Source organism: Cervus elaphus, chromosome 23, assembly GCF_910594005.1.
Source record: "Cervus elaphus chromosome 23, mCerEla1.1, whole genome shotgun sequence".
Taxonomy (NCBI): domain Eukaryota; kingdom Metazoa; phylum Chordata; class Mammalia; order Artiodactyla; family Cervidae; genus Cervus; species Cervus elaphus.
This window is the reverse complement of record NC_057837.1, coordinates 62551954-62831349: the sequence shown is the minus strand read 5'-3', so window position 1 is coordinate 62831349 and position 279396 is coordinate 62551954. Positions and strand designations below refer to the sequence as shown.

The window sequence follows — 279396 nt, the reverse complement described above, 5'->3', positions numbered from 1 at the left end:
GAAGATCCCCTGGGGGAAGAAACGGCAACCCACTCCAGCATTCTTGCCTGGAGAATCCCATGGACAGAAGATCCTGGTGGGCTACTGCCCAAGGGGTTCGCAAAAATTTGGGTACACCTTAGCAACTGAACAGCAACAACCAAGACTCAGAAATGGAGTGACTGACTAGCTTAACTTACTAGCCGTGTCTTCACATACGCTGTTCCTCTACCTGCAATGCCTTTCTATGCTTTATTCACCTAACTGATACTTTGAAACCTAGTTCTTACTTCTCTTCTAACAGCAAAGCTAGACTGCAAAGGTTCAGAACCCTCCTTGAATACTTACTTGGACACGTTACTTCCCTTCCTCTGTGTGCGGCCCTTTCCAAAACTGTAAACTGGAGATAACAACAGGACCACCTCTGAGCTTGTGTGAGATAGGGAGTGTTAGATGCTTACTTAGCGTAGGCCTAGCTCAGTAGGTGCTCAGAAATGTGTATTTTATTCTAGGTCATCATTATGCACAATAGCAATTACACCAGGAGAAGACTCAAAACTTTCAAAAGTAGCAGAAGTATTGAGGGTTGTTTTTATTTTATTTTTTTTCCCATTCATTACAAAGGCCAACTGGTTATGGGTTCACATATCATTGTTTTCCTTTGTCTTTTGCTGTCAAGAATCACTTCTCTTCCAACTAATAAAAATAAATGAAAAAAAAAAAAAAAGAATCACTTCTCTATTAGCAGTGAGTCTAGTAGCTAATATTTCCCTCAAGCCCACAAATCTAATTTGCTGCTTCCAGTCTTTTGCATTAGTAAACCAGTTCTAAGTAAACCTGTTCTGAATGAAGAGCTGAAGTGCTTGCCTATGAAGAAAAACTTTTTTTTTTTTTTAAATCACTTCCTGCCTGGACTCTGTTGCCTAGGAACAGTTTCAGATAAGTGAGAGCTTAATGGAACTTCTCCTCTATTATTTCACATATATGAGTCTTGTCTCCTCCCCAGACTATTATCTACATATAGACAAAAACAACTTTTGAATGTGGTCCTTGATATTTTGTTGCTGTAGCTGCCACAACCCCAGCCTGCACCTATAGATAACTATTCCCAGAGGATGAGAGAGTCCATCTCACCCAACTTTCCAGGTTAGAAACACTTTTTCAAATGTAAGAGACATGCTAGAATTGTCAAGAATTCTCAGCAACATAAATTGTGAAACATAAGCCAGACTTGAGTTTGTTTTGTAATTGAGACATTGCAGTATTTTAACGAGCTTTGCCAGTGGCTCTGCGGTAGAGAATCTGCCAGCAATGCAGGAGACTTGGGTTTGATCCCTGAGTCTGGAAGATCCCCTGGAGAAGAAAATGGCAATGCACTCCAGTGTTCTTGCCTGGGAAACCCCAGGGACAGAGGAGCCTAGTGGACTACAGTCCCATCAGGTCACAAAAGAGTCAGACACTATTGAGTGACTAAACAACAACGACAATATTTTTATCAAAATAAAAAACAAAAACAGGGAGGTTTCTGTCAAGTCATCTAATGGGTAGAGCAACCCCTCCATATCTAAGCAATCAGCCTCTCCTCTCTTATCTAAGTCATGCTGCAACCAGACACACAGGTAGCAAACACTTGCTGGGTTTGAGCCATGACCCAAAGAATATATGAATGAGCAGACTCTGTAGACCTCACCACCACCAGTCTCATATTGCTGTGGGGAAAACCATGGATGCTATCAGAGCCCCTCATGTCATAACTCTGGGAGCCCAGAAAAACATCTTGGGGATATGACAGCAGAACCCTTAGATTTATTTATTCATTTTTAGAACCCTTAGATTTAATCTTTAATACCAACCACAATCAATTGGTGTGGGTCACTCAGGTTATTGGGTTGAGAAGAAGTCTGAGTCTGCATCAGGACATTTTGTAAAAATATACTGAGATCAATTCATGATGTCTGCCTAGTGTGTGTGAGATGGGAGGTGGTGACATATGGGCAAGGTAGCTGCCATCATGGCTGAGGATTCACCTGCCTTGGTAGAGATTCTCAGGGCAATACTGGGCTTCCCTAGTCTTAATTTTTTCTGGTCTCTGGTCTCTTGGGCAAATGCATAGCCTTTTCAAACTCAGGCCAACTGTTATTGATCTCAGAGGGAGAATAGTGAGCAGTCCTGAAGAGAGATCTTAGTTCCCTACCCAGAAATTGAACTGGGTAACCTGGATGAAAACCCAGAAATCCTATCCATTAGACCACTAAGGGCTAGAGGCTAGAAGCAAAGGGCCCTGACTCTTTACCAAGCTTGAAAGCAAGAATAGTTCAAGGAGGCAAAAAACTGTGAAAATAGGAAAGTTTATTATTAGAGACACAGCATAACATGTGGGAGAGCGCACAGAGAAACAGTTTGTTTAAGACAGAAGCAAGGCAGAAACATGTATCCAGAGAGAAAGGATATGGGCCTCCTCTTCAAAGAGTAAGAGCGCAGTAAGTCAGAAGCTAGGCAGGTACACATACCCAATGAGGAATATGGGTGTCCGGAATGAGGAGCGCAGTTAAAAGGTGATTTAAACCACTCATATAGGGAAGGTCCCTGGTGGTCCAGTGGCTAAGACTCTGTGCTCCCAATGCAGGGAGCATAGGTTGGATCTCTGATCAGAGAACTAGATCCCACGTTGCTGCAACTAATAGTACGCATGCCGCAACTAAAGATCACAGCATGCCACAATGAAAACCCGGCACAGCCAAATAAATAAATATTCAAGTCACTTATATAAGACAGTGCTTCCAGGTTTTTGTTTACATTTGGCCAATTATCTTGTTTCTTTCTTCACACCTAACTGGTCGACGCACCCTCCTCAAGATGCATACGCAAATTTTCTCTAAGATGGATCCTACCTCAAAACACTTTGGGCATGTGCCCACATTTTTTATGGGTGGGATTGCCTCCCTTTTCAACCCCCAAAAAGCCTTCCTGCGCATGTGCAGATAGGGAAGTCTTCTTTGACCTCAGGAGTGGGCACGCTATCTCTCTAACTTTAGCAAAGCTCAGCTTCTGACACTAGCTTTGTCCTTGGAGTGTCTGGGTGAGGACAAACTGAATTTAACTCCGCTTAACAAACACCAACTGTCCAGCCCAGGGGCCCATCTACCTCCTACCTCAGTATTAGTTCATTAAAAACTATGTGAAGGGAATTTCCCGGTAGTCCAGTGGTTAAGACCCCGTGCTCCCAATGCAAGGAGCCCGGGGTTCAATCCCTGTTTGAGGAACTAGATCCCACATGCCACAACTAAGGCCCAGCAAAATAAATGAATATTTAAAAAAAAAAAACAACTATGTGAAAAGAATGGGCTACCATGACTTGCAATAACTTGAATAACTTGCATGTATTATGCTAACTGAAAAAAATTAGACACAAAAGCCTGTGTGATTCCATTTACACAAAGTAGAAAAACAGGCAAAGCATGCATAATCCATGGTGACAGAAGTCAGAATAGTAGTTACTTCCTGGGATAGTATATACCAGGCAAAATTACCATTGTGGGCGTGCTGACAGGTTCTATATCAAGATCCAGTGGTGTTCACATGGGTGTATACAAATATATATTTTTATACTTAAGATCAGTGTCCTTTGCATACTTTATACACTTAACTAAACATGTTACATTGCAGTTTTAAAAATGTCCCTAGTTTAAAAAAAAAAAATGTCCCTAGTAAAAGCAACAATAGAAGCATATAAAGTTTTGATTTGTTTACCAAATATCTTGCACTCAAAAATCTCATCTTATCTCTATCCACTAAAGCCCCATGAAAGAAGTATTACTATACCATCTCCATGTTACAGTTGAGGAAACTGAGAACCACAAAAGTAGAAACCACCCAAGGTCATGTGGTTAAAGACACCCTGCCATATATTTGGTACCTTGTGGGCATCATTCTAATGGGGGACACAGACCTTTGGTTTTACTTCAAAACCTACACTTGGCCTTTTCAAGATGGCCACCAGAGATAGGGCCATCCTCCTTCCATGCCCCTCTTTGGGCTCCTTTGTTGGAACCTCTGACCTACATCCCATGACCAGTGGTAGCTCTCGGGTCATTAATATTCACCCCGAACGACGCCCTGGCAGCCACTCAGCCAAGCAGGTTGCCCTGTGGCTCTCCTTCCCAAAGAGAATCTGTTTTAAAGTTCAAGTGTACATTCCTCAATTCAGAGTGGGAGTCAAGTGACCTCTACAGTGAGCAAGCAGCATGGTTTAAGGTGGTTCAGGGGGACTAGGCGCTCATGAATAACAATGTGAGGGAGTCAGATTTAGGTCAGGGTTTTTTTGGGGGGGGGGGGAATCTGGAATTGCTCTTTAAAAATATCTTCAGCACAAGAAAAAAAAACAATTTGTAACTGCGTATGGTGACATATACTGTGGATGGTGATTGCAGCCATGAAATTAAAAGATTATCACTCCTTAGAAGAAAAGCTATGACACACTTAGACAGTGTATTAAAAAGCAGAGACATCACTTTGCCGACAAAGATCCATCTAGTCAAAGTTATGTTTTTTCCAGTAGTCATGTATGGATGTGAGAATTGGACCATAAAGAAGATGGAGCACCGAAGACTTGATGCCTTTGAAGTGTGATGCTGAAGAAGACTCTTGAGAGTCCCTTGGACTGCAAGGAGATCAAACCAGTCAATCCTAAAGGAAATCAATCCTGAATATTCATTGGAAGGACTGATGCTGAAGTTGAAGCTCCAATACTTTGGCCACCTGCTGCAAAGAGCCAACTCATTAGAAAAGACCCCGATGCTGGGAAAGACTGAAGGCAGGATGAGAAGGAGGTGACAGAAGATGAGATGGTTGGATGGCATCACCAGCCATGAGAGTCAGGGAAGTCGACCCCCAAACTCCTCCTTCCCCAGTGAATATTATACCCCTTCACTTGTATGCCCCTCATAACCAGATTGCCAAAGAGGCCTGGGGCAGCAGTTCTTCACCTGTCTGCCCCCTCTGCCTCTGAGAGTGTATCTTTGCTTAAATAAACTTTCACTTTACTTTCTTAACTTCTCTGCTTGTCTCCGAATTCTTTCCCAACAAAGAACCTCAGGTTCGCCTGAGTCACTATGATCCTTCAGGTCAGGAGAGCTGGATCTGAACTCAGTGAGCCTGAGAAGACCCTTCCCTTTTCTGGGCTTCAGTTCACCCTCTGTGATTCGACACAGTGAAGTTGGGCCTTGACCTCCTGCCTCAGCTTCTGTGATGAACCATACGCCAGCCACCCTTGGCCAGTAGAGGGGGTCACCCCCAACCCTGATGTAGAATTGCTAAACTCCCTGACACTAACTCCCTCCAGGTCCTGAGAACCTGCAGGGCACTTGCTAGCAATCCTGGGGGTTGGGAACATCTGCAACTGCTATGTCACTCCCTCCTCCCCAGGGGTGATAAAATTGGTCCAACCGGTTCTCCTGGGCCAGACAGGATACCTGCTCTGTCAACTGAGACTTCCAAGCCACCGCCTTTTCATTTGTCCCAGATATTCTCGGCTCCCTTTTAAGACAAAGGAAAGAGTCCTTCATATCAGACATTACCTCCCAGCTCTCTCTCAGCCTACATGGAGGATTCTTACTGGGGGAAACTTGGCCTCTGTGAGGTGGGAGGAGGGGATTGTGGAGGGGACCTTGTTTTCTCAGAGTATCTCAACAAATATTGATTGAGCAATTCCAGGGAAGTTCTGGGCACTGTAGATATACCAGTGAACGAAACAGACAAAGGTCCTTGAACTTGTGGGCTTCTAATGAGGGGAACAGACAATAAAGAAATGTCTAATATAATGTCAAAGATGATGAATAAAAATGAAGCAGGTTAAGGGACTAGAGAACAATGGGAGTGGGTGGGGTTTATTTTAAACAGATTGGCCAGGGAAGACCTCTCTGCAGAAATGACTTTTGGACAACAGTGAACAGAGGGAAGGAGCCAGCTATAGGAAAATCTGGGGAAAGAGCATGCTAGACAGAGGGAACCGTAAGTGCAAAGGCCCTGAGGCAGAAACTGTTAGGGGAAGCACACTGACTGAAACCGCCCACCCTGGCCAGGCACCATAGTAACCATTTGCATGAGTTGTTTTAGGACAGGAGGTCCTGGTAAGGAACATGGAACTAATAAGCCACCACCAACGGGAGAGTTCAGGAAAGATCAAAAGGAGACACCACATGTCCAACCACCTCCCAGAATCCTTCTCTCTGGCATCCATCTAGGCTGAACAAGGCTGCACCACCAGGAAGGACTCTGAGTCAGAATGATTGGCTAAAGACAACCCGGAAACTAATCCTATCACCATAAAACCCCCGAGACTGCAAGTGGCAAAGCTTTTCTCCTGGGCTCCTTTACCCGCCTGCTCTCCACTTGGGTGTCCTTTCCCAATAAAATATCTTGCTTTGTAAGCATATGTGTCTCCTCGGACAATTCATTTCCAAGTGTTAGACAAGAGCCCAATTTTGGGCCCTGGAAGGGCCCTTCCTGCAACAAAACTAGTTTATATGAGAGATGAACAGCTAGAGGGCAGGTGTGGCTGGAGTGGAGTGAAATAAGAAGAGTGGTAGGAGACAAGGTCTGCATTATGTAGAACCTGGATATCTACCGGGAAAACCTTAGAGTTCATTCTGGGTGGGATTGGAAGCCATTGGAGGGTTTTCAACAGGAAAGTGCCATAATCTGATCAGGCTCTAGAAAGATCACTTGGGTTCTTGTGGTCAAAGTGGTGGGGATCGTGGTGGGGAAAGAGAGAAAGCAGATGATGCCAGAGAGAAGGCTGATGATACAGTCATCCATGCAGGAGAGGCTGGTGGCCTGGAGAAGATAGTGTGGCCGAGCTCTGATTGGAGCCTCAGAGAAGTGGTTCTAAAAATAACCATCTCATCAGAGCTGGCAAGACCTTTAGAAATCCTCAGACTAGGCAGGAGCTCTGGAGTCTATCAGTCCTGGACTGGAGGCCCAGTTCTACACATTCCAGCAGTGAGTCCTTGGACAAGCTGCTATACCTCTCTGGGCCTTGGCTTCCCCACCTGTAAAATGGACGTGATAGGAGAGCTTGCTTCCAAGGGCTCTTAAGGACTCCAGTAACATGTAAATACGGTACAGAGCACAGGGTGTGGAGCTTAGTAATCAATCAGTAAAGCCAGGACTGAACTCCCCACGTTTATTGATAGAGAAACTGAGGGTGGCTCTGGCTTAGGGGCAGAAAACTGGAAGAGAAAGAAAGATTTACAGGGTTCCTCAAAGTTACATGTGTGTGTGCTTAGTCACTTAGTCGTGTCTGACTCTCTGACCCCATGGACTGTAGCCCGCCAGGCTCCTCGGTCCATGGAGTTCTCCAGGCAAGAATATTGGAGTCAGTTGCCATTCCCTTCTCCAGAGGAATCTTTCCAACCCAGGGATCAAACCTAGGTCTCCTGCATTGCAGGCAGATTCTTTACATCTGAGCCACCAGGGAAGTTCAAAGTCATATACCGAGAGTCTATAAACAAGATGAATGAGTATAGTGGGCCAGGAACATGAAAACTCACGTGGCCTGCCTGGCCATCTTGCTTTTCCACTTTTGAGACACATGTAACGTAAGTGCTCACCTGAAAGGGCTGGCTAGCCCAGCTCCACCTGACTGCTGCCCCCTAGTGCCAGATACCCCATTTTTCTTTTCTTTTCTTTTTTTGGCTGTGTTGTGTGGCTCAAGGGCTTGTAGTTCCCGAACCAGGGATTGAATCCACACCCTCAGCAGTGAAAGTGTGGAGTCCTAACCAGTGGGTTTCAGGGGAATTCCCTCCCATTTTTCAAAAGAAGTCAGAAGCTCAGATTTTTATGTGAAACCTCCCAACTTTAAATTACATTTTCTAATCACTTCTGGAGTATAGGAATGCAGTAAATTTTTATATATTTGTCTTGCTGTTATTTAAGCATCCTTACTATTATTTCCTCCTTTATAACCAAACACCATTTATTTTCCTTGCCTTGTTCTTTTGCTAGGCCTCCTACATAAAGTTTAAGTCATGACAGCAGGCACCATGGTCTTGTTCCTGACGCAGAGGGAACGCCTCTTACTTTTCATGATTGTAGGTCTTGAATTTCATAACTTTTAAAGGCTGGTTCATTTTTTCCAAACACTGTGAAAGTCAAAGTCTATCAACCTGTAGGCTGCCAATTTGTGATCTCTGTGTTACCTCAATTCTCTGAGTTGCAACAACAATCTCATTGGGTAGGTGCTGTTAATATCATTCTTCCCATTTGACATATGAGGACCCCAAGGTTCAGAGAGGTGAAGTAACTTGCCGGTTACACAGCTGGGAAGAGGCCGCACCAGGATTCAAACCCAGATCTGCCTGATGCCACAATCTGGATTTGACAAGCCTGGATGCCCAGGTGAGTTCCTCTTTCTACTACAGCCTGTCCTACAGAAGCTCTGTCATCAACTTTGAGTGACCCTTGACCATGGGCCTTCCCCTCTCTGGGCCGAGTCTCCCATATGCCAGCCTAGAACAGATTTAGCTACGAGAACCCCAATATCGCCCCAGCCTCCTCACCTGCAGTCCAACTCCACATATTTTAAGTATTAGACCTGATCTGGATATGGCCCTTGTTTGGGGGCCTGGCTCTGCCACTTACTGTTGTGTGACTTGGGGCTGCTTAACCTTGCCTTATCCTAGCTGTAAAATGTGATTAAAAGTAGCACTCACCTTAAAGTGCTTAAGACACACCAGACATGACCTAAGTGCCTAGTCAACTTTAGTCCTCATGATTATTGATAAGTGCATGCATGTGTACATTGACAGGAAAAAAAGAGAAGTATAATTTAAATAGTTGTATTAAGATGGAGATGTGGTTGTTCACATTTTTTACTATAACAGTTACAATTTTTAAAAAAATGTTTAATGCCACCCATGATGCTTTCATTATAGAGAATAGAGAATATATTCATTGTAGAGAATAAAATTCCTTAAGCCAACATCCAAGGGTCTCTCTGATTTGACATTGACCCATATTTCAGTACAGCAGAGTGGCTAAGCGTACATGGAAGCAGGCCCCCCAGCTTGAATCCCAACTCTGACTTACTGTGTGTGTTTGGGCAAGAAACTCTGCCTCTCTGGGCCTCTTTTTCCTCACCTGTGAAATAAGAAAAGTGACAATTCTCACCTGATGGGGCTGAACTTATGTGACACAGAAGGGTTACAACACAGCTTCTATCACATGGAGGTTTGAAGCAATTAGTGATTATCGTGATTGACCCACTTCCCCCAAATCTGTCACCCTGTGACAGAGATGTCTCTGTCACCCCAGCCCCGGCCTCGATCACTGTCACGCCTCAAGGTCATTGTTCATGCCCTGCTCTGCCTGACATGCCTTCTTCTATCTACCTCTGTGTAGTATCTACCTCTTCTTCTATCTACCATCAAACACTCTGTGTCAAGGCTACTTCCCCCTCTGAGACTTCCTGTCCCCACCAGTCCCTCCCCTGGCCCTTCTGACGGCTGGGCCAGGTACACTTACTGCCCTCACCCCCTCTGCTGCGCAAGGCTGCCTCACTCATCCCTCCCACTGCATCACACCCTTTCCTGAGGATGTGGGGAAGTCGGCCTTGCTCTGAGCTCCAGCCACAGGCCCACACACAGATGTCTGAGGGATGTCCTCTTCAGGGAAACTCCGTGATCAGATTGCGCCCGACAGTCCTCTCGAATCCCGTCCTGTCCCATCTTGAGTCTCAGAGGCCTCTCCTGCAACTGAGGCAATGTGGCCCAGCAAGGTGGTGGTGAAGATAAATAAGCACGCACTGGTCGAGGCCCCTTTTCTCCTCCCCGTCTCCCAAGGAACCTGGTGTGCCTCCCCCCTGGACTAGTTGGAGACGGGGAAAGGAATGCTCGATGCAAGGGTATCTATGGCCATTTAGAGATGGTAGTCTGGCTCTGGTTAGAGTTTCTGATCACAGTGGGTTTTAGGGTAAGACCCAGGATTCTGCATTTTCAAAAGTGAGTTATAAACCCCTTCCTCGGGGGGTTTCCATGGGTCATGATCTAAAATAACTGTTCTGGGTGCATCAAACCTCTCTGTGGCTATTGGGGTAGGATAGTTGTGAGTGAGGAGCCAAGGGACCCCTCAGCCCCCACGTGCTTTGGAGGGGGGACTGCTGCCACCTAGGGGCTAAGAAAGAAGCTGCCAAAGGTAGGGCCTGAGCCATTTTTGATTAAAAAAACATTTATTCAGCACTTGTTCAGTGCTGGGCACTATGCCAAATTCTTTGCACACTTCATCATACTGGATCCTGATGACAGCCCTATGAGGTAGTACTGTCATAAGCCCCATTGTACAGATACGGAATGCGGGGCTCAGAGAGGTGAAGTGACTTACCCAAGGTCACACAGCAAGTAAGTGTCAGTGCTTGGATGTGAAGCCAGATCTGGCTGATAGCTGCACTCTAACCACGACACTTGAGTGCCTCCTACATGCCTACATTACAGAGTCATCTGGGGATGCTGGGAGGAACTGCATGTGAAAAGGTTCAACAAACAGATAAGGACTCCAACCATCTCAGGCCTCAGCAGCTTGCTTAGAGGCTGCCCCTTGGCAGCCTAGAGGAGGGGTGGATGGGACGGCCCTGTCTTCCCCCTTAGGCAGCCTGACCACCAGCCTGGACCAGCCAGACCCTGGGCCTGCTCAGGCTCAGCTGCCTCGGATCCCAGAATGGTGCAGGGCTTCCCAGCAGGACAGGGGACACAGCGAGGCGGCCTTGGGCCAGGGTTTACAGATGACGTTCCAAAAGGATTTTGACCAATGGCTCACTTCCCCTGGGAAGGCTCTCTGGTCTGCTCCCAGGGGCTCTGGACCTAAAGATGAGCATCAGGCAGGAGCAAACACCATGGGCCCATCACTCCGAGGTCTGGATGTAGACGGGCACGGCGAGCATGGCACAGGAGCCCTCGGCCCCCGCCTGCAGCTCCGCCAGCGCCAGGTTGGAGCCCAGGCCCTCGGCGTGCCCAGGTACTACCAGCTCAGGTTCGCCCCCTACCGTGCCCCCCACTACGATGGACAGCACGGCATCTGGCTCCGAGAAGGGCGGCTTGCCTGGGGCGGCCTCGGGCACAGGCCCGGCCCCTGTGTCCTTCAGCTCCTCCAGCCCGAGCGGGTCGGGCAGGGGGGTCACCACCTTGTGCCCACCGCCGCTACTGCTGCGGGGGGCCGCCCTTCTCCGGGGGGGCCGCCGGGCTTGCAGGTCCTTGTCCTTTTGGGGGCCGAGGCGGCAGCGGTGGTCCTTGAGGTATTTGTGGCGGGAAAAGCCCTTGGCGCAGCCAGCACAGCGGAACTTGTAGTTGCCCGTGTGGGAACGCTGGTGCTCGGCGAGGTGGGCGCGGCGGCTGAAGGACTTGCTGCATAGGGCGCACTTGTGGAGCTTCATGCCTGAGCAGAGAGGAGAAGGCCGTGAGAGGCGCCCAGACCCTTCACCCTACATGGCTGCCTCGGCGCTTGGGAGTAAAACCCGCTTTCTCAGCTTGCCCTGTGAACAGGGGTGTGACCTGCTCCCTGCTCCCTCCAGTCTCATCAGCCTCCTTCCCCCAGCCACTTCTCCTGTGCCAGCCTCCTGCCTCTGGGCCTCTCCACGTGCTATCTCCCTCTGCCTGGAACAGCAAGCTCAGCCCCCACACTGTGGCTAACTTTGCCAGGTCACCATCATCTCTTCCCTCTCTGGTTGGCCTGCCTCACCCTGGCCCCCTCACACCACTCCCCACAGGGCACCTGGAGAGGTCTTGGTAAAACTTCTCCACGACACTCCCTGCTCTAGACCCTCCAGTGATTCCCCTAGTTTCCCACGGAGCTGCGTGTAGCTGACCACCCCCTTCACCTCTCAGCCCTTTCCCCTCCTCTCGCTTGCTCTCTGAGCTCCAGGCCCCCTGCCCACCGTTCCTCATCTCAAACACTCCCCAGTCTCTTCCCTGCCTCAAGGCTTCACACCTGCTGTTCCCTCACCCTGGAAGCCATTTCCTGGCTCTTTTCATCTCACTGTCCTTTTCATCTCTCAGACTCAGCTTTTCTGTCACCTCCTCGGAGAAGTCCTCCCTGACATCCACTTCTCTTTTATTCTCTGCCCTCTCACTCTGCTTATTTCCATCTTTGAACTCAGCATATTTTAGTGTAATATACTTATTTGTCTGCTGTTTGTTTTTTATCTCTGCCACTAAATGCTAAGCTTCCCAGGAGAGTGGGGTGGGGCTCTGCCTGACTCCCTCATGGCACCCCCAGTGCCTGACACATGGTAGATTCTCAATCATCACTCACTAGGTGAATCACTGGTGCCTGCCTCCATGTCCATGGTGAAGTCAACTCCATCCCACACACAGCTTTTGCCATGGCCCCCTCAGTTTCCCTGGAATGCCAGCTCAGAGAGGGGGCAGAAACTTGCCTGAGGTCACCCAGCAGGACAGTGGTAATGCCAAGAAGCCAACCTAGGCTCTTTGTCTCCAAGTCCTCAATCTACTCTCCCATATTTCAAACTAGATCCTTTCTGGAAACCAGTGGTTGTTCATCAGGGGTGACTTTACTACCCAGGGATTTCTTGGCTTGTCCCCTGGAAGCAGAAATGCTGCTAAACAATCCACAGTGCCCAGGGCATATATCCACAACAAAGAATTATCCAAGATTATCAATAGTGCTGACACTGAGAAATTGTGTAGTAGACCAAATGGTACATGAATGTGGGAAGCCAGCCAAGCTGCTCCAGTGAAGCAGCGCTCTTGGGGGGAGCTCTGTGGAGGCCCTTGGAAACTGAGGAGTGACGTGAAGACCCCTACTCCACATCCCAGCTGCTCTGCTCTGCCGAGGGGACCAAGGAACCTCTCTGGCCTTATCTTGGACCCACTCAGAGTCGGATCTCCCTCCCACATGACCGCACCTCTATCACAGTGGGTGCTTCTCTGATACAGTCATCTCATGAGTCAGCCTCCTTCTCCACCTGGAGGCTGTGGCTGACTCACCTCTGCGTATCCTGAGGACCCAAACGTAGGCAGGGCTCATGGGAGCAAGAGTCTGGGGGCTAGAAGGTGTCACGCAGGGATACTAAGTCTCATGAGACATGCCTGCTCTTTCTGGGGTCCTGCCCAAGGGGCTCGAGCTGAACCAGACCTTCCCAGCAGGTCCAGGGGCCACTTACCGGAGTGAGAGAGGATATGAGCCTTCAGCTTGTCTGGCCGATTGAACTCCTTACTGCAGCCCGTGTGTGTCCTAGAACCCAAAACACTGGTGAGGGGAGCGCGCTATGCCCAGGACTCTCTTGTTGGCCACTCTGCTAGCCCTCATCTACCCTGGGAGCTGGGCAGGGAAGCAGAGTAAGGCAGCCAGGCAGAACCCGGGACAGGACAAAAGGTGAGTGGGCCTTACGCCCTCAGCCCCGGCCCCTTTCCACCCCACAGCTGGTAAACCTGCCCCTCCTACCCAGGGTCGTCTCTACTCACGAGAAGGGGCATTTGTATTTCTTGAATGGCTCATGGATCAACATGTGTCTCTTCAGTTTGTCCTTGCGGTTGAATGCGGACTCGCACACTGAGCATTTGTAGGGCTTCTCACCTGCAGGAGGAAACCCCGTTGGGGGGATCCAGGGTGCCCTGAGAGGGAGTCTGAATTTTGGGCACAGGGGTCCCCACCAGATGGCAGCAACTCCTTTACAGAGGTGGCCTGGGGAAGACCTCTCTCTCCTTCCTCAGGACTTTGGGGGCTGCTGCAGTTAGGAGGGGCAGGAAAGGCCTCTCCAATGGGGCAACACCTGAGGTGAGCCCTGAGCGGGTGAGGGAGTGAGCCAGGCAGACATCTGGGAGTGAGTCCAGGCAGGAGCAGAGGCGGGGTGCTGGGTGTGTCTGAGGAACAAAGTGGAGGCCCGTGTGGCCGGGAAAAGCAGGGAAGGGAGCAGGAGGCAGAAGAGGAAGTGGGCGAGGCAGCCAGGCCCAACAGGGAGGGCCTGGAAAGCCAAGGTTTCTACGCTGAGCCGAACGAGAAGCCACAGCGGGGCTGAGCGGAGGAGGGCCAGGACCTGACTGCGTGAGGAGAGCAGACTGAGGGCGGTGTGGGCTCAGGCAGGAAGGAGGCAGGAATAAGAAATGGGAAGTGGCCAAGTACTGGTGATGCTGAAAGCAGAACCGGCAGCCCTTGCCAATGGACTGGCTGTGGGGCGGGAGAGGAAGAGTCAAGGACGAGCCTGAGGCATGGGTGACGTGAGTGACAGGGTGGGCGGTCATGACGTTTACTGAAATGGGGTCCACTATACCGGAAGAGGGAAAGTGAAAAATGAAAGTGAAAGTCGCTCAGTCGTGTCCAACTCTTTGCAACCCCATGGACTATATAGTCCATGGAATTCTCCAGGCCAGAATACTGGAGTGGGTAGCCTTTCCCTTCTCCAGGGGATCTTCCCAACCCAGGGATTGAACCCAGGTCTCCCGAATTGCAGGCGGATTCTTTACCAGCTGAGTCACAAGGGAAGCCCACGGGAGCGGGGTATTACATCTTATCTGATTGAATCCTTACAACAAACCATAAAAAGTCCTCAATGAGAAAACTGAGGTTCATGGTGTATACTTAGTGTTTGGGGGAACTAAGATTCCATAGCTCAGCACTATGGCCCGGAGCCCACTTGCGTCGCCCCAAATCGTCTGCTGCAGATTCCATGGGTGGGGCTGGTGGGGGTGGGGCATGGGGAGCAGCTCTCATCTATAGACAGGGGTCGGGGGTCACAACCTGCCCTTTGGAAAAGGTCTATGACTGGGCCGTTTTATTTCCTGCCATTATTTCCTCTCTGTCCTCCTCTCTAAGATGAATGAGTACTTTTGAAAAATGCCAATCCAATGACTGAGGTAATTCTGATCATTACAATGGAACGGTCTGTAGTCATTAAAAAGGTTAAGGTGTGGGAAGGAATTCTGTATCGAGAAGAGTGGGCCCAGTCCCAGGGGCTCAGAATGGTCTCAAGGGGATGATTCCTAGAGGCAGAGCCAGGAGTCCCTCCACCAGCCTCCAGAGGCTCATCTCCACTCCAGTGTTGGTGGAACCTCTTGTTCCCTTGAGGTGGCAGGTAGGTAGGGGGCCAGGAAGGAGATGGGGATGAAGAGAAGGGAGGGGATGGCCAGGAAGGTGCTGAGGAAGAAGGCTGAAGGAGCTGGGAAGCAAGGCCAGAGGGGGATGGGAAGGGGAACAGACAGGGTGTCTGGGGCAGGGCAAAGGGGACTGAGCAGAAGTTGCTGGGGGGTGGGTACCCACCTGAGTGGATGTGAGCATGCAGTTTGAGGTAGTGCTCCCGCCGGAAGAACTTCTTGCACACCTGGCACTTGAACCTGCCTCCGCTGCCGTGGGTGGGCAGATGACGCCGCAGGTACCGTTCACAAGGAAATACCTGGCAGGACAGAGAAGTCACTGTCAGGTCTGACTCACCACCCTCACCACATTAGGAGCTCAAGGGGGGCCTCATTACCAGCCCTTATGGCCATTACCAGCCCCTATGGAAACACATTCCTTTCTTCCCACCAGGGGTCAAGGCTCACAGTGTCCAGCTCAGTCATTAGAACCTCATGGCTACCACTACTCACCCGTAAGACCAGTCAAGACAGGCCTGCTCTGAGCTTCTGCCCAGGCTGTTGTTTCTACCCAGAGAGACTTTTTCTCTTAGCAGGAAACAAACTCCTACTCCTCCTTTAAGACCCAACTCAGGTCACTGCTTCTGTGAAGCCCTCCGTGACTTCTCAATGCCACACATTCAATGCCTCGAAAGTTCACCCATACTTTTAAAGTTAGCATCTAACCTATTTGAATAACAGCCCTTTGCTCACACGAGATCTCCCAGAGGGCAGAGAGGGGCTCTCATTTCCCAGCACAGGGCCTGAGTTAAATGACTGACAAGCAGGGGAATGAATGAAGAAATGAACACATAACTGAAGAAGTAAGTGGGAAGGTAATAAAAAGCCAGAAAACCCGGAAACCAAAATCTCCTTCCTCCCCAGGCATAGGAAGGACACTCATTCATTTTTTTCATTCATCTGATACAGATACATGGTCAAGGACACAGACCTAACTACTTACTCACTCCATCATCTCCTAGCTGGATAATCTTTCAGTGCCTTGGTTTCCCTGTCTGTAAAATAATAGTATGCCAGCCTCCTAGGGTTAAACGAGTCAGTTTCAAATTGAAGGCTCAGAACTGCATCTGGCACAGGGTTCTTGCTAATTCATGATACCTTTTATTCAGACCACAAATTCCAAACCCCCAAATTAAGGCTGTAAAATTAGAAACATCTACAATGAGGCCGAAGTGAAACCAGGACTGTCTGTCCTGGGAAATCTGCCATGTAAGGTGGTAAGAAAATGAGAAGAACAAAGAAACCAGTTAGACACACCAGGGGGTGCAATCAGCAAAATCCAGACTTCAGCAAACGCCACAGGACTGAAGGCCCAGCTTCTTCAACAAATTCATTAAAAGAAAAAAAAAAAGAGCATTGATGGGGGAATCTGTGGATTAATAGAAACTGTGGTCGGATCAGCCAATCACAACATATGGACCTGATTCAAACAAACTTTACAAAACTTATGTTTTGGGGAAAAGTAAAAAATGGAACCCTGACTGCATTTTTGATGGGTGTGAAGGGCCAGGCTTTAGTGAGACCTTCCAGATCCACTGAAAAAAAGAACTGATACTAACCAGGATAATAAGGTGTCAGGAAGTTGGAGGCTGCTGTTTGCATGCTGGGCCTGGCCCCAGTAGCAGCCCCGGGCCAGCCAGGGTGGGTGACCAATTGGTAAGACGGGCCAGGCAGAGCTCTCACTCCTGAAGAAGTGCTGTCTACAGAGACAACCCCAAGCTTGGCCTGCACGTGCTGAGGCAGGAGGGGAGGAGAGGTCTTCGCTCCACCACCTCTCGCCCCCTACTTCCGCCTCGCCAGAGAGGGCAGGGGTCCCACCTTTTGGCAGTGCGGGCAGGGGAAGTTGTGAGTGGCGGTCTGCAGGTGATGCTCCAGCGCCTCAGGTGTGGAGTACTTGTTGACACATTTGACACACCTAAATGGGGAGGAGCAGAGAGGTGAGAGAGCATGCACTGGGCTGGAGGCAACCAGTCACACCCCTCTCCACCATCACTGGTTAACATCCCCGCAAAACAGCAGCTTCAGGCCACAAGCCACACTAAAGAAAAGACCCCACAGTCTTCCCACCACGAGAACGCTGGCCAGCAAACGGGCGCATTTACAAAGCAGTACCAATGAGGAAAGCTAAAGGCAGGTGGGCAATTCATGCTAAAAACAGAACTGTGGGCCCTGCCATCTGTACACCAGGGCCACGGTGGGAAACCCACAGCCAGGCTGCACCTGCGTGGGCCCAATGGACTCCCCCTCGGGGCACACCCTGAAAACCACAAGCTAAATGCCTGCAGATGGCAAGAAAGAAGGAGGGGGTGGGGTGGGAGCTGTGCTACCAGGAGGGTAGAGGCTTTGTGAGCTGGTGGGAGGAAGATGGGAATGGCTCAGGCTCTGGTGGCAGGAGGCATAGGTTTGCGGGGGAGGCAGTTTCGCAAGACCATTAAAATGAAAACTCCCTGACAGACATGCCACCCTAACTAAGTCATGCAAGGTAACATGCCCAGCAATAGCGCAAACCCATGTCGTGTGTCTCCTGATACAATGTGATGAGAAAGACACAGCATCACTTCGTGATGCTCCTGCCAAAAGTGTTGATCCTGGACCAACCCTGAGGTCAAATCAGACAAATCCAAACTGAGCGCATTCTACAAAATACCTGGCTTCTACTCTCCCAAAATACTAAGGTCATGAAAGACAAAGACAGAAAGAACTGTTTCAGCAAAAGGGGGACTGAAGAGACAAGGACAACCAAATGCAGTGTGTGATCCTGGGTTGGACCCTGGGACCAGAAAAAAGTTTTTTCTTCATCTATAAAGGATCTTATTGGAACAACTGGAAATTTTTGCATAAGCCCTATAGATGAGATAACAGAATTGTATTGATTTAACTTCCTGATTTTGATAACTACACCATGCTTTTATGGAAGAGGCTATCCTTGTTTTTAGAAAATAAACATGAAAGAGAAAAGGTAAAGGAGCATCGTGTCTGCAAATTATTCTCAAAAAGCTTAGAATGTGATGCAGCCAGTGTGGTTAGTATTATAATACCTGGGAAATGTGGGTGAAGGATGTGTATGGGAATTCTTTGTACTATTTGTATAACTTTTTTAGAAGTCTGAGGTTATGTCGAAGTAAGTTTTTTTTAATATATTTATTTATTTATTTGGCTGCAATGGGTCTTAGTTGCAGCAGGCGGGATCTCTAGTTATGGCATATAGAATCTAGTTCCCTGACCAAGGATTGAAGCCCCTGCATTGGGAGCTCAGACTTTTAGCCACTGGAACACCAGGGAAGTCCCTCAAAGTAAGTTTAAAAGAAACACTTCCTGAAAACGATTGCCTGTGGGATGCAGAAGTGGGTCAGGATGGATAGGGAATTCCTTTTCATTCTATGCGCTTCTGTAGTTTTAAAATACTGCATTGTATGCACATAAATTTATTTTTTCAGGTAGTAATTAATCTTTTGCAAACCCCTCTTTGACCTGAAAAATTACTTCTAGGAACTTATTTACAAATGAGCAAAGATATAGGTCCAAAGTTGTCCCCTGTAATGTTGTTTATAATAATGACAAACTGGAAATAACCCAATTAACCCATAGTACGAGACAGGTTAAATAAATTGCAGCCTATCCATGTATAATGGAATGCTAATGTCTCCTCTCTGAGCCTCAATGTCCTCATCTTTGCAATGGGGAGAACACCACAGCTACCGGCAGAACTAGCTTCCTCCAAAATTCATATGGTGAAGTCCTGACCTCCAGTGTAATGGTATTTGCAGATGGAGCCTCTGGGAGGTGCTTAGGTCTAGGTGAGATCATGAGTGTGGGAGCCTCCAGATGAGATTAGTGCCTTATAAGAAAAGAGCAGGGACTTCCTTGGTGGTCCAGTGGTTAAGAATCTGCCTTCCAACATGGGGAATGTGGGTTCAATCCCTGGTCAGGGAACTCAGATCCCACATGCTGAGGGGCAACTAAGCCCACGCACTGCTACTACTGAGCTACATGCTCTGGGGCCCACATGCCACGACCAGAGAGAAGCCCACAGCACTACTAGAGAGACGCCTATATGGCACAGTGAGGAACCCTCAGGCTGCAACAAAAGAGCCTGATGCCACAACCAGGACCCAACGCAGCTACAGGAGGAAAGGAAGAAAACAAAAGACCAGAGAGAAAGGGCACCCTCTCTCTCTCGTGTGTCTGTAATATTTTGTTATAGCCACCTGAACTGACGGATACAACCTACCTCCCAGGAAGGCAGGGCTCAATGTCCCTAAATCAGGTCAAGGCACCTTGCAGGTACTCCCTTCCTTTTACTTGGCATCTCACTCCAGAGAGCCACACAGCTACAGGGACTCCTAGAAATTCCACAGATTGGAAGGGCAAAAGCAAGTGCTCTCTACAAATGGGAATTACTCATCGTTATCCAGAAATCACCCCTTAGCTGGTCAGAGTTCACCTGGCTTTCCTGCCTCTGGGGCCCTATTTCCCAATCTCCCCCAGGGTCAGATGCCCTCTACCCTATTTCTTGAGCCCCAGTCCCCCTGCCAGCTTCTCAAAGCTCCTGTGATTTCTACAAGATCCTCAGGCCCTGGACCCCACTTTCTCTCCCAGGCCCCATCTAAACATCTCCTCCCACTTCCATTCTACAGAACAAATCATTCTAAACCACTTGCTATTTTATTTCCTATCTTTACACTTACTGTTCCTCCTGCTAGAAAGGTACTCCCGGCCATCCACTGTCTACCTGGTAAACTCCTACTCATCCTTCAAAACCCAGTTCAGATTTCATTGCTCCTGGGATACTTTCCCTTGCCCTACCTCTCACCGTGGGTATATATGTTTATGATAGCATTTTACCACAGCATATAGTGAGAATACATACACTCCTGTCTCTCTAAGCAGTCCATGCATTCTAGACTCAAAGTCTCTATTTACTTATTTCTGAACCCCAGAAGCCTCACCCAGGAGCCAGAGGTGGGCCAGGGTGGAGGCGGGGGTGCATTAACAGAGGTCATCAGCCAGCTCCCTGCAGATATAAGTCTGCACAGAGAGCAAAACCATTCTAACATGAAAATATTCACTAATGAACTGGAAGAAGTCCCTGGACAAAAACTCCTATTTTTTTTTTCTGCATTAATACCTATCCTCATGGATAGCTGGGTTTTGTGAGGCAGCTGCTCCCAAATGACATAAGGCTAATGCACAGCGAAATGAATGGAGAGCAAGAGTGAAGGGTTCCTCCAAGTCATGGAAGTGATGCTGGACAATACCATTAGCAAATGGGATTCTGGAGGAGGAGCCAGAAAGCTCTTAAGGAAGGGAAACTCTAAAAGGATGAACACAGGCTCAGTAGCTCCAAAGAGAATGACGAGGACAATTACAAGATCAGTGGATCCAAAGAGAATAATAGGAAGTTCTAAGGACTAAAAGCATATGGCAAAACGGAGGGAGCCCTTCATCATTTCTGCTAAAGGGACCTTCTTTATGACTGAAACAGAAGACTACAGCCTTGTAAAGGGTTGTCAGAAAAATTACCCTCAATAAAACATACATTTAATTCATTCCTTGTTCCTTGTCCCATTCTAAGAATCAGCATATAGCCCCAACTTTAACCTAAATTTTATACTTTTATACTTTTATGATTTTTGCTTTCAAATACACGCTTGTGCATTTTTTCATTTAAGAATCATTGTAGGATTTCCCTGACAGTGTTGTGGTTAAGAATCCATCTGTCTCAGGATGGATTCAGGACTCAGGTTCAGTTTCTGGTCCAGGAAGATCCCACACGCCATGGGACAACGAAGCCCATGAGCCACAACTATTGAAGCCCGAACCCCAGAGCCCATGCTCTGCAACAAGAAAAACCACCACAATGAGAAGCTTGAACACCGCAACTAGAGAGTAGCCCCCACTTGCCACAACTAGAGAAAGCCTGTGCTCAGCAACCAAGACCTGGTGCAGCCAAAAAAAAAAAAAGCTAAAAAAAAAAAAAAAAATCAGTGTACCATTCTATGTGTAATCTAAATTGTGTAGCTTATCAGACAAAATACTATTTTCATAATATTTTACTTTAGGGAAAAACAAATCTTTTTTCCACTATGAACAAGGAAAAATCAGCTTCCCTTTTTTAAGATTTTTTTTTTTTTTAGGTTGCAAGTCTGCCAAGTTGAAGAATGATACAAGGAGGGCCCACATTTTCTGCCCCCTCGGTGCCAAGGCACACAACCCACTGTCCCAGGTTGGACCCTGAAGCCTCAGATTCCCCTCTGAGATGTCCCACTGGACCCGAGCAGTCGGAACCACCAAGGGAACGGACCCCCAGGCTTCCTGCGGGGAGCGGGAAGGGGGTCACGTACTTGTAGACGGCGCTGTCCTTCTTGGGGCTGTGCTGTGGCAGGAGGCTGTGTGAGTACTGATGCACGCCTAGGTCGTATAGCGAGGGGAAGTCCTTGCCGCAGAGGTGGCAGCGGTAGCTCAGCTCCTCCTGGTGGCTCTTGATGTGCTCCAGGAACGCGTCCAGCTTCGGGAAGGTCTGCGCACAGCTCTTGACCACACATTTGTATACCTTGAGGGGAGAGGCAGGGCAGGTGAGGGCGGGCTGGAGAGCCGCCTCCACTGTGGTCCCCGGTCCTGTGATGTCCACCTCCAACACCGCTCATAGAGGACCCAGCTGCTGTTCCCCTGCCCTCCTGCTGTGGGAGCCCTGGATTTATTATTATTTTTTCTTCATTCATTATTTTTAATTGAAGGATAATTACAATATTGTGTTGGCTTCTGCCATACATATTATTTTTTTAAATTTATTTATTGTTTAACTGGAGCATAATCGCTACAATGCCATGTTCGTTTCTGCTGTACAACAATGTTAATCGGCTATATGTATGTCAACCACAAATTGGCACTTGCCACGGGCACTTGCCATCTACCTCTACAAGGATTAAATCACGTGTTGCTACAGCTGACCCACCCCCTGAAAGGAGCTCAGGGTGGACAGCAGAAATGAGGCACTCTGTGCTCGAGGAAAAACTAGTAGGACAGGTCTTCAGGTATCTTTAGGAGCTGATTTTATGAGCCTAATTCTTGTATCTCCCTATATCTGGAAAAGCACTAAAATCCTTCATGGTGATGACTGTTCCTCGTGACTAGCAAAAGCTTCACAAGCCTAGCGGAAACCTTCTGGAAAAAAATATGTGCTTGATTGCATGTACTCCCTCTTCACCAAAATCTCATATATACTGACCTTTCCCTCCCTGCCTCTTTGGAGCAGTTTCTCAAAGCTATGTGAGGCGCTGCCTCCCGCACTGCCCTCATTTTGCCCCTATAAAACTTAACTCTCAGGTTGTGCATTTCTTTTTAAGCCAACATGTATATGTGTATTCCCTCCCTCTCAAGCGTCCCTCCCACCCCACCCCCATACCACACCCTAGGTCGTCACAGAGCACCGAGCTGAGCTCCCTGCGCTGTAGACAGCTTCCCACTAGCTGTCTATTTCACACATGGCAGTGTATACACATCAGGGCTACTCTCTCGATTTGTCCTACCCTCCTCTTCCCCGGCTGTGTCTACAAGCCCGTTCTCTACATTTGCGTCTATATTCTGCCCTGCAAATAAGTTCATCTGCACCATTTTTCTAGATTCCAAGAAATGTAAATTAAAACCACAATGAGGTACCACTTCACATTGGTCAGAATGGCCATCATCAAAAAAATATATAAAACAATAAATTCTGGAAAAGGTGTGGAGAAAAGGGAACCCTCTTATACCGTATGTACTGGGTACACTTAAGAAAAATTATCCAAAACCTGCAATGATAACATCTTGAAAAGATATGAAAAGATGGCGTCCCATCCTTTCAATGTTATGAGAGAACGGTGGCTTTCCACCTCGAGCCTGCATCACAGTACAGAGTGGCCACTTCCAGGGAATCTGACGCAGCAGGTCTGGGTGGGCCTGAACATGTGCATTCCTGCCAAGCACCCAGGTGATGCTGAAGCTACTGGGCTGGAGACCTCACTTTGAGAAGTGCTATCTGGCAAGCAGTTAGGTAAAGACAGTTAAGCTGCTAAGGGTCACCTCACTCTCTGGGTGATGTCACTTGTTTTGACTGTTTATTACTGATCAGAACCTAGACTCTCTAAAGTTAAATGTTAACTTGTAGAAAACTGATCCAATGTAAATGATTTTTGTTATGTAGAAAAGATAACTCCAGTGGGTTTTGTTTTTTTTTTTAACTCCAGAGGTTTTATTGCCCTGAAGGACATAAACCAGATTTATATCTAACTTAGTAATCTTATTTCAGGATTCCTTTTTTTCACTGACACAGTTACACAGAGATATTGGTATTAGTGTTCCGTATCATCTTTTGACTGGCTTTGTCATTTTTCCAGTTCCCCCCATTAATGAATTAAGCAAAATTCTGATTCAAGTTCACTATATTATTTGTATGAAAGATATGCTTTTAACATTTTAAAAGGTATACATTAATAAGTAGTACACACTCCTCATGGGGCTTCCCAGGTGGTACTAGTGGTAAAGAACCCGTCTGCCAAAGCAGGAGATGTAAGAGACAAGGGGAAGATCCCCTTGGAGGAGGGCATTGTGACCTACTCCAATATTCTTACCTGAAGAATCCCATGGCAGGCTACAGTCCACAGGGTCGCAAAGAGCTGGACATGACTGAAGTGACTTAGCACATATGCACGCACACACTCTTCCTCATAGGGTTGTGAGACAGTCACAGCTGTATGACACACTCAGGGTTGCCTATACAATTCCAACCCTTCTTCCTAACAAAGTGAACCCTGATTTGCTCAGAGTGGCAAGATGCCCAGTTAAAACACTTGATCCCCTGGCTCCCTTACATCGATTGTCAGTCATGTGACTGTTTCTTGCCAATGGTATATAGGCAAGTAATTTTGGGGGAGGGCATCACTCCCTGGACACAAAGGCAAAAGCTTCCTAGGAGAAGTTCCCTCTTGTTTTTGCATTTATCCTAACTGTGATATGATGTGATGACTGAAGGTATGACAGCCATTCTGCAATCTTGAGGATGAAAGCCACATGCTAAAGATAGCAGAGCATAAAGCCAGGAGAATCCTACTTGACAAACCCAATACTACCTACTTATGGACCTATTATGATGTGAGAGAGAAAAAAAATCCTAACCAGTAAGCCAGTTGTCTATTATTTGCAGCCTAACAATGCATTTCTAAATGATAAAGCAGGTGCATGGGCTCTGACCAATGAGAGGGCTACAGAAGGCTTCTGGTCAAGGTTTCCTTGCTCCTAAAGAAGATACAGAAGATATTATTAATATAACCTCTTTATGTTCATGGATAATACTGTGTCTGATCTTCTGCCTAGAAAAAGTGACCACCATCACAGGACCACAGGTGAACCACCAACAGAGGACAGGGCCATGCCCTAAGACAGTGGAGACAAGAGTTAGAAAGACACAGGGCGCTTGATGTGGGGTTGAGTCAACTGACTGTCCCAGGCCTGAGTTACCCTATCTTGGGTTTTCTTATTATGTGAGATAACAAACTTCCTAATTGTTTAAGCAAGTTTGAGTAAAAGTTTTTGGTGATTTTCCCCCCAAGGATAGCCTAACAACTCTATCAATCTCTCTGCTAAGAATCTATAATAAGGAAAAAGTCAGAGGTGTGGACAAAGATTTGATTACAACAATATTCATCATGGTTTTGTTTATAATAGCAAAACTCAGGAAATAATGTAAACGTCCAATAATAAGGGATTTAAAGAATGCAGCCATTGGGACTTCTCTGGTGGTTCAGTGATGGGACTCTACGCTTCCACTGCAAGGGGTACAAGTTTGATCCCTGGTCAGAGAACTAACATTACACAAGCCATGTGGCATAGTCAAAAAAAAGAAAGAAAGAAAGGAAATCTACAACACGTACTGCATTGAGTGCTAGATTCCTGGGAGGACATATTGTAAGCTGGTTATGACAAGGGGTTTGGAGTCAAACAAACTGGCTTTGAATCCTGCCTCAGTTACTTACTGGCAGTGCGACTCTGGATGGATCACTCATCTCTCTGAGCCTCAGTTTCTTCATCTGGATACACTGAAAATGCCTATCTCTAAGGTTGCTATGAGAAGTAAGTAAAGTACTGAATGTAAGGAACCTTAGCCGGGTTGTTATTCAGTCCTAAGTTGTGCCTGACTCTTTGCCACCCCATAGACTGTAGCCCACCAGGTCCCTCTGTCCATGGGATTTCCCAGGCAAGAAGACTTCAGTGTGTTGCCATTTCCTTTTCCAGGGATCTTCCTGACCCAGGAATCCAACCTGTGTCTCCTGCACTGCAGGCAAATTCTGTACTGTTGAGCCACCAGGGAAGCCCTCTAGCAGGGTGCTTAGCATATAATAAATAGTAAATGTGAATCTATATATTTTTCAGACTTTTCTGAATTTCCCAATTCTATATTGGGTATATAATACTTTAATAGGGAGAAAAAATAACAAAAATTATTTTTAAAAAATAAACACCGGAATAGAGTTACCATATAACCCAGCAATTCCACTCCTAGGTTTACACCCAAGAGAACTGAAAACACACGTTCATACAAAAACTTGTACACAGTGATCACTAAAGTATTATTCATAATAGCTAAAAAGTAGAAAGAACCTAAATGTCTATCAACTGATAAAAGGATATTCAAAATGTGCTATATTCATACAATGAAATATTATTCAAAAATAAAAAGGAGTAAAGTACTGATACATGTTACAACATGAATGCAAATATTATCTCAAAAGGCCACATACTAGATGATTCCAATATTAAATGTCCAGAATAGGCAAATCGATAGAGACAGAAAATGGGTTAGTGGTTGCCTGAGTCTGGGAGTAGGGGCGAGTGAACACTAACAGGTATAAAGTTTCTGGGGTGATAAAAATGTTCTGGAAAAAAAAATGTTCTAGAAATAGAGGGGTGATGGCTGTATAACATTATGAATAGATTAAAAACTACTGAAGCGTACACTTTAAAACAGGTGAATTTTATGGTATGTAAATCACATGTCAATTGGAAAAAGAAAAAAAAAATAGGCTGTAGTCTCAAATCCCCATAGGCGGGTTTTTACATACTAGATCTTCTCAAAGGGGTAAGAATTCTTCCTGTGTCTGATTTCTTCATTATATGACCCTTGAGAGGTGGACTTCCTCCCTCAGGCAAGCACCATAATGGCCCAAAAAGCTGGCACCACCCAGGGAGGATAGAGGGGGAAGCTTAGCCCATTATTACATGGCAGCTCAGAGCAACCGAGGCCCACTCCTGTCCCTTTTGAGGCCGTGTTCAAGACCCCAGCAACCGCCAAAGCTCATGACTCGGGTGGCTATGTCCCACCCCTGCTCCCGCCCGCTCACCTACCTGCTCGTTCTTGTGCTGGGTCATGTGGGACTTGAGCTGGAAGTAGGTACTGAACTTGCTGGGGCAGAACTGGCACAGGTAGGAGCTATCGATGAGGACCACCTGCTTGGCCTCCAGCTTGTCCGCCTCCCCCTCGCCGGCTGTGGGCAAGGCCTGGGGCTGCGGGGCGCTCGACAGGGTCTGGCCCAACCCTGTGGAGAAAGCCAGGGAGGAAAGTCACTGAGAAAGGCAGAGGAAGGGTCAGGGCAGAGGGCCACGCCCCCCGGGAAGGACTCCCAGGACACCTTCCCTGCGCTCCGCTGCGTTCACCTCCCACCAACCATGGGCTCAGTGTGGGACGTAGGACCGAGGCCCTGCACCCACGCTCAGCTGGTGCACAGAGACACAGCCACTCCAGGGGCCAAACTACTGAACACTTACATTCTGAGGGATGAAGAGCCACCGCCTCAAGTCTCCCCTTGCAGGCCTTCCCCTCAGACACTCTAGACTGCTCTGTGGTTGTTAACGACCCTGACTGCCACCCCCAGCTGAACTCACGATGCCTCCCAGCTCCTTGTACAATCATGCGTTTAGCTGTTCCTCCCTCACTCTCCCTGAGGACAGGGGCTTCTGACCTCATGTTTGTAGGCCCAGGGGCCTGGCACACAGTGGTGGTGGTGGTTTAGTTGCTAAGACGTATCCAACTCTTTGCAATCCCACAGACTATAGCCCACCAGGCTCCTCTGTTCATGGGATTTCTCAGGCAAGAATACTGGAGTGTGTTGCCATTTCCTTCTCCCGGGGATCTTCCCAACCCAGGGATCAAACCTGAGTTCCCTGCTTGGCAGGCAGATTCTTTACCATTGAGCCACCTGGGAAGACCTCTGGCACACAGTAAGCCTCCATAAATGTTTGCTCAATGGTTGAACCCTAGGTGCTACACACTATAAGAGTTTTGAAAGAAATGGGTTCTTCTCCAGAGCTCACAAGAATTCAGAAGGCAGCACAGAATGGCTCAACACAGTAGGGCCAGTTCCTGCTGGTTGGCCAGAGAAAAGTGGCCATATATTGCTTGCACAGAACACCCCCTCTGTGAGCTGCCCATGGCCGGCTCTGCTCATCCCCAGGGCTGTACAAGGAGGCTCTGGCCAGACGCTGCCCAGTACAGTGGTCACTCCTACCCACCTGTGTTATCCTCGTCCTCCTGCCTGCTGGGGTTCAGAGCCATGACCTGTACCGTCACAGAGTTGCGAGAGACGGTGCCACCGCTGCGTCCTGGAGGCCACACCTTGTGGGTCTGCATGTGTTTCTTGACGTTAGACTTCTGGGCAAAGGCGCGGCCACATGCAATGCACTGGAAGGGCTTCTCACCAGTGTGGCTGCAGAAAACAAGGCCTGTCAACACCCGTGTGTAGGGACTGTGACCTCAGTCCAGGAGCTCAGAACCACCAGGAAGGCCTGGGCAGAGCATCTGGAGGCTGTGGGTCACCATCCTGAGACCGTGAGGACAAGCCCTCTTACTGAGGCAGGCAAGCACAGACACACCCCAGGCTCCTGGTGACAAGACTGAACAGCTGAATTAGCCAGCCCTGGAGTGGACCTTCTCTGTGGCCATCTCAAGCTGTGAGATAAAACAGTTCCAAAGAATTGATGTTTTCGAACTGTGGTGCTAGACTCTTGAGAGTCCCTTGGACAGCAAGGAGACCAAACCAGTCAATCCTAAAGGAAATCAACTCTGAATATTCATTGGAAGGACTGATGCTGAAGCTGAATCTCCAATACTTTGGCCACCTGATGCAAAAAGACCCTGATGCTGGGAAAGACTGAAGGCAGGAGGAGAAGGGGATGATAGAAGATGAGACAGCTGGATGGCATCATTGACTCAGTGGACATGAGTTTGAGCAAAGTCTAGAAGATGGTGAAGGACAGGGAAGCTTGGCGTTCTGCAGCCCATAGAGTTGCAAAGAGTTGGACACAACTGAGTGGCTGAACAACAATTGTTTAAATGGAGACTCTTCTGTTACTTGAAGGAGAAAACATCCTAGCGGTCACCGCACAGCACTTGTACTTTTTAAAACTTTCCTTCAAATCAATGCACTTTTTAAGAACTTAAAATAATTAAAAATGAAGCTTCCTGTTGTTACTATATATGCAAAACCACTTGTCATAAACACAAGTAAAAAAACACAATTATTCATAAAACAATTTTATTAAGAGCTATAGATGCATCATCCTTATGGCAGACATAAACCACATGGGACTATTTAAATTTAAATTCATTAAAATAAAATCAAGTTAAAAACTCAGTTTCTCAGGCTTCCCTGGTGGCTCGGTAGTAAAGAATTGCCTACCAATGCAAGAGACACGGGTTTGATCCCAGATCTAGGAGGATCCCACATGCTGCGGAACAACTAAGCCCGGGTACCACAGCTATTGATCCTGGGCTCTAGAGCCGGGGAGCTGCAACTACTGAAGCCCGAGTGCCCCAGAGAGCCCGTGCTCTGCAACAAGAGAAATCACTGCAAGGAGAAGCCAGTGCACCACAAGTAGAGAAAAGCCCGGGCAGCAACAAAAACCCAGCACGGCCAAAAATAAAGTTACAAAAATTCAGTTTCTCAGTCATACGAGTCACACTTCAAGTACTCAATAGCCATATGTCCACCGCCCTGTGGCCTACTGGGGTGTCTCCATCTCTGCAGAAAGTTCTACTGACAAGCACTGGTTGTAGACCAGTGGTTTTCAACAGAAATCGATTTTCCCTTCTGGGACATCTGGAAATGTTTGGAGATGTTTTCGGATGTCACAGCTGAGGAGTGAGGGGGGGCTATTGGCATCTAGTGGTTAGAGGTCAGGAATGTTGAACATTCTTCTAGGCACAGGGCAGCCCCCACAGAAGGAATGGTGTGATCTAAGACATCTCAATAGGCTGGTAGACCCTGGTCTACAGAGAAGCTATTGCCCACCGCGGCTGGAATCTTGGGCACTCTCTTTCCCTCCCTTCCCCCCTCTCTGTTATAAAAGATGAGCAAAACTGTACGAGGTGCTCAAGACAGACCACACCTAACTGAGGCTTTCTCCTCTGAAAGGAACGGAAAAAGTTTTTCTCACTCTATCTTTCAGAAATTTTCAATACCCATATCCACAAACCACCTAAAGTCATCTCACGTCCCAATGTTCCACTCTATGAGAAACATCGAACAAGATCACCCCTTCACTTCACAATGGAAAACCTGAGGCCCAGAAGGGCTCTTTGCATGTTCTTGGGACAAGCGGTGTCATGGTTAGTCCTGAGCGAGCAGACAGCTTGCAGAGGCACGTTCACAGAGCATCGCTAACCCCGAGGTCAAGCCTTTCTACAGAAGTGAGGGCTGAGGCACGCCTCCCACCGGCAAAGCCAGCCTCTAGCCATTCAAGTCAATTCCGCCTCCTCCATTCCCACCTTGGACCTTCCTCATCATGGCAGGCAGGCTCCACAGATCCTTCCCACTGAGGAAGAAAAGGGCAAAATCATCCTGAGCTGGCTGGAAGGCCTGAGAACCATGACAGACCAGTTGGGGCCTTGGTCACCACCAGGTGAAGGGGGTGGGGAAAGGAGCACTGCTTCCACTGTGGATTCCCCATCCTGCCTCCCCGCCAGGGCTGCCCAGGGGCCACCTGCCCCACCACGCCCGGTTACCTTCGGATATGCTGCTGCAGGTCAAAGTTTTTGGTGAATGACTTGTCACAATATGAGCACTTGAGTTTCTGAGCCTTTGGCTTCCCTGCAGCTGATGAAAAATAAAAAAAGACACACACAGAAAAAGACAAAGAAGGGGATGGTAAGGCTGGCAACACAACTGAAGGGCAGCTTCCAGCCACTCTACCCCTAGACCCAGGGCCAGACAGCCCAGATCCTAGGAGGTCTACATCCATGGACAGGTTGGGGAAGAAGCAGAGGTAAGTCTCTCATAGGGCCTGGGAGAAGAAATTCCAGGACATGCTCTGACTGGGAAAGTAGGGCAAACCCCTCAAAAACTCCCTGCTGCTGGAGGATAAAATCCATCCTCTCTGCCGTGGCCTATGGGGCTCTGCATCCTGTACTTCCTACCAACCCAATTATTCTTACTATCTAGTTGCAGTGGACTCCTGGCTAACCTCGGAAGACCGCATACATGGTCCCACCTCAGGGCCTTTGCACCTGCTGTTCCCCCTTGCCCAAAATGCTTGTCCCTCAGACAGTCACAAGACTGTTTTCTCCTCACCCCTAGACAGATAGGCAGCAGCATTTTCCAGTCTCTCTCCAGTATTCTCAATCACAGTACTCTGTTAATCTTCTTTCTAGAGTGACCCATAAACATTTCTTTATTCCCTGTCTCTCCCATTAAACTGTGAGTAATTAAGGGTAAGGAAATCATGACCCAAGATGCTAGATTTCCAGTTCTGACACCAAGCCTGGCACACAGATGCTCAACACATTTGTGAAAGGAAGGAAGGGGCTGGAAGCCCCTGAAAACTCTCATTTTTTCTGCCTTTCACTACTACCACTACTTTCTGACATTGTCCCCAACCACATACTTAGCATCTCTATCAGGGTGGCAGACATTGCTGCTTGCCTGCCTAATACCCACTCTTCTCTTCTTCTTTCTTCACAAATCCCCTACATAATAGGAGCATCAATGTTCCTGGCTAAAAGAGACATTTCCCAGCTTCCTTTGGAGACAGATATGGTCATATGACTTAGTAACCAATGAAATGTAAGCAAAAGCATCATGTTTAGAACTTCTGTGAGCTGGGAGATGCTTCTTTTATCCTTCTTCCAGACGCTTGGAATATGAAATTTGATGATTGGAGCTTCAGCAGCCATCTTACACAATGAAGCACCTAAGAACAAAAGTCATGTTCTAGGAATGATGAAGCAGAAAGACAGAAGAAATGTGGGTGCCTGGTGATTATATAGGTGTACAAACTCCAGATTGCCTGTTTCTGGACTTGTTTTGCACAGAACAACAATATTCTACCACTTTGGAGTCACTCCTATTTTGGATTTTCCACTCCATGCAACCAAACTTAATCCTAACTATCACAAAAGGGAAGACTGGAACTAAGCAGCCTGTGGACAGGTACATCCCTGCTGAGGAGAGATGCCACGACAGGTTGTGTGCCCACCTTCTGGGAGTCCACTGGAACCTTTGGTCCGTCGGGTCTTCAGTGATGGGGGGGAGTCAAAGGTGGCCACTGTGCCCCCGGTGGCGCTGGTCATAGGGGCAGCAGGGTTTGGTCCTTTTGGTTTGAATCCTTGTTTGCCAGGGCTATACACCTGGGGTGTGGGGTACACAGGAGCCTCCACACACTGGTTTGGCACCTAGAAGGACAGCAAAGTCAGGGAGAGTGTCCTGGGAAGGGGGGGAAGAGCTGCCCCAGGTTGTGGGACCTTCACTGTGGCCCTGGCTGATCTCAGCCACCCACAGCTACATCACCACCCTAACTCCTCCACCTCACTAAGTACCCCCAGTCACTCCCAAGACCCCTTTGAATAGAACTCCATGAAGCCAGCAGGCTAGAAGCAGCTTTGGAACCAGGCTGCTTGGGTTCAAATCCTGATTCTGCCACTTATCATTTAAGTGACCTTGGGCAAGTCTGTTAACTTCTGTTTCAGTTTCTGCATCTGTAAAATGGGACTAATTATAGCAACCCCATATGAGAATAGAGCTTAGAAGAGGGCCTGGCAAGTAGTAAGCACCCAATCAACATCAGCTGTTGTGATGGCCATTATTGCTGTTGTTAGTAATAGACTTCTTGCACAGGAGAACTAGGAAGTCAGAAGGGTCTATGCCCTCACCAGCAACTCCACTTCTTAACCAACTCTGCCTGACACCACACTAGTAGGCATCCTTTGACTAGGAATTGACACTGAAGCCACGAGAAATTACCAAAGGAATTCTGAGCCACCCAAACTCAGTGACCACTAAACTCACATCACGACAACTGGGGTATTGTAAAGAATTCATTTATTCCTTCATCTACCTATCATTCATTGGTCTTCTTGGGTTGCCCTACCCAAAATTCCACTTCCTCTCCTCTGCTTCATTTTCCTCCTTATATGCATCATTATCTAATAAATTATGCATTTTACTTAGTTACCTTGTCTATTATCTGCCTAGTTTCATGCAGGCAGGGACTTCTGCTCTGCTTTTGTTTCTTCCTCTATTCCCAGGCCTAGAGGAATGCCTGGCACAGAGTGGGCACTCAATAAACATTTGCTGAATGAATGAATTCATTTATGGAGGTCTCAGGCATCTTATACAGCACCACTAGGTGCTTCTGCCAGGTCTTGCCTGTCGGCCCTTGGCACCTTCCTACACCCGCCCATGCTCTCCCCTGAAATGCAGAGGTGGCAAGCTTGAAACCACATTCTCAAGTACCCCTGCCAGCACAGTTCTGAACACAAATTTAGTTCTGCCCATGAGAAGCATCTGCATGAGATCTGAAGGCAGAAGGGAGGTAGAAACTGTTCTCCTTGGCAGCCAAGCTGGGAGACAGGCAGGTTAGCAGTCATGAGTTTTGGAGTGGCAAGCTGAACCTGACATTCCCCTCCTGATTACCAGCCCTGAGGATGGCAGGGCAGCTGAAACCTCAGCAACAGAATCCTACAGTTTTCTCACCAAGTACAGTGTCCTAGTTACAAGGGCCAAGCCACAACTGTGACCCTGAAAACGAGTGGTTCTTGCCAACCCTGACTTTTACTCCTCCAGCCCTTCCATCAGCCCTACAGATTTAAGTTCCTGTATTAAATCCCTCTGTTAGAAATACCTAGAGTGATTTCAATTTTCCTGACCAATCCAGCACTCAATATTTGTCACCCATCATCCAAGTCATTCCTGAGCAATGATATGACCACCACTGGGTTAGTTCTCATTATCCTCACAGTTCTACAAGGGGAGTTCCCATTCTAGAGTCTCTCCTCTGAAACTGAGGTCAAAGCACCCTATTTCAGACACCAACTGCAGGTGTCCCACAGGCCAGGTCTCTGCTAGGTGCCAAGGATGCAAATCAAAGACGACTCAGGCTCTGTTTTCAGAGAGCACTCTTTGTCTACATGAAAAATAAATAACAGCAGCTATCCCTATGCTGGCCCCTCTGTCTATGAGGCCATCATCATCCTCTCAGCATCTCACTAGCTTTAATTATTTTAAAATTTTTAAATAATATTTATTTATTTAAATATTTAAATACAAAATTTCCAAGTCATTTTTACTGATCAACTGGTGACTCAGTTAGATTCTTAACTTTTTATTTTGTATTGGGGTATAGCTGATCGACAAACAACGCTGAGAGTTTCAGGTGAATAGCAAAGGGACTCAGCCGTACATACACACGTATTAATTCTTTAAAAATTCAGCCAAGTCCTTGCTTTATTCTCCCAGGGTAGGGAAAATCCCCCTGCAGGGTCTTATAACATTACATGGCTGGTGATGGAATTTTCCTCCAGTCTAGTTCTATTTCCAGAGAGACCATCTGACATAGAATGTCTGTATGGCTGGATTCTAAAGTGAGTCTGAGATAATGTGACCTCAAGTGCAGGCAGGCTCCTTCTGTCATAGCCATGCCCCCTAGCACTTGTGCCTGGCATGGTTCTGGACTCTCAGTGCCTTGAGAGTACACTGCTTGTAGTTCGAAACTCTTCAGCTGGGAATTAATATAGTACATATGACACAGGCACACCTTGAAGATATTGTGGGTTCAGTTACAGACCACTGCAATAAAGCAAATATCACAATAAAGCAAGTCACACAAGTTTTTTTTTTATTTTCCAGTGCATATAAAAGTCATGTTTATGAAAAAAAGTTATGTTATGAACAAAGTTATGTTTACTCTATCTTATAATTTAAGTATGCAATAGCATTACATCCTAAAAAAAAGTATGTATCTTAATTAAAAAAACTTTTTTTTTCCATTAAAAAAACTTTTTTGACTTTATTGCTAAAAAAAAATGCCAACCACACCTGAGCCTTCAGCAAGTAATAGTAATAACATCAAAGATCACAGATCATGACAAATACAATAACAATGAAAAAGTTTGAAATGTTGTAAAGATTACCAAAATTTTGACACAGAGACACAAAGGGAACAAATGCTGTTGGAAAAATGGCACTGATAGACTTGCTCAACAAAAAACACAATATTTGCAAAATGCAATGAAGCAAGGTATGCCTGTACACTGCCTGAACGGTCTCGATACTTTACCTCTTCTGGTACCCAGGCCCTCTCCCAGTGTGACTTGGAGTTTTTCCCATCGAGAGGTGGCATCTATTTTGGTACTCCTTCAACCTAAGCTGGCCTTGTGACCTGCTTTCACCAGCAGAAGTGACACTGTGTCACTTACAAACCTAAGCCTCAAGAAGTCTTGAGCATTTCTGCTTGCATTACTGCACGTTCACCACTGCGGTGAGACCATGCCTGGGCAGCCTGCTTGAGAAGGAAAGCTGCGTGGAGCAGAGTTGGGTCACCCGACCTGATTATTCCACCCGAGGCCACTTTAGAGCAGCAGCCAGTCAGCCAACCTCCAGACATGTGGGAGCACCCAGCCAAGATCAGCAGTTGCCAAGCTGATCACCACAGACCTGAGAACAATAAACATCTTTCCCCACATACTGTATTTCTTACACAGCCATAGCTAACTGATACACCTAGCTTGTGAAAACATATGAGACACTCACACATATAATTTTTTTGGAATCCCTTCCCCAAAGGCAGGTATTCTCTTGACTGTCCTGAGTACTCCCTGAGGGCAGCTTGTATTTCTGCTACAACCCCTGCTTCATTCCACCTTCTCATGGGGTGCATTTTACCTTTACACGTATGATAGGCTTGAGCTGGTTTTGCCCCCACAGCATCTCTGGCATCAGAAAAGGCTCAGGTTACCCGTGACGACCATGACCAGCTTTTCCCCCTTCACCCCAGGCCCCAGCGTCTGCTCACCTCCAGGGGTGGGTAGGGCTGCATTCCCAGTGCTTGGATCTCTACTGTTCCACTCCCAGTGAGGGGTGCTGTGGCGCTGTACACCTCCACCACGCCATTCCCGCCAGGGTTGGGACGCCCGGGGGGGCCCAGACTCTGGGGTGGGGGTGGTGGGGGTTGGGGGGGTGGGGGTGGGGGCAGTGGTGGAGGGGGTGGGGGAGGAGGTGGAGGCTGGGCCAGGTAGTTTGGTGCAGGATGCATATTCAGGTTACTCTGAAATCACAAGAGAAAATTAAATTGTCATAGCCTCTTGAGACCAGCTGTCCGGTTTATCAGCAGGGAAGGACACTTGCCTTAGCCAGCCATGTGGGAAGAAGAGAGGACAAGGCAGAGAGCAGGCATGGAAACCAGATCATGGGAGAATTCCAAGGAGCCATCAGACTGGTATTGGTGTCCTTTTTCTCTACAAAAGTCAGCAAAAATGGCCCAGCCTGTGCAGAAATGACCTCATAGAGCGGGCCTAATGTTGCTGTCTTTAGAAGGGCTTGCTTGTAGGACTGGCTCTGAACTGGCATCTGAGAACCTGCCGTGTAGAAGATTCCCTGGTTTTTTGTTTGTTTGTTTTGGCTGCACTGTGCGTCATGTGGCCCAGGGATTAAACCCATGCCCCCTGTTCTTGAAAGCTCGGAGTCTTAATCACTGGACAGTCAGGTAAGCCCTGCAGGTTCCCTATGTTGATGAGGCTATTTTGCCTACCTGGGGCACTGGCCCTAGTGTACCAACTACCTAGACAGTTTGCACTGTGATTTATGGTGAACAACTCCTTCCGACCGGGGTATCTGGAATTGTGTTGTGTGTCTGGAAGCCTACATGTAACAGAAGCCCTGGCCTTAGAGTCAAAGGTGTTCTTTCCTGGCAGAAACTCTGGGCACTCTTGACTGCTGGAGTGCCCTGAGCAGCCTCTCCCCACTTTCCCGAGGCAAAGAACGCTGGAGACTTGGAAGAACGCTGATCTCCTGCAGACTCCAGTTGCTGGGTCTTTCTTCCTTGCTGGTCCTGCTGTGCATCCTTCTATTTTAAACCAGCCAACAGCACAAGCATCCTGAGCCCTGGGAGTCTTTATCTAGAGAGTCACGAAATGTGTGGGTGGCTATGGATCCTTGAAACACAGCCACTGACTTCTAGCAATTGATTCTACAAAAAATTCAACCAGGTAGGCAAAGATAATCATACACAGATGTTACTCGTCATTTTTATAATAGCAAAAACTGGCAATGACTACATGTCCTCCCACTGGAAGTCTGGCTAAACAGAGGATGGTCCATCCACTTGGAATGGAACAGAATCCTTTGTGGCTGTTACAGTGATGGTGCTGATCAGTATTCAATAAAGGGTGCTTCTCTTAATTGCTGTTCCTTGGGTTCCATGGTCAAATATGTTGGGGGAAAAATCTGAGTTGACAAAATCAAAAGTATTTCTGCAGTATTTACTGCAGGAAAAACCCAGGGACAGAGCAAGGGAAGAAGTACAATGCTTCCACCTCAGGCTGCTTGGACCAATGATCCTTTTTCTATTGGAAAATCCCAAGAAGCCACTGTTCTGAGGAACACTTCAGTAAATAATGATGTAGGGTTGTAGGCATAGATAGAAAATGATGTTAAACAAAAGGCCAAGAAAGAAAGGGCTTCCCAGGTGGTGCAGTAGTAAAGAATCCGCCTGCTAACGCAAGAGACAGAAGAGACTCAGGTTCAATCACCGGGCCAGGAAGACCCCCTGGAGTAGAAAACAGCAACCGGCTCCAGTATTCTTGCCTGGAAAAATTCCATGGACAGAGGTGCCTGGTGGGCTACAGTCCATTGGGATGACAAAGAGTCGGATATGACTGAGTGCACAAACAAAGTAAGAAAAGCAAGTTCCAGAACAGTGCATATAAGATCCATTTATATACATGTGTATACTTTACACATATTTATATAAAAAGCTATTTCTATCTCTATTTGCATTCGAAGGTCAGGAAATCCAGACATCAAAATTTTGGTAGTGTTTTCTCTCGGTGGAGGGAGTAAGAGTGCTTGTTTGACTTTCCAATTTTTATTCTGTAGAATTTCAAACCTACAGAAAGGTTGCAAACAGAATACAATGAATTATCTTTCTACCTCATTTAATTTACCAGTTGTTACCATCTTGCTGCATCTGCAGTGCATGTGTGTGTGTACATATACACACATACATACCTGTGTTTTGTCAAGCCCCTTGAAAGTTAGCTACAAACATCATGACACTTGATTCCTTAAAACTACTCAGATGCATCTCCTAAGAACAAGGACATCCTCCTATGTAACAATTTGATGAACACACACAGGAAATTGAACAGATATAATACTATTATCTAAAATATTCAAATTCCTCCATATTCTAATCTCCCTAAGTGTCCCAGTAAGGCCTTTAAGGCTTCCCTCACCCCAAACCCCTACACCCTGTCTAGAATCCAACCAAGAATTGCAAATTCAGTCGGTTGCCCTGTCTCTTTCGATATTAAAAATTATTAAACTTAAAAAAAAAACAACTTTTCTTTTGTGTACTTTCTAGTGTTTTTCTAATGGACATGGAACACTTCCGCAAAGAATAAAAACAGAAGGGCTTCCCTAGTAGCTCAGTGGTAAAGAATCCACCTGCCAATGCAGGGGACATGGGTTTGAACCCTTATCCAGGGAGATCTTACATACCGCTTAGCAACTAAACCCATGTGCCACAATTATTGAGCCTGCGCTCCAGAGCCCAGGAACCTTGACTACTGAGTCCTCGAGCCATACCTGCTGAAACCTGCTCACCCTAGAGCCTGTGCTCTGCGGCAAGAGAAGACATTGCAATGAGAAGCCTGTACACCACAACTAAAAAGCAGCCCCCAATCTCCAAAACTGGAGAAAAGCCTGTGTGCGCAGCAGTGAAGACCCAACACAGCCAAAATTCTTTAAAAATAGTAGTTTTTAAAAAAAGAATAAAAGTACAAGTCAAACAAACCAGACTATGGCTGTGAAACCCCAGAGTCATGCTGTGGGGCCCAGCTGAACACATCAGCTTCCCCATCCACAGCAGGGCTGGCCAAGGGGGAGCCGACGACAGTCCTCCTTAGCTTGAAGAAGAGCTGGGGTCAAGCCCCCTTCTTTCTACAAGATTCTGAATCTGCAGGAATCAACTTGCAGGCCAAAAATCAAGATCCTGTGAGAAACTGGCCACCTCCTTACCTGCACAGGTGGGGGGCCTTGGGGCATGGGCTGGTCCAGGGACGTGAAGGCTGACATGGCGGACATGAGCACATCATCGCTTACCAAGATGTTCCCCTGCACCAGGGTCTGGATCAGCGGGGATGGGGGCACTGTGATGTACGTGGAGATCTGGACAGTGAGAGAGAGAGAGACGGAAAGAACATGTCTGACATTTTGGAAGGAAGCAGACGGCATGGTAGAAAAGATCTGGGTTCTGGAGTCCCACAGACCTAGATTCCATCTCCACCTCTGCTACTGCTCCCTGTCACATGACCCTGGGAAAGTCACTCCACCTCTCTCAACCTGCATTTCCTCATATCAAATAAGGAGAATAAGTCACACCTCCCTGCAATGCCTATAACCTATGATCTAGCAACAATCTTTCCTGACCTCTGTCCTAGAGAAATATTCACACTTGTCCACAGGAGTCCACAAAAAAAGAGTCCTCTGCACAGCCTTGTTTCTAATAGTGAAAAACTGGAAATAACCTCAATGTCCATCAATAGGAGGCTAGATTTAAAAACATGTAATATATTCATGGATAGAATACTATAGACAGCAAGTAAGAGGTACTAAATGGAAAATTAAATTTTATAACAATATGTACATTATATATTCTCATCTTTAAAAATCCAAAACAAACAAAAAAATCCCAAACAATACTACTATGTAATTCCTGCGGGGACTTCAGTAAGTATGTGAAAATATAATAATATGCTCTCAGGTTAACAGCAAAGATGAATGGCAGACCTTATAAGAGGGTGTCAAACATGCAGTGACTTTCCTGTTGTAAATGCAAAGGGTGTTTTGTTTATTTGTTGCCTTTCTTTTCTGGTATCTTAAGTCCCCTGTCTATAGGACCCCAGGGGACAGCAGTAAATGAGCCCCCAATTCCAACAGAAGTCCTTGCCCTCAACCAAGCAAGGACAGCTTGGGCAGGTTAGGGACGCACCCCATGTCACCGCCAGGAAAGGCAGTGACCTGTATTTTTACAATGTCACATGCATTAGCCTGAGGCAAAAAAAAAAAAAAAAAAATCATTTCCATGTTCATCCAGCTCACTTAGGCAGAGGGATTTTGGTTTGCCCCTAACCAGTTGATTGTGTGCTAAGGTTTTCTCCTTGCCCAGGACTGGAAGAATTTCCCTCTCCCCTACTGAAAATAAAAAAGGGAGTCAGGAGAGGAAGAACATCTTCTACTAAATAAACTCATAATCAAGGAGTGAGAAAAACAACTACGTTCTGTGTTAGAAGACGTCTGTGGTAACTTGAAAAGTTTCAGTGCACAGTGTCCTAGGATCTGGAGGTGGATGTGTTTATCTTGAAGGCAGGAATTACGTGTATACAACGGCGGAAGATTAATGTTTTAGAGCAGCAGTCCCCAAACTTTTTGGCACTAGGGACCAGTTTCACGGAAGACAATTTTTCCACGGACTAGGTACGGAGCAGGGGGGTGGTTTCGGATGATTCAAGAGCCTTAAATTTATTGTGCACTTTATTTCTATTATTATTACATCAGATCATCAGGCATTAGATCCTGAAAGTTGGAGACCCCTCATTTTAGAGGAAGAAAGAGACAAGAGGAAGTCAAAGGGAAATCTAACCCCATGACGTGGCATCCTGGGACAAGCCCGTCCCCTTTATGGGGATTCTTTAATCCCTCTGAGCTCCCATCCATGGTGTCTTTGCTCTAGAACTGTGTTCCTGACTGAGGACTCTGGAAGCTTCTCCAGATACCCCCAGCGTGGGGCATCCCCTGACCTCCAGACTTGTCTATCTGTCTGCATTTTCATTGCTTCTACTTAAAGGCCCAGTGGGCATCTCAAATTCAACATGAGCAGCTGAACTCCAAATCTCCTCTGTGTTCTCCCCACTTCAGTGAATGGCAACTCCAACTCTGGGCACACTTGCCTCCTCTTAATCTCACACCCTACATCCAATCCAGCCACTACCTTGGCCAGTTCCACTTTCAAAAGATTCCTAAAGTCTCATCCCCTCTCTCTACTCCACTGCTACTATCCTGGTCAAGCCACCCACCACCGTCCACTGCTGGATTTGTAGAGTAGTCTCCTAATGGGTCTCCGGACTTTTCTCTTGACTCCCATCAAAATCTGTTGGGGTAAGGGTTGGGGAAAGGACAGTTAAGGAGTTTGGGATTGAAACGTACACACTGCTATATTTAAAATGGACAACCAACAAGGACCTATCCTACAGCACAGGGAACTCTGCTCAGTATTATGTAACAACCTAAATGGGGAAAGAATTTGAAAAACAATAGATAAATGTATATGTAAAACTGAATCACTTTGCTGTATTGAAAGGAACACAATGCTGTTAATCAACTGTATTCCAATATAAAATAAAAAGTTATTTCCTGAACAAAAAAAAAATCTGTTCCCTACAGCAGCTGCAGTGATCTAATTAAAGTATTTGCTGCTGCTGTTGTTAGTCACTCAGTCGTGTCCGACTCTTTGTGACCCCATGGACTGCAGTCCGCCAGGTTCCTCTGTCCATGGGATTCTCCAGGCAAGAATACTGGAGAGGGTTGCCATTGCCTTCTCCATAAATCATACTATATCCCTCTCCTGCTCAAAACCCTCCCATGGCTCCCATCTCATGCAGAGTAAAAGCCACACAATTTGCCAAGGTCTCCCTATTGCGTCTCTGACCTTACGACTTCTTACCCTCCTCCTCCTCACTCAGCTCCAGCCACTCTCACCTCCTTGCTGTTCCTGGAATAAACCCAGCACACTCCTGCCTCAGGGCCTTTGCACTTGCTGATCTGCCCCCAGAATACTCTTTCCCCAAGGAGCTGCGTGACTATTTCTCCCAAGGTCTCTGCACAAATGTCACCTTTTCTCAGAGCTCATCCTATTGAGCATCACACACAAAAGGGCAAAACCTCCCAGCCCTGTCCTGGTATCCCCTCTCTGCACTTGTCCTGGGAGAAGTCCATCTCAACACGTCTTTTGGGTGGTGTCTATCTTACCTTATGCCACGACGGCAGTGACCTGGTCTGTTTGTTCACTCCTGTACCCCTGGTGCCCACGCAAAGTGTGACATAGTGGGTGCTCAGAAAAGACTTGAATAGATGAATGAACAAAACGAATGAATGAATACCTGGCGATTGGGAGGAGGCGGGGCCTGCTGGACGGCTGAGGGTGCTGCCGAAGGTGTGTAGATGCTGTTGGTGGCCAGTGAGACGGTGGCCAGGGGTGGGGCACTCCCTTGGCACTGTTCCCGTTTGTGGGTCATAAACGCTGGAAGCGAGTTGAACTGCTTCTTACACTTCCCGCAGAGAAAGACATCCTCGTCATCTAAGGGTCACACCAGCAGAGTAGCGGAAGGAGAGAAATAACGAAAAAAAGCAAGAGAAAAGGAGAGGGCATCACAGTGAGAAATGGAGGCCCATGGCTGGACCATGAGAAAGGCAAACTAATGGCATTCCATCACTCAGCGCTTGAGGGTCAAGCATCAACTCTGTGCTTCCCATGAGCTTTCAAATCACATTAGCACCTTCAGGAATATCCAGCCAGGTTCACACAGGTATCAAAAAAATCAGAAATCAGGAACTAGTAAGGTGGCTTCGCTTCAAGGTTGAGACAGTCAGAATCTTTATCCTGCCTGCATTTATTTATTCACCAGTCCCCAAATGGGCTGTATGATCACACTCCTGGGTGCCTCTCCATCCCCTGCTCCCCCTGCCAAGCTGCCTCTCCCAGAATGACTCATTCTGCAAGGCTCAGCCTAGATGTCACCTCCTCCAGGAAGCCCTCCTAAAGCAATGTTCACAGTTCCTTCCTCTGAGCAAGCCTCTCATCACATTTTCCCCATCACCACCATATTTTGTAAGGGAAGGAAATATGTCTTATTCATCACCATAACTACAATATTTTCTGGGCCCATAGGAGGCCTTCAGTGGATATCTGTTGAATGCATGCAAAACTAAATGAAAGATTAGCTACAGTTAACACTACCCATAACTGAAGGCCTACTACAGGCTATGTACTGTGCCAAAGTTTTCAATATTCACTCTTCCTTCGGAAACAATACAAATTTTAGTGAGAAACATGGCCACCTAGTTAAAGAACATATTTCCTAGACTTCTTTGCAGCTAGACATGTCATGTGACTAAATTCCAACCAATAGGATAAAAGAAGAAGTATTCTGTCTATACAACTTTTTCTTAAAAGGAAGGGGTATGACTTCCACTTCCTTCCTTCTTCCCTTCCTATTGGCTGGAGTGTGGAAATGAAAGTAGGAGGTTGGAGCAGCCATCTTGGATCCCATGCTGAGAGCAGCAGAGCCATACAAAAGAAGGGGTCTGAGTCATTGGGATGTCAGACCACAGAGAAACTTTAATCTTGTACAAATTACAAGAAACTTGCATTTCTTATTTACAACAGCTAAAACTAAATCCCAAGTACCCTCACAAGATTACTATGAGGTGGACTATTGTCCTCATTGTACATACGTAGAAACTGAGGCACAGAGAGGTTAACTCATTTGCCCAAGGTCACAGAGCCAAACTTCAGGAGCAAGGATTCAAACTAGGTGCATATCTCTCTGTCCCCAGCATGGTTCCCAAGCACTCAAAAATCTTTGTAGCATGAACAGATGAACACACAGACTCACACAGGGCTCTGAAGAAAGCCCTCTTCTTGTCTCAAGAGCCTGAGTTGTCCCGAATAAAAAAAAAAAAAAAAAAGAGCCTGAGTTGTAAATTGGAGACTCAAGTTTAGTCTCATAGAGAGGAGGCTGAGGAACCACTTTGGGTCAAAGGCACAAACATCAGGGCTCCCAGTCATTCTCTGTCATGATCCCCACACTTACTAAGGGATTGAGGACCAGTGGCCTCAAGAGCTAAGTCAAGAAGGGTCTGAGCCTGAAGATCCAGGCTGGGAGGAAGGGGAGAGGGTTCAGACACTGGAGGAAAACCTGGGGACCACAGTGGGCAGTTCACTCCCACACCCCCTCAGCCCCACCTGTTTTTCACAGGAAGCCCCTTACCCTTCCTGCTGATGAACCTGAGCAGATACTCACCCAGTGGCTGGATAGCAGGGGGTGCATTGACACTCTGGCCTGTTGGATCGGGAACTGCTCCTTGGCCATCCAACAACGACTGGACGGCCAAGACAGTCTGATTGTCCATTCCTGAAGAAAGAAAAGCAGTCTTTTTGGAAGGTGAATCCAGCATCCTGCTGTGACTTCACCCTTAAAAGCCAGACCCGCTGCAAGGCCCCAGTGGTAAAAGTGGTTGGCCATGCCCTGATATACATTCTCTCCTGCTTCTACTGTAACAGAACCCAAGACTTGGGGCTAGAAACATGGCCCCAGAAGAAAGATTACATTTCCCAGCCACACTTGCAGCTAGAGAATGTCTAAGTTCTAGCCAATAGGAGTTTTGGGGAAGTTTTCTTAAAAGCTGCCCAGTATGAGACCTCCTTATTTGTCCATCCTGCTTCCTAGAACAAGAAGGTGATGGTGGGAAGTCTAGCCGCCATCCCAGATCATGAGGACAAGGGCCAGGCCCTAGGCACTGCAGGGCAAAAAACTGGCTAGATCCTGGGCCTCTGGGGACCTGGTAGAAGACGGCCACTGTCACAGCTGTAGGGTGCCTTTTTCTGGACTCTCACACAAGAGAAATAAACTTCTAGCCTGTTTAAGCCACTGCTAGGTTGGGCTTCTTTCTTACTTGTGGATGAATCTAATCCAAAGTGCAATAACCCCTCTGGAAATCACGTTACTGAGTCTTCCCCAACCACACCCCACAAATGCCACAAATCTGTATTTGGGCGTCTCCTGTTTTCTAATGTGTGCTTATTTTTTCAGATCCTCAATAAACGGCGTAATCTGGATTGGGGTCGGGGTTGGGGGCGGTTCTTGAGAAGCTGACTACATTTACGTTTTCCAATCAGCTCTCGCTGTTGCGGTTCTCAGTAGTACACTGTCCAGCGTGTCACCAGCTGAAGGACAGGCCTCCTCACACCTAAGTGGCCCCCAAGGCACACTGCCTCCCTCCCAAATAACCCAGAGGGCTGCCTCTTTCTTTGCGTCCTCACAGTCAACCTCTCAGCTCTGACCTGGACACCTACCCCAGCCCCTGAAAACCATTTGATCCTGTGGTCAGACTGAATCCATACTTATCCCTATGACGGTATGAGCTGTGCACCTCCTGAGGCCAGCCTTCTCTCCATCCTCTCCGGCTCCTTCAGAAGGCACTCTCTGCCAACTGGCCCCTCTCACACTATGCCCACAACCTCTCCTTCTCATCAGCGGCTACACACATTCAGGTCTCTCTAGATAGCCTCCTTCGAACCCATGTTCTCATCTCTCTTTCCTTCAACATCAAGCATCCAGTGAGAGTTGTCTACACCCTCCATCTCCCCTGGCCCCTTCGCAATCCTCCTCCACCCACTCCAGTGGGGCTTAAGCCCCCATCATTCCACCAGAATCACCAAAGAGCACCCGGCAGCATTGGACGTTCCTTCTTGAAACACCCCCTTCTAAGGCTCCAGGGCACCAGCTTCCTGGGTCTTCTCCCATCTTTCCACTTGCTACTTCCCTGCCTCCTTCACTTTCTTCTCCTGTCCGTCTCCTAAATATTTCTGTTTTGAAGGGTTCCTTCTGTCTGGCTCTCTCTTGCCTCTCACTCGTCCACTCTCCCTGAGAATCCTCAGTCACCCTCATCTAGTTCTCCCTATTATCTTGAGTGTCAAACCATTCTGGGGTCCATCCTTCCCAGAATGAGGTTCAGTAAATCTTCTATCATGATGCAAAATTGCACGTCAGCATTTGTGTGCAAACCTGTACCTGAACGTTTATAGTGGTTTTATTCATCACAGTAAAAAACTGGAAACAAGTTAGATGTCCTTCAGTGGGTGAATAGTTAAACAAACTGCAGTTCATCCACACTACAGAGCACCGCTCTGTAATAAAAAGGGGCAAATTATTGATATAAGCAACAACTTGGATGAATCCCAGGGAACTACAATGTGTGAAAAAAGCCATTCTCAGAGGTTATACACTTTATGATTTTAATTACATGACATTCTTGAAATGACAGTATTTTAGAAATGGAGATATATGTATAATCACGGCTGATCTGTGTTGTCACATGGCAGAAACCAACACAACATTATAAAGCAGTTTCCCCCCAATTTAAAAAAGAAAGAAATGGAGAACAAAGAACAACAGATCAGGGTGCCAGACATTGGGGATGAGGAGCAGGGGAAGAGGTGGATGTGGCTATAAAAAGAGCAACATCTTGCCGTGAAAGGATGGCTCTGTAGAGCCACTGGTTGTAATATTACAGACCAGCTTTACAGGATGTTACATCGGGGGAAATGAGGTAAAGGATAGACAGAATCTCCTGGTATTATTTCTACATCTGCATGTGAAGCTACAGAAACAAAAGGATTTCAAAATAAAAAGTTTAATTAAAAAAAATACTGTCTGCGACTTCTCTGGTGGACCAGAGGTTAAGAATCCGCCTCCCAATACAGGGGATGTGGGTTCAGTCCCAGGTTGGGGAACTAACATCCCACAGGCTGCAACTAGAGAAGTCCACACATTGCAATGAAGATCCATGTAGCCAAAATTAAATAAATGAAATGAAAAATACTGCCTGTCAAAACTGTGGAGACAATAAAAAGATCAGTGGTTGCCAGAGGGTGGGGGGCGGGGAGATGAAAAGGCAGAACACAGAGAATTTTTAGCGCAGTGAAAATATTCTATACGCTAATATAATAATGGTGGATATATGTCATTATAGAGTCGTGCAGTAGAATGTACAACACGAAGAATGAAACTTAAGATAAATGATGGGGACTTCCCTGGTGGTCCAGTGGATAAGAATCTGCTTGCCAATGTAGGGGACACGGGTTCAATCCCTGGTCTGGGAAGATTCCACATGCCAAGGGGAAACTAAGCCTGTGGGCCACAACTACTGAGCTTGAGCTCTAGAGGCCATGAGCCACAACTACTGAAGCCAGAGCACCTAGAGCCTGTGCTGGCAACAAGAGAAGCCAACACGATAAGAAGACTGTGCACCACAACAAAGACTAGCCCCCACTTGCCACAACTAGAGAAAGCCCACCTGCAGCAATGAAGACCCAGCAGAACCAAAAATAAATAAATAAATAATAAATAATTTTTAAAAAATATAGAAATGATGGACTATGAGTGCTTATGATACATCAGTGCAGGTTCACTCTTGGTAACAACTGTACCACTCTGGTGAGTTATGTTGATTAAACGGGAGGTTATGAATGTGTAAGGTCAAAGGAAGTCTCTGCATCTTCCTTTCAACTGTGTAAACCTAAAAGTGCCCTAAAAAAAATTAACTGCTTGATAAAAATGCTGCCTATCTATGCCTCTATAACTCATGCTTTTGAACTGTGGTGCTGGAGAAGACTCTTGAGAGTCTCTTGGACAGCAAGGAGATCAAATGAGTCAATCCTAAAGGAAATCAACCCTGAATATGCATTGGAAGGACTGATGCTGAAGCTGAAGCTCCAATACTATGGCCACTTGATGCGAAGAGCCGACTCATTAGAAAAGACCCTGATGCTGGGAAAGACTGAGGGCAGGAGAGGAAGAGGGCAAGAGAGGATGAGCTGGTTGGATGGTATTACTGACTTAATGGACATGAGTTTAAACAAACTTCAGAAGATACTGAAGGAAACGGAAGCCTGGTGTGCTGCAGTCCATGGGGTTGCAAAGAGTCAGATACAACTTAGCAACTGAAGAACAACAAACCTAAAACTCAAACTAAATGTGTGGTTCCTCACCTCTAAGTCTGTTCCTCTCCTAGTAATCCTCATCAGTAAGAATAGTGTACCACTGCGCACCCTGTCAAAGCCCCTGGGACAACCCCTGATTCTTTCCTTAACCAATCTCCTTTCCCACCTTGATTTCTAGCCCTTCAGGAAGTCTAGCCTCGTCTGTCTCCTAAAGATCTCTCAGATCCACTTTCTCTCCATCCCCACATCCGTCCTCGGGGCCCAGGCCACCATCAGTTCTCAGCAGGACAGCCACAGTGGCCTCAGCTCCCTGCTGCCGCTCCGGCCCCTCCTGCCTGTTCTCAGCGCAGCCAGGGTGAACTTTATAAAACATACATTAGCTTGTGCAGCCCCCTGCTGAAAACCCCTTCTTAGCTCGACACTGATGCCAAGATAAAGTTCAGAAGCATCATCTCTAGCTGCTCACATGAACTTCTGTGAACCCCAGACCTCTCTTACCCCAAGGTTTTTTGGAAATGCAGTTCCCACTGCCTGGGTCACCTCTGGATCCCCACAGTTCTGCTGCCCTTCTCCAACCCCAGCACAATCACACAGTCCGAGGAACTGACTTTTCCTTTACTTTCTTCATTATTCAGTACACAGACACAAACAGGACTTCCCTGGTGGTCCAGTGGTTAAGAATCCACCTGCCAATGCAGGAGACACAGGTTCAACCCCTGGTCTGGGAAGATTCCATATGCCCTGGAGCAGCTAAGTTGGTAAGCCACAGCTACCGAGCCCTAGAGCTGCACCTACTGAAGCCTGAACACCCTAGAGCCTGTGCTCTGCAACAAGAGAAACCACGGCAACGAGAAGCTTGTGCACCACAGCTAGAGTAGCCCCTGCTTGCTGCACCGGGAGAAAGCCTGTGCAGCAACAAAGACCCAGCACAAAAGTAAAGCAATAAATAACAAAGGCAAAAGCAAAATTATTTTTTTAAAAACACACACAAAAATACACACATTCTTGTAGTGAAAATTCAAATACTGAGGGAGTCCATGAACCTAGAGAGGAAGTAGACTTCACCTTATCCTATTGGCCTCTCATCCACTGACTTGGCCCTCCCATCACAGCACTGAAGGCCAGCTGAGGTTGTCCTCTTTTACTGCTTACCTTTTCTATAATTATATAATTTCTGGGTCCCTCACCAACGAGTATTCCTAAAACTTAGCCTTTAGGGAGGTTTCTGGGTCTGATCCTCCAAAAGTTAAAAGACACGCAACTGAGACTTCCTGAGGAGTTGTAGGGCTCAAAGCCTCAGCCACACACCACGAGTCCAGCCTACTTTCAGTCTACACTCTGATTATGTGTGTGCTCATTGGATTCCTCTAAGAGCATTCTTGGGTCTGTATCACCCCTGCATCAACTCTGTGCCCCAGCTCTGCGTTCTCTAAGACTTCCTTTCCAGCTCCCAGCAAGTGCACATGGAAGTCCTCTACCCTTGTGCTGTGTGGAGTCGCTCAGCCGTGGCTGATTCTTTGCAACCCCATGGACTGTAGCCTGCCAGGTTCCTCTGTCCATGGGGAGTCTCCAGGCAAGAATACCGGAGTACGTTGCCATGTCTTCCTCCAGGGGATCTTCCCAGCCTAGGGATTGAACCCAGGTCTCCCGCATTCCAAGTGGATTCTTTACGATCTGAGACCTCTGCCTTTGCCTGGCTCCAAAGCTCACAATGGCCAGAGCCTGAGGGCCATTCACGTACTAGGATCTGACATAGCACAGGATAACCAGCAGGTGCCCAGTGTTTGCTGGTTTGGGTCTGGGAACCTGGTAGCCCGGCCAACCACACCGTTGGCACCCATCCTTTCTTGGTCTGGGTTTTTAAGACCTTGCACCCCAACAGTACACAAAGTAGGCACCCAGTGTTTGCTGGGTTTGGGTGGCATCAATCCTTTCCTGGTCCGAATTAGAGACACTACGCCAAAGCACAAAGCGCACAGTTGGTGCTCAAAGCAACTTCTTCAGGGGCTTCCCTAATGGCTCAGTCGGTAAAGAATCTGCCCACAATGTGGGCGATCCAGATTAGATCCCCCCTGGGTGGGGAAGATCCCCTGGAGAAGGGTATTAGCAACGCACTCCAGTATTCTTGCCAGGAGAATCCCCACCATGCTCCCACTGGGTGCAACCCTTCCCAGGCCTCGCATCCGCGGGGCAGCCTAGCTCACCCCGCAGTTCCAGGCCGGTTGCACCCCACCCCCGGCTGTTCCCTCCAGCGAGCCCTGGGCCCTGGCGGCTGCAGCTGTTCCGGTCCGGGACGCCCTCCCTGCAGGCGCCAGCCCTCCCCGGCTGTTCCGGTCTCGGTGCTCCCCCCGCCGGGCCTTCCCGCTCCCGCTGTTCTTGTCCCGTGGCCCCCCACCCCGCTGGGCTTCGGCTCCCACGGCTGTTCCATTCCAGAGACCCCCCCCACCACCACCACCACTGAGCCTCAACTCCGCGGCTGTTCAGGCCCCTCGGTCCCCCAACCCCCGCCAGGCCTCGGCTCCCGCGGCTGTTCCCGTCCGTGCCCCTCCCGCTCCGCGGCTGTTCCGGTCCCGGTGCCCTCCGCCCCGCGGCCGCCACGCGCCCTGGGCCCGGCGCGGCGGGTTCGCGGCGGGAGGGGGCACAGTGCGGAACAGCCGCCTCCCCCGGCCCCGCCGCCGCTCACCCTCCAGGGCCTCGAAGATAGTCTGCGCCATTTTGGAGCCGCTGCTGCTGCTGAAGCCCGAAGTCGGGCTACGCAAGCATTGTGGGAGCGGCGGCGGCGGCGGCGGCATCGGATCCGCCAGGGGGCGCCCGGGAGCCGCCGCCGAGCCCCCTCACCATCCCGGAAAGCAGGGAATGACCCGTGGGACCCCCCAGGATACCAGGACTCTCCCAGCCCCGCCTTGATGACCCTGTCAGCGGCGCACATGGACTCTTATCCCGGCCTCACTTGATCCCTCTAGTCCCATCTCTGCCGCAGAGAGGCATCACCAAACCTTGTTTTCTGGAACCCTCCGCCCCCGACTGTCTCCCAGCTCTCCTAACACAGACCTCTGTCCCACTGCTTGCCACCTCACAACTTTGCAACATACACCAAACACTTCCATAGTACACGGTATCCCCACCTTTGCAACACCAACCCCTATTCCTATCCCATCTGGACCACCCAACTTGGTTGCAAGTGTCACTCGAGTGTATGCTCCTCGGTTCTTTGTCTCCTCACAACAAAGATTTGGAGTGACGGACATTAAAGCCCCTTGGCGGGTCACAGCTCTCAGAGGACAGACGGTGTTACAGCTCTTAAATAAATCACTGTTACAGCTCAGTGTTACAGCTCTATTTATTTAGCTAATAGCAGGAAAACCCATCTTTGAGGCGTGAGGGCACGTGGACCCAAAGACAGGAAGAGAAGAGCGCTCCATCGCGCGGGAGAGAGAGCAGAGAGAGAGAGCTTTGGCTCCTCTTTTTAGGTTTCTCTGTCCCTGGGCCTGTCTTATGTAAGTTGGGCCAGCCAGGAGTGTTGTTTGTTTTACCTGAGGTTCTCACTCCGGTCCTCGGACCTTCCTTTGTTGTATTTTCGCAGGCTTTCCCTTCCAGATCTTTTAGCCACCGCCATTTTGGACTCTTTTTCCCTATTCTAACTACCTAACACAAGGACCCCATCTCCACCTAATACCGGACTACTGCCCAACTGTGCAACATGGAGTCCCGTCCCTTGTCATAGACTTCTCATTCCCCCTCCCACACTAACCACTATCTCTACATACTGGGAGCCACTGGCCTCTCCCCACATGAATCTCCTCTGTACCTGGTCTTAATCCCCCATCACCTCAGAGATTCCTCTTGACTGATACATAACACCTCACTTCCACTTTTTGGGAACCTCCATTTCCTCTTCACATGGGCCTCCATCTCTGCCTCTGGAGGACCCATTTCTGTTATATAAACCCCCAATACCCACCTCAGCAACCCTCCCAGCCCAACCTCACAGGAAACCCATCCTAGTCTCCCAGGGATCCTCCTGCCTCCTTTGGCTCCCCCATCACACACAGACCTCGCTCTCTCTCATCTTCCTTTATGTTCCATCAGCCCCTTCTTAGGGACTTAGTATGTACCAAGTTCTCCAATAATTTGGCCACCTGATGTGAAGAACTGACTCGTGGGAAAAGACCCTGATGCTGGGGAAAGATTGAAGGCGGGAGGAGAAGGGGACAACAGAGGATGAGGTGGTTGGATGCCGTCACTGACTCAATGGACATGAGTTTGAGTAAACCACCGGAGTTGGTGATGGACAGGGAGGCCTGGCATGCTGCAGTCCACGGGGTCGCAAAGAGTCAGACAGGACTGAGCAACTGAACTGAAGTTCTATAATAGCTCTGGGAATACAGTGGTCCTTTTCTTTGAAGTTGGTGGAGGGGGTACAAACAGAGATTAAATCTTTTAAAAGATTATTTAATTACAAGGTGTGATGTAGTTTCAAAGAAGTATACTTGGGTCACAAGGAAAAGCTGGGGTGTGCTTGGGAGGGAGGGGGGAACCACGGAAGTGGCCAAGAATCATGATCTCTCTCCCATGGGATTTCCCTGGTGGTCTAGAGGTTAAGAATGCACCTGCCAACGAGGGGAACACAGGTTCAATCCCTGGTTTAGGAAGATTCTACATATCAAGGAGCAACAAAGACCCTGCACCACAACTGCTGAGTCTGTGCTCTGGAGCCTGTGAGCCACAGCTTCTGAGCCCCCTCGCCCTAGAGCCTGTGCTGCGCAACAAGACACCACAATGAGAAGCCCTCGCGGGACAAGTAGAGAGTAATCCCTGCTCACCGCAACTGCAGAAAGCCCGCACATAGTGACGAAGCCCCAGAGCGGCCAAAAATTAATTTAAAAAACGATCTCTCCCATGAACATAGTCATATGTTCCTACAAGTGGACTACCATAGATTTGACTCTAAACATTCTCCTTGTTTTTTCTTAAATACCTATGTTAGCCTCATCCAAAGTAATGATCACAAAAATTACAGTTTTCATTTTCTTATATTGCTGTTGTTCAGTCGTTAAGTCATGTCTAATTCTTTGTGACCCCATGGACTGCAGCATGCCAGACTTCCCTGTCCTTCACTATCTCCTGGAGTTTGCTCAACTCATGTCCATTAAGTCGGTGATGCCATCCAACCATCTCATCCTCTGTCGCCCCCTTCTTCTCCTGCCCTCAGTCTTTCCCAGGTTCAGGGTCTTTTCCAATGTGTCAGCTCTTCGCTTTGGGTGGCCAAAGTATAGAAACTTCAGCTTCAGTATCAATCCTTCCAATGAATATTCAGGGTTGATTTCCTTTAGGATTGGTTTGATCTCCTTGCAGTTCAAGGGACTCTCAAGAGCTTTCTCCAACACCACAGTTCGAGAGCATTAGTTCTTCGGCGCTCAGCCTTCTTTATGGTCCAACTCTCACATCTATACATGACTACTGGAAAAACCATAGCTTTGACTAGATGGACCTTTGTCAGCAAAGTAGCCTCTGCTTTTTAATATGCTGTCTAGGTTTGTCATAGCTTTCCTTCCAAGGAGCAAGTGTCTTTTAATTTCATGGCTGCAGTCACCACGCACAGTGATGGGACTGGATGCCATGATCTTAGTTTTATGAATGTTGAGTTTTAAGCCAGCTTTTTCACTCTTCTCTTTCACCTTCATCACTAAGTATATAACTCCTAAAATTAAAAATATACAATCTGTTCAAAGCACCACTGTCATAGGACATTGTTTTACTGTTCCTGATAAATTACCTCAAAGATCCTCTATCTAAAGGCCCATGTCTACCATGCACTTCCCATCCTGTTCTGAATGCTGCTCCCCACCCACCGCCACCAACACCCTTCCCCATCCTATTTCCTCCTTGTACAGCTGGCTCTGAGCAACTGTCCCCACAGAGACTCCTTGCCCCTCCTATTTTCCTGGGAACCTTAGAGACCCACGGCCCACCTTAAGCCCTAAACCCCCGTTCTCATTGCCTCTCTGCAAAAGTAAGGCCAGGCCTCCCTCCTCCCTGTCTTCTTTTAACATCCCCCTTGATCCAATGGCCACATATCCTCATCATCTCTTCTCAATGAGTTTCTCAATATAACTTTGTTTTTTCTTTTTAAATTATTCAAGTAATGAATTAATACATTCACATTCATGTAATTAGCTCAAAAATATGTATTGAGGGACTTCCCTGGTAGTCCAGTGGTTGAAACTCCATGTTTCCAATGCAGGGGGCTTGGGTTCGATCCCTGGTCTAGGAGCTAAGATCCCACGTGCCACAAGGCAAAAAAAAAAAAAAAAAAATAGCATTGAGGACCTATTGTAGACTAGACACCGTTCTAGATGCTAGGGACACAACCGTAAATGAAAAGACCAAAATCCTTGCCTTCATGTGCTGGGAGCCGGCACATGAGATCCCACCCATGACAAGGTCATGAGGGAGAAAACCTGACAGGCAAGGCGGATCAGGTTTTCAGGGATTTCGAAAAGGCCAGCTCACGAGACCCCACCCATAACAAGGTCACGAGGAGAAAGCCTGACAGGCAAGGCAGATCAGGTTTTCAGGGATTTCGAAAAGCTGCCCCCAGCGCTCACCTCAAAGATGATATCTGTCTTTCTGATGCCTGCCTCAATAGACTACTCCCTAATTTCTGTGACACAGGCAGAAGGCCTTCCCCGATCTCTTTCCAAATAAGAATCAGTTTAGAACTTTAACCAATAAGTTTCCCAGGTGGTGGTATTTTATGAGATTACCCAGGGTGAAAGGAGTGTTTTAATTTAAACTCCTTTGCTGGTATTTTAGTTTGCTTGGCAAATGCATTTATGCCCTTGGTACTAATATGCATGATTGCTTATAATACCCTAATCATAAAATAACATAAAGAACCTGATCACATAAAGGCCCTAATAGACATAGAGCCCTTCCGGGGGGCGGGTGAGGAAGTCCTATTAGAAAACACAAGAAAAATTATTCTAAAGGTGGTTATTGGGTTGACGTTTGCTTGCTGTGTTTTTGCTTTTAATGTGCTAAGGTTGTGTTACAGAAACCATTGTTAATATAGTTAAAGATCTAGAGAAATAAGAACTTAGCCCTAGTGTGGTAACAATGAAATGGTTGCTAATTGTCGGCCAGGAGTGCTAGGCAGAAGCTGCCTCACCAAAGTCGCAGAGTCAGTGTGGGGTAAACTTCTTAGATAAACGCAACTGACAACTTCTGCAGAAGGATTAATTTTTGTGTTAACAAGGTTATACTTCTACTCTGTATTGTTGCCCTGTGAGACTGCTACCTTTCAGTTAAGGTCACCATAGAAACAGAAAATAGGTTTACATTCACCTGACTTGCATAAAATGTTAATAGGCCCAAGGCCAGAAGATAATGTACAAGACCCTCATAAACAAAGAAGTATGCAGAAAACACCCTGGTTTCGTGAAGAACAAGCTGATGTAATGTTAAACTATCTTCTCCTTAGAAATGTACTAATTTAGGGTATAAAAGCCACGGTAAAAAATAAAGCATTGCCAGACTCTGCCAGACCCTGCAAACACCCCCGTCTGGTCATTCTCTCTCTCTCTCTCTCTCTCTCTCTCTCTCTCTCTCTCTCGCCAACGCTGTTCATCCTGAGGGTATCCCCTGGATCCTGCCGAGGCTCGACCCCGGCATTCATGGAGTTGTAGTCCAGTCCAGCAGGTGAAATGGGCTATAACCAAGGAAGAAAAAAAGAGACAGAGACATGTCTGTCTGTATCACAGAAAAATTTTTTTTCTGGGAAGAGAGGAAGCAACTTTAGACAGAATGGTCAGGGAAGGCCTCCCTGGGGAGGTGAATCTGAGAAATGAGATGGAGTCAGATGGAGAAAAGGGAACAAAACAGCAGAGCTTATTAACTTCAGTATCTTGGGCAAGTGCAAAGGCTCTGATGCCAAAATGAAAGGAAGACAAGGACTATAAAGGGAGGATTGAGGATGATAAATGATACATGGATACTGGAGGATGAGGTTGACAAGATGGAGAGGGTCGCTGTGAGGTTGTGGGTTTTTTTTTTTTTTAAGGGCTAAACTGTAATTTATTCCTCTGGCTGTAATGCTGTCACTAATTCAATTATAAGTCAAAATGACGTGTCTTAGAATTACATTAGGTTACTTGTGAAAACTTTGCAACCGCTAAAGGCCTAACATCCAGATATATTCACATTAAGTACAGAGATGTGGGCTTTGATTAAAGTTTCTTGAGTAAAAAAAAAAGTTTCTTGAGTACAAAGAGAAAATAATTTTATGCTACTTTTTTTACATTGTTTACTGCTTTTACTTTACATAGTACATCATTGGTCTTGCAGAAATATAACCATGAAGAGCTCTGGTCTTCATATAGGATACTGAGCTGTTCTGCATCAAATGTCCTCCATCCAGGAAATTCTCTAAGTATTTTCCCCCTCCTTTTCAATAATGATGTCTATTATTATGTATTTATTCATCCCTTACTCTGGATCAGACACTGTTTCAGAGGGTTTGGATTTTATTCAGAGGGTGTGGTGATGGATTAAATGATTCCCCTAAGATAGACCTTGGATATTTCTCATGCACAGGCAGTCCCTGACCTGCAGTGGTTCAACTTACAATTTTTCAGCTTTATAATGGTGTGAAAGTGATATGCGTTCAGTAGAAAAACTTTGAATTTTGATCTTTCCCCAGGCTAGTGACCTGTTATGATGCTGGGCAGCAGTAGCGAGGCACAGGTCCCAGCCAACTGTGCAGTCAAAAGTCTGAACAGTCAATACACTTACAAACATCCCATATAAGTAGGTAGGCTACGCTTACCTGTTCATTAGGTTAGGTGTGTTTCAACTTAATGATATTTTCAACCATCAGTGGGTTTATCTGGACATAACCCCGTTGTAGAGCCGACCCACTGGAAAAGATCCCGATGCTGCGAAACACTGAAGGCAGGAGGAGGGGACGACAGAGGATGAGACGGTTGGATGGCATCACCAACACAATGGACATGAGTTTGAGCAAACTCTGGGAGATGGTGAAGGACAGGAAAACCTGGTGTGCTGTAGTCCACAGGGTCGCAAAGAGTTGGACACGACAGAGTGACTGAACAACAACCCCATTGCAAGTCAAGGAAGGACTGTATTTCGATACATCTAGGTGCATATACACATTTTTATCTGCTCTTCAGGCCTTTGCACATGAGGGTCTCTCTTACTAAAATGCTATTCTCTACCGATACCCCATCATGTGATATTCTTCAGCCATTGGAAGTTCCCCTTTTCTGTATGTCCTCAATAGAGAGCTCTCTGAGCAGGAGAATGCTTCATCCTTCTGGGTGGATGGAGGCAAACATCAAAGCTTGGGACAGAGGCAACCTGGGAAATGCTTGTTGACTGACTACTTGACTGATGGGACAACTGAATGAGCTTTCAGGGATATAGAACCCTACCTCCAGCAGGCTCTCCAGGCAGGCTTCCCCCTGCTTCAGACTTCTCACACACCTCCATCTCTTCCTCGACCAAAATCTATCAATCCTATGTCACCTTCCCTTAGGGCCAGCAGGTTACCACTGAACTAAATCTGGTCACAGTTCAGAGACTCCTGAGTTAAGTAACATAGCTATTCCAGGGATGGAGCAAAGCAGGGAGGAGGAAAAGTCTGGAAAATGTCCAGTATTCCCTTCCACACTAAGTGCACCGGCGGCCCCAGAAAAGAGAACTTCTTCACAGTGAGGGGAGAAATCACGAGCAGCTTAAACCAGACTCCCAGACTTAAGGGGAAGAAACTAAGGACACACAAAGCAAAGCTTGACACTGACATCATGTTAGGTTCTCTGGTGTAGGAAAGAGGCAGCTAAGCATGGTGGTGGTTATGGCATGAACTGTGTTTCCCCACCCCAATTCAAATGTTGATAGCTTAATCCCTACTACAAAGTCTGTTTGAATACAGGGCCTTTGAAGAGGTAATTAAGGTTAAGTGAGAACACAACTTAGCAACTGAGCATGCACAGGTCATATAGGTGAACCCTAATCCAATATGACTGATGTCCTTAAAAGAAGAGGAGATTCATGTGTCTCAGCATACAAAGACTGAGAAGTGACAACAGTAAGAAGGCAACCATCTGTAAGCCAAGGAGTTCAGTTCAGTTCAGTCGCTCAGTCCGACTCTTTGCAACCCCATGGACTGCAGCTCGCCAGGCTTCCCTGTGCATCACCAATTCCTGAAGCTTGCTCAAACTCATGTCCATCAAGCTGGTGATGTCATCCAACCATCTCATCCTCTGTCGTTGCCTTCTCCTCCTGCCTTCAATCTTTCCCAGCATCAGGGTCTTTTCCAACGAGTTGGTTCTTTACATCAGATGGCCAAAGTATTGGAGTTTTAGCTTCAGCATCAATCCTTCCAATGAATATTCAGGACTGATTTCTTTTAGGATTGACTGGTTTGATCTCCTTGAAGTCCCAGGGACTCTCAAGAGTCTTCTCCAACACCACAGTTCAAAAGCATCAATTCTTTGGTGCTCAGCTCTCTTTGTAGTCCAACTCTCACATCCATATGTGACTACTGGAAAAACCATAGCTTTGACTAGACGGACCTTTGTCGGCAATGTAAAGTCTATGCTTTTTAATATGCTGTCTAGGTTGTCATAGCTTTTCTTCCAAGGAGCAAGTATCTTTTAATTTCATGGCTGCAGTCACCATCTGCAGTGATTTTGGAGTCCAAAAAATAAAGTCTCTCACTGTTTCCATTGTTTCCCCATTTATTTGCCATGAAATGATGGGACTGGATGCCATGATCTTAGTTTTTTGAATGTTGCATTTTAAGCCAGGTTTTTCACTTTCCTCTTTCACTTTCATCAAGAGGCTCTTTAGTTCTTCTTTGCTTTCTGCCATAAGGATGGTGTCATCTGCATTTCTGAGGTTATTGATATTTCTCCCGGCAATCTTGATTCCAGCTTGTGTTTCATCCAGCCCATCATTTTGCATGATGTACTCTGCATAGACGTTAAATAAGCAGGGTGACAATATGCAGCTGTGATGTACTCCTTTGTTGATTTGGAATCAGTCTGTTGTTCTATGTCCAGTTCTAACTGTTGCTTCTTGACATGCATACAGGTTTCTCAAGAGACAGGTAAGGTGGTCTGGTATTCCCATCTCTTGAAGAATTTTCCACAATTTGTTGTGATCTACACAGTTAAAGGCTTTGGCATAATCAATAAAGCAGAAGTAGATGTTTTTCTGGAATTCTCTTGCTTTTTTGATGATCCAATGGATGTTAGCAATTCGATCTCTGGTTCCTCTACCTTTTCTAAATCCAGCTTGAACATCTGGAAGTGCATGGTTCATGTACTGTTGAAGCCTGGCTTCAACAAGAATTTTGAGCATTACTTTGCTATCGTGTGAGATGAGTGCAATTGTGCAGTAGTTTGAACATTCTTTGGCATTGCCTTTCTTTGGGACTGGAATGAAAACGGACCTTTTCCAGTCCTGTGGCCACTGCTGAATTTTCCAAATTTGCTGGCATACTGAATTCAGTCAAGGAAAGAGGCCTCAAAAGAAAGGAAATCTACAGTCACCTTGATCTTGGACTTGTAGCCTCCAAATTTGTGATAAAACAAATGTCTCTTGTTGAAGTCACCCAGTTCATGGTATTTTGTTATGGAAGCCCTAGCAAACTAATACAGCAGGTAAGATCAAAAAATGGAGTAAGGGGCTGGATTCCAATCATTTATTAGCTAAACCATTTTAAGCAAGTTACTTTGTTTCTCTGTTTCAGTTCCCATAATTAGATGAGAATGAATTGGTTAATAAAGCCCTTAGGAAATAACTCCTGACATACAGCAAATAATCTGTAGGTGCTCATTAAATAAGTAAGTTCAATTTCACAGGCCAAAGGTGCAGAAATAGGTCAAACCCTGAGGAACTCAGAGTTACATGCCAAAAAATTGTCACCAGGCAATGATAAGTGTCCTCATACAGCAGCTCCTTACCCCAGGCTCCCTGATGGCAGAAACTTACTAATCTCTGTGAGAAAGGGCATAGCAAAAGAGAGCACTCAGGAAGAACTTGCTGGACCAAATAGCCAGCCAAATATCATCTCCTGTTGCTGGGCCATGTGTCAGAGATCAGTGGCTGATTCTTCATGGGAGTAGCAGGTGATATTTATAGAAGTCCTGTTTGGTTCCTTTCCAAATTTTCTATTTTTTAAAAAAATTAATTTTCTGCTTCCTGTAGCTATTATCTAACTTTAAATCTTGTGTGCAAAAGTTTTTAAAACCTGTCTCTGAATTATAATACCTGAAGTCTGTGTTGATCTATTCCTCCCATATGTTGTATTTGTTTTTTTCTTCATGAAGTCTTGGGATCCTGGTTATCTCTGACTGTGTGCTGGTGTCACCTTGAAAAATTATTTGTAGTGGTTCCCTGAAGGCAAAGATAAATGTGCCCTCTTCAGAAAGACTTCCAATTTGCTTTCGTCCAATGTTTGGGGGCATTACCAATCACTTCCAGTGATAATTAGGGGCAATCTAGTTATCACTTCAAATTGGGTTCCCAGTTCATGGCTTGAGAATTCTTGGGCTACCAGACTCTATTCCCTGGAACACAAAAGTACTCCTCAATGTTTTCAACTCCCTAAAGAATGGTTTTTAAAATATTCCCTGCTCCTTTTCCTTCAACTGTTCGGCTCAGGAACAGTGGTGGTCTGGTGGCTAAGACTCTGCACTCCTATTGTAGGGGGCCCAGTCTTTGGGGAACTAGTTCCCACATGCCACAACTAAGAGTTTGCATGCTGCAATTGCTAAAGTTCCAGCAAGTCACAACTAAAAGATTCCACATGCTGCAATGAAGACTGACGATCCTGTGTGCTGCAATTAAGCCTGGCACAGCCAAAATAAATGAAAGCAATTAATATTAAAAATTAAGCCCGTTCTGCTCAGTATCAAGGAAACCTTTTTTTAACTCCCTTTGGGTTGATGGTGTAGGATGTACAGCAGGTTCATATCACATTAAACACAAGGGTGAAACCTTTAAGCCTAATATGAGGAGATCCTTCTGTTAGGCTCCCCACTTCAGATAGGCCCTGGACTTTTATTTTTGTCCCTCTTGCCCTATGTGGCTAATTAACTGAAATCCACAGGTTCAACATTGGCAAAAACCTTAAGTCATAATAGCTTTGGTGCTCCAATATTCCAATCTTCCTGTTAAATATCTGGTTACCAGCTTTCACATAATAATTGGCCTAGGAGTTCCCCCACGTTTTTAAGATTCGGTGTTTCTCAGAGCATATTTTTTATATTTTATCCAATAGTTGCTATTTTCAGAGGGAAAATTAATTGAATAAATTAATCCACCATTCCCCCCTCCACCCATCCAAAAAGAAACTCCAGTCATAGTGATAAAATATGCATGCATGCATGCTCAGTCATGTCTCACTCTTTGCATCCCTATGTACTGTAGCCTGCCAGGCTCCTCTGTCCATGGGATTTTTCCAGCAAGAATACTGGAGTGGGTTGCCATTCCCTGATCGAACCTGCATCACCTGTGTCTCTTTTACAGGGGGACTTTTTACTGTTGAGCCACAGGAGAAACCCCAATGGTAAAATAGGGCCAACATAGTTCTTTCTCACTGACCTCTGACATCATCCTCTGACGCTGACCTAGGCAATAATGTCACAGATAAATACCAGATGGCCCATGTACCAGGGGACACCCTCGCAAGTCACAGGTACCACTCCGTGTGTAACCGCTATCCAATGACATCTCCACACAGTGACATCATACATAAATGTCACCCCTCAATGTTCTGAGATACCTAGGAAGACCTCTCTGAGGAGATGGCATTTGAGCTGAAGCCTGAAGGTTGAGAAGGAGTTAGCTACGGGAAGAACTTGGGGCGATGCATAAGAAACAGGGAGATAAAGAAAGGCAAAGGCACTCAGGCAGGAGCGTCAGGCTCAAGGAACAGCAAGGAGGCTAGTTTCGCTGAAGAGAAGTGACTGAGAGAACTAAGGGAGAGTGGAGATGTAAGATGAGAGAGGCAAACAGGGGCCAGATCAAACAGTCTTCTGCGGACCATGAGAAAAAGTTTGGTTTTTAAGAACATATGGAAACCAAAAAGGTAAAGGTGCCAAGTCATTTACGGTCTGAGAAGATCGGTATGGTCCATGTTAACCAGTCAGAACTGTCCTGTGTAGAGTTAAGGCCTGGCTCCTCCCTGTGTCACCATCCCTATTCTCCGGAGGGCGGCTTCGCTTTCAAAAAACTTCCAAGCTCAGGGGTGACACACCTCTTCTAAGTCCCAGCGAAACTGCTTTCTGATTGGACAGATCCAGGAATACGTTTCTAACCTTTTTGCGGTCGAATTGGACGGAGCCCATTGTAATTGGCTACGAGCTTTCCCTCTCTTCCAATCAGACCGCTCTTCGAGAGAGTGCTTGCGTCCCATTCCCCTGGTGAGTTGAGTGAGCTCTGTGATCGGCCCTCTCCGTCTGAGTGACAGCAGACACATCCTATGGGCTCAAAGACGCGGTGCACTGTCCGGCACCGTCCGGCACCTCTAAGCCCTACTGAGGGTTGTGCAATAGCCACCCCGGCCGTCCGGGCGTGAGTCCTGCTCGGTGCCCACCACCCCCAGCGACGCCTGCGTTATGGCCGCCCCACCGCAGCTGCGGATTCTGCTCTTTGCGGTCAACGCACTGTTGCGCAAGCGCCGCTACCACGCAGCCCTGGCCATGCTGAAGGGCTTCCGGAACGGGGCCGTGTGAGTGGGGTCATCAGGCTGGGCAGGGGCTGAAGGATCGGTCTGGTGGGGTTGGAGAAGCGGGTTCTGGGACCGTCGCCGCTGAGCTGTGCGCCCTTGAGCAGCTCTAGTGTCTCTGTAGGTCTTGGTGTCCACTGTCGGCGCAGTGGGCTCTGCATTTTGGGTTCCGTGCGCCTTCTGAGCTGGGGCTCTAACTACGCTGTTTCTAAGTACTCAGTGCTTTGCAGCCTGGCCTTATTGCCTTGACTATTTCCCATGCCAGCCCCTGTATCCCTTCATTTGGGTCCAATTTTACCCCTCCTGCTGCTGTGTGCCCTTGGGCCTATCTGGCTTCCGTGGCTCCATCTGCACAGTGGGGAGCTGGACTCTGCCTTCTAGCAAGCCTGCGGCCCTGCCTCTCTATGCTCCTTCCATTAAGCTGCCCCGGACTTTTCATCCCGCATCTCATTCTTTTGTAAGATTCTACTGCTAAGTCCTCTTTTGATAAGCCGCAGGCATGACCAGTGTAACTGAAGCTGCAAATATTTGCCAAGCAAACTGATTACAATTTGGCCATCTGACCTGCAGAAGAGGAGGTCATTTCCTCTGGCTAGCGCCAGGACGGGAGCTCAGTTTCCTTTAAACTTTATGCATAAACGCTATGATTTATTGAGAGCCTACAGTGCCAGGAACTGGGGAAGCATCAAAGAACAAAGGGAACAAAAATCTGCATGTTCTTGGAGTTGGCATTTAGTGGCAGCATGGGATGGTGGTGTGGATGTGATCACCTCAATTTGAGTACTGGTGCCCCTTACCTACATGATCTTGTGCAACTTATTTAGGCTCTCTAAGCCTCAATTTTTATAAAATGGGGTTGATAATAGTACTTATATTGTTGCTGAGCCATGAAAGACTCCAGGATTCTTGGCCTCCGAAGGAGAGGAATTCAATCCCCGGCCAGTGACGAGACTGGATCACTCAGAGCTTTTGTGTAATAAAGTTTTATTAAAGTGTGAAAGAATTAGAGAAAGCTTCTGACATAGACATCAGCAGAAAGAGTGCCCCTCTGCTAGTCTTTAGTTGGATGTTATGTAGCTCCTAGCAGTCTGCTAATTAGAGAAAGGAAATGTCTCAAAACTCAGAGACTGGCACCAGACCCATCACCCATAACATGCATTTTGAGATGACATTGGCCCAAGGTGAGTTGTCCCGGGCCATAAAATGGTTCACGTGGATCTTGAAGAAAGGCAGGTTTCAAAAAAAAAAGAAAAAGCAGGTTTCTAAGTAAATTACAGTATCATTAACATAGCTTATGAGAACATTTGCATGAGTAAAACATACTGATTTGTCAAGTCGGTTCCATCTAAGACTCAGAACCTAGGAAGACTGCTGCTGAACCTAGGAAACTGCTGCTGCTGCTGCTAAGTCGCTTCAGTCGTGTCCAACTGTGTGACCCCATAGACGGCAGCCCACCAGGCTCCTCTGTCCCTGGGATTTTCCAGGCAAGAACACTGGAGTGGGTTGCCATTTCCTTCTCCAAGGAAGACAGAGTCTAGGGTAAATACATAGTTCATTAACATAGCTTAAGACAAATATTTCCATAAGAAAAACATTGGTTAGATCAAGGTTTGAGAAAAGTTAAGTAATGGTGGAACCAGGTGTGGTCACGGCAACTCAGAATTTTAAAAGAAACCTCTTTTTAAATTTGTTTAGAGAAGGGGGAAAAATCTAACACTTGTTTGTTTCCTCCTGCCGCTTAGTCTGACACTTGTAGTCTGTTTCCTCCATTTGGAGACCCCTGGCCTTCCTGCCTTTTACCCTCTCAGGGCTTTCCTGGTGGCTCAGAAGGTAAAGAATCTGCCTGCAATGCAGGAGACCCAGGTGCGATCCCTGGGTTGGGAATATCCCCTGGAGAAGGAAATGGCAAACCACTTCATTGTTGCCTGGATAATACCATGGACAGAGGAGCCTGGAGGGCTACAGTCTATGGGGTCACAGAATTGAACAGACTGAACAACGAACACTTTGACTTTCATCATGCTGTCGAGAGAATTGAGTCAGTAAGTGTGAAATGCTCAGCACAGCGCCTGATTATATATATAACTGTTAGCTGCTGTGATCATTGTTGTAGTTGCATGAATGTCTACCTGGCTCACTCCTTCACCTTCCTCAGGCTTCCGATTGTTACCTCCTCAATGAGGCTATCTCTGAACTTTAACCTCCTTCCCTATTGATTTTTCCTGCATAGACCTTATCACCACCTGGCACTTAAGTATTCACTTACGAATCCCATTTTTCTACTCTGTCTCTCACTAGAAAATGAGCTTCATGGGGACAGACATTTTTATCTGTTTTGTTCCTTAGTATATTCCTAGTACCTGATACATAGTAGGCTCTTAAATATTAACTGAATGAATAAGTGTATAAGGGAGGAATTGCCATTGTAACCCATTTTCTGGATGAGAAGACTGTGGCTCAGAGAGGAAAATTCATAGCTCATTGGTAACGAATCCACTTGCCAATGCAGCAGACACAGGTTCGATTCCTGGTCCGGGAACATCCCACATGTTGTGGAGTAACTAAGCCTGTGAGCCAAACCACTGAGCCTGTGCTCTAGAGCCAGGAAATGCAACTACTGAGTCCACATGCCCAAAAGCCCGTGCTCTGCAACAGGAGAAGCCACTGCAATGAGAAGCCCACGCAGCAGCAAAGACCCAGCACAGCCAAAAATAAATTTAAAAAAATTTTTAAAAAAAGAACAAAAATGTAGGTGTATAAAATTTTTTTAATTAAAAAAGAAATGAATCATAATCCTATAATGTTGACTGCTGTCTAGTCAATAGACAGATTGTCCCAGTTGTCCCCTAAGTGTCCTCTATAGCAAGATAGTCTAGATAAGGATCTTCCAGGATATCATACTGCATCTGTCATGGTCCTTTATTTATTTAATTTCTCTCTTATATGGAAGAGGACTGAAGGTCTGTATTCAGAGCTGCTCTGAAGTTTCCTTGGTCATGACGATTTTGTTTTGTTTTTGCCACACCACGTGGCACATGTGAGCTTAGTTCTCCAACCAGGGGTTGAACCCTCACCTCCTGCAGTGGAAGCACAGAGTCTTAACCATGTCATGTCCTTATAGTCCTTTTTAATCCAGAGCATTCCGTGTTTCAGGACACAGAGAGCTCTTGTGAGTGGCAGTAACTGGCTCCCACCAGAGTCTGAATAGTTTGGGAAGGGGGCCAGGCACATGGAGGCAGTTGGGGGCATTGTTCCATTTGTGTCTGAGGTATAAGGCAGGGTCTCGTTCACCTTGGCCAGCTGGAGGAGGCCAACGGCCTCTTTATTCAGGGTAAGAAGACATGCCTTTGGAGGAGGCGGGGCAGAGAGCTTGCTGGGGGCCAGATGAGGGTCCTGCCCACCCACTGCTAGGCAGCGAGAAAATAAGCCATTCAGCCTGGCCACCACATACAGTAACACTGCTGTCAGTTCATCACACTTTTTATTTGATTTTTAAAAAAATTAGGTACCATATTCACAAAAGGCACAAAAAGTTAGAGCTTTTTAGAAGTTTACACACCTTGCTCTACCCAAGCCTACAGCATATCTAGAGCTGCCTGGTTCATGGACAGCTGTTTCATATACAGCAACCAGTGTATTCCACTGGTTGCCATGGGTCCATTTTATGTTTACCTAGTAGCCCCCTGTGGATGGACACAGGTTTGCTCCCAGTCTTTTGCTGTTTCAAACAAGCCTCACAAGGACCTGCCTAGCAATCCAGTGGCTGAGACTGCATACTCCCAATGCAGGCGGCCCAGGTTTGACCCCTGGTCTGGGAACTAGACTCCACAGGCTGCAACTAAAACCCAGTGCAGCCAAAATGAATACATACATACATAAATATTTTGGAAAAAAACAAACAAGCCTCACAGATACTCATATGACAACAATATGGGGCTCATGACCATTGTCTGAGGGAGACTGTCAAAGATTGTTAGACCTTGTAGCCTGGAAAGGTCAGGGCCAGACAGCTGGAGAACTTGGTGGAGCGAGGGCAAGTCCAATAAAGAAGAAAAAGAAAGGTAGCAACATTAGTACTGGTTGAATAAGGAACTTTTACCTGTGCTAGGTCCTTAACTGCCAGAAACAACTCTGAAACAGGCAATACCTTTCACTGAAGGGAGAAGGGAGACTCAGAGACATTCAGTGATTTACCCAAGTTTAAAGAGCAAAACTGGAGAAGACAATGGCACCCCACTCCAGTACTCTTGCCTGGAAAATCCTATGGATGGAGGAGCCTGGTGGGCTGCAGTCCATGGGGTCGCTGAGAGTTGGACACGACTGGGCAACTTCACTTTCACTTTTCACTTTCATGCATTGGAGAAGAAAGTGGCAACCCACTCCAGTGTTCTTGCCTGGAGAATCCCAGGGACGGGGGAGCCTGGTGGGCTGCCATCTATGGGGTCGCACAGAGTCGGATTCGACTGAAGCGACTTAGCAGCAGCAGCATAGAGCAAAACAGGGCAAGGCTTTGGTACCAGATACTGTTTACTTTATATGACCCACTTGGAACCCAGATCGAACTCGAAAGCCAGCGTTAGTTTCCCTCCCAAAATGATATTAGGATTAGGGAGGGGGAGGAGGGGGCACAAGGAGTCAAGGAGAGAGCTCAGAAAGAAACAGTGGTGTGGTGGAGCCTTAATAACCATTTTCTTTTGTTTCTACAGCTATGGAGCCAAAATCCGGGCCCCTCACGCGCTGGTCATGACCTTTCTTTTCCGGAGTGGCAGGTACCTGACCCCTCTGCACACCCCTCAAACTGGGCAAGATCGTGCCAGGACTCCTGGTGCAGTAGCCTCCAGGTTGGGTCCAACCTGTCCGCACCACCATCTCCTAGAGTACAAGTCTGATTCTATTATCCCATCTTGAAAATTCGCCAGCTTCTGGCTCCTTGCTGTTCTTCAGAGAAGCCAGCTTCCAGGTGTAGCATTCAAGGCCCCCTGTAGTTTAACCTCAGGGACATTCCCCCTTCTCTCCAGTGCCCACTGTGGGGAGCCCTTGGCACCAAGACTCACTGCCATTCATTCATGTGCAACAGGTGGTTCCACCTCTTTACATTTCTCATGCAGTACCCACCATACATACACACCAGGAATCCCCTTTCCTCTTCTACCCCACCTTTATTCCTTCCTAGCAACCCATACCAGTTCTCTGAGGATCACTTTCTCAGGAAAACTCTCCATGATCTACTTTCTTTCCTTGTTCAAACTTCTGGGCCTTTCTCTGATCTTCCATAACTTCCTTCAAGGTGCTTCTCAGAAATCACCTTGTGTTTTAGTTTTTAATGTATTTAGCTTCACCTGGAGTTTGTAAGAATCATACATGGACCGCCTGCTGTTCAAATCCAGGTTGTGAAGATTTCTTTCTTTATGTATTTTTCTTTTTTAAATTTATTTTTGTTTTAGTTTTTGCCCTCCAAATTATTGTTTTTTTAAGTAAACTCATTCATTCCTTCAGTAAATATTTATTGAGCATCTAATATGTGCCAGACACTGTCTTTAGGTGCTGGGGATACAGCAGTGAATAAAACAGAGAATGATCCCTTCCCTCGTATAGCTGACATTCTAGCAAGGCATAGCAGAAAATAAACATAGTAAATTAAAAAAGTATGTGGTATGTTAGAATATTGTATGGGCTGTAGGAAAGAAAATGTAGAGCAGGGAAAGTGGATCCAGAGTGCTGGGGAAGGGCAGGCTGCAGAGCTAAATAGGGAAGGGCTCATTGAGAAAGTGACATTCTAAGTAGAGACTTGAAGGAGATGGCCACGTGGGTAACAAGGGAAAGAGTGTTTCATACCAAGGGAACAGCCCATGCAGAGGCCCTGAGGGGTGGTCATAGCTGGTGAGTTTGAGGAGGCTGGAGCAGAAGGATTGCAGGGGAGAGAGCAAAGAGGGGAATATTATGGGGGTAGCTGGGGACTATCCTGTTCAGTGTTAGGTCAAAGAGAAGAGTTTGGCTTTTCCTCTTCTTTTTGTTTAATTTTCTAAATTTTTAATTGGAAGATAATTGCTTTACCATGTTATGTGGGTTTCTACCACACAACAATGCTAATTAGCCATAAGTATATATATATATGTATGTATGTATACTTAGATTTATTGAGCATCTACTATATGTGTGTGTATGTGTGTGTGTATATATCTCCCCTCCCTCTTGAACCTTCCTCCCACCCACGTGGCTTTTCATCTAAATGGAACAGGAAATTGTTGTAAGAATCTGTATAGGGACATGCCACTATTTGACTTAAATTTAATAGTGAGAAAGTGAAGTGTTTGCTGCTAGGGGTCAAGGGCAGAATTAGGTGTAAAGTAGGAGGCAGTGGCAATAATCCAGCTGAGCAACTGGTGGCCCAGACCTTGATGGTGGCATAGAGGTGAGAAGTGTTCAGATTCTAGAAACATTTTCAAGGCAGTGGGAAGTGGGAAATGCAGCTTGCCTTAGAACTGGCAGTGGTAGGCCCATGTTCCCGTGGGGTGAGAGTTCGCTGACTCCTAGCTGTCCCCCCTCACCTGGCAGACTTCATAGGTCCCAGCTGACACACTTCAAGGCCCTCCTCCGACCTCGAGGGCACTTGCGGTTGCTGTCTGAGCACTTGCTGTTCGTCTCCTTGGTTCTCCTCACTGCCCCCTAGCGATTGTGAAAAGATAAGTCAAACCACGTGCCTTTCTTAAAGGTTCACTGCTCTCAAGACAGAGACAAAGCTTAGAACTTCCCTGGCGGCCCAGTGTTTAAGAATCTGCCTGCCAGGGCAGGGGACATGGGTTCAGTCTCTGCTCTGGGAAGATTCCACATGCCTTGGAGCAACTAAGCCTGTGTGTAGGAACTACTGAGCCCACACACCTAGAGCGCGTGCTCCCCAGCAAGTGAAGCCACTGCAACTAGAGAGCCGCTCTGGCTCTCTGCAACTAGAGAAAGCCCTCGAGCAGCAAGGACGACCTAGTCCAGCCAAAAATAAATAAATATATTTTTTTTAAAGACCCATTTTACCATGGCCCCACCTCTCGCTCACAACCTTTGCCTCACACATTTTCTGCTCAGGCCTTAATGACCTCTCTTTGTTCCTTTCCTCCCCGCTCTCTGTCCCTCCTCATGACTTCTGCTCGGGTGTTGATCCCAGTACAACTCCTCTCTCCTCTTGACCTCATGGACTCCTCATCCTTCACGTCCTGGCATCATTGCTTGTCAGGGTCAAAGTTTGACCTTTGTTTTGTGATTATTTCTTTCATAATTCCCTCTCCCACTAAATCATAAACCTCGTGAGGGCAGCAAGCAGATCTATTTTTTCTCAGAATCATATCCTCAGATCCAGCACGTAGTAGGTACTCCCTCATTCACTCATTCATTTCTTCACATGTTCACTCCAAAAACAAATGTATTAAGCATCTGCTATGTGCCAGGCCTTGCTCTGGGCACTGAGGATGAATGAGTGAGGTATAGACACCACTCTCTGGTAGCTTCCACTGGGATGGGGTGGGAGTAGGGGGAGATAATAAACAAGTATGTAAATGTCAGGTGGTGATACAAGCTCTGAAGGAAAAGAAAAGTTGGATAAGGGAACAGAATACAATGGGCATTCTTATACGTGGGGTAGTCAGGGAAGACCTCTTGAAGAAGATAGTGGGGTAGTCAGGGAAGACCTCTTGGAAGAGATGGTGTGAAGTCAAAGCCCGTATCCAGGGAGGGAGCAGCCCTAAGGGGATGGAGGGCAGAGGCCCGGGGTTGAATGAGCGCTGGCCCATGGGCTCCTTGCCTGGGCTGGTTTTGCATGCCAGGTGGGTGCATGTCCCTGGAGCGGCTGGGCCTGCACTCACGGTGGCTCCCTGTGTCTATGCAGCCTCTGGGAGAAGCTGCGCGCCATCCTGCAGGCCACGTACACCCACTCCTGGAACCTGGCCAGGTTTGTGTTCCTCTACAAGGGACTCTGTGCCCTGCAGTCCCACGTCCAGGGCAAGACCTACCAGGCACACTCATTCGTGTCTGCCTTCATCGGGGGCTTTCTGGTGTTTGGAAACAACAATAACGTCAACAGCCAGGTAAAGGTCCTACCAGAATGGGGGGTGGGGCAGGATTCAGGTATAGAGTTGGGGATGGGAGTCAAAGAAGACAAGCTCTTGGCTCCCTGCCATGTCTGAGGGTCTGTAGTTCACCAATCCCTGTGTGACCTTGAGAAGGTCACTTCCCCCTCAGCTTCCCCCTCTGCTAACCAGGTACCTTGTTGGAGTTCCATGCAGCTCTCTGGGGCAAAGATTTAAAAAACAAAACACGCCCCCAAACACTACTCTGCAGTGAAGTGAGAAAAAAAAAAGAGCAAGATTTTCATAAAACGAAACTTACTACATTTGAAGAATTTTCTCTTACTCTGCATTTTGCCTTTTTTCTTGGTTAAAATTCCATTTTTTAATGAGATCATGATAAAACAAAATGCTAACTGTTGCTGCTGCTGCTATTTTAGCATCCTTCTTGGGCTATATGAAAAGTTGGCAGTCTTTCTAATTTGCCTCCCTCAAATTTCTTAAATATTCTTTTTTTTAATATTCTTAAATTATAAAAATAATTGTTTTATTTTTCACATTTTAAGTAATGCAAACTAAGCACCCATTATGTGCCTGGCACACTCCTGGATGCTTAGGATACATCATGATGAAATTAGAAAATAAATTTAAAAGAAAGTCTCTCTCCCCCTCTAACTGTTCAGCCACTGTCCAGAAACACTTTTTTTTTTTTTTAATAATTTTTCTTGGAGTATTGGGCTTCCCAGGTGGCTCAGTGGTAAAGAATCTGCCTGCCAATTCAAGAAGATGCAGGAGATGTAGGTTTGATCCCTGGGTCAGGAAGATCCCCTGGAGGAGGATAGCATGGCAACCCACTCCAGTATTCTTGCCTGGAAATCCCATGGACAGAGGAGCCTGGAGGGCTACAGTCCATAGCGTTGAAAAGAGTTGGACATGATTGAGCACACACACACATAAACATAATTGGAGTATAGTTGATTTACAATGTTGTATTAGTTTCTGCTAAGCAGCAAAGTGAATCAGTTATACATGTATATAGACGGTCATTTTAACTGTGTCTTGTTTAGCCTTTCGGAACTTGTCTGTACTTGTATCAGTGTTCATAGCAGGAGTTTTCCACCAACAAGATCATAGTACTTTTTTTTCATGTAACAGTGTGTCTTGGAGGCCTCTCTTGTCAGTCCCTCATCCTTTATAACATGAGCAGAGCTCTCTGCTGATGGGATGGACCAGCCTTGATTTCACAGTCTCCAGTGGATGGACATTTAGCGGTTCTTTAGCGTTTGACCTCACACATACACTGTAGTCTACATCTTTGTTCAGACATCTTCCTACACTTGTGTCAGTCTATCTGTAAGTTCTTAGATATGGAATTGTAAAGTCTATGGATATGAGCATTTTGTATTTTGGGAAAGTTTCCCCAGTTTTTTTTTTGATAGAAATTTCACTTGCCTATGAAATTTCAAATTCTAGGAATCCTGGATATACCCATTTCCTTCCCCCTTCCCTCCTTTCCCTCACCTGACCGCTGGCAACAGCTGCTCTGACCTCCATTCAAAAATGTTACATGATGGACATACAGATGGCCAACAGGCAGAGGAAAAGGAACATGAAAAGATGGTCGATTTCACTAATTGTTAGAGAAATGCAAATCAAAACTATAGTGAAATATCACCTCACACTAGTCAGAATGGCCATCATCAAAAAGTCTACAAACAATAAATGCTGGAGAGGGTGTGGAGAAAACGGAACACTCATGTACTGTTGGTGGGAATGTAAATTGGTGCAGTCACTGTGGAGAATAGTATCGAGATTCCTTAAAAAAATAAAACTAGAGTCATCATATGATCCAGTAATCCCAGTCCTGGGCATATCTATGGAAAAGATGAAAACTCTTAATTCAAAAAGATACATATACCCCAGTGTTCATAGCAGCACTATTTACAAGCATGGAAGCTTGTAAATGATGTGGTGTATACATACACACACACACACACACACACACACACAGAGGAATATTATTCAACCATAAAAAAGAATGAAATAATGCCATTTGCAGCAACGTGGATGAACCTAGAGATGATCATACTTAGTGAAATCAGACAGAAAAAGGCAAATGTATCACATGTAGAATCTAAAAAAGATGATACAAATGAACTTATTTAGGAAACAAAAATAGACTCACAGACGTAAACTTTGGTAACTTATGGTTACCAAAGTGGGGGGTCATAAATTAGGAGTTTGGAATTAACACATACTGCTATATGTAAAATAGATAAACAACAATTAGTACAGGGAAGTATATTCAATATTTTATAATAACCTTTAATGGAAAAGAATCTGAAAAAGAATATACATACATATATGTGTATGTATAGCTTAATCACTTTGCTCTACACCTGAAACACAACATTATAAATCAACTATACTTCAATTTTTAAAAATATTATATAAATGGAGTCGTTATAGTATGTAATCTTTGAGGGTTGGCTTTTTTCACTCGGCATAATTTCCTGGCAATTCTTCCAAGTTATTGTATCAACTATTCATTCCCTTTTACTGCTGAGTAGTGTTCCATGGTATGTATGTACCTATTGAAGGACATCTGGGTTATTTCTAGCTTTGGGCTATTAGTCATGCAACTGCTCAGAACATTCTTGTACATGTATTTGGTGAACATAGTTTTCACTTCTGTGATAAATACCTGGAGTGCAATTCTTGGGTCATATGGTACAAAAGGTTTTTCCAGATGTCTCAGTGATAAAGAATCTGCCTGCAATGCAGGAGATAAGGGTTTGATCCCTGGGTTGGGAAGATCCCCTGGAGGAGGAAATGGCTACCCACGCCAGTATTCTTGCCTGGAAAATCTCATGGACAGAGGAGCCTGGCAGGCTACAGTCCAAAGGGTTGTAAAGGGTCAGACACAACTCAGGGTCTGAGCACATACACACGGTACATATATACTTAGTTTTAGAGGAGACTGACAAAGTGTTTTCCAGAGTGATTGTCCTATTTTACATTCTTATCAGGAATATACGTGTGATCCAGTTTCTTCACCTCGAAGCTGGCATGTGGTTTGTTACATTTCAGATTTTTGACATTTTGATAGGTGTATAGTGCTTATTATGGTTTTTAAAAAGTTATTTATTTACTTGACTGTACCAGGTCTTAGCTGTGCCATGCAGGATCTAGTTTGCCAACCAGGGATGGAACCTGGGCCTTCTGCATTGGATGGTTAGAGTCTTAACCACTGGCTGCCAGGGACGTCCCTCTCATTGTGGTTTTAATTTGCATTTCCCTAATGGCTAATGAAGCTAAACCTTTTTACACGTGTCTGTTTTCTTTCTGTGTAACCTCTTCAGTGAAATATCTGTCTTTTGCCTGTTTTCTAACTGGATTGCCTATTTTTTTCACTGTTGTGTTTTGAGAGTTTCTAAAAATATTTTCGAGACAGGAGTCTTTGTCAGATATGTGTTTGTAAATATTTTCTCTCAGTCTGTAGCTTTTCTTTTCAACCTCTTCACATGGACTTTCACAACTGAAGAATTTTGCATTTTGATGAAATCCAGTTTATTAATTTTTTTTTTCACTTGTGGACTGTGTTTTTGTCGTCAAGCTACCTTTTAGTTTTGAGCCATGTAAATATATTCATTTTCAAAATTTTTAATAAAAAGAATAATAAATTAAAAGACATAAGTAGTGGGACTTCCCTGGCGGTCCTGAGGTTTAAACTGGGTGCTTTCATTGCAGGGGATGTGGGTTGAATCCCTGGTTGAAGAACTGAGATCCCATTTGCCATGCAATGCTGCTAACAAAAAAAGACATAAACAGTAACATTCAAATGCCTGCTGCAAACCACTTCCAATCACCTTGCCCACACTTTGCAAAACCCTGATCCAGTACACGGGCAATGCTCCAGGGTGGGGCGGGGTGGGGGAGGGGAATGGGGGAAATGGGGGAGGGATGAGATTGGGTGGGCTGGGGTAGGTAGAAGGTTCCCAGTGGCTGGGCCCACTTGTAACCCCGTCCTTCCCTCCCTCAGATCAGCATGTACCTGCTGTCCCGCGCCCTATTTGCCCTGTGCCGCCTGGGTGTGGAGAAGGGCTTCATCCCCGAACCCAGGACGGACCCGTTTCCGTGGTTCACGGCGCTGGTGTGGGGGCTGGTGCTGTGGCTCTTCGAGTACCACCGGCCCACCCTGCAGCCCTCACTGCAGTCGTCCATGACCTACCTGTACGAGGACAGCAACGTGTGGCATGACCTCTCGGACTTCCTTATCTACAACAAGAGCCAACCCTCCAAGTAACAGCGCCCCCAGGTGCTCAGGAAGGCTCCTGCACCCCAGTCGGGTGACGGAGGTGTCCAGCCGCGGTTTGAGATTGGCTCCATCTGCTAACCATCCCGGAGGATCCTACACCTTCTAGTTCTGGAGTCTCAGACTCTAACTTTTATTAGCCCAGGGTTCCATTTGGCGAAATGGAAGCACTGATTATCAGTTCTCGTTAGGTACTCTTGAATAGTGGAACGAGCCACCGAATCAGGCTGAGGAGCCTTGGGCACAGGGACAGCTGCTGACTCTTGAGAGACCAGGGAAGGTCACACCCCACCCTGGGCCTCAGGGATCATCCAGCCCAGAGGAGGGCACCGAAGTCTCTTTCTGGTGGGTATGTTCTCTGACCATTCTTCTATAGCAGAGGCTTCTGGCTGGGGGGCAGTGGGTTGCAAAAATGCATTTTTAGACAATACTCCGTTCCTTGCCTTGGGTGTTCTATTGTAGAAGCTCCAGCGTTTCCACTGTCCAACAGAAACACAGTGTGAGACATATGCGACTGAGCTTTTTTTAGCAGCCACAGTTTTTAAAAAGTGGAGGGAATTCCTGGTGGTCCAGTGGTTAGGACTCTGCTGCCAAGGGCAGGGGTTCTATACCTGGCTGGGGAGCTAAGATCCCACATGCCATGAGGTATGGCCCCCCACCCCAAAAAAAAAAAAATGTGGGGAGAGAAAGAGGCAGAGGAGATTAACCTTAATTATATCTTTGAACCCAATATTTCTCAAATGTTATCATTTTAATGTGTGCTAAATATAAAAATAAGATATTTTACATTTTTTCTTTTTATTTATTTATTTATTTTTATTTATTTTCTTTTTTTCTTGTAGTAAGTCATCAGAATCAGGTGTGTATTTTACACTTTCAGCATTTTTCAATCTGGACCAGTCACATTTCAAGTGCTCAGCAGCCACATGTGGCTAGTGGCTGCTGTGTTGGGCGGCACAGATTAGAACGTTCTATCCTCGCAGAAAATTCTAGTGGACAGTGCAGATACAGAGCTGGAGGACCTGGGTTTGAGTCCCTGATGGACCGCTGTGTAACCTTGGGGGAGGTTCTTCTCAGAGGCTCAGTTTCTACTGAAGTGAGGATAATCATAGCAATAGCTGGTGTCTACGCTGGACTTGTGTAACTAGGACAGCTGCTTCAACTACTACTGACATCCACTTAGTGAACTCCTCCTTCCTGGGTGCTTTGCCCGTTATTCTTTTTAACCCATACAATGACCTTGCAGGTACATATTTTGATCTCCATTTCACAGATGTGGAAACTGAGGATCGGAGAAGAAACTTGCCAAAGGCAATACAACTAGTGTGACAGCCAGACCAGGGTTTAAACCCAGATCTATGCGATTTCAAAGTTCTTTTTTTTTTGTCAGTGCCTTAAATTTAGGAACCTAAACTATGCTATGCAAAATTAGCTAGTTATTGGGGTGCACACTCAAATGCCTATAGGGGCCTGGGAAGTGGCATAAATGATGATGTTCTGGGTGCTATGCAGTCGGGAGGGATGGGGACCTGGTGAACTGGAGACTTGTGTGTGTGCCAGACAAATTTTTTTTTAAACCACCAAGCTGAACAAATCAAACACAGCTCCAGGAGATTTGGTTCGTGGGCCATCAATTGGAGTAGGCATACTTCAATCTCTTTTTATATTTTGAAAATTACTAGTAGAAATATCCACATGAGTCACTAGAAATCTTATTAAAATGCAGATTCTGAGTCAGTGGGTTTGGGGCGGGGCCTGAGATTCTGGGTTTCTCACGGCTCCTGGGTGATGGCTGCTGCTGTTCTGAGCTTGAGTAACAAGGTGGTAGGGAATGACAGGGGGTCAGCCAGTAGCCCACGTGATGAATGAGGAAGCTATGTCACAGAGCTGTTAGGTCATGAAAGTGGGACTGGGTCTGAGTCTAAACGGTGTGTTCTCAGGCACGATGTTGTACTGCCAGCTTAGAGAAGGTGGTCTTGAATTTCCCTTAGTTCACTCTGTGGAGGCTGAATGAGGTCCTGAGGTTATGGGGAGGGGAGAGGGTAGCCACCAGCAAGTGGGTTTTAAAGCAGATGCTGGAGTGCCCCACCCATATCCTGTCTAACTTACCACTTCAGTGCACATCAGCCACCCCACTGCCACCCTGAGTCTTTCTGCCTGAGGGCTCCTCCCTTGCCCTTGGCACCTGCTCTGTCAGCCTGCGGCAGACCTGCAGTGCTGGAGATTAACACATCCTGGGAGCAGCTGTCAACCAGGGACTGGTGACGACCCCCACTCTGCACTCCGGCTGCCCCTGGGTGGGATAACTCCCAGGTGCCTGCTCCACACTGCTCCCAGAGCACCCAGCAGGACTGAGCTCCGGCCACCCCAGCAGTCACTCCTGTGATAACACCTCCTCCCTTGTCTCCCTTCCTCGTGCCCCTACCACTGCTTCCCGGGACCACTTCCCACAGAAACTGCTTGTACTCAACATCCTCATCTCGGGATCTGCTCTTGGGGGAACCCAAACTAAAACTGGCCCCCGATGCAGTGAGCTGAGGGGCAGCAGAGCATGGTGGTTAAGGCTATCAGCTTTGGAACCCAGAGTGTCTGGGCTCAGTTCTGGTCCCGCTGGTTCCTTGTAAGTGACTTAACCATTCAGGGCCTCCGTCTTGTCATCTGTTAAACAGCCATTCTCATGGCACATGCCTTGGAGGGTGGTCTGGAGGATTAAATGATACGACAGCATATAAAGTAAGCACTTGATAAATGCCTGCTGCTGTTTCCAATGTATCGTCCAAATGTAAAAGGAAGCTTGGCCCCAAGGACTGCGGACACTGTGCTTTCAACCTGGCCCTCCCCGCCCCTCAGCTGAAGGTAAAAGCCTTGGCTGCCTGCCCCCATTCCTCCCGACGTCCCCCCACTGACGCTGGGGGTTGGCCGGCTCCCCCACCCACTGTCTCTGCTCTCTAAGAATAGGTTCCCCTCACAGATGGCATCTCTCTGGATCCTGCCAAAGCATCTGGTGCCTCCAACTGCTCACTCCAGGGAGGGAGGCAGTGTGGTCCTCATGCAGGACTAGAGCCGGCTTCTGGGAGGAGTTCCCACTCAGCTCCCTCCTGGCCCAGCCTCCCTGTCTGTAAGACCTGGAAAACCGGGATTGCCAGAGGGCTCTTGGCCCACAGTAGGCGCTCCATAAATGCTAGTTCCTGAAATAGCAGTGTTTTAACATGTGTCAATTAAGCACCTGCTACTTTCCTATGAGGTCTCTGACTTGCAAAGCTGTAAACAAAAATTTTTAAGCAATAATGCATACACAATAGTGCAAAACATAAATGGGTACAAAAAGTGTATAATAAGGAAGAGTCAAGTTCCCCCTGAACCTCAGCTCCACCTACCCGCCACCGCCCCAGCCAGGGGCGCCCCCATCCATACATTCTAGTGCACCTTTCATGCGAAATTCTCTGCACAACCACCCATCTTTGTCCTCTAAGAAGCTTTTACATTGCACTGTCATCTCAAGAACTCTTGGACATTCCTTCCTTGTTCTCTGCATGTTTGGTTTCTCTTTGATCAATAATCTGATATAAAAGTGAGTCCTGGAATTCCCTGGCGGTCCAGTAGTTAGGGCTTGGCGCTTTCATTGCTAAGGGCACGGGTTCAATCCCTAGTCAGAAACCTAAGATCCTGCAAGCCGTGGGGCGTGACAAAAAAAAAAAAAAAGGTCAGTGTTAGTATTATATTTTTTAAAAAAGGGAGTCCTTTCTTTGAGCCAGTTCGTGTCCCCCTCAACCCCACCCCCAAGTCCCCAAATATCTCGGGCAGATCATCATGAAGATGAATCATCCTAGATGTCCTGAGCCTTGTCGTAGATGACACCCAAGATGAATGCCCACGGAACTCCAACTGAAAGGGGAAGGAAAAAGTTGAAGTGAATTTGAGGCCCTTCTGCTGCTCCTCTCCCAAATTAGAGGTTGTTTGCGGAACCCACGTGAGAGTGATGATTCACAAACCCAGGCTCCAAGAAGCTGCCTCCTCGGCTTCTCACGACTGCCGCCTTCCTCTCGGCAGGCTCCAGAAAGGATCCTGGAGATGGTGTTTCTGTCCACACTGTGCGCTCCTCCCACTCCCATGAGTGCGTGTTGGGTTTGTGAGATCAGGCTTTAACCTGACCCCCTCCTAAACCAGCACATCGTGCGGTGTCTACCTCTTGGAACCAATAGTCTATCTGTGACTGCAGGTGGGTTGCTTTCTATGAGGGTATTTATAAAAAGAAATTTTTTTTTTCCTTCCCTTATCTTGTTGCAGATTCATAGGGATAGAGAGGATCTTCTTTCATCCTTGAAAAGCATTTTGGGTGCATGCGTGCTGAGTCATGTCCAACTCTGAGTGACCCTATGGGCTGTAGCCCGCCAGGCTTCTCTCTCCATGGGATTCTCTAGGCAAGAATACTGGAGTGGTTTGCCATTCCCTCCTCCAGGGAATCTTCCTGACCCAGGGATTGAACCCGCGGCTCCTGCATTGCAGGTGAATTTTTTACCACTGAGCCATGGGGAAAGCCCACATTTTGGATGAGACTGTGTTAAGTTTAGCCAGAGGCCTCCTGCAGGACTCACTCCTGGGACCGGAGGGCACAGGGGCCCAGCTCGAGGACAGAGGGAAAGCTGGGCTCCCCTCTGAGTACTGATTTTCGAGAGGGCTCCCTGCTCTCTGTTATAGGCCTGTGTGCTCATGAGTTCATAAACAAGACAGGACCAGGCAGCAGTGAAATGCAGGTCATGAGGTTCCTGTTGGAAGCCTTGCTCTCCTGCTTTTCTGAGTTCTCCCTTCAGCCTCTCATGGGCTGGATGTCAGCTGAGAGAGATCAAAGTCATACGCATCAGCTCTTTTTTTTGCTCATGCTCCCCAGTTTGTGGGATCTTAGTTCCAACAAGGAGTTGAACCTGGGACCCCTGCAGCGGAAGCTTAGAGTTTTAACCACTGGACTGCCAAGGAACTCCCTACATCAGCTCTTTCAGGACACTCCTTTTCAGGGTGTCTTTTTTATGTGTGGTGAAGCCTATAGACCCTTCTCAAGAACTCTGCTTTTTTTTTTTAAAAAGAATGTGGTTTTTTAAACCATGAATAGAATTACAAAAGACAACAATTATTGAATATTGAAACAATGATCATTATTTTTTATATGTGTGACTTAGTGATATTTTTTATGGCTGTGCTGGGTCTTCATTGCTGCTCGGGCTTTTCTCTAGCTGTGGCAAGCGGGGGCTGCTCTCTAGTTGTGGTGTGCGGGCTTCGCATTGCGGTGGCTTCTCTTGTTGCAGAGCATGGGCTCTAGGGTGCGTGGGCTTCAGTAGTTGCAGCTCAGGGTCTCCGTAGTTGCGGCTCCCAGACTCTAGAGCTCAGTAACTGTGGCACATGAGCTTAGTTGCTCTGAGGCATGTGGCATCTTCCCAGGTCAGAGATCCAGCTTGTGTCTCCTGCATTGGAGGGTGGAATCTTTACTGCTGAGAGTACAGGGCACCAGGGAAGCCCTGTGTGTTCTTTTTTAAACACATCAGATAAAAAGATCGAATGGCAGGTCCAAAACTACCAGGATGTCACAGGTGTCATAAGCATGAACAGTATCTTAGGATCCCTGGGGCAGCTGTGATAAGGAAGTACCTGTGATTTCTCTTGGTGATAAAGTCCCAAGTTGCTGCTAATTGGCCTCTGAATTGTTGCCTACATTTAAAATGGAAGGAAATGTTACATTTCAGTTAGAGACTAGTGAAAATACAGGTGTAATTTTTTTTCCTGTCCAAGTTCATGGAACTTGGGTTCATGAATCACAGTTTCAGAACTGCTTGAGGGTGGCCGAAAAGCTATGACAAACCTAGACAACGTATTAAATAGCAGAGACATCACTTTGCCGACAAAGGTCTGTATAGACAAAGCTATGGTTTTTCCAGTAGTCATGTACGGGTGTGAGAACTGGACCATAAAGAAAGCTGAGTGCTGAAGAATTGATGCTTTCAAACTGTAGTGCTGGAGAAGACTCTTGAGACTCCCTTAGACTGCAAGGAGATCAAACCAGTCAATCCTAAAGGGAATCAACTCTGAATATTCATTGGAAGGACTGATGCTGAAGCTTCAATACTTTGCCACCTGATGTAAAAAGCTGACTCATTGGAAAAGACCCTGAGGCTGGGAAAGATAAAGGGCAAGAGAAGAAGGGGGTGACAGAGGATGAGATGGTTGGATAGCATCACTGACTCAATGGACATGAATCTGAGCAAACTCTGGGAGATAGTGAAGAACAGGGAAGCCTGGCATGCTGCAATCCATGGGATCACAAAGACTTGGATACAGCTTAGCAACTGAACAACAACAGTCAATATTGGCTGAGTTCTTGCTCAGTACTAGGTACCTGGTGATATGGGAGACTAGGGTTTAGCAATGAAAAAAACAGTTCCTGCTCACCTGGGGTTTACCACCCATGGAGGGAAGACTAACGAATATACAGTTCAGAGTGGCAGGTGCCAGGAAGGCAGTGCAGTCGAGAACAGCAAGGTCTGTTTTCCAGGGAAGCCTCTCTGAGGAGGTGCTGTTTGCTCTGAGACCCAAATGATGAGGAGTGAGCCAGGCCGAGAGGTAGAGGAAGGGTGTTCCCGGCATAGGAGCTGCAAAGTGCACAGGCCCTAAGGGGGGAACAGCTGACAGCATTCCAGGACCTGCAGGAGGTCCGAGAGACTGGGACAGAATGGCAGGTGGGGGCTTCCCATAGTGTTGGAGCTAGAGCCCCAGAGGCTGGCTGGGCCCATCAGGCAGGCTTTGTGGGCTAGAGTGAGGGGTTTGGGTTTTCTTCTCAGTTTGACAGGCAGCCTTTGGCAGGTTTAAGCAGGAGAGTGATGTGGCTGTGATGTGATTTACATTTTGGAAAGATCCTTCTAGCTGTGCGTGGGGAACAGAACGTAGAGAGCCAGGCTGGCAGCAAGATCCAGTGAGGAGGCCAGGCAGGGGTCCCAGTGAGAGACCATGGCAGCCTGGACCAGGGTGGGGCCCTGGGGTGGAGAGAAGTGGGCAGATCTGGGGTATCATTTGCAAAGTGGCTCAGTGGCCCAGGACTTTTTGGAGGTGGGGATGAGAGAGACGGGTATAGCAAATGAACCCCCCCACCCCCACCCAGCTGAGAAACAGACCTGGACCTTGCCCCCTCCCCTCGCCTCTTCAGCCCCCTGCAGCCCTCCACGGCCCCTCTGGGGCCAGCCACCCGCCCACGGGCCCCTGGCATGCGAGCTTCCCAGCTGGCCTTGATTGTTGTCACTCCCCAGGGAGTCATGGGAACACACTCCCCCTGCCCCCTGCGCCCCCCTCTTCCCAGACAGGGCCAGGCCCTAACAATGCCCCTCAGCCAGCCAGTGGCCTGGACACAATGCCCCTGTTTCGGTTCATTGCCAGCTCCAGGAGGCCTGCTGGGTTTCCTGGCCTGTTTGGCATATATATAACTCTGGCTTCCAGCAGGGATTTTTTTGTTGTGTTCAAGAAAAAAGGAGGAGAGGGAGGGAGAATATCTCAGGCTCCTCCTCTCTGAATATCTTAATATATTATGAAAAGCTTTTCTCTTCTCTTCCTGAGCTCTCTACTCCCCTCCCTGACCGCATTTGCCATGTGCCTGTCAACCCCGGGACCAAATGCAGGTCAGCAGGTGTCAGAAAGAAAATGAGCAAAATGAAAGAAAAGCAACTCACTCCACCGTGGCCAGCCTCAAACGTGCTGGTGAGGCTGGAGGTGATGAGAAGAACGAGGCCTCTGAGGGGGCAAGCCCAGGGGCCCCGTGCTTTTCAGCCACCTTATCTCCGACTTCCAACACACCCTCCAAAATGAGGCACAATGTTTTATCTTGAGCCCCTAGGAAAGAGAAGAGCTGCTGACTAAAAATGGGCATGCCATTGATTGTATGATGCACCTCACTTTCAGAGCTGTTAAATGTGAAAAAAGAAAGTTTGATAGAGGACTTCCCTGGTGGTCCAGTGGTTAAGACTCTGTACTTCCACTGCAAGAGGCACGGGTTCAATCCCTGGTCAGGGAACTAAGATTCTCACCTGCCCCCTGGTGCAGCCAAAAAAAATTAATCAATTTTTAGAAAATGGTCTGAGAATCAGTGGAATATAGGATTGTCTCATCTACACACTTCATTGCCGTCCAAATGTGTTTTTCTCCTTGTCTCTGAGCCTAATAAAGTTTGGGAAGCGGTGCATGGATTGCTGCTTGAAACCTCGTTCTGCAGCCTAACAAGTTTTTTTCTTTTCTCATTTGGAAAAATTGGGAGGAGATGTAGGCAAGCTGCTCCAGTAATTCAGCCTTCATTCTTAGTAACTGCTGACATTTATTGAGGGCTCCCTATGCGCCAACTACTGCCCTAAGCCCTTTCATAACTCAGTTAATGTCCCTGCAGGCCTATAAGGTGAATACTGTGATCATTATTATTACCACCCCCATTTTACAGGTGAGAAAACAGAGCCCTTCTGCTTTAAGGGCTCCCCACCCCCTCACTGCAGCCCTGGTCAGGGCAGGCATGGCCACTGCGTCAGATTTTCTGTCTTTGGCTTGGAAAAGCATAATCCCACTGCAGAGGCTGGAGTGATAGAGAGAAAGGAAGAGGCACTTGGTGAGCCTTGGGGAGGAGCGGGGGTCCCCAGAGCTTGAGCTCATGGGATAATGGGGGCGCAAGGGAAGGGAGGCTTACTTATGGACCAGAGGCCTATCCACTTCCACTGACCTTGGACCCTCCGGCTGGACATTTGGACTGGCTGATGACCAAAGACTTAGCCAAGGCCACACATTTAGGCAACTGCTGGCTGGCACTAAATCCCATGAACACCCACTTCCCTTCCCTTCCACATCCACGTCTTCCGCAAAGAGGAGCCAGGCTGGTGCTCTAGTAATGTCACTAAGAGTAGTTAACATTTATTGGAGGCTTACTCAGTGCCAGGCGCAGGAATTAGGGACTGCAAACTCAGAGTGGCAGGGCAAGTAAGGTCATCACGTGAGGCAAGCCAGGCAGGGACTCTGGTTGCCTGGAGGGTCAAGGCTCTGACTAAATGGGGGACAGCCCCTGCTCAGTACCCTGATGGCCTACCTGGCATTGCCAGATATTACTTTTTTTTTTAAAGCCAAACATTTGGGCGTTCCCTTGTAATCGAATGGTTAGAATTCCACATGTCAGGGAATTAAGATCCTGCAAGCCATGCAACATGGCCAAAAAATTTTAAAAATCCAGATACTTAAATTTTTCTATAGCATGTCCCAATTTAAAATTTGTTTTAAAAGCTAATTCATCCCACTGAAAAAATAAATAAATAAATAAATAAAAAGAAAGTGGAAGAAAACGAAAAAAAATAAATAAATAAAATAAAAGCTAATTCATAATTCAGGGAAAGAATACTTTGAGCAAATTAAATCCGGCCTGTGGGCCAGTTTGCAAACTCTGCTTGTCTTGTTTTCTCATTGAACCCTGACACCCATTCTGTTGAGGAGCCCCTGCCCCTTGTTCTATGAAGGAGGCAAGCAGAGCTCTTCAGGGGGGTAAATCACTTACCCATCTGGTCAAGCCACACAGTAGGGGTCTGCCCGACTCCCAAGGCTTGCTCCTATGTGAGACAGCCTCCCGAATGGGTGAGAGGCCTGTGTTCAGACACAGCCAGGACTGGCACCGTGACAGAACGTCTCCAGAGACAGTAAACCGTCAGTCAAACCATTCAGTGTAGTGACAAGGGATCATTCGAGATGAATGTAATGTTGCAGACGTAAAACTCCCCACCTCCTTCTGCCAAAACTCAACAATGGATGTCTCTGTGCCTCTTAATAAAATGAAGTCCCCACAGAATCATTTCTCCCAATTATGTATTCCTTATAATAATGGGATGCTCATGTTTGGAGATTTTTTTTTAAGCTATGAATGTACGTTTAGGGGAGTTGGTGTATGCGGAATAAATAGCTTTGAACCATTTGTGTCGCTTGTCAAACTTCTTAATGAGCATATTGTGCAGATACATAGAAATAATTCTGACTCTCCCATTGGAGGGTGAGCTCCAGGAGTCAGAGATGAGTGTCTTGGTTTCAGCTGGTCCCCCAAGCACCTGGCACAATGTCGGATACATAGCAGGGGCTCAGTAAATATTGAATGGAGACTGGGGAGTGGATTGAATGAGTAAGGCTCAGAGGAAGTGAACGGACTTGTCCAAGGTCACAGATTTGGATTCTCGTTTACATCCACCTGATTTTAGAAACCCACGCCGTCACTCCTCCACCAGCCTGCCTCTTGGAAAGAGGTCTTCAGGCAAAGGATCGTGGCTCCAGGAGCTTCCACCCCTTTGGACTCCTCTTGAGTTAGGACTTGAGGAAGGTGGAGATGGACAGGGAGCCCCTGTTAATTAAGCTACTATCCACATAATACCTTTTGGAAACCACACATTGTACTCTTAACAGCCCTGAGGCTGACCCTGGGGTATTTACGGAGGGGTCATAGGGGAAGGGCAGGCCCTGGGTTTTACAGTGGAAGACTTCTATTCTGCTGTGTGACCTTCAGCGGCGAGTGCCCCTCTCTGAGCCTCCTTTCTGCGCCATGTAGATAAACGAGCTTCACTTATTTATCAGGTCGAAAGGGATCATCAGTGGAAATGGCTGCCCAGTAATTGAGGATTTTTTTTTTGAAGTCTGAGAACTGTTGAGAACAGGCTTATCAGGATATGTCGGACTTGGGGCTAAGAGGCTCTATCTTAGAAAGCCTTTGCTGCTTTCAAGTGGGTATTAATAGATGCAGAAGGCCCTTATCTCTGAGTTCACACTGGAAATTCTGCTCTTCACTCCTTTTTGCTATAGGACAGGAGAGCTTGTGGGAAGGAGGGTACCTGCTTTGACCTAGGAGATTGTGTACTGGAATCCTTTAGGGAGGGCAGGGCGTTGAAAATCCCCAGGCTTTGGTCTTACCAAGTCTGAATAATAAGCTTTTTCATTGACTAGGTCAGCTCATGCCCTTTAGGTCTCAGTTTCCTCATCCTAAAACGGGGCAGTGATAATGGTATCTGTCTTCCTTCACCAGCAACCAGTACAGTGCTTAGTATATAATAGGTGCCTGATAAATGTTTGCTGAATGACTGTTGGGCATGAGAGGGCTTCACAGAATGGATGTTACTGTTGTTGAGCTCCTTTGGGAATGTGTGAAGGAAGGAAATTCCCTCTGGAGTGGGAATGTTGCTGGCTTCTCTCACCCTCTTGTCAGGATCTGGCTTGGCTATTTAGAATGAGACCTACCATTCTAGTGGGAGCTTCTCGAACCGGGGAGGGAGGAGGGGGACAGGCCAGCCCCGGGGCTGGGAATCCATTGCCTGCCAGATTGTGTCACTGGCTGGTTTCACTCCTGAATGGGCTTCAGTTTTCCCTTCTGTACTGTGAGAAGCTTATTTAGTCTCTCTGGGCCTTTCTAGTGCTCATATAGTCTGGGATTTGCGATGAGTAATTTCACAAACTGCTTAGGAAACTCCTGGTGTGTTCCTAAACCACCTCATCTTAATAGTTTTTGAAACACTTTCAGATCCCTTATACTTTTCATACACATGGCAACCCTGGAAGGTGAGGTGGGGGAATAGCAGTGAACCCATTTTACAGATGAGGAAACAGGCTATGAAGTGACTGCAAGGTACTATAATTTGAGGCTGCCCCACACATTTTGGTTATACAAGTACACCGATTGGTTCTGTGGGTACACATGTACAATGTGAACGTACATAAAAGTCACCTGGCATGAGGGTAGGGGTTTGTTTGTGAAAATGATTCCTGGGCACTTAGATTCTAAATTGGCAGGGATGGGGTGGGCCCATAGTTAACAAGCACCCAGGTGATTCTGAAACCTGGGACATTCCAGGTAGCCTCCAGTGTGAGCCTGATTCTTTTTTACAGCCCTTCTCAGCATCTACTGTGGATCAGGCCAGTGTTGGGAAGAGGCCCTATTGGAGCTCCCAGTCTGATAAGGAAGGCAGATAAATCCAGTGTGCACTCCGTGCTGGAACAGAGGTGGGGGTGGACAATGGAGGAAGCGGATAACTTCAATACCTGAGTGCTCCCTGGAAGAAGTGATATTTATACGGGGCCTAGGGATCTCACTCTTGATTGCGTCTTAGCTTTTTTTTTTTTCCCCTGATGGGTCAGTCCCCACCAGATGGCAGGCAAGTTCATAGAAATCATCAAGCCTTTTACATCTCTGCCCTCAGTGCTGGCACAGAGCCTGGCATAGAGGAGAGGACAGTATTGCTCAAATCAGCTGATCTGAGCAATGAGAAATGGCTGATGGAGAGGTCCCAGGGCCTCCGGATTAAATGCATTTTCATGCTCGGCATACTCACCTCCTCCCTTTGTGAGATCTAACATGGAATTAATAGTGAAAATTCCACATCATGTTGTAAATGCTTGTTACCTATTTCCCTCTTCCCTTTTTCACTAAACTGTGAGTTCCTTAGCGCCAGAAGTCAAGAATGGGGCTTACAGCCGGCTCTCAAAACGTTTGTTGAATGAGTGAATCAGTTTAAGCAGAAGTTGTGCATTGGATACTGAAGAGTTTCCAGCTATAGGAGGGCTTGTAGAAAAGCCCAGAGCTGTATTGGGCCAGACATCCCTCCCCATTTTCCGACAGCTCCCTTCTGCTTGGGCTCTGGGTGAGAGGAATAGGGTGGGCACACGATTTGAAAGTGAACGGCTTTGGTGAGGGAAGTTGAGGGAGATGTGGCTGGAGCTTGGAGGTGGGCCTGAGAAGCCAGAAGAGAGGAGAGGCAGTTTCTAGAGATCTGGCCGAGGGTGTTGGGGCCACAGGTGAGAGATCTCGGCGTCACGTGGGGGTCTGCTGACGTTGAGATATGCTTAATGGACATTCTGTCCTCAATGTCTCCACTCAGAGGCATCGGCCAGAAGGGGGTGCGTCGGGGAGGGGGTGGGGCCACCACTCCTCGGACAGGGGTCCTCCCCTCTGAGGGCGGGGAGTGCGAACGCGCCTGGCACCGCCCCGACAAAGCCTGCGCGCGCCCCGACCCGCGATTGGCCGTGCCGCCTCGCGCCGCCGCCCCGTCCCGCCCTCCGCCGCCGGCCCGGCGCGCTGCAGCCAATGGACGCTGTCGCCGTCGCCTCCGTCACAGTCCGGGCAGCCAATGGTGGTAGCGCTCGGCGGCTCGTGGCTCTTTCGCGGCAAAAAGGATTTGGCGCGTAAAAGTGGCCGGGACTTTGCAGGCAGCGGCGGCCGGGGGCGGAGCGGGATCCGGAGCGGGATCTAGCCCTCGCCTCGGCCTGCAGCCATGGGCCCGCGCCGCCGCCGCCGACTGCCACCCGGGCCGCGCGGGCCGTGAGCGCCATGGCCGTGGCCGGGGCCCCCGCGGGCGGCCCTTGCGCGCCGGCGCTGGAGGCCCTGCTCGGGGCCGGCGCGCTGCGGCTGCTCGACTCCTCGCAGATCGTCATCATCTCCACGGCGCAGGACGCCAGCGCCCAGCCGGCCCCCGCCGGCCCCGCCGCACCCGCCGCCGGCCCCCGGGACCCTGACCTGCTGCTCTTCGCCACTCCGCAGGCGCCCCGGCCCACACCCAGCGCGCCGCGCCCCGCGCTCGGCCGCCCGCCGGTACGGACACCAGGGACACTGGGCCGAGTGCGCTGCCTTGGACCCCCACGCAGACCCGGGCGGGGCGCGATGTTTGGCCCGGCGGCAGCGGGGGCGGGGGAGGGTGGGCTGAGGCGCCCAGGCTGGGCGGTGCCGAGCCTGGGTTGGGCCTCGGGGCTCCGCCCTGGGGTGCGGGGTGACCTCGGGCCAGTCCTTGTTTGCTGCTCTGTGCTCTGGGCCTCAGCTTCCTCGCCAGAGCAGACTCAATGATAATAATGGTCCACGTGTATTCAGCTGTCGCTGACTGCATGCCAGGCCTCTGGCTGACTTCAAGGCAGCTAAAACTCACATCCATGCTGTGAGCTCGGTGTTGTCACTGTGCCCATCTGAACTGTGCCCAGAGAGGGGAAGTGGCTTGCCCCCTGGTCACAAGGCTGCAAGTGGGATTTAAACTGAGGCCTGCTGGCTTCAGACCAGAACTTGTGGCTGGGTGGTGGGCATGGCTGCTTGGGGAGGTCAAAGGGGGGTATTCTGGGACCAGACCGTAGAGGAGCCATTGAGGAGACCCTCCTTCCTGCCTCTGGGACTGCCAGGTGCAGGCCTGGCCCTCCGGGCCTCTGGGGACAGGCTGCCTGGCTGGGAGGCCTTCTCTGCAGGGGCGGGGGTGACTGGGCCAGCTGCTGATCCCCTCCCTCTGCCTGTCCTTCCATCTGCCACCCTCCACCCTCCCAGGCCCTGGTTGCCATGGAACCTCATTAATCAGGCAGACAGACCCCGGGGCCCCAGTGGAAGTCCTGGGTGGGCTAGGCCTCTGGGAGCTGGAGAGGAGGCCCCCAGTGCCAGGAGAGAGTAAATGCCCCAGGGAGATCCCTTGATAAAGTGCTCCCTGCACAGCAAGAGGCTAAAGACAGTTGAGACTAGGGGGCCCAGAGAGGTGTCTGAATTAGGGGGTGGGGGGAAGGAGGGGGCGGAGGCCTAGAGCTTGGTCCTGTGGGCTGCAGGACAGGGCGTGGAGACCAGTTTGACTGGTGTAGCCTCTGGGTAAAGCTAGGGCATGGATGGGCAGGCAGGATGGGGTCTCAGCACAGTTGGCTGAGCAAGTTGAGGCGGGGAGGCAGGGCCCAGGGCAAGGAGGTGGAAGCGCAACCGCTGACTGGAGGCCTGGGTAGCAGCTGGTCCCTGAGGCATCCCAACAAGGTTCCCCCGACCCCTTTGGCCCCCTGCCCAGTACATCCTTCCTTCCGGAATCACTGAAATGCTAATAATAACAATAGGAGGCACCATTGTTTTGAGACAGTTTTGTGAGTTAGGCCATGTGCCAAGCACTTTACCCAGTTAACTTGTTTAACCCTGTCAACAACTTTCCCGTTTTACAGATAGGGAAGCTGAGGCTTAGAGATGTTACAACCTTCCCTGGTGAGTCAGCTCATGAGTGGTGGGACCAGTCCAGATTTCCTGAGTGGTTAACTGCTGGCAAGCCTTAACTTCCTGGAGATGCTAATAGAGATTGAAGGAAGCCCAGGGTCCCTTCCTCCTAATGAGTGAGAGGGAGGGAAGTTGCACAGGGTGGGTCCCCCGATTGGTCTCCTGTACCCCAGCAACCTGTCCCTGCAGGTACCAGCTTGGAGCCTGAACGAATAGCCTCCATTTAGCTGATTGACAGGTGCTTAGGCCTAGGGCTGTCCTGCCCTTGGCCAATGGAGCTTCAGGCTTAGAGGGCCAGCCAGGGACTGGGATCAGGAGGTTTGCCCTCTGCTCCTGGGGTGTCAGGGGCAGCGTCATTGGATCTGAACGTTTCATTCATTCAGCAGTTTTTAGTGAGTGTCTCTGAGGTTCTAGGCACAGAGGCAAGTAAAGAGCCTCTGCCGTCACAGTACTTAAGGGCCAGTAGGCGTTTTCTGCCATGAGGGGGGGTAGGGCCCGGTACCACCTTGCTGCTGTAGTCCAGAAACATGGGCCCAGCTTTTGCCGTCCAACACCCCCTAACATCATACCTGTGAGTAGCCACTGGCTATCTGAGCTGTGGCTTCCACTCACCCTCTGCACTAGCATTTGTTTGGGGGCAGTCCTTGAAACAAGCTACAGGCTCAGCTTCTGCACAAGTGCGCATTCATTGAGTGCCTCCTGCCTACAAGGCTCTGCAATTCAGCCATTCCTTCTGGCTCTTCCTGTCCACATCTCCCCTGTTGTCATGGCTCTTAAAAAACAAACTGAATATAATACATATTTCCTATAGAAGAAGAGATAAGAAAGTTGAGGGGGACAAGATCCCCAGCCCCATCCATTTTTCCTTTTTTCTCTTCCAGAGTCTGCTTTTTTCTTTTTTTTAAGGTGGTTATGACATCTTTCTAAAGTTTTAGAAATTGAAGTTTTTCACTTACTTCTGTGTTCCAAAAGCACATCATCCCCACTTTAGAGACAAGGCAGCAATTCCTCAGGTCCTCGCCCTGATACCAAGGTTACTCCTGAAATGGATTCTATAATAATACAAACTGAAGCAGAGAAAATGGTTTCATGAGCTTTTTAATCCCCAAAAGGGATCACATAAATGCATTGCTTCGTAACCATGTTTTTCTTGTCACTATGTCTTTGGGAGAGTTTTGTATCAACCTGCCCCCATCCTTCTTGACAGCAGTGTGGTATTCCAAGGGCTGGATGAACCAGTTTTTGTGGCCTCTCCCATGGATAGGTATTTGAGTCATCTGGATTTCTTTCATCCCTGCTTTTTGGGTCCCTGTGCCTGCATCTTTGGAGAACAGCGGCAGAGATGGGCATCTGTCTGCCTGAGTGTGGCATGGATCCACCTTCAGCTCGGGCACCCTTTTGAGGGGGCAGGAGGGAGGCAAAGGGTGCGGTTGGCTGGAGCATGCTAGGGTTCAGGGCTTTGGCGTGAGGCTGGAGAGCGAGTATGTTGTGGTTTGGCCTGCGGGAGCCTGGCTTCCGGATGAGCCTCTGCCCAGCCCACTGAGGTTCGAATCCTGACTCCACCTCTCATTGTGTGACCTCTGCGAGGTGCAGACTCCTCAGGAAGTGGAAGTCATCAGAACCCCTGCTGCAAGGCGGCTGGAGGTTGTGGGTGATCACATGCAGGTGAAGCGGTTACCTAGCGGTGCTCAGGACACAGGAAGCACTCAGCATGCATTAGCTCTGATATTGGCAGACGCCTGAGGAAATCACGAGTGCCTGCGTGAGAGGGGAGTGTCTGAGTCCGGCAGCATGTGGGGTGGTTCATTCAGCAAACACATGCTGATGCCCAGACCCTGCGTGCAGAGGTTATTCAGACCCAGTGCCAGCCTCCAAGGGGCTCCCTGGCCTCTGGGTGAGACTAACACACCTGCAGAAATTTGTGGTGAGAGACCGTGTGGGGAAGGGTTGGGTTTGTGGTGGTCCTGAGGGAGAAGAGGCTCCATTTCTATTGCGCGATTGACTGGAAAGACTGAGGTGATGAGTAAGGTGCCTCTCTATGGAGGGGGAAGCGTTGGTGTGAACTGGGAGGGAGGGAGGCGAGGGCCAGCCAGGGAGGGACCAGCATGGGCTAAGGCTTGGAGGCGCAGGTCTGTGCAGAAACTCAGAAGCTCAGCAGAAGTTCCTGTGGAGAAGTGGTGGTGGGTGAGGATACTAAGGTGGACGGGACCGATGGAGGCAGGGAGACCAGTGGGAAGATAGCTGGATGGACCAGATAGGAGGTGCCAGTGGCTGTGGTGATGGGATTTTTGGCAGCTAGATGCGATGAGGGCACTGGGTGGGCCTGAACCAGGTTCCAGCTCAGGAAACCCTGTGGGTGGCAGAGGGGCAGGGACAGTTGGTTTGGGTCAGGATATGAGGGAGATGCCTGTGAAGTCCCCGGGGCAGTCTCCATCCTTGTGCGGGAATCCTGGCTCTGGCACTTCCTGCCTGTATCACCTTGAGTCTTTCTGGGCTTGGGTTGTCCTACCTGTAAAATGGGGCCGTGATTGTGCTGCTGTATTCACAGACAAATCAGAAACCAGAGAGGTAGTGACTCATTCAGGGGATCTGTATCCCAACGGCTTAAAACATCAGACATTTGTTATCCTACAGTTTCTGAGGGTGGGACATTCAGCGGTGACTTGGCTGGGTGCTTCTGGCTGAGGACCTCTTCTGAGGTTAATGCCAAAATGCTGGCCCGGCTGCAGTCATCAGAAGGCATGACCAGGGTTGGAGGATGTGCTTCTAATCCTGCCCGTGTTGCCGCTGGGCGCGGGGATTTAGGTGGGCCTCCTTAGGGCTAGTGAGTGCGTGTGTGACACAGCCACTAGCTCCAGCCACGAGGGAGGGATCCAATAAAGGGCCAGGAGGACGCTTCAGTGCCTGTGTGACCCTGTCTCAGAAGTGACACACCGTCACTTCCACCACATTCTGTTCATTAGAAGCGAGTTACTGGATCGGGCCCATACTTAAGGGGAGGAACATCAGGCTCCATCTGTTGAAAAGAGGAGAAGCAAAAAAATGTGCAAACTACCACAGGTCCCCCGGGGAGGTAGTGGTGGAACTGGGGCTTGAACGTCTGCCTTCCGGTTGAGTGTTCTGTCCTGTGGGGAAGGATCGTGCTGCCTGGGACCTCCCGCTCATTCACACTCTTGGGCATCCTGGTAGAGTGACGGGCAGGGGGCGGCCCAGGAGCACCCGGTCCTCAGCCAGGTCTCTTGTGGCCCCACTCTCCTGGTTACTGGGCATCCTCCCATTGTTTTTGCCATAGGTGAAGCGGAGGTTGGACCTGGAAACTGACCATCAATACCTGGCCGAGAGCAGCGGGCCAGCTCGGGGCAGAGGCCGCCACCCAGGAAAAGGTACCCCCAGGGCTTGGGCTCGGGCAGGCCCCCTGGCCAGACCCACATTGAGGGGGCGTGGACAGACAGGCGTGCTTGCAGAGTAAGCTCTGGTCTGTCAGGCCTGGGTCTGATCCAGGCCTTGGGGGGCCCCAAGGGGCAGCTGGAGTGGCCGCCTGGCATGGCTTCCCCACGCCCTAGGGGGTGGGAAGTTCCCCAGCGGGAAGAGGAATGCTGTGGTTGGCAGGCAGCAGCCATGGGGCCTCCCTGCTTGGCCTTACCAAGGGGAAGGAACCATCTGCCCCCTCCCACCCCCACCCTGCCATCCTCCTGCCCTGCTGTTGCCAGGGGGCCCAGTATGGCTGGGGGTGGTGCTGAGGGACTTTGTCCTGCCTGGCCCCCAGGTGTGAAGTCCCCAGGGGAGAAGTCACGCTATGAAACATCGTTGAACCTGACCACCAAACGCTTCTTGGAGTTACTGAGCCGCTCGGCTGACGGGGTGGTCGACCTGAACTGGGCGGCCGAGGTGCTGAAGGTGCAGAAACGGCGCATCTATGACATCACCAACGTCCTGGAGGGCATCAAGCTCATCGCCAAGAAGTCCAAGAACCACATCCAGTGGCTGTAGGTACCAGCGGACAGGAGGGTAGGCGGAGACCCCAGGCGGGCCGGGCCAGAGGCGCTGAGAGCCATACCTGCTTGTGGCTGCCCACGTCCCCATCTTATGGCTGGGCAAACCAAGGTTTAGAGAGGAGAGCTGGCTTCCATGAGGTGATAGATGCAGGAAAGAACACAAATCTTACATATCTAGCTCAGCGCAACTTTCCATTTCTTCACCTGGGTAACCACCATCTGGATAAGGATAAGGAACATTTCTAACACCCCAGAAACTTCCTGTGTGCCCCTTCCCAGACACTGTCCCTTCCTCATACCACCCAGGTGACCGCTATTCTGGCTTCTGTTGCTGTTGATGAGCTTGGCTAACACAACTGTTTTATTCTGGTTAATGCTTAGTTTTTTTTCCCGTTTTCGCCTCTTTCCCTGGATCTTATTCCACTCTGACACATTTGTGTTTTCAGTTTTGGGTAGATATTCCATTCTACATCGATTTATTTATTTTCTTTTCACTTGATATGTCTTACAAATGCTTCCATTTTTGCATCTAATGCATTCATGTCTTTTTACACAACTACAGTGTTCCACGGTGCCCTCGTGTACTTATCCAGGCCCCTACAAGGGCCACGTGGGTGTTCCCAGACATTCAGACCCGACTCTGAATCCAGCCAGTCTGCCTTGGAAGCCCGGCTGAGGAGCCAGGCCATGAGGGGCAGGGGGCAGCAGCAGACTGGTTGCTGAGGGTCACAGCTCCAGAGAAGAGGGCTGGGAGCTGCTGACCCTTCCCGTTGCCTCCCGCCAGAGGCAGCCATGCAACGGTGGGGATCGGCGGGCGGCTTGAAGGATTGACCCAGGACCTCCAGCAACTGCAGGAGAGCGAGCGGCAGCTGGATCACCTGCTCCACGTCTGCACCACACAGCTGCGTCTGCTCTCCGAGGATGCTGACAGCCAGCGATATCCTTGAACTGCCTGGAGGGTGACCAGGGCCCCATCCAAGTGGGAATGGAGGGGCTTACCCTGGGCCCTGGATTCAGGAGAGGGTTCTGGCTTTGGATACTGGTCCTGGCTCAGCATTCACTCATGGTGTGACACTGGACAAGTTACTTAACCTCTCTGAGTCTCAGCTTCCTCTGGAAAAGGGGGAAAACAATCCTGTTTCAAAGCTATACAGATTAAAACCAGAAAAGCTAGTATCAGTAATAACGCATTTATTTAATACAGGGATTCAATACCTGGTTGTAGCTTCAAGGTTAGAGTTGCTTTTATTTACAAAAATAGAAACTTTATTTTGAAAGAAGTTTATACATTTTGGAGATAACGGCTCAGACGTTAAAGAATCTGCCTATAGTGTGGGAGACCTGGGTTCAATCCCTGGGTCAGGAGGATCCCCTGGAGAAGAGAATGGCAACCTATTCCAGTATTCTTGCCTGGAGAATCCCATGGAGAGAGGAGCTTGGTGGGCTGTAGTCCATGGGGTTACAGAGTCAGACATGACTGAGCAACTTAACACTCTCACATACACACTAATTGACATCAAGGTCATAGGTCAGAATAAATTCTTAGGACTATGCCTGGATTTAAGTAATTTTTATGAAATGATTATAGGCAGCCATCATTACCTTGAGATTTAATAGGTAGCGTGATCTCATTGTACGGATGTAGAAGCAGGCTTAAGGGCATGAGATCTGCTTGAGCACCAACCATGTGCCAGCCCCTGGAGTGGGCGATGTAGAGGACAGGAGTGACTAGGCAGGGATGGGCTCTGTCTTCTGAGCTGTCTGGGTGGGTGGCCCCCAAAGGCCAAAGATCATGTGGTCCTTGACTCCACCAACCCTGGCCTATGTGACCTGCCAGGACCTTCGGAGCATCGCAGACCCTGCAGAGCAGATGGTCATGGTGATCAAGGCCCCCCCTGAGACCCAGCTCCAAGCCGTGGACTCCTCGGAGGTGAGACCTGGGAGTCTAGACCAGACCAGGATGGACCGGGCTGGGCTGGTAGTCCAGCTGAGCCTTGGTTTACCCTGCCTGCTACCTCCACCCAGACCTTTCAGATCTCCCTTAAGAGCAAACAAGGCCCGATCGACGTTTTCCTGTGTCCTGAGGAGAGTGTGGGCGGAACCAGCCCTGGAAAGACCCCGTCCCAGGGGGCAGCTTCTGGGGAGGAGGACAGGGCAGCTGACCTTGCCACCGCAGTGCCACCACCACCATCGTCACCCTCCTCATCGCCTGCCACGGATCCCAGTCAGTCCCTGCTCAGCCTAGAGCAAGGTTGGTGAAGGCAGGGTGGGCCGGGTGGACCGGGCCCCTCCCAGGTGGGTGGGCAGGTGTGTCAGCCCCTCCCCACTGGGGTGTCCCTGGCCTGTGATGCTCCCCCGTCTCCCCAGAACCTCTGCTTTCCCGGATGGGCGGCCTGCGGGCCCCCGTGGACGAGGACCGCCTGTCCCCGCTGGTGGCGGCCGACTCACTCCTGGAGCACGTGAGGGAGGACTTTTCCGGCCTCCTCCCCGAGGAGTTCATCAGCCTGTCTCCCCCCCACGAGGCCCTCGACTACCACTTTGGCCTCGAGGAGGGTGAGGGCATCAGAGACCTCTTCGACTGTGACTTTGGGGACCTCACTCCCCTGGATTTCTGACAGGGCTCAGGGGGACCAGGGCCTCCTGAGATGCCCACCCCATCTCTGCAGCCCTGGAGCCCCCCGCCCCTGGCCGTCCTAGCCTAATTGGAAACGTTTAATTTATGCCCCTCTCTCCTACCTCCAGAGGCTTCTAGCTCTGGAGTCTGGCTCCTGCCAGGAGGCTGAGCAAGCCAGGAAGGGAAGAATTCTGTTTGTGGTGTGTTTGTGCATGCACCCAACCCCCGACGTGTGTGTCCACGGGGTGAGTGGTGTGTGAGCATGTATGTGTGCATGTCCCGGGGAATGAAGGTGAACACATCTGTGCGTGCACTGAAAACACGCCCCAGTGTGTCCACGTGTGTGTGCATGAGTCCATGTGTGCGCGTGGTGGGGGCTCTAACTGCACTTTTGGTCTTCTTGCTCCAGGGGCCCCACGAGGCCCAGGGTGGCCACCTGCCCCCAGAATCCTGTGTGCTGACCAGGCCAGGTGGAGAGGCCTTGGCCTGCTTGTTGGCAGGGCAGCGAGAGCACTTCTATCGTCTTAAAGGTTTTTCTGATTGAAGCTTTAATGGAGCGTTATTTATTTATCAAGGCCTTTTTGGCAAGCTTGGGGCATCAGCAAAGGGTAGGAGGGATGTGGGACTGGTGCCGCAATTCCCTTACCCCCTGAGCGAGGGCAGGGGTCCCTGAGCTGTTCTTTGCCCCACTCCGAAGGAGCTGAGGCCTGAGTGGTTTATTTATTCAGAAAGCGAGGGAGGGAGATACAGACTGACTGACTGACAGCCATGGGTGGATCGAGGGGGTGGTCCCTCCCCGTGGGGTCACTGCAGGGCCCCAGCTGCCCCCAGGATGGATGTGAGATGGGAGAGGTGAGTGGGGGACCTTCACTGACAGGGTGGGCGGGAGGGGTGGGGTGAAGGGCCTCCCCCCCCCCAGCCCAGACCACAGGGGCCCTTCCTGTGGCGTTTGAAGTGCCCCCTCCACCCCACTTCTTGCTCTGCCCCACCCTCCAATCTGCACTTTGATTTGCCTTCCTAACAGCTCTGTTCCCTCTGCTTTGGTTTTAATAAATATATTGATGGTGTTTGGGCCCGGTTTGGGGACTGTGTATTGGGAGCAAGTCTGTGGGTGGGAGAGGTCAAGGTTGCTGGCATAATGACCGTCCCCTACGTTCCGTTTCCCTGTCCCTGCCTGGTTTCATTTTATTTGAGCCTCACGGCCCCAAGAATGATCGGCTTCATCACCTTTTTTAAAATCCTAATTAAAAAACTGGTCCAGTAAAGTAAGCAATGAATTCCCTTTTTTCCCAGCCACAGAGAGGCCATCCTGATCAGTTGGCTGTGCTCCTTCCAGATGTTTCTGGACATTTGTAAACAGGCAGCAGATAATTACAACCGGCTGATTCTGTGTCAGGTTCTGGGGACACGTGTTCCTTCCCTTTGTGGAGCTCTCAGAATCTGCTGGAGGAAACTCAAATAAATGAGAGAATCAGGGAGGGCTTCCTGGAAAAGGTGGTGCCCGACCTAAAGCTGTAGGATAGTAGAAATTAACTGAGAAGGAAGAGGAAGAATACAGCAAGCAGGAGAAGGCAATATGGGCCCAGGACCTGAGAGAAACCAGGGTGGCTGGAGCCTGAGGTGAGGGACAGAGTGGAGAGACATTCAGTCTTGGGCTTTATTCAGGGGGAGAGAACTGGTGAGCCAGAGAGGAGTAATGCTCCCTTTTCATGTTGTAAAAGCTTCCTCTGGCTGCAGCGGGGGATGATAGATTGAAGAGGGGGATCCATGGTAGGGGCGGGAAGTCTGAGTTGAGCTTGAGCGTGGAGGGTGACTGGCAGGCGGTCCACACGGATCTGTTTAGCACACCCTTAGGTGGGCTTTCTCGGAGCCGACCTCTATTTTAAGGCCTCACTGTCAGTCCCCGAAACAACCTGATCTTCCCTTACTCCCATTTTGCAGAAGGTACACTCACAGGTGCAGGTGCTTGCGGGTTTTGCCCACCAGGTGGCGCGCCTGTGCTCCCGCAGTTTACTCGATGCTGTAAAGATGTGGGGACCCGCCCTCAGTGGGCACGCGCAGCCCCTCCTGTCCTGTTCCTGGCTGTGTAATATTCCACACCGGCCGTCATTCGCTTAGCCGGTCCCCAGAAGGGACTGACCCCTTGGGTGACTTCTCCCCATTGGCCGCCACCCCCGGAGAATGGGGAGTCGCACAGGTGCATTATGTTGGGGTTCTGCATTGCGTGGCTCTTGCCGCCTTAAAGGCTGGAGTTTGCTCCCCTTTGCCAGACGGTGAAGCTGAGGCCCTGGAGGCGGGCGGGCGGAGGGCCGCGCTCTGGCGCTGGCCGGGGCTGGGCGGGGAGGGGGGCCTCGGGGGCCCGCCCGGCGGGGGCGGAGCTGCAGGGGGCGGGGCCCTCAGCCTCCGCGCCGGCGCCGATGGGCGGGCGCCCCCCCTGCGCGTCCCCCCAAGTCCGCGGCGGCGGCGGCGGCGGCGGCAGCGGCGGCGTCCAGAGCCCGAAGCCGCAGCCGAGCCGGAGCCAAGCGGGTGGCGGCGCCATGGCGTGCGCGGGGCTGCTCACCGTGTGCCTGATCCGGCCGCCCGCGCCCGAGCCCCCGCGACCCCCCGCGCCCGCGCCCTCGCCCGCCGCCGGGCCCGCCGGACACGCGCTCTTCCAGGACGTGAGTGGGGAGCGGGCCGGGGGTGCCGGCGCTGTGGTCCTGGGGGTGGTCAGTCTCGCGGGGTCGCTCTCGGTCTCTCTGGACTGCCTCACACTGTCTCTCCATGCCCTCGCTCATTCTGATTTTCCCCGTCCCTATGTCCATGTGTCTCCCTCCAGGTTTGCTGGGGGCTCTGCCTCGGCCTCTGGGTCTCTCTCTCTCACGATTTCTCTCTTGTCCTCTGTTTCCGTGTGTCTCCCTTATCTTTATCTCGCTGCCTTTGTGTCCCATGTTCTGCCTCTCACTCTTTCTCTGCTTATCTCTCCTTGCCTCTGGTTCAGTGTCGCTGCTCCCGCGGCCCCCCCAACCCCAAACCACCCCGTGTATGTGTCTGGCCGGGTGGAGGCTGTCAACTCTTGGTCACGGGAGTGGCCACGGTGCCCCTCTCTGGCAGCCCCAGGCTGGGCTGACCCAGGCAAGGGGGCCTGGGAGAGGAAGCAGCCGCTCCCCGCCCCCCACCCCTGACTCCTGACCTGTGCTAACCCCCGACCTCCTCAGATCCCACCCAAGGGCTGTGGGATCCCAGAGTTGGTCGGCGCTGCCCACACTCACCCTCTGTGGTCTGTACACCCTCCCCTTGCCTGGCAGGTGGCCCTGCAGCACCCTGGCCCAGCCGGGGTCACTCACCTGCACCCCTTCCCCACCTTTCACCCCTGTGCGCAGCCTGTCCTGTTCCTCTTGCGTCCCCACTCCCGAGGCCCCTTTGGGGTGGGAGAGGCTGTTCTGCCCCCTCCCCACTGCCCCTAGTGACTCAGCACCTTGGCCAGAGCCCTCTCAGCTGGAAGGGACCTGACCCTTCCATTTCCCAGATGGAAAAACCAAGGCCTGGAGGGGTGAGGATACATTCCGGCTCACACACGGAGGCAGGGGCGCCCTAGGGTGTGGCCCTCCGTGTACTCTGTGTTCACAGCTTAGAACCCCTCCCCCTCCCTCAGCCCCCCACCCCACCCCCAGCATGTCTGTCTGTCCTGGCCAGGCACCCTGGGTGGCTCTGTGACCCCGAGTGAGCCGGTGGCAGCCTTCTGAGAGTCAGGCTTCAGGCCAGGGAGTGCATTCATCTCCGAGAAAGCAGCCCGAGGGGAGGGGCACTCAGAATCTGGAGCTGACCAGGGCTCTCTGTCCAGGCTTTGGCCTGCCCCTCCTTGCCAGACCTGGTGCCCTCTTTGCTGGGTTGTTTTGGGTGACCAGGGAGTCTCTAGTCCCTAGGGGAGACAGGGACCATGTCTGGACTCCACTTTTGCTACTTCTGTTGTCCTTCCTGTCTGTTTCTCCATAAATACCATCTGTCCACCCTTGCTTTCTGTGCCTCTTACTCCCCCTGCACATACAACACATACATACACACACGGGCCTGCCCAGGACCGTCGTACTGAGTCGGCCCTGGAAGGGTTAACCCTGGGCTGTTCCCCGGTATGCTACTGAGTAAACAGGCACCCACAAAGGAAGGGCTAGCCACCGCCTGCATGGCAGGGTCTCAAGAAGCTGACAGAGAAACAGCCAGGAGTGGGCAGAGTCTGGGACGAACCATAGCCACACAGCAGAGTTGGGGTTCAGGTCTGGGATGGGTGCCTGGGATCTTCCAGCCGCATCTTGGCCCGTCTCCCCACCTGCCTCAAGCTGGGACCGTTCCAAGGGCTGATGCATCAGAGAGAACTCCGGATTGACTTGGGGGTGTGGGAGGTGAAGGTGCAGAGAGCCAGCTTGGAGCACCCCCGACAAGGCCAGGCCCTGCGGGAGAAGGGAGCAAGCCATGGGGCCCGCTGTGCGCTCTTCCCCTTGTTGGAAAAGGCCCTGGAGGGCCGAGCTGGGCAGGAGGAAGGGAGATGCAGGGGGCAGGCCATCCAGCTGGGGCTCTGTGGGTTTGGGGGGGTGGGGCTCTGGCCTCCCGGCTCCCAGCTCCCACCCCTGCCCTTTTGTCCTCTAGGTTTTCCGCCGAGCAGACAAGAATGGTGAGTGTGGCTTCCGCTGAGTCCCATGCTGGGGGTTAAGGGACATCAGGGAGGCTCCGGGGAGGGTTTGGAGCACAGTTGAGAATGGAGAGAAATCTTGAGAGGATCCAAATCAGAAGAATCAACCCGGGTGTCCTTCTTGTAGGAAGTTTCTGTTTTGTATCCAATTTGGCAGGAGGGAGAGTGGAGGAAATGTGGTTTAGCCAGAGGCTGGAGGTGGGGGCTGACTTTCACGCAGTGTCCTGGCCTGGTGGGAGGGTACTTCCTGTAGATGACCTCCTGTTTTCCTCACCACCGCCGAAGTCTTCACCCCATTTCACAGACAAAGGAGCCGAGGCCCAGAGAGGTACAGCAGGCTGCTGGAGGTGCTGGGCCTTGAAACCCGGGTCTATGCGATGCCTGGTTCCAGGCTCCCTCTGTGAGGGGCTTGGAAGGGTGTGGTCACGGAGCCAAGGCCGTGGGGGATTTTATCATAGATTCTTAGAGAGCTCAGTAACTTTCCATATTACCAACCAGCTGGATGCAGGGAGGGCGTGGGCAGGACAGAGCTAGGTCCAGGGAGTCAGCTCCCCTGATGCCCTGAATCCTGGGCAGTCTCAGATGCTGGCCTGGCAAAATCTGGAAAGCTAAAGCGGGAGCCATCAGGGGACCTTGCAGGCAGGTTGCTGCCCACAGATGACTCAGAACAGCCCACGGTGCCCTGATGGGCCAGTGGGGGGTCTGAGTGGAGACCACCCGTCAGCTTTGACCTCACCTTCACCTGGCCTCCTTGAGAGAGGATGGGTCCCCACCCCTTACCTCTTCTCCCTGGGTCTCCTCAAATTTGTCTCAGCCAGTTGATCAGGGCACGTGGTCTCATTTGGATCACAGCATTTCATCTGGGGAGGGAGGCTCAGGCCCTCCCCAGCTCCACTCTCCCACCCCATGTGCTTAGAGACCTCACAGGCCGAATACCCGGTGCCTCTGGCCAGTGCTCTTATGCTCTTAGCCTCTGTGATGGGGAGGCAGCTTCTGTGATGGGAAAGCAGCCTCTGTGATGGGGAGGTCTTTCCCTCCTGAGCCAGTCTGCTGCTTCTTACTGGGGCCCTACTCTTAGGAAGATCACATCTGACTCCCTGCGGCTTCTCTGTGAAGGGCCTGGGTCCAGAGCACGGAGGTCCCCTGCACCCGGGAGCCACGTGGGCAGAGACCCAGCCCCAGAGACCCAGTTCCTCCAAGTGACATCTAGGCCCTGCCATGATCTGACTGTGCCCCAGGCTGTTGTTCATTTATTTCTCCATTTGGCAAACATTGAGTCCCTGCTGAGTGCCACATATGGACTGCTTTGTCCCTTGGGCGCCTGCAGAGTGGGCCCTGTTGCTTGAAGTGGGCACCTCTGGGGGCCCCAACCCTTTGGTCCCCAATGGCCAGGCCTCCCTTCCAGCCCAGAGTCCCATCTCACTTGGCTGGGTGGTTATGAGATGCTGCAAAGCCTTCAGGGGGCCTCCATCGGGTGGCAGGGGTGCAGCCAGGGCTCAGAGATACCGACTCTGTGCCCTGTGCCCACCCCCACCCCCCCAGATGATGGGAAGCTCTCATTTGAAGAATTCCAGAATTACTTTGCTGATGGGGTTCTCAGCCCTGGGGAGCTGCGAGAGCTGTTCAGTGGTGTTGACGGGCATCGCGCTGAGTGAGTATGGGGGTTGGGGTGCACACGCCGCGTGTAGATGTGAGCCCAGGTTGTCCCTACCCCACTGTGTCCCCTGCTTGCTTGGGTTCCTTATGGAGGATGGGGGGGAGGGCACGGGGAAAGGAGTGCCAGGGCTAAGTGCCAGCTTTACCCGCCTACCTACCCCTTCCCTGGCTCCAGCCCTGCCCATCACACTGCTTCCAGCTGGGACCCCAAAATAGCCAGGCCTGAGTCACCACCTATGGTTCAGCCCACAGGTGCCCCCCCCCCACTCCTGCTTCCCGCTGAGCAACCAGCGGATGCCTGGGGACAGCTGGGCCCTGCCTGCTCCCACCCATGGATGCAGGTGCTCCCACATCTCCAGGCCTTCGTACGAATTTGCTTGCCTTCTCCCGCTTCCTCACGTGGGTGCACATGTGTGCACAGCTATCCCTCCCTCTCACTTCCCCCTCCTCCCCCCTCCTTGGAAGAAATTCTAGGCTCCCATGCCCTCCCATTTTCTGAGGCTTGGGCCAGACCTTTGTCTGCACTGCTGCTACCTCACCATCACCAGATACACCAGTCAAATTCCTCGTCCTTCAAAGCCTAGCTTAGGGAGCCTCTCTTCCAGAAAGCCCTCCCTGACCTACAGATACTCCATGCCTTTTCTGCGCTTCCACAGACCTGACTTCTCCTTCCCAGCTCTAACCACTCCTCTCTGGCCTGTGTTCACATCTGTCTCCCCCAGCCTGAAATCCCCTTGGAGGTTGAGAGAGGGGCTGAATTTTTCTCCTTAGACACTGTTTGGTGGGCTGGTAGTACCCCATCTCTGTCCACTGAGCAGCTTAATGTGGGGTGGAGTCAGAAGTTGCCTCTGTGTCAGGCTGAGCTGGGCAGGGAGAGGAAAGGACCGCTGGCTTCAAAGTCAGTCCTAGTTTACCAGGAGGGTCTGAAGGACACCTTCTCTTTTCCCTGCAGCAATTTGGAAACGGAGAAACTGTGTGGTAAGTAGGCCCATGGGGGTGCTTGTCTCCCGGGCAGGTGGGTGTCGCTGGTGTTCTGATGGAGCAGGCTGGGCTGGGCTCAGGGTATAAGGCCTGGTTGGCTGCTGGAGAATTCTAGGTTTTAAATGGGGGGATGCACCCCAGGAACCTTTGAGTATCTCCTCTGCCCTCAGACTACTTCTCTGAACACCTGGGCGTCTACCGGCCTGTGCTGGCGGCACTGGAGTCGCTCAACTGTGCTGTGCTCACTGCCATGGACACCACCAAGCTGGTGAGTGGAGGGGCTGATCGTTGCAGGGGGGTGGCAGGATGAGGGCTGGGGGTGTCTGCTGTGCTGTGGGAGCCTCCATCATCGGACTTAGGGCTGTGGGGCTAGAGGCCTGGCTTCCACTTTCTGGCTGTGCATCTTTACCTCTCTGGGTCTCAGTTTCCTCATCTGTAAACTGGGCATATTAATAGAACCTACCTCCAGACATTCATTGTGACAATTAAAGGAGAATGAAGGCAGGGAGTTTTGTCTGTCTTGCTCTCTGCCTGGCTCATAATAGCCACTTCATATCTGGAGCTGCTGCTGCTTTTATTACTGACCAGACCTGATTGTTTTGGTGTATCAAGCCCAGCTCCCAGCAGGGATGGGTTGGGGGTAGGGCATGCTCACACACATCCACAGGCCCACGCTGGTGTGTAGAGCTTGGTGGGGGGGGGGTGGGGGACAGCCCGAGGACATGCGTGAGTAGACAGGCATGTGTGCACCCATGTGTTTGTGTATATTATGGACATGTGCGCACAGCAGAAACAGTGCTCACAGCCAGGGCTCCAGGCCCTTGGATGGTATTTTTAAACACTGAAAGCACCCTTCCCTTTCTGTGTTCCTTGTAAGAGATGTCTCCACCTCTCTTTGTCCCATAGCTCTGAATGAGGGGGCGAGGAGGGAGCAGTGAGCAGGCTTGGGATTGTGCCTGACCTCATTTTTACAGAAGGGGAAACTGAGGCTCTCTGTGAGTTAACAATGAGCTGAGGACAGGGCTTCCCCTTCTGGTTGCTTTCACATAGGGTCTAGTAGCTTTTCCAAGGGTCACCCTTTGGGGCCTGGCACGGGATGGGTATCTGAATGCTACATGATGAGAGGTTGGTATGCTATGATGACTTCCGTATCTGTGGCCTGGACACCAGTAGGGGCAGCACCTTCCTTGTTGCCATGGAAACAGGGCCTGGGGGTGGGCAGCTATACTGACATTCTCTGAACTGGCACTGGTTCGCGGGGATTCACACCGCAGCTCAAAGTAAGAGCCCCAGGGTTCCTGACCACCCCCTCCTGGCCCAGAAAGGGGTAGAAGGTACCCATCACCACACGACTCTGCAAGCTGTAATCACTGAGGTTTTTATCTGGCACTCAATGCCTCTGACAGCTGCAGCTCAGCCTGCCGAGCGTCTGCCTCTGCCGCGCCCCCTTGTGGCACCACCCGTTCCAGTCCAGCAGGACTCAGTGGAACACTTCGTGCACCAGCCTGGAGCCACATTCCTGGTACATGGCCCGGGTCATCCAGGGGCACTGGAAGGTGCGCAGCGAGGCGACCATGGAGCCGCCCGTCCACACCGCTGTCCCGCGCCCAGGCTTGGCCACCAGGCGCGGCTGCAGTGTCCCACGGCATTGGGCCTCCAGCTCCAGCTCCAGGCGCTCAGGGAAGCCAGGGAAAAGCGTGGAGCCACCGGCCAGCACCACGGTGTTGGCCAGCCGTGTCCGTAGTGTCGCGGGCACCCTCTGCAGTGCCCGGAAGGCCAGGATGGGCAGTCCCGGCTCAGCCTGGCCTAGCAGACCCGGCTGGAAGAGGGGTTCTGGGCAGCAGAAGCGCTCGCTGCCAAGGCAGACAGAGCACCCACTGCCTAAGTAGAAACTGACTGGGTGCTGGCGGGCAGGATTACAGAGGTCACCCTCGAAGTCTAGCGACACGTAGCAGCAGCGCTTCTTGAGCTGTGTGATGACCTTGTGGGGCAGGGCCTGCAGTCGGTGATCAGGGCCTGCTGCCACCAGCAGGTCCCGCAGGTAGCGCGACAGGGTGCTGCCAGCCACATCCAGCCGGAAGGTGGCCTTGTGCCACGAGTGGCCCGCATAGACGGGCGTGGCGTGGCACACGCCTGCGCCCGCCTCCAAGGCCAGCCCGCTGAACGCGCCCACGGAGCAGAGCGCCAACAAGGCGGTGCTGGCCAGGTGGCACGCGGGCACTGCCAGGGCCTCGAACAGCAGCTCGGCCACCCTTTCGCGGCCCACGGGCGGCGCCGACGGGGAGTCGCTGACGAGCACGGGCCACTCCTCCGGGCACACCCGCAGGCCGCCCACCAGCAGGCGCTCCCACAGCCCCTCCAGCGCTTCCCAGTCCACCACCACGCCGTGCTTGATGGGGTGTGCCCGCGCCACGCCGCCTGCCAGCTCACAGCCCGGCGCGCCGGGCAGCACCGGCCGGTCCCAGCTGGGCACCAGGCTGGAGCTCTTGAGTACCAGGCGTGGCTGCTCCTCTCCCGCGAAGCCCGCCTTGGTGAAGCCGGAACCCTGGTCCACGACCACCGCGACGTGGCCCAACGAGGACAGCCGGCGGACCCGGCGACTATTGGCCAGCGAAGCCATCTTCGGGCCGGCAAGCCCTGCAGTCAAAACCTCGGCCCCCGAAGGCTCGGACCCGCCCTCGGCCTGAGAACCGCGTCTCAGCTGGCCTCGATGAAGGCCCGCCTTTCAGCTCGCAGCTCTACCTCCCGGGCCCACGTCCCCCGCCTTTCTGGGCTCAGTTCTTGGGCCGCGCCCTCAGGTCCCGAGGTCCCACTCTTCTGGCCTGAGTAGATGTCTCTTCAGCCCTTGACTTGGCTCCGCCCCTGGGCCTGAGGCCCGGCCTTCTGGTTCAAGAGTCAGGTTCCTCCCTAGCTGGGCCCTGGCCGCCTCGGGCCGTCTTCCCCCTCTTCCGGCTCAAGGCCCCACCCTCTCTCTGAGGACCCTCCTCAGCGGTGCGGCTCCGCCCCCCTAAACTCTTGCTTAGATGGATGATGAGAAGGGCGGGCCAAGTCCTTGAAGAGATTGAGAAGCCTTCAGGAGCACCTCTGGGAATAAAAGGCCTTTGTGGCAATATTATCCAGACATCTGTTCCCCTTGGGGACCCAGGAGTCCAGCCCGACCCTTGAGCCTCCAGCGGTCTCCTGGCACTTCTCAACTGGGCATGACCAAAGTACTGTGGTTCCTAGTGGAGGTGGGAGGGGTTGGTCAAAGAAACAAGGAAAAGAACTTGGATTGGATTCATTGTGACCTCAGTTCTCAGCATCTGCTGTGCTTCTATAGCCTCTACCCAGATGAAAACGCCCAGACCCAGCCTGTCTCCGGGGACAGGGCCACTGGTTATGATTTTGACACCCAGGGATGTGGCCTCAGCCACCCAGCTGTGCTCAGCGTTTATGCTCAGTCGTGTCCGGCTCTTTGCGACCTCATGGACTGTAGCCTGCCAAGCCCTTGTGTCCATGGAATTTTCCGTGGAAGAATACTGGAGTGGGTTGCCATTTCCTTATCCAGGGGATCTTCCCAACCCAGGGATTGAACCTGCATCTCAGTCTCCAGCATTCTCAGGCGGATACTTTACCACTGAGCTACCTGGGGCCAGCACAGCCAATTTAACTGCTTCCCCCAAACCACTTTGATGAGCTCTGGACAAACGTGCAGCCTCTCTCCTCTCAACGCTGAAGAGAAAGCTCTTAATCACGGATCTCCAGCCACCCTGAAGATCTCTTTGAGCTTAGCTTTCAAGGGCCCCGGTAGCCCACAAAGGGATCCTACCTTCAGGGGCTTACAAACGTGGACCTGAGTTTGTGACTCAATTCTGAGGCTGCCTTCACTGTGTACTGAGTGAGTCCGAATCTCACCCTGGGCTCAGTTACCTCCTCCAAAAAGCAGTCATCCCGCCCCCTCCCCCCCCCCCCCCCCCCACAGGAAACAGGCCACGTCATGTCTCTGCAGTCTTTTTTCTCTCTTTAGGACCATTATGGTTGCAAGTTGAAGACCTATTCAGGTGAGCTTAAGCTAAAGTATGGATTTTATCACAAGAGCCTTGTATGTTTTATATATGCTAAAGGCAAGAGTGAAAACAGGCTTTAGGAAAATACTGGAAGCAGGGTCTGGCTGCCGGGCTGTGGGGGACCCAAGAGGTGCATTGGGCTCTGCATTGTGTTTATATTCTTCTCAAGACTGGCTTCAGCCTGTGCATGTTCCCAAAGAAAACATTGTCTCCTACAGTTCCTGAGGTGGAGGAGGGGACAACAGAGGGTGAGATGGTTGGATGGCATCCTTGGCTCAATGGACGTGAGTTTGAGCAAACTCCAGGAGATAGTGAAGGACAGGGAAGCCTGGCATGCTGCAGTCCATGGGGTTGCAGAGTCAGACATGACTGAGCGACTGAACAAGAGTTCCTGAATTACAGACCCAGGGAAGGAACTGAGAGGACCGGGCTTGGGCCAGTTGCTTATGCCAGGAGATGTGGCCACATTGAAGAACGTGGTTACCTTGATTGCAGCCATGTGGATGGTAGGAACGGGTCAGTTCTCACATGGCAGTGGGGGAGGGGTGACGGGTACTGCGACCTCCAGCCTGATGCAGGCAATGTGGTGTTGACACTGACAAAAGTGTACCTTCAGGAGAAGTTAGTCGTACCTGTGGTTTTAGTGAGCTGGGACCTTCACCCCTCTGCATCGCACCCCCCCACCCCCCGCAAAGGGGCATTTTGAGATTGGTCGCCAGCGGAAAGCAGGCTGCAGGTTCGGCAGGGCTGGAGTGGACAAGAATGACTAGGGTCTGGCGCTGGGTTTGGGACCCAGGAGCGTGAGAAGCAGCCGGGTCCTGCCCACAGAAAGTGTGCCAGGCCTCTTGTGGATGAACTAGGGAGGTGAGCCTTGAATCGAAGACCACAAGTGACAGTATGACCAGAGCAGGAGTGAGAGTGGAAGTCACTGAGACACCCCAGAGGGGAAGACTGAGGCTGGGCATCTGGGCCTGTACATTCCAATAATAGGTCTGGGCATTGGAGAGCCAGTGTGAGCTTATGAGCAGAAGTGTGAACTGCCCTACAGATAAGTGCTTTGGAAGAAGCCTCTTTGGCTGCAGTGTGGGGAAGAGGATGGGGTGGGGTAGGTGGAGAGACGGTGACTGAGGTGCCTTGGGGGTCATCAAGCACAGTGGGGTAGGATTGAGGGGTCAGAGGACCAGGGACCCCAGTCTCTCCTCCTGGGTGCTCTCACAGGCAGGATGTGAGTCTAAGGTTCAAACTATGCTGACCTTGGACTTTCTCAGTTCTTCCCCACGGTGGTGGCTTTTTGCCTGGGACTTTCCCTCAGTTAGGAAAGAATTGTTGAGTGCTGGAGACTCTTGGACTTGCCTGGCCTCTGCTGGAAGCAGGCCCCTCCTCCTCCTAGCGTGGCCAAGCCTGACTTTGCCCAAGCTCTCTTCCGTCGGATCTGCAGCCCTGGTGGCGGGATCTGACCCCGGCCAGGAGTCGCAGGGAGAGGAGAACCCTCCCTCCACTGTGGTAGGGTGCCCCCTCTCCAGTGAGGCACAGCGGTTCTGACACTTGGGTCAGAAGAAAGGAGAAAGCAAAACCAGCCTTGGCCCCAGGCCACGGCCATGGCTCTACCCCTCCGCCCCCCTATTCGCTTGTTCTTCCCTGTCTTGCTCTGGGCCTCAGTTTCCCCCACCCCGTCTCCACGCCCCGACGCTTCAGACCGGGCTACAGACGCCAGCGTTGCTATGCGCTCTTTATTGGACTGGACCAGGGTCCGGGAGGTCCGGGCCAGGCACTCAGGGCCGCGGGCGGGGGCAGCGGCGCCGCTTGCGCGGCTGCTCCTCGGCGGCCTCGGCCTCGCAGTCGGTCTCGCTCTCGGTCAGCAGGCGCGCGTAGAGCCGCTGCCAGCCCTGCACCGCCTTGGCTCCGCCCCCCGCGCCGGCCCCGCCCCCGGGGCCGCCCGCCGCGCGGCGTCCCTCCTCCTGCAGCCGCGCGTCCAGCAGCAGCAGCAGGACGAGGATCTTCTTCATCTCTCTCGCGCGCGCGCTCTCGCGCCGCTCACCGCCGTCGCCAGCTCCTCGCAACATGGGTGCCGCCGCCGGGGGCCCCGCGGGGGTGTCTGCCGCAGCCTCGCTCGCCCGCTCGGGCCGCGCTCTGGGCCCCGCCGTTGCCTCGGCTAGTTGCTGCCGCTTGTCCAGGGGGAAGAGCAGCACGATCTTGGTCTGGGGGTGGGGCAGGGGCGTGAGGGGAACGAGCTCCGCCCGCCTGCCTCCCGAGGACCCTCACCCACCCGGGTCCTGTCTCCCAGAAGCCTGCCCTCTCTTGTTTCCAGGGTGCCCGCTGTCCTCCCAGCCTGGATAGGGGGAGGTGGGGGAGGCAGGCACCCTGCTCCATCTCCCAAGACCCCTGCTTCCCCCCCTGGAAACCCTCACCCACCCCAGGCTGACTTCCTGACACCTGACTCCGATCAAGTTTATGAGATTCCCCTGTCTGCCCTTCCAGCCTTGATGCTGGGACTCTTCACCCACCCCGGTCCCGACCCAGGGCCTCATGCCTAGTTGAAGAGAGGGGAAAGTAACACGTTTTGAAGCTGGGGAATGGAAAGTGGAGGTGGGGGCGTTGGGGATAAGGGAGCCTCAGTGGCAGCCGCTAGGGCTGATTCACCATGCCGAGACTTCCACCCATCTGTCCCGGGTTGGGAGAAACATCTCCTGCACACCCTCCTAGGCTCCAAGTCTCATCCACCTCCTGGTTTCTGGGATACCTGCTCTCCCTTCTGGGTTATTAGGACCCAATCCACACCCACGTGGGTTCCTGAGACCCTCAGCCACAACAGGGGTTCTCTAATGCCTTCCATAGGGGCTTCCCTGGCGGCGTTAATGGTAAAGAACCCGCCTGCCAATGCAGGAGACAGATGAGATGTGGGTTCCATCCCTGGGTTGGAAAGAAATCCCATGGTCAGAGGAGCCCAGTGGGCTACAGTCCATGGGGTTGCAACCAGTCGGACACAACTGAAGCTGCTTAGCACACACATGCAACCCCTTCCATGCCCTACGTGACCTAGACCCCCAGCATCCGCTCCTGCCCACCTGTCCAGGTCTGCCAAACCCCACCTGCCCTTTGCTCCCTGGACTCACACTGGGCTTCTTCCACTTGAGGTGGTTGAAGAACTGCCGTTTGCGCTGGGCCTTGTCCATGTCAGGTGGCTTCTCTTTGCGGGCCTGCTTGGGCACTTTGGTTCTCTTGTGGGAACTGTTGTTTCCCATGGCAGGGCTGGTCACCACTGGGGACCCCAGCCCATGCTGCCTCTGCCCTGCCCTCTGGCTGGGGGCCCCCCGCCCTGGCTCTGTCCCAAGGACCACATTGTGACCTCATGGGTTGACCTCATCAGCTCCAGGCTCCGAGCTGCTCCTGCCAGAACCCACAGATGAATCTTGACTCCATTTACTCTGTCTGTGACTTCTGGCTTTGGTTTCTTGGTGTAAAACTGGGCTAAAGATTAGTGAGGCTTGTAAGGTGGTTAGTGGTGGTGGTGTTCAGTCACTCAGTTGTGTCCGACTCTTTGCAGCTCCATGGACTGCAGCGCACCAGGCTCCCCTGTCTATCACTATCTCCCAGAGCTTGCTCAAACTCACATCCATCTAGTCGGTGATGCCATCCAACCATCTCATCCTCTGTCGCCACCTTCTCCTCCTGCCTTCAGTCTTTCCCAGCATCAGGGTCTTTTCCAATGAGTAAGTTCTTCGAATCAGGTGGCCAAAGTATTGGAGCTTCAGCATCTGTTGTTCCAATGAATATTCAGGGTTGATTTTCTTTAGGATGGACTGGTTTGATCTCCTTGCTGTCCAAGGGACTCTCAAGAGTCTTCTCCAGCACCACAGTTCTAAGCATTAGTTCTTTGGTGCTCAGCCTTCTTTATGGTCCAACTCACATTTATACATGAGTAGTGGAAAAAACCATAGCTTTGTCTATACAGACCTTTGTCGGCAAAGTGATGTCTCTCATTTTTAATGTGCTGTCTATGTGGTCATAGCTTTTCTTCCAAGGGGCAAGCATCTTTTAATTTCATGGCTGCGGTTACTGTCCAGAGTGATTTTGGAACCCAAGAAAATAAAATGTCACTGTTTCCACTGTTTCCCCAACTACTTGCCATAAAGTGATGGGACCAGATGCCATGATCTTAGTTTTTTGAATGTTGAGTTTTAAGCCAGCTTTTTCACACTCCTCTTTCATCCTCATCAAGAGGCTCTTTAGTTCTTCTTCACTTTCTGCCATTAGATTGGTATCATCTGCATATCTGAGGTTATTGATATTTCTTCTGGCAATCTTGATTCCAGCTTGTGAGTCATCCAGTCCAGCATTTCACATGACATATTCTGTATATAAGTTAAATAAGCAGGATGATAATATACAGCCTTGTATTCCTTTTCCCGTTTTGAACCAGTCTGTTATTCCATGTCTGATTCTAACTGTTGCTTCTTGACCTGCATACAGGTTTCTCAAGAGATAGGTAAGGTGGTCTGGATTCCTGTCTCTTTAAGAATTTTCCACAGTTTGTTGTGATCCACACAGTCAAAGGCTTTAGCATCTTCAATGAAGCAGAACTTTTTCTGGAATTCTCTTAGTTTTTCTATGACCCAACAGATGTTGGCAATTTGATCTCTGGTTCCTCTGCCTTTTCTAAATCCAGCATCTGGAAGTTCTCGGCTCATGTACTGTTGAAGTCTAGCTTGAAGGGTTTTGAGCATTACTTTGCTAGCTCGTGAAATGAGTGCAATTGTATGGTAGTCTGAACATTCTTTGGCATTGCCTTTCTTTGGGATTGGAATGAAAACTGGACCTCTTCCAGTCCTGTGACCACTGCCGAGTTTTACAAATTTGCTGGCATGTTGAGTGCAGCAGCTCTTTAACAGCATCATCTTTTAGGATTTGAAATAGCTCAGCTGGAATTCCATCACCTCCACAAGCTTTGTTTGTATTAATGCTTCCTAAGGCCCACTTGACTTCACACTCCAGGATGTCTGGCTCTAGGTGAGTGACCACACTATCGTGGCTATCCAGGTCATTAAGACCCTTTATGGATAGTTCTTCTGTGTATTCTTGCCACTTCTTAATATCTTGTTAGGTCTTTGCCATTTCTATCCTTTATTGTGCCCATCTTTGCATGAAATGTTCCCTTGGTATCTCCAGTTTTCTTGAAGAGATCTCTAGTCTTTACCATTCTATTGTTTTCCTCTTTCTTTGCGCTGTTCATTTAAGAAGGCTTTCTTATCTCTGCTTGATATTCTCTGGAACTCTGCATTCAGTTGGGTTTATCTTTCCCTTTTTCCTTTGTCTTTCACTTCTGCCGGTTGCAGGGTGAAGGGCCTGGGGAGTCTGTGGCCACGGGCACTCGGGAGGCGGTGGTGCCATGGTGAAGATGCTACTTGAGGCCCCGGCATCCTGCCTGGCTGCCTGCAGGGGGCCGCCCCCTGGTGAAGTCACTCTCCCCTCGCCACACCTCGCAGGCTGGCAGGTGGGCAGTCTCGCATGTGCTGGCGAGTGTCCGAGGGTGTGTGCTGGACCCAACCTGCCACCCTGTTTGTACCTCCATTGCCGCGCCAGGGACCATGTGGGTCAACCCAGAAGAGGTGCTGCTGGCCAGCGTGCTGCGGATCACTGAGAGAGCCAACCCCTGCTTCATCCTGCAGCCGAGGAAGGGGCACACGGGTGCTGAAGGCGGACGTGGCGGCAGACTGGTGGTATGACAGTCTCTACGTGAGGGGACTGTGGGCTTAAAAAAAAAAATCCACAACCCAAAACTTGGGCAAAAACAAGATGATGGAATAGAGGGACATGTGCTCATCTTCTGTGAAAATAGCAAAATCACAACTAGCTGTTGAACAATCATCGGCAGGAAGATTCTGGAACCCACCAAGAAAAGGATACCCCATGTCGAGGGACAAAGAAGACGAAACAAGACAAAAGGAGGGGCACAATCATGTTAAAATCAAATCCCATACTGCCTGGTGGGTGACCCACAAATTGGAGAACAATAATGCCAAGAAGTTCTTGCACTGCTGCAAAGGTTCTAGGCCCCACATCAGACTTCCCAACCTGGGGATCTGGGAAAGGGACTAAGAATCCCTAGGGAATCTGACTTTGAAGGCCAGTGGGATTTGATTACAGAACTTCCACAGGCCTGGGGGAAACAAAGACTCTTGGAGGGCCAACCAAAACCATGTACACCAGGACCCAGAGGAAAGGAGCAGTGACCCCACCAGAGATTGAGCCAGATTTGCTTGCAAATGTTTGAGGGTCTCCTTTGGAGACGTGGGTTGACAGTAGCCTGCCACACGGACAGGGGCACTGACAGGAACAGTCCTGGGAGGCGCGTGTTGGCATAATTCATCTTGGAGGTTGCCAATAGCTCCACCATAGAGCCCACAGACTCCAGGACTGGGTCACCTCAGGAGAAACAACAGGGAGGGAAGCAGAGCCCCACCCATCAGCAGACAACTGGAGTCAAGATTTACTGAGCTTGGCTCTGCCCTGCAGAGCAAGACCCAGTTTTCCCCGCAGCCAGTCCCTCCCAGCAGGAAGCTTGCACAAGCTTCTTATCCTCATCCATAAGAGGGCAGGCAGAAGGAGCAGGAGCTACAGTCCCACAGCCTCCAGGGCGAAAACCACAATCACAGAAAGCTAACTAAAATGATCACATGGATCACAGCCTTGCTATGGCAAAGGGGCTTGCGTAACTCAATGAAACTGTGACAAAACACGGTCCATTGGAGAAGAGAAGGGCAAACCGCTCTAGAATTCTCACTTTGGGAACCCCGTGAATGGTATGAAAAGGCTTCCTGGTGAGGAGAGAGGAATTTCTGTGACCTGGGTTTGCATTCTGACTCTGACACTCGTTGTGTGACCTTGGCCAAGATAATCCACTTCTGTAGGCCTCAGTCTTCTCATATGCAAAATGGGGTCAGTGATGGTTCCCGTAAATTACTATGAGGATTAAAATGAAACTGCTTGGAAACAGGGCCTGGCACATAATGGGTGCTAGTGTCAGCCAGGTTCTTTGTAAGCAACAGAAACTGATCAGTCACCTTAAGCACTAGAAAGGGAATATATTGGACGGATTTCAGGAAGTTCAAAAAATGGCCAGGAAGTCCAGTGGCTTGGAGAAAGCACTGGCCTGTGTGAGAATGAGAGGTCTCAGCAGTAGCCACTCTGTCTCTGCCCATCTGATGGCGGAACTGAGGCGGGTCATGGGCAGGAGACGAAGCCCTCGACGTGTGATGCCTCTGAGGCCCCTTGGGGTGGGGGCACCTCAGCTGCCTGGGATTCCCACCCTGGACCGAGTGTGTGTATGGGGCTGAGGGAGGTGTTGGTGAGGAGATCCTCAGGAAATCTATGACTGTTAGATGTACAAGTGGGCAGGTTTCTTGTATTATGTTTGACCAGAAACAACGGCAGTGTGGCATATGGGATCTTAGTTCCCCGGGCCCCCCGCACTGGGAGCACGGCGTCTTAATCTCTGGACCACCAGGGAAGTCCCGTGACAGCGGTTCTTTATTGAGAACTTAGGTACCAGATAGTAGGCTGAGCCCTATGTGGGAAATAACTCATTGGAGCCTCTTAGCAGCTCAGTGAGACGGCTGTTACCAGCCCCGTTTTATAGGTGAGGAAACTGAGGCACAAGGAGATGAAGGTAGTTGGGGAGTCTGGGCATTCTGAGTGGGCAGCACAGGGCCTGGCAACGGTCAGCCTCCTTTTCTCTGCCTCTCTTGGCAAAGGCTGGGGGAGATGGCAGTGTAGACAGGGCTCAGCGCTGGGGTACGTGACCCGCTGTCCTCTACCTACAGCTGCTAGTAAGAAGTGCTCAGTAAATGTGGGGTGCGTGGATGAGTGATTGAATGAATGGATGAATGCCAAGATTGTGAGTTTGGGGCCAGCTGGTGAGTATGGGGCCATATCACACCATCATTTTGCCTCACGTGTCAAAATTGCCCTGCCCCAGTCCCCACCCACACACAGTCTAGCTATGTCCGGGGCCTTACTGGCTGAAAGTGGTGGCCGCAACAGGGAAGGGGCCTTGAGGCCCAGAGAATGGGACACGCTTCTCGCTGTTGGCCTCATCCCTCCCAGTGAGAGGCCGGGCCCAGACAAGGACGGGGTCTGGGGTTTGCTCGGCCCCCAGGGTCTCGGTGTCGTCCTGTTTATGCCAAGTCTGCAGGCCGTCTGCTCTTTGCGCTGCCACTGGTGCTCTGATGGGCAGGGGGTGGGGCACAGGGGGCAGCTCCCCATTCAGAAATACATACTTGGAGCCGGGAAATGCCAACCATGCCCCCCTCTTCCCCAGGAGTATGAGCGGGCCTCCAAGGTGGACCAGTTTGTGACACGCTTCCTACTGCGGGAGACGGTGAGCCAGCTCCAGGCCCTGCAGAGCTCGCTGGAGGGGGCGTCAGACACTTTGGAGGCCCAGGCCCATGGCCCGCGGTACGTGAGGTGCTCGGCCATCTGTGGGTCCAGTTCATGAATGTCTGTTATCTCCGCGTGTCAGGTCCCTCAGCTTCCATCACATTCTACAGTTCTGGCATCCCAGAGCGCAAATTGTTGTTCTTAGGCAGGGAGGTCGGAGAGGGCGAGACGGCGTGGCTGGCTTTGCAGCTGGACCTCAATATCCTGAAGCTTGGGGCCAGGCCTGTTCTGGGGCCCCAGTGCTTGGTCCCATGGGTCTGGGAGCAGTGGACTGACCCTCCACTCCCCTCAGGTCAGATGAAGAGAGGGTGGAGGTGCCGAGCCGGCCCCGAGGCAGCCGGCGGGCAGGGCGCAGGGCCCTGCGGAGTGTCAGTCGATCGTCCACCTGGTCTCCTGGCTCCTCCAACACAGGTGTGTCTGCAGCGGGGTGGGAGGGCATGGCATCCCCCGGGGGCCCCAGCGTTTGCTCCTCCACCCGCCCTCAACTCATCCTGAGAAGCCCCCAGCCTGAGGGGCCCGTGCCCGCCCCCCAGGGCAGAGCTCCGAGGCTGAGATGCAGTGGCGGCTCCAGATCAACCGCCTCCAGGAGCTCATCGACCAGCTGGAGTGCAAGGTGAGCGCGGTGCTGGGGGAACTGTCTGGAACCCGCACAAGCCAGGCCCACACTGGGGGCCTGGCCCATGCACTGCATCCCTCACAGGCCCCCCGGCTGGAACCCCTGCACGAAGAGGAGCTGACCAAGGGGCCCAGCTCGGTGAGTCTGGGAGAGGGGCAGACAGCTGGCATGGGGCCAGGAGGGGGCCGTGAAGTGAGGAGGTTCACGTAGCTACTGTGTCTTGTTGATACACCCCCTTCTCCAGGCTTGGCCCAGCCTTTGTTCCCCGGGCCTGGCGGGCGGGTGTGGGGTTCTGGTCGTTGCTTCGTGACTCTGCTTCTGTCCCTCCATGGGCATCAGCGTCCCTTGCCTACAGTTCTGAAGGCTGGGTGTGTGTGCAGCAGTGTGGACAGAAGCTGAAGGGGGCGGTCGGAAGCCGTGCGGTGCTGCAGGAGAACCGGCCAGTGGCTGGAGCGAGGCAGTAACCTTGGCAACAGGAGGAGGAGGATGGAGCCAGGAATGCTGGGGGCCGCCTGGGGGCAGGAGCCTGACCTCAGGGCTGGCTGGGTCTGGTGCAGGCCAAGAAGGGCAGGGCCCTCCTGAAGGCCACAGCAGGCCCTCACCCGCTGCCCTGCCCTGCCCCAGCTGACCAGGCTGCTTCTCTTGCCAGCACATCCTTGTGGCCCAGAGGCAGGTGCAGGTGGCTGAGGAAGCCCTGCAGGACTTCCGCCACGCCCTGTGCTGCTACGTGGACTTCACGGGGTCCCAGAGCCACTGCCTGCAGTGAGTCCTCAGCTGGGTGCTGGCCAGCCAAGGTCGGGGGGTGGGCGGGCAGGGAGGAAGGCTGGGCTGGGTGTCCTGGGCCAGGGCTCTCCTTAGACACCCCTGGTGAGGTGGGCAGGGGTGGTGGCAGCCCAGGCCTGGCCTGGCCTGGCCGTCTCTTTGGCCCTGCAGTGTGTCTGCCCAGAAGATGCTGGACAAGGCTTCCTTCACCCTGTATGAGTTCTGGCAGGACGAGGCCTCCTGGAGAAGGTAGGAGTGGTGGTCTGACATTTATTGTGGGACCTCGAGTGAACCAAATCTGGGTTCAAATCATCTCCTAGTCACTGGCTCTGTGACGTCAGGAGAGTTACCTAACCCCTCTGAGCCCCAGTGGCCTCCTTCTCAAAATGGGAGCGATGCTAAATCCATTCTCTTGTCACCCTTACGAGATGAGATGTAAAGAACTGAACACAGTGCCAGGTAGGTGCGCGGTGAACATGCACAGCTCCCACCGTGCCACACCCCATGACACGTGCCTTGTGTGTGACTGCATGTAATCCTCATGGTATCAGTGATGTGGACACTGCATCCCCATTTCACGGAGGAGAAAACTGAGGCTCAGAGCCACTATGAGGAAGGACTGAGATCTGAAACCAGGCAGCAGGACCGGGCGGGAGTGGGGAGCTTTTAACCATGTGGTCCTGGTCACTGGGGACCAGCTCCGGCCTTGGTCCACTCTGCGGCCCTCCCCAGGCACCAGCAGTCCGCCTGCAGTAAGGCCTTCCAGCGCATCCTCATTGACCATCTGCGGGCTCCAGACACCCTCACCACTGTGTTCTTCCCAGGTGGGCGGTGGCCGCCAACCCTCTGGGGAAGGGCAGTGGGCACCTGGATGGCCTCTGACTCCCAACCTCTGGCCCGCAGCCTCCTGGTGGATTATGAATAATAACTGAGCCTGATCTGCACAAACCAAGGACTCCAGAGCCCTGCCTGCCTCCTCCTGGAGCTTCCGGACTGGTCAGCTCCACTCAGCTCAAGACCAGGACGCTGCCACCTCCGTAATTGGGGCCCGGCTCTCAGCCTCCCAGAGCCAGCTGGTGGAGAGTCTCACAGCCCAGGGATCAGAGACTGGGCTGCTTCCTTCCTCTTTCTTTCTTTAACAGTGTGTTTTATTGCTTATAGCTTCGGCCTCTGAGATACTCTGGTATTTGTCTGGCCTCAGGAGGCCTGGATTCTGGTCCCCTCTGCCCCTGCCTTGCTGTGTGACCAGGGCAGGTCCCTTCCCTCTCTGAGTTGGCCTTGGGCTGTCTGGCTACCTAGTGGGTGCCTGCTTTCTTCTTGCTGTCTTGGGACCAGGCTTCTGCTCTTCCGCAGCCAGACGCAGGGCCAGGGCTGATGCTCAGGAACTGTCCTCCACCCCCTGCCCCCAACCTCGATCCCCAAGACTGGGCTGGATCAGTCTGCCGTGTGGGCAAAGGACGTGGGGGGCCCCACCCCCTTCCTGGGCCGGCAGGCTCCTGACGATTTCAGCACCTGTGGCTGCACCAGAGCCCTCCGGAGGATCCTGGATTGGTTTGCATGTTATTTGCATATTATTTGCATGCTCATTCCCACCCATAGTCAGGGCACTATGGGAAGCCCCAGGGTGACCTTGCTAGGTAGCAATAATTTGGGCCCAGAGTCACCTGCTGCCCCCAGATACCTCTGAACCCCAGCCCAGAGGCAATAAAGGCAGTGGTCACCTCTGGCATCGCTTCCATTCTCTCTCTCTCAGCAAGAACTCCTGGTCCCCGTGCCTGTGGATAGTGGGAACTTAATCATGGCCAATCCAGGTTCCCTCAATTCAGGACCTTCTCACTCCACAAAGCCTGGTTCTGAAGTCTTTCCTGGGAAAGGAGAGTGGACATGGGCTCTGCCAAAACTCCCCTAAAATCCTGGGGGTTCTAGCTTCACCCCCTTCCTTTACCAGCAAGGTGTGGTATGAAGGTGGGGGCAGACCACAGAGCCCTCTCAAGGCCCAAAGAGCATGGCTGACCCCTATGAGAAGACCTGTCCCCAGATAGAACCTCCCCTGCCCTTCCCAGCTGGACTTGTCACCAGCCCTGCTGCCTGACGGCGCCAGAGGGCAGTTCCGGGAGGATACTGGATGAGTCCGTCCTCCCAGCTACTGGACCTCCTTCGAGCCTTCCTGAGGGAAGGGACTGGGGGCATGGAGGGAGCTGACTGACAAGAAGGCGGGTGGGAGAGGGCTCCCCAGGTCGTGGGCCCTAGCAGGGAGGCACACGGCCGCACAAGAGCACAGGCTGGCCCCTTGACCTGGTCTGGAGGGTGTGGGGTCAGGAGCGTTTAGGCAGAAGAAACGGACAAGTTGAGGCTCTGAGAGCGGGGAGAGCTTGCCTCACTGAACGGAAGGGAGCCCAGAGGTGGGCTGAGGTCAAAGCCAAGGCAAGGAGGCAGCAGGGCCTCGAAAGCGCTGCATCTCGCAGAAGCTGCGGTAGGCTTTAAGGAGCGGCTGGCCAGTGCGCTGAGGGCCATTTCACCAAGGCACCTGGCTGCCCTGCTGGTGCCAGTCGTGGCTGGGCTCTGGGGCACGGCCAGGAAGGCAGCTCGGACGGTGCCGGCTCAGGATAGGTGCCCTAGGGTGGGAGGTTTCTCCCCGCGGATCCCTGTAGGTGTTCAGACTTGCAGGGACAGACAGCTGCTCCCACTGGCCCAGCTGCCCAGGCCAGGAACCAGCACAGGGGTCTCTGGGGGCCCCTGGCCAGTAGGCTACCACACTTCTGGACTCCTGGCAGTTCCTAGAAAGTGCTGCCAGCACCTGAGTCACTCAGGTCTGGGTGGCTGGAGGAGGGTCAGGGTCGTCTTGTTAGAGAAGCCCATCTAGGAGGAAGTAATCCGGCTGTCTGCCTGGTTCTGATTCCTTCCGTTTCCTCTATGAAAACAGCACCAACAGCAAACCCTCAACCCTAAAAAACTTCCCGTTGCCTCTGAACAAAGATGCTGAAATTCTTCAGCTCAGGCTGACATCTGTCAAGTGGGTGCCTGCTTCATCCTGTGATGGAGTTCTGAAGTTAACACTTTTATTTAAAAAAAAAAAAAAGATGGGCTGCATCCTTCCTCCCTGGCTGACGTTCAGAAGGGGGAGGGTCAGTCCTGCAGGGTCTGAGAAGGCCGCTTGGAAGTGGTGATGTTGGGTGAGAGCTGTGAAAGAAGAGAGAGGGTCTCCAGAGGTGAGGGGTAGACAGGCAGGGAGAATGTTCCAGACCAAGGCAGCAGGAGGAGGAACAGTGGAGTGCAAGGGATGGGAGGGGGGCAGGGAGACCAGGTCAGGGGGACTCCGAATGATCAGCCTCTCAGGGAACGGGGAGCTGGGCGTCACCAGACAGGGGAGTGCTGTGCGCAGGTGTGGAGCTGGACAGGAGGAGCCTGGAATTCCAGCTACAGGGAGAACGAAGTTCTGAGCTGGGGCTCTGGGGGCACGGAGGGCCCCAGGCCGCCTCGTGTGTCTACTGAACTCTCAAAAGGCCACATTCATTTCCATCCTGCCATCCCTCTAGGCTCCCAGGTCTCGGCCACCTTCATCTCTGGTTGAGGTGACTGCGGCAGCTTTTTCGCTGGGTTTCCCTTCTGCAGTCCATTCTCCAGAAAGGAAAGACAGGGGTGGGGGTGGGGGTAGGGTGCTGTTTTCAGACTTTGCCATGGTGACCACACCCTTCTGGCTAAGACCTTTCAATGCTTTTAGCATCAAGATCAAGTCTGATGTCTCAACTTGACATTCAGGGCTCTTAGCAATCAATACCCACTCCTACTATGTGCAGCCTCCTCTCCCTAAAACACTCCAGCTGAGCTGGGCTATCTACAACCTCGGTCACTCCCCTCGAGGCCTTTGTTGCCTCCCGCTCCCCCACCCCGTCCACTGCCTCCTTAGCTTTCAAGCAGCAGGTCAAAGCCATCAGGTCTGACCCGCTTTCCCACTCCTGGGCCTCAGTGCCCCACTCTCGTTGGCTCTTCAGCTCATTTCAACAACCACTCGGCCCCTGCTTTGGGGATGGTGAAATGTCTGAGGCTAGTGACAGCGTCCGGGTCAAGAGCAGGCAGAGTAGTGAAGCTGGGAGATCCCAGCTCCTCCTGCCAGCTGCCACACCCACCCTTTCACCCACTGCCTGCACCTGCCTCCTCGCCTTCCTCCCACCTGTGCTGGTGACTCACCTGCACACATCAAAACCTGGGGCCTGGCTCGGTGCCAGGCCAGGTGCTTGGCGAGACAGCAGCAGTCTAGGTGGCTTCCATTCCCCTCCAGCTCTCAGAGAGAAACATGCACACACACCAAGTCCCCTTAACACAGACTCACAACAAAAGGCCTTCGAGAAGGAATTCCTTGGCTGTCCAGTGCTTAGGACTCTGTGCTTCCACTGCAGGGGGCATGGGTTCCATCCCTGGTCAAGGAACTAAGATTTCTTCACACACCTCGAGGCGTGGCCAAAAAATGCTATCCTCGAAACGAATACTATGCGAGGAAGACGTCAGGCTTCATGAGGGATGCTGAGACAAAGGTGAATCCTCAAGGATGTCACATACTGGCAGAGAGAAGCAGGTTGTGATGGCAGCCAGCGTTTACAGGGGCTTCCTGGGTGGTGGTGGCGGTGGTTTAGTCACTAAGTTGTGTCTGACTTGTGACCCCATGGACTGTAGCCTGGTGGACTCCTCCGTCCATGCAATTCTCCAGGCAAGAATGTGGGAGTGGGTTGCCATTTCCTTCTCCAGGGGACCTCCTGACCTGGGAATAGAACCCGGGTCTCCTGCACTGCAGATTCTTTACTGACTGAGCTACGAGAGACCTGAGGGTGACTCCCATATGATCACATTTCACCTCACAACAGCCTGGTGGCGAAAAGGCAACATTAGCGTCCCCGATTTACACGGGAAGAACCAGAAGCTCAGCAAGCAAGCGCCTGCTGTGAGTCACACAGCTGGGTCTGCCTCCTGGCACTGAGAGCTACTTGCTGTCAAACGTGAACAAAGCTGAGCTGAGCAAAATCTCCCACTATCTCCGGTAACGGAAACCAGGATAGGGCTGGAGGACAGTGGCAGCTTTGACGAGGGAGCGAGGCCAAGCCCTGGGGCTGCGGGAGAGCAGAGGACACAGCAAGAAGATCCATGGAAGCATATCGCGAGGTGGAGGGCGGATCTGATGTGGGTTTTTCAGAGGTCAGCCCTTGCTAGGTGGGGATGCCGAGTCCTGATCATTTCTGGAACTCTCTAGGCAGCGCCCAGAGAAAGTCAGCTGAATTCATGAGGTAGATAGGCAGCCTCAGAAAAGGCTGGTGTGAACGGGAAGGGGAAGGGTTCAGGGGGTCCGCTCCCTGGACAGGAAGCTGGCTTGTGGAGGGAGGCAGCAGGTCTGACTCTGGCCACAAGAGGGCGCCTGGCACCAGGCAATGAAGCCGCTCCGGAGGTGTGGGTGGTTTGTTGCTGGTTCCCCAACGGTCTTGGGAGGGAGGATGTGGAGGAGGGGATACACTCAACTCACTACCTGAAATTCCAGCACCAGGAACCAGCACAGTCGGGCACGATGGTTTAGATCAATGCATGTCTGCTCATTCTGAGACTGTATCATCTCAGGCCAGTTATTTCTCTTTATACTGAGTTAGTAGGGTTCTTGACTGCATTCTTGGTAAAATTTGGAAGGGCTCTTTCCTTGAAACCTACCTTCCAAAAGGGGACAGCTCTTTTCCATCTCCTTGTCTATGTCAAGGACCTGTACAGCAATGCTTCCCTCATTTTGATTCATTTAATCTGCTGTTCAATAGTGCACAGAGTATTTATTTCAATGACTGTATTCCCCTATCTTCAAATCTACCTAGTCAGTCTCTTACTTTCTGCTATTTTTTTCTAGCACTATCTTAAGAGGTTCCATAGGTATTTTATATACTGTATCTGATAATAACAGTATCTGAAGTCCGGGGGTGGGGGTCTAAATAAAAAAAAATTTTTTTTCTGTTCAGGAAGCACTTTGTTTCTCCAAGATTAAGAATTAAAAAAAAAAAATTCCACTGACAGAAAATCCGCACTTTGAAAATCTGCATTGCTTTGCTCAACTTCTGAATGTTGATTTTTGCAGACATATTTCTCTCCAATCATTCCACCCATGATTGATGGATCAGTCTTAACTTCCAGTTTCAATACTTGGCCTTTATTTAGAAAGCTCTTCAGGACCTTTCCTTCTTTTTTTTTTTTTTTTAAATTTAGGCTGTGTTGGGTCTTCATTGCTGCACGTGAGCTTTCTCTAGTTGCAGAGAGCAGGGGCTACTCTCCAGTTGTGGGGTGCAGGCTTCTCACTGCGGTGGCTTCTCTTGCTGCAGAGGGTGTTGCGCAGGCTTCAGGGGTTGCAGCACTCCGGCTCAGGAGCTGTGGTTCACGGGCCTAGTTGCGTCAAGGCTTGAGGGATCTTCCCAAACCAGGGATGGAACCCATGTCCCCTGCATTGGCAGGTAAATTCCTAGACACAGGACCACTAGGAAGTCCCTAGGACAGGTTTTAATCCAGTAAGAGTAGCTTCATCTAAAGGAGGTGCAGTGGAAACTGTACAAGGTCCTTCTCCGCGTGGGCACTCATCAGAGTAACAATGGCTCCAGGGAGGATTGTTCAAGCCATTCTTTTCTGCAAGCAAGTTGATCCAACTGGTTGAGAGGGGAGAAAACCTTTTTTGCTGTGGCGTCACTTAAGCTTTTCACCTTAATGTAATGCTTTACATAAGGATATTCATAATAGAAGCAGCCTTTTCAGGTTCCTTCAAGATTTGTGACCATCTCAACAATTCTTTTGCTACTCACTCCAATTCATTGTTTAGATGCAGCAGAATAAAGAGCAGTGGCATAGTGACCTTCGATACCATGTATCTGACCACAGGTGGCCTCACAAGCTTGATAAATGGTCTCTGCATAGATGTCCTGAAGCATCGCACCTGTGAGGAGAGTCCAGACACTGCTGGGGTGGCAGTCCTCTCCTGGGCACCTCTGGGTCAAACCCAAGTTGTGTGCGTGCATCCTAAGTCGCTTTAGTCTTGTCCGACTCTTTGCGACCCCATGGGCTGTAGTCCACCAGGCTCCTCTGTCCATGGGATTCTCCAGGCAGGAATAGTGGAGTGGGTTGCCATGCCCTCCTCCAGGGGATCTTCCCAACCCAGAGATCAAACCTACATCTCCATCTCCTCCATTGGCAGGTGGTTTCTCTACCACTAGCACCACCTGGGGTGAGTGCTAAATCAGTTTATTGTTCGTGCTGCTGTTGCTCATAACGGCTCATTTGCTTGGATATGAACTTTAGTTCATGGACAACTTACACTTGGTTGATATGTAATAATATGATTGCTGTTTTAATATTTTTCTCTAGAGGATTTGCATTTTTGCTTCTGCCAGATCCCAGGAAATACAAACCTGGAATCATCTTAATTCCTCAGTCCAGGTATTCTTTGACCTCTGGAGTAAGGAGAATCCGACCTTAGCCCCAGGAGAGAGCAGACATTAGAGGCTCTGGTCAGTTTCCCCTACTTGCCTTCTCCTGAGGCCAAAGCCAGTGCCCTGGCTTCATGGAGAGGTCCCGGTGGTTTTGTTTCATTTTGTACTCAAAGCCGAGTGCCACAGTCCAGTAAAGTTTTTTGACTTCTTGGAATTTCTTTTGCCCTCAAGGAGCAGTTTTCCTCTAGTGTGCTGAATTACTACTGTGGTTTTAACTTACAGTCACAGGCTTGAGATCCCCTGGGTGGTGGAGTGCAGTGCTGGGCAGCTGTTGAGAAAGATTGGCAGTTGGCACCATCTGCATGAAAGATCATACAGTTAAGCCCCCATCTTGCCTTCTAGGGCCAACCTGAGGTTTTCCCAACCCTGAGATCTGGTAACCAACTCCTCCCTTTGCATTTCGGGGGTCCATGAAGCTGATGGTACCAACAAGCCTCTAGGGCAAGGCTGCTCAGTAGTAGTTCTAGGGCTACTTATTTTCCAGAAATGGACATCTGGGTGACAGGAGTGAGGCTGGGGCCAGTGGGGCCCATGGGAAATGGTCTCTGGTCAGGAAACCAGACAGCCCAAGACCTCACATGCACAGGTGTGCCTGCAGCAACCTGTCATGGCTCAGCTGGTCAGGCCAGCTCAGAGCCAAGGGAAGTACCACGTGGGTCCTGCTGGAGGCACAGCAAGCTGGTGGGCTTTCAGGGGAAGCAGTCTGGACACAGGATAAAGGACCCAAGAAACGTCTAGTTCCAGAAGTCCCACTGGAAAATTACCCCAAAGAAAGAAACCATGCTTAGGAAGACGTCCATTTTAGTACGTGAGGGAAAACCAGGAAGCAATCCAACTGCCCAACAGCAGGTGAGGAGTTAAGGAAAATCATGGCCTTGAGGGAACTCTCTGGCAGCCTAGGGGTTGGGACTCCATGCTCACTGATGCGTGCTGGGATTCAGTCCTGGGTAGATCCCAGATCCCCCGCGAGCCCTGGGGTGTGGCCAAATCAGACAAACAAAAACCCGGCCTTGATTAGGTTATACAAGTAGTAAGCAAATAAACATGAAGGCAACAGTGAACTTATTTATGATTTAACATCAGTGTAAAAAGGAAATGAATGAATATTCCCAAATCCAGGTATGTTAAAAAATGTTTAAGGAAATAAATAAGTTATTGGAAAAGAAAAAGGACCTACAGAGCTACTACCCTATTCTTCAAACTTTCTGTGGTTATTTTCCTCGTTAGAAGATCACTTGATGGTAAAGAGTTAACACGGAGCTGGGAGCATCTGTATGCTGTTGTTGGCACTCGGCTTCCGAGTTCCAGCAGCCAGAACCACCTCCTAGGAGATCGAGGAACAAGGCAGAGGGGATGTAGAAGCCCGCCGGCAGGATGTCTTACACAAGTCTACGCACCACCTTCCCTCCTAGTCCCATTCCAGCTTGAGTCAGAAAAGGAATATAGCCTTTTTATTGACTACTTGAAGTAGAACAAACTAAATACATATTTAACAGTTTTGGTTCATTTATACAGTACATTAAATAAGTTATGCACAGAGTTAAGTAACAAAAGTTCCTATCAGAGTAAAATGACAAAGCACAGAAAAAAATCAACTCTACCGCATCCTGTGGGTGGTTTCACATTCATCATCCCCCTTAAAAAAACCACGCTTGGAAGCTCAGTTTTGGATTTATTTACATTATTGGCTTTCTCTGTGGATGGAGCTTTTGTAGCCTCATCAGGAACTTGGAAAGCTGTGAAAGTGGACTGAAGGCCTCTGAGCCAAACAGCACTTTCAGCCATCCGCCTAATGCTTATTGCCGCTTCTCTCTGCCAACTCCAATGCAGGTCCGGGGCTGTCCCTGCCAGCCGCCAGCCGCACATGCCCTATTTGGTATAAGCATCAATGAGTGTACACTGGGCAGTTGTGGGTCTGACCAGATGGGGTAGCAGGGGAAGCGCCATCTCTGGGACTGTGGAGGCAAAGAGGGGAGGCAAAAGCTGCCCTCAGGCCTCAACCTTCTCCTGGCTCATGATGGAAAAGGTTGCCTGCACCATCATCTTTGGAATTGAGCATGTCAATGCACGTGGGCGAAGAGGCAGGTGGTCAACATTTTGGTTTCATAAGAACTACAGACACTCCGAGTTGGCAAGGGCCCTATCCAACAGCTTGCCCAGTACCCACACCCACCCCAACCCCAGGACGGAGTCCCAGCAGCTGGCTGCTTGGCCCATGCTGGAACAGTCCATTTCTCTCTGGTTTTTCTTACATTTGGTTTTTCTTACTGCTACCACCCAGTTCTCTGTAAATAGCTTAAGAAAAAAAAAAAATCTAAGAAAGCTGGCTTGGTCTATTGTCCCGGGAGCCTGGAAACCAGTTCTGAAGAAAGCCTCGAAGATGAGTTCTATTTTAAATGATTTACTCAATCCATAATCTCATCTACAGTTTCCAGGACAAACAGCCAGGTGGTCATTATTCATACTTTCATCCTGAAGAACTCATGACCACACAATTTCAATTGTGTTGTTGCAACTTCAAGCCCACTTGCTGCGATCTCTGCTGGAACTGCCCACAAGGTCTGCCCTTTGCAAGCAGGTGACATCACTGGGGATCCAGCTGACTTTGGGACAAGGCTATACAACGTGAAGTGTAGATTTCCCGTCTAGAAGCTGAAGATGCTCACGTTGACACCAAGAAGTGAGGAGCTCCAGGTGGAGCCACTGGCCCAGATGTGCAAAAGTCATCCACACAGCAGAGGGCCCGCAGCAGCCAGCACCAGGCATGGACCTTTGCCAGGGTGACGGGTCTTGTTTCCAGACTAAAATCCACTGAGACACACACAGGACTCAGTACTGTCCAAGAGAAGGTGCATTTGCTCTGTGACTTCAGGGTTGCATGACTGTGCCTGAGCAGATCTGTCTGAGCCCCATCCTGAGAGCTGCAAGGATGCCCCCAGGGGAAGCTCTCACACTCAGGAGGAGGGCTGCTCATTTCCAAGCAGGTGGACCGAACCTGAGTCTGTTTTCACCCCTGGGTGGAGCAGGCAGTGGGGCCCCAGAGGATGATTGAAGCTCTGAGGATCCAGCCCTAAAGCTTCCCTCAGAACATTTAAAACAGTTCCCATGCTGGCTACTTCCGGTCTTCTCTGGCTCCTGCAACCATTCCTCACAGGGCAGAGGACAATGATGTGCCATTGCTTGTCACACTTGCTTTTGATTCCTAGGATAACACTGAAGAGCCCAGGACTGCTCTGACAATACCTTCAGTACCACCACTGTGTCTTTTCTTTGTCCCCTTAAACTATAAAGGTTGGTCCTCTAAGCAGTCTGATTATATTAAGATACTTTAAATCTAACTAGATGAAAGGGGGGAGCCTGAATCTGCACCATCAATCTGGGTATCAGCAGACATGGGAAACCGAATGGGGAACCTGGACTCACCCCTGCCCCTCCAGTCCCCTCACCCCATTCCAAGACAGTGTCCCTTCTCCTCCCAACTCCAACCAGAGAGCTGAGACTTTCAGAAGAGAGGGAGCAGGAGAAAGGGATTCTTCACATGTAAATAGCAAGTTCTGGACAGATGCCCTAGCAACCGATGTGTGAAACTGACCAAAATTAATACAGCAACAGGCCTGAGATCTGAACCGCAGTGTGGAACACTGCTGAAATCTTTAGCTTGGCTTCTGGGTGGCACGTGAGCAAAGCAGTTTAGAACAGCATTACACAAATTCTGCAGATTAAGCTGTCACTGGACTCACAGTCCACAAAAGTCAGCTAGGAGCCACCTGCACACTAAACCTAAACCTTAGCTGTGGAGACTGACATCGAGCCTGATGAACAGTATTCAGTGGGCTTTGGCTCTTTATTCCAACCCGGAAAAACCTGAGCTACCCTGGCTCGGCCACTGAAGATTTACAGGACACACCTAGGTGTTCATCTAACTTGCCAAGGAAAAAGGGAGCTGAGGTGAGACCCAGTGGACACCAAGAGACACCCTCTTGCTGCCACCAGATTTATAGGCTCAGTGACTGCCTCTCATGGGACATCTCTTCTCAGGGAAACGCAGGCAACTTCTGTCTGGGGTTCTAATTTCATCTCTGTTAGGCAGGATACCTCAACTGCTGCAACTAAAGGAAAGCTGCACAATAAAGCAACTATTCTGTTATTCTTTCTCTGGGTATACCTCACTTTACAGAAGTCTGGGTATTTTAATGGTGCCTTGTACTGAGTTTAAGACAGAAAATCCTTGAGTAAGGTAAATTAGGGACTTACAGTTTTTACTTATTTATGTACTTGGCTGCTCCGGGTCTTAGTTGTAGCTTGTGGGACCTAGTTCCCTGACCAGGGATCGAACCCTGGCCCTCTGCATTGGGAGCACAGAAACACAGGCACTGGACCACTAGGGAGGTCCTGGGACTTAGTTTTTAAAGTAAGATATACCTATACGTAAGGATAATGCTACCTATGCTGATACCTTACTGGGAGCTTTCAATTCACTCTGGTCAATGTGCAGAAAATGGCCGTCTAAAGCTGAGCTTTCAAGGGTCAGCAGCAGCAGCGCCAACCAACTCATTCCTTGCTGCAAGAGGGTGCTAGAGGCTTGGAGTTGGAGAGGGGAAGGGTCAGGGTCCTTGGGCTCCCAATAAAACTTGAATGGCAAGGAAGAACGTGTGTGGCAATTCCTAACATTTTAAAGGGAGTATAGGTGATGTCATGTTTGGAGAATCAGGTAAGCAGTTGGAAAAACTCCCTGAAGACAGGAAGAAAAATTGGTCAGGCTCTCACAAATGGTTGTCACATTTCAGGGAACTTTTCTTAGCTCAAAGAGGGTAGGTATCAACAAAATTAGAGAAGGGAAACAGGATTGTATGCCCAATAATAAACTGACATAGGACACATAACGACAAAGTCTGAAGAATTCTTTCAGGTCCAAAAGGGTCGCTCAGAAGTGACCAGGCCTTGACTGGTGAGGCAAGTCATAGCCATACCACATCATATCCTATGGGTCAACTATGGCTTCAGAGGTGCCAAACAGAGACCATGGGAAGAAGATCCACCCAGTGATCTGGACATGCGTGGTCTGAGATAAAAGGACACAGAACAAGACAACTGTGCAAAGAGCCAAGTGGTGACAAAAGTTTCTGCATTTCCAACAGATGATCCATTCAATAATGTGATGATACTAGTTTGGCTAACATGCTCAGAGAGAACAGACAATCCATAATTGAGTCTCATTCTCCCTCAGACCAATCCATGCGCTGAAAACTATTTTCTGCATAAGTAAAATCAAAAAAGAGAGAAAAAAAATGGGTCCCAAACTAAAATAGCCAGCCAGGCTGGAAAATCTTGTCCAACATGATCTGTGATGCTTGGTGGAAGTTTTATTTTTCATTATGGGTGCTTTTACTGAAATGGTGACTTCTTCCTGTGGTTTCTGAAAATCTTACGTCTGAATGGCAGGGCCAACGAGGGTGTCCTGAGTGCTGCTTTTTGCCTGCCCCAGTCCCCCGGGACTAATCAGTGGCACCTGCTGAGGGTGGAAATGGGCGCAGGGAACTGTTCAGGGGCAAGAGGAGCTGCTCCCTATGAGAGAGGCCTCCTTCCCGGCTCGCTATCAGTCTCCAGGCCTCTGCTGCGGGAGGATGCTGGAGCAGGAGACAGTGAAGGGGCGAGCTGCTTCCAGCCTGGCTGGGCACACTTGACAGTCGGCTCTCTCACAAGGCAGGGAGGAGCTGGTGGTCTACATGGAAGAGTGGCTGGCCATGCCAGCTTTAGCTGGGAGAAGAACAAGCCTAGAAGCCATGGAGGAGTCAGCTCCAGCCAGCGGCCATGTGCACACACGTGGGAAATGGACAAGTGTGTGAACAGGCTGGGGCTTGAAGTCTTCCTGCCTCCACTTCTCTTTTGGATGATGACCCAACAGCAACTTGCACTGCTTCACATAGCCAGCCTCCCGTGTAGAGTTCTGTTGTGCGGTGAGGTTGCCAGGGGAAGTAAGTCTGGGGCTCAGAGTCCGTTGGTGTCAATGGCTGTCACAGAGGCTGGTGTGGAGGAGCGTGAGGTGGTTGCCGAGGTCTTATCCAGGGCTGGACTGGGGACGCTGCAGTCGGCGGACCGGGCTGAGGAGCCCCGCCCTCCAGGAAGCAGGGGCCGGCTCTGGCTGTGGGGACTCTGGCCGTGCAGGTTCTGGCCACAGAGGCGGTGGTGCCGCTCCCAATCCTTATGCTGGCAGAAAGAGCCACAGTATCGTGCGATGTTGCAGCCACTGCAGGTTTCGCTGGCTTTGCGGCCACAGTTCCAGCAGTTCTGCAAGACACAGGCATTGGTCAGCTGGCGGGATCCTGGGGGGCACGCTTGTCATCAGCTGCTCTGCAGAAGAGGCAGCGGGGCTGTGGGGGGTGTGGGCGCTGGAGCTGCACACACCTGTGCCTGTACCGCCCGCCCTACTGCTGCGTTCTCTTTACTTCCTCTGTGTTACAGAAAAACTGCCTGCCCTGGGCTATGGGGACAGCGACACGAGGGAACGTGAAGACACATCCACACATCACCGTAGGGCAGGAGCAAGTCCTGCTGAAGACAACAACTCCAAGTTTTGACTCATATTTTAATCCTCAATGACCAAACCAAACCAAACCAGGCTCCCACATCATAGCTAGCTATTCCAAGACCACGAATGTGCTCAGTTTTCTTTCTTATCCTTTGCAATGCAGAAATAATCTTGACTGTGTTCACTGACAACATCTGAAATCTTTTAAAAAAAAAGTCACCTGGGTACTAGGTTGGGTGACCACGAGTGTGGGAAGCTGTGCTCCTCGCTCTGTGCTCATTCTCCGTTCAGTGATACATCCCATGAGAGGTGGGCTGGGGATCATGGGACTACTTCCGGTCGTCTGTTTATAGGAGCCCCTGTAATACCTCAGACCCTAAGGCCCCAAGGTCTATGTCAGGGAGTTTTCTTCCTATTTTTTGCTCCCACACCTGCCCCTTGGTACTCCCCTCCCTGACACACGAGTATTTTACACCTAAGGTCTCCACGACTCACTTACGGATTTGATCAGCCAGCTGCACCCTCCCCTGCAGGTTCTGCAGAATAGCAGAAGCCAATTATGAGGCCTGGCCTGATGATCAAGGAAGAAAGATGCTGTCTCTTGCTCAAGTGTAAAAACAACTAATAAAAAACAACAACAAACAACTGATAAGAGCAACAGAGGACCCCGAGGCCCCCTCACCCAGCTCTTGCACTGTATAGATCTAGATGGGACACTGAGGGCCAGTAGGCAGGACTTGTCTGAGCTTATAAAATGATCACGTGGCTATGCAAAGCCTGGAACCTGGGCCTCCTGTCAACTATTCTGAAGGGACACATTTAGTTTCAAAGAGCATCAGAAAGGACTAAAGATCCCGTCCAACACTAGAGGCTTCTCAGGAAATACACTCCAGGGACTGCCCCAACCTTGCCAACACTAACACTGGAGAACCAGAATCAGGGACAGAAGTCATTCTTAGGATCTTCAAGCAAGATGTATTTCAGAAAATTTCACACTCTGGTAGGCTGACTCCAGACAATGCTTTGGTCAGACAGTATTGCTTGTGGGGCATGTGCTTCATGGAGATGCTGTGGAAACACAGGCCTCTACTTCCTCTGTCCAAGTCTGCAAGAACATCCCAAACTGGGCCAGAGGATTAAAGCAACGGTGCTTTCACCTTGACCACCAATGAGAAGCCAGGGTGAAAAGGACAATTTGCATTCTCTGTCTCTGTGGCTTTGCCCTGACTTTACCAAAAGGCTTTTTGCCAAGAAACATGATGAAAGGTTTACTGTGGTCATCACCCTTCAAATCAGCATTCCTCAAAGATGGAGCAAAACACATGGCCAAACAGGCCTTGTAATTTATGGGGAAGGTTATAAATCTTCTGAGTTACTGGCCAGGGAAGTCAGAGATGGTATTCCAGAATATCCTTTGACAAGCAAGGGCCATCAGTTTATGTCAGTTACTACTCCAGGTGTGGCCTGGGGAACACCTGTATCAGAATGACCCAGAGCCCATCCCAAAATTTCCTGACCTTATTTCAAACCTGGCTCAAAGGAGAAATGATTCCTATCTTATACTCAACTGCTAGCCCATCACGTTTGCCAGGAAATCTAAGCTGGGGACAGAAGGGGATCTCTACCGAGGCATCATTCCAAGGGAGATGCTTGGGTCTGGCCTCAGAGGAGGCAGCTGCTCTGCAAGAGTAGGAGCTGCCACACCTATGTTGTTAACAATGTAAGAAAATCCTTTCTGTCTGAACAGTGCACTGCAGTTTAAAAACACTTCCACAACTGTGATCTAATTGTATCTTCCTTAAAAAGTATGAGACCAGCAGGACAGGGGCTGCTACTCACCCACTATACAGAGAAGGAGCTGATCCCTGAAGGGGACGCTGCCAGTGTGAGGGGAACTGGGAGGAGTGCTCAGGGCTCCTGGGCTGCTTCCGCTCTACTGAACTACCTCTTGCAGGATGAACGAAAAACTCCAGGGGTACCGCTAGATATCAAGCAGAACTTTCTGAGTGGACTGGAGGAAACCAGCCCTCTTGGTCCAACACAAACTCACTGACAACACACGCCCCGCTGTCCTGCCTTGTTTTGGAAGGAAAGCTTGCAGGGATGGGTGCTAGTGTGTGCCTCACCTGCAGGTCACTCTGTGCCTTGAATATAGATATTGACATGGGTGGCTATAATGAATCCAGTACACAAGAGAAACAAATAGGAGAGGAGAAGGAAAAGGGGAGAGTCAGAGGAACTATTTTCTTCCAATTCATCTGGAAAGGCTACAACAGGACTTGCTCACATCCTTTTTCAATGGCCACATGATAGTTAGGCACGTTCATCTTCACATCACCATGCTTAATACCGTTCTTTGAAAAAGATTTAAGGAGGATGAGAAAATAAAATTTCTGTCATTTAAAAAACAAACCAACAACAACAAAAAAGCTCAGTTCTTTATAAGCTTAAGAATATCCCAGAGAGTACATGGGATTTACCTACTTACAGAAACAGGCTTGTTTCAGGACTTAAAAGTTTGTCTTAAACCTGAAAAGTAACTGAAATCAAAGTTACAGAAAAATTTCATTACATCTGAAAGGGCTGTTAGGATGTTTCTCTTATGTGCCTTTTAATTATTTTTTTCCTCATAGTGGTACAGAAGCACCACCATGTCCCAGGGCAGTCAGGCAGGCCTGCCGGATCTATCCCCTCAATCCATGAAATAACTAGCCTCTTTGTAAATGGACTGGATACTGCAGGACCCTGCACTGCCTTTCTTCTACTCTCTGGCTTCAGTGATGTGGGATTAGGTCAGTTAAATTCCCGAAATCACAGTCTCCTCACTGGTAAAGTTGGATTCCAACAACACCCACATCCCACTGTGAGGATCACGACCACAAACACATTGAGCTCTGTATGTGGCACCCAGTAAGCCCACTCAGGCAGTGGTGGTCATTGTTGTAATGTAGTTCCACAAACTTCAGGGAGACTTTTCATAACTTAAACCAATATAATGAGCCAATATGTAAGAATATAATAATTGAGAAACAAACCTCTCCGGAACTGAATAAAAATTATAATTATCTAGTTCGAGAGAGGACTGTTGGCTCTTACTGCCCAGCACCTGAGAAGAAAGCGGTGGGCTTGTCCCCCCTGCCCCAGCCCCAGCCCCCAGTGCTCTGACCTCCGTTGATTCTTCCTGCTCATTTATGACGAGAAAGGCGTCCTCTGCAGCCTGCCGTTTGACGTCCGCTATTGTCTGCTCCATTCGAGCTCTCTCGGTTGCAATCACTTCAAAGGCTTTTTGCTCTGCCTCAGCAACAGCTTTCTGTACTTCTGACATGGCCTGAATTTTCACCTTATTCACAGCTTCTTCTGGAAGAAAGTGACAATAAAATCAACTGGCCGAGAAATCTCTCCCCTCCTACTAGACATCATTTCAAAGAAGGGACAGAGGTGAAACAGGATTTTTCTTCTAAAAATACTTATGACAATGGCATTCTCTTTTATTCTTATCTCCACTTGTCTATTCATGCAATCATTTGTTGGGTCTGCAGACCGAATCACTTGTTGGCACTGTGCAAGGTGCTGAGGAGACCTCGGCGACTAAGATGTAACATATTTTCACAACCGTGAAAGCGTATAAGCGTGGCTGAGGCGACATGATACTTGTCATTATCAGGGACAAGAATTCCAAGGGGAAAGGTGGTCAGATCTGTAAGTGGCAGAGGAGGATCAGGAAAACGTGTCTTGGTTGAGATGGTAGGTGGAAAGGAATCTTCTAGTCTTGCATTCCACGCTAAGGAATTTGGCTCTTCTAAAGAAAATGTGAAACCCTAAAGGGGTCTATGCACAATGAAAAGAGTGAGGGCAGAGACCCCAATTGAGAGGCTGGTCAATAATCTGGCTGATAAACAGAGATTCTGAATGTAGGTAGGAGCAAGCAACACAGAGGAGGGGATAAGACAGAATGAGGCTGGTGCACCTAAGGGTCTGGAGGTGGAGGTAAAGGTGAAAAATGGAAGTGCTGTGCATTGAAACAGATAATGAGCAAAATGCTGGTGTGGAGGTAAGCAAGAAGGCTGAGGTGCATCCAGGTACAAATCACCAGAAGGCAATTAGGTACAGAAGACTGAACTCAGTGGAGAAACGTTGCCTGAAGATACAGTTCTGGGAAGGTTGCTAGGTGCTCTGGGCTACAAAAACCCCAGCTGCCATTACCCCACTTGGATCCTGATCAGTTCTTCCCATCAAACCCTGCTTAGTTTCCACAGGATGTATACTCCAGGTGACACACACGGTACACACCTGAGCCTCAGTCCTAGGTCCCAGCATGAATGATGTTCCTTCTAAGTCCACAAGACTGGACAACCCTGAAGCCTAAGGAAACTCCCTGACTGCTTGGTTCTTGCACATGGCTGAGGCTCAAAGGGGGTTCACACACAGTGTTCTAGGCTGACAACCTAGAACTTTCCATCACATTGCTCCATCCAAGAAAAGTTTTCACCCCAAATGACAAGGGTAATGCTGATAACTATTTTCATTTCCCATAATTCTACTTTACCTCTTGGTAATATAATACACACCTGCACATTGCCAACTGCAAAGATTTTTCTGAAGTGCTATGTAGTTTTCCAAATTAGTTTTAATGGTAAGATAATATTCTGTGGTGCCACACTGTAAATTCACATAACCATTCATTGCTATGTGGGCACTTCCTGGGTTGCCTTTCCCTTGCTCCAGTTCAGTCCAGTCGCTCAGTCATGTCCGACTCTGTGACCCCATGGACTGCAGCACGCCACGTTTCCCTGTCCATCACCAACTCCTGGAGCCTACTCAAATTCATGTCCATCACATCGGTGATGCCATCCAACCATCTTATCCTCTGTGGTCCCCTTCTCCTTTTGCCTTCAATCTTTCCCAACATCAGGGTCTTTTTCAATGAATCGGTTCTTCCCATCAGGTGACCAAAGTATTGGAGTTTCAGCTTCAGCATCAGTCCTTCCAATGACTATTCAGGACTGATTTTCCTTTAGGATGGACTAGTTGGATCTCCTTGCAGTCCAAGGGACTCTCAAGAGTCTTCTCCAACACCATAGTTCAAAAGCATGAATTCTTCGGTGCTCAGCTTTCTTTATAGTCCAACTCTCAGACCCATATGGGACTACTGGAAAAACCATAGCTTTGACTAGATGGACCTTTGTTGGAAAAGTAATGTCTCTGCTTTTTAATATGCTGTATAGGTTGGTCATAGCTTTTCTTCCAAGGAGTAAGCGTCTTTTAATTTCATGGCTGCAGTCACCATCTGCAGTGATTTTGGAGCCCAAAAGAGTCTCTCATTGGTTCCATTGTTTCCCCATCTAATTGCCATGCAGTGATGGGATCAGATGCCCTGATCTTCGTTTTCTGAATGTTGAGTTTTAAGCCAACTTTTTCACTCTCCTCTTTGAACTTTCATGAAGTTCTCCTTCGCTTATCTGCATATCTGAGGTTATTGATATTTCTCCCAGCAATCTTGATTCCAGCTTGTGCTTCATTCAGCCCGGCATTTCGCATGATATAATCTGCATATAAGTTAAATAAGCAGGGTGACAATATACAGCCCTGATGTACTCTTTTTCCTATTTGGAACCAGTCTTTTGTGACCTGCATACAGATTTCACAGGAGGCAGGTGAGGTAGTCTGGTATTCCCATCTCTTTAAGAATTTCCCACAGTTTGTTGTGACCTACACAGTCAAAGGCTTTGGTGTAGTCCTTTTTTATATCACTGCTTCTTTAACAATTTGTGAGTCTAAATCTGGATCATTCCTTACAATCATGGATTGTAGGGAGTCATTCCAAATCGTTACTGTTATTTAAAATTTTATTTATTTTTCTCTGGATGGACTAGGTCTTTGCTGCTGTGCATGGGCTTTCTCCAGTTGTGGTGGGTAGGCTTCTGGCTGCAGTGACTTCTCCTGTTGTGGAGCATGGGCTCAGGGGTGCGTGGGCTCAGTAGTTGCCATCTGTGGACTTAGCTGCCCCCACCACATGTGGAACCTTCCTAGACCAGGGATCAAATCCATGTCTCTTGCATTGGTAGGCAGATTCTCAACTGCTAAACCACCAAGTAAGTCTACTTTTTACTATAATTTTAAAATTCGTTTTAATTCTTTTGGCTGTGCCATGCAGCATGTGCAATCTTAGTTCCCCAACCAGGGATCAAACCTGTTCTCCCTTAACCACTGGACCACCAGGGAAGTCCCTGGATCATTCCCTTTTAAAAGGAAAGATTCAAAAGCATGCAAGTGAGAAATGATTTCAAAATACCCATGTGTTCACAGGTGGTAATACTTAACAATTCATTAAGTATTATTATCCATTAATTATTAATCTTATTAATCCATTAAGAATTATTTAGTGACATTAACAGGGCCCTCTAAAATTTTGTCAATAATTAAAGTGTTAAAGACTCTGGGGGCTAATTGGTCGGAGGGGGGGTTGCATTATCTTGTACTTTCCTGACTGTCAGTGAAAATAAACATTTTGTAATAGGGTTATCTGTATTTCTCATAACATGATGTCTGTCCATTTGTTTATATTATGGTCTTGAAATTAAGTGGGTATTAAACTTTTTGTAGAAATAAATTTTTTGTTAGGGAGAAACCCCAAAACTATTAATTCCACTGAGAAAGGGAGACAAGAAGGAAAAAAAGACTAGTATTTGGATGAGGTAATATGAGGTTGGCATAATCCCTGTCTTACCACAACAAGCAGTTCCTACCCTCCCTTTTTCTTGTAGAAAATGACACCTAGAAAGAACAGTCTTTATGAAGCTAGAGACAGTGAAGGTGAAAGGAAGAGCAGACTGAACCAAATGTGGGAGTGTGAGAATACAGTGATGAGGACAGCCAGAAATGAATTAAGCTATACTTCCAGAAACGGGGCATATAAATAGAGAAGAGTCGGTTACTTAATGCCTCCCAGTAGAAGTGGGTGAAAAGGACTTGGATGGAGTGTACAGAGTCACTACAAATTCTCAACCAGCAAGGAACACAACAGGCAGTCCAGAAGTGGGGAGAGCTAAAGGAGGAGAAGCAGGGGCCTAGAGCTTTTTGAAGAGGAAGTTATGAGAAAATCACCTTTTCACAAATATGTACTCTACAGTCAAATCAGTGAGTACATGTGACCCCTAAGCAGACAGACATACCAGTCTTTTTCCAAAACTCCACAGGTACATATCCTGTTCCCGGCCTACTGTTGAATTCCCGCTGAGAATCTACAGAGAGAGAGAGAAACAGCATAGGGTCAGAACTGTCTATAATTGGCATGTTTTACTTTTGTGAAAAACTTATCCGATCTCTCATTCACCACTTAGAAAGATTCAAACATACACATTCATTTACTGGAAAAAATATTCTGACATGAAATAAAATCAGATTATAATAGTACACTTAATTTTTAGATGCTCACTTGCTAATCATTGGAGAAAAGCAAATCAAAACCATGAGATGTCGCCTCACACCTATCAGAATGGCTATCATAAAAAAGACCACAAATAACAAACGTTGGTGAAGGTGTGGGGAAAAGGGAATCCTTGTACACTGTTGGGGGGAATATAAATTGGTACAGACATTATAGGAAACAGTATGGCAGTTCCTCAAAAAACTAAAAAGTACCATATGATCCAGCTACTCCATGCCTGGGTATATACCTGAAGAAAATGAATATAGTAATTCAAAAAGATATAAGCACCCCAACGTTCATAGCAGCATTATTTACAATAGCCAATATATGGAAGCAACCTAAGTGTCCATCGACATATGAATGGATAAAGATGTGGTATCTTCATGGTATTTCCAGAAGTCAAAATTTTCAGCTCATTTACTAAGAAAACTATAGTTTCAGAGGCTATTAATCAAAGGTCAGACAGAGAATGCAAGTATTTGGATCAGAAGTGGGGGGCAAAAAGAACTGTGGTCCTATAAGAGGATGCTCTAGTTCTTAGGAGAAATAGAATGAAGCACTTGAGAAAGCCAATGTGGCAAATGTGAAAAAAGGGTGAACTGAGGCACAGGGCACATGACTGGTCACTGTGCTGCTGCTCTTTTAGTACTTCTGTATGGTTAAAAAACTTCAAAACAAAAAACTGAGAAAAAAATTGCTTTAAGTATAGGCATACAAAATTTCTTAGGAACACTAATTTGCTAATAAGTGAGCCCAGGAGTGGAGGAGGTAAAAAGTGGGATAGGGAAGATTTTCACAATCTGTATGTTTCTGTACTGCTTGACATTTTTGTAATGCAGTTCATTTTTTAAAAATTCCATTTAAAAAAAAAAAAAGAAATGAAATACCCAAGAAAATGAAGGGGATCTAATATTCAGTTCAGTTCAGTCGCTCAGTCGTGTCCGACTCTTTGCGACACCATGAACCGCAGCATGCCGGGCCACCCTGTCCATCACCAACTCCCGGAGTTTACTTAAACTCATGTCCATCGAGTTGGTGATGCCATCCAGCCATCTCATCCTCTGTTGTCCCCTTCTCCTCCTGCCCCCAATCCCTCCCAGCATCAGGGTCTTTTCCAATGAGTCAACTCTTCGCACGAGGTGGCCAAAGTATTGGAGTTTCAGCTTCAGCATCAGTCCTTCCAATGAACACCCAGGACTGATCTCCTTTAGGATGGACTGGTTGGATCTCCTTGAAGTCCAAGCTACTCTCAAGAGTCTTCTCCAACACCACAGTTCAAAAGCATCAATTCTTTGGCGCTCAGCTTTCTTCACAGTCCAACTCTCACATCCATACATAACCACTGGAAAAACAATAGCCTTGACTAGACGCACCTTTGTTATCCAGATATTAAAACACATTCTGAAGCTATAATAATTAAGTTTGATATTACATTGTGAAGCTATCCTAATTGCTAAGCATGTATGCTGGTTCTGGAATAAACTTAATAAGCTGTAGGACTACTTATGCCAAGTTTATAACTTATTTAAGCCTCAGTTTTGCCATCTGTAGATGAATCTAATGGTAGTTCCTATTATCTCCATACGCAGGCTTGAAAACACACGTAAAAGACGTATTAGCACTGGCAGGAACACAGTAAGAGTCCACACAGCTATTATTACCAAAAGTGATAGCTAATATAGTCAGAAAGACTATAATACTTAAGACTATAATATTTAAGTATTAACAAAACCAGCATATGATAATTATTTCATTTTAACAGGTAAAGGATGGGTATCAATTGATGGTAGGAAAATTTAAACTATTTGGAGAATTTAAAGTTGGATAGCTAATATGCAAACACATAAAACTTGAATATAGATGAAATTTACTGTGCCCTGGGAAGGTATCAAGGTCAAGGAAAACCTACAAATAAAATGTTAGATTTGACCCCATATTAACTATCTCATCCATTAAAACAAAACAAGATCAAGTGAACAAAAATGCCTGTATCCATAACTCATTAATTTGCTAAGGGTATCCTAAAGGAAAAATCCCTACCTATAAAGATTTTATATATTACTTACCATAAAACAAAAAATAAGCAAAAAACCTTTAGTTCAACAATAAGAATGGCTTAAAAAAAATAATAGTGTATTTACATGGTGGAATACTGTAGTACAGTCATTAAAATCATGTTTATAGAATATTCAATAATGTGAGAAACAGGTTTAATATGCAGTTATGTTTTCAAAGAAATCAACAGAAAGTTGTAATACAGAATTCTCAGATACATTACAAAGCTCTTCAGTGTGGGATTATGAACTAGTGAATTCTTTTTATGTTTCTGTATTTTCTACAATGGGCCATACAGTTTGACTGTTTAAAAAAAAAAAAGAAAGAAAAAGATACCTACACTTCATGAGGTTGCTCCAAACAAAAAGGAATGGTTCTCTACTGTGGGAGACCAGGTCCCATCTCAGACAAATTAAATCAGAACCTCTGGAGCTGGGGCCATGGCACCAGTTTTCCTAAAGTCCTTGGATGGGTTCTGAGGAGCATCCGGGATTAATGACTGAAGAAAAGTACCTCGCTTAGAACCCACTGTTCACAGTTAAGGTCTCCCAAACCACACTAGGAGCATCACCTCTCTGTAGGTCATATATGGACATATATATACACTTTCTGCTATAACAATGGTAAAGTCCTTTCCAGCTGATTCTTTCAATATTGGTACACTTTGATCTTTCAGTTGCAGGCATTATTAATTGATTATGATTAGGCTTTTCAGTGGGAAAGAATTTCATTTTCTTTTTTTCAGCTCACCAGACATAATAAACATTTCCTTCTTCCCTTCCCCCAAATAAATACACTCAAATTCTGTTACATCAATAATTACAACTGAATTTGTAATTATTTCAAATTCAATCTCACACTCTTCCTGTGGTGTCAATATATTATAAATTTCCTTTTCTTGAAGAAATCTCCAGCCAGCTTCTGGGCTATTCTAGTCTGAACTGGCTACTTTCCACACTATTTCAGCCTGGAAAGTCCCACTGTTGTTTGGGATCCTCCCAAGTATCCCAGGGATTCCCTTCCTCCATGTCTTTCCACTTTATGGTTTATTTCCTGTGTTAGGGCACATCCTACCCAAATGTAGTAGATACCACAATGAAGGCTGATTGGAGGTGATTCTTCCCCTCTAAATTGTGGGTTATTAATCTAACAATTGTTTTGTTAGAATTCTAGGCAAAACAGTCTGATCACAGGTGGCCCCTCATTTAACTATGCCTTTGGACAGGGCACTTTTTCAGCTACTAGATGAATGCAAGGGAACATTTTTGGAGGAATAGTTTCAGGTGGTATCCTGGATATATCCTGGATTGAGAGCTCAACAATTTTCATCTCTACTGCTTCAGGATGAGAAAAGGCAGGAAGGGACGACCCAGCTTGGTACAGTAAAACTATTTGGTTTTTTTTCCAGGCAGAGGTTGATAAATGGTATTTTTCTAGACAGGGAGTGGGGGAAACTAGAGGGAAGCTGAGGTGAATTTTTTTTTTTTTTTAAACATTTATTTTTATTTATTTGGCTATATAGAGTCTTAGTTGTGGCATGTGGGATCTAGTTTCCTAACCAGGGATCGAACCCAACCCCCCTGTATCAGGAGCGCAGTCTTAGCCACTGGACCACCAGGGAATTCCCAATTTTTTTTTTTTTTTTTAAAGAAACAAACCTTTACTGTGCTGTTTGTTTCTTTTGTTGTTGTTTTTGGCTCCATCGGGTATTTGTTGCTGCCTGTGGGTTTTCTCTGGTTGCAGCAAGTGGAGACTACTCTCGAGTTGTGGTGTGTAGGCTTCTCTTGTTGTGGAGTATGGGCCCTAGGGTGTGCTGCTGCTGCTGCTGCTAAGTCGCTTCAGTTGTTTCTGACTCTGTGTGACCCCACAGACGGCAGCCCACCAGGCTCTGCCATCCCTAGGATTCTCCAGGCAAGAACACTGGAGTGGGTTGCCATTTCCTTCTCCATGAGGTGAATATTTTGAGGGCTACTATAAGGAATGAATGAATGTGATGTACATGAGATGTCCCAAGCACATTCAGCCAGGCTTAATTTAACATTCAAACACTCTCTGAACATCACCCCATACTTATATACAGCATGGAGTTGAAAAGAGAAAAAAATGACAAACATTCTCATTCTACATGGGGAAGACAACATTTCTTGAACATAGCAGATACTGACCAAGTTCTTGACATATTTTGTGATTTACTGTTCATAATTCCCAAGCTCTTTATAATTCCACAATCAAGTACCATCTTCCTTTTAAAGGAAAAGATAAAAAGCCTCAAACATAAAAAATAACAAGAACCAAAGATAAATAAAAAGCCTCCCTTGCCAGCCAAAGAGACTCTCCCCTTACCATTGCTGAGAGAATCTGCGCTCCCAGGACTGTGCTGCCTGGAGACCAACTCACTCCCTGTTTTCCTCATCTCTGTGTTTTCGTTGAATCGTCTTTTCCAGTAGTTGAGTTCTTCACGGTCTGATTCTTGACAGCGCCGCAGGACTGCCATGGAGCGCCTTGTTTTTTCTACCATTTCCATAATGCAGTTGAGGGCCTGAGCCAGGCAGGAGGTCAGGCAGAGCCACAGGATAAGGATATTCAGACAATCAACGGTGAATATCAGGAAAGGTAAACAAATACACAGAATAAAGGCTTAAGAACCTTAAGGATTTAGCAATAGAGTTTACATCTGAAAGCCTACCTTATTGTTTCTCTTTAAATATATACACATACTTTTCTTTAAGATTTCAAACTAATATTTTTTGGATTCTTCACGGCTGAAGCAGACAGTCTCATTATAAGGAGGTATTACATCTTCTCTTCACTTTTAAGTGAGAGGGGAAACTCTCTTTTCCAGTTGGGCAGAGGACTTAAGTTTACATTCTGTGCCAGTGTACTAATTCTCATTTGTTTTAGAGAAGCTCCATTTATTATACCAGGCCCTGTGACAAGCACCTTGTATATCATTCTAACTCCCCCTGTAAATTCAAATGTCGCATTAGTTTTTTTTAATATATAAAAATTAAGCCTAAAAATGGTAAAGGGCAAGTTCCTTCACCATTTTTAGACTTAATTTTTCTATCTTCCTACCATTGCAAAGGTAGGATGTGGAAAAGTTGGGACCTAAAACTCATAAACCCATGTTTTTAACCATTATACTACAGAGTTTCACTTGGTTATGACCTAAAATGAAAACCCTACCACAAAGATTTGGGACTTACTCTTCACACTCTAGCTTGGGGAGTAGGAGATAAGTCAGCTATTATTGCAAAGACACTGTAGCTCTGGTTAAGTTCACTTCAAGCATATACACTCTTACTCTCAGTAATATTTAGGATGAAAAGTAATAAGTAGGAAAGTTATACACTGTAAAATTCTTACATGATCAAGATGTTTCCATTCATCAGCCCATTCCCTTTCTGTCAAACGGTGGTCTACCAACTCATCTTGATAGCCTCCATTTAGACCTATTAGAAATTAAATTTGAAGATAAAGGGAAAAATACCGTAAACAGAATTTTACCAAGTAAATACACATTCATTCATAGTAGCTATAAGCACATTGTTAAGGCCAATGATTCACAGTGACTTAAAACCACAAAATGACATAAAACCAACAAGAAATCACTACACAGAATGTATTAAAAACTCCTACAAATCAATTATGAAGGATAAACAGGCCAAAAGAAAAGTAGGTAAAAGAAATAAATGGTTACATCCCAGACAAAAAAAGCAGAGATGATTTATAAACATATGAAAAGATATTCGAACTTATAAGTAATCACACAGTGTAAATAAAACGTTCATGAAGATAATTTGACATCTATATATTGGAAAAAGGTAAACTGTCCTTCATACTAAGTGTTGGCAAGGCTGCAGCACAATACAAAGACTTAATCACCATAAACAGAGTTGGTGCTATACAAGCACTTGTAAACAATTCAGTAGTCCCAAAGTATTATTTGTTGCATGGTTTGATACATATTATTGAAGTTTGCAAGAATGCAATGACTGTGTGAATCAAGGGTATACTGAATTATCCACTATTTTGAAAAATCATGTCATATATGTCACCACTACCCCTGGTACCTGAATCATCAATGTAACACAACTTTGTGTACCTGAATCATCAATGTAACGCAACTGTGTGTATGCTAAGTCACTTCAGCTGTGCCCAGCTCTTTGTGATCTGCCATCAGTCTGAATTTATAGGCGTGTTCATAGTGAATCTGTATTTGTCCAACCATCTGCTTACACTTCATCATACCTTTTTGTGTAGTCATGCCTGAGCACTAACATATTATAAAATACTTTGTTACATATTAATACCCTACTTTAGAATACTGATCCTAAAATTATGGCACTAAGGCAGGCTTTGCAGTAGTAGTGGTGCAGTTGTGTCTGACTCTTGCTACCCCATGGACTCTATGTAGCCTGCTAGGCTCCTCTGTCCATAGGATAGTATCCATAAATTTCATTTTTGGTGAATAAATTAGGGGAGTGTTACAGTTTATTTGTTTAAAAATGAGGGGTGGGAAATGATTAAGTAAGAACTATTTTATTAAGGCATATGTTTTCAAAAGAGGACTGGAGAAAATTACAGAATCTATATCCAGATTGGAAGACAAATGGTTGATTTTAAAATAGAACCATCAAGGTAGAGGATTAAAGATCTTTCGAGCAGAACACTTCAAGATGAAAAAAAAACCTCTCTCTAAAACATAGAAATACAAGGAAAACCTGACCAAAATGCAGTTATAGCTAGTTTGTGGCATACTTCTCTCTAATGGATTCAACTGGCAAAAAAACTTGTATGAATATAGAAAAAACCAATAGGAAGTCTCATTTTTAACATAAAATGAAACATACAGAACAGCTGCTAAGGGAGGCATCATAGCATACTGGGAATATAGCCAAGCTCTCAGCATCAGACAACTGGGGTCAGAATCTTGTTTTTGCCACTTTCTAGCTATGTGATTCTGGCCACAGTTCTGTCTATTTTCATGTATAAAAAGATGTAAACTCCATGGAGCCCCATGTGTGAGGATTAAATGAGACAACCGACATACACCATAATCTAAGTACTTAAGACTCAGTAAATGTTGGCAGCTGAGAACATCACTGCTGTCACGGCCCTCACCATTCAACTACCACTGCATGAAGCCAGAGTCCTACTGTGGTTCAAGTCTATGAAAGATGACAGTGAGTCTAAGTCAGAAAGGGGACAGGCAAATGTTTTGCAACTTTTTACTCCACAGGGCAACACACAAATGGAAATGTATGGGCAATCCTGGAAGCTAGTAGCCCTCTGGTTCTCTGCTCTGACACATCTCAGCAGAACAACTGCAAAGAACCTTCTGCAGTAGTTACATGAGTACCTGACAAAGAGCTTTGTTCAAAACTGATCTCACTCTGCACTTTCTGAGTCTCTTGTAAATGTGTTATCATACCTTCATAATTAAAAAAAAATTAATTTAAAAAAATGATCTCAGGTGAGGTTTGCTGGGGGACTTTTTTTTTCTCTTAAATTTAATGATTGCTGAGGACGCATATGCCAGGCATTCCTGGCACATGACAATGACCCAGCACAGGGGGTGGTTTTCTCTCCATTTCAGAAATGAGTAAGCCGAGGCACAGAAAGCCTACGCAACTTGCATCAGATCACACAGCTAGTTATAATGCAGAATCAAGATTTAATTTCAGGTATGCCTTACCTCTGACCTAAATGTCTCTGCACCTTTTACCACATGTTTTACATCTTTGTTGCTTAACTTCTAAAACATTTCATTCTGAAATAAACTCAGACTTACAGAAATGTTGCAAGAATAAAGAATTCTCACATACCCTTCACCCAGATTTCCTAACTGTGAGTAATTTTATCTCACTTTGTGATTTTCCATTTCTCTTCTGAACCATATCAGAATAAGTAATACCCCTTTATTTTTAAATGCTTTTACTGTGTATTTCCTAAAATGTTAAGCCCACTTCCACTCTATGATAACAGAAACAAAGTATGAATTGAGATCAATTTCAAATGAGAATACTGTAATTCTAACATTCTTTTCATGTATAACATTGTTTTATCCGTGGGAAAAAAGCAATGATGATAGTATTTTGCTTTATCACTAAGAAGGAAAGAAAACCACAAATTCAATCTGAATTTAAATCATTACCGTGCTGTTTATGCCACTTACTAAGATTGTGGTGTCTATCACGAACTTCTCGATGTTCTATCATCTTGCTGGGCTCACGATATAGGTGGGAAGTTGCAATATCTTCTAAGGTGTAGTGCTGAAGAGGCGGAGGAGTAGGATGGAACTGGCCCCCAGGATTCATGAGGGGTACAGTGAGGGCAGGACTGTGCCGGGGAGCAGGGCTAATGGTACACACTCTCTTGGCAGGGGGCTCAGGAGCAATTGCATCTCTTTCAAAACTGCTCTCTTCCCGCCTGTAGAAGGATGGGGCAAGTACATGTCTGAACCTGTCAGTAAGTGCTGGTATAAACATTTCCCAGGCACCTACTGTGTGCTATGTATTGTACATTTTCACAAACAGGAAGATGTTAAGAAATGGTTTGAGATGAGGCATGAACTGAAATGTCTTCAGGGGCCAGGCAGATAAAGGAAACCACTGATTTATCCCAGTACAAGAGGAGAGGTCAAATCCATCCACAACAAGCAGACACATCTCAATCTCATGAAGCAAAGGAGAAATTAAGGCGATGACACATTTTCTTACTTTACAGGACTATGGAAGATTATGGGTTCAACTATGTTTAGAAATGCTGTTCAAGGTCAAATTTGCTACTATGGAGGTCAGTATTGGAAAGAGACAATTCTCCACATAGGAGGAAAAAGCCTCACATAATTAATATACTTGTGGTTTGGTAGGATTTTTAGTCATTTGCTTCAATTGTAGCAAATTTTCCACTGTTATTAAAATGTTGCTTCCTCAACAAACCATAGAAAATAGTGTTAGATACTCATACATAAATTTCCAGGGTAAATTAAATTAATTTCAATTTTCAAAGTAAAGTGATTACACGTTTATAAGACTTCACATCAGAAAAAAATGCCTTAAACAGATTATATTTTCTGTGGTTTTGAAGCAGTGGACCCACAGAATACTGGAGAGCAGAATTTATCAGCAGGGGTGTACAATCATTTGAAGAGTTGAAAAGCATTCTGCTGCCTGATGCTGTGACAAAGCAAAACTAGCCTTAGAAATTCTGAGTCCATACCTATATATAACCACAGTCATCCAGTTCTTTTTCTTTCACAAGAAAGGGAAAGCTCAGAGCGGTTCCAGAAAATCAAGGACAAAGCAGCTCTTCTCGGCTCACCTCTCTGGACTGGGCCTTTTTCCATTTCCATGCACTTCCATGAGCAGCTCCGAAGAGTCAGCAGGGGACGCAATACTTGTGTTGAGCAGAAGGTGTTCGTGCTGAGCCAGGTACTGGGATGGGGTCTGCTTGGCGGCCCGAGCGCAGTGCAGCAGTTCTCGCTGCAGCAGAGGCAGGTTGGCCTTGAAAAGAAGAGGCAGGGGCTGGAAGGCAGTTTTCCTGGTGTTGGGCCCTATACACAGGGCTCAGCACATCCCAAGGCGTTCACAAACAGGGTGACACAAACAAAAGCTCTCGCCTTGTCAGTCCACTTTTCACATGACATCCATTATACTGAGCTTAATTACTGTTAACTTGTTTACTGTCCCCACAAGATCTAAATTCCTTTAAGCAAGAAACTGTGCTTTATTTACCTTTGTGGCCCGAGTACAGAGTCAAAGCTCAGTAAAGGTTTGTTGAACGTAATAGTTTCAAAACTTAAACATTTTTGAAGACTTTGATCAGTTATAGAATTAGTAATGCCTACATGGGAGTAGGAGGCATTCATTCTTTCTTTTCTCATTTTAAGTCCTGGTTCTCCCTTCTGAATCCTAGGACATTAGGAGAGCATAAAAACCTTGCCTTCCTGTTCTCTCTTAAGAGCTGCCATGGAATTCTGGAAACAGCAATTATTCTGGCTTAGTTGGAACATGGGGTCTTGAAAAACGTAGTAGGAGTGATAGGAATGGGGCAACAAGCCTTAGACTAGTTTAGTATCTGGGTATGCACAGTTATCCCATGGGCAGAATCTGTTTCTTACTGTGGTGCTCCATTGAGCACATTCCCTTGTTTTGTGAAAGGATAATTATTTATGTACTGATTATTTTTCCTTCTCCTCAAACTTAAACCTCTAATGAGACAAATCATACCAAAAACCCTGTGTACCTTTAAACTTCTTCATATTTAAAATATACTTTCCCCATATTTATTTTATTAAAAAAATAATTATATTTTCCCTCAAATTTGAAAACAACTCAGACTGAGCTCATAAGTCTTTATCCCAAGGGAAACAGATGAGCAAGTGAAAGGAGAGTTTAATATATGCAAGTACTCATCCCTTTACCAACAGTTAATTTAGCAAGCACCATAATTAGTGACTGTTTTAAAGCAGAAATAAATTGACAAAAACCCAAATGTTAGCCAAAAAGCTGCCAGAACAACCTACCTCATGCTGTTTTCCCAAATAACAAGAGTTAAGAATAGAGAATTTGATGATATAAAACAACTTCTAAAGTTTGCTATTTTATAACTTCAATCTCGGAGCAACTGTAAAAACTTAATTGGAAAAAATACAATGTTAGATCTCTACACTTGTGACATGTGCCCTTTGATGAATTTTTTAAAATGCTAATTGTTTCCTATTAACGCAAATTTCCCAAATCTCTCTGATTCTGGAGTCTTGGGGGAAATAATTATCTACTGGCTCTGATATACAGAAAAGAGACCAAGATAGAACTCACACAGCTGTTTCAAGACTGAAAAAGGCATCCCAGACGGCTCTGAGAGGCCAAGGCGTCAATGCCATCAAAACAGAGCCCAACACAGGCTGTGCATGGAGACCTGTGCATTTCCTTGCGTGTCTCTGATGCTTTCATTTAAAAAAAACCCAAATACCAGAATCAGTACTTCAGTAAGTTGACTCAACCTTTTGATGCTATTACATTTTCTTAGGAAATAAAGAAGGTACAGGGGCCTATTTATTTTGTCGAGACAAAAACTGATGATATTATGTGAGTACTCACATTGTGATAAAGGAGAGAAAATAAATTTCCACAAATATTGTATTGACAAAAGTCAAAATATAAAAAATTTGAGGTTTTTTTTTTTTTTGGTAATAGTCTACTATTAATGAAAAGAATGAAATTCATTTGCTAGGGATGGACTGAGGATAACATTTTTAGCTTATTTGGGATTGAAAATAAGCATTTCCTATCACCAAATTGATCCTAATGTTCATCTGTAAAAATCATTCTTCTCTCTGGCACTTGGTAAAACCATGTAGTATGCTGGATACAGGTCATAAGTTTCCAAACTGTGCTTGGTCTAGAATACAATGGTGTCTGACCCTAGCCTTTCATTGCCTTTGACCTATTTTATAACACTGCAATTTAACCTTTTGATGGCAATGCAAAAAACTTGCTATCTGGGAACGTGCATAAAATTCCATGCAGCAAAGGTTCTAGAGACTTTTCCCCTGCCCCACTGTAGAAGCAGCCAATTTTACTTTTGTTTGCATATTTTTATTTTGGCCATACCTTGTGGCATGCAGAATCATAATTTCTGGACCAGGGATTGAAACTGTGTCCCCCTGCAGTGTGGAAGCGCAGAGCTCTAACCATTGGACTGCCAAGGAATTCCCTGTTCGCATATTCTTAGCAACAATCCTGATGTATAATGTATATTTTTTGGCTTCTCTCCTGAACAGGTTATAACACTTTATAGATTCCCTCGAATTGAATTAAATACAATTCAAATTGTGTCACAGACACAGGTTCAGTTTTAAAAAATCTTTATGAGTTATAGTATCACTTTTTTTTTAAATTGATTATTTAATTGGAAGAAAACTGCCTTGCCACACTGCGCTGGTTTCTGCTGTGTAACCACTCACACCAGCTGCAATCCTAGGTCGTCACAGAGCACCAGGCTCGGCGCCCTGTGTTATGCAGCAACTCCTCACCATCTGTCTATTTTGAACATGACAGTGTATATATGTCAACGCTCCTCTTTCCATTTGTCCCACTCTCTCCCTACCCAACTGTGTCCACAAGTCTGTTCTCTATGTGTGCACCTCCATTCCTATCCTACAAACAGGTTCACCAATACATACCTATACGTTAGTGTCTCTTGTTTTTAAAGACTACTGTTTAATAGCATCAGTGGCACACCACCTTTACCAACTAATCAAAGTCAACACTACCAATTACGAGACAAATTAACATCTATGTCTCCTGACAGCATGCAGTGATACATGCATAACCTCACTGTAATCATAAAGCAGCATCAGAAAAATCCAAATTGAAGTACATGCTATAAAATAACTACCACACACTCTTTAAAATCCAGAACATAAGAGACTGAGAAGCTGTTCCTGATTAAAATGAACTGAAGGGAGACATGACAGTGTAATCCAACATGTGATCCTAAATTAGATGCAGGACCAAAAATCAGGATATTTTGTTAAAAAGGACATTTGTGGGACACCTGATGAATATGAATAAGATCTATAGATAATACTGTATCAATAATTTCTAGATGTGATAATTATACTAAAGTATTCATATGTATCATGCCTGCAGCTTATTCTAAGACATTTCTGTGGAAAAAATAGGAAGAGAATAATAATGCAGATGTGATAAAATATTAACATTCAGAGAATCTGAATTTTACCGTACCATCTTAAAACTTTTTTGTGAGCATGAAATTAATTCAAAATAAAATTGTCTTCTTTTATATGTAAATTTAACCCTGACTCGCATATCAGGGACGCACAATAATTTTAAACAATGTCCCCAAAGTTATGTTGCAGAGGGCAATTAATTCCAGAGGACATAATTAGAAACTAGACTAAACGGGGAGGAGGGAAGCAAACCATGGCTTCCCACACGCTCTTCTACCCTCAGGGTCAGTCCTAACTGCACGGCCTCCACTGATAACACACACTCCTTACCCGCTGGCCACAACCAAAAGAGTGTCTGGATACTTCTGCGAAGAGCCCAACCATCATGTCAGGCACACACCTCTAGCCCACCCCCACTCCTGTTCCCCACCTCCCACCTGTTCCTTCTGTGTGTCATCAGCAGTGTCTGCATATAGACCACAACTCAAGGCTTTTGCAACTCTCATCTCACCAAACAAACCTTATCTGAAAACTGCACTCACATTTTCTCTAGCAGCCTCAAATAAAATAAAGATATGAAAATGTGGCAAGCTGCCCTGATGCAGATCATAGAAGAGGGACCAGTAGCAATTTTGAAGAAATGCTGAAGATAATTTACAATCAGTAGTCATAAAAATTACCTTGAGGAATGGAATAACAAAAGGACGAAGAGGAAAGTTTGTAGCTTCTTGGAGCTTGCAATGGAATTCTTCAATTGTTACTGTTGAGTTCTGAAAAGATAAAATAACACTGTTCAACTTCAAAAACTGGACAGTGTTCTCCTAACATAAATCTGACAGTGCTGAGCCCTTTGAAATAATGAGGATAATTCCAAGAGCACTATTGTGAACCCAGATCCCTCTCAAAAGTTTACCAGATTCTGTTTCCTTTATGAAAGAAATCTAGCCTCTTTGATTTACTTCTCAACTGTCCCAAATCTGGTAAGTTCCCCATAATGCTCAGCAGCCTGGGCAAAACAGGGCACTGCATTCCTCCCACTGAGGTCCCCTGTCTTGAGGGATTCACCACAAGTCACCTTAGGTACAAGTAACCAAGAGTACAGTGTATCCAGGTGTCCAGTTGAACAGTTCCCAAATTGGTACAGAATATCAACTTAATGACTTGGAGCCTCATTTCTTCAGTTCATTTCTTCATTGGTTCTGCCTACCTCCTAGCATCAGTTCCCTAAATCTTCTAAGCTAGAAGTTAATAACAAAAATAGGTGCTCTTCAAGTGTTCTGTTTACAAATCAGAGTACCTCCAAGTAAGCAGACTTCCACTAGTTATGTATTCCTAGGAAAGTTTTCAGCATTTCCCCAGTATTTTTTCAAGTCTTTCTTTAAACTAGGATTCTCAGCTTCTCTAAGAGGAATATAAAAATACAAATATTTTCTTCAAAATTCACAAACTATTTTTATTTTTACTTCAATTCCTTAAAACACAGCATACTAAGTTAAAAACAAAACATTTATCTGAATTCTTGCTTGCCTAAAAGAACAATGACGACTTCTAGGATTTATTTTTACAAAATCATCAAGTGTTCAAAGATATAACATGTACTGCACAAATTATTTATCAGCAAAGTATTACTTCTTAATAAGAAGAAATGGAAAATATATAGGTCCACCAACACAAAACTGGATTAAAAAGTATAATGCATTTATTATTGCTATAATGCATTATTATTTATTATTATTATTAATAATGCATTATTATAATGCATAATACATTAGAACACTTAGGGTGGTAGATTTGTATGCATAAATGAAGAAAGATACATATAATATACTAAGTGAAAAACCAGAAACATAGAAGTATATTCCAATAATACATTTTATCTACTGACAATCAGGGAATAAAAATTAAGTATAAGAGAAGGGGCTTCCCTGGTGGCTCAGACAGTAAAGAATCTGCTTGCAATATGTGAGACCCATGTTCAATCCCTGGGTCAGGAAGATCCCCTGGAGAAGGAATTGGCAACCCACTCCAGTATTCTTGCCTGGAGAATTCCATGGATAGAGCAGTCTGGCAGGCTACAATTCATGGGGCACAAAGAATAGGACATGCAGCTTGTGGGGTATTCCAGTTCCCGAACCAGGAACTGAACCAGGGTGCTCAGCAGTGAGAGCATGGAGTCCTAACCACTGGACCACCAGGGAATTCCTCAGATGTGATGTCTTGTTTGATAAGACACAGGTCTTCTGCTATATTTTCAGCCTTTATTTTAGCCCCACATTCTTTCTTTCCTCCTACTATGACTCAGATCTCTTTCAAATCCCCAAGGTTTTCTTCATGTTTTTTTTTTTAAACTTCTCTATGTTGTATAGACTGGGTAGTTTTTTCAAGTGCTCTAGCTTCAAGTTTACAGATTCTTTCCTGTCTATTGTTGAGTCCATCACTGAGTTTTTATAATTTCATTATTATATTTGTCAGTTCTTCAGTTTGCATTTAGTTCTACTTTATACCTTCTATGTCCCTGCTGAGACTTTGTATTTCTTCATTTGTGTAATTGCTCACTGAAGCATTTTTATGATGGCTGACTCAAAACCCCTATCACATATTTCAAATATCTGGGTCACCCTGACTGATGTCTCTTGGTAACATTTTCTCTTTACATTCAAAGATGGTCATGTCTTGGTATAAGTGACTTTCTGCGGTAAACTGGATGTTTTGGGTTCTAAGACTCCAGATTTTATCTACATATTCTATTTTTGAGGCATCCTCCATCAGTGTGCCATTGAGAACAGGAGCATCTTTGAAGCTGTCAGCTGCGGTATAATCCCAAGCTTCCCACTCAACCTCTGTTGATCTGAAGAGGAAGGAGGGGTTCCTTACTGATGGGCAGTGGTGGGAGCTCAGACTCCCCACTAGGTCTCTTATGGGAGAGGGAAGATTGTCCATTATTATTTTTTTCCCTGAGCTGGATGACTACAATAAGAGTGATTTTTGTCTAAAAGTTTTCTACCTTATTGGACGCTCCTCTCCTAGTTGTTTGGCAGAAAGAGGTGGGTTTATTGTTCTTGTGGTTTTTGGTTTGCTTTTGTCTGTGCTCATTAGCATTTCCTTGTTACTGGCTTCTCCAGACCACAGTCCAGGATATATGATGAAAGCATAAAACCAAGGGAACTCACTGCTATGTACTTCCTTGGGTCTCAAGGTCACTAGTCAATCTGCTTTCTTCTTTCAAGAGTCTTAATTTTGCTTTATGTAACTGTTTTTTTTTTTTTGGCTGTATTTGTCAGGAGGAATAGGAAGAAGTATACCTTTCTGTTGGAGATTCCCTGGTGGCTCAGATGGTAAAGAATCTGCCTGCAATGTGGGAGACATGGGTTCGACCCCTGGGTTGGGAAGATCCCGTGGAGAAGGGAATGACAACCTACTCCGGTGTTCTTGCCTGGAGAATTCCATGGACAGAGCAGCCAGGTCCGACTCGCAAAGAGTCGGACTCGACTAGAGTGACTTACACACACCTTTATGTTACATCTCTGAATCAGACTGGACATGACCATATCATATTCCATTAAACTGAGGTACTGTCATTTACTCAGGCATTTATAGAACATTTAGCTGGTTCAAATTTTTGGGGGGCCTTATAAATACTGTTAGTGCACATTGATTATCATTTTCTTAGGATGAACGTCAAGGAGAAATACTGGAAAGTCAAAGGAACTGTCTAGTTTAAGGCATAAACTATCTTCCAGAATGTGTATTTTCCAGATAAGCAGCCAGAGTAGAAAACATTTATCTTTACCTTGCAGTGGAAATTGCCACCCTTGCTTCCTGGTATAGTTAAGGACAACCAGGACCTTATCTCTGACACAACAGAAACACCACATGCACACAGGTGAATTAAACTCTGGCTATGGTACCTATGTGACCTTTTCTGACTTTGCTAAGCAAGCTTTCTCCACGTGGAATGACTGTGCATTTATATATGCTTCCCAAAATCTTAACCATTCCTTACGTGAATAGAAGATCAAATAAAGCTTTCATGGATTGGGGAAATATAATAATCTAAAGGTGTTAATTTTCTTCCAAATTAGACAAAGTTTTCACCAAGAGGGTAGAAAAAAAGAAAAAGGAAAGGGAAAAAGGAAAAAAAAAGACAGGAAAAAGAACAGACTGGTAAGTTCAAATGCAGTACGCATTAAGACAATCATTTTATCTACAAATAGTGACAGATTTATCTTTTTCCAATCTTTATATCTTATTTACTAGGCTATAATGTTCAGGTTTACAGAGAATAGACTTTCTATCCAGTTCCTATTATCTGAGGGAAAGCTTTTGAAATTTCACCATTAAGCAGAGGTCTGCTGAAGGTTTTCTGTTTATACATACAACTGTCATCAGATTAAGGAAATTCCTGCTAAATGTGCACTTTTTAACAACAAATAGATATTAAATTTAACAAACACTTGTCTCCAAATATAGTTTCAATACCAATTACTATAGATTCCATGTTTCTGTAAGCCCTCAAAATTTCTACACTGAAACTTCATTTCCAATATTTGGAAACACAGTCTTTGGGAGATGACTAGGTCAGGAGGACAGATCCCTAATGAATGGCGTTAGAGCTCTTATAAAAAAGATCCCAGAAAGCTCTCTTGCCCCTTCCGCCCTGTGAGGACACAGTGAGAAGACCATCTATGAACCAGGAAGTGGGCTCTCACCAGACATCTAATATGCTGACCTTTGATCTTGAACTTACCAACCTTGAGAGCTGTGAGAAATGAATATTTGTTGTTTATAAGCCACCTACTCTTCAATATTCTATTCTAAGAGCCCAAAAGGACTAAGACACTGATCTTTTTTTAAAATCTACTTTAATTAGAGGATAACTGCGTTACAATGTTGTGTTGGTTTCTAATGTACGACAGTGTGAATCAGCCATAAGTAGATACATATCCTTTACCCCTTGAGGCTCTCTCCCCACCCCCACCATCCGATCCCTCTAGGTTTTCACAGAGCACCAGGCTGAGCACCCTGTGTTTTTTTTTTTTTGAGCACCCAGCAATTTCCCACTAGCTATCTATTTTACACATGGTAATGTATGTATTTTGATGCTACTAAATTTGTCCTACCCTCTTCTTCCACCGTTGTGTCCACAGATCCATTTGTCTATGTCTGAATAAAATGTTGATTTTTTTTTAATAAGCTTATTTATTTTTATTTATCTATGTGTCTAGTTTTGGCTGTTCTGGGTCTTCGTTGCTGTGAGGACTTTTCTCTGGTTGCAGCGAGTGGGGGCTATTTTCTAGTTACAGTACACAGGCTTCTCATTGCAGTGGCTTCTCTTGTGGAGCACAGGCTCTAGAACGCACCAGCTTCAGCTGCTGTGGCACGTGGGCTCAGTAGTTGTGGCTCCCAGGCTCCAATGCATATGTGCACAGTTGTGACACACAGGCTTAGTTGCTCTGCAGTATGTGGGATCGTTCCAGATCAGGCATTGAACCTGACTATCCTGCACTGAGCAGGAGGATTCTTTACCACTGAGCCACCAGGGAAGCCCCAAGATGCTGATCTCAATGAAAATCTCAATATGTGAGAATATAAACTGGCATAAACTTGGAAAAACAATTTGGCTTTATATACTAAGTTTATGTACATGTATACCCTATGAAATCACAATTCCATTGTTCAGTGCAATGTTTGCATACATGTACTATACATAAAAATGCTCATTATTTACAATGGCCTTTGTACAGAATAGACAATATAGTTGGTCAACAACTGCTAACCACAGGAAAGCCTGCTTGCAAGGTTGGGGCACTGATTGGTGTCGAGGCACTTATAATTTCCTACACTGATACAAAACTTCTCATAACTGAAAAAGTGAAAGCATCTCAAGTATTCATTAATGGATGAATGCATAAGCAAAACATAGTGTGTATGTGTGTGTGTAATGAAGTATTAACTCATCTTTAAAAAGGGAGAAAATTGTAAGACATGCTACAACATGACTCTAGACTAATAGGGTGAACCTTGACAATATTATATAAGTGAAATAAGCCAGCCACAAAAAGATAAATGCTGTGATTTCACTAATATGAGGTACCTAGAGTAGTCAAATAGAATGATGGCTGGCAGAGCTGAGGAAAGAAGGAAATGGGGAATCATTGCTTAAGGGCACAAGTTACAGTTCCAAAAGATAAAAAAAATTCTGAAGGTAGATGGTGGTTGATGTTGTACAACAATGAGTATATTTAATACCAGTGAACTGTGCACTTAAAAATCGTTAAGATGAAAAAAATAGTTAAGGTGGTAAATTTTGTGCTATGTGTATCTTACCACCTCTTCATGATCAAACAATTAAAAAATTTGAAAGAGCAAAAAGACGAAACCTTAACTCAAGCACAGTCATTTAAAAGAGACAATTGGCTATATCTACATTTGGCTCAGATGGTAAAGAATCTACCCACAATTCAGGAGACCTAGTTTTGATCCCTGGGTCGGGAAGATCCCCTAGAGAAGGGAAAGGCACCCCACTCCAGTATTCTTGCCTGGAGAATCCCATGGACAGAGGAGCTTGGCAGACTACAGTTCACAGATTCGCAAATTCGGACATGACTGAGCAACTAACACTTTCACTGTGAAGGACTAGCAAACCACTCCACTGTATCCTCAAGATGTTTTCTCTTGAAGTCTTGTCTGCCCTCCTTGAGATGGAGACTCCAAACAAAAAAAAAGTGTATTTTCATAGCTCATAGCTAGAAAAAAATTCATTTTGTGTATGCATGCACGTGCAAATGAGCTGTCATTTTTTCCTTTTACTCTTGAAATTAAGCAGATCCTACTTAAAGTAATTTGCTGCTGGAAATGGCATCAGGCGAATTCTGATGTCTACTTTGCTTCCAATTATGTTCAAACTCGTTTTGACATTTAAGGTAAATTTTATTAGTCTAGAGACAGAAAGACTTTTCCATGGTACTCTAAAATCTGACCAATAAACAGACCCCCCTCACCCCAAACAAAGAAACAAAAACACCTTCCCTCAATGGATGACGGTATTATTTTTACAAGCTCTGATTTATGCTAAACACTAATTTTCCTTCTAGGAGTCTGGAATTTCATACATGCTGCACAGAGTGCCTATTTGCCCGGGCATTGAGTGTTTAATGGGGTTCCTTGGGTAGAGACATCACACATATGCTGCTGTTATCTTCACAGATGGGGATGGGGGAAGAGTGAACTCTCTCCGACCATTCATACAGGGAAAAAGGAAGCCTACATATGGATTCCTACAGATCCTGACTGTGTCTCACCTTTCTGATCCAGTTCTGTATCCTTATTATACTTCTGTATTAAATCTCAGCTCTGGGAGAAGGAAATGGCAACCCACTCCAGTACTCTTGCCTAGAAAATTCCATGGATGGAGGAGCCTGGTGGGCTACAGTCCATGGGGTCACAGAGAGTTGGACACGACTGAGTGACTTTTCACTTTCACTTCCTAAATACAATGGTGGTTCTGATGATTGCACTTAAAACTGGGATGTTGGACTATATTTTCAGTATTCTGTTAAACAGTAAAGTACTGTATAGATAAAATGATATTAAAAAATATTGTTACCAAGTGTCATCATGTAATATGGCTGAAAATCCTAACTGTGTGGAACTACTTGTTTTCTATGAAAATGGTCTAAAGATTAATTAGTGAGAAATGATATAAATTTAGAAAACCCTTCAATAAATAAATAAATAAATAAATAAATCTCAGCTCTGGGCACAACAATATGCCAAGTCCCAAGAATTCTAGCAAATCTCAAGACGTGGGAGTGGTGTTGGGGGACCTATGATGCTGCCTCAAATAAGAAACTCAAATGTCCATTGAAAAGCATAAACTGTGGTTAAGAATTCGGCTGCCAATGCAGGGGACACAGGTTCGATTCATGGTCCAGGAAGATTCTACATGCCTGTACAACTAAGCCTGTGCACCACAACTACTGAAACCCTTGCTCTAGACCCCATGCTCTGCAACAAGAGAAGTCACAGCAATTGAGAGGCACATGAACTGCAGATAGAGAGTAGTCTCCACCTGCTGAAACTAAAGAAAGTCCTTGTGCAGTAACGACAACCCGACACAGCCAGAAATAAATATTTTTACACAGTATAAATTGTGGTATATTTCTATAATGAAACATTATACAGCAATGATAATGAACCACCTACAGTTATACAAAACAACAGGGACAGAATCTCGCATGATAAAGAAGTCACTTATTACATTTTGTCTTGTATGAAAGTAGTTTCTTCTGCACAATACTGAGTAATGTTTTAAAGCAGCAGTTAATAAACTTTTGTCTTGTAATCCCTAAATTATTGTGGGTTACATCTATCAATAATCACTATATCTGAAAACAAAACTGAGAATTAAAAACACTTGTGATGGGGACTTCCCTGGTGGTACAATGGTTGGGCATCCACCTGCCAATTCAGGGGACACGGGTTCGATCCCTGGTCTGGGAAGATTCCACATGCCACTGAGCAGTTGGGCCCTGGCACCACAAATACAGAACCTGTGTTCTACTGAAGCCCACGAGCCTGTGTCCCACAGCAAGAGAAACCACCGCAGTGGAAACCTCACACACCGCAACTAGAGAGGAACCCCTGCTCACTGCAGCTAAAGAAAGCCCACAAGCAGCAACAAAGACCCAATGCAACCAAAAATAAATAAAGGATAAATCATTTAAAAAAAAAAAAAAAAAACACTTGTGATGGATACAAACTTTTGTAAGGAAATAAAAACCAACTCTGCAAATTCATGCCAGACACTACCGTAGGAACAGTTGGCCCCTGTTCCTTGGATGACGAGACGGGAGTGCATTCCTGGGATGCATAGGATATCTCCTACAGAGAGCTACTTCTCCAGAATCGGGAAATGTAACTAACCTACCACATACATAAAAATACAAAGAAAAATGTAGACAAAATGAGGCAACAGCAGAATGTTTCAGACAAAGGAACAAAATAAAACCCCAGGAGAACAGGTGATGTAGAGATAGGCAATCCACCTAAGAAAGAGTTCAGAGTAACGATCATAAAGATGATCAAAGAATTTGGGAGGAAAATGGATACACAGAGCAATAAACCAGAATTTTTCAAGAAGTAATTAGAAAATAATAAAAAACAACCAAAAAGAGGAGAAGAATACAACTGAGATGAAAAATTCACTAAAAGGAATCAATAGTAGACTAAATAGATAGTATTATCGATAAATGAGCTAAATGACAAAGTATGGAAATCACTGCCACCAAGCAGAAAAAAAAATGAACAAAAATGAAGACAGTGTAAGAGACCTCTAGAACAACATCAAATGCACTAATGTTTGCATTATAGGGGACACAAAAGAAGAAAGAGAAAGGGTCTGAGAAAACATATTAAGAGATGATAGCTGAACACTTCCTTAAACTGGGAAAGGAAAAAAAAAAAAAAAAAACTGGGAAAGGAAACAGTCACCCAAGCCCAGGCAGAAATGACAAAAATTAAAGATAAACAGAATATTAAAAGCAATAAGGGAAAAATAACAAACAACATAAAAAGGAATTCCTATAAGGCTATCAGCTGATTTTTTAGCAGAAACTGCTAAAAAAAAAGAGGAGTGGCACAATATACTTAAAGTGATGAAAAAACTAGGAAATGGAAAAGCTTACTGGTAAAGGCAAATATAAAATAAAGGCAGGAAATCATCCATACACAAAGCTACTGGAGGGTGGGGTAGACAAAAGTAGCAACATTTCTGTATCCACAATAAGCAGTTAAGGGACCCATAAAACAATTAGATGTAAGATATAAAACCAAAAACAGTAATCATGAGGGGAGCAGAGTATAAAATGCAACGTATCTAAAACTCATCTGGAAGAAACCAGCAACTTAAAACAAGCATGTGTGTATGTATAGAGACCACTATACAAAAACCTAATGGTAACTGTAAAACAAAAATCTATAATATATTCACAAACAAAAAAGGAATTAAAACACAACACCAAAGATAGTCATCAAATCACAGAAGAGAACAAAAGAAGAAAGGCAAAAAGGACCTAAAAAACAAATCCAAAAAACAATGAACAAAATGGCAATATGAGCATATATACTGATAATTACCTTAAATGCAAATGAACTAAATGCTCCAACTAAAAGACAGACTGGCTGAATGGACACAAAAACAGGACCCATGTATATGCTGCCGAAGCCTGGAGGGCTACAGTCCAAAGGGCTGTGTACAGTCAGATAGGACTAAGTGACTGAGGACGAGGCATATGTCAGATCTCGAGACACATATAGACTGAAAGAGAGGATATGGGAAAAGGTATTCCAAGCAAACAGAAATCAAAAGAAAGTCAGAGTGGCAATACTCGTATCAGACAAAATAGACTTTAAAGACTGTGACTGGGAATTCCCTAGTGCTCTAGTGGTTAGGACACCATGCTCTCACTGTCGAGGGCCCAGGTTCAATTTCTGGTCAGGGTACTAAGATCCCACAAGCTGAGTGGTGTGGCCAAACCTCCCCGCCCACTCAAAAAAAAAAAGAAAAAAAAAAAAAACAAAAAACCACCAACCCACCAAATATCATGATCAAAGGATCAACCAAGAAGATAGAACAATTATAAATATATATATGTACCCAACACATGAGCAATATACAAGGCAAATGTTAACAGATACAAAGAACCTTAATACTCTATTTAATCAATGAACACATCACCCAGACAGAAAATCAATAAGGAAATACAGGTCTTAAGTAACAAATTATACCAGATGGACTTAATTGATATTTATAGGGCATTCTATCTGAAAGCAGCAGGATACTCACTCTTTTCAAGTGCTAATGGAACATTCTTCAGGACAGATCACATGCTGGGCAATAAAGCAAGCCTTGGTAAATACAAGAAAACTGAAATCATATCAAGCATCTTTTAAAACACAAACACACAGAGGTTAAACAATATGCTACTAAACAACCAACGGGATCACTGAAGAAACCGAAGAGGAAATTAAAAAATAATACCTAGAGACAAATAAAAATATGACACCCCAAAACCTATGGGTTGCAGCAAAAGCAGTTCTAAGAGGGAAGTTTACAGTGATACTACTTTACCTCAGGTAATATGAAAAATCTCAAATAAACAACCTAAGCTTACACCTAAAGCAGCTAGAGAATGAAATTTCTTCAAAAAACAAATCCCAAAGTTAGCAAAAGGAAAAAAAGCATAAAGATCAGAGCAGAAATAAATGAAGTGGAGATTTAAAAAAAATGATCAATGAAACTAAAAACTGGTTCTTAGAAAGGATAAACAAAACTGATAAACCTTTAGTCAGACTAATAAAAAAAAAAGAGACGGCCCAAATCAATAAAATAAGAAATGAAAAAGCAGAAGTTACAACCAATACCACAGAAAAACAAAAGAACTGTAAGAGACTATTAGGAGCAACTATATGCCAACAAAAGGGACAACCTAGAAGAAACGGACAAACTCTTAGGAACATACAATCTGCCAAGACTGAACTATGAGGAAATAGAAAATATGAGTGGGCCAATTACCAGCAATGAAATTATATAAGCAATTAAAAAACTCCCAACAAAGAAAAGTCTAGGACCAGGTGGCTTCACAGGTGAATTGTACCAAACATTTAGAAAAGAGTTAACATATATCCTCCTGAAACTATTCAAAAAACTTGCAGAGGGGCGAACACTTCCAAACTCATTCTATTAGGTGACAATCACCCTGATAAAGATATTACAAAAAAATGAAAACTGCAGGTTAATACCACTGATGAACACAGATGGGAAAATCCTCAACAATACTAGCAAACCAACTCCAACAATACTTTAAAAGGATTATACACCGTGAATTTCATAAATCAATCAATGTAATACATGACATTAACAAACTGGAGAATAAAACCATATTATCATCTCAATAGACACATAAAAAGCTTCTGATAAAATTCAATATCTATTTATGATAAAAACTATGTCTAACAAAGGGGAAAGTGGGAGGGGCACAGATTAAGAATTTGGGGTTTACAGGTACACACTACCATGTATAATACAGATATACAAAAAGGACCTGCTGCATAGCACAGGGAACTATATTCAATACTTTGTAATAACCTATAATGGAAAAAACTCTGAAAAAGAACATAACTGAAGCACTTTGCTGTACACCCGAAACTAACACACCACTGTAACTTTAAGTGAAAGTGTCAGCCCCTCAGTCCTGCCTGACTCTTTGCGACCCCATGGACTGTAGCCTGCCAGGCTCCTCTGTCCATGGAATTCTCCAGGCAAGAATACTGGAGTGGTTTGCCATTCTCTTCTCCAGGGGGTCTTCCCAACCCAGGTCTCCCACATTGCAGGCAGATTCTTTACCGTCTGAGCCACCAGGGAAGCCCCTCTTTTGCAAATGTCTCTGCTATATAACTTAATAAAAGAAAGCTGGACTCTTCTGCATTTAATGTGTTGCAATATCCTCATCATATAATCTCTAGAAAATTTCACTGAACAATCATGTGAGAATTAAGAGTCAAAACATAAGTAATACTCTAATATTATTATGAAAATGCTTTTCACCTCCTGGGCTTCCTGAAAGGGTCTTGAGAAATCCAACGGGTCACTAAATACACTTTGAGAAATGCCAAGTTGTGTGAATCATCTTTATCACATAAGAGGCTAATATGCAGGAGCACAGTGTGCTTTTAGTTGAGGTAAATCTTGAGGAATTCAATTTACAAACATTAAGAACTGGTAGCTCTTCTCTTACATATACTGAGAGTTGAACCCTCCCAGGTGTCAATGGAAGAAAATCTCTAACTTATAGCATGGATTTGCCCCTCAGTATAGAAAAAAAAATTATGTGTACCTTGAAAATCCTAAAGATACTGTATTTGTATGAGGAAACAACACACCAGGCACTGAATATATTATTAAGTAACAAAACTTGGTGGAACCTCAGTGGATCTGTTGAAACTCAGTTTTAAGACAAATTCAAAGTTGCTTAAAGGAATTAAACTGATAAACATTATCCACAACTGAAACCCATGATTCAACAATATTGTACAAATTAAACTAATCTAGACTGTAGAATTTACCACACTGCTACAAGTTTCGGAATGAGAAGTGTGCACAATTTCTCTGCTGGCTTCAGTTCTGAGCCACATACTCAAAGCAGTCGTTGACAGTGATGCCATACTTACCACCAGTGCTAGAACAAGAGTCCGCACCTTCTCCCCAATCTCAGGTGAGATGTCATTGCCAAACTGCTGCAGAGTGGTGAGGAAGCGTTTCAACTTGCTGAGCTGCCGAGCACCACAAGTGGCTGGCAACTGTTGGTTAGTGAGTGCAGATGATGTGGAAGAGGCAGGACCGTTGCTGAATCTTTGTGGTGGTGATGGGGCGCCGTTAAGGGTAGGAGGAGAATGGTTGATGCCATTGCTCACTAAAAGAAAAACTTGGTTTAAGTGCAAATCACAACGATCTCTGTTATTTCTTCTTTTTTGCATTCTCTCTCATTTATTGATTTGAATTTTGTAAATCACATGATAAAAGTGTATAGAAGACACTGAGTCAGCCCTCAACAACACTGCTTTCAGTGAGACAGATGGCCAGGTAAAAAACGGTAACAGAGTAACACAGATGTGTTAAGAGAGAAGAGCAAAGAGAAGGGACATCTAACTTCTGCAGGTGTGGGGGGTGGGAAGGAAGGGTAGCTTTTAAGACTTCTTGCAATGGGTAGCATGAGCGGAATCTGGTAGAATATGTATTTTCAACACGATATCGATCCCAACTTCAGACTCCTGAAGAAGCAAAGCGGTCAATTAAATATATAGCATTTGAACAAGATTATCAGAAAGCAGAGAGTTGCATTAATATGAGAATTTTTTTTTCTACTCCATAGGTTTATTGACTTATTCCTACAATGAGATATGTATCTCTTTGACCATTCAGAATATTCACGTTCATCAAAATCTGTTTTTCTCTGCCTTGATAGTGCCAAGCATTTTCTAGATACCATATGGGACACTTTCATTCTATATTTCTGCTCTAATGATAATATATGTGATTAATTACAGTTTTCCTATTTGCCCATTGTTCTGAACACTGATTTCTTGTAGTTTTAATCTGGAACACAACTCTAGAGCTATGGTCTTGGAGGCAAAGTCCCTTCTTCCCTGATGAATAAAATAAATATGCCTAAGTGTCAATAGATTTTTATTTAATCATTTCCAGGCCTGAAAATTTAGCAAAATAAAACAAGGTCTAAAAACATATCACCTGTATTAAGAAGCATTATTTGACAAGACATTGTGACAGAGGAGCCTGGCAGGCTACAGTCCATGAGGTTGCAAAGAGTTGGACAAAACAGAAGCGACTCAGCATGCATGCATGTTGCTCCTACTAGATTTCATAACTTTTGTTTGTGCTATGTACATGTGCCGCTTATTTTACTTACCAAATTATACTTAGTTTTTTCTATATTTCTATACAGCCTTGAAAGACTGTCCACTTCTTGAGAAATATACATCTGTGTATATCATAATTAGCTATCAAAGTGTTCATTAAAATGTTGCTAAAAGGCTCACTGCATAAAAGGTTAACAGGCTGAGAAAAAAGATGGTGATCTTTCTACTGTCTTCCAAGAAAGGACATTAGAGCTACTACTGGAAAGGAAGGTTCAACACTCAACCTGAGCAATTCAGAAAATTAGCTGCAAAGGTATACCATTTCTCTTTGTTCATAGAAAGGACCTTTGCCACTGGAGAGCTGCCCTCTTTTGAAGCAACCCATAAATACAATACATTACCACGCTTTTGGCCACTCTGATACTCCCTCGGGCTGTTTTACAGTTTCTTCAATGAAAGTATGTGATCACATTTTCTGAAATAACACATATTCACCCCTAAACAGTCAAGTATGGAGGTCAAAAGGGCTCAATTTAGTTACACATACAGATACACATAAAATTCTACAGTGTGTATCTTGAAATCTGAATGATAGTCTAGATTTAAATCTGTTGCACTTCAAAGACAGTACCTTTATCTAAGGCTGTTTAACTGTGAGATAAAATTTCAGAAATTAAGGGAAAAAGATACCAAACTTCATATCATAAATTCTTGCTCAAATTATTCCAGTTGCCAGTTACTTAACTTCAAATGTTTTGGGACCATAAATAATTAAACTTTTTAAAATTGAGGGTTTAGGGCTAAATTTGATAAGTTACAGGGTTTGGGGAAATTCAGCTTTAGTAGATAGTACCAAAAAACGTTCTTTTTTTTTTTCCCCAAAAAAATGTTCTTATAAACAATTTATTGTTCAAGTTGCTCCACATATACTCTCACCAAGACCTAATGCTCTTATTTCATTCATAACATTCTTGTGGGTGTACACAGTACTACATTGGTTTTAGTTCCTTTTTGACTAATAAGGCTGAGCAACTTATTATATATTTATTATTTATATTTATTGTCTAAATAAATATATATTTAGCAAATTGGAAAGGATTGTTATGGACCAAATTATATCCCCCTCTCAAATTCCTATGTTGAAGTTCTGACCCCCAGAGTACCTTAGAACATGACTGTATTTGGAGACAGGGCCCTTAAAGGTTAAGTGAGGTCATGACCTAGGTGGTAATCCAATATGACTACTGTACTTCTAAGAAGAGGAGGAAGCATCATCAAGGATGCACATGCACAAGGAAAGGCTATGAGAGGACGGAGCAAGAAGGCAGCTCTCTTCAAGACAGAGAGAGCCTCTGAAAAAACCAATCTGCTGACATCTTGGTCTTAGGCTTCTAACCTCCTGACCTGTGAAAAAATTAGTTTCTGTCGTTTAAATCACCCAGTCTTTGGAACTGTGTTAAAGCAGCCCTGCTAAACTAATAAAACAATCATTTTCTTTTGTAAAAAAAACCTTACCATGACACTCGTGGAGTAGTTCAATAGTTTTATAAAATTTACTTTGAATCCTATGAATCAGTTTCATAATTGAAGATTCATCCTTTTAGAGTCAAAGAAATTAAAATAGATACTTTTAAGTCAAAAATATGAAAACAAAATATTTATACTACTAAATTTCCAAGTACCTGAAAGAGTTATGTACTATTCTCTGAGGGAAAAAGAAACAACCAAATATATGTGTGTATGTTAATAGCCATTAAGAAAATGTTGAGTAGTATACATAGAAGACTTAATGACATTCATTTAGATCCAAACATCACTGTGAACCACAAACCCAAGTAACTAAGAGGTCTCACATGCTGTAGGAGTGAATGACACGGGCCTGGGTCCTCCGGGATTTATTGGTGGAAGGGGTGGCATGGTGGGAGGTGAGGATCTTGACTGTATCTTCACTTCCACAGGAGATCCAGGCATCGCTGGCACCCTTTTGTCAGCACCAACTGTAAAGAATAAAAGGAATGGAAGTCAGAATTTCCTGTAAGATAATAAAAATAGTGACAACAATCTGAAATATTACATTGGTACAAATGTAATTGGCATTTTTGCACTGTTGAAATTTGCTGTTTGATACATTCTTAAATAAGTGTAGTTATGTTATATGTACATATCTCTTTTTTTTTTTTTGCTAAGGACATCACTTGCCATTTATTTTATATTTACTTTAGAATAGGAAAATGATGTTAGACAAAAAGTGATTTTCTTATTTGAGTTCAAAATGGGTCATAAAGCAGCAGAGACAACTCATAACATCAACAATTCATTTGACCCAGGAAGTACTAATGAACACACAGTGCAGGAGTGGATCAAGTTTTGCAAAGGAGATGAGAGCCTTGAAGATGAGGAGTGCAGTGGCCAGCCATCAGAAGTTGACAACTGAGAGCAATCAGCGAAGCTGATCCTCTTACGACTACATGAGAAGTTGCCCAAGAACTCAACGTTGACCATTCTATGGTCATTTGGCATTTGAAGCAAATTGGAAAGGTGAAAAAGCTTGATAAGCAGGTTCCTCATGAGCTGACTACAAGTCCAAAAAAACTGTCATTTTTTGAAGTGTTGTGTTCTCTTATTTCACACAACAACAATGAACCATTTCTTGACTGGATTACGACATGTGACGAAAAGTGGATTTTATGTGACAGGTGATAAGCAGCTCAGTGGTTGGATGAGAAGCTCCAAAGCACTTCTCAAAGCCAAACTTGCACCAAAAAATGTCATGGTCACTGTTTGGTGGTCTGCTGCCCGTCTGATCCACTACAGCTTCCTGAATCCCAGCCAAACCATTACACCTAAGAAGTATGCTTAGCAAATCAATGAGATGCACTGAAAACTGCAATGCCTGCAGCCAACATTGGTCAACAGAAAAGGCCCAATTCTTCTCCACAAATTCCGACTGCATGTTGCACAACCAATGTTTCAAAAGTTGAATGAACTGGGATATAATGCTTTGCCTCATCCCCCACTGACCTCTGGCCGTCCAATTACCACTTCAAGCATCGACAACTTTTTGCAGGGAAAATGCTTTCACAATCAGCAGGAGGCAGAAAATGCTTTCCAAGAGTTGCTCGAATCCTGAAGCACCGATTTTTATGCTACAGGAGTAAACAAACTTCTTCCTCTTAGGCAAATATGTGTTGATTGTAATGGTTCCTATTTTGATTAACAAACATGTGTTTGAGCCCGGTTACAATAATTTAAAATTCATGTTCTGAATCTGTAATTACTTTTGTACCAACCTAATACCAACATATCTACCTAGAGGACTGAGAAGTTATGACAATGATTACTGAGTATAATAGGCTGAATGGTGGCTGCCCAAAATATGTCCACCTCTTAATTCCTTGAACTGTGAATGTTTCCTTATTTGGAAAAAAAGGTCCTTGAAGATGTAATTAAGGATCTTAAGGGAAGGAGATTATCCTGGATTATCTGAGCAGTTTCTAAATCCAATATGATGTCCTTATAAGAGGATGATGTAAGAGGAGGGAAAACACAGACAGAGGGAAGTCTACCTGAAGACAGACCTAGGCCCACAGAGAGAACACCATGTGACAATGGAGGCAGAGACTGGAACAGTGCCATCTGCAAGCTAAAGAATGCCAAGAACTGTCCGTAACTACCTGAAATTAGAAGACAAGGATAAAAAAGATTCTTTCTCTGAGGCCAAGAATGAATCAATTCTGCTGGTACCTTGATTTTGGACATCTGGCCTCTTGAACTGTGAGAGAATAGTATTGTTTTAAGTCACTCAGTTTGTGGGACTTTGCTATGGCAATCCTAGGAATCTAAGGCAAGGCAGCAAGGTCAAGGGATTATGTGACACAAAGGTTAACAGTGAGAACAGTGGCTGGGAAAGAAAGAAACCAGGTTAAGAATTCAGCTTATCTCAACTGCATTCTTTCCTGACTTCTTCTAAATTAATCAAAGTAGTGGGGGGTGGGTAGCTAATACGGGACTATCCAGACAAGTGAACATCAACTGCATGGCATGGAAACAGAATCACAGCTGGCTGTATATAAATTACTATGGATGATGAAATACATGTTTACGTATAACTACTCTAAGTAAGAAAAAAGAGTGGAGACAACATCTCTGATACCAGGCATGTCATTTATGATGAGTGTCCAAAAAATAAAATAAAAGTAGAGGTGACCCTAAACACAGGTTACTTCATCCACAAGGACAAATTATAGCTTTTTGATAATACTCGATGGCAACAAATCCCAGAAAATCAGATTGGGTAGATTAAACTTGACATTAGAATTAGGTCTGAGCTAATATGAATAGGACTTGAACAGTAATGTTCTAATACCTTCAGAGAGTTATTTTTCCCATTAAAGGAAGCTTGTTACCTACTTGGTTAAAAATAGGGTTAGGGCTACCAGAATAACCTTTAAGTTGAGCTATGTTCCTCTCAGCAATTCCAAGTTTTTTACTTAAGTACCATGCACTTATTCTCTAATAACTGCTAAATTCAAAATACAAGAAATAGAGAAATGAGAATGTTACATCAAAGTTTTCCTTCACTGAGATCATAGCTATAAACACAATACATCTAAAAGCATTCATGACACTGGCAAAAAGGGCACTTTCTCATGAAGAAAATATCCCCCAAAAGAATTTTTCTACTTTAGTTTGCAGTGGCCACATTTTGGGGAGAGAGAAAATGAATACGTAAAGCCAATCAGGGTAGCAATCCCAAGTTACAAATCCCCTGACAAAAATGTGCAGCTCTCTGAGAGCCATGTGGGCAATACTCTGCCAGCCCTTCCATCTCTCTGTCCGCGACATTTTCACTATAAAATTGATGGTCGTCCTGTCTGATTAGTGGACTAATTAGCTATCACGTTTGCCTTTTTCTTCTTGACAGTGTTTTCTCAATGCCCTTCAGAGCGCAGCTGACATGCTTCCAGCTCTTCCATCTGGGCCCAGCTTCTGGAGGGTGAGGGGAGAAAAGAAGGAAGGAGCTGACAGTTGTCTCGCACTGTTACGTGTTGTGTACAATGTGCAACAACCTAGAGGGAGCCTTTCTTCAGACCACCTGCCTTTACAGCAAGGGCGCCAAAGGCCCGAGGAGGGCTCAGCAGTGAGATGTGTTTTAGCACTAAGCACTTGGCAGAATGAAAAACTCAGGGCAGCCCAACTAAAGAACACTGAATTATAGACCAACTGAAAGCTTAGAAAATGGGAAAAACTCAAACTCCAGAGTGTCATTTATAGGTTAAAACTACCTGTCCTTTATTCACATCACTACTCACAAACCTGCAACACTAGTGATATGCCTCAGGTTTCAGGCAACAACACTGTCTAGCAGGAAGAGTATGGGTACAGAAATGGAAAGGTTTGGTGTGAACCGTCATTCTAACAGCCTGCATGAATTTTATTAAATCACTTCACTTTTCTGGGCCTCATCCTGTTGTAAGGATTAGAGATAATGCTAGTGGTTGGATATAAAAAGGGTACTTTAAGAAAGAATACTAATAATGATTAGAAAACATGAAGACTAGTGCCTGATTTTATCACTTAACTTGCCTTGTGACTATGACCAATATTGACATTTGTTCTCACAGAAAATGAGTATACGATCAACAGTCCATGCGACCTCAGTGATATTGTATGGAAAAAATCTAAGAATTAACAGTTGCAAAAGTAACAAGTATAATGTAAGATGATGGTGTGTTGGAAGCTGGGCAGCAAGACTGCACTTGATAACATGAGAGCCTATCCTGGTTCATAATCTGATAAATCCAGCAGTTGTTCAGATGGTGGATAAGGAGTATATTCCAAAGTAGGCATTTAAACACTCTGCTTGGTGGCCAATCACTTTTAGAGTGACATCATTTCTGAATTTTTTTTAAACTGATGTTTTATAAAACATCTAGCTAGATCCCTTGAAAGAATCAACCATATTTTGAGCTCTTTTCAATTCCAGAAAAACTTAAAAGTTCAAACAGAAGAAATTCTATTTTTTAAACTGTCTTGAGTCCATAAACACCACTACCTGAACCATTAAAGAGACAAAGTATTCAGTCCTAGAAAATTAAATTAACCCTTAGTTTTATCAGAAAGGTTCAACTAGATCTTAAACACAGATTCTAAAGTTCAATGTAATTATTCAGTCACTCTATGAGTTTGTGCTTTGATTATTGAAAATATCTGAATATATTGGAAATGTGATTGCATGAATTTGCAAAACCACTGATGCTTCACCACCTAACAACATAAAGCCAAACAACTTGAGCTAAAGAAGAAGGACAAACACGGGAAAATATGTCTGGGTAATGATTTTACCCCTCCATTGTGAAAGATGCTACAAAAACAGAAAAATGACAAAAGAGAACAAATAATAAACGGTTCTCTGTGTGCGGGTACTGTGATATATCCCCCCCTCACATAAGGAGTTGAAGAATCAAACATGAAACTAAAGGGCAGAATTATTCTGTAGCTTTAAGAGAAAGTAATGCTAAACACAAACATAAACATCCTGTGTAACTAAGTCCTACTTGGGAAGAATCTTGTATGATAAACTGCCCACAAATGAGGGCATTTACAAGTCATTATAAACTGCTTTTCCATTAGTGTTTTTTTTTAATTACAGTTTTTAAAAAATTACTTTGAGGCTGACGAAGAAGCAATACATACAAGAAGTATATATAAGAGAGAAGACAAATGCAACTATGTGAGGGGAAGGAGTGCCCACAAACAACTGGAAAGAGGTGGAAATCCCAGAGCTGCAAAGGGGAATGAAATTTAGGTGAAAGAAGGCGAGCTTGATGTGAAGGATGCTCTGTCACTTACTTGCTGTGTGACTATGGTTTCTGTGACATATCCCCTCCCAATAACCTTGTTAATGATCTTACTTGACCACTGAGATGTTTATCTATGCTAAGTTCTGGAGAAGTTCTGGAGAGTAGAAGCTATGGTCAAGTGCTCCTGATTATCATCTCTAAGAAAAATAAGCTGAATATAGATCTTACTATACTATAGTTATACTTTCTTACTATAAAGAAAGCTGAGCGCCAAAGAATTAATGCTTTTGAACTGTGGTGTTGGAGAAAACTCTTGAGAGTCCCTTGGACTGCAAGGAGATCCAACCAGTTCATCCTAAAGGAGATCAGTCCTGGGTGTTCATTGGAAGGACTGATGCTGAAGCTGAAACTCCAATACTTTGGCCACCTCGTGCGAAGAGTTGACTCATTTGAAAAGACCCTGATGCTAGGAATGATTGAAGGCGGGAGAAGGGGGATGAGATGGTTGGATGCCATCACCGACTCAATGGATATGAGTTTGAGTAAACTCATGATATTGGTGATGGACAGGGAGGCCTGGCATGCTGTAGTCCATGGAGTCACAAAGAGTTGGACACAACTGAGTGACTGAACTGAACTAAACTGAACTGATAGATCTTTCGGATGAATAGCACAGGAATACTGATCATTCCAAACAGGGTGAACCAAGGAAGTCATTACCAGTTCTTTAAAACAAATCAGATTCCTAACTAAGAAACAACTGTCATAGTTTAAACAGAACTATTTGGGGGAGGGCGGGAGGTGGGCAGAGGTTAGGTAGATAATTTTCTTTTTTGTATGTATAAGCATAAATTTATATGGTTCAAAAATTAATATATGATATAAAAAGAAATACTCCCTGCTCCTGTCCCTATATACCCCACACCTCATCCAAAACTACCTAAATCTGTTTCTTGTATATCCACCCATTCTTTCTCTCTACAAATGAGATAATCCCCAAACATATAAGAGCCTAACCTAATGAGTATGATCTGTAGTTAACTGCTTGCAGACATGAATACATGAGCACATGCAAGAACAGAACCTCCTGTCTCATAGATTTATAAGCCACTAAGTTTTAACATGGTTTGTTGTAGCAATAAACCAATAGGCAACTGATCTATACCACATACAAACTGTATTGCTCCTTGTTTTTTTGTTTCATTTTATAATTTAACAGTATGTCCTGAAAGTTCTAATTCCACAACTTTTATTTTTAATAAACAAATGAATGATGGGTGGGGGAGGGATAAACTAGGAAATTGGGATTGACATATACACATTACTATATATAAATACATATAGTATATTTAAATACTTATAGTACATAGCCTAGTATAAATATACACCATATAACTAACAAGAACCTACTATATATAGCACAAGGAGCTCTACCCAATACTCTCTAATAACCTATATGGGAAGAGAATCTAAAAAAGACTGTATATAAGTATAGGTATAACTGATTCACTTTGCTGTACAACAGAAACACAACACTGTAAGTTAACTATACTGTAATAAAAATTTAAAAAAGTCAATTCATGACAGTTCATTGTGGGAGCATACCACAATTCTCTACTGATATGTAACTGAACTATTTGCAATCATTTGTAGCTGAATTTTGAGGTGCTCTAGTTTCTGTAATACCAACTGCCTTGTATTTGTAAGACTCTGGGAAAGAGAAAAAGAAGACAAGACCCTGAGTTACAGGAAAGACAAATATATTTAAATGTGTACAAAATACTAAGAAAATAAAGAAGTAGAAGCATTACTTAATTCATGAAGGCCAGGGAAGTCTTTACAAGTTTACTGGGAAGGCTACATGGGCTGTCCAGGCAGCACTTCTGGACAAAAAGCATGACGTGTATGGTCTGAATGCTGCCCCAAAAGTCAGTATCAGACCAAGGAAAAAATCAGGAAAAAGATTTTCTTGACCACTATTTCTCTTTAAAAATTGTCAAGCATAGGTAAATGTTCTAAATGTGTAACTATCAGGTAAGCAGCATTTCCAAAACTGAGTATTTTAATCTTTTAAAGATCATGGAAAGAACATCAAAATTACTGTTGCACTTATAGGCTTATAAGGCTTAAGGATAAGCATTTCCCATTCTTGTAGCTCTGCCACAAACCTGACAATGCATTCAACTTTCTAACAACATGCAGGCTTCATATGCAGCGATAGCCAGGAATAATTGTTTACAATGAGAGATAATTTATTATTCAACAAAAACAGAGGCATAAGTATTCAGGTAAAGAAACTACCATAAAGTATTTTACAAGGGACTTTGAAAACAGAACCCAACTGAAACAAAATAAATGCTTGACCATATACTAATGATAGGGATTGAAAAAAACAGACGTTTCCATTCCACATTCATAAATACATTGAAAATTTAATTTAACACATTTTCTACAGTCAGGGATCAGCAAACTTTCTGCAAAGGGCAAGACAGTAAATATTTTTGGCATTTTGGGCCATATGGTCTCTGTCACAACTATTCAACTCTGCTGTGGTGGCACAGTAGACAATATACAAAGAACTGGGCTGTGTTCCAATAAAACTTTATTTTCAAAACCAGGCAGTGGGCCACAGTTTACTGATCTCTACTATGGTTGATTAAAAACTGGAAAAATTCAAATGCCTAATTCTTAGTTTATTTTTTATTCCTATGCCTGTAAACCTTTCTGTAAAAAACCACATCCACCAAAGTGGTTCATCTGAATAACGTTTTATTTTCTAAAGCCTGGATGTAAAGAGACTTCTAGTATTGACAATGAAAGAAAGTAACAAATAAAAATTACTTTAAAACAGAAAAAAAATTATTTAAAGACAGAACACTAACAACATGAAGCTGAAGAGCCACAAAAAGGAGGCTAGTTATCTGATGTTCTTCCAAAATTCAGACAGACCTAAATGGAGAACCTCAAAGATGACCAGCATACCTATGAAGGACCACTTCCTTCATGACTATGCTTATTTCCTTCTTAGTCATCTCTCCTTTCTGTCTTCAACTAGTGCCATCTGACACCAGAAACAAAGATAACCCAGAACATATAAATAACTCTAACAACTTGATGATAACAAACAACCCAATTTTAAGAATGCACAAAAAGATTTGAAGGAACAATTCTCAAAGAAGATATATAAATGGCTGGTGAGGACATAAAAAGGTGTAAGATATACTAGCCATCAAAGAAAGACAAATTGTAACATATCAACGAAAAGGAATGTACTACCATCCAACAACATGGACGAATACCAGAAGCATTAGGCTAAGTGAAAGATGCCAGACACACAACGAAACTATATACTGTAGTTTCCTATTTATATGAAACTTCACACAAGACAGAATTAGTGACAAAAAACAGATCAGTGCCTGGTACTGATGGGAAGAAACTGACCACAGAAGGGCACATTAGGAGGCATGATCAATCTTTCTATGGTGATGGAAATATTCCATATCTTGATTATAACAATGTTAAAATAACTACATACAACAGCTAAAACTCAAATTTTTTACATTAAATGGGTTATTTTATTATGTATAAATTATCTCACAATAAAGCTAAGAAAATTAGCAAACCAAATCCAGTAATGTATTTTTTAAAAATTACAATCAAGCTGAGTTTATCTAAGAATGTAAGGATAATTTAATATTAGAAAGCCCAATAATTCACCACATTAACAGATTTTTGAAAAACACCTTAGAAAGAATGAAATAATGCAATTTTCAGTGACATGGATAGACCTAGAGATTGCCACAGTACTGAAATCAAAGACAAATATCATGATATCACTTATATGTGGAATCTAAAAAATGACACAAATGATCTTATTTACAAAATAGAAATAGTCACTGATGTAGAAAACAAGCTTATGGTATCCAAGGGGGAATGGGATAAACTGGGATATTGGAATTGACATATACACACTACTAAACATAAGACAGATGACTAATAAGAACCTACAGTATAGCACAGTGAACTCTATACTCTGTAATAACCTATATGGGAAAAGAATCTAAAGAAGAGTGGATGTATAAATGTAACTGATTCACTCTGCTGCATAGAAGAAACTAACACAACTGTGTACATCAACTATACTCCAATAAAAATTAATTTTAAAAAATCCCCCTAAACCCACCTTAAGATCACTCTATAATTACACAAAAGCACTCAATAAAACCCAGTTCCATTTATAAATATGAATAAAACTAGAAATAGAAGATCAGTTCCTTAACTTGATACAGGGTCTCCTCTAAAAACCCATATACTTATTGGTGAAATATAAGCATCGCCTTTCAACTCTGAAAGAAAAAGATGTCCACTATCAATGCTTCTTTTCAATAGTTACTCAAGAGTTAAGCCATAGTAGGAATCCCCGGTGGCTCAGCAGTAAAGAATCCACTTGCAATGCAGGAGGCCACCTGCCATGCAGAAGTGGGTTCGATTCCTGGGTCAGGAAGATCCCTTGGAAAAGGAAATGGTAACCCACTCTAGCATTCTTGCCTGGGAAATCCCATGGATAGAGGAGCCTGGCAGCCTACAGTCCATGGGGTTGCAAGAGTCATACATGACTTAGTGACTAAAACACCACCACCACAAGTCATGGCAGCAGGACTGTTAGCCAACCATAACGGGTATAAGGATTGGAAAGAAAGAAATAAAATGATCCTTTTGCACACACAGGATAACTTTCTATGTCGACCCAAGAGACTCTACCACCCAGTATTAGAAAAAAACATGCAGGTTTAGCAAGGGTGCTAGATAAAAGCCTAATATTTTAAAAATTAATTGCATTCCTGGGCTTCCCTGGTGGCTCAGTGGTAAAGAATCCGCCTGCCAATGCAAGAGACACAGGTTTGATCCCTGGTCCTGGCAGATCCCACGTGCAACAGACCAACCAAGCCCATATGCCACAACTGTTGAGCTTGTGCTCTGGAGCCCGGGAATCACAACCACTGCGCCCACATGCTACAACTACGAAAAGCCAGTATGCCCTAGAACCTGTAGTCTGCAACAAGAGAAGCCTTTGCACTATAACTAAGTGTAGCCCCTGCTCACTCCAACTAGAGAAAACTCTGTGCAGCAAAGATGACCCAGAATAGCCAAAAATAAATAAATAGCTTTAAAAATTACATTCCTATACACCAGCAAATAAACAGTAATTTCAGAAAGATAAGAATACACAACAAAAATTATAAACCACCTAGAAATAAACATAACTCAAGATACATAAAATCTTTATAAAGAATATAAGTAGACTGAAAGACATGAAAAGAGACAAATAATTGGAAAGATCTGTCATGCTTATGGATGAAAAACTCACTATCACTAATATTCTCTCTTCATTTTAATGAATAAGTTCAACATAAATCTTATTACATGCCAGCAAGACTTTTGGTATAACTTGATGAGCTATTACTAAAATTTACAAAATTTACATACATTAAATGTCCAGCAACAGAGAATAGACAATTGTGGCTTATTCATAAAAAACAGTGAAGACTGTTAAAATAAGTGAACTAATTAAAGCTCTGTGTATTGAAAAGCTAAATCCCCAAACAGTGTAGCCATACTTGCTAAAGAGTATGTTGTATGAAAAATAGGGACAGTAGGATACTTGTATAAAAACCATTTAAAATTTATGTGTGATAAGGGATTGATTTACATTTACATATGTATATGTGGTAAAGTACTTTTTTTTTTAGTAAAGTACTTTTTTAAGCAAGGGAATAATAAACATAAAATTCAAGATGACTACTGCAAAGGGAGGAAAGGAATGGAATCAGGTACAGTCACAAACTGTAGTTCTAACATTTCACTGCTTCAAAAGATCTGAAGCAAATTATAAGACAAAACATTAAAATCTGACAAACAGTGGGTACATGGGTATTTGTTATACTGTGTTTTTTTCCTATTTTGTAAACTTGAACTATGTCGTAAGAAAAGAAAGATCACTAGCTACAGTTGGGAAATGATGAGATCATAATACAGAAAGAGACTAACTTTCAAGGTTATTACAGTGGGAGACGATTGTGGCCTTGGATAGGAGCAGCAGCAGGAATGGAAAAATGGGGATAGATTTCAAAAATATTTAGAGTTACAATAAATAAGATTTGTTGATTGTTTAGACAAATATCACATGATAGCACTTATATGTGGAATCTAAAATATGACACAAATGAACTTATTTATGAAACAGAAACAGACTCACAGACACAGAGAACAGACTTGTGGTGGCTAAGAGGGAGGAAATAAGGGGGAAGGATGGACTGGGAGTTTGGCAAACTATTGTACAGAGAATGGATAAACAACAAGGTCCTACTGTATAGCACAGGGAACTATATTCAATATCCTGTAATAAGCCATGATGGAAAAGAATATGAAAAAATATGTATGTGTAAAACTGAATCATTCTGCTATATACCAGAAACTAACACAACACTATAAATCACCTATACTTCAATCAAAAATAAATTTAAAAACAGGATAGTAAAAAAAAAAACCAAACAGGATAGTGACTATTTATACACTAAATACTCGTTCATACTTTAATAGTTTACTCACATCCTCTTCTTCAAGTTACTAATCAGGTTCTTTGGATTAGTCATAAAGTCAAACATTTATAGCATGTTTACAAGTTCCTCACTCTCACCATTTCCCACATTCTGCAATTTGTCCATACTGTTTCATAGAACATTCTACTTTGCATTTCTCTGGTGATATTTTCAACTCCCAGTTCTGGACAGCCAGGGTCAGTCACCTATGTTCATCTTCTATTTACTAAAGCCTTTTTAGGGCAAATCCATTCTCAGGGAAAATATGAATAAGACAACAAAGGAGGGCAGAAAAAAGAACATGGTAAGAAAGGTGTTACTTCCCTACATTGGAATATTTTTTTAAAAAGTGTATGCATGCATGTTAAGCCACTTCAGTTTTGTCTGGCTCTTTGCGACCCTAAAAAGAGTGTATAGCTGATTTTTATGGAACTGTTCTTTCTGGCAAGTTAGTTTGGCTGTCATAACAAAGTATCACAGACTGGGTAGCTTTAACAACAGAGACTATTCTCACAATTCAGGAAGCCAGAAGTTTGAGGTTTTGTCAGGGTTTTTTTTCCTGAAGACTCCCTCCTTTGTATCTCTCTTCTCCATGTGTCTTCACATGGTCTTTCTAAAGACATCTGTGCTTCCGAATTCCCTTTTAAGGAGAGCAGTCATATTGGATTAGGGTCAAACTTAATAGTCTCATTTTAACTCAATTACCTCCTTAAAGACCTTACCTCCAAGTTCAGTCACATTCTGAAGTACTCGGGGTCTGGACTCCAACAAATACATTTTTACGGTTCAGCCCTTTAAAAGTGGAGGAGGTTGAGCAACTTTTCCTGAACTGAATTTTAGTGTTCTCTCATTCATTCATTTGAAAATACGTGAGTATCTATCCACAAAGTATCCTACTGCTGAGGACAGAGCTCAAGGAACAATTTTGATATTTTTAGCTTGTGCAACTGGAAGAATGGAGTTGCTATTTTCTGAGGAGGAGGAAAATGTTAAAAGAAGATGGGGTGGGAGGTATAGTTTGAGATCATAACTAACTTAGACATGCCTAGTAGATATTCAGATGGGGATGCTGGATAGGCAGGTGGATATAAAAGTCTGAAGATGAGGTGGGAAAGTGTGAGCTCGTGATTAAATGTTGTCAATTGATGATACACAGTTGCTATTTAAAGCTTGAAATGATAGAGTGAGTGAGTAAAGAACAAAGGTTCAAGGACTGACTTTTAGGTATTCTAATTTGGGGGATCATGCCAGATGAGAAGAAACTAAAAAAGGAGACAGAAAATGAGCAGCACTGTGTTTTCATTTTGCAGAACACCTTCAACTTCTACAGAGCTCCCTGTTGATTATATGTCAATGAAAATGAAAAGAAAATTAAGAAAAAAAAAAAAAAGAGAAAATGGGCAGCCAGGGAAAAGGGGAAAAAAACAGAAGACAAGTAAAGACTATAATCTTCCAAACTGTAGACACTGTGAGTTTCAAAATTAAATATACAAATACTCATGTAGGAATACATTCTTTTAATAAACAAAAGGGACCTAACCAAACTTAAAAACTCTTGCATAGCAAAGGAAAACTTAAGCAAACTGAAAAGACAATCAAAGAATGGGAGAAAATATTTGCAAACAATGCAACTGATAAGGGATTAATTTCAAAAATATACAGACAGTTCATACAATCTGACAACAAAAGAACAACTTAATTGAAAAATGGGCCGAAGACCTACAGAGACATTTCTCCAAAGAAGAAATACAGATAGCCAATAGGCACATGAAAAGATGCTCAACTAATTATTAGAGAAATGCAAGTCACAACTACAATGAGGCACCACCTCACTCCAGAGAGCCCTCATTAAGAAAGTCTACAAATAACAAATGCTGGAGAGGGTGTACAGAAAAGGGAATCCTACACTGTTAGTGGGAATATAAGTTGAAATGTAAGCTGCTGGTGGAAAAACAGTACGGAGCTTCCTCAGAAAACTAAAAGCAGAATTACCATATGATACAGCAATCCCATTCCTGGGAATATATCCAAACGAAACTATAATTCAAAAAGATTCATGCACCTCTATGTCCATTGAAGCACTGTTCACAATAGCCAAGAAAAGGAAACAACCTAAACGTTCACTGACAGATGAATGGATAAAGAAGATGTGGTATACATATACAATGGAATACTACTCAGCCATAAAAAAGAACCAAATAACGCCATTCGCAGCAACATGGATGCAACTAGAGACTATCATACTAAAGTGAAGTAAGTGAGAAAGAGAAAGACAAGTACTATACAAGATCACTTAAATGTGGAATCCAAGAAACAGAAATTCGGACATAACGAATAGACTGGTGGTTGCCAAGAGACAGGGGTGTGAGAGAGGTTTGGATCAGGAGTTTGGGATTAGCAGATACAAACTGGTATAGAATAGGTAAACAATCAGGTCCTACTATATAGCACAGGAAGTTACAGCCAATATCCTGTGATAAATCATAATGGGAAAGAATATGAAAAAGAAGGTATATCAACATGCAACTTGGCTGTAGAGCAGTAATACATTATAATTCAAATATACTTAAATACAAAATAAATTTAAAAAAGAAAATACCTTTCAAAACCAAGTATTTTAAAACTTCGCCTTTTGTCAAACCATCAACAAACAAGAAAAAATTACAAAGAAGCCTAGAACAAATATATTATTTGTAGCAAAGGATACAAAGGCATTTAAGAGACTGTACACAAATCTCATTCCAAAACTTAACTGGAACAAGTCAAGCACAATGTCCAGTGTTTTAGGCCAGATCAAAAAGTAAATATATAATCGTCCTTCCTCTCCAAAATTAAGACTCTTAGTTGAATCAGAATATATAACAAAGACCAAACGGCTAGTTTGCAGCAAAGGTAAGAAGAAAAGGACAGTCTCACAAACGGATCAAATTCCAAACCAGCTGAAGATTTAAGTCTTTATAGAATCAAAAGCAGGCTACTGTAGCCCAAAGAAGACTGGGCATGAAACTACAAGATGTGACTTTGAATCCTAATTATTCTGCCAGTTTATCAACTGTGGGACCTTGTACAGTTCACTCCAGAGTCGTTTTCCTCATCTGTAACATGGGAGGGAGGTGTTGAAAAGCCAAAGAAGTAATAACTAAGAAAGTGCTCTGTTACACGACTCATGTATAAGATATCATTAGACAGCTATCCATCAGGAATGTATTAACAATCATTATACCACTGCATGTTGAAAGTAACTGAAAGGTCTCTTCCAATGCCAATGATTTAAAAAATTTAAGGATATGTTGTAACTGCCTGCCAACATCAAAACTGTGTTGGTAAAAAAAAAAAAAAAAAAACCTGTGTTGGTAACCTTAATGCAAGTTAAAAGTAGCAGCAACACAGCTGACTTGATAATGTAAATAGGGAAAAGTGAAATATGGATTGTTGCTTCTCAGCTTCAACAAATGTTTATTTGGAATAATAAAGTTATCTATTCCAACGGCACACCATCTGTTTCAAGTCTCCACCAAGTTAATATTTTTCACATCAACAGAATGACTTAAATTACATTTGATCAGCATTGTGCCTTGAGGTGAATGTTACCTCTATTATATACAATCTAAACCTCAACCTCTCAAGCTGGAATCAAGATTGCTTGGGAGAAATTTTAATAACCTCAGATATGCAGATGACACTACCCTAACAGAAGAAAGCAAAGAGGAACTAAAGAGCATTTTGATGAAGGTGAAATAGGACAGTGAAAAGGCTGGCTTAAAAGTCAATATTCAAAAAAACTAAGATCATGGCATCCAGTCCCATCACTTCATGGCAAACAGATGGGGAAAAAATGGAAAAAGTGACAGACTTTACTTTTCTGGGCTCCAAAATCACTATGGACAGTGACTGCAGCCATGAAATTAAAAGACACTCTCTCCTTGGAAGAAAAGCTATGACAAATCTAGACAGCATATTAAAAAGCAGAGACATCACTTTGCCAACAAAGGTCCATCTAATCAAAGCTCTGGTTTTTCCAGTAATCATGTACGGATGTGAGAGTTGGACCATAAAGAAAGCTAAGTGCTGAGGAAATGATGCTTTCAAATTGGCTAAGTCAAAGATCTCTCTTGGTAAATGTCACATTGCACTTGCAAGTATATGGGTTATGTTCAAATATATTTTGATATTAATTTCTAACACAATCCCTCAGTGATATGAGAACAGACACTGAATGATTTTAATACCTTTAGACCATGAAATTTTTGCACCTTGTTTTGTGTCCCTGGGTATGTTACAGTGTCTCCGAGTTTATAGTCTATGAGAACTTGAAAAGAACTTGTGTCCTACTGTTGCATGAAAATTGTATAAATCTTAATTATGCTAAATTGGTTCATAGTGCTCTTGAGGTCTACTATATCCTTCTACTTCTCTGTATACTCATTCTATTAATTTTTGAGAGTTTGATATTGAAGCTCCAACTAAAAATCTTAATTTATCTACTTAAAAAAATAATTGTAATATATAGTGGAACTACATGTAACATTGTTCTGTACTTTCTAAGTCTCCTGTAAATATGTTACCATACTCTCATAATTTAAAAAAGAAAAAATGAAAATAAAAAAAGAAATTTAATTTTTTTTCAATGAAGTTACTAGAAAATTTTACATTATGTGCCCCTTACTATAAGCCTACATGGTGTGTATTATATTTCAACTGGACAGCTCTGATGTAGAAATATGACACAGCAAGAAAAAAAAAACCATGGTCTCTGGATTCAAACAGATTCATATTCAAACAGGTTCTGCTACTTTTATAACTCTTTAATAGTAGGAATAGTTCTTCCTGAAAAGTCTCAGTTTCCTTGTTCATAAAATGCTGTCAATACTGTCCAGCTGCGAGGGCTGCTGTTCACAAGCAAATGAAATAAAAATCGAAAAATCTAGCACAAACCGCATGCCACAAAAAGAAACTCAATTAGAGAGAAATCTGGACAATAATGACCTAGCACTGTTTGGGCTGATCAATTAAGGGCAGGATAATTTTGGGAATTCCCTGGTTCAGTCCCTGGTTGGAGAACTACAATTCTGGCCCACAAGCCATCATGGCCAAAAAAAAAAAAAAAAAGAAGGCGGGGGGACAGTTTTGATTTATTGTTCCTTTTTAGTTCCTTTAAGCTCCAAATAAAGAGAATTTATACTAACTGATCATTTTATGGGCCTAAATTTTTAAAAATGTAGTAAGATATACATGTAAACAAGATGCTTTATTTTAACGCATCTGGCAGAAACAGAATCAAGACTAATAGCCCCACAATGGATAAAGACTAAACGGGGTGTTTCCTCAGCCTCCTCGTGATCTTTGTGTCTGAGCATTTGACTTCTATCCCAGAAGTTCTATATCAGATTTATTCACTTGTGTGTTTCCCACAGACCCAAACTGTCCTCTGTTTGTCTTCACCATCATTAAGTTTCAGCTCTAATTAAAGCCATACATTATGCATTTACACCCTTTAAGTTTCTATCAACAACAAACTTGCTTTTTATTTGTTTCTATTAGAAATAGGTCTTCAGTTTAATCGAACACTTTTTTTATGTGGGGAAGGGATCTATTTATAGAAATTTTTTTTTCTCCTTGAAGGCCTTAATGTCAAACCATCCCTACATGATGGAATCACTTTGCTTGATTAGGGTGTACTGTTATTACTCTTAAATACAGTGTTGTTCTTTATAATAAACCGAGGAATAAAGAAAAAGATCATGCAGTATAAGCCTTTCAAACAGGCCAGAAAAAAAGGAACAATAAAGAAATATGAGCTGAATGACAATGGTAATTTTTTAAAAATATGTGTATATCTGTTTATTCACACCGAGATTTCCATTGAAATTACAGACAACACTCCCTTTCAATGGGAAAAAATGGTTCACTCTAAATTCCTAACTTCATCACTATAAAAATTTCTAGTGTAATTTAACCTACGTGAATGAAACAATGTTTGGAACAAATGGTCCAGATGTGAGCATCTGCCTCTCATTTGCCTTGGGATACAAATGTTAAGATTAATGGTTTTTAATGCCAAAACAGCCCAGACATAACAAGTTAAAATGAAATACATGTAAAACAATTCAACTTTAGGTCTTGGAAACATCTAAGATGTCTTCCACACAAGTTCCACTTAAGAGAATGTAATTAAAACTAATTCCAGTCAACAAAGGCAAACAGTATTAATCACAGTTTAGTAGTGAAGTTTAGACTTGCTGCTGCTGCTGCTAAGTCGCTGCAGTCGTGTCCGACTCTGTGAGACCCCACAGACGGCAGCCCACCAGGCTCCCCCGTCCCTGGGATTCTCCAGGCAAGAACACTGGAGTGGGTTGCCATTTCCTTCTCCAGTGCACGCAAGTGAAAAGTGAAAGTGAAGTCACTCAGTCGTGTCCAACTCTTAGCGACCCCATGGACTGAAGCCTGCCAGGCTCCTCTGTCCATGGGATTTTCCAGGCGAAAGAGTGCTGGAGTGGGGTGCCATTGCCTTCTCTGGAAGTTTAGACTTAGGTAGAGACAATTCTATGAGACTATCCCATATACTTTTAGGAAGCTAGTAATTAAGTACACAGCTTCCAAACTGAGATAGTCCTAAATTTCTGTGCTCTAATTATGAATATTCTAAGAAAAAGAAAACTTTAAAGAGTCAAAATACATACCATTGTGGGGACAGGACAGGACTCTGTGGGGACTTTTTCCTGACTCAGAGCATCTTTTCTCTTTCTCCTTCTCTATATCAGTCCTTATGGCAAAGTACTTTTGATTTTAGAAACTCTTGACTAAGAAGAATCTTAAGATTTTATCAATTTTGAATCCATGCCCTATGCAAGGATCTGCTGTAAGATATGAATGACTTTCATGAGTTCAGTGTCTACTTAAAACCTTCAGAGAAAGATATGATGAGCATTTTTCATTGTTTTGGGCAAAGAACCAATACCAATAGGAACCACAGTTTACTCTAAAAATATGGATTAAAATAATAATAATTAATTGCAGTGTTGATAGGATTACATGAGCATATACCTGCAGTCTGTCTGCACATGGTAAAGTAAAATACCCATTAATATCTACCTTTTTAGGGAAATGGCAAATAGTCAAATAAGAGTCTTACATGCAACAAAGAACAAAAGAATTAAATCTATATTTCATAATTAACCATGAAGAGTAATCATGCTTTTCTCTATTGTTAAGCTTTTCTTCTAAAGTTAACTTTCAATTTGCCATGGGCAAGGTTTTAATATCAATTTTACACATTTCATCAGTCAGTCAGTCCTCCATCATTCTGCCAAAGTATAAGAAAATGGATATTGAATTCTGGGAGAAAATTCTGATGTATTTCCAGCTCAAACTGTAAGGCTTTCTGGACTATCTATATGCTTGTTATCTTCCATTAGTTCCAGTATCTGATTAGTAAAGTACTAGAAAGAAAAAACACAGAAATAAACATATTTCCAAGTACCACTTCAGCTACTGGGGTTAAAAAATGATTTCTTTGCCAGAAAAATGTTCATACCATTTGACTGTGTGACCTCACTCCTGGGAATTTGTTCTTAAGAAAATAACTCAAGGGATAAAACAATCTATGCCACAGAGGAATGGTTAATTAAATGGTGGAACTGCATGTCAATGTGAATTATGAAGGCATCACAAATTATAAAGATCATTCAACACTTGGAACATGCGTACAAAACAAAATTATGGAGGGGGAAGCCTCCTATAAACTTATATATGCGGTATGATTACAATTATTTATTTTAAAAATTGATACACATGGACACAGAATATGTAAAGGAGTATGAAAATGAAATAGAGGATATAGTGGGCATAGCAAGTAAAGACCAATTTCTTGAATTCTTTTAGAACACTGCTTATGAAATATTTTCATTTACTCTCCTCACTAGATTTTCTTTTCTACAGAGGAATCATAAGATACCCACTGAGTCGCCAAGCATTCCTAACATATTAAGTCTTCCTTTACACACAAGCAGTATGATCTAGTTACAGTGACCTAATTACTGAAACCAAAATTTTGACAAATACTTAGGGTCAGGGAACAATGGAACAGATTAACCTGAAATAGGAAGCATGACAGGAAAACCAAGACTTCAAAGTCAGAAGCCCTAGATCCCAGTCCTTCTCCATATGAGCAGCACAGATGGGTAAAAATAGGTTCTTAATTCAGACCAACTGCCCTAGGTTATAATCCCGGTAATTTGGTTGTATGACCAAAAGCATGCCAGTTAACCTGTCAAAACTTCACTGTGAGTTTACAGGGTATCATTTTTCCGTACATAGTAACTGCTTCAACAAATAACCACACCTAAAAGAGTGGTTCACTGTCTATATAAAACAGACAATGAAGTCTGCCCTCTCTCCAACCTGTTTTGTCATCAGGAAACGAAGTTAGTAGTCCTGTTCTAAATTATAAACCATTTTACAAAAACACCAACATCGTCATCAATATCATCCACTATTACTGCTGTTACTAACTCTACTGTTCCTACCAAGAAGCCAGCTGAAGAAGCTGGCTACAGTTTACCTAACGGGTTGAGAAGAAATCTTCTAATCCAAAAATGATACTTACACACCTGTCCCCTCAAAAAAAAAAAAAACCAAACCCTAAGACCAGAATACATAATCAAGAAGGGGAAATAGAAAGTTCATAACTAAATGCATGGTATGGCTGGTGTAAGGGGGTGCAGCAAAGTGCTTATAGCATTTTTCACAGTTGTCCTCTGCGGGTGGAAATAAATGCATACTATAGCAGCACTCCCTGCAGAAAGAACACATCTGATGAAATGGTTTCAAAATGCATTGCTGGTAGAGACCTGGTCACCACCTAAATCCAAAGAAGGTGACTAAGGGCTTTAAATATATCCAATCAACATCTCTCTATGATTCATTATTTAAATTCAACAAACAATTCATTCTTAATTATATGTAATTTTATCTTTTTTTGGAAACAAGGTGATTTAAAAATATTTACTATGTTTTATGAAACATAAAATATGAAGACATTGTATAAACATACTCAACTCAAAAAGAAACATCCTAAAACCTTATCAAATATTGTATTCAAATTATTGATTTGTAAAAATAGTTCTTATACTTGACTTGGCTCAGCAGTAAAGAATTCGCCTGCAATGTAGAAGCCATGGGTTTGATCCCTGGGTTGGGAAGATCCGGGGGAGAAGGAAGTGGTTATCCACTCAGTATTCTTACCTTGGCAATCCCATAGACAGAGAAGCCTGGTGGGCTACAGTCCATGGTGGGGGACAACACTTAGCAACTAAAACAACAACAAAATAGTTACCTCTCCCAAGATAACATTTACAAAATTAAGCCATATAGGCAGGCTGTCCAGACAAAGAAAATCAGACCCAGGCAAGATTTTGGAGCTTGTGGCTCTGACCCTGGGAAAAGCCCATTACCTTGTGGCTAGGACAACTTTATGGTAATGACTAAACTGAAACAAATGAGTTCTCAAATTAGTACAATCATGTTCTTGTATAAAGGACTGGTAAATGGCAACAAGATTTCATGGAAATAATGATATGTGATAAAAACAATGCACATTATGAGTATACTTTTCTACTGAAATAATGACAATGTAGTAAGGCCTTAAGGTAAAGGAAAAGAGAATATATAATGTATTTATGGAAATAACATATAAAACGTAAATACAATTGTAGGCAAAAACTGGAAGAAAATATGGAAAGAACAGAACTTGTTTTTAATAAAAGGTAAGGTAGTACTGCCATTTTTAAAGCAAGAGGTTACAATAATGATTCATCTTATCCATCATTGCTAAAGGCTGCTGCTGCTGCTAAGTCACTTCAGTCGTGTCCGACTCTGTGCAACCCCATAGACAGCAGCCCACCAGGCTCCCCCGTCCCTGGGATTCTCCAGGCAAGAACACTGGAGTGGGTTGCCATTTCCTTCTCCAATGCATGAAAGTGAAAAATGAAAGTGAAGTCGCTCAGTTGTGTCCGACTCTTAGCAACCCTATGGACTGCAGCCTACCAGACTCCTCTGTCCATGGGATTTTCCAGGCAAGAGTACTGGAGTGGGGTGTCATTGCCTTCTCCGGCTAACATGACCCAAGTACTGTACTAAGTGCTCAGAATACAAAAATTAAGCTGCAGTTCTAACCCAGAAAGAGTCCATGGTGTTCATGGATGACAAGAATCAAAGGAGGGAACCTCAAGTAGAAAGAGAGTGAGTGGTGGTTTAGTTGCCAAGTCGAGTCGGACTCTTTGCTACCCTTTGGACTACAGCCCACCAGGCTCCTCTGCCCAAAGGATTTTCCAGGCAAGAATACTGAATGGGTTGCCATTTCCTTCTCCAGGGGATCGTCCTGACCTAGGGATCAAACCTGGGTCTCCTGCACTGCAGGCAGATTCTTTACCGACTGAGCTACCAGGGAAGTCCAAGAGGGAGTGGGGATGCACACAAAAAGGAAGATTTAGCTGAATCTTATAAAAACAAATCATATTGTACTATCAGCTTAAGATCCTGTTTTGGCTCATGGTCACCACTGAGAATCAGCTAAAAATGAAGACTTCTGTCCACCAAATGAAGAGTATATTCACATATACTAATGCTTCTACAACCAAATCCAGTGGTGTCCACATATAGATCCCAAATTACAAGTGTCTCTTCTAGAGATTTCATTCAGCCTACCTTCCTAATACACATCTTAGTTCAATGGTTTGAAAATTTTAAGGCTAACTTCATTCAGTGTTTAAAAACAGGGAACAGATGGCTCACACAGCTAAACTCTCCCAAGAACTAATTTTTACCAATCACATGTGGTTAAAACCCAAATTTATACCTACAGATTAGTGAGCAAAAGAAACCCTCATAATGACTTGACAATTATTCAGTGTGACAGCTGTTTGCATCACTATCAAATGTGAGTTTTAAAACACAGGCTAACACCTCTGGTTCCTCTGGATTAAAACAAAACAAAACCAAAATTAAAAAAAAACAAAGAACCTGAAATACAATACCAATCACAGTATAAAACAAGTCTTTGTAAAGAGAATTTAGAAGGTGAAAAACACTAAGTAACTACATAATAGACAAAGAAAATCGTAGTCATACATACCCACTCATTCCAATGTTCATGCTGTAAACCATGGCTTCAGGCCTTATTTTCATTAAAAAACAAAACAAAAACACTGCAATGTTATCTATGCTGGATACTGTTCTACCCAAATGGCAAAAAAGAAAAAAAAAAAAAAAATCACTTCCTTAGGTGATGGTTTTGATGCTTCTATCAGCTGCTTGAAATAAAGAACATCAAAAAACTTCTGTTCACAGTCACACGGTCCCCAAATGCATAATTTGTCTTTTTTTTCCCCCTAGAAGAGGCCAGCCTCTGTCTCTTGTACAGTAAGCCCCTTGAAAATTGGGGCCCATGACTGTCTCAATTGCTGCTATATTCCCAGTTCCAAGTCCAGTACACACTTGCTTATTTAACTTTTTTTTTTTTTCAGTTCTACCACTTTATTGCTACCAGCCCACCTCCCTCCACCCTCGTGCACACATGCTCGGTCATGTAACCCCATGGACTGCAGCCCGCCAGGCTCCTCTGTCCATGGACTTTTCCAGGCAAGAATACTGGAGTGGGTTGCCATTTCCTTCTCCATTATTTAACTTTTAAAAACCTGTTTAAGTCAACTCTTAGGCATTTGTTAGTGGGTTACAGAATTATTGAATTTTCCTAATAATGAAACAATTAGGTTAAAAAAAATCAGGATGGGAAATTAGAACCCAAACTTTTCAACTTGAATTTAAATCCAAATAAAAACAAGGTAAATGTTAGCATTGCTTATAATGGGAGATAACTCAAAACACTCTTCTATTTTAAAATAATTTGTCATATGCCTTTATATTTTAAGCACAAAAGAGATTATACTGTGCAACAGCATTCATTACTCTACAACTTTTCATTACAAGCACACAAGAAGTATATTCTCAATTTTATAAGTTTTAGAAATTCAAGAATATCTCTGCATTAAAAAACAGAAAGATAAGAGGGATAGACACTAAGAACTTATTTACAAGATACATTAAGCATATAGAATGGTCAAAACAACCTCAAAAAAATAAAAATAAAAAAGGTTAGAGGACAAACTACTCAAAGGCAAGTGGCTGTTAGAAAAGGTACCAAATCAACTCAGTGGGGGACACCCAAGTAGGAAAAAATAAAATCTCAATTTTATGTCAGTCCATTCACAAACCTAAGTGCAACATGGAGCTCAGACTAACACCCAGGATCACAAAGTTCCTAGAAAAAGAACAGGAGAATATCTCTGTGACCATATGGTAAGCAAAGAATCCCTGGGCAGGTCACAAAAGAAAAAAAGCACAAACTATGAAAAACTATTTAAAAAATCTTTAATTGATAAATTACACTTTATGAAATCAAGGTTTTCTATTCATCAAAAGATATCATTAAGGGTTTCGCTGGTGGCCCAGTGGTTAAGAATTTGCCTTGCAATGCAGGGGACACAGATTCAATCCCTAGTCCCGGAAGATGCCACATGCTGAGGGACAACTATGCCTGTACGCCACAACTATTGAGCCCACATTCCACAACTACCAAAGCCCATGCACCACAACTAGAGAACAGCCTCTGTTCTCTGCAACTAGAGAAAGCCCATGTGCAGTAACAAAGACCGAGCACCACCAAAAACAGGGAATTTTTTAAAAGACATCAAATCATTAAGATAATGGACAGATGGGCCATGCATAACACAAATTATTTAAAGCTCACATATCTAACAAGGGACTCATATCTAGAATGTACACAGAACTCTGACAAATTAACAATAAAGACACAAATAATTTACATTTTGACAATGAGATTTTAGCATAGATTGTGCAAATGGAATAGATTAATATATCTTCACAAAGGAAGATGTAGCAATGTCCAGTATATACATGTGGCCAACATCATTAATCATCAAGGAAAAGCACATTAAAATCACAAGGAGCTACCAACATAAACTCACTGCTGCTGCTGCTGCTAAGTCGCTTCAGTCGTGTCCGACTCTGTGCGACCCCATAGATGGCAGCCCACCAGGCTCCCCCATCCCTGGGATTCTCCAGGCAAGAACACTGGAGTGGGTTGCCATTTCCTTCTCCAATGCATGAAAGTGAAAAGTGAAAGTGAAGTCGCTCAGTCTATCTGACTCTTCGCGACTCCATGGACTACAGCCTACCAGGCTTCTCTGTCCATGGGATTTTCCAGGCAAGAGTACTGGAGTGGGTTGCCATTGCCTTCTCCAACATAAACTCACTAAAATTGCCAAAATAAAAAAGATGAAATGTTAAAGATACGAAGCATATGAAACTCTCACAAATTGCTGATAGAAGTGTAAATGGTACAACCACTTTGGACAACTAGAGAACTATTTAGCAGTTTCCTATAATGTTAGATGGGCTTCCCTGATGGCTCAGTGGTAAAGAATCTGCCTGCAATGCAGGTTCGCTCCCTGAGTCGGGAAGATACCCTGGAAAAGGAAATGGCAACCCATTCCAGTATTCTCATCTGGGAAACCCCATGGACAGAGGAGCCTTGTGGGCTACAGTCCACAAGGTCACAAGAGTCAGACAGGGCTGAGCGACTAAACAACAACAAACAAACATACATACATCTACTCAATGACTGAAAAATTCCAGCCCAAGACTATATTTACAAAATTATATTGACATTTATAGTAGCCAGAACTGAAGACAACTCAAATGTCCATCAAGGGTAACTAACTGAAATATACCCAATGGAATACTACATTAAAAACAAATGATTCACTGATTTATGCAATTACATGTATGAAACTCAAAACCGGAAAAATCAGACACAGAAGAATACACGCTGCATGACTCCATTTACATGAAATGGAAATACAAGAGAAGAAATGAGATACTGGTTATAGGAGATACGTAGAAATTTTCTGGTAAATTAAAATGTCCTAAAATTGAAGACTATAGTTACACAATGGAGAAGGAAATGGCAACCCACTCCAGTATTCTTGTCTAGAGAATCTCGTGATCACAGGAGCCTGGTGCGCTGCCGCCTATGGGGTCGCACAGAGTCAGACACGACTAAAGCGACTTAGCAGCAGCAGCAGCAGCAGCAGACAACTATTAAAAACTCAATGGACTGAATATAGTATATCTGCACATTTTATGTTAATTAAATCTATTTTAAAATCAGCAAGAAAGGATCCACTACCTATTCCACTGTCCCCTCTAAGGACAGGTTCTACATGCAGATGTTATGATACCTTCTTGGCATGTGGAAACCACTTAGACTGTCTCTGTACATCAAGGCTCTATACATCTATCAGAGGGTCTTTCACATCTTTTGCTCAGCCAGCTTATGTCATCCTTGCGATTTCCTTAAGTATGTCACCCTGAAAAGTGAGCCTGATAATCGGCTGCCACTCTTGCATTCTGACTGACCAGCATTCACTCCTAATCAATAACAGATGTGGGAACGGTGCCAAGGTAGACCTTATGCCAAAGTAACAATTTTTTCTCCCATTCAAGAGCAAATACCTTTCTTTAAGCTCCAAATCATCCAAATAGAGCAAATGACATCTGGAAGTAACACTACAATGCCAAGTGTTTGGCCCCTTTGGATGATAGCTGTAGGCAATGCAAGCAGAGAGTTCTTGTGCAAGCCTTGTGATGCTGCAGAATATAGCAACTCCACAACCTTGCAATATGGAGAAAGTGCTGAAAGCTCAAAGGGAAACTAGCAAATGGGTGCATGCAAAAGTTCATTTAATAAAATTCCCAATTATGGTTAACAAATAAGTAGTTGTTATTTATCTCATTTCCATATTCAACTTAGGCCCCAGTTCTTTATCCTTAGATGTGACTTCTCAATTCTTTACTATTTTTGTGGGATCTGTTTTTAAAAATTAATTATTTCCAAGGAAAGTAATACTCTTATGTAAATTCAATCACATAAACTGCTTTGAAAACATTAGTTTTAGAGGTGTGGAAAAACCTAAATTAGGTGTACAAACACCAAAGTAGTCAGCTATAAAGGAAAGGAGTAGGGCAGGAGAGAGGTCATGTACTTTTGATCTTACCTTGTTTTTTCTGTAACAGTTTGCATTATTCACATTAACTTGTGATATTTTGATGTTATTTGTATCATGCAGCCATCCACTTTACCAATGACTACAAATGTAACCAACTGATAACAAAGGAAAACTGATTTAAAACCCTTTCTTCAGATGCCCACGAACACTGTGCACTTTTTCTTAATTCATACTGATAAGGAATCAGGTTTCCAATTTATCCAATATATTGAATTCAGCAAGACTTTCTTGCTACAAAGGAGAAGTTCAGGAAGCAACTTTTGGCAACAATAATATCTCCCATTACCTTCTATTTCATTTGTAAATGATAACATAATATTTATTTATTATGTGCAAAGAATGGTACTGAGCACTCTATATTTTATTTATGCAACACCACCAAAATGACAGGAAAAACCATCATCATTACCACATTACTCAACAGAAACTAAGGCTCTGGGGAAGTTACACTATGCTCAATGCCATATACAGTAGTTAGGAAGTGACAGCTTGGGAGTTCCCTGCTGGCCTAGCGGTTAGGATTCTGGGCTTTCACGACTGTGGCCTGGGTTCAATCCCTGGTTGGGGAACTGAGGTCCTATAAGCCATGTGGCAAGAACTCTACCCCCTCCCTACCCCAAAAGAAACCATAGCTCTGCTGGACTCCAGAGACCATAACTATAACAAAAGAAATCTAAATTGAAAGATGCCAGAAAAGTGAATTATTAAAAGACTCAATGAATTTTGCACACTGTAACAAAGAACTGAATACAATAAATAAACACTCATCATAGCACACAGACTACATATTCTTCTACAGTACTTGACTTCCTCACAATTATATGATGGTAACTGTAAAGCATCTGTAGCTGAAGTGGGTCCTGGGGAAGTGAGACTGAAAAGAAAAAGTTATTATGTAGGAACACATTTATGTCTTCAGCCAAAATCAAAGAGGCTTCTGATAAAAGAAGACCAGAAAAAAAAAAAAGAGCTTGAAGAATTAAGAAAAAATAAATGTCTTAAACCCTCATGTGCTACCAGACATCTACTCCACATGACAAACAGGAAAGAAATTGAATTTGTTTTTTATTTCCATGTAACAAATTACCACAAATTTAGCAGATTAAAACATATGCACTGATTATCTCATTAAAAAAAATTTTTTTTTCAGGATTTTGAAACTGTTAACTCCACACCAAGATCATCCTTTTCCTCCCAATACAACTCCTCAAAACTAACAATCCAATAAGCCCTTTCCTTCACTATCTTCTAAAAATTCAAGTGTGTGTGTGTGTGTGTGTGTGTGTGTGTCTTAATCTCTCAGTCTTATCCAACTCTTTGCAACCCCATGGACTGTAGCCTGCCAGGCTCCTCTGTCCATGGGATTTTCCAGGCAAGGATACTGAAGTGGGTTGCCATGCCATCTCCAGGGGATCTTCCCAACCCAGGGATTGAACCTGGGTCTCCTGCATTGCAGGCGGGTGCTCTTACCGTCTGAGCTACTAGGGAAGCCCAAATTTCAAGTACCTTTACAAAAATGGATAAATACAATGTTCAGATACAAATATAAAGGGTCAACAGCCATTACCACTCATTGAAATGACTCTTTTAACAATGATACCCTAAAACATAACCAGGTATTCTGTGTTTTCTAAGAGAGGCTGACGGATAGAACAGATCAAAACCAAATAGAAAACAAAATCTCTTTGGCAAGTATCACAGTGACGCAATTAGCACCTACTCAATTCATCTGTTAAGAGAGCTCAATCTTATTCTGGCATTAAACTAAAATTGGTACAAGGAAGATGGAATAAACATAGCAATAAATGAACTGGGACAACTACCAACTATGGAATCTCAGGGACAACTCTACCCAATACAAATATAAGTCCTAGTGACATATTCTTGTATACTCTTATATAGTCCCATTTCTCCTCCAGACTCAGTGATTCCTCACCAAGTGTGAGCAGGTATATAAATACGCTGTGACCAATGACTAGAGCTGCAGCTTGCAGACGCAGGACTGTTAGCTCTGGGATTGGCAACCATGCTGTCTGCTTTGCTGACTCCCTCCTGGTCGCTGCCCTAGCAGTCAGCACTCCGGCTGTGCCCAGAGGCTCTTCCTCTTGGACAGCACCCTCTATAATTAAGAAAAGAACAAAAACTGTATCTAGGAACTGACAGTCATCACAGAGGGATTTCTCTTCAAGATTCTATTCCTGCTTCTTAATGACCTGGAAAACAAAAATGCTGATATGATGATGATGTTTCAGTTTTCTCTTCCATAAAAATAAAAAGACTACCACCTGTTTTTTATTTCCTGCCCTTGGGGAGCTGTTATGGGGATAAAAAGCTTTGAAAATTAAAAGCACAACACAAATATAAGTCTGGATTAGAGTGGGGACTGAATCCAAACAACATAAATGGAAAGTAAATGGGCATTTTGGCAGGGCAGATAATTGTATTTGCCATCAGAGCAAACTTCAATATCTTCTTATACAGTAAGAGGAGCAAGATCTCTGACAGAAATTAAAGATGCATAAAGCCTGCAAACAGGCTGTCCCCTCTCCCTAAACTGCCCTGCCTTCCCTGTTCTCAGGAACTGTGTCCTCCCTGATACTCCTCAACTGCAACCTGACAGAACTCAACTCTCCCACAGCTGCACTCTCACGACCCCTATAAACACTGACAGGACGTCATCTGTCACACTGTACCACCTAACTTTTTTCTGTGCCCATCTCTCTCCACTAGCCCATGTGAGTTCTTTGAGCTCTTCACTGTCATAACCACAGCACCCACCTAGCATATCTGATACACGCTATAGACCTTTTCTTTTTTTCTAATTTCAGTTAACCAAAATGCAGCATAGGGGGATTCCCTGGTGGGCTAGTGCCTAGGATCCTGGGTTTTCACTGCCATGGCATGGCCTGGGTTTAATGCCTGGTTGGGGAGCTGAGATCCTGCAAGCCACACAAAGCAGCCAAAAAAGAAAGAAAGAAAGAAAAGCAGTATAAGAATCTTTCTATAAGGCAGACTTTCCCCAGCTGTGTGGCAAGACACACTGCAGAGGTGTGAATGGTTATGAGTGTACTGAGATATGATTTACTCAGCCTGGGATGGCCAATCAGAATTTATCAGTTTCTCTGGTGCTATGATGTGAAAAGGTTAGGAAGCACTATACAGACCTGTATTAAAGATTTAATTTTTAAAAAGATTAAATAAACAAGTAGGGTTAAACACTACACAAAGAGTAACATCAACTGAGACATCAAGAAAAAATACAATGACTAGAATAACTGCTTCACATACTGTTCACTAGAAAATAAATGTTTCAGAACATTGGCATCAGGTGAAGTATTATATTCTGAAAGAAAAATAACACAGCTACCTCATGTAGCAGTCAGTCTGTGTAAACACCATATGGTCTGCTAATTCAATCAAAAAGAACCCTAGGATTTACTTTTTCATCTTGCTGGAAAAAATGAAAATAAAGTTGCTAGAAATATTTAGAAATTATTTTGCCACCCCCAAATATCTAACAAAATACATACAGTACTGAAGCTTCATTCACCTCCCTTTTTCACAAAACCCTTCACAGGCTGCATTTAAAACAAAAATTGATCGGATCAGTCTTTTCATTTATATTTTAAAACCAATCATTAGTTTGCATTCTCCACCCACTCCCTGCCAAGTTCAAATCCTCTGGCCCTCTCTATTCCATCTACAACAAACAAAATACAGACCTTCATCATCTCTTGCCTAGACTACACCCATCATCTCAAAACAGTCTTCTTAACCCTAAGACTACCCTCTTGAAATTCACCTTTTGCCCAGAAGTCTCCATCAACAAAAATGACAAACAAGTTATACTTTCCTGCTTTAAAAATTTTTTTAAAGGAGCATATTAAAAAGCAGAGACATTACTTTGCCAACAAAGGTCCATCCAGTCAAGGCTATGGTTTTTCCAGTGGTCATGTATGGATGTGAGAGTTGGACTGTGAAGAAAGCTGAGCACCGAAGAATTGATGCTTTTGAACTGTGGTGTTGGAGAAGACTCTTGAGAGTCCCTTGGACTGCAAGGAGATCCAACCAGTCCATCCTAAAGGAGATCAGTCCTGGGTGTTCATTGGAAGGACTGATGCTGAAGCTGAAACTCCAATACTTTGGTCACCTTGTGTGAAGAGTTGACTCATCAGAAAAGACCCTGATGCTGGGAGGGATTGGGGGCAGGAGAAAAGGGACGACAGAGGATGAGATGGCTGGATAGCATCACAGACTCGATGGACATGAGTTTGAGTAAACTCCGGGAGTTGGTGATGAACCGGGAGGCCCGGTGTGCTGCGATTCATGGGGTTGCAGAGTCGGACACGACTGAGCGACTGAACTGGACTGAACTGAACTGAATCTTATTTTCTACGGATTATGTTGTATAATCTAGACATCAGTCTTATTATACTTCTGACCTCAAAGTTTACTGGGACTCTTCACCTTTTCCAAAAGAACTGACCTGGGTATCATCTTTTCATGACACACCTTCCCAGATTCACTAAGCTAGGATAAAAGGCTCTCCTAAGTATGTATCCTCTATCCAGATGATGAGAACAAGGTAAACACCTAGTGGTTTTCCTTTTCATTTTAGCTAAAAGTTTAATGCAGGGCTGAGTGGCAAGAACTTAATTCCACTTGGGATACTTGTCCAAAATCCTTGGCTCTTAATCTGCCTTCTTTTTAATCTTTTATTGTATGCCACCTCAAACCCCATTTGGATACACATGAATGTCAAAGCAAAAAGACCTTGCAAGTTGTTTCTAAAGAAGAGTATATTTTTGTTATTAAATTATTCCCCAACTATTTATGAATATTTCACACGCACCAAGACCTATACTTCTTAAAGCCTCGCTCCAAATACTTTAGGCTCTCATTTGGTGAGTCCTTGTCTATGCTCAAAAAGATGAACACAACTTCACAGAGTCAAGACTGTACCCCATAAACAACTACCATCTTCAATCTTCATAATAAGAAGTACTCAAAAAGTGAGAGGCACCAAAAAAAAAAAAAAAAAAAAAAAGTGAGAGGCACAATGTGCTGCAAAAAAGTGCTGAACTTCTATATTTATTACCTTTGCAGTCTCAAAACCGTTACCTTTTCAGTAGGGACCTTCCATAACTGCCCCACACACACACACACACACACACACACACACAAACACACCCCCAAACCCACCCCCCCACACACACACACACACACACACACACACACACACACACACACACACACACACACACACACACACACACACACACACACACCTGCCTCAACTTAGCCTAGATCTTCTTGAACTCTTGTAGGGACCTTCCATAACTGCCCTACACACACACACACACACACACACACACACACACACACACACACACACACACACACACACACACACACACACACCTGCCTCAACTTAGCCTAGATCTTCTTGAACTCTTGCCCTTACCTTCCGTAACTGCCCTACACACACACACACACACACACACACACACACACACACACACACACACACACACACACACACACACACACACACACACACCTGCCTCAACTTAGCCTAGATCTTCTTGAACTCTTGCCCTTATTCCTTAGCACTTCCCATTTTTGTAACATATATTTTAAATATATACAACATATATAGTTGAGGTCACATATATTACTTATTAAACAACTTTACCATTTGTCTCTCCCAGTAGAATTTAATCTCCACAAGGGCAGGGTCTTTGCTTTATTCACTGATATAACTTTAATGTCTAGAAGAGTCCCTGGGCACACAATGGGTACTTAATAAATATTTAAATAAATGGATGAATAACAATGAGAACAAATGTGACAATTATTTGAAAGCACTCTTCTTCTCTCAATATTCAATTCATTGACAAATTCAAAAAACTCAATCTACATCCAAATCATAATCAAATCATCTCCTGTCTATCTCCCAAGTCATGAACATAATCCAAACTTATTTTTTACTTCTGGCCTTGTTGCTTTCAGTCATCCCCCCCATATAACTTCTTCTCCTTATCACAGGAAGAGTAATCCTCATAAAGTATAAATCAGACCACATTACAACCCCACTGATAGCCCTTTCACTATTAAGAATGAAATCCAAATTCCTTACCCTGATTTACAAAGTTCTACAGGAGCTGTCTCCCTATTTCTCTAAGTTCTTTATCCTTTTCTCTTCATCTGTGCGTGCATGCTCAGTAAGTAGCTCAGTTGTGTCTGACTCTTTGCAGCCCTATGGACTACAGCCCACTGGGCTCCTCTGTCCATGGGATTTTTCAGGCAAGAATGCCAGAGTAGGTTGCCATTTCCTTCTCCAGGGGATCTTCCCAACTCGGAAACCGAACCCATGTCTCATGTGTCTCTTGCATTGTAGGCGGATTCTTTATTGCTGAGCCATCTAGGGAAGCCCTTCTTATCATTTACTCCATTTTAACTACACTGGCCACGTTTCTACTCTTTGAACGTATCAAACTCATTCACTAAGAGTTAACTCACTGGAAAACACCCTAATGCTGGGAAAGATTGAAGGCAGGATGAGAAGGGGATGCCAGAAGATGAGATGGTTGGATGACATCACCAATTCAATGGACATCACTTTGAGCAAACTTCAGGAGATAGTGAAGGACAAGGAAACCTGGTGTGTTGCAGCCCATGGGGTTCCAAAGAGTCAGACACAACTAAGCAACTGAACAACAACAATGTTACCAAGTAAAAGAATATTTTTAGATTGAATTCAAACAAAATCTGCATATTTGATATTCATAGGAGTCATGTTAAAACCATAATAATACTGAAAGGTTAAGAAAAAAATCATTAAAAAAAGACAAATGAATTAGCAATATTAATACTGGAGAAAACAGGTTTTAATTTAAAAAAAGCACTACTGGGGACAAAAAAGATCATTATCTAAATGATAAAGAAATGATTCCTTAGGAAAATATAATAATCCTGGACAAAGTATGTACCCAACAACACAGGTTCAGAAACAAAATGACAGAATTGCAAAGGGATATTGAAAACACAGTGGAAAGTTTTAAGACATCTTTTCTAAAAACTAATAAAATTGGGAAATTACTATAGCTGCAATATACTTGAGCAATATAATCGACAAGTCTGACATGTGGAAACATTCATTAGGCAGTGAGATGAGATAATTCTGGAATTCAAAAGACAAATATGACTTACAGTATAAATTTAGGAGTCATGAGCATATAGATATGAGTAAAGCTACAGGAAGATGACATAGAAGGATGTAGTTAAAGGATATTAAACAATCACCCTTAAAAAGGCAAAAAATATGCAGTGTGGAATATTCTCTAATGTATGTCCTCACACTGCCCACTATTTTCAGTTATCCTATTAAGTGTATATATTGATTTGTGTATGCAAAATATGAGGGAAAAAAATTAAGTGGTACATCAAAAAGTAACAAACCAAGAAAGCTGAACAACTTTCAAAAACGTGTACTAAAGTATTGAAAACAAGACTCCCCAAACTAAAGTCCCCAAAGCCAATCACAGGTTCTCTTCCCCTCTTCCAGATACACTTTTTTTTTTTTTTTTTTAAGATTTTGGTTGCACTGATTTTTGTTGCTATGTGCTGGCTTTCTCTAGCTGTGGCAAGCAGGGGCTACTCTTCACTTTGGTGCACAGGCTTCTCATTGCAGTGGCTTCTCTTGTTGCAGAGCACAGGCTCTAGGCAGCACAGGCTTCAGTAGTTGCAGAACTTGGGCTCAGGAGTTGTGGCACATGGGTCTAGTTGTTCCATGGCATGTGGAATCTTCTTGGACCAGGGATCGAACCCATGCCTCCTGCACTGGCAGGTGTATTCCTATCCACTGTACCACCAGGGAAGTCCCTGATACATTTTTTAAAAATTAGGTTTAAGAGACTGTTCCCTTAGCTGAGTGCCTCCCTTAGAGTGCCTCATATTTTTCACCTAGGCATCTCAGTTGCCTTACCCCAATCTCAGTCCTGTTGAAGAGTCTCTATCATAAATGTGATCTGAGCAATAAAAGCATACATGGTCATTTGCCATGCTTTTCTACTTTAGGCAACTCAAGAATACTGCTTTAGAAATCACAGTTTTCATTCAAAAACAAAGCCAGTGCCAGCTTAATCATGGCATTGGACCCGTGAATGGTATAGGACAATTTACATCATTAAAAGGGATGAACAGAAAATTTATCTCATTCTAGATTGCAAATCTTTTTTTAAATTTATTTTTTAATTGAATGATAATTGCTTTACATAATTTTGTCGTTCTCTGTCAAACCTCAACATGAATCAGCCATAGGTATACACATATCCCTTTCCTTTTGAACCTCCCACCCATCTCCCTCCGCATCCCACCCCTCCAGGTTGATACAGAGCTCCTGTTTGAGTTTCCTGAGCGATACAGCAAATTCCAGTTGGCTAGCTATTTTACATATGGCTGCAAATTTCTTTCTCTAAGACAGAGTAAAAGAAGAATCATATTTCTCTCTTCAGAAAGGCCACTAAAGAAAAATTCTGTTCTTCCAGAGCATCAAGAAGAAAAACTAAAAAAAAAAAAAGGAAGAAAAACTAAGAATGCATGCACACACTTCAAGACAGTAACATCTGCCATGCTTACAATCAGCCCTAACTTTTACTAGCCCCACACTTAATTTGGAGTCAGAAGATTCAGTTTCAAATCTCAATTCTCTCCTTTCTTGAGCTCTCTTATCTTCCATTGCTTCATTACTTAACTGAGGGACAAATCTAAAAGCGCTCCAGAGACTCTTCAAAAATGACAAATTAATTGTAAACTATTCTAAACATAATCATACAGCTTTACTTGGAGACCTGCCTCCAAAGGAGCTATCTGGTAAAAATGTTGGCTGCCAGGGCCTCTAGGAACTTTCAAACTCCAAATTCCTGAAGAGAAAGGAAAAGGAAAAAAGGAAGAAATGCAAAAGGACACTTCTCCAACAGAAATGGCCTTATGTTCTGTAATTATTTATGTTATAAGCACCACAAAGCTAAATTTGAAACACTGAAATTGTTACTTTATATATCAGAATTATTAAATAACTTAATTGGAAATATTATAAACTCAAGAGTTTACTTTAAGACTGAGTTGACACATCAAAATAATCAGCAGTCAAAATACCTTAGTCAATTATCCCCACCTTGATTTTTCTGAGTTGTTTACTTGTAAAGGCCACCAGGACCAGATTCTCTTTGCTGATGAGGGTAGTGACTTTGTCTACATAACAATTTTGATTTAGGGTTTTAAGTCTGGTAACTTGTTATACATTATAATCTTGATTTAGTCCAATAACCAAAATAGAACACTTAATTTATTGATGAAGGAAGAAAAGTCTAGGAAGCCAATCTCCCCTCTGTGATATTTATTGGAATAAATAAACTGGAATAACCATTTGTGCAAATATGGTGGAGCAAACAACAAAATAATACAAAATTAGAGGACTCAGCTAGTTCTAAATGTGTGCAGTTTTCCACAAAATATGTTATCATTTAAAACTAGGCCCCTTTACTAACATTCTGCCTGCCCTGACTAAATTTAATAAACCAAAGAGCAGATGACCAAAATGTTTGTGTCCCCCCACCCCCACCCTAGGGGCCTACTGGGCCATGGTTTGCTTGAATGTTATGGGTGTGGTATGAAATATTTAAAGCAATGACTAAAAGTTTCCATAAAAGCCCATCCAAAATCTAAAAGCTTTCCTACTCAGAAAGATTCATCTCCAGACATTTAAAAGATTTACTATTCTACTATGACACTCTGGTTTTTTACATTTAATATTTAGGTAGGAGGTGGTAAAGGGGGAGAAAGAGGGCATAATTAGTTTTGCTTGTAAAACGTTCATCACAGTTGTAGTGCCAACTGAGCTATATAGCCTATTGGGGGTCTAATAGATTTCAGGGTATTACACTTTGAGTAATAGAGGTGGGGGTTGTGGTGGAAATCAATAAATGGCTACTACTTCTTTGCACAGACCCATATGGAAGTAATCAAGCGCAAGGGTGGCAGCTGGGGCCAATAACAGTCACCTGCAGTTGAGGGACATGGGGGTTTCAGATGGGTTTTTAATGCTAATTTCCTACAGAAACAATGAGCTAGAAAGAGCAGAGTAACAGACGAGGCCGGATGAAGAGAGACCAGCCAGAACAATGGCTGCACCTGGTGCTGGGAGCAGAGGGACAGAGCCGGCACGCGCCCGCCGGCAGCAGAGGGCACATCTGTCACCCTCAAAGAGGCCCATCCCCCAGCTCTTCCAGCAGGGCAAGTAACCAAGGTCCCTAAACACTAACAGCTTGCCACACAGCAACAGGTTTGAGTTAAGGCTGATGCATTCTCTCTACACACCCTTCTCCCATGACTAAGAATTAGTTAAGGAAGCAGGGTTGGCTCCCTGTCAGCTTGAAGCGAGGCTTATTAAAAATGCAAGAAACACATTTTAACTGCGACTTCAATGTCAGGGGGACTGAGAAAAATCACACGGTAAGGTAAATCTTATTGAGTATTTATGCTGCTAGTATCATGCTTGCTACTTTCTAACTTAATTCTTACAACCCACAATAATAGCTATCTTTATTCCCAGTTTATAGGTGAAAAAACTGGGGGTTAATAGTGATGCTTAAATTAGCTCATGGTTACACAGTCTAATGCCAAAGCCTACGTATAATCTTTTCACTGACTTTCCCCCACCTGTCCTAACTAGCATAACCAAATGAAAATACATATCCTAATTACTCCAGAACTTCAGCCATGAGAAGCAACTGCAGACATATGCACATATATATGTGCACAGAACTGCACTCCACCTTGCCAGGCATCTTTTTTTTTTTTTTTTTTGCCAGGCATCTTTAACAAGCTGCTCAAGACTGAATGATAACAGGATTTCTGCTAGCCGTTGCTTTAAACAAAGCACAAAGAGTGGCTTTTGCAAGTTTTGGCATGCTTGAGAAAAGTAAATCCATATGCATTTTAAGTTTCCCAGCATAAATATGACGCCACATAGATCTTAAAAGTTGAACACGGTTTGGAAAGTCCATCAACCAGTGAGAATACAAAAACCCAGTTATAGTGGGTTGTTTTTCTGCAAGACACAGCCACTCCTAATTCCTGTATTTATTGACTTGAACTTGGAGGGAAAATTAAACAACTCACACAGTCCATCTAAGTAGAAACCTTTTAAATTATAGAGTTCCTGGTATAAATCGTAAGTTTAAAAAGGGGGTAGAGTGTATCATGTATATAGATAATTATCTCAGAAACAAACAATTACTCTTGGATTTGGAAAGGCAGCAACAACAGCTAGGCAAGTTGAAAACATAGTAGAAATTAATACTGTGTAGTTATGTATCTGACAAAGTCTGAGTTAACGCACTTGGGAGTTAATGAAAGGTGAACTTTTTCATCTATCCCCTGTGCTTCTTCCAAAAAAAAAAAAAATGAAGAGTCCAAATTCTTCCTGTCCTTCTAAATTCTAATCAAATGCTAACTCTTCTTGAAGATTCTCTTGATTGCCTGAGTTGGCAGTAATTTCCAGGACTTACACATTTGAGTTCATTTTACTTCCTCTAGAAGACTTTTTATCCCTTACCATCTTATCACACACAATGGGCAATGAAAAACTATAAAATCAATGTCCTGGAAACTCAGGATACGATTCCAGACCAAGCTCAGTTACCAACTAGGGTAATAAATGCTGGGCCAGGCTGACTTTTTACCACTCTACCACCCTTCCTCAACTTATCTATAAAATAATGCAACTGACTAGATTATCCTTAAGATCCTTTTCAATCCTAACATTTTCAATAGGTTATCACTGGGGACTTACGAACACTAGTGGCCTTAAAAAACCTTCAATGCATGATCCAACTAGTCTTTCAGATCAACTTGAATTTTTCCAGTTTTGTATAAAGTATGTTCACTCAAACTTAAAAGCACTCTTCCTTTATGTTCCAAAGATGCAATTTAAATGTCATTATCTTCTTCTCTAGTTTACTGACATTATTGTAGTAAATACCTTCAACCCAACATGGCCCCTTGCTATGAAATAAGCCTTGGTTGGGTCATTCCTGGAAGCCAATTTAGGAGGTTTCCTCTTTTTACAGTAGGAAAGTTTCTTGAAAGCTTTCACAGTCTTCAGAAAGATGAACATCTTCCATAAGATGTTACTGAAAAACCCAAATGAGGTTTTTGGCCAACCCAATACTACAATTTTCTCTAATATTCAAGTAAAAAATATTGCTTATTGACTTAGTAATAAGCAGCTATCCTCCTGAACAGTGTTGGCCCTAGCAGGACATTTAATAAGCCACCTTTATTTGCAGTCAGGGTAACTCCACATATTAAAATGCATATTATTTATCATTTCATATGCTTCTTGAAACTCTAGCATCAAAAGTATTCCTGGTAAGGACATGCGGCAGTATGAGAATGACTTCACAGTAGACCCTAACCTGTACTACACTTCAGCATTAAGTCTTTTTCTCTCTACTCAACCTAGGAGCACATCATTTAGAGTACAATGAAAAGAGCCTGCTCACTGAAAGAGTCAATTAAATTCAATATAAATCCTATACCCTCTCAAATATTCAAACAAGTCTCCAAAGATTCTGAACACTGGACCCTATCAAAAAAAGAAACTCTAAATTTGTTACTAAATCATTTAATCAACTGGGTGTAAGAGAATAAATATACATTTTAAAAGTTCATTTACAAAGTCTCCCCCCAGCTAAAGAAATCTGACTGCAAAACTGAAAAGAAGAAAATGAACAGTATTGTACTAATACTGTCCTCTTAAAATAAGTACCCAACTGACGTAAGTGAAAACTGAAGAATTTTTAAGGAATAAAGTACTTTTTAAAGTTCCTATTTGCATTTTGAAAGAAAAGAAATACAATTTAAAGTTCTGTTCTGATATAATAAAACAGGTTCATTTGCATTACAATATTTAGAATACTTTCCAAATCATTTATAATCACAGTGAGACAAAAAGATGGCATACAACATTTATAACAGAAACAAATGATCTGGGAGGTAGGTACAGTGAGAGGAAAGTACCTTGAAAACTACATAGATAAGATCCATTCTTAGTCTAAGAGTCTGAAGTTAAAAATGCAGAAGATTTAGAGACAAACACAGCAAAATAATGAACATCTAGAAAGTTCTGAAACTAACTTGTATGCCTTCTATGTACCAGACAAATTTCACCAATAATGACATAAGGCAGTAATTTCAGAAAACAGAGACTCAAAGAGAATAAGTAGCTTGCTTGAGATTAGAGAACTAGCAAAGAAGAGCTGTACAGTATGTCTAATTCCCAAACCCATGCTCTTCTCATAGTTGTCCAAATTAGGGGGCCTGGAAAAACATGAATACAATGTACAGAAATAGCAAAAAAAAAAAAAAAAAAAAATTAAATTATGGATCACAAACTAAAAAGGACTATAGAACACAGTAGCTAACTACACTTGAATTTACTGCATCACAAAACTACTCCAAACTTATAATTCAAATCAAGTTTGTCAGTGTTATTTATTTTGCATGTAGAAAGTAAGCAGAAGAAAACAAGATAGGAAGAAATTATAAGAGAGAAAAAAGAGCTAAATACATTAAAATTATCTTTTAGCTGTAATTCACCCAAATATGTTGAAATAAAATATGACAATAAGAAAGAGTATTTTATGAGTCATCTTTTTTAACACTATTTGTATTATGCATACTAAAGGAGAAAAAAATTTTCCTCAAAATATCACAGAAAGACTCAATGTAGAATACCTTAAAGAAATACTTGTGGGACTATTTTCCTAGCCATAGAATTCATATGTAACATCTGATTAAAGTTTCCATTCAAGAAAGCATGGCATTCAAATATAAAGGTGGAAATGAAAAATGATACAGTAAAAATATGAACTAAATGAAGCATCAAAATAACACTGCTAAAGGCTAAACTCTCATCAAATATCAAAAGAGTCATATCATCATAATCTGAAATAAATAATTGCCATGTTAGCCCCAAACTAAAGTGTACTTACCCCAAATGTCCAGGTTACAACAATCCAGAGTCTTAAAATATACCAAATTTATTTGAGATAGATACAGAATAGCTCCTCTTTTTCTCCTCCTAATCTTCAAAGCCCAATGTGAGACCAGCCTTCTTCCTTCTTTCATTAGCTGGACATGTGTCAGCTCTCTCACATCTGCGATTTCTCACTGACTAGAGCTGCCTGTCCCATTCCAGGGAAACACAGATGGATCCCAGATGGGAAGGTCCTGCCAAACAGACCAGCTCTTCACCTTGCCAGAATCCCCAGATACAGTCAGTCTCTCTGTCTCTCTCCCTCCTGCTTCCTCTGCCTGCACTACCCTTCCAGCCCTCCCTGTTACCAGGGCTCTCTGCCAGCTGATGTCACTAAGTACACACCTCCCAGTGGCTCCTGGCCAATCTGACATTAACTTGTTAAATACGTGTAATTTGTTTATGGCTGACAATAACAGCAAGGATATTATGCAAAACCTATCTGTGCAAGTCCCTAGTGGAATAACATGTAGAAACACACACTGACACAGAGACTCATATTTTGGGGAACATTCAAATGTGTAACAATTACTATTTAAAGTCCTACATATTGTCTGGTTTCTGCTATTGTTTAATAGCTTCTGCTCTTTGAATCAGTTTCAAAATTCTACATATGAAAAATTCCTTCTTAAAATGAATGATTAAAAACGAACATGTAATTGGATGAAAAATGCAAAGTTGAAAATTAATTTGGGGAGCTATACTAACAGAAATATATGTAAATGAATCACACAAGCTACCTCTCAGATCCAGACTTGGTAGCACTGCAAAACTGGCATGTGATTAAAATAAGACAATGCAGGCAACATGGTTCTGATGCTGTAAAGATTATAAATGAAAGATGAAGACAGAATTCAAAAAATTGTTTTAAAACAAGGCAAATATGAATGTGAGAAATAACATAATGCTTAACATTAAGGAGCTGCTAATGCAAGCTTTAACAATGAAGAGACAAAATATACATTTAGAAATATTAACAATGAGAACCCAAAGAGAAGAACTGAGCCGCTCAAGGTCAGAGTTTAATCACTTATACCTCCAAATACTTAGCATGTAACAGCTGCTCAGTCAATTTCTGCTAAATGAAAATTGATCATCAAAAACTGTCATTGTACTTGACACACAAAGTATTACCACTGAGGTAAACTGGGCAAAAGGTCCACTGGACCTCCTTTTCTTTTTAAAACTCCTTGAAAATAAAAACAAAAAGTTACCAGGGGGAGTGTTTGGCTGCTTCCTGGCCACATTACATCAACATATATCTGCACCAAAGTCTCCATGAACACAGATTAAGAATGAAAGATCCTCCATGTACATAATCAAAACAGGTGTGGCCACGATTCTCTTTTCTATCATACTTGAAATATCTGGAATCTGTAAACAAATTGTCAGTCATGGCAATTTTGGGCAAATAAGAAGAAACACTAAAAAAAAAAAAAAAAAAAAAAAAGAAGAAAGACTATTTCTGTATTTCTGTCAAGGGCAACTTACTGACTAGGTTTCGTGTCTGTAGTTCCATCCCAGCGGTAATAGAAGCAAAAGCAGCCGGCTGAGTGCTTACCCTGTGTATTAAATGCCAGAGACAGTTTTAATTGTCTGAATCTTCACAAAGACCCTATATTATAAAGTTTCTAAATATTATCATTATCGCAAAGTTATAACTAAGGAAAATGAGGCACAAAGAGTTACATAACTTGGCTATTTAACCCACAAAGTGAGTGTCAGCACCAAGTAGTCTGGATTCACAGCCAGAAAACTATAGCCTATTGCCTAGTAGAAAAATGAATCAAAAGATGCCACTGGTTGTCCTGGATCACTAGCTCTGGGAGAAGCCAGCCACCGTGTCATAAAAACTTCAGCAGCCCTAAGATGTCTATATAGTAAAGAACTGAAATCTCTTGCCAATGTCAGCATTAACTTGTTCACATAACTAACCACAATCACCCAATTAAAATACCTTGGAATTTTAACCTATAAGAAGTGCAGGAGAGAATAAATAAATCTAGTATTATTTTATTTTATTTTTATTTAGTATTATTTTAAAAAGTAAAAAAAAGATGGTTCTTTCACTTCTAGCACCCAGACTACAGTTCCTAAATACCATTTCCCACTAAAAGGAAGCAGAGCTCTTTAGAAAAACAGTTGACTCCAGGTATAGGGCAGGATATGTATAAAACTTGTCATATCAGAAATCAATTAAGCTATCCAAGTCTTTTTTTAAGTTTTTTTTTTTAAGCTATCCAAGTCTTTTGGAGTTAGGTTCTAGGGACTTAGAAGCCAACCTGAAGGGGGGATCGGGATGGGGAACACATGTAAATCCATGGCTGATTCATGTCAACGTATGGCAAAAACCACTACAATATTGTAAAGTAATTAGCCTCCAATGAATAAAAATAAATGGAAAAAAAAAAAGAAGCCAACCTGAAGAGACTCCCACTAACTAAAATGTGGTAATTTGGGCATCAGTAAAATAGTAATAATAACTGCAATGGATTGAAACACAACAAAATATTTACATTCATGACTTTAGAATGGAACTTAACTGATTTTTCACCTTTTCAAGGATACTAGGGGACAAATTCATTATTCTGAAACCAGTATATACCAAGCATTTTACCTGCTTTCCTATATGAGCTGTACCTCTAGGAAAACAAATACTTCGTGAAAACAGATCCCTACTGAAATAGTCCAACTAAAATGAAAAAATTATATACAGGCATAACTCATTTTATTGCACTTTACATATACTATTTTTTTTCTTCTTCTTCTTTTTTCTTTTTTTTAAACAAAGTGAATGACTGGCAATCTTGCATTGTCAGGTGATGATTAGCATTTTTTAGCAATAAACTATTTTTTAATTAAGGTATGTACATTTTTTAGGCCTGCTACTCCACACTTTAAATAGACTACTGTTTAGTGTAAACATAATATTAATATGCACTGAGGAACTAAAAAACTCATGTGACTCACTTTACTGTGATACTCACTTTATGGCAGTGGTCTGGAACTGAAACCGAAATTATCTCTGAGGTAAATACGTACTTACAATACAATCATTTTGCAAGTCCCTGATGAAAAAAATTAATCTAGGTAATAAATCAATTGCCACTATATGAGATGAGATATACGGACATTAATGAGCTTCCCTGAGGAAGTAATACCATGACCTGTGAAGCAGTCATGATTTAAAACAAAAAAGTAAATATGGGGACTTCCCTAGTGGCTCAGTGGTTAAGAACCCACCTGCCAATGCCAGGGACATGGGTTTGATTGATAGATGGTCTGAGAAGACCCTGCATGCCATGGAGCAAAGAAGCCTGGGCATCACAACTACTCAAGCCCCCCCAGCCTAGAGCCCGTGCTCCACAACAAGAAAAGCCACTGGGATGAGAAGAAAACGCACCACAACTAGAGCAGCCCCCACTCGCCACACGAAAGAAAGCTTCACGCCAACAATGAAGACCCAGTTCAGCCAAGAGAAAAAAAAGTAACTCTGAATCTGATTAAGCCTTTGGATCTAACATCAGATTTACTGGACAGTGAGAAAATATAGGAATGTCTTAAGTGACAGCATGGAAGTACAATTAGCAAAGTCCAGAATGTGAAGAAACCTATAGTGCAAACAACCTAGATTTATAGAAAAAAGGGTGAGATAGAGGAAGGGAACTGGAGGAGAACCTATAAAGAGAAATAAAAGACTTTAAATGCAGTATGTGGACTTTATGTGGATTTTGACTTGAACGAACCATAAAAAATAACCTATGACTGGGAAATTTTTAAGACTCACTTGACATTTAATTATATTAAGGAATTGTTTTAAAATTTTTAATATTTACCTTTTTAAGAAAACTCTTTATTTCTTAAGAGATACACAGAAACTGTTATTGATAAACTTATATGCTATCTAAGATTTCCTTCAAGAGAAGCTGAGTTGGTGACTACTGCAGCATGGTGTTTACTTACATGAGGGTCCATTTTTAGGTCTGTTTGATATTTTCCATAACACAAAGTAAAAAATAAAGAGCATTTTTTTTTTAAGTGTGCCAAATTATGGGTGAAATTGGCAGGCTGATTTGAACAGTTATACTGGAGTATACTTGCTTTACAATGTTGTGTTCCTTTCTACTGTATGGCAAAGTGAGTCAGCTATATGTACACAGACATCCCCATTTTTAAAAAATTCCTTCCCATTTAGGTCGCCACAGAGCACTGAGTAGAGTTCCCTGTACTACACAGTAGGTGCTCATGAGTGAGCTATTTTTTTTTTTTTTTTTTAATGAGTGAGCTATTTTATACTTAGTATCAACAGTGTATGCATGCCAATCCCCATCTCCCAATTCATCCTATCCCACTTTCCCCCGACTTTCCCCCTTGGTATCTGTGTCTAGAGACAGTTTTTTAAAGCAACTCGGACAAAACAAATTGAAGTCTGACGTGAGGTTTAACATCATGCCAACATATTCATTTATTTCACTGACTACATCATCAGATGATATATCATCAACTTTTAAAAATAAAGGATGACGGTGCAATCTATCAGGAATAGTGAACACAGGTGCTAGTTGGTTGCTTTACAATGAAATTTGTAAAGGATTTTTGTTTTTAAATGTCCTCCCAAGACTTCTCTGGCTGTCCAGTGGTTAACACTCTGTGCTTCCACTGCAGGGTACATGGGTTCAATCCCTGGTGGGTGGTGGAAACTTAAGATCCTGAATGCCACGCAGGGCAGTCAAAAACTTGGGGAGGAACAAACATTTTTTTTAATGTCTTCCTATAGGAAAATTAGAATATGCCCCTGGATATTAGATTTGAATTGGAGGTATCAATATGAACACATGGCTATTATATTATACATGATACTGTATTATAAATTTTTATAATAAAAACATATAGACATAGGAATACACACACAAACACATTCATACATATACTTCCTACCTGTTTACTCAGAGTCTAGAAGCAATGACACCTTGTAGCAGTGAACACATCTTATATCCAGATCCTGATATCTAAACCACATTTTCTAGTAAAACCAGAGCTCCCTGGAGAAATGGCTGATCCAGGATAGGGCAGGAAAACACAAAATAAGCAGGCAACATCTTATATAAGAAAATAAAAGACTACTCAGAAATGTTGAGGGCATGTCAAAAAGATACTGATGCCAGTTAGAAAGGGCTACTGTGGTCAACTGTGAGACAATCTGAGCATCAAAATAAATGGTCATAATAGATTAAAGCATAACGTGAAATAAAAATTGAATTTTAAAAATCTATCAATCTATAAGGAAGAAAAGCAAGCTATCCCTTCTAGCAGAGGTCAACCTATAAAAACAGAAAGGATGATGGAAGCAGAAAATCACCATGGTAGATGAGTGAACAGAAAAACAGGATTATCTAGACATTGTCTCACTTAAGTATTTGGAGGCAAGAGGGACACTGTTTCACGTATTCTCAGAGTGGTTTTAAAAATTATATATACCTAATACACACACAATGATGATAAAGCAAATGGGACAAAATGTTAACACGGGGTGAACAAGGGTCTGTTTTATGATTCTTGCAACCCACTATAAATGTTCTATAACACCAAATAAGCACTTGTCAAAAAGGAAAAAAGTCCCCACTCACAACAGAACAGTTTGAAAACTCTGGGGTATTAAGTGAGTGTGTGCAGCAGTCCATGGGGTTCTAATGAAGGTGCTCAAGACAGTCTCTCCTTTGGTTTCTTACTCTACTGATCACAACTACTGCCATGGTGGTGGTACTGAACGGTAACTTATTTTAAATTGTTATTTTTACTGATGTATCAGTAATAATGTTCATTTCATACCTATAATGGCCCACTGCTGAAAGACAAAGTAGGGATTTCCCAAGTGGTCCAGTGGTTAGGAGTCTGCCTGCTAATGCAGGGGACATGGGTTCAATTCCTAGTCTGGGAGGATCCCGCTTGCTGAGGGGCAATGAAGTCCCTGTGACAACTACTGAAATCCGTGCTCTAGAGCCCCTGCTCTGCAACAAGAGAAGCCACTGCAATGAGAAGTCAACATACCACAACTAGAATAGCCCTGCTTGCCACAACTAGAGACAGCCCGCACAACAATGAAGAGCCAGCACAGACAAAAATAAATAAATTTTAAAAATTATTTTTTAAAAATATATAACATAAAATTAGAAGCCTAAAAATGATACTACAAATATGCTTGTAATCCAGACCTTTGAGTTGGATTCATTAGATTAAAACTATCTCTCATCCAGCACATAAAGATGACTCTAGATCCTCAAACAACGGTGTCAAAAAATAACAATAAATACTGATGCTTACAGTCAACTACATTTTCATTGTGGATGGTCTTTTTTGGGGGGCCATATCATGAAGTTTGTGGGATTTTACTTCCCTGAGCAGGGATTAGCAGTGAGAGCACAGAGTCCTATCCACTAGACTGAGTCCTATCCACTAGACTGCCAGGGAATTCTCCACTGTGGATCATATTTACTTGCATATTTGGAATCTTCTTTGCCATTTAAAAACAATATTATATTTCATCTCAAACATCAGAATTATATTTTTAAAAATTTAACACATTGTAAAACTTAAAACTAAGCTTTACCCCAAAACCAAATATTTTATTCTATTCTACTTCACTGCACAGCCTGTGAGATCTTAGCTCCTGACCAGGGTTCACACCTGTGCCCCTGAAGCACAAGCACAGAGTCTTAACCACTGAATTGTCAAGGCAGTCCCCCAGTGTTTTATTTTTAAATTAATATAAAGAATAATGTTTTACTTAAACAGAAATGTAAAATTAAATGTACAAGTATACTCTCTAACTTGGGAAAAGCAAAAACATATAACACAATAATAAGAAAATAAAAATCTTAAAGATTATATTTTGAAAGAAAAAATATTTTAACACCAGTCTTTTAAAAAATTAATGCTTTAACATCTACTATACAAAAATGAAATCATCTAAAAAACCTTTAGGGAAAGTTTGCAAGACTGCATAATGAGAGAACTTTCAGGTCCACAAAAATGATTTCAGTTCAGTTCAGTTCAGTTGCGTCCAACTCTTTGTGACCCCATGAATTGTGACATGCCAGGCCTCCCTGTCCATCACCAACTCCCGGAGTCTACCCAAACCCGTGTCCATCGAGTCAGTGATGCCATCCAGCCATCTCATCCTCTGTCATCCCCTTCTCCTCCTGCCCCCTATCCTTCCCAGCATTAGGGTCTTTTCCAACGAGTCAACTCTTTGCATGAGGTGGCCAAAGTACTGGAGTTTCAGCTTCAGCATCAGTCCTTCCAATGAACACCCAGGACTGATCTCCTTTAGGATGGACTGGTTGGATCTCCTTGCAGTCCAAGGGACTCTCAAAAGTCTTCTCCAACACCACAGTTTAAAAGCATCAATTCTTCAGTGTTCAGCTTTCTTCACCGTCCAACTCTCACATCCATACATGACTACTGGAAAAACCATAGCCTTGACTAGACGGACCTTTTAGGAGATGATTGTTCAAAGCGGGGATCAGCAGGCCGTAGTTTTGCTAAATTCTTTATTCTTTTGGTAAATAAAGTTTTACTAAAACTTATATAGCCCATTTGTCTATATATTGTCGATCTATAACTGGTTTTCCATGACAACAACAGAGTTGAGACAGAGATTATATTAGCCCATAAAGCCAAAAATGTTTACTATCCGGCTCTATATATGAAACTATGCTTCTATGGTTTCATTGCAACAGAATAGATTTAGAAAGACTCATACACCTACTTGGGCCAGGCATTATGCTATATGTTGGAGATACAACAGTGAACAAAAATATTGTCTCTGTCCACACAGAGCTTGCAGTCTGTTGGAAGGAAAAGTATTATAATTATCATATGCATAAATATCTAATAAACAGTAAATAAAGCAGGAGTCCCCAACCCCTGGGCCATGGATCAGGACCAGTCCATGGCCTATAGGTACCAGGCCACAGAGCAGGAGATGAGCGGTGAACAAGGGAAGCTTCTTCTGTCTTTACAGCCATTGCTCTCATTACTGCCTGAGCTCCACCTCCTCTCATATCAGCAGTGGCATTGGGATATAGATACCATGGTCCTTATGAGAATCTAATGCCTGATGATCTGAGGTGGAGCTGATGCAGTGTGGATCAACAAATGTAATATACCTGAATCATCCTGAAAACATCCCCAACTCTGACTCATGGACAAACTGTTTTTCATAAAACCCGTCCCTGGTGCAAAAAAAGGTTGGGAACCACTGTTATTAAAATAAAGGGAAAAAAAATTAGAAAAAGATTAGAAGAACTATGGACCTCCCATCAGGGGGTGAAGTGAGAGTGAGGGAAGTGAGAATTCTCTGATAAAGTGAATAATTAAAAGATAAGAAGTGAACTAGGCTTCTTTTTCAAAAGGAGATGAAGAGTATTTCAAGTATTTCAGCAGAGGGGACGGGATATATGCGAAGAGGCATGCATGGCATGACAAATAGATTCAAGGGATTAGATCTGATAAAGTGCCTCAAGAACTACAGAGGGAGGTTCGTGACACTGTACAGGAGGCAGTGATCAAGACCATTGCCAAGAAAAAGAAATGCAAAAAGGTAAAATGGTTGTCTGAGGAGGCCTTACAAATAGCTGAGAAAAGAACAGAAGCGAAAGGCAAAGGAGAAAAGGAAAGATACACCCATTTGAATGCAGAGTTCCAAATAGCAAGGAGAGATAAGAAAGCCTTTCTCAGTGATCAATGCAAAGAAATAGAGGAAAACAACAGAATGGGAAAGACTAGAGATCTCTTCAAGAAAATTAAGAGATACCAAGGGAACATTTCATGCAAAGATGAGCACAATAAAGGACAGAAATGGTATGAACTAACAGAAGCAGAAGATATTAAGAAGAGGTGGCAAGAATACACAGAAGAACTATACAAAAAAGATCTTCACGACCCAGATAATCATGATGGTGTGATCATTCACCTAGAGCCAGGCATCCTGGAGTGTGAAGTCAAGTGGGCCTTAGGAAGCATCACTAGGAACAAAGCTAGTGGAGGTGATGGAATTCCAGTTGAGCTATTTCAAATCCTAAAAGATGATGCTGTGAAAGTGCTGCACTCAGTATGCCAGCAAATTTAGAAAACTCAGCAGTGGCCCCAGGACCAGGAAAGGTCAGTTTTCATTCCAATCCCAAAGAAAGGCAATGCCAAACAATGTTCAAACTACCACACAATTGCCCTCATCTCACACACTAGCAAAGTAATGCTCAAAATTCTCCAAGCCAGGCTTCAATAGTACAAGCTGGATTTTGAAAAGGCAGAGGAACCAGAGATCAAATTGCCAACATCTGTTGGATTATCGAAAGAGCAGAGTTCCAGAAAAGCATCTACTTATGCTTTATTGATTACACCAAAGCCTTTGACTGGGTGGATCACAACAAACCATGCAAAATTCCTCAAGAGATGGGAATACCAGACCACCTGACCTGCCTCCCGAGAAATCTGTATGCAGGTCAAGAAGCAACAGTTAGAACTGGATATGGAACAACAAATTGGGAAAGGAGTACATCAAGGCTGTACATTGTCACCCAGCTTATTTAACTTTTATGCAGAGTACATCATGTGAAATGCCAGGCTGGATGAAGCACAAGGTGGAATCAAGATTGCTGGGAGAAATATCAATAACCTCAGAAATGCAGATGACACCACCCTTATGGCAGAAAGCAAAGAACTAAAGAGCCTCTTGATGAAAGTGAAAGAGGAGAGTGAAAAAGTTGGCTTAAAACTCAACATTCAGAAAATGAAGATCATGGCATCTGGTCCCATCCCTTTGTGGCAAATAGATGGGGAAACAATGGAAACAACGACAGACTTAATTTTGGGGGGCTCCAAAATCACTGCAGATGGTGACTATAGTCATGAAATTAAAAGATGCTTGCTCCTTGAAAGCATCTTAAAAAGCAGAGATATTACTTTGCCGACAAAGGTCCGTCTAGTCAAAGCTATAGTTTTTCCAGTAGTCATGTATGGATGTGACAGTTGGACTACAAAGAAAGCTGAGCGCTAAAGAATTGATGGTTTTGAACTGTGGTGTTGGAGAAGACTCTTGAGAGTCCCTTGGACTGCAAGGAGATAAAACCAGTCAATCCTAAAGGAAATCAACTCTGAATATTCATTGGAAGGAACTGATGCTGAAGCTGAAACTCCAATACTTTGGTCACTTGATGTGAAGAACTGACTCATTTGAAAAGACCCTGATGCTGGGCAAGACTCAAGGAAGGAGGAGAAGGGGACGACAGAGGATGAGATGGTTGGATGGCATTACCGACTCGAAGGACATGAGTTTGAATAAGCTCCAGGAGTTGGTGATGGACAGGGAAGCCTGGTGTGTTGCAGTCCATGGGGTCACAAAGAGTCGGACACAACTGAGCAACTGAACTGAACTTGATGCATGGCTAGTTTGAAGAAGTGGAAGGAGGTTGGCATGACTAGACAGCATTAAGCCTGCAGGAAGAGGCTGAAGTTATGTGACAAGCAAGGGATTAGACCACAAAGAACTTTATTGGGAGTAGTAAGAAGATAACATAGGCCAGTTTGTCTCAGCTTCTCCATGTCAAACAATCCTGTAAAAACCTCAATGGACAAAAGCTGTCTCACTCATCTTCAGTTCCATGAGGCGTGACAACAAATGTTTAAAGTTTGAAATATACAGCTGATCTGACTATGGAGTGTCCTCTTTTTTAGGTTATTTACAGCAACCATTTTAAGAGATAGTAATTTTCTCTCACAATTCTATAAAAATAGCCTGGAGCACCCCATGTCTCCCTGTCCCCAGAAAAAAAAAAGAAAAAAAAAAAAAAATAGCCTGGAGTACCTGTGCCAATTCAGCTACTAAGTATATTATCTAAATCATTAACCCTCTCCATCTGTCAAATCAGATGTCAAACTAGGTGTTAGGAGTCTCTTATAGCTTTGCTTCTTGCTTAAACTTTTTTGTTTCTATGTCTTATTTAAATTTATCTTCCATGTAGTCTAGTAACCTGAAAATAGCCTGAAAATGAAAGAGATGTTTGGAGGCTTTCCAGAAACAAGATATTTTAACTTTCCAGTTTATGTGACTACGTATAGGTTCCTGTTTTACTATTATTAAAAACTTCATAATTTCCTGATTATTTGCTTTACATAGTTACCATTACAAAGCTTGTAAGAATTTTGTGTCAAAAAGAAAAAGCAGAGAAGCAATCAAATTCACAAGTGATCTTGAAAACAAAGCTGAAACAATTCTCTTGATGTTTGAGTCATCGACCCTTATGGGACCAAGTCAGGCTGCAACAGCTGTGGATCATTATTTAAAATCAAGAATTCAATTTGATTGTGATAGCAGATTTTTTAAAGTTGATGGATCAGAGGAACAGAAAATAAATGAAGCAGGAATTTTCATTTGCTAGAATAAACCAACACATTACCCTATATTTTAAGGCATGAGGGATGATATGCAGGTATTCTACTCAAATCAGAGTACCAACCATTTTCCTTCACTATGAGCACTTCAAATAAGCTCTTCTCTACACACCTGGGGAAGGATTCATCTTTTAAAGACTTACCTTAGAGACTTTCCCTTAAGGAGAGAGGATTCTCAAAGCAAGCAGAGTTGACAATCGGCCCTTCACAGTGCTGTCCAAGAAGCCTGACATAATACCACACTGTACTTAAGATTTTCAGTTTTTTTTACCATCTGAGCCACCAGGGAAACCCACTAGATTTTCAGTTTTTTGTTGACCTGAGTCTATTACTATTCTCTGAGGACAACTGGTATGTTTTGATCAACATACTCAATGTTTATTTGTTAGATAAACTGAAATTTCCTAATTGCTTCAAAAATAATTTAACAGGATTGAACCACAGAATATCAACTTTAGAAAGAATCTAATCCAGCTCCCACTTTGGGAGCCCCTGCGTGGTCTGGTGGTGAGGACGTGGTGCTTTCACTGCTGTGGGCCTAGGTTCAATCCTGGGAACTAAGATCCCACAAGCTGCATGATGTGGCCAAAAAGAAATAGCAGAACAAAACAAAAATCCAACTTGTTCATTTGACTAAAATAGAGCAAGGGCGACTCCCAGGTGGTGCAATGGATAAGAAAGCACATGTCAACGGAGGGGACGCGGGTTCCCGAGAGCCAAAACTACTGCGCCTGTGAGCCACAACTACTGAAGCCTGCATGCCTAGAGCATGTGCTCCCTAACAAGAGACGCCACTGCAATGAGAAGCCTGTCCACTGTAACAAAGAGTAGCCTCTCTTGCTGCAACTAGACAAAGCCCATGTAGCAATGAAGACCAGCACAGCCAAAAATTAATTAAAAAAAAAAAAGTTTTAAAAAATAGAGCAAGGAGAGGATAAGTTCTGAAGTTGAATTAAATTCTTATTAAATATGCTGTGGTCAAATCAAGTTATGTTCTCTCCAAGAATTTTTATGGGAAAGCTACTGTTTTGAAATGGCAAAAACTTTTAATAATTTCAAGACTCCTTTGCTAATAACTATGAAAAACTACTAGCCTAGAATTGGTTTCCCCAAACCTTTTGACCATTTTTGCTACCCGTGCCTTGTCCCAGATAAGGCATCCTTCACCCCAGGGGTGGGTGCCCATTTGCAAGAAGGTGGGAGAGCTGTCAAGTTACTGTGCTCTACAGCTCTCACCACCTTTCAGAAGACTTTATGTGAAAGACAAAACTCAATGTCCGAATTCTTGTCAGGTTTTTTAAAGTTGGGTATTTACTGAATCCTATTTTATAAATTTAAAAACTTACAAGGTTAGTGTCATTGACATGCCTAAGATCAAAGCCAGTGTTCCATCTCCTGCTGGCCTCAAGCTCTCAGAATACCTGAATTAAACAGGCTGAAAAAAGCCACTTAAGTAAACCCATCTGCAGAAATGTGCTCTACTTGGGCCTCTCCTTTAGGATGGTGGAGGTGCGGGGAACCCAACCTAAGAGTTTTATTGAGGTATAGCATGCTGCTGCTGCTGCTGAGTTGCTAAGTTGAGTCCGACACTGCCATCCCGTGGACTGTAGCCCACCAGGCTCCTTTGTCCATGGGATTTCCTAGGCAAGAATACTAGGGTGGGTTGCCATTTCTTTCTCCAGAGGATCTTCCCGACCCAGGGATCAAACCCAAGTCTCCTGCCTGACAGGTGAATTCTTTACCACTGCACCATCTTGGAAGTCCAAGGCTTAGCATACATACCATAAAATTTACCTGTTTTAAATGTATAATTTAATGATTTTTAGTAAATTTATAGAGCTGTATAACCATCACCACAGTCTCATTTTAGAACATTTCAATTGCTCCCCAGAGATCCTTTATGGTCCTTTACATTAAATCCCATTTATACCCACAGTTCTAGGAAATCGCTAACCTGCTTACTCTGCTCCTATAAATTAACCATTCATTAATAAATAAATGAAATCATAAAAATAAATGAAATCATAATATGTTGTCTTTCATACCTGACTACGGTAACTCAAGTACAATGCTTCTGAGGTTCATCCAAGTATCAACATTCATTCCTTTTTACTGCAGAGTAGTATTCTATTGGTGGGTGTACCACATTCTTTATACTTACTAGCTGACGGATATTTGGACTATTTCCAACTTTTGGTTGTTGAGTAATGCTGCTGGGAACAAGCCAGTACAAGAACGGTTGCTTTGAACAATTCTGCCCAGTTTTAACTGCAAAAAATTTGAGAGGAAGGAATTTGCCAAGCCCCTTACTCCACCATTCAGGAAGTTTCACCCTAAACAAGTTTTTTAAAATATATAATGGTAATTTCTCTTGATTATTTTGAGGTGATTATGCTCTTATAAGAAGTTTGCCTGATGTTGATGTCTTGTTTAATGTGGGAGACCTGGGTTCGAGTCCTGGGTTATTAAGATCCCCTGGAGAAGGGAAAGGCTACCCACCCCAATATTCTGGCCTGGAGAATTTAATGGACTTTACATGGAATCATTCTTTTTGATTGTAGAGTCCATCGAGTCACAAAAATTGGACATGACTGAGTGATTTTCACTTCACTTAGGAAGATTTAAAAAAATACATCTATATATTCTTCAGGTACTCAAATTTGAGGTTGAAAAGCCTAAAATATGAGTTTTATTAGTATTAAGACAAGTACCTGTTGCTGAAGCCTGTCTATTATTACCTGTACATGTAACAAGCTGCTTTAGTCATGTCTGACTCTTTGCAACCCTATGGACTATAGCCCGTCAGGCTCCTCTGTCCCTGGGATTCGCCAGGGAAGAATACTGGAGTGGGTTGCCATGCCCTCCTCCAGGGGATCTTCCAACCCAGGGATTGAACCCGTATCTCTATGTCTCCTACACTGGTAGGTGGGTTCTTTACAACTACCATCACCAGGGAATCCCCTATTATTACCTAGAGGAAACTAAAGTCCAAAAACCACACAAGCAGTTAAAGAGATCTAAATTCCCAGTTCTCCAGGTAAAAGCGAACATAAGGTAAAGATTAAAACTCACAACTGGCCTAGCACTTATACAACAACTGGAATAATACAAAGATGCTACTTTCCTTATGATTTCCCACTTGATACATTGGAATTTTTTCTTCTTACCCTAGGAAAGTGTTTCTGGTTTTATTTCAAAAGTTAGTCAGAAAATATTCACTTCAGAGAAAGTTTTTACAACTAGTTCAGTTCAAATTCTTTCACTCAAATGTGGAAGTGACCATAACAGATTTTTATATACATCTAAGTTGAATTCCTGCCGGGTAGTCTTTTTTATTTTCTATCTTTTGATAACTTAGGAAGCATGAAACATAAGAAAACTTAAATCATTCAATATTTCAAGCACACAATATTTCAGTTGAAGACACAAAATACTGAGGTTAATGATAGCTTTCTACTTTTATAAAGTAACTACAGAATCTACAGATAAACATATAATTCATACATCCTGCTGGAAAACCTTACAAATTCTCCAGTTTATCCCATTTTTCTCTTGCATTTTCATAGAAAATTTTACTTTTATCACTTTCCCTGAAAACTCTCTTAATAAGGCCTGGTATTTCATATCTTTAACACATTCTGGCTCTGAAATGAAACTAAAGAGAGATAATGTAAACTTATTTTCCTCTGCTATTACAAGTGGTAAACTTTTAGTTGCAAAGAAAATATAGCAATGAGCTAGTTTTCTAGAGTAAACCAACAGAAATGCAAAATTCATATCAACTGAAAATTCCTTTCCCTTTAGCGTATGGCTGCTGCTTCTAAATTTTTAAGTAAAAAAACCATCAAAGTATAAATGTCCTATTATGGAATCACTGCAAATATTCAGGAAAAAGGAAAAGAAAAAGTGTCAGCTACTAACAGACAAGATATATCAGCCGTCTTATTAAAGTTTTGTGTACAAGTAAATACCTCCTCCCTCAGATAAACAATTTAAGTGATAGAAAATTTGGTCTTATTATTATTTCCCAATTATTATTAAGTGTTTACCACATGGTAGGCTTGCAGAGAAGATACAGGCCTTTGTAGGACATTTAACAAAACATCCTCCCACAGTAATACTTTCATTATTTCATTTGGCACATGGCAGATTATGTTAACAGATTTATTTATTGACTAAGTCTAATCATATTTCCTCAGTTGGCATCAATATGATATCTACTATTTACGTTTGCTTCAACACTGGATATTTGTTCAAAAGTCTTCCATATGTTATTTCTACCACAGAATTTTGGGTTTCAATGAAATTTAAGACTTTTTATGGTAGATTACAAAAAGATAAATAATCTTAACAAGAGCTAAAATAATTTGGTTTGTGAGTCCACTTTATAAGCCAAAGAATTTGCTTTTTATTGCAAGGAAATGAAACATTAGGTAATTAAGAGTTCCATAGCAATGAATTAAGACCCAAAGTGACCTATCAGTATTTTTCAAAACCTGGTCATATCATCACCTTTCCTGGCACAGGCATGCACATGACTTTATTTTAATATTTTATAGTTTTCCTTTCATTCAAAACATAACTCAAGATAGCATTCTTTTTAACAAACACTGCTTCCCAAAGCTTAAATGCCTATAATTTCACAAAGATTCTGAATTACACATACTTAAGCCAAACAAAAAAATAAGGAAAATGTAGTCAACCTCATTTAGAGAAAGCAAACCACAAACTGAAAACTGCATGAGAGCAAGGATCACGTGGTTACTTTGCTTCCTCTTCCATTTATTCATTCAACAAATATTTACTGAACATCTACCATGTGCCTGACAATGTTCTAGGCAATGGAAATACTTCAATAAATAAAACAGACAAAAATCCCTGTCCCCTTTGGAACTTACATTCTAGAAAGGGGAAACAGACAATAAACAAAATAAGTAAAATACACAGTATGTTAGAAGATGATAAGCTGGCAATGTGGGGAAGGGCATTTAATTTAAAATAGGGTAGCCTGGTTGGCCTCATTGAGAATGGAAGTGAAGAAATGAACCACAGGACAGGTGAACAAAACGCAGTCTAGGTAAAGGTCCTGACATAAGACAAGGACTAGAGTAGTCAAAAGGAACTGTAAGATCTGTGGCTGGAGCTAGAAAAGTATCAACAGTAGGATATGAGTCCAGAGATCAAGGGGGAGTAACATATGGGCGTAGAACACAGAAAACTTCAAAGTCTCTATTTCTGGCCACACCACACAGCGTGTGGGATCTTAGTTTCTCAAGCACAGATTGAACCCACGTCCCCTGGAGTAGATGCACTGAGTGGTAACCACTGGACCGCCAGGGAAGTCCTTGAAAGTCTTTTTTAAAACTCTTGTTTTATTTTGAGTAAAATGGGAGTCATTAACAGGGGTCTAAGCAGAGAATTTATGAGACTTGACTAAACTGAATCACTCTGGCTGCCATGTTCAAAACACATTGAGGGGCAAGAATGGAAGTAGGGAAAACAACTAGCATGCAACTCTACTAAGCCAAGTCAGATGTGTTTGTGGTTTGGACCAGACACATGGTCCAAAGGAAGGACTGAAGTTGTTGTTTAAATTCTGCATATATTCTCAAGGTGAATCAAACATGATCTCCTGAGTCAATGTGGGTAATGAAAATAAAAGTTACAGAAAATTGGGTCGAGGGGAACAAGGTCGTGAGGAAGCAGCACACAGTTTGCAGCCGCTATTTCTTCCGCCTTCAGTCTCTGGATCTTTTGTAGCGCTTCCAACAGCGCTATGTTGGGACAGAGCATCCAGAGGTTCACAACCTCTGTGGTTCGTCGGAGCCACTACGAGGAGAGTCCAGGGAAGAATGTACCATTTTCAGTGGAAAACAAGTGGAGGTTACTAGCTATGATGACTTTGTTCTTTGGGTCTGGATTTGCTGCACCTTTCTTTATAGTAAGACACCAAGTGCTTAAAAAGTAATCCACGAGACAGATAAGAAGAGGAACATATTAAGAGGTGCAATCTCTTAAAAGGATCAAACCCTTGAATTCAGCATCCTAGATATGTTTGTAAATAAACTTATGGCATAAAAAGAAAAAAGGAAATTGAACGGTTTTTGTTTAAAAGCTAGGTAACAAAATAAAAAAACAAAGTGACTTCATAAAAAATTTAAAATTTTGTACATAATACACTATCCACAGAGTAAAAAGGCAACCCACAGCATGGGAGAATGCAAATTATATATGTGATAAAGAGATTAATACCCAGATTAATATATAGGACTCCTAACACTGAACAACAACAAAACAAATGGCCCAATTGAAAAATGGGCAAAGGACTTGAACTGACATTTCTCCAAAGAGGATATACTGTTGATGGGAAGTAAAATGGTACTGTGGAGAACAGTAAAGGTTCCTAAAAAATTAAAGAGAATTATCATTTGATACCACAATTAATTCCACTTTGGAGTATATACCCAAAAGAATTGAAGGCAGAGTCTTAAAAAGATATGTATATCCTATGTTTATAATAGCATTATTCACAATAGCTGAAAAACACAGAAGCAATCCAAATGTCCATTGACAAATGAATGGATAAGCAAAATGTGGTATACCCATGCAATAGAATATCATTCAGCCTTTAAATGGAAGAAAATTCTGTGATATGCTACAACATGGAAGAACCTTAAGGACTTCATGCTAAGAGAAATAAGGAACTCACAAAAAGACAAATACTATGCATTTCACTTATATGGAGTACTTAACAGTAGTTAAAATTAGAGACAAAAAATATAATTGTAGTTGCCAGGAGTTAGGGGATGGAAAGAATGGGAAGTTACTGCTTAAAAGGTACAGAATTTCAGCTTCCAAGATGAAAAGTGTTATGTGGCTGAATGGTGGTGACTGCAGCCCAACAATGTGGATGTATTTAACACATCAAACTTAAAAATGCTTAAGATAGTGGGATGAGGGGGAGGGAGGGGATATATGTATACTTATAGCTGATTCATGTTGTTAAACAGCAGAAACTAACACATCATTGTAAAGCAATTATTAATGTTGTTGTTTAGTCACTAAGTCTGCAACCCCATGGACTGCAGAATGCCAGGCTCCTCTGTCATCTACTATCTTCCGGAGTTGGCTCAAATTCATACCCATTGAGTTGGTGATGCTATATGACCATATCATGCTCTATTACCCCCTTCTCCTTTTGCCTTCAATCTTTTCCCAGCATCAGGGTCTTTTCCAATGAGTGAGCTCTTCACATCAAGTGGGCAAAGTATTGGGGCATCAGCTTCAGCAGCAGTCCTTCCAATGAACATAGGGACTGATTTCCTTTAGGACTGACTGGTTTGATCTCCTTGCTGTCCAAGGGACTCTCAAGAGTTTTCTCCAGCACCACAATTTGAAAGCATCAATTCTTCAGTGCCCAGCCTTCTTTGATACTCCAATTTTAAAAAATGGTTAAGATGATAAATTTTATGTTAAATGTATTTTAATATATACACTAAAAGTCAGGGATAACTCCAAGGTTTCTGATTAAAGGCCAGGGAAGATGGAAGGAAGATGTGATTTGAGGAGGAAGGTCAGAAGTTCAGATATAGACATTTTTTAGTTTGAGATAGCTATAAGGTATCCAAGTAGAGATGTCGTGAAGACAAGTGGACAAACCAATCAAGAGTTCTGGGAAGGGATCTGGGCTCAAGATATAAATCTGGGAATTGTCAGCATAGCATTTAAAGCCATGAGTTCATGAAGAGAATAAGTATAGATAAAGACATGAAATTAATTATTTAATTGGGCAAGTTAAGAATTAGAAAGACTTCTGTTAGTTCCTACAAAGTCTGAACATATTGCTTTCTGTAAGAAAGCTATGCTATAGACAGCTTATTTTTAGAAGACAAAGATTAAAAACAAAACTCAAATGTATATATATGTCTACAATTAGCTTTCTGCATAGGATAATTGAGTGACTAATAAGAAATTTTTAAAAATAAGTCAAAGGGCACTTTAACCTGAGGGTCCAAAGAGTTCATACAATTCACAAAAATCTATAGAATATTAGGTAGCCAGGAATAAAATAAATCTTGACAAATTTTAAGATCACTTCTAGTAGACATACCAATGAGCAGATTATTGGTTTTGACTGACCACTGATTTAGTTACTCAATCAACAGATCATATTATATGCTCTGAAGAACAAGACAGGGTACTGAGCTAGATAAGATGCTGTAAACCATATGGGACCCTAACCCACCTGCCTAACTAAACTATTTCAAGGAGCCTGTTCCCAGGCCCATATTAAATCCATGTTCCCAGGCCCACATTATTATTATTATTATTAAATGCATGTCCCCAGGCCCACATTAAATCCAATGAATCAGAATGGGGAAAAGGTCAACAGTCCAAACTTCAGTAAGTTCTCAAGATGATTCTTCTATATACTAAAATTTGAGAAAATTACGGCACTAAGAGACGCAAAAATAGTTAAGACCAAGTCCCTATCTTATCCCTGTAAGATAGTAGGGAATAAATATACATATAGCATCAAATATAATAATCTGAGATATAAAATAAAAATTACCAAAAATGACAAGAAAAGTTTCCAACTAAACGAAAAACAAGAAATGCTTCATGGAGACGAAAGATGGGTCTCGAGTTCAGATGAGAAGGGAGAAATGCATCCCTACTAAGCGGAGCGGGGAAACTGAGGCAAAGGGAAAACCAGGGGCTTCATGCAGTGACTATCAAAATGGCTGGGCATAAGCCTACCCTAGAATGTACAGGCCATACTGTCTACCAGTCAAATCACTGCTTGAGCAACGGCAGGAGCAGAAACTCATCATCAGTCTCAGGAAGGCCTAAACCTAAGGTAACTGAGCCCTGCTTCTCTTTTTTCCTTTCATGCACCTGCAGTACAATATAAGAATGATGATGACCTATCTCCAGTCAATGAACATGGAGCAGATGTATAGATTTCCATTCATAATCTACACCAAAATCATGAGCCTAACTTTGCCCTAAACTGCTTCTCATCACTTCTCAACAATCACATGTCTCTGCTACCTTTAGTAATCTCAGTGCTGGACCTCATTCCCGAGTTCAACCTATCACCGAAATCCTAAATATTTGCCACTAAAGAGATACCTAATCAAAGTTCTTTGTGGTACCATAGGGAAGGCTAGGTGTCAGTTGGTGACCAGGTCCAGAGCCCAGATCTCCTGGCTGCCAGCAAATTACTCTTTCCAGTGTCCCACAGTGCATCTTAAACTCTACCTCACAGCAATGTTCAAATCACTTTATTCACTTAATAGAGCCAAAGGCATTAAGATAATACCTCCTATGTGCACAACGCTAAGGGGTTTCTTTTTACATTATAGTCCATGTGAATAGCACCCCCTAGAGCACAACTCCAGGATACAAGGAGAGTAATTAATGATCAGGAGTTACTGGCCGGCCGTATTCCAGTTTCAACAAGTACTCTGCACACCAAGACTTATTAACACACAAAGCACTAAGGAAAGGTCTAATGGCTTAGACTGACTACTGTGGATATTTAGCATGAAAAAATAATATCTCCTGGTTTTGAAGCCCCTTATTTTAAAATTAAAATGTTAAATAGCCCAAGAAATCTTTTTCTGATAAGTATAATCTTACCACAGAACTTCTTAATGAAATATTCAAGTATTAAGCTATTTTTCAAATAGTGTATAAGGATAGTTTCCCTATGCATACTAAACAATTATCATTTTTAATTTGTATACACAAACACACACACACCCCACCCTTGAAGAAGTACTAAACAGTTAACTTCAGCTCATCAATGTGATTTTTAAAAATATTTATAAAGAGGCACAGAGAGAAAAATGGTTTAGCTATCCAAACTTCCACTCTGTTAAATGAATGACCCTATTTGATGGACAAAGTCAAAATTAAAAAGAAAAAAGTCAATTACTATTCTTTGAAAGCTACCTTTAATCAGAAAAAAGCATTTCTACCATTTCTAATATATCATATAAAATTCATTTCCCCCTGAAACTTGAACCTCATACCCGCCTTCCAAATCAACAAACTTTACAAAGTATTTTGTTGCACTGCTCTTGAATTAATCATATAATCAACTAATTATTTTAGCACCTATGATACATCTGAGCAAGGCATTTTGAGGAATACAAAGTTGCTCAAAAAGAGTCCCAGTCCTTAAGTTCAGGAAGAAGTCAACTTAACAGGGATATAAAGAACAGAGGGAAATGAGTAAAGCAAACTTAACTGCCTCTGAAAAATGAAGAAGGATTCAAAGGACCTGAAAACCTATAGGGGTACCCTGACATGGGAGAACTGCATTAACAACAGTACAGAATAGGACAATAAAGCAAGCGGTAAAGCAACCATTCACTCAGTGCTCACACTGAAAGTGAAAGTGAAGTCGCTCAGTGTGTCCGACTCTTTGCGACCCCGTGGACTGTAGCCCACCAGGCTCCTCCGTCCATGAGATTCTCCAGGCAAGAATACTGGAGTGGGTTGCCATTTCCTTCTCCAGGGGATCTTCCCAAACCAGGAATCGAACCCAGGTCTCCCGCATTGCAGGCAGACGCTTTAACCTCTGAGCCACCAGGGAAGCCCTGTGCTCACATTAGCGCCAGCCTTAATATTTATGGACTACCCACACTGTGTTCCAGGCACACAGTTAGGATTACTCTGCTCTTTCAGTCCTCATAACACACTGTTAGGGCCTTCTTGTGTTAATTCTCTTCCAAGATGAGCACACAGTATACAAGGAAACATGCCCAAGATTACACGGATAGTAAGCGGCAACGCAAGGATTCAAACCAAACCTCTCAATCTCAACTCTGATGCTCACTCCCCTCATCTACTATTTTAGGTGGGAAATGGACTAGAATCAGTCAGACTGGTGAACACAGATGTCAATTATTATCAGTAAGGGAATTATTTCAATGCGGAGAGATAAGTTTTAGGACTTCATGTAAGTGATACATATGGCCTTGAACAGAATGAAACCAGTGTTTCCTGAGGATGTTTTCATAGCCAAAAGCAAGATAGATGTTGAGAGATCAGTTTCTGGTATTAGAGCAACCTACTATGAAGTGATTAAAAAAAAAAAGATGTATGATAATGGCTAGAAAGAAAAGGGTAACAAGAGAGCTTACAACAGACTCTGAGACAGTGACAACAGAAAATATTGGTAATAAGTAATATAAATGATACTTAGAGAAAAATAAAACTCTTTAGCTGCAGATGGTATAGACAAGCCAATGAAATCTACAAAAAAGCTATTATAGTAAGTGAATTTATTTAAGTTGTAGGATGTAAGATCAATATACAAAAATCAATTATTTCTGCATAGTAGCAATGAGGAATCAAAAGTGGATATTAAAAAAATAGTCTCAAAAATTGTAAAATAATAAATGACAAAGATGTGTAAGACCTATACTTCAAACTTTCAAAACACTGCTAAGAAAAATTAACAAAGACCTAAATAAAAGAACCTAAATCCTATGTTCACAGATGAGAAGATTCAATATTGTTAAGATGTCAATTCTCCTCCCTCCCCACCCAATTCAATGTCGTCCCAAGCAAAATCCCAGAATGCTTTTCTTTTTTGGTAGAAACTGACATATTGGTCCTAAAACTTATTTGGAAATGCAAAGGACCTAGAACAGCCAAAACAATTTTGAAAAAGAAAAATTCAGTTGGAGGGCTAACACTACCTGATTTTAAATTATGGTAAATCAAATTCCGTGGAAGAGGCATAAAGACAAGCGTATCAATAGAACAGAACAGAGGACTTCCTTGGAGGATCCAGTGGTTAAGAATTTGCCTACACAGCAGTGGGACATGGGTTCCATCCCTGGTCCAGTAAGATTCCACACGCTGCAGAGCAACTAAACCCCTGGACCACAACCACTCTAGAGTCGGTGAGCTTCAACTACTGAAGCCCACATGCCCTATAGCCTTGTGCTCTGCAACAAGAGAAGCCACCACAATGAGAAGTCCCTGCACTCTGTAACTAGAAGAAGCCCATGCACAGCAACAAAGACTCAGGGCAGCCGTAAATAAATAAATAGACTAGAGTCCATAAATAGACCCACACATACATGGACAACTGACACTGGGAGCATGGAGTCTTAGCCACTGGACCACCAGGGAAGTCCCTGGACAACTAATTTTTGACAAAAGTGTAAGGGCAATCCCGCAGAGCAAGTTCAGCCTTTTCACAAAACTGCCACTGAAACTACACATTCACTGCAAAAAAGTGAACTTTGATGTATACCTCACACCATATGAAAAATGAGCTAAAAAAGGATTAACAGACCCAAATGTAAAACCAAAACTACACAACTGCTAGGAGAAAGCGTAAAAAGAAAATCTTTGCAATCTTGGGTTAGGCAAATATTTCTTAAATATGACAACAAAAGCACTGCCCAGTCCATAAAAGAAAAAACAGACAAACTGCACTTCAAAAAATTTCTAAGCTTCTACTCTTAAAAAAAAAAAAATCACTAAGCGAACAAAGGGCTTCCCTGATGGCTCAGTGGTAAAGAATTGGCGTGCCAAAGCACAGACTTGGGTTCAATCCCTGGGTCGGGAAGATCCCCAGAAATTTAGGGAAGGGAATGGCCCCTCTCCAGTCATCTTCCCTGGGAAATCCCATGGACAGAGAAGCCCGGAGGGCTACAGTCTATGGGGTTGCAAAGAGTTGAACACTACTTAGCAACTAAATACCACTACCAAAAAGACAAGCTACAGACTGGGAGAAAGTGTCTGCAAACCATATATCTGATAAAGGATTTACACCCAGCATAAATAAGAACTCTCAAAACTCAATAAGAAAATAAACAACTCAATTTGTTAAAATGGGTAAAAGATTTAAACAGACATTTCACCATGGAAAAAATATGGATGGTAAACGTACATGAAAATATTTTGAAAAAACAGTTTGGCAATTTCTTGAATAGTTATACAACTATCATATGATCCAGCCATGCCACTCCTATGTATTTATAAAGGTAGCCTTACTGGAAACAATTCAAGCATCTATTAAGAGGTGAATAAATAAACAAATGATATATCCATACAGGTGAATACTACAACAATAAAAAGAAATAAACTACTGATACATACAATATATTAAGATAGCTATGCTGAATGAATGAAGCCAGACAAGGAAGAAAGAAAGGAAAAGGAGGGAGAGAGAGAATAAACTCAGTATTATTTCACTTATATAAAATATAAATATATATGTAAAATTCTAGAAAATGCAAAATCTATAAGCAGATTTGCCTGGAGGAGGAGGTACTCTTCTACAGAGAGGCACAAGAAAACTTCTGACAGTGATTGATATGTTCACTATCTTGACTGTGGTGATGGTTTCACAGGTATAACCATAAGAAAACTCAAACTGTACACTTTAAACATGTATAGCTGATTGTATGTCCATTATACCTCCACTTCTTAAAAAGTAAAAGAACAAAACAAGGTAAATGTAAGAAAAAAAGCCCATGGGGTCGCAAAGAGCTGGACACGACTGAGTGACTGGACTGAACTGAAGGAAAAAAGCGATAAAAAGCTTTAAGAAGAGTCAGGAAGAAGCACTGTTTGTTCAGGAGGGAGGGAGCAGACCCCTGAGGAGTCCATGCAGTCAGAGACAGCTGGATGTGAGAAGGCAGTGAAGCAAGCCAAACATCTTCTACAGGCAGAGAGAAACATGGACATGAAACACAAAGCGGAATCATTCCTTGAGAAACAACAGAAGACAGAGTACAAGGCAGAAGAAGCTGCTGGGCTAGCTCAATACCTCATTAATCTATAACACGCTATTTACGGTGCATTCCCCTTGTCCTGTCAGCTTTTTCAAAATGCAAAAGTCAGACTGCTCTCCTGGCTTATTTCACTGATAAATACAACTGAAACAAGAGATCCCGACAAAGCCCACATCCTCTCACAAGTCCTGTCCAGACAATCAACTTGGCTCAGCTTGCTTTGAATGCTATTTCTCAAAAGAATCTAACATACCTTAAATAATTCATCTTAATATGCATTCAAGGAGACAGACAGTTTAACAAAAAATATCTGTAACTGACTTATATTTCTAAATTGCTTAAAGCAGGAGGAAAACCTCATCTAAAATATATCTTGTGTTAGAAATGTAACAAAAATGTCACGTTCTAAACAGTCCAGTGAAAAGAACTAATAGACTGCTTACACTGCTATCTGGATCAGGAATCCAGTCCACACTCCCATGCCCCAACCTTCTACAGTAAATTCAAAATGCCACCTTCTCAATAAAGCCTTTCTAAGCCCTCTCCCCAGTGTCCTCCCTTGACAGAATTAATTACACTTTTCTGCCCTCATAACTCTACTTAAACAACAGTATTTAGTTCCTTGAGCTGTTAGAGATTAAGTACTGCCCTACTCCTCAGTGTTCTATACAGAGTAGGTGCTAAAACAGAGAAAAGAGGAGTTTGATGGTTTAAGGCTAAAGGTGACAAGACCTAAAAAGGCCTGAAAACCAAACCCAAGGCTCAGCAGAGTTCTTTCTGGTTTCCCTTCATTAAGTGTGGTAATTGCAGCTTACTGGGGCTGAGGGGAAATGTACATGGAGGTTCATTACACTATTCTGTCACTCTATGTATGTTCAAAATTATGCACAATAAATTGTTAAAAAATAATAATAAAGAGTAGCTGAAGATAGGATCAAATGCTTTTTTGTTCTTACTTTCTTACCTTTGAACTTTCCTTTCTTTTTTCCTTTAAATGTGATCTTTGCCAGCCTCCTTCCTCTGTTGTCAACAGGTCCACTGGGTCATTAGCCATTTAACAAATGTTGGTTTGGAGGATAAAAGACAGACCCTTTGCACAGGCAGTGGAATTCCAAATGCTAGACTCTTGGCTCCACAATGTCTGATTCAGAAGAACTGCTGGGAGCTATTAGTTTAGCCTGCCCACCCAGGCATATGAAGACTTCTAGGGTTCCTTTTACACCACTCCCATATGCCTCTCATTTATGCCTACACAGTTTGTGTGCTTTCACTTAGCACAGGAACAGATCAGATCCAGTGTGACCACAGAAATTATTAGAAAGGTCCAAGGATGAGGAATCCAGAATGAAGCAGTTCAAATGTGGAACTGCAACAGACTGAAATTTTTTTCCTAGTGGGGCAATAATCCAACAAAAATTCATTTCAAAATCCCCAGACACAAGATCAGGAGGCTATACAGTAACAATATATGTAGTATATGAGATACATGTTGGCCTAAATTAGAGCTTCTGTCATTCTGTATGCATATCTTGTGCTTTCCCACCTCTGAGCCTTTGCTAGCATTCTCCCTTAATGTGACTGCTTTCTTCTTTCTTGACACAAAGATAGTGGGAGTAATCTTTTTTTTGTTTTTTTTTTTTTTTTTTTTTTTTAGTGGGAGTAATCTTATGCCTAGTTTTTTTCTTTTACTTTTTCTTAACTCACAACGAGAACAAAGAAAACAGGGGAGATGGGAAGATGTCCTACAGTAATAAAACTATAGAGTTTCCAGAGGAATGGAAGATTACTAAAAAGAACATGAATGTGAGAGAAATGTCATAATGTGAAAATAACTAGGCCGTGGGCAGTGCAAGTCAGTGGCGGGGGGGGGAGAAAAATTAAAACACTTCCTCACACTAGTCAACTGGTGGCGGCATGATCCTAGATATGGATAATACCTTGGTATTGGATGGAACAGGCTAACTAAGTTTGATTCTTGAGCAAATTCCTCAAGAGTGGACATGTTAAGGAAGACTGAACTTAGTTATATACAAAATTCTGGCAAAAAGGTGTTAAGAACCACTTAAGAAGCAACTTGTAAGTTATAAAGTCCTAATTCTACACACAAGTATTGGGGGCAAAAATAAAACTTACACTTGCGTCAAAGGTTGATAAAGGCCTCATCTGGGAATCCTCTGATTCAAAGCAGAAGGAAAAGCAGCCAACTGAATAAATCAAGCCAATCAAAAAGCCTGGATTCCACTCGTGATCTGCTCTTTGAAAGCTATCCTGCAAGACCTGATTCAGATGACATCTTCCACACGCAACTTTTACTGATTATCTCTTTTATTCCATTCATGTGTCCTCATCTGAACCTGTCTCACTTATTTACTTAAGTGCACAGGCCATATACCTCTCACAAGGTATCAAGTTTCTTAAGACCTGAAAAACTTGTCTTCTGAAGAACTCCTAGCTCTCTGTCTTTCATGAAAACTATGCTAAATATATTTTGTTTGCTTTTTAAAATCTGGACAAATCACAAATATCCCAACTCAAGAATAAAATTTAAATAACCAATAAACACACACTTATAAAACATATACAAAGTAAATGATCTATAATAACTGTAGGTAGGAGATAAAGGAGAACAAGTTCCAAAGGCTCCTGGATTTAGCAAACTTTACCAGATATACATACAAAGAGGTAGTGGCTCAACAAGGCCCCTAAGTCTTATAATAATAACACAGCTGAAGACGTGAACAAGACAGCAGCTCACTACCAACTGATCCTATAGAATTAGGAAACGCTGGGGTGATCACACACTCAGATAATGGCAAGTGTGGAAATCTGCCTTATTCAAGTGTGGAGTTGTGTACTATTCAAATACACACCTGTACTCACTTGAGTATATGGCTCTGGGGCCCAACTCTAACCCTAAATACTGCAATGCAAGCTAGATGAGCAAAATGGAGAACTTTCTAAGTCTTCCAACCACAAAGAAGCAGAATGGGCTACATTCCTCTCAAAACCGTACTGAAAACAGTCTTCTTTCACATGGAAATAGGGCTTTAAGAGGTATACTTCCTATATTACAATCAATTTGAAATTTTTAATCAATAATCTATCAGTATCCTGCAAGAAGCTAATGTATAACTCTGAATTTGGGTTGTTGACAATTTAGAACTTTCAGTTTTGATGTAAAATAAATTTATTCATCAAAGAGATGTTTTGATTTCATTAAAAATCTATCTTTGGGAGTCCCAGATAGCCTAGTGGTTAGGATCCAGCACTGTCACTGCCACGGCCTGGGTCTGACCCCTGGTTGGGGAACTGAGATCCTGCAAGCTGTGTCGGCATAACCAAATATATAAATATATTTTGTGTGTGTGTTAGTCGTGTCCGACTCTTTACGACCCCATGAACTGTAGCCCGCCAGGCTTCTCTGTCCATAGAATTCTCCAGGCAAGAATCCTGGATATTCCACCCCCCACCTCAAAAAAGCTATCTTTGGGGCAAAGACTAGAAATTTCATCAAAGAAGATATATGAATGGACAATAAACACATGAAAGGATGCTCAACATTGTTAGCCATTAGGGAAATGCAAGTCAAAATGACAATGTGACACCACTTCCAACCCACTAGATGGCTATAATAAAGAAAAAGACAGATAATAACAAGTATTGGGGAGGACGTGGAGAAATTGGAATCCAAATATACTGCTAAAGGGAATGTAAAATAGTTGGCTACTCTTCCAAAGGGACCTGGCAGTTCCTTAAAAAGTTAAACATAGAATTACCATATAACCCAGTAACTTCACTCCTAGGTATATACCCAAAAGAACAGAGAATGTGTGTCCATATAAAAACTCATATACAAATGTTTATAGCAACTCAATTCTTATTAGCCAGAAAGTTGAAACAAGCCAAATTCCATCAACTGATAAACATTTAAGTAAAAATGAGGCACAGCATATACTCATTATTCACAGTAGTTGTGTTCTGTAAAGCTACTGCAAACATTGAATGAGTAAATACCAAACCACTGCTCCTAGGGGAAATAAACACAGTTAGGTTCCTTCCAGTCTCTGGTCAAAACATTTCCATCAATAGATCAATATATAGCCTTGTTTTATGTGTTTCCATTTAAAGCCATCTGATTTAATACATTGTTGATTCACTAACATTGAACTCATTCCCAACAGCAATGTAACTCATGCCTGAACAAAGCTTATTTAACATACATATATTTCCCTTAAGGCGTATCACAGTCTTCTCTTCCTTAGGAACACTAGACAGCACTTCAGTGCTACACTCGGGGGCCATTTTAAACAGAAAAATTACCAACAGCAGAAAAATGTGGAAAATGTGGCATTAAACAAACCACAAAAAGAACTCGTTTGAAAAAAAAAAAACAAAACTTGTTTGCAGTATGAGAACTAGAGTAAGAAAGAAGGCAGAGTGTTAGCATGCATGTTCAACTTCAACTGGGAATGCGAGTGCTGGGCAACTCAAAAATTTTCACTGTTTATGTCCAAAAACGGCCACCTCATATTGACTTTTGGATACAAACATTTTAGTAAGTATACAGTTTCACACATACAGAATCTGTGATTGATGAGGACTGTGTATCATACAATGAAGATTATTCAGTCATAAAAAGGAATGACATGCAAATATGCACTACAACATGGAAAAACAAAAAACATCATGCCAAGTGAAAGAAGTCAGTCACAAAAAACTGACAAAGTCACAAAATACTGTATTTTTCCCAATTTTAAATATTGACAAATAATTCAGAAAAGAGTTATAATGTAAGCCAAAGAATGTTTCTAACACTTTATATGCAATGTTCACACAGGCAAATCCAGTGACAGAAAATTGATTAAGGGATGGGAAACGGGGAAAATGCAGTGATTGTTAATGGGTATAGAGTTTCTTTTCGGGATTATGCAAATGTCCCGGCATGCAATGGCAATAGCTGCACAACCTTGTATATATACTAAAATTCATTAAATTGTACACTTTAAAACAGTATGTGAATTATATGTATTATAAAGCTGTTAATGAAAAAACACTATTTCCTACATTATTTTCTGACTTATGCATAGCAATATGCTTATGACCTGTTTTTCAAATTAATACCAAAAGAAAAATTGTGCCTTATCATATAATTACTTGGGTATAACTTAACCAGTTCACTTCTAGCAAAGCAAGCCTAAAACTGGCCATTCTCTAAGCACAAACTTCTTCCCTATTAAGATAGAGCCTTGGGGTATTTTTGTTTGTTCTCTTTTCTTTTTTTTTGGCCATTGCCTGTGGATGAGGGGAAAAAAAACCTAAAAATGAGTTTGCAACAAAAGTTTTTTATTTGAAAATGAGAACATTTGCATGTTTGTAGCACATCCATCTAAAACAAGTTCCAAAAGAAACAACAACAAATGTTGTTACTGATTACTCAAGAACTCAGTCTGAAAACCTTAGATATTCCAAAGCCAATCCATGTAGACGGTTAACATAAGCAATAGTGAGTAACTCACTTCTCTGTTCAAACCCTGATTCTGAATTCCAGCAAGTCACAGTATTATGAAAAGGAGAACAAAAGAACATTTTTAAAAAGTCATCTAAAAGTCACCTTGTCTACCTAGATTCCACACTGGTTTAACCCAGTACATCTCAAATATTTAAGTATATACGAATCACTTGAGGAAATCTTATTAAAATGCAAATTCACTAGATCTGTGACACAACCTGAGATTCTACATTTTTAAAAAGTTCCCAGGTGACAATGATGCTGCTAGCCTCAGCACAGACAATGTGTATTTACTTTTCTCATGGCTAAGGTAAAGTTGATGTTGCCTGACCACTCTTGTCTAAAGTGAAGCGGCATACAAACAGCCAGCTTTTCCAAAAGGCCTATCAATCCACCATGCATGCTCTTCATCAATTGGAGTTTCTTTTTCTTAATCACATTTAGGGATCTTCTTTGAATCTCTCAAATACTGTTCACATAGATCTCTTAAACTGAGGTACATAAGTATTAAGTTAAACCTTAGGTAGGAAGGAGCAAACTCCTAGCTCCCTTCATGCAACCCAGTGGCATGATTCTTCCTGAAACAACACCAATACAGGCTCATTTTTAGACTCACATGAACTGAAATTATGTATATAACTAGTTGCTCCCTATATTCAGTTGGTTCATTCACTTTGCTATTTCTTTGTAAAATACCACTGGATTTGATCCACTTTTTCAGAATTACAAGTTACTTTGAATTTTAATCCAGTTCTCCAAGGAATCAGGCTCTGGTACTGAGGAATTATTTTCTCTAAGTCATAGTTCTGTTATCTGTGAAACAAAAATAATGCCTTGTATGTCTATTCTAAGAATCTATGACTCTATAGAGTTTTTTATTTCCTTTCCAGTCTTCAGTGCTTGAGATCTATGACATTTTGCTTTATTTTGCTTACTTCCCAGTTCCCCAGAGAAAGGAGCCTGCATAAACTATATATAGACATTACTATATTTAACTATCCTTACAAGGAACTCTCAGAGAAGTTAATATGATGAACTGGAAATATCCTCAAGTAAGTAAAAATAAACACTAAAAAAGTAAAACCTTACATTATCTTTCTCAGTGCCAATCCCCAAAATATGCAAGCAGCCAAATGTACACTTTTTTGTTCACTTTGGTTGTTGCTGTCTTCCTGACCAAAGGCAACACCTGTGCACAGGTAAAAGTTGTGCTTAAATGTATGTGACTGGAGAGGGCTATAGCTGAGGAAAAGCAGTCAATTACCTCTTCTCACAAGTCTCACCAGCTGTGTTTTCCTGATGACACAGAATCTGCCCACCTGCTCCCACGGACGGCACAGCTGCAGTTAAAGTGAAACACCTGGTTCTGCACACCCGTTCCAGGCAGCTTGCTAGAACAACCCTAGTTACCAATCAGGCAAGCCCAGGTCAGCATGTTCATCTTATTGCCAAAATTAAAGACGAACGTCATTCTTAACTATAGGATATTAAAATATATTTTTCATATCCAAAACACAAACACAACAATGTCAAAGAAGTTACAGTAATAATGCTAAAGAACTGTTATAAAGTGTGAGATCCTAGATCAAAAATTTGGTTACATTAACCACTTCCCAAACTACTTAATTCAGAGCATTTAAGAGGAAGATAATCCCAGTAAAATGAGCTCATTATCTCCCAGCAGTCAGTGGATTATATTATGAATGGCAGTATCAACACATGTAAATCCATGGCTGACTCATGTCAATGTATGGCAAAAACCACTACAATATTGTAAAGCAATTAGCTTCCAACTAATAAAAATAAATGAAAAAAATAAATAAATAAAATAGATAAACAAAGAATGGCAGTATCAATACTAGTAAATGCACTCAATTAAGAGATAACTCCAAATAAACATGTGAAATATGAGAATTTCTTCCTAGTTTTACACTTAAGAAACTTTACAATTGAGATTTTTTTTATTCTCCTCATGGGACTTTAAATTAACTTAGGTGTGTATATGTTCTGTCACTCAGTCATGTCTGACTCTGTGATCCCACAGACTGTAACTGTATAGTAACTGTATAGTCCATGGGGTCGGAAAGAGTCGGACACAGCTAAGTGACTTTCACTTTAACTTTACCACAATGTCCTATATCAAAATAATTTTTCCTCCCCCTAATGCTTTCTCCATTTAGATTTGGATGGTCTTTATCAGGTTTAGATACTCTAATAAGTCGCTCAGTCGTGTCCGACTCTTTGCGACCCCATGAACCGCACACAGCATGCCAGGCCTCCCTGTCCATCACCAACTCCCGCAGTTCACCCAAACCCATCTCCATCGAGTCAGTGATGCCATCCAACCATCTCATCCTCTGTCGTCCCCTTCTCCTCCTGCCCTCAATCTTTCCCAGCATCAGGGTCTTTTCAAATGAGTCAGCTCTTCGCATCAGGTGGCCAAAATACTGGAGTTTTAGCTTCAACATCAGTCCTTCCAATGAACACCCAGGACTGATCTCCTTTAGGATGGACTGGTTGGATCTCCTTGCAGTCCAAGGGACTCTCGAGTCTTCTCCAACACCATAGTTAAAAGCATCAATTCTTCCGTGCTCAGCTTTCTTTCTTTTTTTTTTTTTTAAGTTCTACCACTTTATTGCTACCAACCCATCTCCCTCCACCCTCGTGCACACATGCTCAGTCATGTAACCCCATGGACTGCAGCCCGCCAGGCTCCTCTGTCCATGGACTTTTCCAGGCAAGAATACTGGAGTGGGTTGCCATTTCCTTCTCCATCAGCTTTCTTTATAGTCCAACTCTCACATCCATACATGACCACTGGAAAAACCATAGCCTTGACTAGACAGACCTTTGTTGACAAAGTAATGTCTCTGTTTTTTAATATGCTGTCTAGGTTGGTTATAACTTTCCTTCTGAGGAGTAAGTGTCTTCATGGAGTAAGTGATTGTAAGTAAGTAAGTAACTTTCTTGAAAGTTACTTTCATGAAAGTAACTTTCCTTCTGAGGAGTAAGTGATTTCATGGCTGCAATCACCATCTGCAGTGATTTTGGAGTCCAGAAAAATAAAGTCAGCCACTGTTTCCACTGTTTCCCCATCTATTTGCCATGAAGTGATGGGACCGGATGCCATGATCTTAGTTTTCTGAATGTTGAGCTTTAAGCCAACTTTTTCCACTCTCCTCTTTCACTTTCATCAAGAGGCTCTTTAGTTCTTCTTCACTTTCTGCCATAAGGGTGGTGTCATCTGCATATCTGAGGTTACTGATATTTCTCCTGGCAATCTTGATTCCAGCTTGTGCTTCCTCCAGCCCAGTGTTTCTCATGATGTACTCTGCATATAAGTTAAATAAGCAGGGTGACAATATACAGCCTTGACGTATTCCTTTTCCTATTTGGAACCAGTCTGTTGTTCCACGTCCAGTTCTAACTGTTGCTTCCTGACCTGCATACAGGTTTCTCAAGAGGCAGGTCAGGTAGTCTGGTATTCCCATCTCTTTCAGAATTTTCCAGTTTATTGTGATCCACACAGTCAAAGGCTTTGTTTGGCATAGTCAATAAAGCAGAAATAGATGTTTTTCTGGAACTCACTTGCTTTTTCGATGATCCAGCAGATGTTGGCAATTTGATCTCTCTTTAGACCACCTAAAAGAGAATTACTTAGGAAGCTTGATGAAAAAACGCAGATTCTTGACCTGACCCCAAACTCTGGAATTTAAATTTCTGGGGGGTGAAGTCCCAGAAGCTGCATTTAACAAGCTTCCCAGATGCCTGGGATGCACACCAAAGCGTATGTGGCATATAGTTATTTTTTCCTCCTTAATTATTATTTTAATAAGCCTATATTTACTTGATATGTGTATTTTGGGGCAGATACCATGATTCATTGGAAGGGCTGATGCTGAAGCTGAAATTCCAATACTTTGGCCACCTGAAGCGAAGAACTGACTCATCTGAAAAGACCCTGAGGCTGGGAAAGATCGAAGGCAGGAGGAGAAGGGGACAATAGAGGATGAGATGGTTGGATGGCATCACCAACTCAATGGACATGAGTCTAAGTAAACTCCGGGAGTTGGTGATGGACAGGGAGGCCTGGTGTGCTGCAGTCCATGGGGTCGCAAAGAGTCAGACACAACTGAGCGACTGAACTGAACTGAACTGAACCATGACAAGCATCATATCCACCTTTTGCCTTTAATCCTTCCCTTTTAAGTTAAATATATATCCTCTTTTACAAACCAGGAAATTGACTCAGATCTCACATGTGAATGCTAAATCATTTCAGTCGTGTCCAACTCTTTGCAGCCCTATGGACTGTAGCCCGCCAGGCTCCTCTATCCATGGGATTCTCCAAGCAAGAATACTGGAGTGGGTTGCTATGCCCTCCCTCTAGGGCATCTTCCCAACCCAGGGATCGAACCCCCGTCTCTTATGTCTCCTGCATTGGCAGTTGAGTTCTTTACCATCAGCTTCACATGGGAAGCCTTAAAGGGGTTGGGGGTGGCAGTAAGATAAATCAGGAGTTTGGGATCAGCAGATACAAACAACTATATATAAAATAAATAAACAACAAGGTCCTACTGTCAGCATAGGAAACTATATTCAATATCTTGTAAAAAATTATAATGAAAAAGAATATATATATAGCTGAATCACTTTACGTAAGAAACTAACACATTATAAATCAATTATATTTAAATTAAAAAAAAATAAATAAAAAGCAAAATGCATAATCTGTCATATGTATTAGTTTACACTGGTGAAAATAATCACCAAAATACCTTTATGGTATTAATGAGCTACAAATGGCAAGATTCCTATGACAGGCCTGGAGAGTTTGATCCACCTGAAGCTTTCCTCCTCTACGTCATCAATAGCAGAAAGGACCTATTTTCACTTCCAGCACTGTTCTATTTAGTTACAGGTTCATTAATTCCTTTTTCTACTACCAGACACATGGAGAGACATCATCTCCTACAACTACAGGTAACAGGTGCATCTGCAAGAGCCAACTGCTCCAAAATGGACAAGCCTGCACTTTCTGAGAAAGGGAAAAGGATTTGAATGGTTCTTGGCAACCTCAAGAAGCAATTGATCATATATTTGCCTTTTTTACAGAGCATTTTAAAGTTCTCTGAGATGAAAGGTGTGATCACTTTAAAGGCATCTCACTACTGACACTGAACAAATCAATACTGAAAGCTGCAGTCGATCATAAAAATATGTTCCAAGGTACTTAAGATAGCAGAAGAGATAAATGTCTTTGCTCTTGTTTAAAGCAAAGGTCTGACAGAATGGTTTTGTGGACTGCTCATCTGACTGGAAATTAGAAAGACTCTGCAAAATATTATGATTCCATTTATAAAAAAAATTATACATTAGTATGCATTATAGTTTCTGTAAAGGTATTCCAAAAAGTCTGGAAATACAAACTTTCAGTGATGAGGTGAAACGGCATTTTTACTTTTGACTGCAATTTTCTATAAATTTTTTATGAGAATGTCAAGTTACCTTTGTAAATTATCTTTCAAAAATTATATAATTATAGTAAATTATAATTTATTATAATAAATTATCACAGATTCAGCATAGCAGAGAAATGGAACATGGTAGCTAACAGAGTTAGTTTATATAATTCTGAGGAGTTCAGGTTCTTTCTCTACCATCTAAACAGAGAGACATGCCCTGAGTGTCAGTGCATTATCCACGCGGCCTCTATTTTCTCAACTGTAAAGTGGGGTATGGTAATAGTACAAATCACAGGATCTTAGTTCTCCAACTAGGGAGTGAACCTGGCCCGGGCAGTAAAAGCTCAGAGTCCTATCCACTAGACTGCCAGGAAATTCCCCACCATCTTATTCACATATCCTGCTATCTACTCAACATCTCCAGTTGGATATTTAAGAGACCTCATATACAAAATGCTGCCACTCCTGCTAAGTCACTTCAGTCGTGTCCAACTCTTGTGCGATCCCATAGACAGCAGCCCACCAGGCTCCGCCATCCCTGGGATTCTCCAGGCAAGAACACTGGAGTGGGTTGCCATTTCCTTCTCCAGTGCATGAAAGTGAAAAGTGAAAGTGAAGTCGCTCAGTTGTGTCCGATTCTTAGCAACTTCATGGACTGCAGCCCACCAGACTCCTCTGTCCATGGGATTTTCCAGGCAAGAGTACTGGAGTGGGTTGCCATTGCCATCTCCGTATACAAAATGTCCCATTTCAAATTCTTGGCTCCCCATCCCAGCCTAAACCTACCTGGGGGTTTCTACCATCTCCCCAGTCTTTCTCAACTCCCCAGTCTTCCTCAAATCAGTAAAGATGCAGTTTAAGTCAATAATCTTGGAGTCATCCTTGACAAACAACCACCCACTGAGGCAAATTCTAGCCAAGCCACTGGGGCAAATTCTATCAGCTGCACCTTCAAAATATCCTGAATTCAACTATTTCTCCTTACCTCCCCCATTAATAAATATTCTGATGCAAATCAACTTCCCTCTCATGGCCCATAGCAATAATTTTTTTTGTTCTTATTTTTATTTATAATAGTTTCTGAATTTACATTTCTGCTCCCACCATTGCCATTAGTATTTTCTCCAAGAGCAGAATGAACTCTTTAAAAGATAGATAAAGGAGATCAAGTCTCCCCCTGCTCAAAACCCTCCAACAGTCTCCCACCTCATTTAGAAAATCCAAAACCCTTTCTTTTGACTCTTAAGATCCCACATACTCTGGTCCGTATTTACCTTCTGAGATTCTACCAATACTGCCCTTACGTTTTCAGTTTGTTGGGCAAACTGGCCTCCTTGCTGTTTCATGAACTTATCGACCATGCTCCCTCCTCAGAGCTTCGACACTTGCTTCCCTTTGTCTGACTGCTCCTCTTCCAGATATCCACATGGCTAGCCTATTTTCTCCAGGTCTTTGCTCAAATAGCATTTGATCAGAGAAGTCTTTCCTAACCATTGCATCTAACTGCACTCCCCACCACCCTCCTCTCTCTAGCTAACACACTTAGTTAATACTTTATCACCACCTGAATATATTAATCAATTAATCAGTGATGAACGCAAAGAAATAGAGGGAAACAATAGAATGGGAAAGACTAGAGATCTCTTCAAGAAAATTAGAGATACTAAGGGAACATTTCATGCAAGGATGGGCACAATCAAGGGCAGAAATGGTATGGACCTAACAGAAGCAGAAGATATTAAGAAGAGGCGGCAAGAATACACAGAAGAACGATACAAAAAAGATCTTCATGACCCAGATAACCACGATGGTGTGAACACTCACCTAGAGCCAGACATCCTGGAATTCAAAGTCAAGTGGGCCTTAGGAAGTATCACTACGAACGAAGCTAGTAGAGGTGACGGAATTCCAGTTGAGCTATTTCAAATCCTAAAAGATGATGCTGTGAAAGTGCTGCACTCAATATGCCAGCAAATTTGGAAAACTCAGCAGTGGCCACAGGACAGGAAAAAAGTCAGTTTTTGTTCCAATCCCAAAGAAAGGCAATGCCAGAGCACGTTCAAACTACCGCACAATTGCACTCATCTCACACGCTAGTAAAGTAATGCTCAAAATTCTCCAAGCCGGGCTTCAACAGTACATGAACCGTGAACTTCCAGATGTTCCAGCTGGATTTTGAAAAGGCAGAGGAACCAGAGATCGAATTACCAACATCTGTTGTATTATAGAAAAAGCAAGAGAGTTCCAGAAAAACATCTACTTCTGTTTTATTGACTATGCCAAAGCCTTTGATTGGGTGGATCACAACAAACTGTGGAAAATTCTTCAAGAGATGGGAATACCAGACTACCTGACCTGCCTCCTGAGAAATCTGTATGCAGGTCAGGAAGCAACAGTTAGAACTGGACATGGAACAACAGACTGGTTCCAAATCAGGAAAGGAGTTATGTCAAGGCTGTATACTGTCACCCTGCTTATTTAACTTATATGCAGAATACATCATGAGAAATGCCAGGCTGGATGAAGCACAAGCTGGAATCAAGATTGCCAGGAGAAATATCAATAACCTCAGATATGCAGATGACACCACCCTATGGCAGAAAGCAAAGAAGAACTAAAGAGACTCTTGATGAAAGTGAAAGAGCAGAGTGAAAAAGTTGGCTTAAAACTCAACATTCAGAAAACTAAGATCATGGCATCTGGTCCCATCCCTTTGTGGCAAACAGATGGGGAAACAATGGAAACAGTGACAGATTTTATTTTTGGGGGGCTCCAAAATCACTGTAGATGATGGCTGCAGCCATGAAATTAAGATGCTTGCTCCTTGGAAGAAAAGCTGTGATCAACCTAGACAGCCTATTAAAAAGCAGAGACATTACTTTGCCAACACCTTGCCAACAAAGATCTGTCTAGTCAAATCTATGGTTTTTCCAGTAGTCATGTACGAATGTGAAAGTTGGACTATGAAGAAAGCTGAGTGCTGAAGAACTGATGTTTTTGAACTATGGTATTGGAGATGACTCTTGAGAGTCCCTTGGACTGCAAAGAGATTCAACCAGTCAATCCTAAAGGAAATCAGTCCTGAATATTCATTGGAAGGACTGATGTTGAAGCTGAAACTCCAGTACTTTGGCCACCTGATTCGAAGAATGACTCATTTGAAAAGACCCTGATGCTGGGAAAGATTAGAGGCAGGAGGAGAAGGGGACGACAGAGGATGAGATGGTTGGATGGCATTACCGACTCGACGGACACGAGTTTGAGTAAGCTCCAGGAGTTGGAGATGGACAGGGAAGCCTGGCGTGCTGCAGTCCATGGGGTCGCAGAGTCAGACATGACTAAGCGACTTAACTGAACTGAATATATTAAACATTGTGTTGGGGCTTCCCTGGTGGCTCAAGTGGTAAGAACCCACCTGCCAATGCAGGAGACACAGGTTTGATCCTTGGTCCGGGAAGATCCCACATGCCTCAGAACAACTAAGCCTGAGTGCCCCAACTACTGAGCCTGTGCTCTAGAGCCCGGGAATAGCAACTACTGAAGCCTGCACACCCTAAGAGCCTGTGCTCAGCAACAGAAGAAGCCACTGAAATGAGAAGCCCACACTCCACAACAGAGAGAAGCCCATGTAGCAAAAAAGACCTAGCATGGCCAATTAAATATATACAATTTTACATGCATGTATAAATATAGTTTTCATCAGACTCTCTGAGAGGACTTCCTTTTGTTCACTACTGTATCCCTGACACCTGTACAAAGCAGGACTCAGCAAATGTTAAAGACTGGTGAGGATGTAAAAAAAATGAAATTCTCATAGATTGCTGACACAAGTATAAATGGTACAACATCTCTGGAAAACCTTTTGGCAGTATTCACACTCAATGACCTTCCAATTCCACTCCTAGGCATGTACCCAACAAAAAGTCATACACACATATACCCAAAGACATAGAAGAATATTCTTTGGAGCACTATTCCTAACAGCCAAAAACTGGAAATAATCAAATGTCCACCAACAACAGAGTGGATAAATTGCAGTATATTTTTATAGTGGAATTCTATACAGCAATAAGAAAAAACTGTTGACACAAGAACATGGGTCATTACTGTTGAACAGAAGAAGCCAGACAGAATATACAACATATGACTCTTATTTATATAACGTTCCTTTTTAAAAAAAAAAAAAAAAATAGAAGAAGAAGACAAAGCTGATGAATGGTAAGAGGTCAGGATACTGGTTACCCTGGGAGAGACGGAGGGATAGTATCTGGCAGGTGAGAGGTGGGTTTCTGAAGTAGCTGCTCTTAATATTCTATTTTTTTGATCTGGAAAGTACAAGTATGATCACCTTATGAAAATGTATTGAGCTGTACATTTATGATTTGTGAATTTAATAAAAAGTTTACCAGAAAAGGGAAAGCTACAGGAAAAAAGAAACATTATTAAGCTATCTTCCAAATGGTTAATGATTGATTCCATTTATCTTTTTTTTCCCCTCCTTTGTTTGGTTGCACCATGAGGCTTATGGGAATCTTAGTTCCCCAACCAGGGATCAAACCCATGTCTGCTGCAGTGGAAGCAGAGTCCTACAGGGAATTCCCTCCACTTATCTTTTTAAACATCTTTTTTTAATAGCCAAAAGCAAATTTATTTTCATTTAAAACATAACTCAAGATTAGGTGATTACTTAAAGCCACATCTTCATTCACCTATAAACTGGAATCCAAGTGTTAAGAAAATCAACCTAAAGATCCTTTCTCACTACACAATACTGTTAATACCTAACTAGATACAAGGACCTATTCAAATGAGAAAAATTTACTCATCTGTTACTGACAGACCTTTCCCCAGTGGTTTCTATTTTCCAATGTCAGCATTCAGGGTAAGTTTAATAAAACCTTTAGCCCTGTTTTCTCCCTTCATCTGTGGAACCAAAATCAGTGTCATGTTCTAATATTTAATTGGCATCAACTGTCTGCCTGTTTTCCCTATAATCGAGAAGCGGGTTCACATGTAAACAGGACTGATTTCACAAATGCATAAACATACAAAGAGATCCTTTCCTTAAAATAAATCTGTGCTCCACACACAGCCAAACCCTTGCACAATAAATTAACTCTTCAGCAGCCTCCAAGCTAAAAAACTGAAGTGAAACCAATTAAGCCCTAATGAGATCCCAATTTCTTATTTCTGAAAGAAGTCTTAAAAGATCCCTTTAAGTTTATAATCTTTATCAACCATCCAGATAATCCTGTTAGACTCAGTTCCAAATCTGCGTATCTGAAAATGTGCTACAATAAAAAAAGCTTTGATTACTGCATTTACAGCTTTCACTGCCACAACCAACATGTGCTTTAAAAAACTGGGAAATTTCAATTGCTTCAAAATGGAAATAACAGCCTTAATTAGAAAAGATGGCACTTCTCTGTAAAAACACCAAATGGCAGATGATGCTGGTGCTGTGGGAGGGCCCGGAGGAGGCCCCCGGGGGCCCTGGAATGGGAGGCCATGGTACTTCTGCAGAGGCTTCGGCAGTGGCATCTGGGGCCTGGGTTGAGGCCAAGGCAGAGGTCGTGGACCTCGCAGAGGCAAGACCAAGAAGACAAGTGGCTCCCCATTACCAAGCTGGGCTGCCTGGTCAAAGACATGAAGATCAAGTCCCTGGAGGAGATCTATCTGTTCTCTCTGCTATCAAGGAATCTGAGATCACTCACTTTTTCCTGGGAGCATCCCTTAATTAAGCAGACCTGTGCTGACCAGCAGACCAGGTTCAAGGCATCTGTCACCATCGGGACCTACTACGGGGCATGTCAGTTTGGACATCTACAGAGGTAGCCACTGCCATCCGTGGGGCCATCATCCTGGCCAAGCTCTCCATCATCCCTTTGTGATGAGATGGCTACTGGGGGAACACGACTGGAGCCCCACAAGGTCCCTTGCAGGGTGACTGGCCGCTGTGGCTCTGTGCTGGTGCGCCTCACCCCTGCCCCCAGGTATCGTCTCAGCCCCGGTGCCCAAGAAGCTCCTAAGGATGCTTCACCAACTGCTTCACCTCTGCCAGGGGCTGCACTGTCACCTTGGGCAACTTCACCAAGGCCATTTCCAAGACTCACAGTTATCTCACCCCTGATCTCTGGAAAGAGACAGTACTCACTAAGTCTCTGTATCAGAATTCACTGATCATCTTATGAAGACCCACATCAGAGTCTCTGTGCAGAGGACCCAGGCTCCAGCTGTAGCTACCACATAATTTTATATGAGAAAAATAAAGTGAATGGAGCTAGAGGGAAAAAAAAAAAAAAAGATGACTGATAAATTGTTGTCTCCAAACTTTGCACGTCCTAATAGTCTGCATAGTTATCCTATTCACTTTGGCCACCAAAAGGAATAAAGAAGCAGTTGTTAAAGGTTGTAAGATACCATGTCTGGTGGATGGTCTGAGGATTTTATCCTGAGGGTTTCCTCAGGATTTATTGCCTTTTAATTCATGGAAACACAGACTGTGGAATGAGAAGAACCTCAGAGATCCTTTATCTTTTGACTTTCCTGTATTTAGAGCATTCTTTTGCCTCAACAAAAACCTGCACACCCATTGTGTACACATAAGGTGCTCAAAATGAGTTCAAGGACTTAGAGGCAGAAAGAGCAGAGTATCTATTCTTGGTCTTTGTGCTGATAAAAGCAGTTTCATAAAATGAGAAGTTGTTGTTTAGTCACTGAGTCATGTCCAACTCTTTGTGACCCCCATGGACTGTGGCCCACCAGCGTCCTCTGTTCATGGGATTTCCCAGACAAGAAGACTGGAGTGGGTCACCATTTCCTTCTCCGGGGGATCTTCCAGACCCAGGAATTGAACCCATGTCTCCGGCACTGGCAGAGAGAGTCTTTGCCACTGAGCCACCAGGAAAGCCCCAGGAAGTGGGTAGGACCTCACTCAGGATTTCATGCTAACATCGGGCAATCCATCAGCAGTATATGCATGCAGTACAAATGTCTACACAAGACAGTTCTCCAAGCCAGGCTTTTTATAGCTGATAATACAGTAAGTTTACAGTACTAGGCAAAATGTCACCATCTCACAGTCAATATGATAGATGACTCCTCAATGAGTCTAACCTAGGAACAAATTCTTTAGCCTGATATTCAAAGTGTCCCACAGTTCTGCCTCAACCTGCCTTTACTCTTGCTTTTACTAGTACATCCTGTACTTCCAGACCAAGAGTTAGTAACTAAGGCCATTTCCCATCCCACTCTTGTACAAATCCTGCCCACGGCCTATTTCAGTAATGGCTATAGGCTAGCAATTTCTATATTTTTAAAGAGTTGTTAAAAAAAAAAAAAAAAAAGAGGAGGAGAATATGGGACAGAATCCATTATGTGTTCCATAAAGCCTAAAATATCTACTATTAAGCTCTTTACAGAAAAAGTTTGCCTATTGCTGGCTTATTTCAGTATGAGGCCCTGGCATGATTTCTCCCTCTCTGTATTTACCAATCCAAGATGGACCCACCCAGCAAAATGCAACTAAGTAATATTCAGTGAAGCCTTTCTTGCTACTTTCAGTGAGATACATTCTTCCTCTTTTAAATCCATATCCTCTATCTCCCTTAGCACACTATATCCCTTCTAGTTTCCAAACCCAAAACTGAAACATGGCCTGACAAAGCTATTGCATTAACCAAAATTATTTTACTGCTTCCATCTTGCCCGTTCAAACCCATCTTCACAGAGCCACTAGGGTGCTCTACCTAGAATACAATCGTAACAATGTCATTCCCTCATCCTTTCTTGTTGCTCTCCATTAGCTATGGAATAAAATCCAAGCATAAACCTGTTCCCTGCCTGGTTCTCTAGTCTCATTTCCTACCCTTCTTCACCGAGCACATTACACTTTAAATAACACATTTCTTTCAATCCCTCCCCTCAAATCCGGTCCACACTCAGCTTTCCCATCTTACCCTTCCCTTACTTGGGTCACACACTTTGTTATTTTCTAGAAGTAAAAAAATTCGATACATCATCTCCGGAGAGTAATTTGGCAACATCTATCAAAATTATACAAATTGTACCCTTTGCCCAAGCAGTTCTACTTCTAGGAATCTAGTCAGCAGATTTATGAAATGGCATTTTTTACAAAGCTATGCAGCACTGTTTCTAAAAGCAAAAGATTGGCATGTAAAATGTTCATCAGTAGTGGACTGTAGAAAAAAAAGTATTATGCATCCATACAATGAAATACAATGCAGAATGAGGAAGTTCTTTTATCTATGTTATTATATGGCCTACAGGAATATAACTGCAAAAATACAGTAGAAACTGGTAATGCTAGCTGCCTCCAAGGAAGGCAAGTGTTGGCTGGAGTACAGAGGTGAGGGAGACAGTTCACTAAATAACCTTTGTACCTTTTAATTGTTGAATTATATAAATATACTACTAGTCCAAAAACTGATTTTTTTTTAAACAGTTGTTGGAGAAGACTTTTCTGAAACACACCCATACATACATGCACATACGTTACGTCAGATGCCTATCGGTGGTGGTTCTTATCATGCTATTAATACTGCTTACCATTGATAATGAAACATCAATCTGTTCCTCCCTCCACCACTGAACAACTTTTAAACTTCGGCACCTTAGAATTCTCTTTATATCTGCCAGCATCCTTTACTAGGGGCTTAATAAATTCCCCTGGTCAGGGAACTAGATCCCACATGCCACCACTAAATAAACAAAGTATCTTTTTTTAAAAAGTTCACCTTCTAGTATAATTAGCTTGGGTCACAGTAGAATACAGATATTAGGCCTCTCAAATAAATGATTTATTGAACTTAATTAGCAGAACAAAGAGAACAAAGACTCAAGAAAAAGATAATCAACAATTGATTCTAGGATTTCAAATTACTATTTAAAAACCATGGCTTTAATGGAAACTCTCCTTATTTACCTAATCATTCCTCAGAGTTCAACAGCCACAAAATTAGCATGGACTATTTAGAGACCTATAGGACGCTCAGAACAAGTCAAGCGTTGGTATTCACGACTAGTTATGTGGTCAGTGGCTTGGAGGCATGTGTGGCATCCCATCTTCTCCCCAAGAAGTTCACTACCTCCATCAACTGAATCAGAATCTTTGCTTCACTATTTCCCAGTACAACTCTCCCCAACAGCATCAATTATAAGAGGAAAATATGGACAATCACTGTCCAAACTTAATTAAAATCCAGTTGTCAAAGCTTTCACCACAAGAGCAATCAACAAAAATCTATGTTAGGACATAGAGGGCAAGACAAACTGGAAGATCTTTGAGGACAGGGACTGAATTTTATGCACCTAGGAAGCCCCTCAGCACCTAGAACCATCCCTGCAGCTAACAGCTGCACAATATAGTTGTTAAATGAACAGCTTCACTTAAGACTATAAAGGGGATTTTTACTTTATCTGTACTACTTAAATATCTAAAATATATTCACACATTACAAAATCACTGATGTAATAACACACAGTATCTAGAACATGCTTTCACAATTCCTCAATTGATTCTCATCTTGTCAGGTAAATAGGGATGGTATGGCTGTCCCCTTTTCACAGATGATAAAAGCCACTCAAAATCCAAATATGAATTGTCCAAGGTTGCACTGTTTGTGAGCTGAAGGTAAAAGGAAGCATTAGGATGATACCCATGTTTTCACTTATTACACATCTAACCAAAAAGAAAAGAATGTCCCCTCACAGATCCAACTCCCCAAAACCTACACCGTTGCATTCTACCTGTGTGATAGTGACGAAATCACCTGACTCCTGAACTTTATATGAAATAAGAGGATGGGAATACTACTACTCACTGATTGCTGTAAAAATCAGATGTGTGAAAACCGTCTTGACATTTCAGTGGTAGTTGCTATTATTTCTGTTAATAACATGTAAATAAGAAATGACTGTGTTGACTCCAACAGAAGACACTCCATATTATAAAAAAGAATATGACTTTAAGTAGAAACTAGACAACTAAAATTGATTTTACCCAAATACACTGTTTCCTTTAACAACTAATTCTAAAACAAAGTAAAACACCCAACAAGCAAATGGAACTCTCATACATTACTGGTAAAAATGCAAAATGGTACAGTGTAGCCACTTCAAAAAATACTTTGGGCGTTTCTTAAGAAGTTAAACATGAAATTACCTAGAACCCACGATCCCACTCCTAACTATTTACCCAAAAGAAATGAAGATATATGCGCAAAAGACATAAATGTTTAGAGCTTCATTCATGTATCAAAACAGGAAACAACCCAAATGTCCATTAACTGGTAGACAGACTGATTTAAAAAATTACAGTACATCCATACAGTGGAAGGCTACTCAGCAATAAAAGGGAACTACAGATATATACAACACGGATGATTTTCAAAACAATTACAGTAAGTGAAAGATATCAGATACAAAGGCTACATATGGTACAGTTTCATTCATACGACATGGAAAAGGCAAAAAACTAGAAAGAAAGATAGAAACCACTAGAGGGGCAAAAACTAGTATGGTACTTAGCAGGGGCTGCTAAATGAACAGAAAGGAGCATGAGGTAACTATTGGGGATGATGGAAATAAACTATATTTTGGTTGGTGTGATGATTACAATTGCATATATTTGTCAAAACTCACAGAACTATACCCTTAAAAAAGAATAAGGTTTACTATATGTAAATTGTACCTAAAAAACAGGACTAAAAGAGAAAGAAAAACTAAACTACTCCATTTACACATCTGAGGGAAAAAGGAATAGTTAAGTATCACAATATTTATGCTCAGTTTGGTTCAGTATTTGCTTAAGAAATTTTAGCTAAACCACCTAACAACTGCTGGGTTAAACCTCTCTGAGGAGGTTTTACAAGGATACCCTGTTTTCAGAGAAACCATTCTCTCTCTTTAATTATTAGTTTAATTATTTTGACAGTGCTCACTCCAGTAGTCACTACTACTTGACTTTCATTCACTACCACCTACTTCCTTCCAATGCTCTCCCCATTCCAAAACTTCAAAAAAGGTAACCTACAGTTCTCACCTACAAATATATCTGAGAAATGAGCACACTAAAATTCCTTATTCGGAATTTCAAAGGCAAACCACTCAGTAGCAAATCACTCTGCCTTTTTCACAAGAAAAAAATATTTAAAATTTCACTATGTGTCAAAACCAACCAGTCATATATATATATATACATATATACACACACACATATACATCAAATTTCTGTAAGTTGAATTACATCTTAAATCACTGAGAAGTTATCCCAAAGTAACTTTTGAGTCCAGTATACTGGCCACATACCCTCAGACTAAAGACAAAAAAACTATAAACAAAGAGGTGGCAAGAATACACAGAAAAACTGTAAAAAAAAGATCTTCACGACCCAGATAACCACAATGGTGTGATCACTCACCTAGAGCCAGACATCCTGGAGTGCAAAGTCAAGTGGCCTTAGGAAGCAGCACTACGAACAAAGCTAGTGGAGGTGATGGAATTCCAGTTGAGCTATTTCAAATCCTGAAAGAGGACGCCGTGAAAGTGCTGCACTCAATATGCCAGCAAATTTAGAAAACTCAGCAGTGGCCACAGGACTGGAAAAGGTCAGTTTTCATTCCAATCCCAAAGAAAGGCAATGCCAAAGAATGCTAAAATTACTGCACAATTGCACTCATCTCACACGCTAGTAAAGTAATGCTCAAAATTCTCCAAGCCAGGCTTCAGCAATACGTGAACTGTGAACTTCCAGATTTTCAAGCTAGTTTTAGAAAAGGTAGAGGAACCAGAGATCAAATTGGCAACATCCGTTGGAGTATAGAAAAAACAAGAGAGTTCCAGAAAAACATCTATTTCTGCTTTATTGACTATGCCAAAGCCTTTGACTGTGTGGATCACAATAAACTGGAAAATTCTGAAAGAGATGGGAATACCAGACTACCTGACCTGCCTCTTGAGAAACCTGTATGCAGGTCAGGAAGCAACAGTTAGAACTGGACATGGAACAACAGACTGGTTCCAAATAGGAAAAGGAATACGTCAAGGCTGTATATTGTCACCCTGCTTATTTAACTTATATGCAGAGTACATCATGAGAAACACTGGGCTGGAGGAAGTACAAACTGGAATCAAGACTGCCAGGAGAAATATCAATAACCTCAGATATGCAGATGACACCACCCTTATGGCAGAAAGGGAAGAAGAGCCTCTTGATGAAAGTGAAAGAGGAGAGTGGAAAAAGTTGGCTTAAAGCTCAACATTCAGAAAACTAAGATCATGGCATCCGGTCCCATCACTTCATGGCAAATAGATGGGGAAACAGTGGAAACAGTGGCTGACTTTATTTTTCTGGACTCCAAAATCACTGCAGATGGTGATTGCAGCCATGAAATTAAAAGACACTTACCCCTCAGAAGGAAAGTTATAACCAACCTAGACAGCATATTAAAAAGCAGAGACATTACTTTGTCAACAAAGGTCTGTCTAGTCAAGGCTATGGTTTTTCCAGTGGTCATGTATGGATGTGAGAGTTGGACTATAAAGAAAGCTGATGGAGAAGGAAATGGCAACCCACTCCAGTATTCTTGCCTGGAAAAGTCCATGAACAGAGGAGCCTGGCGGGCTGCAGTCCATGGGGTTACATGACTGAGCATGTGTGCATGAGGGTGGAGGGAGATGGGTTGGTAGCAATAAAGTGGTAGAACTAAAAAAAAAAAAAAAGAAAGCAAGCTGAGCACCGAAGACTCGAGAGTCCCTTGGACTGCAAGGAGATCCAACCAGTCCATCCTAAAGGAGATCAGTCCTGGGTGTTCATTGGAAGGACTGATGTTGAAAATAAAACTCCAATATTTTGGCCACCTGATGCGAAGAGCTGACTCATTTGAAAAGACCCTGATGCTGGGAAAGATTGAGGGCAGGAGGAGAAGGGGACGACAGAGGATGAGATGGTTGGATGGCATCACCGACTCGATGGAGATGGGTTTGGGTGAACTTCGGGAGTTGGTGATGGACAGGGAGGCCCGGTGTCCTGCAGTTCATGGGGTCGCAAAGGGTCGGACACGACTGAGCGACTGAACTGAACTGAAACTGATTTCATAGTAATGTGGGTTAGCAATCTTGGAGCTATTTTCAGTATATTCTAGGTTTGGACAAATAAATATATTATGCATTATGTGAGTTGGGTTTACAATCCCTAGGTAAGACAAGGGGCTTAAAAATACAGGAAAAAAATATGATAAAGTCTAAATAAACTTTGTGGTATTGGAGGTGTTAGTCTGAACACACAATTCTGAAACCAAGTTCCCTTATCAAGTTTATGATCAATCTCTCTATCCAAAACTTTATTCCCTCTCTTGTACACTCTGACCTCAAGCCTGTGCTAACTGAACACTAATCAACAAGAGTCAGATGACTAAAACTGCTATTGCTGATAACATCATTAAGCAACTAAAATTGTTATTATGGACATGATCATTAACGTACAAACTCAGGTTGCTTCTCCAGCGCAAGATGAGTGGTCCCAGAGCCATAGACCACTATGGATGGAGAATCGTAAACTAGAGACATCCTGACTTCCCAAAACTACAAATAAGAAATGTTACAGTAACGTCACAGGACAATTAGTCCTAGCCTCTTTTCTTCCTGTAAAACATAACCCTAACTCAAAGACCAGGTGGGTTTGAAATCCTTACTTTACTGCAAACTCCCATTGTCAAGAGTTTCGCTTTCAGTACTGTGGGCACAGGAGCCCTTTGCTCAGTTTCAGTTTTTATTATATTTAGATAAAAACAGAAATAAACTTAGATACATGTATGTGTATATACACATAGATTTCTAAGCTCTGCCCATTGAAAGGATCTGAAAGCAATGACAACCCATAGCAATGAGCATACATAGCAACTAGATCTTGATTTCTAAATAATTTTCTCCACTAACAGAAATTAGGAGAGAAACATCTTAGAGAAATAGCTGATTCCAAAGTTCAGGTAGGAAGATAAGCCTGGAACATCTTTTTTGTGCCAAAAAGGAAGTGGTTCAAGAATGTAAGGAACTTGTCAAAAGCTAGCCTGAAGGGGTTCCCACTACCAAATCTGGGACAATGTGAAAATCACAAAAAATAATGATGGTAACAGATTATGACCTACTGCATAAAATAAGAATCCATATTAATACATACAAATAAAGGTAAGAAAATGCTCTCCTGCAGAATATTAACCAATAAGCAAAGAATAAAACTGATAAGCTGAAAAGAATAAAACTGATAAGCAAAAAATAAAAACTGATAGCACAGTTCTGTAAAACGAAAGCACAACTATCATAGTAATAACTGACTCAGGCAAACATCATCAATAGATGCTACCACTACCGGATAGAAGTTTGATGAAAACAAGGTATTTACACGGACTCAGTATCTCCCATAGTATTACTAATTAAAAAGGAAAACATTAAACTCTATAGTGGAAAAACCTGACAGACATCATCTTAAATAAGTGATCAAAGTTAACATCATCAGTACTGAACAAATGGATATCAAATGCTTCCTGATATGATGCAATGAGGATATAACATTACTCTGCAATATTCCCATCAAAATGCATAATCTGAATCTATTCATACGGAAGGCAAATTCAAATTGAGAGACACTCTATAAAATAAATGGCCTATACCATTCAAAAAAGACAAGATCATGAAAGATAAGGCTGAAGTGTTCTTTCAAACTGGAGATCAAACAAATATTTTATGCAGATCCTGGATTGGATCCTAGATTAGAAAAATTTTTCCCTATAAAAAACACTGAAACAAATGGCAAAATTTGAGTCAAGTCAGTATATTAGATAATAACATTATAACCAATCTGTATTTCCTGATTTTGGAAAGAACACTGTTGTGGTTACATAAGAGAATGTCTTAGTTTACTGAAAATATACATTATCATATTTAGGGTAAAGAAGCATCATATTTGTAACTTACTCTAGCTTCAAAAATTAATATGCATATATAAAAATATAGGGTGGAGAAGGAAATGGCAACCCACTCCAGTATTCTTGCCTGGAAAAGTCCATGGACAGAGGAGCCTGGAGGGCTGCAGTCCATGGTGTTACATGACCGAGCATGTGTGCATGAGGGTGGAGGGAGATGGGTTGGTAGCAATAAAGTGGTAGAACTAAAAAAAAGAAAAAAGAAAAAAAAAAAATAAAAAAATAAAAAAAAATAAAAAAAAGAAAAAAGAAAAAAAGGGACCTCCCTGGTGGTCCAGTGGTTAAGAACCCACCTTCCAGTACAAGGGATGCTGGTTCAATGCCTGGTAAGGGAACTAAGATCCCGCACGCTTTGGGGCCACCAAGCCCCCAAGGCGCAACTGCTGAGCCCATGAGCAACTGCTGAGCCCATGGGTCACAACTACAGAGAAGCCCTTAAGGAGGAGCTTATGAAAACTTGAGCTCCTAAGCTCCTGGCGGTTCCAGGCAGCTAGTGAATGAATGCCAGAAGAGCTAAGACAATCATCTCCTCTTTCCCACCTCTCAGAACAACCTGCCTCTTCTAAGCCACTGCTACTTTTAATTTAGGCCATTAAGACTTGCTTTCTGCCAGCCTCTGCCCTGTAAGACTGATGTGACTTCTCAAGAGAGAAACAAAATGAATCATAATCACTTTCTCAATATTAAGGACAAAGAAATACTGCCACATTTTTGGTGGAAAAAAATATCACTAGTGTTTTAACTTCTATGGGAGATGGGAGAGGGAGAGGATGGTGGTAAAGAGACAGTAAACCAGCTAAAGACTATGTGAAATAGAGGAAATGGTGATTTTGATTGGTGAAGCTCTAGGGATATAAGGTAACAATGAATAAATCTGTGCTATTTGAATGTCTGTTCTCATGTGGCTTCAAAAATTAAAAGCAGGCAGGACCTCTGCATTGAGATGGCTAAGTTAACAGAGGAATAAGGGAAACATCTGTATGAGAGGAAAAGGTCAAAGCAGTGTGTCAAGGGAACTCTGCTATGCCTGGTATTAACATTTCACTTGAGTTGCTGGAGAGGTCAGATTACATGTTTGTCGCCATCAGCTAATTTAATTGAAAGGTCTAGCCAACTCCAAAGCTATCAATTCAGACAGAAGGATACCTGCTCTGAGTACCTCTGAGTTTTACTTTGATTTCTGCATTTAATTACAGGAATATAAAATAGAGGGGCAGAACCATATTTTAAAGAGCCACATTCCAAAGTAAAGGTTCACTGCATAGTCTATATACTATATTTGATGAGCCATATTTGACAGCTCCTCACAGGGCCATGCAAAATTAGCATGGACATTTCTTGGGCTTTTGATGTTCACTGCCATCATGTGCTTCACTGCTAAAATCGGGAAACATATGGGATGAATTGGTAAAGGCTGCTGAGAGTTTCTGTTGCCTTTTTGTTTTCTGTTTTTAATTCATGGCTAAGGCCAATTCAGAATACCTCTAAACAAGACCAAGATCTAATACAGCACTCTTTAAACCATATCCATTCCCAGGATATTTTTAAATAAGAAAAGATGTTAGGGAAAGAAAGGTGTTGAAGAAAAATGATGGGAAATCAAGTATCTTCAGGGAACACTGGGATCCTTGGGAACATATGTCTAAAAACCTATAGTTTAGCTAGTGAAAAGAAGAAGCCACATGGTAGAGAGTGAAAAATGTGGGTTTTGGACTCAGATCTCAGTGAATTCAGTATCAGGACTGAACTAAGTGTGAATAGTGTGTCTGCTACTGGTTAACTGTGTGACCTAGGGGAATTTATCTAACTTCTCTGAGACTTATTTTCTCATCTGTAAAACAGAGATACTAACTCCCTCTCAAGGATGTTTTAAGAATTACATGAGATAACATACGTGAAAGGGGGTTGGTTCCCAGGTGGCGCAGTGGTAAAGACTGGCCTGCCAATGCAGGTGACATAGGTGGCTTGGGTTTGATCCTGTGTTGGGAAAATCACTTGGAGTAGGAAATGGCAACCCGCTCTAGTATTCTTGCCATAGAAAATTCCATGGACAGAGGAGTCTGGTGGGCTACAGTCCACGGGTTCAAAAAGAGTTGGACACAACTTAGTACAACATACATGAAGAGTGCCCAGCAGAAAATCTAGCAAAGACTTTTTTTTTTTTTTTAAAGAATTCAACTGGACTTAAAAGTCAGATTCAGTTGACATATCTGCTATAGACTCATTTTACAAGTTTAATTTATGATACCCCAACTGCTATAATTTCAGATAGCCTCAAGGCCTTGGAGAGGCCTGAGACAAAAACCAGAGACAGAGGCAAAAGTTACTTAACCAGCCATAATAAAACCCAGAGACAGACTCTGTCACATGTAAATATACTAGCTCATATTGCACATGGGGCCAGTCAATACAGCACCAGAAAGGCTCCTCTCCTCTTTTGTAATTTTACTAAAGCAGAAACAATAACTAGGGGAGATATTCTCCCTCAGCCTTTAAACTTTCAGGGATTTTAAGTAAATCTTTACAATTGAATGATCACTTTCTATGAAGTTCAAAACAGTACTCTAAAAGTAAGAACTGAGGCTAAAACCAGCAGGTAAGAAATCTTACTTCCCCATCTTTCCTCCTGTTTTCCTTACCCTGGAGGAAGTATGAACTCAGGGAATTAACTCATCTTTATCCAAGTGCTACATGCATCCACTGTACTCTTATTTAAACCATTTTTCCGGTCTAAAAGCTTTCAGCAGCTACCTTAATGTTAAGAAGTCAGGCTCTGTAGTCACAAGAGATTTAGATTTTAAACTGTTCATCTATTAGCTCTATGTATTTCCAGGTGGCACTAGTGGTAAAGAACCCACCTGCCAATGCAGGTACATGTAAGGGACGTGGGTTCGATCTCTGGGTAAGGAAGATCCCCTTTAGTAGGAAACAGCAACCCACTCCAGTATTCTTGCCTAGAGAATCCCATGGACAGAGGAGCTTGGCAGGCTAGTTCATAGGGCTGCACAGAGTCCTATGCATAGGACAGCTGCATAGGCTGCTGTCCGACTATTCAGTCGGACATTACTGAATAGACTTAGCATGCACAGATGATATCTGAGTCAATTTCCTAGTTTATAAAAGAGGATATATAACTAAAAGTAAAGGATTAAAAGGCAAAAGGTGGCCCAAAATAAACATTCAATATTAGTCATCATAATTATTAGGCAAGAGTTAACCTCATCTATAGATCAAATAAACAAACAACTGAGTCTCAGAGGTGGAATAACTTCCCAGAAGAATGGAACCTCAAACCCAAAGTCTGCCTCCAAATTCTGTTTTTTCCATTATGCCAAACAACCTAACTCATGTATGAAAGTGGAAGTTTCTCAGTTGTGTCCAACTCTTTGGGACCCTATGGCCTATACAGTCCATGGAATTCTCCAGGCCCGAATTCCGGAGTGGGTAGCCTTCTCTAGGGCATCTTCCCAACCCAGGGATTGAACCCATGTCTCCCACACTGCAGGCAGATTCCTTACCAGCTGAGCCACAAGGGAAGCCCCAGAATACTGGAGTGGGTAGCCTATCCCTTCTCCAGTGGATCTTCCCGACCCAGGAATTGAACCGGGGTCTCCAGCATTGCAGGCGAATTCTTTACCAACTGAGCTCTCAGGGAAGCCCTATCTCATGTCTATCCCTGTCGTTTTAAATAGGCTACCAACTGCAATTTAACTAGTCTTTATTGTGTGGTCACAGGTTATGGGTGTTTTTAATTTTATTCCATTTTTTCTTTTTCAAATCCTAATAGTTTGGGAGGAAAACTGACTGAACACACAGCAGGTGATGACCAGGTGAAAAGACGAGACCCAGTTTCTCCTTGTCAGTATCCTTAACTGTAGTAGCCTCTCTCCTCTCCAAGTGCATTTGCTGCTTTTAAATCTGCTACGATCTGAGCTCGAATAAGTACCCTAGGACTAGTGAGAGTACCTCTGAGCCTGAAGAACAAAGGAAATACAAACTTTCCAAACCAGAAGGAGCGAGTCACGCATGTAGGGAGAATTACTTTCAGAAGAATAACAAGGGACACAGCTAGACAGAGACAACACTCATAGGAAGGGAGCAGGATAATTGAATTCCATATCCTCAGATGGGAAGAAAGCCAGCTGATGCAGTCTAAGTCCACCAGCTTCACAGGGTGGGAAAGGATGGCGCGTGGACCTAGAGGAGCCAACAGAAGGGACCTAATTCTACCGGAGAAGCCTTCCTGCCGAACCTTCACATCTCTTCTTCCATCCTAATGGCTAAGTGCCAGATAAGGAAAGATTTACTGAATGTGACAGTTCTCTTTTGAAGAGTAATGCTTATCCACCATAAAATATTTATGGGTGAGTTTTTCACTGAGTATGGTCATTTATCATCCCACTTGTAACTGTTCAGAAATCTTTTAATTCAAGAATTTACGTATCTTTCTCCACATTTATGGATTTTGCGCTTACCTACTAGGCAAATTAAGTCACAATAACGCACATACTATCACAACCCTCAAGAAACTTAATACTTAGGAGTTTGCACTCATATCTTAAGATATCTTAAGAAGACAGAATGAGTGCCACCAGAGAGGAAAGAGCTTGGCTGTGAAAAGTTCTAAGACAGGTTTCTTTGCCATCCAGCCCCTGGCAGGCATAACTTCAGCCAGAACTCACTGTTATCTATTAACAAGGTTTCCCACAGGTCCAGATCTGGAGAACCACTCACCAAGCCCTCAACAGCCCACAGTTTCCACTCTATACCCTCAGCCAATAAGGTTCATGCCTCATCTTCCTGGAAAGTCCCTCTCCTTCCAAATGTCACCTCCTTACCTGAACCTTACTTGGACCCTCAAAGAACAATTACAATGTGTCTACTCTGCACTCCCAAAGCCTTTAAGAACTTAAAGCACTTTATCATTATCCATGTATTTGTGCAGGACCTACTAGATTAGGGCTTCCCTGGTGGCTCAGACAGTAAAGAATCCGCCTGCAATGTGGGAGACCTGGGTTCAATCCCTGGGTTGGGAAGATCCCCTGGAGAAGGGAAAGGCTACCCACTCCAGTATTCTGGCCTGGAGAGTTCCATGGACTATACAGTCCATGGGGTCACAAAGAGTTGAACACAACTGAGCGACTTTCACGTCACTTCACTTCTACTAGATTGTGAGATTCCAAGTCATCTGTATCCTTAGCCACTAACAGCACTCAAAATAGTATGTCAGGCCCAGTGTAAGTATTCTACATATATTAACATTACATTCTACTAATATGTACACCACAATAAGTCATCACAGTAAAACTGAAAACGAGATGACAGGAACTCTCTTCTCAATTTTACAAGTGAGGAAAATTAAGTGCACAGAAAGGTTAAGTAGTGCTGAAAGTCTCAAAGCTAGTAAGGACTGGACCCCAGGATTTCAATCTAGGCATAACTTCAGAACTGAATGTCAATAGACACCATGGGTTGAGGGGAAGGTCGGACTACAAGATCAATGGTCTCCACCACAGGGAGCACAGTTATTATTCACACACTGGGGTATGGAAAGCCAAATACTGGCACTTCTACTTATATTTCAGTTCATCCTTTTGTAAAATGTCTATTTTTGCACATGTTATAAAATGTACATAATAGACAGTACAGTCAACACTGTAATTGTAACTTAAACATTCATATAATGTGTGTGCATACTCAACCATATTTACTGATACAAAGAACATTAAAACCATTTGAGGCCACTATTCTAGACCATTTCCCCCAGGGACTCAGTTCCTCCATTCTCTCTGCCTAGCACTTCAGTTAAAAAACATTAGCCAAAAAAAAAAAAAAAAAAAGATTAGCCAATCAAGACTATAGGTGAACTTCAGAGAGGTAAGAGTTTGCTCTTATTTATATTTGGAAGCCCTATATCAGCACAAGGACCGGGTGCTTAGCAGATGGTCAATGTTGAACCTAACTGCATCACGAGAACCTCACTTTAAAAAATTCTCTTCAGGAAAAAAAAAAGAGTCTCTCGACATTTTAATGCAACTTATAAATACTTCCAGATTTAAAAAAAAAAACATACTAAGCACATTGCCTAAAGATGTTATATAGAATTCTCCTAGGAACACTACAAACAAACAAAAAACAAACCTTAGTTACATAATAGAACCAAAATATTGTACTTTAGGGCTTATTTTAAACAGAAAACTGAATAAAAGAGATCTGGGCATTAAAAAAAAATCTAAGTTTATATTAAAGGTCCTTTCACTATACAGAGATAGTGTAACTTTGCCAGACCTAAAGGTCACCTCTGTTGGTCTCTCCCAAGTTAAACTCCAAGAGGAATAGATTAAACTTTCCAAAGCAGCAACTGCAGACTTGACTATGAAGAGGCATTAACTGGGTCCACCTACCTACTCTGCATTTCTTCAGTCCAACATTTAATGGGAATCAAACAAAGAAGAAAGGCTGTGTAAAGCCCCCCTTTTATGAGAGGAAGAACCTAGCCTCTGAGGCTAAATCCACAAGGTTCCTCCTGTCCTCAGCTTCATCCTCTGCACAATGGGCATACACAAATACTTAACTCTTATCTATGTTACCAGGATTAAATGAGAGAAAACATGCAAAATGGACTTATCTGTTTCCTCATTGAACGTGTCTCTCTCCCTTCCCCCAACTAAAACTCAAAGCTTGAGTTTGGTTTATCTAGTTTGTTGCTATATTCCCAGGGCCAAAATGGTACCTTTTATTTAATAAATGATTTAATAAATGCTAAATGAATAGAATGCAAAATGCCTGCTGCTCAAAAAATGTTGGCTATTATGGCTATTACTGCTAACAAGAAACAATGAAAATTTTATTGTTAAGAGACCCACACCTCCTCGAAAGATCTCACATTTCTAGGAGGTAAAGTAGATAAATGCTGAAAAGGAGAAATGGAGCTAAGAAAAACAACTGGATCATAAAGCAGGACTAACCTAAAATAAAATTAAAATCTCAAATAAATACACCAATCAGAGCTGAATTTCGAGCTTTCCCGAGTGAGGTTCACCCTGGATGAGGTTTAACAGCGATTACAATAATGACAGTTTTCACGCCTGTGTGTGCCAGAGCCCATGTCAAGCCTCCTATGTGGCCTCACAAAACCCTGAACCGGGGTGGGGAAGGGCTGGAGATGTTCTTCTCGCCTTCATTTTGCAGAAGGGGTAACTGAGGTTCAGAGACCCAAGGTCACCGCCTGTAAGCGGAGAAGCCGCAATGTGAACCCCAGCAGTCGGACCCCCGAGCCTGCACTCAACAGGCCCCTCAGAGGGGCCATCCTCGCCTCTTCCACCATCCGCCACACAACCCTCGAAATTGGATGTGTGTAATATTTCTCCAGGGCCGGACTTAGTGGCCCCGGCGCCAGGAGAACAAAACAATCCTTGTCCGCCGGCAAGTTAGATGGACGCCGGCCCGGCCGGGGCTCCGAGGCCGCGGTGCCCAGAGACTCGCGCACACCACGAGCTCCGAGCTCTCGAGCGGTGCAGGAGGCGCCTGGGCAGCCCTGGGAGCTCGGGAAGGCCCGGCCCGCCGGGTGACCTTGGATCTGCCGCCCTTCTTGGGGCCTCAGTTTACCAGCCTGGCCTCGCGCCGGGGGCCTCCCGGGAGCTCGCGCCTGTGCAGCCGCAGGCCTTCACACGCCCCCCTTGGCCGCCCGCTTTCCCGCCCCGCTTACGCTGGAAGGCGGCCGCTCCAGGGACGCCCACCATCGCCCAGCGCCGCTGCCGCGCACCTCTCCTCCACTCGCGACCCGGGTCCCCTGCAGGCACCGCTGAGGGACCTGTAGCCGCCAAGCTTGCCGACCCCAGAGTCGCTGCTGCCTCCGTCTCCGCCGCCGTTAGGCCGCGCGCAGCCCCGCCCCCCAGTTGGCCCCGCCCCGCCCGCCGGGCACGCCCCCGCAGCGCGTTCTCGCCCGCCAGACCAACGCACGCGGAAGCCTGGCCCCTAGACCGACTCCCACTAAACCCCGCCTCCTGACCTGCTCCGCCCCTTCCGCGCGAACTATTACCCTATCCCGGCTCACCCTGCTTCTCAGTCCCGCCCCCCCTGCGTCACTCGCGCCCATCACGTGCAAGGTCCACTCTTCAGGCTTAGAGATTCCAGCTGTGGCCAAGGCAACTGCCAGAACCCAGAGGCGGAGCCTTAGGGGGCGGAGCTTGGGGGGAGGGCGCAGTGCCTCACCTGAGTTCTCCAGGTTAAGGTCCTTTCGCCTTTGCGCCTGTCTTTAGGCAACTCACTTCTTCCGACAGTGTTCCAATATTTAAAATGTCATGATCATAATGTTAATAACTGTTACCTGTTACCGAGCTATTTTTATACACTCCATCCCGTTAATCCTTACAATGAGCAAGAGAAGTAGTATTATTTATTCCCCCTTTTCTGTACATGCGGATACGGCTTGCCCACCAACCAGGTTGCTCACTAGGTACAGTTAACAGAGATGGGATTGGAAGCTAGGAACTTGTGACTTCAGACCCAGTACTTTGAGCTACTCTGAAGTATTCTACCTCCCAAAGTCTCTAAATTAAAACAAGAGATTAAAATTTCCAAACTCCTCTATGTACAGATACCAAAAGCAAAGTTCTTTTAACTATACTTGTCTTTTACAAGCAAAAGACTGAGATAAAATAGTTGCAACATACTCAACAAAAAAATCAATATTCAAAATAAAGAGCTCCTTACAACCAATAAGAAAAGTAAGATAATTTAATAGAAAAATGGACAAAGAATAAATAGACAATGCACAGAAAAGAAAATCTGAAAAAGTAATAAACATTTTTAAAAGATGCTCAGTCTTTCTAATAATCAGGACAGCATCAAACAATGAGTTGCCATATTTCATGCATTAGATTATAAATTCCACTGTGGGTCTCCATCCCAAAGAAATACTAGCTCATGTGCACAAAAAGTTGTGTAAGAAAGAAGGTTATGCCAGAATTATTTACGACAACAAAAAGTGGAATTGACTCAAATGTCCAATATGGAAAACTAGTAAAACAAACTATGGAGAATAATAGGCAACATTTAAAAAGTAGGTAGATCTACTTGTAATAAAGGGTTGCCAAGACATACTTGTTAACTGAAAAAGCAAATTCAAGTTCCATATAGTTATTCTTTTGCTTTACTTCCAAGTTTTGGATAATTGGATAATTTTTCTTAACACCTACATACTATGTACACTCTAAAATTGTGCTAAATCTAAGCCCACATGCCAGAGCCAGACAAAGTGGATATAAATTATAGCTCCATACTTACCAGCTATATAGACCTGGACAAGTCATCCTACATTTCTAAGCCTAGGCAAGTAATTCACAATAGTACCTAGCTTGAAAGATGGTTGCATGAAAAGTACAATGCCTGGTACATTTTTTAAATGTTACACTTATTATTATATGCACTTTTCTTTTTTTGTAGTTGTTGTTAATCTCTTTTTCCTCCCAGTACCGAGCCTCTACCCTTCATGCCTGGAAGTTGTTAACACAAAGTAGGTGCTCAAAAAAAGTCTTGCTGATGCATTCTATTACCATTTGAATCCTGCCATATACTGCCTTGCCTTGTCTTGGCACTTAACTATTTGGAATATAATAATTGAGCAACATTTGAAGTATTTTTATGATGTAGATATTTAAGACATTTTTGCTGAATTAAAGGAAAATTCATCAAAAGGAACTAAGTAGGGACAATAATTAACCTGCCTAAGACCACATACTATGAAGCGGTTGCCTGGTCAAAGAGGCTAAACATAGAATTTTCTGCCACAATATCACATTCAAGCTGATAAGTATGAATTTATTTATTAAACATGTAGTGAGAAACTAGCCCATAACTCAGTGGTTCTCAGGGTGGGCTACTGTCAAAATCATTTGGAAATGAGAAACTGATTTAGAAACACATACTCATAGGCCCTGCTGATCAGGAAGGCCCCCAGGTCTGGAACCACAAGAGCTCCCCTCCAGAGGTAGAAGGAAAGGAAAGGGGCTTCTGCTTCTTTCCAAGGCTATCCACTCCAGTATTCTCGGGCTTCCCTTGTGGCTCAGCTCAGTAAAGAATCCACCTGCAATGCGGGAGACCTGGGTTCGATCCCTGGGTTGGGAAGATCCCCTGAAGAAGGGAAAAGTCACCCACTCCAGTATTCTGGCCTGGAGAATTCCATGGACTATACAACACGACTGAGCAACTTTCACTTCTTCCCAAAGTCTTGTCTGTCCTTGCCAAGTCAAATCTGGCTTACTTCTGTGACAGCATCTCCATTGCTCTCAGGCTGGCCAGAAAGAATGTGAGTCCCATTATGTACCAGGTCTCTAGCCTCACCTCACCTCTGGGAGCCCCCTTCCTCCCTCCACACTACCAACCCCCACTTTACTCCTATACACCCGTTAGGTATCAGCTCATCTTGTACTTCCTCAGAGAAACCCTCCAGACCTGTCAGACCTCCCAGTGTCCACTCCTGTAGTACTATGCAGCTCTTCTTCATAGCACAGAACCCATTTGTCATTTTGCATTTATTTTTCCCATTCTTGGATTACTATCCATCTTCCTCTATAGACCTCAAGCTCCATAAAAATATCCTTTTTGTTGTTTACCACTATGTGTCCAGTGTCTGGGACAGAGATGGCCCTCTGTAAATACCTGTTAAATAAATAAGGGACATATTAAAGTGGAGGTAGGCACAGGCATCTGTGAGAGTACAAAGAGTCTTTCTAGTCAGCCCCCTTGAAACCCTTCCCCAACACATGCCCTTGGGAGTCATAAAAGCATTGTCAGGAAAAGAGAGAATCAATGCATTCACTAAATAAATATTTATAAAAGAGAAGACATCTGGAAAATTCCCAACCACTTGAAAACTAAAATATATAGTACTTCTGAATAACCAGTGGGTCAAAGAAGTCACAGAAAAATTAGTAAGTATTTACGATGCAAAAATCCTCAACAAAATATTACCAAATTTTATTCTACAATATACAAAAAGGATACTATATCATGGTCAAATTGGAATTATCCTGGAAATTTGAAGCTGATTTAAAAACTTATGTTTACACAAAAACTAAAAACTGGAAATCTAAGTGTTCCTCACCTAGTGAATGGATAAACTATGGTACAATCATCATTCAAGCAAACATTATTCAGCATTAAAAGAGACACATTTCTGGTAGGCACAACAGCATGAATGAGGGGAAGGGGTAGTGGAGGGATGGACTAAGTGTTCAGGGTTAGTAGATGCAAACTGTTATATATAGAATGGATAAACAAGGTCCTACTGTATAGTACAGGGAACTATATTCAATATTTTGTGATAAACCATAATGGAGAAGAATATTTTAAAAATGTATAGGAACTTCTCTGGTGGTCCGGTGGTCCACGCTTCCACTGCAGGGGTCACGAATTCCATCCCTAGTTGGGGAACTTAGATCCTGTACGCTGCAAAGAAGATCAAAGATCTGAGAGTCCATGTGCTGAAACAAAGGCCTGGCACAGCCAAATAAGTAAATGTTAAAAAATAAAAGTGAAACCATTGAAGTGCAAGGTACATACACAGCAAAATGCACAAATCTCAAGCATACACGTTGATGAATTGTTTCAGGCTTAACACCCTGTAACCACCGCTTATATCAAGATAAAGTTCATTTCTACCACCCTAGAAGGCTCTGTGGAGAAGGCCACGGCACCCCACTCCAGTACTCTTGCCTGGAAAATCCCATGGACGGAGGAGCCTGGTGGGCTGTGGTCCATGGGGCTGCTAAGAGTCGAACACGACTGAGCGACTTCACTTTCACTTTTCACTTTCTCACTTGGAGAAGGAAATGGCAACCCACTCCAGTGTTCTTGCCTGGAGAATCCCAGGGACAGCGGAGCCTGGTGGGCTGCCGTCTACGGGGTTGAACAGAGTCGGACACAACTGAAGTGGCTTAGCAGTAGCAGTAGCAGAAGGCTCTGTAATGTCCCTTTTCAGTGAATACTCCACCCAGAGATTATCACTATTCTATCACTTTAGCTATATGATTGTTTTTTAACAGCTTTATTGAGATATGATTCATATACCATACAGTCACCCATTTAAAGAGCATAATTCAATGGTTTCAGTATATTCACAGTTGTACAACCATCACCAAAACCTAGCTTTGAACATTTTCATCACCTCAAAGAGACACACCCCCATACTTAATAACAGTCACTTCCCATCCTGCACTCTCCAGCTCTTATGATTGCTCTTTTAAAAAATCAACTTTCTGGGGGACTTCCCTGGTCGTCCAGTGTCTAGAATTTGCCTTGCAATGCAGGGGACACAGGTTCAATCACTGATCAGGAGCTAAGATTCCACATGCTGCTGAGCAACTAAGCCTGCAAGCTGCAACTAGAGAGCCCATGAGCAGCAAGGAGAGATCCCACAAAAGAAAATGAAGATCCCATAACTAAGACCTGCCACAGCCAAATGAATTAAAAAAAAAAAATCAACTTTCTGGGACTTCTCTGGCAGTTCAGTGGTTAAGACTCTGCCTCCATTTTAGGGTGCAGGAGTCCAATCCCTGGCCAGGGAACTAAGATCATGAAAACAAAACTGAGCGGTTGAATCTCCTTGCAATCCAAGGGACTCTCAAGAGTCTTCTCCAACACCACAGTTCAAAAGCATCAATTCTTTGGTGCTCAGCTTTCTTTATAGTCCAACTATCACATCCATACATGACTACCGAAAAAAACCATGACTTTGACTTGATGGACTTTCGCCGGAAAAGTAATGTCTCTACTTTTTAATATTCTGTCTAGGTTGGTCATAGCTTTTCTTCCAAGAAGCAAGCATCTTTTAGTTTCACGGCTGTAGTCATCATCTGCAGTGATTTTGGAACCCAAGAAAATAAAGTCTGTCACTGTTTCCATTTTTTTCCCATCTATTTGCCATGAAGTGATGGGACCAGATGCCATGATCTCAGTTTTCTGAATGTTGAGTTTTAAGCCAGCTTTTTCACTCTCCTCTTTCACTTTCATCTAGAAGCTCTTTAGTTCCTCTTGGCTTTCGGCCATAAAGGTGGTATCATCTGCATATCTGAGGTTATTGATATTTCTTCCAGAAATCTTGATTCCAGATTGTGCTTCATCCAGACTGGTACATTTTGCATGATGTACTCTGCATATAAGTTAAATAAGCAGGGTGAAAATATACTGCCTTGATGTATTCCTTTCCTGATTTGTAACCAGTCTGTTGTTCCATATCCAGTTCTAACTGTTGCTTCTTGACCTGCTTACAGATTTCTCAGGAGGCAGGTCAGGTGGTCTGGTATTTCCATCTTTTGAAGAGTTTTCCAGTTTATTGTGATCCACACAGTCAAAGGCTTTGGCATAGGCAATAAAGCAGAAGTAGATGTTTTTCTGGAACTCTCTTGCTTTTTCTATAATCCAGCAGATGTTGGCAATTCGATCTCTGGTTCCTCTGCCTTTTCAAAATCTAGCTTGAACATCTGGAAGTTCTCAGTTCATGCACTGTTGAAACCTGGCTTGGAGAATTTTGAGCATTACTTTGCTAGTGTGTGAGATCAGGGCAATTGTGCGGTAGTTTGAACATTCTTTGGCATTGCCTTTCTTTGGGATTGGAATGAAAACTGACCTTTTCCATTCCTGTGGCCGCTGCTGAGTTTTCTAAATTTGCTGGCATATTGAGTGCAGCACTTTCACAGCATCATCTTTTAGGATTTGAAATAGCTCTACTGGAATTCCATCACCTCCACTAGCTTTGTTCATAGTGATGCTTCCTAAAACTCACTTGACTTTGCACTCCAGGATGTCTGGCTCTAGGTGAGTGATCACACCATTGTGGTTAAGGGGGTCATGAAGATCTTTTTTGTATAGTTTTTCTTTGTATTCTTGCCACCTCTCCTTTATATCTTCTGTTTCTGTTAGGTCCATACCGTTTCTGTCCTTTATTGTGCTCATCTTTGCATGAAATATTCCCTTGGTATCTCTAATTTTCTTGAAGAGATCTTTAGTCTTTCCCATTCTATTATTTTCCTCTATTTCTTTGCACTGATCACTTATTAGGAAGGCTTTTTTTATCTCTCCTTGCTGTTCCTTGGAACTCTGCATTCATATAGGCATATCTTTCCTTTTCTCCTTTGCCTTTCATTTATGTACAATGAACCACACCAATTTCAAGGGCCCAATTTGATGAATTTTGACAGTTGTACATACCCGTGAAATCACTGGTACTATCAAGGTACAGAACACTTTTACCACCCCTCTATGGTTCCTCCTGTTTCTCTGCAATCCATCCTTCCATCTGCACATGGGCCCAGGGAACAATTTGTCTGCTCTCTGTCACTATGCATTTGTTTACATTTTCTAGAATTGCATGTGAATGGACTCAAGCAGCATGTACTCTCCTGTCTGGCTTCTTTCACCCAACATTAGAATTATGAGAGTCATCTGTGTTGTATCTATCAGTAATTTGCCTTCCTTTTTATAACCAGTTATTCCATTGTTTGAGATACACTACAATCTACCATTTTTGAAAATAAAACTTGTTGAAGACCTGGGCAGCTCTGGCTTCGAACATATAGATTCCTTAAGCTCTATTTGGTTTTATAGATCATTCTTGCTTAGTTCAGGGTTTAGTGTGTATGTATGTTGAAGGTTGAGAAGAGAGGCCTTCTTTGAACAGATCAGAGCCACAAAACATCAGCATCCTTCTGTTACCTAAGGCCTATAGGGACGTAAGAAATGGGGGTTCAATCCTTGGGTTGGGAAGATCCCCTGGAGGAGGATGGCATGGCAATCCACTCCAGTATTCTTGCCTGGAGAATCCCATGGACAGAGAGCCTGGTGGGCTACAGTTCAAAGGGTCACAAAGCGTTGGACACGACTCAAGTGATTTAACACAGGGTCAAGAACATTAACGTGTTAAGAGGCTGAGAGAAGTGCTTTAGAAACTGAATTTCAGCTCAGTTTGCAAGAGCTCCATTTTCCAGTCAAGAGAACTGAGACTTAAATTAAGAGACTTACCATAACATTTGCCTGAGTCAGAAGCTAAGTCTCAAGTGACAGAATTGAATTCTGACTTTCACAACCTTCAAAAGGAATCATAGACTCAATAGACCTAAAGAATTGCTGGGGACCGTGTTTCTTGTCCAAATCAAATGAATTATTCTTTTTTAATTGGTGACAAGGAAGATGAAGATGGGTGGCAGAGAGAAGTGTTCGCTGCCTGCCATCTGCCCTGACCATGCCCTTCCACTAACACAGGATAAACACAAGTCCTGGCCAGATGACAGTCAATGAGGGGAAGCAATTTAAAGGTATATGATCCTTGTTGGGTAAACAGGAGTCTGAAATGCTCATGGTGCTTTAGAAAGCCTATCTATACACCAGAGAAATACCTAACATGGCTGGGAGTTTTCTAATAAGCAAAGTTTTTTCTCCTTTGGAGGCTGAAGAACCTAAGAGCTCCCTGAGGGAGAGATGAACAAGACAAGTTATATCATTAAAATTCACTATTGTTTATGAGTGAGGAGGAAGTGAGCAAACTCAAGGTGAGGAATTTGAATACTACATAACACGGTCAGGAAGAAAAGGAAAACCACTCAATTCTCAACACTGAGAATTAAATTGTTCTCACCATTTCACTGTACAGTCTTTTCAGACCTGCTGTTAATGCGTTCTGCATCCAGCCTTTTTTCACTATTATCTTTTTTTTTCTATTTGTATTTTTTCATGTCACTATCAGCATTTTTTCATGTCACTAGAAACTACTCATTAACATTCTTTGATGGTCTCATAATATTCTTCTTGTGGTAGAATCCAATTTTTTCAATGACAAATTATTCCTATTGAACACCACTGTGTATTAGCTTTTTCTCTTTTTTGATTCTTAAAGTAGGTTTTTCAGAGTGGAATTATTGGATCAAATAATAGCAGGATTTTCAATCTTACCAAATCATTTTTTCCACCAGTAGGGTTTGAGCATGCTCATCTAGCAATGGGTATTTTACAGCATTTCCAAATTTGTAGATGAAACTGTGGTCGATTGCTAATGGCCAATATCCATTCCCGAGAGTGAGTAAATCCCCAAGACTCAGAAGTGCCCAATAGAAGTAGATGCTACCCCAAACCAGTGCACCTCCTGCCCAGCAGGCAATGAGAGAAAGGCTTGCTCCTGTCAACGTCCACAACCAATCCCCATTCCATTGACATCACCAGTAAATGCCCCTGAGTCCATGCCTTCCTCTTTATACTTGCTTCCACTGTCCAGGGTGGACAGTGGAAAACTTCTTTTCTTTTTTTTAAAGTTTTTATTATTTACTTTTGGTTGTGCTGGGTCTTCATTGCTGTGCATGGACTTCTCACTGCTGTGCTTCTCTTGTGGCTTAGGGGATCCAGAACTCAGTCGGGCTCAGTAGCTGTGTCGCCTGGGCTTAATTGCCCTGCTGCACGTGGCATCTTCCTGGACCAGGGCTTGAACCCACATTCTCTGCACTGGTGGGTGGATTCTTTTTTTTTGGTGGGTGGATTCTTAACCACTGGACCACCGGGACAGTCCTCTCATCACTTCTTTATTTATTTTGGTCTCTTTTTAGACATTTTATTAGGAACTGCATCATACCTATAGAAACGCACACTGCATTAGCATGGTTTCTAGCCCAGAGCGTGTTTCCTTCTTTCGTACATTGAACACTGACTTTGTGCCAAGCATTGTCCTGAGCACTGGGGTTACTGCAGTGAAGAAGACAGAGAAGGTGAGAAGGAGTCAAATTCAAGGTATATTTTGAAGGTAGAGCCAACAGTATTTGCTGATGGCTTCTTTGTGGGTGTGATTAGTCAGTCATTGTGTTCAACTGTTTTGCAATCCCATGGACTGTAGCCCACCAGGTTCCTCTGTCCATGGGTTTTCTCACGCAAGAATACTGGAGTGGGTTGCCAGTTCCTTCTCAGGGGATTTTCGCAATTCAGGGATCATCTCTGGTGTCTCCTGCATTACAGGCCGATTCTTTACCACTTGCGCCACCTGGGAAGCCAGGGTTCCTTTGTAGGGTGGTGGAAAGAGAAGGATCAAGGTTGATTTGAAGGTTTGGGCTGGGACAGCTGAAAGGATGGGGCAGCCGTTGCCTAAGCTGGAGACAGCTATAAAATGAACAGACACGTCCTGGAGACAAAAGTGGGTTCAGTTTTAGGGATGTTGATTTGGAGATGACAATTGACAGTCACATCAAGATTTATCAGGCTGGCCCAGAAGTTCGTTTGGGTTTTTCAATAAGCTGGGATGGAAACCCGAAGGAACTTTTGGGCCAACCCAATACATTTCTTGCTATGGTTCTTAAACCCCCGGGACCACAACGGATGCACCTAGTTTGAAATAGTCTGAATGTGACCTATTTACGCCTTTCAGTAAGGTGCAGCTGAGCTGTGCGTGGAGAGGTTGCAAATCTTCCCCTCCCCCTGCACTCCAGGCCTCCCATCTGGCACACCTTCCTCAGGTGTCAGCTGTGCTGGAAACTGCTCATCCGAGGCTCTGATCTGTTGTGTGACCTTAAACCACCTCTGGGAGATGGTGAGGATGGAAACCCGGAACCTCCCCTCCCTCATCGACATCCGGGCTCATGGAGGCTCCTGCTGGTGGCCGGCACAGGGCTGGGTGCAGCTGTTTGCTTTACCACAAGGACAATTTGCGCCCACCCCCTCGGTGCTCCAGGGCACAGCTCCACACCTGTTCTCCACCCTCTATCCCAGGTGCTGAGAACAATAGAACACCCACTCACCAAGGTCATTGCCTTGATGGGGGCAGGGAGAAAGACTGCGGAAGAGAGAGCCCTCTTGGGGAAAGGGAGAAACACTCAGGAGAGCTAGAGGGCCTGAATCAGCACAGTCTAATCTACCTTTCTTTGCTAATGAGGATGTTTAATATCTGTGCTGCTCAAGACGACAGTCACCAGAACACGAGGCTAGTGAGACTGAGGAACTAAAGTTCCAATTTAATTTAATTGTTGTTCAGTCGCTCAGCCGTGTCCAACTCTTTGTGACCTCATGACCTCACGTCAGGCTTCCCTGTCCTTTACAATCTCCCAAAGTTTGTCCAAAGTCATGGCCATTGAATCGGAGATGCCTTCCAACCATCTCATCCTGTTGTTCGCTTCTCTGGCCTTCAATTTACCTGTAATTGTAATTTAATTGTGTTAGTTGCTCAGTCGTGTCTGACTCTTTGGGACCCCATGGGCTGTAGCCCGTCAGGCTCCTCTATCCATGACATTCTCCAGGCAAGGTTGCCAGTTCCGTTCTCCAGGGGAGCTTTCTGACCCAGGAATTGAACCAGCATCTCTTATGTCTCCTGCATTGCAGGTAGATTCTTTACCGCTTGTTTAACTTTAAATAGCCACCCATGCCTAGTGGCTGTCTTATGGAACGGCATCAGTTTTAACAGTTGGCTCTGGAAGACATGAGGGTGCTACTCTGTTTAAGTAGTAACAGTTGGGACTTTCCTGGTGGTCTACTGGTTAAGAGTCTACCCTATAGTGCAGGAGATGTAGGTACAATCCCTGGATGGGGAACTAAGATCCCATGTGCCACAGAGCCTGTGCACTCAGGATCCCATGTGCCACAACTAGAGTGTCCATCCTAACACAGTTCAGTTCAGTCGCTCAGTTGTGTCCGACTCTGCGACCCCATGAATCGCAGCATGCCAGGCCTCTCTGTCCATCACCAACTCCAGGAGTTTACTCAGACTCATGTCCATCGAGTCAGTGATGCCATCCAGCCATCTCATCCTCTGTTGTCCCCTTCTCCTCCTGCCCCCAATCCCTCCCAGCATCAGGGTCTTTTCTAATGAGTCAACTCTTCACATGAGGTGGCCAAAGTATTGGAGTTTCAGCTTCAGCATCAGTCCTTCCAATGAACACCCAGGACTGATCTCCTTTAGGATGGACTGGTTGGATCTCCTTGAAGTCCAAGGGACTCTTAAGAGTTCTCCAACACCACAGTTCAAAAGCATCAATTCTTCAGTGCTCAGCTTTCTTCACAGTTCAACTCTCACATCCATACATGACCACTGGAAAAACCATAACACACAACACACAGGTAGCAACTAAAACTTGATGCAGCCAAATAAATAAATATTAAAAAAAATAATAACTGTCATCTGTTGAGCACATACTTTATGCCAGGTACACTGCATGCGTTCCCTTATTTACTCCTCTGCAGTTTATTTGCTCTGTTGTGTCTGACTCTTTTGCAACCCCATGGACTATAGCCTGTCAGGTTCCTCTGTCATGGGATACTGGGGTGTGCTGCCATTTCCTTCTCTTCCTGACCCAGGGATTGAGCCTGCCTCTTCTGCGTGGCAGGCGGATTCTTTATCACAGAGCCACCTGGGAAGCTCCTATTTACTCCCCACAACCAATCTATAGGAAGGGCGTTATTGTACCCATTTTACAGATGAGGAAACTAAGGATCTGAGTGGCCAGGGTCCCAGAATGAGAAAGTGTTAAAGGCTGAAAGGAAACACCCAAAGTCACATCTCAAAACCCCTCACAAATAAAATAAACCCAAGGACCCTGCTGGCTT

At 44.1% G+C, this 279396-nt stretch overlaps 8 protein-coding genes, 2 non-coding genes and 2 pseudogenes across 16 annotated transcripts; 6 read left to right on the top strand and 6 right to left on the bottom strand.

Annotated features, from left to right (window-relative positions):
• Window positions 1-10185: 10185 nt before the first annotated feature.
• On the bottom strand, window positions 10186-50246 carry ZNF341 (zinc finger protein 341). 3 transcript variants are annotated; one of them, XM_043884094.1, is made up of 15 exons: window positions 50104-50246; window positions 43720-43830; window positions 41797-41993; window positions 38657-38806; window positions 35433-35684; window positions 31620-31815; window positions 30151-30241; window positions 27660-27853; window positions 26496-26686; window positions 21461-21669; window positions 16935-17031; window positions 15244-15376; window positions 13452-13563; window positions 13151-13221; window positions 10186-11403 (listed from the first exon to the last, which is right to left on the bottom strand). In XM_043884094.1, exons 1-15 carry the CDS (start codon window positions 50210-50212, stop codon window positions 10874-10876), a joined length of 2643 nt encoding a protein of 880 aa, XP_043740029.1. In that variant the 5' UTR covers window positions 50213-50246; the 3' UTR covers window positions 10186-10873. The 3 variants fall into 3 exon arrangements, with proteins under 3 accessions (XP_043740029.1, XP_043740031.1, XP_043740030.1); XM_043884096.1 differs by lacking the exons at window positions 41797-41993; window positions 50104-50246 and having other exon boundaries at window positions 43720-43788; XM_043884095.1 differs by lacking the exons at window positions 38657-38806; window positions 41797-41993; window positions 43720-43830; window positions 50104-50246 and adding an exon at window positions 35765-38630.
• An 11680-nt stretch (window positions 50247-61926) lies between these two features.
• Window positions 61927-75335, top strand: PXMP4 (peroxisomal membrane protein 4). Its single transcript, XM_043884359.1, has 4 exons — window positions 61927-62181; window positions 66885-66947; window positions 70052-70250; window positions 74272-75335. Exons 1-4 carry the CDS (start codon window positions 62069-62071, stop codon window positions 74533-74535), a joined length of 639 nt encoding a protein of 212 aa, XP_043740294.1. The 5' UTR covers window positions 61927-62068; the 3' UTR covers window positions 74536-75335.
• Window positions 75336-82518: 7183 nt separating this feature from the next.
• TRNAG-UCC lies at window positions 82519-82591 on the top strand. Its single transcript has one exon. It is a non-coding gene; the product is annotated as a tRNA-Gly (tRNA).
• A 5155-nt stretch (window positions 82592-87746) lies between these two features.
• On the top strand, window positions 87747-97244 carry E2F1 (E2F transcription factor 1). Its single transcript, XM_043883856.1, has 7 exons — window positions 87747-88159; window positions 92856-92946; window positions 93330-93549; window positions 94343-94495; window positions 95374-95488; window positions 95584-95809; window positions 95926-97244. Exons 1-7 carry the CDS (start codon window positions 87899-87901, stop codon window positions 96171-96173), a joined length of 1314 nt encoding a protein of 437 aa, XP_043739791.1. The 5' UTR covers window positions 87747-87898; the 3' UTR covers window positions 96174-97244.
• Window positions 97245-98548: 1304 nt separating this feature from the next.
• NECAB3 (N-terminal EF-hand calcium binding protein 3) lies at window positions 98549-119061 on the top strand. Of its 3 annotated transcripts, XM_043883858.1 has the most exons (13): window positions 98551-98832; window positions 100796-100820; window positions 102381-102489; window positions 103447-103472; window positions 103646-103743; window positions 115839-115975; window positions 116250-116368; window positions 116491-116570; window positions 116658-116711; window positions 117223-117335; window positions 117507-117584; window positions 118068-118159; window positions 118239-119061. In XM_043883858.1, exons 1-13 carry the CDS (start codon window positions 98590-98592, stop codon window positions 118265-118267), a joined length of 1203 nt encoding a protein of 400 aa, XP_043739793.1. In that variant the 5' UTR covers window positions 98551-98589; the 3' UTR covers window positions 118268-119061. The 3 variants fall into 3 exon arrangements, with proteins under 3 accessions (XP_043739795.1, XP_043739793.1, XP_043739792.1); XM_043883860.1 differs by lacking the exon at window positions 118068-118159 and having other exon boundaries at window positions 98549-98832; window positions 118239-118394; XM_043883857.1 differs by lacking the exons at window positions 98551-98832; window positions 100796-100820 and adding an exon at window positions 100845-101166 and having other exon boundaries at window positions 116491-116711.
• ACTL10 (actin like 10) lies at window positions 104956-106095 on the bottom strand. Its single transcript, XM_043884172.1, has one exon. The coding sequence runs from the start codon at window positions 106093-106095 to the stop codon at window positions 104956-104958; it is 1140 nt and encodes a 379-aa protein (XP_043740107.1).
• On the bottom strand, window positions 109238-110862 carry C23H20orf144 (chromosome 23 C20orf144 homolog). Its single transcript, XM_043883861.1, has 2 exons — window positions 110635-110862; window positions 109238-109719 (listed from the first exon to the last, which is right to left on the bottom strand). The coding sequence occupies exons 1-2, from the start codon at window positions 110761-110763 to the stop codon at window positions 109294-109296; spliced, it is 555 nt and encodes a 184-aa protein (XP_043739796.1). The 5' UTR covers window positions 110764-110862; the 3' UTR covers window positions 109238-109293.
• A 3600-nt stretch (window positions 119062-122661) lies between the features above and the next one.
• On the bottom strand, window positions 122662-129386 carry LOC122681107 (annotated as a pseudogene).
• On the bottom strand, window positions 126261-267730 carry CBFA2T2 (CBFA2/RUNX1 partner transcriptional co-repressor 2). Of its 3 annotated transcripts, none has more exons than XM_043883182.1 (11): window positions 267593-267730; window positions 167836-167979; window positions 164777-165018; window positions 152227-152316; window positions 148171-148352; window positions 147023-147276; window positions 144211-144296; window positions 143188-143383; window positions 138533-138601; window positions 134527-134717; window positions 126261-131119 (listed from the first exon to the last, which is right to left on the bottom strand). In XM_043883182.1, exons 2-11 carry the CDS (start codon window positions 167951-167953, stop codon window positions 130820-130822), a joined length of 1728 nt encoding a protein of 575 aa, XP_043739117.1. In that variant the 5' UTR covers window positions 167954-167979; window positions 267593-267730; the 3' UTR covers window positions 126261-130819. The 3 variants fall into 3 exon arrangements, with proteins under 3 accessions (XP_043739117.1, XP_043739116.1, XP_043739115.1); XM_043883181.1 differs by having other exon boundaries at window positions 134527-134714; window positions 267536-267728; XM_043883180.1 differs by having other exon boundaries at window positions 267536-267727.
• TRNAC-GCA lies at window positions 195946-196018 on the bottom strand. Its single transcript has one exon. It is a non-coding gene; the product is annotated as a tRNA-Cys (tRNA).
• LOC122681279 (cytochrome c oxidase subunit 7C, mitochondrial-like) lies at window positions 225805-226166 on the top strand. The gene has a single exon (XM_043883183.1). The coding sequence runs from the start codon at window positions 225862-225864 to the stop codon at window positions 226051-226053; it is 192 nt and encodes a 63-aa protein (XP_043739118.1). The 5' UTR covers window positions 225805-225861; the 3' UTR covers window positions 226054-226166.
• Window positions 250269-251078, top strand: LOC122681278 (annotated as a pseudogene).
• Window positions 267731-279396: the final 11666 nt, after the last annotated feature.

Excerpts from the sequence above, each read along its gene's own strand:
- ZNF341 (XM_043884094.1), bottom strand. The coding sequence starts at position 50,212 with ATGCCGCCGCCGCCGCCGCCGCTCCCACAATGCTTGCGTAGCCCGACT. Across the intron at positions 13,564-15,243 it reads GCATGCTCACATCCACTCAG|GTGAGAAGCCCTACAAATGC; the intron begins GTGGGTACCCAC and ends TTCCTCCTGCAG. Across the intron at positions 11,404-13,150 it reads TCATATCCTCTCTCACTCCG|GCATGAAGCTCCACAAGTGC; the intron begins GTAAGTGGCCCC and ends CTCTCTGCTCAG.
- PXMP4 (XM_043884359.1), top strand. The coding sequence starts at position 62,069 with ATGGCCGCCCCACCGCAGCTGCGGATTCTGCTCTTTGCGGTCAACGCA. Across the intron at positions 62,182-66,884 it reads GGCTTCCGGAACGGGGCCGT|CTATGGAGCCAAAATCCGGG; the intron begins GTGAGTGGGGTC and ends TTGTTTCTACAG. Across the intron at positions 66,948-70,051 it reads TTTCTTTTCCGGAGTGGCAG|CCTCTGGGAGAAGCTGCGCG; the intron begins GTACCTGACCCC and ends GTGTCTATGCAG.
- E2F1 (XM_043883856.1), top strand. The coding sequence starts at position 87,899 with ATGGCCGTGGCCGGGGCCCCCGCGGGCGGCCCTTGCGCGCCGGCGCTG. Across the intron at positions 94,496-95,373 it reads GAGGATGCTGACAGCCAGCG|CCTGGCCTATGTGACCTGCC; the intron begins ATATCCTTGAAC and ends GACTCCACCAAC. Across the intron at positions 95,810-95,925 it reads CCTGCTCAGCCTAGAGCAAG|AACCTCTGCTTTCCCGGATG; the intron begins GTTGGTGAAGGC and ends CCGTCTCCCCAG.
- NECAB3 (XM_043883857.1), top strand. The coding sequence starts at position 100,905 with ATGGAGAGAAATCTTGAGAGGATCCAAATCAGAAGAATCAACCCGGGT. Across the intron at positions 116,712-117,222 it reads TGACCAAGGGGCCCAGCTCG|CACATCCTTGTGGCCCAGAG; the intron begins GTGAGTCTGGGA and ends TTCTCTTGCCAG. Across the intron at positions 117,585-118,067 it reads GACGAGGCCTCCTGGAGAAG|GCACCAGCAGTCCGCCTGCA; the intron begins GTAGGAGTGGTG and ends GGCCCTCCCCAG.
- ACTL10 (XM_043884172.1), bottom strand. The coding sequence starts at position 106,095 with ATGGCTTCGCTGGCCAATAGTCGCCGGGTCCGCCGGCTGTCCTCGTTG.
- C23H20orf144 (XM_043883861.1), bottom strand. The coding sequence starts at position 110,763 with ATGGGAAACAACAGTTCCCACAAGAGAACCAAAGTGCCCAAGCAGGCC. Across the intron at positions 109,720-110,634 it reads TCAAGTGGAAGAAGCCCAGT|ACCAAGATCGTGCTGCTCTT; the intron begins GTGAGTCCAGGG and ends CCCCACCCCCAG.
- LOC122681279 (XM_043883183.1), top strand. The coding sequence starts at position 225,862 with ATGTTGGGACAGAGCATCCAGAGGTTCACAACCTCTGTGGTTCGTCGG.
- CBFA2T2 (XM_043883180.1), bottom strand. The coding sequence starts at position 267,569 with ATGGTGGGCGTCCCTGGAGCGGCCGCCTTCCAGC. Across the intron at positions 152,317-164,776 it reads CTCTTGTTCTAGCACTGGTG|AACTCAACAGTAACAATTGA; the intron begins GTAAGTATGGCA and ends TTATCTTTTCAG. Across the intron at positions 131,120-134,526 it reads AGCAGGAAGAATCAACGGAG|AACTGCTGGAACTGTGGCCG; the intron begins GTCAGAGCACTG and ends TGTGTCTTGCAG.